This window comes from Nuphar pumila, chromosome 6, assembly GCF_984573655.1.
Source record: "Nuphar pumila chromosome 6, dmNupPumi1.hap1.1, whole genome shotgun sequence".
NCBI lineage: Eukaryota > Viridiplantae > Streptophyta > Magnoliopsida > Nymphaeales > Nymphaeaceae > Nuphar > Nuphar pumila.
Genome location: NC_143254.1, coordinates 31,787,145 through 32,075,502, shown reverse-complemented (window position 1 = coordinate 32,075,502; position 288,358 = coordinate 31,787,145). Strand labels below are relative to the sequence as shown.

Genomic DNA, 288,358 nt, shown 5'->3' with positions numbered 1-288,358 from the left:
CAGATTGTTTCCTCAGACAACGTTTGATTTATGAGATACATAATGAAGGATATTTTGGTCGAGACAAGACAATGCATTTGGTGTCTTCAACATATTTCTGGTCTCACATGCGAAAGGATATGAATAGATTCATGGAAAAATGTCACACGTGTCATATCATGAAAGAAAATATCACAAATGCTGGGTTATATTTGCCTTTGCTTATTCCTGAGAAACCGTGGCAAGATATAACCATGGATTTTTTTTTAGGGTTACCTAAGACCTCTCATGGTCTTGATTCTATCTTTGTGGTCATCGATCGATACACAAAAATGGCCCAATTTATTTCGTGTAGAAAAACCATGGGTGCATCTCATATTGCGGATTTGTTTTTAAAAGAAATTTACAAATTGCATGGCATTCCGAAAACTATCACTTCAGATAGAGATGTTAAATTTATAAGACATTTTTGGCGACAATTATGAAAAAAAGTTAGGAATCAATCTACAATTTAGCATTGTGCATCATCCTCAGACAGACGGTCAAACTGAAGTTGTTAATCGATTTTTAAGAAACTTGTTGTGAGCTTTAATTAATGATAAACCAAAGTCATGGTCTCAAATAATTGCACAAGTTGAATTTGCTTTCAATAAATCTGTGAATCGTTCTACTAGATTTCGCCCTTTTACTGTTTTGTATGGATTTAATCCTTGTTCTCCTATTGACTTAACTCATATTCCTGTTGTTGGTCTTGTTTTAAATTCTGTTCAAGATCGAGTTTCTCTATTGTAAGATATTCATGAACAGGTACATCTGAAGCTTCAAGACAACATAAGTAAGTATAAAACAAGCTATGATAAGAAGCATCGTCAGATATTGTTTGAAATTGGAGATCTGGTATGGGTTACTCTTACTAAAGAACGTTTACCTTCTGAATTACATGGTAAGTTGGCCCCTAGGTGCATTGGTCCTTGTGCAATTATTGACATCATTAATTCTAATGCTTACAGGGTTTAGTTGCTGCCTTAATTCAAAACTTCGAACATGTTCAACATCAAACACTTGAAGAGTACTATGGTGATGCTGAGGGAGAGGAGTCGACTTCGAGGATGGAGCATTTTCAACCTGGGGGGGATGATGCAGAGCATCCTGGAGTTGGATCCCAATCTAACTCTCCAGACCGATCCGGTCATCGCTACCCGAGGTGATCTACATGCATGCAGGACATCCCTTGTCCTAGTGGATCTACAGTTTAGTCGATGCTCGTCATGCTCCTTCGCTAGATGCTTCGATTCCATTGTGTCTTTATGAAATCATATTTTTTGGATGTTTTGCCTATAATCTTTATTTCATGTAATCTTTTATTTTTTATTTTTTTAGGAGCCAGATTCTTCAGATTCGGATAGTTCTGGTGCCCTGTAGGATTCTTTTGTGGCACTAGAGGGTGTATGGGGAACACAAGTAATTTTTTTTTTTGCAATTGCATTATTTCTAATGCGTTTTGCTGCAAGATCCAGTTGGCTGCATGTTTTATTTCTAGATCATGATTCATTTCCAAGGGGAACTAGTTGGCGCCACTTGGTATGGACCAATATAGCCTTCATTCAAATCCAACCTTGACTATTCTAAGTCAATATGGCTGTTGGACCTCTTAATGGTCCTTAGCCAAAATTAGCTTAGTCAAAATCGTGGGCTGTGCTATGCTTGGAAAAACCATTTTCCTCTTTAATGTGGCTCTTCCCCAAGCTCCAATCCCTTTATGAGGTGGAGGTCGACCAAGATAAAAAGGGCTTTTGATCTCTCAAAAAAAATTCGATGGTTGGTCTTAGAAAAACTCCTTTGGGTGAAAGAAAGAAAAAATCTTGTCTTGGTGTGGAAGGTCGAGCTTGATGTTGTTGTGTAAGCACTTGGGTTCGTGATTGCAGGTTGTTCAACCTGCTGTCGAAAATCTCCATTGGTGTCACCTGCTTTCCAGCGACATCCATTGTCATCTTCATTCGGATATCACATTCGTTGGTTCATTTGTGTTTGTCTTTTGCTTTATTGTCATTCTTCTACGTTTTCTTGTTGACTATTGCTTGCAAGTTGCAAGTAAATTATTTTTCGTTATTGGAATGAATGTTTTGAAGTATTTATGTTATTAAGTGATTCTACTATTCCAAAAAAATATCCAGTTCATTGTGATATTGTTTAACTCATTTTCTATTAAGAAATGAGATAGCCTGTTTCGAGTTGTCAGGAATGACCCTGAAGAAATGATTGTATCGGCCTCAATACTGGTTGGTTTCTGGCGTTCTTTAGCTTCTCAAAAATCTAAGATGATCATATACAACTTTGTAGTTGTGACCATTATGTGAATCAGCCTTCTGTACCCTTGAAAAGTGCTGATAAGGTTTCAGATTGACAGGATTCCAGTCACCTGTCTGGTACAAAACACACCTGATGGTGTTCTATATTTTTCAATTATCTTGAGATTCCCTACTTGAAAAATTAATTTGTTTGATTCTATGGAAAGCTAGGACATAGCTCTAAAACTTTTGTGTTTAAAGTTGTGGCTGAATCCTCATTTAAGTATCTCAAAAATATCATTCTTTCTGCTGTTGTCGAATAGTTGGGATTTTAATTCCTTTGTCAATATCCTGAATTTAGAATTTGAGAATTCTAATTTTCTGATATTTTCTGCATGATTTATGAAACTGGAACTTGAATCATTATCCGAATACTTTTGAACTTAATTATTGTTTTGAGCTTCATCTAATTCGTATGTTTACAAGCTTGAAATTCTTGTTGATGTGATTGTGTGTGACAAATCCTCGATTACATTTTACTACAACATCTCCTACCATTTCGAGAATTCAAAAATTCATAGAGACTCGTAGAAAACTCAAAAAAATCCAAATCTTAGCTCCTTGCAATGGTATGAATATGACCTACATTTTCTCAGTTGATGGTTTTTGCAAAAATTCATCATCTGAGGGGTTCAACACCTCTTCGAACAGGTTGTCCACCGAACCCGGAGAACCTGTCATGGACTTGATTATCAGTCTCAGTCCCGAGTCCATGGAACAGACACCTCTGATTTGAATCCAGTGATTTTGGATTCGTTGGAAAGGCGTGCAAGAGTCGCACACAACTTTCCTTTGGACCACCTCTGTCGAAACAGAGTGCACGGGTCCTAAAAATCTTATTTCCCCAAGTCCTATTTGAACTCATCTTCATGAAAAGCTTCCACACATGTTAAGATCCGTTTGGATCTTGGATCGTGGATCAGTGTTCATCGAGTCCACATCACATTATCTCTCAATAGGGCTACCTGCCCTCACGTATATCACATTACCTAACTGGTGGAGAGACAATGTCGAGTCTATTGCAAGCATGTGTGTTGCATGCTCCACACTCTCTACTAAGTGCTTAGGTGATTTTTTCATATTAGCTTCAAAAGACCCTACTGCAGAAAAAGAATAAGATACACTGCATCACCCCAACTCACTCAGGCTTATATGCTTAACTTGATTTGTGAGACATCAAAAGCAGTGTATTCAAAGTTCTTAGGCTAGGATTTTTTTCATGTTCAAATTAACACAACTTATATAAGTTTCTAGATGAGCTCATCTTGCAACTAAAACATCAAAACTAGTAAAACCATGATAAGATCTTGCATAAGTAATAGTTGCATGCAATACCAAACCAACTCATGATCATATTTGTATATACATGGATTTTATCAAAAATTATACAAGACCATATAAAATATCCAACATGAGAAACATTTGAGCTCGCATGGCCTCATGTTCCCCCATGAGCTTTTCATATGAAAACTCTTTTCCAAAGCTTCCCATGAGAAAATATGGGGCCATGTTATCGTCGCAAAAATTTTTCGTCTTCCCTTCCTTGCGGAAGAGAGAGGAAAATGCTTTCGCGAGTCAAACTTGACCGGATTTTTGGAAATTTGTTTTGAAATACTCGCCTCCGTTTTTTAAAATAACGGAAAAATCCATGGGATGGGGCTCGACCTGTCGGTACGAGGTTCGACCATTCCTGTCGCCTTTAACAGGGGTAATCGAACCAAGGACCAAGAATATGCTTGACTTAGCTAAATCCTCGAAATTGTATTCTATCCTAAATGCACAGAGAATTCAGGCATGTGCTATGAAATTTTGTAAAATGCAAGTTGGAAAACATGATGTATGCTTCGACAACATTTTGGAGTTGGAAAATATTTCTCAGAAAAAAGATGGAAATCAGTTTCTCAGAAAACTCTGATAAAAAGGATTTGAAACCTAGAGAAAATTTATGAAGATTTGGGAAAATCGTGAATGGTTGAAAATCCTGGGAAAATAGAAGTGATTCTTGAGAAAAAGGTGAACATTAGAAGAGAAAATGCTGATCAGGAAAATTCTAGCTTTGAAAAGTTTCTCAAAAAAATGAGCAAAATTCATTGAAAAACTCTTTAGAGAAGGAAAGTTGAAACTCGGGAACTTGAAACCCTGAGAATCTTAACCTTGAAACACTTGGAAATCAATTTTGATTTTTTAGAAAGATGAGAAATTCCCTTTGAAAAGAATATTAAGAAAATAACATTTTCCAGGGAAAATCATGAGAAAACTTGACTTGAAAAATCCGACTTTGAAAATTTTAGAAGTTTCTTGAGAAACTGATTTTCATGGAATGAAGTTTTCTCGAGAAAATCATGAGAAAAGCAGATGATGCCATGATGCAGATGATTTGGATGTGTGAATGCACTTTGAGAAGATTTTTCTGAGAAATTTATTGAAAAATGTGTATTAAGCCAAAGTAAGTCCCTCACATATTCTGACTGTGGCCATGAATATGTTCAGAGTTTATTTAAGTTAATTCACAATATTTTGAAAAATTGGAAATATGATGTGCATTTTTAAGATAGCCTAAGAGTGTAGGCTCAATGTGACTGGTAGAAAGATGATGGATCTGGGTCTCATCCATATTCCCACTAGGGCCGTAAATATGGACTCCACCGAGTTCATCAACTCTCTAAGAGTTGGTGCACGTGTCATTCGTGTTCATCCATAGTGATTTTGAAACAAAATGCATGATTCATAAGATCAAGATATTACAAAATCAAACTACATGATATGCATCCTAATCTAAGCAGTAAAAGTAAATATTATTCCAAATTGATTATTACATCTCTGACATGAATCAAAATGAATAATAAAAAAAAATGCGTAGTATAAAAGAATCAGCATCCTCCCGATTTTCCTGCGAATGAGACTTGAGACAAGAAATACAACATACATAAAGAAAATTGAAAGTCCGATGTAAATGACAAGACACAGGTGGTTTGACATACATTAAAGCAGAAAGCTAAAGAAAAGTTTATGATCAGGAATGGAAAGGGAAGTATCTAGAAGTCATGCAAAAACTAAAGAGAGGTTATACATATGTGGACCTAAATAACTAAAATTGCATTGAATGAAGTCTATATATGAAAACATCTTCATTGAAGTAAACATAGGAATTACATCTACATAAAGGCCTAAGATGATATCCACATGAGAAACAGTGCACAAAAAATGTACATATATATCCTTATAATTGAGAACAGGAGACATGATCACACTTGTACATATAACATATAGATGCCTTGCATAATTATACATGTGAATGTAGTAAGGATAAGATTCAATGATTTACTATGTGTGCTACCTAAATGCAATCAATTCAAATGATACTACTGGATCAAAACAACAAACACTTCACTTACAAATAATTATGTCATGATACAACAAATTCCATCTATGTAGTGAATGCGGTAACAAGCAAAAGGCACATTCCATGATATTCAGGATAATAACAGGAAAGATGACAGCCAATAAAACCATCAACACCCCCATTCTGCTAAGTACCACTAACGTTAATGATAGCAGCTCCAATCTTTTCCAATAAAATATAGAGAAGTTCAACGCTACAGCATAGACAACACAAAGAGAAGAAAAAAAGAATTTCTTTAGAAGTTGAGCTGGACTCATACAAATGAGCTATGAAAGCAAAAACAAGTGACCCTGTTTGACGACTTTCATGGGATCCACGGGTGATAGTAATAACACCCTGCAGCTGCCAATATGGTGATTGATATTTTGATGTGTAGAAAGCATTTTAAAACAAAGATAGGGTCATACATGAACATTTATAACACAAATACTGAATAGGAATAACGACCCATCTTAGACTTAAAGCTCAGTTACAAGACATACAAGAACATGAGGGGTCATCCTGCAAAGAGACGGCCTGCTGTAATCATACCTAAATCCTGAGTTCCAGTCCTCCGACAACTGGGACCCGGTTTCAAGAAAAGGGGCGATCAGTTAGGGAAGAAGGAAGAGGGGTTTTAGGAGATGGGAGAAGCCGGAGTCCAGAAAATCGCCGATGCCCCCTTCTCCCAACGGGGTTTGCTTTTAAAGAATTTTTCACCTTTTTTTACAGAAAAATCGGGTGTTTTGAAATCATCCGAACCACATTTCGAAAACATTTAAAAATCTTCAAACAAACTTTTGAAAATTTTTGAAAACTCACCATATTTTTTGGAAGAGGACAAAATTCTTTTCTGAAAGGGATTTTTTGAGTTCAAAACTTAGGTATAATGAGGGTTCTACGGTGGCGCCCTTTGGGGCTGAAAAAGTAAAACAAAAGGAACTGGGTAAAAAATGGTTTTCAAGGTGGCGCTCTTTGGGGCTAAAAAAGTAAAACAAAAGGAAATGGGTAAAATGATTTTTTTTTTAAGGTGGCACCACCTCATTGGATTTGAAACTCTTTGAAGTAAAAAAAAATGTTTTCTTTTCTTGGCAAGGAGTCTTAGTGGGGTGCCACCTACGTGGGCCCACTAACTATTTTATTAAAATTGAGTTAAATAAATAAAAGAAAAATTTTATAAATCGGTGCCACTCCCGAATGGGCACTGTTTTGAAAATAAGAGAAGTTTTTGAGAATTTGAGTGTGACACCACCTCGAGGCAGGTCCCACGTCACTTATTTGAAATAAAAGCCGAATGAGATATTTTGGAATTTTCACAATAATAGGCTAGTTTAGAAAACACGAAGTAAATTTTGGTTTGATTTCAAAACTTGGAAGAAAATGGTTCTTCAGGGCAAAATTTAGAAAGATGCCGGGAAATTCGGAGTCATTTTTGTAAAAGTTTGAAATAAGGTCTTATGAATTTTGAAATTGTGTCCCCCTCTTTTCAACGGACGAAATCTTGAAAATCAATGTCCAAAACTATCCAGATCGTTTTCTTGAGAAAAACTTTTTGTAATTCGAAGCCCTGGGGGTAAAATGGGAAGAATTTGACAATTTTAAAAACCCAGAAGCTTGAAATCAATTTTGAAATATTTAAAACTCGAATCTGGATTGACATTTTTTGAAAATCAGGAGTTCTGGATCTCAAAATGACATGTTGTGCAGTGAAATGATATGAAATGCTCATGCGATGTTATGCAAAGACTTGTCCTACAAAATTGCCACTCTGAATTTGAATTTGAAAATTCTGACTTCTGGTTAAGCATGAGATTTTGAAAATTTGCAGTTTGAAGATGTCTTTGAGTTTAAATAGAGAAGTTTTGAGACTCGAGAATAGAATTTAGGACTTTCTGCAAGGTTCAATCTTGGAAAATGACCATTTTGCCCTTCATTGGTTCTAGAGAACCGAAATGTGATGATTGATGGATATATCAGGAAGGTGAGTGAAAATTTGGGGTGTTTATAGGCCATAGGGGGGCAATGGTTTCTCGAAGAAGGTGATTTTCATATGAAAGGCATTTCTCATTTCCTCTGGTGTAACAGAAATGTTCAAACTTCATTGGAAGATGGGTGGTGAGAATGTGATGATAATAAACAAGTTGTCGAATCGACACAGTTTCCCTCTCACTTTGGTATCCACTATATTCTTAAAGGGCACACTCTTTTTGGTTAACTTCATCCGATCCAAAGCATATAGTTTTTAGTAAAGAGTTAATATTTAGTGTTATTAAGGCACATAACTAAGCTTTATCTACTCAACCTGACTACTTAGGTAAATTCAACATAGTTTGTTTAGTAAGGATCAAATCTTGGAATCATGTTCTTTCGATCTAGAAATATGAGTTTTGGGCATGAAATTTTAGTACATTGTGGGCCGTTGATTTTTGAAGCTTTGAAAAAACCTACTTACATGTTACAATTACATTGTCCCAAACTTATTTTTTATAGAACAAACTTTGTAGAATACACCTGTAAGGTTCAAGGTAAAGAAAATGAAAAAGAAGGTGATTCATACTCAATAGTCAGGGCCGCACCAAATATTAACCCTTTGGTAAATAAGTAATGACAAACACATATACAAGTTCCTTATTAAGCAAAAGACATCTTGATGTCCTTTTTGAAGTACCACACAACAGTTGTCTCAATAGTAAGCCTAATCACCTCAGTAAATGAGTTATAATGCATAATAATAATAATCTAACTTGAGACCCTAAAATCTCAAATTTCTGATCCAACCCCCGACCCTCGCCCATAGGGCCATAATTCCAAGGTTTTCAGTTATTTTTGTGATCTCAGATATGAGGATTTGAAATGCCCCATATCAAATCCGAGTTTAATCTGCATGTCTGCAGACCTTGGGTTGCATCCAAATACACCCTGAGAGATGTCATGGTTGAATTTTCCACATAAGAACTTGCATAGGCCTCCTCTCTAGCAATCAAATTAAACCCTAGGTTGGATGTGGTTAGTTTGAAAAAAAAATCAACTCCTCTTCCTTCGTCTAGGATGAAGCAACATTGGATTCCCAAAAACAAAGCATAAGCTAGCCTTGACTTTTCTAATGATCCACTCTTTTGTGCTACTGTTTTTTTAATTCTTTTTTCACTAAGACGTGGTGTATTTTGGCAGTGATGCTTACTCTGCAGAACATAAAAAAAAAAGTATAGTAAAAAAGATGGGGTTCACCAATAAAGAAAGACAGGCTTTTTTACAGGTCAAAAGAATCAAATGGGTTGGTTTATTTTAATCCCAAGAAAGTTAACCGTGATGAGGCTTGACTTGACTATTATAGTTGCAACAGCTGTCAATAGTCACTCAAACACAAAAGGAATCATATCCTTTATGCCTATGGAAAGTCTTTAAGCTCACTTTATAAATTTGTAGACATCCTTTTTGTACACTTGAATTAAATTTGAGCATTTGCTGGAGGATAAGTTATCCTGTCACTTTCTCTCAAGCACTACCAAGATGGACTCGATAACGGAGGAGGGGAATATTCTAGCGGGAGTGGAGGAGTGGCACCGCCTGACAGAGGTAAGCAGAATGGGCATGAGATCGAAGCAGGTTATATGTTCCCCCCAAAGACGCAGATGCGTGTTTGGGAGTCTGAATGAGCGTCACATATATAAGCACGTGGGCCTCATATCCCCGTGTGTGTCAACATCACTTAGCATCGGAGTTCGGTGCGGTTGCAAAGACTTAAGCACCCTTTCTCGCCATTCCTGTCATGAAACGATGGTTCAAGAAAAAAACAAAAATGTCCTTCATCCAGAAAAGGGAGGATGATCTTAACTCTTCAAAGTCCAAACATTCTGTTTTTGCCCAAAGCAGTAAACTCCTTTGATACCATCGAATCACCTTTTGACGATACACCATCTGCTGTAATACGAGCTCCCTTTGACGACACACCCTTTGTCATTGTCTACTACCGCCAGAGATCCTTTGTCGTCGTCTACTGCCGTCGGAGCACCCTTTGTCATTGTCTACATAGTTGGAGCATTGTTGCCACCATTGGCTGCATCTAACTTCTAGGTGTTTCTCCTCCACTATCGAATTACCAAAACTCCCATCGTTTCCGTGAGTTTCATGTAATGTTTTGTTATGTAAACAAATCGATTTATAAATCTGAATGCTAAATCTTACAATTGGTTGTACTATTCATGCTAAATAACACCTATTTTCATACTGAAACAAATTGATTTGTACCTATCCACCTTTTGGGCATCGAAAAACAGTTAGCACGATTTGTTCTTATGAAGGCCAAACATTACAATGATATATACTTATGAAGGCTAAATTTCTACAATAATTTATACGTTTGAATGCTATAATGATTTATATATTTAATGCAATAGTGATTTATATGTTCAATACATCAATGATTTATACGTTTGAAGCAGTAGCGATGTGTATTTATGATTTATAAAGTTACCACGATTTGTACTTAAGTTTGCTAAATCGTACAACAATGTTTACTTATGAAGCCCAAACATTACAATGATATGTACTTATGAAGGGTGCGATTTCTACAATGATTTATAAGTTTGAAGCATGAACAATTTATATATTTAAATAGTAGCAATTTGTACGTTTGAAGTAACAACGATTTATACATTTGATGCAGTAGCGATGTGTAATTATGAAGTTACCTTGATTTGTACTTAAGTTTGCTAAATCTTATAATGATATTTACTTTTGAAGCCAAATATTGCGACGATTTATAATGTTGGTGATTATGTAACGAATGTGATAATTTGTAATAATATATACTTAGGGAGGCAGTTGTAACATATAATGATGCTGTTAAATTTATGTGTTGTGCAGGTTAGCAATGACTAAAATTCGTAAGACAAGAAAGCCCCCATCGTTCGAGGAGATGACTACTGGAGAAATTATCCGTCAGTCCGATATATATGAGCATTATGAAACATACCAAAATATAATGAAGTTTGAGAATGATAAAGACAAAGTGTTGGAATTTTATAATGCGAAGCCTGATCCATCAGATATTGAAGATGAAGAGCAAAGGAAGAAGAATAAAGAAAAACTAAAGATGAAGAAGAAGAAGAAGCAGGATGACGAAGAGAAGAAAATGCAAAGAAAGGAGGAGGAGAATGAAAAGCAAAGGAAGAAAAGGCAAATGAAGAAGGAGGAGAAGGAGAGGGAAATGCAAAGGAAGAATAAGGAAGAGGAAGAGAAGGAAAGGCAATTAAAGAAGAAGAAGGAGAAGAGGGAGGAGGAGGAGAGGGAAAGACAAAGGAAGAATAAGGAGAATGAGGAAGAGAAGGAAAGGCAATTGAAGAAGAAGAAGGAGGAGGAGGAAGAGAAGGAAAGACAAGTGATGAAGATGGAAGAGGAAAGGAAAATGAAGAAGCATCAAAATGAGGAAGAGAAGGAAAGGCAAAGGAAGAAAAAGGAGAACGAGGAAGAGAAGGAAAGACAAAGGAAGGAGAAGGAGGACAAGAAAGAGAATGAAAGTCAAAGGAAAGAGAAAGAGAATGAGAAAGAGAAGGAAAGACAAAGGAAGGAGAAGGTGGACGAGGAAAATAAGGAAAGGGAAAAGAAGAAGTAGGAGGAGGAAGAGAAGAAAAGGGAAAGGAAAAAGTAGGAAGAGGAAGAGAAGGAAAGAGAAATTAAGGAAGAAGTAGAAAAACAGAGGAGGGAGGCGAAGGAGCGAAGGAAGGAAGAAGTAGAAAAGCAGAGAAGGGAGGTGATAGAACGAAGGAGCAACAAAAAAGGCAGAGGAGGGAGGGAGGGGATGAAGAGGAGAAAAGTGTGACCAAGGTACATAAATTTCTCTTGTCTATCACAATTTAGTATGATAGACATTATTATATATAGTGATTATTGTGATAGCGATTACTATGTATAGCAATTATTGTGATAGCGATTACTATGTATAGTGATTATTGTGATAGTGATTATTATGTGTAGCGATTACTGTGACCTATGTATAACGATTACCGTAATAGCAATTAGTATAAATAGCGATTACGTAATGATTTACTGTGATATGTATTATTATATATAGTGATTACTGTATAGCGATTACTGTGATAGAGATTACTAGGTATAGCGATTACTGTGACCTATGTATCGTGATTACCATAATAGCGAGTAGTACATATAGCGATTACTTTGATATCAATTATTGTGTATACGATTACAATGAATGCGAGTGTACAATGATTATTATATATAGCGATTACTATATACAACGATGTATAGAAGTACAAATGAGACTAATTTTGATTTGATATGAATAATATGTTATTTTGTGTTAGAGGGAGGTCAGAAGAGAAGTAGTGCACCAGGTGAAAAGCTCAAAGGGCGGTGTTAGTGGCCTATAGTTCTATCGTGGTATAGACAACTGAGTGAATATCATAAGGACTGCTTAAGAAATATGCACTTTGGTGGCCTTATGAACTAGCATTATTTTGAAACGTGCTGGAACACCATGACCCACCTGGTCAATAAGTGGAATCATAAGACGAACACATTCCAGTTTGATGGTTTTGATATCACCATGACCCTAGAAAATGTGGTGAAGATTATGGGTCTTAAGTGCCATGGAAGTGCTATCCTAGCACAAGATTCAAACTATAATGCAATTGACAAGTGCATGGCCTTTCTAGGAATGCCGATTGAGGACTGGAGTCAATGTATTTTTATTAAAGCAATTTCATATCGATGAAAGTTTCTTCTTTTCGTAATAAATGGGAAGGTCGGTCTGCTACATGTGCATCTGAAAGAGCTGACCAAGAGTTGTGTGGCTTCCTTCTTTATTTTTTTGAACTTACTTTATTTTCGGATTTGTCTGGTTTAAGGTTAAGTTACATATGGCTGCAGTTCTTGAAAGACTTAGATGAAGTCGACAACTATGCATGGGGTGTTGCTATGCTTGCACACTTATACAATCAACTTTACCGTGTGAGTAAGGGTACAAAAATCGTTCGAGGGTTTTGGTCATTTGTCCAGGTAATTGTTTATTACATATTTACTAGTTATAGAGTAAGATTGTTGAAGGTTAGTCTTACTAATATATTGTTTTTGTAGTCCTGGACGTGGGAGCATATTGTCGCCTTGCGTCCTTAGTGTGGCCTTGTGATTTGTTGTTTTCCCAAGATCGGTCGATGGGCTACAATAAATGTCAAGGAGGATAATGCTAAGTTCATTTTAGATGATCTACAATTAAATAAGGTAAATGGTTTAAAATCATTTACCATCATTTTAACATTTATCATTCATTAGTATAAATCGATAAAATGTTTAGCATTCTTGTTATCATCGCAAAATTTTTACTTTTGCGAGTCAAACTGACCTTTGAAAAAGATTTTGAAAATAACTCGCCTCTATTTTAAAATGCGGGATAATTCCGAAGAATGGGACTCGCCTGTCGGTACGAGGTTCAACCGTTCCTGGCGCCTTTACCAAAGGTAATTGAACCAAGGATCAATTATATGCTTAACATTGCTCAACTTGTCTAAATCATATTCTATTTCCTAAATGAACAAAGAATCAGGCATGTGCTATGAATTTCTGAAAATGTATATTTGAAAACATGATATTTGCTTTGAGATTTGAAAAATATTTGGAAATTCTTGAAAAATATAACACTTGGAAAATCGTGAATCATGGTTGAGATATTGTATCTGAGAAAGTGAAAATCGATTTCTGAAGAATCTAGAGGTTTTGTGAAAGTCGATTTTGAGAAATGTGAAATAACTTTGGAAAACTTGATTTCTTTGAATTCAAACTTTGAAATTGAAAATATAACTTAGAAAATAGAATTTTAAACTTTGAAAAATACTTGAAATATCATTTGAAAACTTAGAGTTTTGAGAAAATCGATTTTAGAATAAGACTTAGAAATTTTGAGAAAATTGATTTCTTTAAATTGAAATTGAAATTTGCAAATGAATGAAATGAATGAATATGGATTTGAAATACTTGATTTTGAGGAATTGAGAAAATCCTTTTTGTATTTTTGAGAAATGCAGTGCATTTTGAAGTTAGCCTAAGAGTGTAGGCTGAATGTGGCTAATACGAAGATTACAAATCTGGGTATCATTCGTATTCTGACTATGGCCATAAATACAAATTCCACCAACTTTGTCAACTCCATAAGAGCTTGTGCACGTGCCATTCGTGTAGACCACAGTGAATTGGAAATATGTGCATGAATGACAAGCATAACAGTTATATATCAAAGTTCAAAACTATATGCAATGCATCCTATTTTATGCAAAAATTGAATTTCTTATTCCAAAATTATATTTCATTTACATCACTAATCAAATTTAAATACAGAAATTTAAAAGAAAGTAAAGTCTTCAATGTTCCTGCAAAACTAGAAAACTTTGTTAGTGAAGATATGTTGGCTTTTCTAGATTTATCTAGCAATATCTGGAAATTGCTAGATTTTGCTAGATATAAGCCTTTTTCCATGATTCCCTTAAATTAAAATGATGAAATATGAAATAAAATTGAATAAATAAGAAAGATAAGATATGAAATTTCGAAATTGGGGCGGCACTCGGTCCTCCGGATTTTCAAGGGTCGCCGGGGGCGCATCGGACACCATGCGACGTGTGGTGCTCTTCCAGCCGCTGGACCCTACCTCCGGCTGAGCCGTTTCCAGGGTGGGTAGGCTGTTAAAGAGAAAAGATAACTCTTCCCGAGGCCCCTGCCAACGTGTTCGGACTACCAAACGTTGTCGTCAACCGCCACGTCCCGGTTCAGGAATTTTAACCCGATTCCCTTTCGAGGTTCGCGTGATCCACGCCATCCAACGAGCTTCCCCTGCCTCTTAGGATCGACTAACCCATGTGCAAGTGCCGTTCACATGGAACCTTTCCCCTCTTCGGCCCTCAAAGTTCTCATTTGAATATTTGCTACTACCACCAAGATCTGCACCGACGGTCGTTCCGCCCAGCCTCGCGGCCAGGGTTTTGCAACGACTGTCGCGCCCTCCTACTCATCGAGGCCTGGCAATCGCCTCGACGGCCGGGTGTGGGTCACACGCTTAAGCGCCATCCATTTTCGGGGCTAGTTGATTCGGCAGGTGAGTTGTTACACACTCCTTAGCGGATTTCGACTTCCATGACCACCGTTTTTTGAAATATGACAATTGATACAAGAGGACTAGGCCAAAATTGGGGTGTTTACATATTGTATCTCTTCGTAATAAACCTAGTGATGATGACGAAATAGTAGACACACCAATCTTGTAGAATGCATAAGATTAACATTGAGACCAAATCCCTTTCTAAAAAGTTGTTTTTGACGATGATGAAGATGAAAGTATGAATAAGCAGCTTAAAGCATGTATGACCCGGATCCAAACCTGATAACCCCCCTCCCCCCCTCGTGCTTATAAATAAGCACGAAGAGGGGAAGTGTTTCTCATTCAACCCCCCCCCCCTCTCTCTCAGCTTCTCTCTCTCTCTGACCTCGACACCCAGCTCCCCGCCTCCTCTCACCCCCCTCTCGTCTCCTCTCTCACCCTCGCTTGATCCTATCTCCCACTCTCACTTTCCTTCTGACCAGCATACCTTCCGCGAGCTCCTGTTTGATGAGCCCCCTCACCCGCATCAACCTTTCTCATCTGCTGACGCCAGTGACCTCGGTCCCTCTCGTCGCCCCCCTTGCAGGTAACCCCCAACTACCCTCTCTTCCCTCTATGTCTTCTTTTTCTTTCTTCTTCTTCTTCTTCTTCTTCCCCCTTTTCTCTTCTTTAGCAAGACGGCAGGGGCCACGCCCCCCTGCCGTTTGTATTAGGTCGGTCGGCAGGGGCTAAAGCCCCTGCCTGGCATCTTTCGGCAGACCGACAGGGGTGACGCCTCCTGCATTTAGTTGGTCAGCAGAGGTTTTAACCCCTGCCTTTAGTTTTTCGACAGGTCGGCAGGGGTGACACCCCCTGCCCCCTCGCTTTTTGGCAAGTCAGCAATGGCCTTGCCCCTGCCGCCTGATTATTCTCGACAGGCCAGGACACACACCCTGCCCCGGTCCTTTCTCCTTTAGCAGTGAAGGGTCCGAGCCCCCTCCCTGCTTCCTTTGTGTGTAGGGGAGGGGTCGAGTCCCCCTCACTGTTCTCTCTGATTTCAGGAGAGGGGCCAAACCCCCCTCCCTGCTTCCATGTTTTTGGCAGGGGAGGGGTCGAGCCCCTCCCTGCTCTCTTGCTCTTAGTTATCGAGGAAGGGGTTGTGCCCCTTCCCTTTTCTTCATTAAAGTCGGGGAAGGGGTTGCATCTCTTCCCTCTGTGTGTTGGTGACAGGGAAGGGGTTGCGCCCTTTGTTGACCATCAGGGTGCGGGAAGGGGCACAACCCCCTTCCCTTCTCTTTCTCTTTTTTGGGCGAGTTGGCAGGTAGGGGTGGTGCCCCTATCATCACCTTCCTTTCGAGTCGACAGGCAGGGGTGACACCTCTGTTGCCCCCTCTTTGCTAACAGACTGGCAAGGGTTGCATCCTTGCCCCTCTCCCTTCTATCTGAGCGACGGGCAGGGGCTGCACCCCCTGCCCCTTTTTCTCTATTGATCAGCAGTCCTCTGCTCTTTTCCTTTTTCAAGTCGGGTTGATAGGGCAGGAGTTGCGCCTTCTGCTTCCCCTTCATTTTATTCTTTGGATTGACCCCTAACGCAGGTCGACATGTCTTTCTGTTTTATAGTAATCACTCTTTGCTCTTTCGCAGTTTGCACGGCGGATCTCGCTTGCACCCTGCAGTCTGAGCCCTTTGTTACATACGCACGAAGGCAAGCGCAACCCCAAAACCCTCAAGGTAGGGGAAAGTCACGCAATGGACTTTGGATGAACTGAACTAAGCTAAAACATTTAAAAATGAAATTAAAGCAATTATATATATATATATATATATATATATATATATATATATATATATATATATATATAAGTATGCTTTTTAACTCAAGGACGCAGTTTTGGGATCCTTGTCCTTTCCATTATATCATTTATTTTGCCATCGCGCTTTAGTGCACAGGCTTTCTTGCTTTATGCATTTATTTAGCTTGATACACAGTTTTGCAGATCAAGCATTGCTTTCTGTCAATTTTCTTTGTCGTCACGCATTACGCCTAGGCTTTGCATACGCATTCCTGCTTTCAGTCTTTTATTTGCCACCACGCATTGCGCCTAGGCTTTGCTTATGCATTCTTGTTTTCAGTCTTTACTTTACCATCGTGCTTTGCGCCCAGGCTCCTGCTTTTGCAAATGTGTCGTTATTGCCTTACCATTGCACATAACGCTCATGATTTCGCTCATCGCATGCACTATTAGATGCATCCTCGTGAAGTACGTACAGGCATTTACCACTCTCCCTCTTACGATAAGAGATGAGTCAGGGGCTTAAATGATACATCCTCGACTAAGGAGAGGGATCCCTAGCAAGGATCCCAACTTTTTGAGTGAGCAGTCCTACAAAGTAGACTTGAGGATTTTTGGGAGTTGCGCTAAAACATCAAAGACTACCCAGATCTATGTATTTGGAAAATGGTGCTTGTCTATTTAAGTTTGTGCATTCGACACATCTTGGGTAACTTGTATCCTGTTCATCAAGGCCAGTAACGAGCCTTGCTTACGTTTTCAATTCCTAATACGTCTATTTGACCAAGGTTACACACTCTTGCGCTCAATGCGCGTCTTCGCACTTTAAGGATTTCTTGCATCCTGCTGTTGCACTGCATTGCGCATGACCTCATTTTTCTTTGTTGACTAGCACTTGTACTTGCTTAAGTATAGTTTGGAGCGTAACCTATTTCGCTTGTTTGTTTAAAAATGACATGAGCACACTTATGTATTTTTGTTTCCAAAAAGGAATTTCTAAAGCGAATCCGTGTTTCCAAATGTGTGGCCTTTTTAAGAAGGTTTTGAAAGTCGTTGTTGCAAGATTGCAACCCAATCTTCTGAATCAAAGTATTTGGGAGATATGCTTTATAACTTCGGTTTCGTGTATCCGATATAACTCGGATGACCCCGATGAGAGGCACGAACTTGTGTTCGGGCATGGTTCTTTGAAAAACCCTTATCTCCATTTATCGAGACCAGTATCGCGAGGTATGTGTAACATACAAATACCGTGACAAACGAATGAGAGATCTGTGGCGATCTCACCTCGTTCGAGTTGCACAGTGTTGTACTCACGATTTGAAAGATAAATCATGTTCAAAACAAGATATGTGGTTCAACACACTCTAATTATGCTCTTCTTCAAAAGACGCGGGTTTGCGCGTGAGTGCTAAAATTCTTAATAAAAGGATCACTATTCATGAGTTCAGCTTTCCAAATATACAATTTTGCAAAGTAAAGTTTGAGAGTGATGTAGAGCATCTTGAAGATCAAAGCTTTGAAGACGAATTGGATCCAAATCCAATTCCCAAAATTCGATTCAGGATGTGAACCATGGTAGATGCAATCGAGCAGGACCATCTGGGTCCAATTGGATCTCCGTGTACCCAGATCCATTTTTAATATCGTGCTGCAATATCTGAGATATTTTGTATCTTTCTTAGAGATTGTAATTTTATGCTTTGATTCTATTTTGTCATGTTACAGAATCGCATTAAATTTATTTTTATTTTTATTTTCATTTTTTAGGTACCAGATTCTACGGATCCGGATAGTTCTAGTTCTCTATAGGATTCTTTTGTGGCACTAGAGGGTGTATGGGGAACGCAGGTAGTTTTTTATTTTTCATAATTGTATTTTTCTAATGCATTTTTGTGCACGATCCAATTTGCTACTCGATCTGGATCTGGATCTTGATCCATTTCAATGGAGCCCTAGTTGGCACCATTGAAAGTGGACCATCTTGGCCTTCATTTAAATTTCAGCCTTGACTAATCCAAGTCAATATGGTTGTTGGTCACTTAATGACCCTTGGCCAAATATAGCCTAGTCAAAATTGTGTGATGTGCTATGCTTGGGAAGGCCATTTTCCTCTTTAATGTGGCTCTTTCCCAAGCTCCAAGCCTATTAATGATGGGAGGTCGACCAAGGGGAAAGGGGCTTTTGTTCTGAAAATTTCAAAATTTTCTTGGTGGAGAAGAAGTGTTTGAAGGGTGAAGATAATCTCAGTATTTTGACTGTATATCCTTAGATACTAGTCTAAATTGCATGATCTTTGGCTTGTTGGAAAGCTAAGATCTTGCCCTACAAGTTTGATGTTTACTATTTTGCATGATTCGGCTCGGTTAAGCCACTAAAATCCCTGGCAAGTTTCCTACTAACAGCATCAAGCTCTTTTGCTGGTGGAAAGCTCGAGTTTATGAGTTTTTTTTAGAATCCCTTTAGTGAAAATTGACCTTGACGTGTTGTTGTGTAAGCACTTGGGTTTGTCATTGCTGGGTGTTCAAGCTGCAGTTCATGTTGTCTAAGTTCGGTGTCGGTTGCTTCCCAACGACATCACATTATCATCTTCATCCAGATAAAAAATTGTTGGTTCATTACTTATATTTCATTGTTATTTTCTATGTTTCTTATTGATTATTGGATGTAAGTTCAAGTAGATCATTGGATGTAGTTGGTATGCAATTTTCTAAGTTATTATGTCATTGAATGGTTCTGCTCACAAGAAATATCCAGCTATATATTTGATATTACATAACTCAGTTTTCTGTCAAAACCTGATTCCCGAATTTCGATTTGTCAAGAATGACTTCAAAGAAAGGATCATATCGGCCTTGATACTGGTTGGTTTCTAGAGTTCTTCATCTTTCCGGAAATCTAAGATGATTATATACAACTTTGTAGTTGAGATCATTTCGTGAATCAGCCGTTTGAGTCCCTGAAAAGTGTTGTCAAAGTCTCAAACTGATAGGAATCCACTGTCACTTGTTTGTTTCAGAACACGCCTAGTGGTGTTTGGTATTTTTTTGTTATCGGGAGATTCCCTGCATGAAAATTCATTTTGTTTGATTATATGAAAATCTAAAACCTAGATCTACAATTTTCATGTTTTGAGTTTTAATTAAATTTTCATTTAAGTGCCTCAAAAATATTAATCTCTTTGTTGTTGTCGAATATTTGAAGTTTTAATTCCTTTGATAATATCTCATATCATTTTTTGAATTTAAAAATTCGTAGAGCCTTGTAGAATGCTCAAAAAGTTCTGATTCTTAGTTCGTTGGAAAGGTCTAGATCTTACCTTTGATTTATTGGTTGGGTGTTTTTGCAAAATCTACTGTTTGTAGGGTCAAAAACCCCATCGAACAGGCTGTCCATAGAATCCAAAAGACTGTCATAACCTTGTTCATCAATTTCAGATTTGAGTCCGTAAAATGGACACCACTAATCCAAATCCAGTGATTTTAGGTTTGTTGAAAAGTTGTGTGAGTCATCCATAACTTTTATTTAGGCTGCATCTGTCAAAATAGTGTGCATAGGTCCCTAAAAACCTATTTTCTAGAGTCTTATTTAGACTCATTATCGAATAAGCTTTCGCGCGTGTCAAGATCTGATTGGATCTTGGATTGGTGCATACCGAGTCCACATCGTGATATTGCATCATTTTGGTATCATGTCAAGTTGTTGGATTTCTTAATCCGACATGATTCCTGATGTAGTAGGAAGGTAAAAAAAATTAAGATCCATCTGCCATGTCTGGGCGAACCGGATATAGGAGTCGAAGCGAGTATATCCCTGAAAAGGATATTCACGACCTTAGAGATGAAACGCGAACCTTGGGACATCAAATCGATGATCTTCATCATAAAATAGAAAATTTTACCAAGGAGCGGGAAAAGCCATTCGAGTGAAGTCAATGTGTTTCTCAAGGAATGCGTAGAATCCTTCCTTATGACTCCGATGATGAATTTGAGTCAGAACAAAATAAGAAAATGAAGTTTTTGCAAAGTCAATTGGCCGTTGAACAAACTCGGATGACAAGGACAAAATCTAGACTTTATGAACTGGAATTAGAGGAAGAGCTTCATCACAGATCAGATCTGCTTAGATCCTTGAGGGCGTATTGGTGGTCTGACTTCGTTCGTGGGTCTGGCCCACATCAGTACTCGTATGCGAGTAGAAAGATGGATCTGCCTAAAAGATTCAGTCGTGAGTCTAGTACTCTAAATCTGAAGGTCCATTATATGATTTTTTCATAGAGAGAATTGAGGCAAAGCCCTCGTACGCCCGTCTCATCCTTTAGTCTCTGACCCAACCCCATCTCATTTAAATTTGATAATTCTAGGGTTAGGTTTGAGGAAATCTCATGTGTGAGTGGCGAGGATGAAGAAAGTTATGTTTCTTATGACTTAGGATCTCAACAATTCGAAGAAGTCATATTGGAAAATGAGGATTGGGATAGCGAAGAAGAGTCCCAGTGTGAAGAAATTAATCACACTCTTGTTATTTTCATAAATGAGCCTCCCGAGGAGCCTTTTCGTGAAATGATTGGTGGACCAATATTCAATGAGGAAATCGAGAAAGAACCCTCACCTAAAATTGAGGATGTTTTTATGTGCAAAATTCTTGATGAACCAATTTTAGAAATGATGTATGAAAAGGTGCCCCACATCTCATCATTTTGGAAAATAGAACCTTTAGAAGACCAATCCTATGCTAGTTTTAATGATCCCGTCTTCGAGAAATTTTATGATCACCTAGAAAAAATGATTTTCCCTCAAGAGGCAATTGACATTAATGCCAGCAGTGACCTTTCAAGTCTCACTAGTGAACCCATTTTCAAGATAAATGTCAAAATTGAAAAGCTCAATCAAAATATTAGAGATTCTGAGGAAATTCATGTCAATGAGCACTTAGATATTGAAAATTCTCTTAGTAAACCATTAGAAAGTTTTGAGCCTCATATAAACCCTAAATGTGATTCGGGTAAAGCTAAAATGACAATCATGCATACCCCAAATTTATTTTGGAAACATCAGGATTTCATAGATAAGGGGAATTCTGCATCTTTAATAAATTCTAATAGTAAGTTTGAATTGTTGCTTCATTGTATTATGTGTGAACTATCTTGCAATTACCAACATCTCAGTATCAAAGTTGGAATATTGAAGAGCATGATTCATAAGCAAATTTTATCTGTGGTTGACCAAAATTTGTTACTATCTGCAAAGCGTTGATGCAAGGTAAGGTTATTAAATATAATGTTGTACAAAGTTTTGAGCTTCAATTTCATTGTTCTGCATCACATTTATCTAAATTTCTTTTTGCTCGACATATTGCATCAAATATTCTTGCCATTCTCATATAGAATTTTCTGCCTTGTTTAGTTCTTTTTTATTTGCCTTAAACAGATTCTATGCTAATTATATTTTGAATATGTGCAGGGATTATGGAGTGACGTTTGAGTAGAAACAGGCTCCGAGGACGAAGCCTTTCGACCCAAGGGGGAATGATGCAGAGCATCCTGAAGATTCGAGCTTTGAAGATGAATTGGATCCAAATCCAATTCCCAATATCTGATCCAAGATGAGAACCATGGCAGATCCAATAGAGCAAGACCATCTGGGTCCAATTGGATCTCTGCGTACCTAGATTCATTTTTAATATCATGCTGCAATATCTGAGATATTTTGTATCTTTCTTTGAGATTGTAATTTTATGCTTCGATTCTATTTTGTCATGTTGCAGAATCACATTAAATTTATTTTTTTATTTTTTTTATTTTTATTTTTTAGGTACCAGATTCTACGGATTCGGATAGTTCTGGTGCTCTGTAGGATTCTTTTGTGGCACTAGAGGGTGTATGGGGAACGTGGGTAGTTTTTTATTTTTCATAATTTTATTTTTCTAATGCATTTTTGTGCACGATCCAATTTGCTGCTCGATCTGGATCTTGATCCATTTCAATGGATCCCTAGTTGGCGCCATTGAGAGTGGACCATATTGGCCTTTATTCAAATTTCAGCCTTGACTAATCCAAGTCAATATGGTTGTTGGTTACTTATTGACCCTTGGCCAAATATAGCCTAGTCAAAATCGTGTGCTGTGCTATGCTTGGGAAGGCCATTTTTCTTTTTAATGTGGCTCTTTCTCAAGCTCTAAGCCTATTAATGAAGGGAGGTCAACCAAGGAGAAAGGAGCTTTTGTTCTGGAAATTTCAAAATTTTCTTGGTGGAGAAGAAGTGTTTGAAGGGTAAAGATAGTCTCAGTATTTTGACCATATATCCTTAGATACTGGTCAAAATTGTATGATCTTTGACTTGTTGGAAAGCTAAGATCTTGCCCTACAAGTTTGATGTTTACTCTTTTGCGTGATTCAGCTCGGTTAAGCTACTAAAATCCCTAGCAAGTTTCCTACTAATAACATCAAGCCCTTTTGCTGGTGGAAAGTTCGAGTTTATGAGTTTTTTTTTTAGAATCTCTTTGGTGAAAATTGATCTTGACGTGTTGTTGTGTAAGCACTTGGGTTCGTCATTGCTGGGTGTTCAAGCTGCAGTTCGTGATGTTTCAGTTTGGTGTCGGTTGCTTCCCAACGACATCCCATTATCATCTTTATCTGGATAAAAAATCGTTGGTTCATTACTTATATTTCATTGTTATTTTCTATGTTTCTTGTTGATTATTGAATGTAAGTTTAAGTAGATCATTGGATGTAGTTGGTATGCAATTTTCTAAGTTATTATGTCACTGAATGGTTCTACTCATAAGAAATATCCAGTTATATCTTTGATATTACATAACTCGGTTTCCTGTCAAAACCTGGATTCCCTAATTCTGATTTGTCAGGAATGACTTCAAATAAATGATTGTATCGGCATCGATACTGGTTGGTTTCTAGAGTTCTTTAGCTTTTCAAAAATCTAACACGATTATATACAACTTTGTAGTTGAAACCATTTCGTGAATCAACCGTTTGAGTCCCTGAAAAGTGTTGTGAAAGTCTCGAACTGATAGGAATCCACTGTCACTTGTTTATTTCAGAACACTCCTAGTGGTGTTCAGTATTTTTTCGTTATCTGGAGATTCCCTACATGAAAATTCATTTTGTTTGATTCTATGAAAATCTAGAACCTAGATCTATAATTTTCATGTTTTGAGTTTTAATTGAATTTTTGTTTAAATGCCTCAAAAGTATTAATCTCTCTACTGGTGTCGAATATTTGAAGTTTTGATTCCTTTGATAATATCTCATATCATTTTCCGAATTCAAAAATTTGTAGAGCCTTGTAAAAACTAAGAAAATCTGAATTTTAGTTTGTTAGAAAGGACTGGATCTGACCTTCGATTTCTTAGTGTTGAGAAACTCTGTTTTGATGTCACATAATATGATACACTGTCTCATTTGATTTTATATGATATGATAATATGTCCTCTTGAAAAATGTTATATTATGACTGAATATGTTTTGCCATAAATCTAACGAGTATTTGATGCAAGGATATCTCACCCAATAAGGATGGAGACTTCCTGTTCAAGTACAAATATGGTGCAATCATACTCCTTGAAGAAAAAGCTTGATGAGCCATGCATTCCTAAAGTTCAAATGAAGAGATCGGCTACCTCAAGATGAAGACTTCTTTCTTCTTTAGAGTCATATGTAACAGAACCTTCAGGAACTTGCATATTGCATATTACATACTCATTCATAAAACTATATCATAAAAGTATACGATAGTTTCAAAAAGCTCCTTTTTGAAAACCAATAATTGTACCTTCTTACAACCTTTTATGAAAAAGATATTTTGTCATGTAATAATTGTACCTTACACTATATACAAGACAATATGAAAAAAGGAATGTAGGAAAAAGACAAAAACATAAAATCGGCTACATGGAGAAAACAAATATAATATGTTTTTGAAAAGACTCTAGTTACCTTCTTTAAAGAAATATTTCTAATATAAGAAGAAGACAAAAACATAAATCGGCTACACAAAAGAAAAACAAATAAAATATGTTTTTGAAAGGACTCTAGTTACCTTTTTGCAAAACCATAAAATGTCGACTTACTTGAAGTCATCATTCTCTTTATAAAGCATTAAATACCTCCTATAACAAATCCTTGTTAATATCCTTCTCAAAGAATGTCGACCTTCTTTTGGTCCTCATTCTCTCTGGAGACTTTGAAAAACACAACATAAAGAAAACACTTGACATGACTATGTACAAATAAATATCTCAAAGCACTCATTGTACTTACACTCATTTAAAGCAAAGAAGTACTAATGTACCTCAAGTCATTAATTAGAATAAAGACAAAACTACAACCCAACGTTCAATGTACTATTGTAAGAAATAGACTTTTTACATAAAATATGTATTACCTAAAATATTACAACGACTAGTGTACCCTCTATTTTACTTTTATGGAAAAAGGCATTCTCGAATTTCTCTAAAAGATATTTTTTGAAATGACATAACATTTCACATTTCCAAAAGTTATAATTCCAAAATGTAACGACTACTTTTTAAAAGCTATATAAACACACTCAAATAAACTATTCAAACAAAGGAATGGAATAGACGTGTGAGCTTACAACTAGAAAAATTCCTATTCGATATTTGAAAAGAGAGCCTTGAAAAAGAAAGAGAAAAAGAAAAGAAAGAAAAGAGAAAAAGTCAAGTCCAGCTCTTTGACAAAGAGTATCCTCTGAGTGACAAACAGAACATTCTGAGAATCCTTCATTCGTGCATTCATATCATTCTAAAGGTTCTATAGGAAGTATTGTAACTCTGTTATTCACTGTATTCCTTCTTTGTTGAAAGAAGTAGACCTCTGTGAAAGAGGGTGGTGCCCTTCTCTGTTGAGAGAAGAAGACCTCTGTGAAAGAGGGTGTTGTCCTTCTCTGTTGAGAGAAGAAGACCTCTGTGGAAGAGGGTGTGCCCCTTCTCTGTTGAGAGAAGAAGACCTCTGAGGAAGAGGGTGTTGTACTATTTATCCGGTGACTCGGATGTTATAGTGGAAAGCTCAAGTGGTTTGCTTGGGGATTGGATGTAGGTCTGGATACTGACCGAACTAGTATAAATTCTGTGTTTTATGTGTTGTGCCTTATTGCCTGATTATTTTATTTTATCGATCTTTTTCGTATTTCACTATTCACCCCCTCTCTAGTGGAATTTCATTTGGTATCAGAGCAGGTTTGCTGGTTTCGACGTAACAAGTCTTCCAGCACAAATGGCATCTACCTCCTATGCTCGTGATATTGAAGGTGAACACGCATCTCGTCCACCTTTCTTCAATGGCTCCAACTATGGATACTGGAAGTGCAGAATGGCTATATTTCTCAAATCCATAGATTTTGTTGTATGAAAAATTGTTGAGCATCCATACACATCTCCATCCGCAGACTATAGCTTATGGTCTGATGAAGAAAAGAAAATGGCAAACCTAAATGCAAAGGCTATGAATGCCTTATATTGTGCCATTGATCAAAATGAATTCAATAGAATATCTATATGTGAATCTGCATATGATATTTGGCACTCTTTGGAAGTTATTCATGAAGGAACCAACAAAGTGAAAGAAGCCAAAATTTCATCTCTTTTTAGAAAATATGAGTTGTTCAAAATGAATAAAGATGAACCCATCACAGAGATGTTTACCAGATTCACCAACATCACCAACGATCTGAAATCTCTGGGTGTAACATATTCCCAGACTGAAAAGGTGAAGAAAATCTTGAGATCTCTCACATTTGATTGGGAGAAAAAGACTACTGCTATTGAAGAAGCTCAAGATTTATCTAAGCTTACTTTGGACGACTTAATAGGCAATCTTATGGCCTATGAAGTCCACATGAAAGAAAGAAGGGAAGAAGAGCAACCAGTAAAGAAAACTCTAGCTTTCCCAGCCCTATCTGAGAATGAAGACTCAGATAAAGAATCAGAAATTGTGCTACTTACCAGAAAATTACAGCGCTTCATGAGATGGAACCGGCTTCCAAACAGGCACAAGGAAAGAAAAGATCCTAAAAAAGATCCCATGTGCTTTCAGTGTAATAAGCCAGGCCACTTAAGACGTGATTGTCCCCTTCTCAAAAGAAAGTCCAAGACTGAGGAACCAAAGAAGAGGTTCTTCAAGAAAAAGGCTCTGCATGCTCAATGGGATGATTCAGAACCATCCACTAGTGAAGAGTCAAGTGATGATGAAGCCGAAACTGCAAATATGTGCTTCATGGCAAATGAAAGTTCGGTAAGTGAAATCTCTTATTTTTCCTTTGAAGAACTTCTAGATGCTTTTCAAGAACTATTTGAAGAATCTAGAAAATTGAGTTTCAAAAATAAAGATTTAAAATCTGAAAATCTAAAGCTTTCTCAAGAGAATGAAAAACTCAGCAGTGAAAATTCTGAGTTGAAAAAGGAAAATTTTATGCTTATGTCTGAAATTTCTTCTACTAGCTCCAAAACTAAAAATCTGCAAGTAGAAATTTTAGAGCTAAAAAGTAAAACTGAGAACCTCATGAAAACGATTTTCAAGTTTACTAAAGGTAAAGAGAACTTGGATAAACTCTTATCCTCTCAGAAAGTCTCTTTTTACAAGAATGGTGTTGGCTACTCTCATTTCAAAAAGCCTTCTTGTATGAATCAAAAGACCACGTTTGTGAAAAGTTCATCTGAACCAAATAAAGAGTATTATAATGATAATCTTTTTAACTCCTCTAAAGATATAGACAAACCCAAATCCAAATGGATATGGGTTCCAAAGTCTAACAAAAAAGGACCCGATTGGGTACCAAAAAAGAGATTTACTTAATGTTTTGCAGGCTCCAAAGAAGAAGAACAGATGGATACTAGATAGTGGATGTTCAAAGCACATGACAGGACATCCAGACCTTTTTGTTGTTCTTCATCATAAAGAAGGAGGAACCGTCACCTTTGGAGATAACAACAAAGGTTTGATAATTGGTATTGGAAATATTGGTAACATAGATAAACCTCTTATCAAAGACGTTCTCCTTGTTAAAGGCTTAAAACATAACCTACTAAGTATCAGTCAAATGTGTGACACAGGTTATAATGTTAGCTTTAATCATGATGCATGCCTCATAGCAGACACCAATGAAAACGTCATCTTAAAAGGTATAAGAAAGAATAATATATATGAACTATACCTAGAAAACATCACAGAACATTGTCTTATAGCTAATAATGACTCTCAACATTTATGGCACTTGAGAATGGGTCATGTAAATTCTAAGTACATGTCTAAATTAGCTAAAAATAAGTTAGTACGTGGGTTACCCAAAATCTCTTTTAAAAAGGATTACTTTTGTGATGCATGTCAATTAGGAAAATTATCAAAATCATCTTTCAAATCAAAAAATATCATTTCAAGTAAAAGACCTTTAGAGCTTCTCCACCTGGATCTTTTTGGTCCTTCTAGAGTAGCTAGTCATAATCACAATAAATACGTTTTTGTTATTGTAGATGACTACTCAAGATTTACTTGGGTAATATTTTTGAAAAACAAAAGTGACACGTTTTGTCAATTTGAAATCTTATGTAAAAAATTACAAAACGAAAAATCTTGTTCTATTGTTAAAATTCGTAGTGACCATGGAGGAGAATTTGAAAATGAACTTTTTGAAAATTTTTGTAACTTGCATGGTATTTCTCATAACTTTGCCTTTCCTAGAGCTGCACCTCAAAATGGTGTAGTAGAAAGAAAGAATAGAACCCTTCAAGAATCTGCTAGGACTATGCTCCAACACAATAATCTTGCTAAATCTTTTTGGGCAGAAGCTGTTAATACTGCATGCTACATAACAAATAGAGTTCTCATTAGACCCTTATTAAATAAAACTCCCTATGAACTATTCTATGACAGAACTCCAAGAATAGACTATTTCAAAGTCTTTGGATGTAAATGCTTTATCCTAAACACAAAAGATAGCCTGGATAATTTTGATGCTAAATCTATTGAAGGCATATTCTTAGGATATTCAAGTCATAGTAAAGCATACAGAGTTTTCAATAAGAGTCATAATACTATTGAAGAATCTATGCATGTTAGTTTTTGTGAATCTATTGATCAATCTGTTCATAAGCAAACTAATGATGATGATGTTGAAAGTACAGATTTATTTTTAGATAACACAGCTAAGTCTAATGAAGATGATCATCAAAGAACATTTGTCGATATCAAAGATCATCCTCAAAAGCAGATTTTGGGAGAACTAACAAAGGGGGTTCAGACTAGAGCTCAGTTAGAACGAATCGCAAATATGGCATTCATTTCTCAACTTGAACCAAAGAAGATTGATGAAGCCATCATTGATGAGTTCTGGATGCTAGCCATGACTGAAGAACTGAATCAATTCCAAAGAAATGAAGTTTGGGATCTTGTACCTAGACCAAAGGATCATCCAATCATTGGGACAAGATGGATCTTCAGAAACAAGCTAGACGAAACAGGTAATGTTATAAGAAACAAGGCCAGACTAGTAGCTCAAGGATACAACCAGGAGAAAGGTATTGATTTTGATGAAACATTTGCTCCTGTTGCTAGACTTGAATCTATTAGAATGTTTCTAGCATATGCAAGCTATATGGATTTCAAATTATATCAAATGGATGTTAAAAGTGCTTTTTTAAATGGTTTTATAAATGAAGAAGTTTATGTAAAACAACCTCCAGGATTTGAAAATGAACAATATCCTGATCATGTTTTCAAACTCAAACGTGCTTTGTATGGTTTAAAGCAAGCACCTCGTGCATGGTATGATAGACTTAAAACCTTTCTATTAAAAACTGGTTTTTCTGTTGGCAAAGCAGACTCTACATTATTTGTTAAAGTAGTGAATAATCATACCCTAATTGTTCAAATATATGTCGACGATATCATCTTTGGATCTTCTAACAGCACTCTTTGTGAAGATTTTTCTAAGTCCATGCAGAAGGAATTCGAAATGAGTATGATGGGAGAACTCACCTACTTTCTTGGACTGCATATTAAGCAAACCAAGGATGGAGTTTTCATCAATCAATCTAAGTATGCTCGTGAACTTCTGAAGAGGTTCAACATGAACTCAACTGCTTCAAAATCTACTCCTATGAGCACTACTACTGTTCTGGACAAAGATGAAGATGGTAAGTCTGTTGATACAAAGGTATACCGAGGTATGATAGGATCACTTCTTTATTTAACTGCTAGCCGTCCAGATATTATGTTCAGTGTTTGCTTGTGTGCTAGATTTCAGTCAAATCCAAAAGAATCACATCTTAAAGCTGTAAAAAGAATAATGAGATATTTAAAAGACACAGTTGATTTTGGATTATTCTATTCAAAATCCTCTACATTTGATCTAATCTCATACAGCGATGCTGACTTTGCTGGAAGTAAATCTGACAGAAAAAGCACAAGTGGAACATGTCATATGCTAGGGCACTCACTAGTATCATGGTTCAGTAAGAAACAAAACTGTGTATCCTTATCAACTACTGAAGCCGAATACATTGCTGCTAGCCTAGCCTGTACACAGGTTATCTGGATGAAACAAACCTTAAAAGATTTTGGTCTAAATTTTGAAAATACAACTATTTTCTGTGATAATACTAGTGCTATAAACTTGTCCAAGAATCCTATTTTACACTCACGAACTAAGCACATTCAAATGAGACACCACTTCTTAAGAGAACAAGTCTTAAACAACATAATTAAACTAGAATTCATACCCACTAATCAACAGTTAGCAGACATATTCACTAAACCATTAAAACATGAAGACTTCACACGAATTAGAAGAGAACTAGGAATATGCAAACTAAGTGACTTATAAATAAATCACACTTATTATAATACCTCTTATAAGTTTTGTTAAAATCTTATTTTAAATAGCTTTTCTTCTTATCGATTTTTGTTAGTCAAACTAAGTTTCCATATTCACGTGCACTTTATATTCTTATAAGACACATTCTTTATGTCTTTCAACTTGTCATCTTTCAAGTACACACCCATTATGACTCCTTGTCATATCTCCTTTCTCTCATATCCATAAAAACTAATTATATTAAAAGCTATCAATGTTCACATCACTCATCTCATAACTCCTTTATTATTTTTGTCCTTTTGTGAAAACTTTTCTTACGATAAATTGTTTCACCTTTCTACTTAGTTTATGAGAACTCATACTTTTCATTAGTTAAAATCGAATGACTATTTTTTTGGTTCTTTTACCTTTTTCTAAAAGATCTAGTTGCTATATTCTCACGTAATTTTTTTTTACTATATCATTTGATATATCATAGATTACGTACACTCTATTATATCTCACGTAAAACTTTACTATATCATCTGTTATATCATAGCCTAACGAACTATCTATTATCATCTCTTCATGCTTTACATCTTTTACAAAAAGTATCATAAAAACATGTGTACTTCATATTTTTTATTCTCATTAGTACCTTTAGTACTTTCTCTCTCTCTCATACGAATTGAGCCTCCATTCTTGTCAATTCTTGTTTGTGACTCCTTCACTAGTTTAAAACTTAACTTTATTCTCTAATAACTATGAACTTCCTCAAATCGAGTTTCTTTAAGAATATGTTTATCAAATAAACAATAATTCATATCAATCATAACTTTATGTCTTTCATCAATCATGTTTTTTTTATTGCTTCTTTATCCTACACAAAAATCCATATATGTCATCTCACTTCTCTCTATGACAACTCACACTCCTTCCACGCATATCCACAAAAATGATTCTTATATAAGCAATTATTACTCTTCACTCATAAATATTTCTTTGTCTCCTCATTTCATCTCTCGAATACATTTTTTATTATTATATATTTTAGATTTTTGAATCCGACTCCTCCATGTCTATTCTTATTTTTTAATCTATCATTTATCAATTCTTATATACTTTTGACTCTATCTCCTTTTTGTCTCATCATCTCTCTTACCACTAGTCAAAGTCAAAGTGTGTCCTTCTCATATCTACGTATACTCATAAAAATTACAAATATGAAAACACATTAATCATGAAACATTTAGGCATTCTTTTCTTTAAAAATGTCATATCTTTCAAAGTACACATCACATGATCACTCTATGACCTATTTCCATAAAAAATATTTCTATATTAAATAAGCAATCATGACATCTCTTTCCATCCGTGACCATGCCTCTCTCTTACATTGTATATCTCTCTAAAATCGAGAATCATTAAAGTCTTGTATCCAAGCAAAACTTTATTTATTCTAATTCTACTCTATGTCATATCTAAATCAAGTAAATGTTGTCCTTTATAACCTTTCTCTCTTCTCTACATATCCGTATCATCTTTTTATACCTTTTACTCTCCTTTCACGCTTATCCATATATATAAATGAAAACTATTATTGCCTCTCACTCATACCCCATGGGTTGTCCTATTCTAAACTCTCCATTCACGAATTTAGAATACCTCCAAATAAAGTAAAAAGTTGCTTGTTTTATTAGGCCATTATTTTCAAAATCATTCACTCCTTTTAGTTCAACATGACACCCCATACTCTATTAATGGTTTTTCTCACTAGTCGATAAACTCACCCATAGTAAAATCTATATATATACTATATATTTCAATACTATGTCCTTCTCAACCTAATATAATACACTACCCTCAAACATTGATTTGATTTGTCATTCACAAGTCTCTTAACTTACTACTCACGAATTTCCTTATTTGACTAAAATCTAAAAATCACTCACTTCCAATGTCATTCAAAACCTATCTAAATTATTTTCATTCCTCTATTTAATAGATTGGTTCATCACACACCAATTCCACTCGTATCTATCTATCATCCTACAAACTATTACCCACTTCAAACTCGCCCTTCTTAGTCCTCTTTTTTCCCTTACAAACTCTTGCAATGGCCTCTTCCTCCTCCAACAATGTGATTACTGCAACAGATCTAAGGTATCCAGACTTGTTTTACAATTACAACTTACTATGCTCTCGCCCCATTCATGAAGGTAAATTGGTTAACTTTGACGACTTCATGCTCTTTGACTTAGACACCTATCTCCCTGAACTCAAACCTCTACTAGGATCTTCATCCCCAGCTGCCTATTATCCCGAACTAGTTCAACTGTTTTATACCAACTTCTCTACTGATCATGAACAAACCTCAATCACCAGCAAAGTCCGAGGAAAGATGATGATTTTCGATGCTTCCGACCTAGGTAGAATTCTAAACCTACCTTCCACCGGTACCGACCTTAACACCATAGTACCAATCGAACGATCGGTACTTCGAAAAATACTTCTCTGCACCAACTGCTACCAACTTCCATGGCACATGAGGAATCTCCAACCTCATGCTCAACTACTTGCCCAGATTCTTCTCCACAACATCTATCCCAAGCTTCCCCGCCAGGGATTAGTTCCTCGAAAAATCTCTCTTCTTATCTACGCAATTTTTTCTTCGCTTCCGATAAATTGGTCATCCATTATTTTCGACCTTTTTATTCGTTATAAAAAATTCAAGCCTCTTCTTTTTGGGTGTTTCATAACCCCCATTCTCAAATACTTCAAAGTACCCCTTCACAACGAAGTCATCCTCCGTCCCTCTCAAGTCCTCGATGGTACCACCTTCAATCTAAGGTCCCTGCACATGCCCGGCTCTGATGAAGCAGATCCAACATCCTCCTTCAATTACTTTTCTGCTATGATGGATATCGAGCACTCTCAGGATCGTATCCTTCGTAATCAAGCCCTGTTGCAGCAGACTCACAAGCGGAATCATGCCGACCGAACACATTCACCTCCTCCACCTTCGAGATAAATTCATTTTTTTTTCTGTAATAACTTTTAATTACTTTTGGACTGTAATATTTGGTCTGTAATAACTCTCTTACTCTGATCCCTTCCTTTTTGTCCATGACAAAGGGGGAGAAAACCTGTCTCCATTATTGGAGAAATACTGTCTTTAAACATTTTTTTCAATTTTTTATCATATTATTATTTCTATGCATAATGTCTTTTTGACAGAGGGAGCATATTTTGTCATCATCAAAAAGGAGGAGAATGTTGAGAAACTCTGTTTTGATGTCACATAATATGATACACTGTCTCATTTGATTTTATATGATATGATAATATGTCCTCTTGAAAAATGTTATATTATGACTGAATATGTTTTACCATAAATCTAACGAGTATTTGATGCAAGGATATCTCACCCAATAAGGATGGAGACTTCCTGTTCAAGTACAAATATGGTGCAATCATACTCCTTGAAGAAAAAGCTTGATGAGCCATGCATTCCTAAAGTTCAAATGAAGAGATCGGCTACCTCAAGATGAAGACTTCTTTCTTCTTTAGAGTCATATGTAACAGAACCTTCAGGAACTTGCATATTGCATATTACATACTCATTCATAAAACTATATCATAAAAGTATACGATAGTTTCAAAAAGCTCCTTTTTGAAAACCAATAATTGTACCTTCTTACAACCTTTTATGAAAAAGATATTTTGTCATGTAATAATTGTACCTTACACTATATACAAGACAACATGAAAAAAGGAATGTAGGAAAAAGACAAAAACATAAAATCGGCTACATGGAGAAAACAAATATAATATGTTTTTGAAAAGACTCTAGTTACCTTCTTTAAAGAAATATTTCTAATATAAGAAGAAGACAAAAACATAAATCGGCTACACAAAAGAAAAACAAATAAAATATGTTTTTGAAAGGACTCTAGTTACCTTTTTGCAAAACCATAAAATGTCGACTTACTTGAAGTCATCATTCTCTTTACAAAGCATTAAATACCTCCTGTAACAAATCCTTGTTAATATCCTTCTCAAAGAATGTCGACCTTCTTTTGGTCCTCATTCTCTCTGGAGACTTTGAAAAACACAACATAAAGAAAACACTTGACATGACTATGTACAAATAAATATCTCAAAGCACTCATTGTACTTACACTCATTTAAAGCAAAGAAGTACTAATGTACCTCAAGTCATTAATTAGAATAAAGACAAAACTACAACCCAACGTTCAATGTACTATTGTAAGAAATAGACTTTTTACATAAAATATGTATTACCTAAAATATTACAACGACTAGTGTACCCTCTATTTTACTTTTATGGAAAAAGGCATTCTCGAATTTCTCTAAAAGATATTTTTTGAAATGACATAACATTTCACATTTCCAAAAGTTATAATTCCAAAATGTAACGACTACTTTTTAAAAGCTATATAAACACACTCAAATAAACTATTCAAACAAAGGAATGGAATAGACGTGTGAGCTTACAACTAGAAAAATTCCTATTCGATATTTGAAAAGAGAGCCTTGAAAAAGAAAGAGAAAAAGAAAAGAAAGAAAAGAGAAAAAGTCAAGTCCAGCTCTTTGACAAAGAGTATCCTCTGAGTGACAAACAGAACATTCTGAGAATCCTTCATTCGTGCATTCATATCATTCTGAAGGTTCTATAGGAAGTATTGTAACTCTGTTATTCACTGTATTCCTTCTTTGTTGAAAGAAGTAGACCTCTGTGAAAGAGGGTGGTGCCCTTCTCTGTTGAGAGAAGAAGACCTCTGTGAAAGAGGGTGTTGTCCTTCTCTGTTGAGAGAAGAAGACCTCTGTGGAAGAGGGTGTGCCCCTTCTCTGTTGAGAGAAGAAGACCTCTGAGGAAGAGGGTGTTGTACTATTTATCCGGTGACTCGGATGTTATAGTGGAAAGCTCAAGTGGTTTGCTTGGGGACTGGATGTAGGTCTGGATACTGACCGAACCAGTATAAATTCTGTGTTTTATGTGTTGTGCCTTATTGCCTGATTATTTTATTTTATCGATCTTTTTCGTATTTCACTATTCACCCTCTAGTGGAATTTCACTTAGTTGGGAGTTTTCACAAACTCTATTGTTTGTAGGGTCAAAAACCCCATCGAACAGACTATTCGCAGAATCTGGAAGTCTGTCATAACCTTGTTCGTCAGTCCCAGATTTGAGTCTGTAGAACGGACACCACTAATTTGAATCTAGTGATTTTGGGTTTGTTGGAAAGTTGTGCGAGTCATGCACAACTTTTATTTGGGCTGCATTTGTTGAAACAGTGTGCATGAGTCCCGAAAAACCTATTTTCCAGAGTCCTATTTAGACTCATTATCGAATAAGCTTCCACGTGTGTCAAGATCTAATTGGATCTTGGATCGTAGATCGGTGCGTACCGAGTCCACATCATGATATTGCATCAGAGAGCCTCTTTGATTGAGAAATAACATCCAAGTCTCCAAAATTGACGCATTTGGGAGTAGTGTTTTGCTAACTCTCTTTACGTTTCTAATACAACTTGGATAACCCCGATTAGGGGCATGGGTATGAGTTTGGGTGTGTTTTCTGTTGAGAAACCTGTATCTTTAAATAATATCGCAAAACATACGCAACATGCCTATATTATGATAAATTGGATAAGAGATCTGTGGCGATCTCGTACCGTGCAAAGTGCATAATGTTGTTCAAGTAGTTTAAAGGACTTGAGCATGTCAAGTCAAACTAAATATTTATTGCATCGAGTTGGGATATCTTCTAAGATACCAATACCCCTTTCATCATAGCCATGCTTTTAGACAAGCACAACATGTTTATACTACGATGATTGGATGAGAGGTTCGTATAACCTCGAAGCATGCAAATGACACTTTGTAGAAATCAGTTATATAGTGATGTTTTGTCATTGCAGGCAAGATGCTCGTATTGGTTTAAAGAACTACAGTATGTTAAATGTAAATTAAAATGATTTCATTGTTTCTTTTACAACACATTAAAGCTGAGGTTTCTTTATGAGAAACTTGTACCCCTCTCATCGTAGTTGTACTTTTTAACATGTACAACATGTTCGAACTGCGATGAGTAGGATGAGAGGTCTATATTTATCTCGAACTTGCAATGGTACATGTTTAAAATCACAATGGTGATGTTTTCACACTCACAATAAGTTGACCCCCCTTATCGTGGGTGTACTTTTAAACAAGTACATTGCGTACTGTGATGAGTAGTATGAGAGGTCTATGTTTACCTCAAGCATGCAATGGCACGTGTTTGAAATCACAAAATGGTGATAGATTGCCTTCACAGCCAAGATGCTCGAATGGTTGAAAGACTAGAGCATGTAGAATGGGTCGTCAGTTAAGCAACGCCTGACACACCCATTCACTTTTTATTTTTGTCAAGAAAGAGGATGGATCGGTACAAAAACTCCAATGGACAGGTTGTTAACAACCACCCCATGAGCAAAGATCCAACTTCCCCAGTCATCGGAGTTAGGAGAAACGGGCTGCAAAAGTTAGCTAAACACTTCTGCAGAAGTTGGATGTATCCTTTGGAACAAGTGGAATAACTGCCTTTGGATAATCCTCTCTCGGCCAAAAGCCATCCCCTTAGGAACGGACTCATCTAGTTATTCGGGGTATTGAAAATACATGGCATAATAGACACCCGAACTAGTCTCAGTTGTTTCTATGATTTATGCCTTGCGTGTACCCGCATGCCAGTTAATATTGAAACAAAAGTTATACGGTTCACATTATTGGTTATGCACTGTATGTTGATTAACTCTTAATGCAAATTATAGCATTTTGCGTGCACTGATTAATTGTTAATGTCAGTTGTAATATTTCTCTGTGGTGATTAAACTGCTAATACTAGTTGCAGCTTTTCTCCTACACTAATTAAGTGTTAAATGTTAGTTTTTAGCATTTCTCTTACGTTGATTAATTGTTGATGCTAGTAGTAGATTTTCACTTGTTTAAACTGCTAAGCATGATAGAATTAAATGTAAGTACTTAATTTTGTTCTATATTGTCTCACTTGTGCACCTACCAGTTTTTTGTTAAACTGACTCATTTTATGAGCACGGGTCATGATTAGGTTTGTACGGACTGCGATGGCACGATGGCGTGATACAATCAAGATGAGACTCTTTTTCCCTGATGTTTCGCACCTGTGGATAGTTTGGTAATTTTACATAAAGGCTTTCTAAAAAACTCCTTATTTGTACAAGTCTTAAATTATTATAGAGTGCATTTCAGAATCTATTTGGTTTATTAAATCTACGGAGTTTCAAATCTGTGGCAAAAAAAAGTTTGCATTGTAATGCGCCCAAGGTCCATTGACTTGTTATTTCAAACACTATTTTTCGCTAAATTACTATTTAAAAACTCTGATAAATAGATGATTATAAAGTTTTCTAACTTTTCATAAAAAGTTACAAGTCCTAGATTTTGGGGCGTTACAGCAATGGTATAACTTGCATGAACCCTGTTATATTTTGTGGGTGAAATATCTCACTGGTCCCTATTCCATGGAATTAAGGGAGCTGAAAGACTTAAACTTGTACTTGTTCTAGGTGGTGTCCATGTTTCTACAAAGTTAGAATTGATCTTGTTTATAGTCATGGGTGGGTTTCGGTGTTGGACCTCTCCTAGTTAGTTTTAGCTCAGTTGGTCACTCGATTTTCATTAAAACACATTGAATAATATAGCTCAAGTGATTGGAATTGAGTTATGTGACGCTTTGGTGTACCCATTGAGTCGTTAAAAGTAAAATAATACATTAGTTGAATATGGACACTTTACAAATACTGCATTAAAAACTTAAACCTAATATGTATGCTTGCACTTTAATGCAAAAAGGAACTATATTCAAAAAAATGAAAATAAAAAATAAAGAGTAGATCGAGAGGCAATGACCAAGGATGTTAAAGCTCTGGTCGACAAAGCTTTAGATGGCAAAACCCTAATAGACGATTGAGCTTGGGATGGCGCAACACCGAACGACATTGCCTGGGGCAACTAAGCTTGTAGTGAGCATAGGGACTGAACGACAGACCCTGTAGATGGTAGGGAACTAGATGTCAGTCCCTGCAGAAGGCATAGAGCTAGACGATAGACCCTGAGATACCCAGATGACAGTCCCTATAGAAGGCAGGGAGTTGGATGGTGGTCCCTACAAAAGGCAGAGAGCTGGATGACAAACCCTGAGGGACCCAGACTCTGATCGGTTATAGGGACTGAACGACAATCCTTGTTGACAAAACTGATCAGATGGCAGAGTTGAAAATGCAGACTTTATAGACGACATTGATTGAATGACAGAGCAATTCTGCAGTCTGAACAAAAAATAGATAAAAAATCAGGTGTTTTTGGGTTCGTTAGGACCTAAAATCACCAAAAACTGTTCATGAAAATTTTGAAGTTGGGGAAGATTGTCTTAGCCGAATTTGCAAAATCCTTTTAGAAATGTGGGGATAGCATATACGAGTCTCAACCATCCTTCTCTTGACGGGAAGGCAAGGTCTAGACAAGTTTTTTGATCTTCATAGCCCAAATTGCACCATCGAGACACTCAAATATAAAATAAAGACCAAACATGTATGAGTATTTGTTCTAAAACAATAAAAGACTGAAATGAAAGAATAGATTTAATTAAGTGATCTGGAAAGTACTTTTTTGGATTCGAGAGTCCATTTTATTCTTTTTTACTCTTTTTAGCATGTATAGTTTTTACATACACCATTTTTTAATAAAATAATAGCTTTTGCATACACCCTTTCCGAATAAAATAACATATGTGTATCATATTTCTAATAAAATAATAGTTTGGTATGCATCATACTCTGAATGAAATATTTTAAAGATGCACACATTATACTTTGAATAAAATAATACTTTCGCATACTCACCTCTTTAAAGATAAAATATTTAAATCATGCATAGAACAACATGCATATTTGCTTAATTCAAGAATAGAGCTCTGGGTTCAAAGAACCCTACTGACAATAAAATAGTCTTCTTCAAATAAAAAGAAAATGGTTGCATCCCACAAGCGGCCAAGGTTCTGAGAGACCTTCTAGGTGTCACAAGTACATAATAGTGTAGGGCATACTTTCATTCTAGGATTGCTTCGTGTATGAGTACAAGCTTGAAATACATTAACTCTCAAAGTGTGAAACAAAGCACTCTTTGATAAATAAAACATGCCTACACACAAAACATAAGATATTGATTTGCCACATTAGCGAAGTGCTCGTATATACAGAGCAAGTACTGATTGAGTTGAATACACATACAAGACTCTGGTTATTACCATAAAAATGGGTACTTGGGTTACTCAACCTCATTCTTGCCTACATAGTCCAAGGCACTTAAAATAATCCCTGTAATAAAGATAACCCTTCCGACCTATTCTATTTTGATCTCTATCTTGGAGAAGGTAGATGGTTTAACCTCAAGTGATTATTTTTTGATTTTTTGGAGTGAGGCATCCCAATGGTCTCCACTCACTCATAGGTCTTCGATAGTCGGGGCTATCCACGTGTCCTAGGTAATAGATCTCCAAGTACTGTTGTAGTCCAGGATGCATCATATTTTGTGTTCTACCTTAGCAGTGATTCTTCCGATCACGAACCACACGCTCTGGGTCTACTACAGTTAGGTACTCAGGTTTAAAACATCTAAGAATAATACACCCTCAAAATGCCTTGGTTGTCAGTGATTGTCTTCTCCTAAGTACTAGGGTGGATGGTTAATTATCGAAATAAAGACCTTTTGAATCACAATTTGAAATGAAAATATGCCTTAATTATACAAACAATTTTGCTCTATATTCTATCTTACTTTTTGGTGAAAATGCTCTATTTGAATTGTTTAAATATGTTTAATATTCTGAATTACTGGAATTTGTATAGACTTATGAGATTGTCAGAAGTCTGACCCTTTAATGAGTTTTGTTCAAGCACAGGTCAATGAATGCAGCAGGGCAGGAGCAACATCAAGGATTAGCACCCTTTGGATGATATAAGGCCCAACTTGGGACTTTTGTTCATAATATTTTATTTTTTTCAAGTTTTGAACTTTCTGTACATTTTGTTAAGAATGATGCAAATAATATTTTGGTTGCATTTTGATAATAGCTTTGTGTTACTTCACCATGTGGCTTGCTCAAAATTATCAAAACCAGACTCAACATTAAATCATTTTCTGATGTCAATAATAAAAAAAATTCAAAATTTTCGGTAAAATTTCAGTTTTTAAATTTTAAGGCGTCACATAAAGGATGTTCTATATAAACTTCTTCATGGAGTTCACCATGTAGAAAGGCATTCTTAACATACATCCGAGTGAGCTTCCAATTATGGAAGGCTGCTAAAGAGAGAACAAGTTGTATAGTGCCCATATGAACCACATGGTTGAATGTCTCATCAAAATCTAGACCATGTTTCTGAGTGTAGTCTTTGGCAACTAATCTCGCCTTATACCATTCAACGGACCCATCTACTTTAAACTTGATTTTATATACCCAGTGAGTTCCAACCACATTTTCGTTGGATGGTCTAGGAACAACGTCCCATGTGTGACACTCATGGAGGGCATCAATCTCTTCAGTCATGACATCGACTCAACGTTGGTTGGAGGCAGCTTCTAAAAAAGATTGAGGTTCTTTTTTGGCTGAGACATTTGTTGCGAAGACTTGAAATTCAGTAGAGAATGATTCATAACTGACCCAACGATCAGGTAGATGGCGAGTCTTGCTGGATATGCGAGTAGCTGAAGAAACTGGAGAAGCAGGCTGTGAGGGGTCAGATGAGGATTGATGGACAGACAGATCGGTAGGTGTAGAATGATCAGATGCATGTCCTCGCTGAGCATAGACATGTGGGAAGAATCTGAAACCCGATTGGCTGGTTGATGTTTGGTGCCCTGGTGGAGAAGATTCTTCTAAAACAATATCTAGTTCCAACAATGTAGAAGGCCTTGTGGATAAAGGAATAGTACCTGGCTAAAAGAAGAAAGTGGGATGCTTCACAACATGGTTATTAGATGAGCTATAATCTCCTTTATGAAAAGTGACATGCCTAGATATCAAGATTTTTTGGGTGGTGGGGTTATAACATCTGTACCCAAGGTATTCATCATCATAATCGATAAATTGACATAGTTGAAACTTTGGGGTGAATTTAGTACGCAGAGATTCATGACTATGAATGAAGCATTTAGAACCAAAAGTCCTCATGAGGCTATAACCAGGATGCCTATTAAAGAGAAGGGAATAAGGGCTATGTCCTAAATTGTTCAATGGCATTCGGTTTATGCAATTTACTGTTGTGTGAAAGGCCTCTAACTATAAATCATGTTGAATGTTGGATTCATGCATCATGGCTAAAGTTGTCTCAATGATATGTATGTGTTTCCTCTCGGACACCCCATTCTACAAAGGTATTCTTAGGTAAGAGATTTCGCATTTTATACCATTATCACACAAAAAGGTTGTAAAATCAAGGGATATATATTCACCACCACTATTGCTATGGAACTGAAGAATCTTATGATCAAACTATCTCAACATAAGATTTAAAGGCTTGAAAGGTATAGAAAACTTGATCTTTTCCTTTCAAGAAGAAGATCCATGCATATTTAGTGAAGTCATCAATGAAAAGAATATTGTAACAAGATTTTGACATCAACATAATGGGGGCAGGTCCCCAAACATCAGAATGTATCAACTCAAAAGGATAAGAAGCTCATTTATTAGATGTATGAAATGAAAGCTCATGACCTTTACATAAACAACAAATGGGGCACAATGATGACACTTTAAAGCTGAACCTCACAATGGGATCAAGCCATTATTATATAAAGTTTGAATAAAACCAAAATTCCAATGACCAAGACAATGATGTCGTAACTCGGCATCTTGATTGACATGATGAATATCAGATATTAATAATGGTGAATTTGCTTGATTACGAGTTTCATTGATCACATAGAGACCTCCACTTCTTTCTCCTTTAGTGAGGGTTGCCTTCATGAGAAGGTCCTTCACAGAAACAGAAAGAGGAGAAAAAACATGAGCGCCTAATTGATCAACAAGTTAAGAAACTAAAATGAGATTTCTACTAATATTTGGAACAAGAAAAGTATTTGGAAGTTTTAGAGAGTGTGAAGAAGTAGAAATAGTGGTGGTTCCTATACATGTGATGGGAAGTGATTATACGTCCTTTTCCATGATATGGTATTAAGCTGGAGAGCTTACCTGAATCACCAATGACATGGTGGGCTGCCCCCATAGTCAACAAGCCAGGCATTTTGAGACAAACTTTGTAGTTGAGAAGAGGACGCCCATGCAGGGGTACTCAAACTAGCAGCTTGTCAGGTATTGCTTTCAAGAGGGGAACTATACATGTTGGATGTCATTGTGTCGGATAGACCAACTTGGCTAAAAGCCATGCTCAGTGCATCCATATCCTAAGAGGAGGCAACAACCAATGCCTCATATGTAGGGCAAAACTGAGAGGCATTTGGAACACTTGGTCTGGTTCCATTGGCAACATTACCAACAGGTGGCATGAAGGGACAAAAGTGAGCATGATAGGGCATGATAGGAGGCTTAAAAGTAGGCACATACCGAAAGAAACAATCTGAGCTTGTGTGCCCCTTTTTACCACACATCTGACATTTGGTTTGATTTTGAAATCGCATTAGAAGAAGTTTGAAGACCCGTTCCTCCATGTCCTTGGTTATATCCGTGACCTCCGCTTCCACGTCCTTGATTGCCTCCTCTATAATTATTGTTGGCAACATACATGGCATCATGTTGAACCTGTTCTTCTTCTCTCTTGGAAGAGATGTTGAAAACATATTGAAACTCAAGAAGCATGGTACACATCTTCTCAAAGTTGGGCCTGGGAGTCTATCCCATGTATATGGCAACAAACATGTACTCAGATCCAAGGCCTTGCAAGGTTTGAGCACATATATCCTCATCAAGAATGGGGCTGCCAATGAATGCTAGCTGGTATATAATGTTTTTTACCTTGTCAAGAAATTTCATAACATGTAAACTACCTCTTTGAAGTGCACCAAATTCTAACTTTAAATGATAGATCTTGAAAGTCGATATTTGTTTTAACCAATGATGTTGTATCCCACAATACTTGTGCGGAGACGCCTGTGGGAATATGAAGCACTTCTTGAGAAAGTGCAGAAATGATGTAGGCGATGATCGCTTGATCATTTTTGCGCCATGGCAAAAAAATTGGATTCTTTTTCTAATGAGGGAGTCCCATCTTTATTTTCTGACTGAGCTTTGGTCACATTTTGAGAGCATAACAGCAAAATTGTCAAGGTGTCCTAGCAACCCATGACAACTGAGAAAAGACATGATTTGCTTCCTCCAAATCACAAAGTTGTTCCCATTCAATTTATCGAGAACAAGTTGACTTAGGAAGGATGAACTGAAAGGATTTGCCATAACAGAAGGGAAGGAAAAAGAAAGAAGTAGAAGGCTACTGCTGCCAGAGAATGACGTCAATAGGTGACATGATAGAGGTATGTTATGGTTGTTAGGACGTGACAAGAAAGAAAAAAAATAATGGGATTTTGGAAGGTGTTTGGGTTTGAATGGAAAAGGAAAAGACACTAAGAAAAAGGATTAGATAAAGAAAAGAAAGAAGGAAAGATTGAGGGTCTAAATTTGACCCAGCAATCAGATTTTAAAAGATACGGGATGAGGAAGAAGGAAATAAAGAAAAGCAGAAAATTAAAAAGGAAGGAGATGCTTAGTGGATCTCTTTCCTAAATGGAAAATAGAAGAGAATATAGAAGGTAGGAGTGTTTGGAATTACTTTCCAAGAGGATGAGAACTCAGATTTGCAGCAACAAAAAAAAATTGGAAATAAAACTGAAATCAATATCTCCATTTTTTGGGGGGCGGGGTGGAAGAAGTTTACAAGTTCGAAGATGTGAACTTCTTAACTTTAAGAAGATGATGCTATAAAATCGAAAACAATCATGTTCAACTCTACCTTTTAGAGTAGACGAAACCAGAAAAATAGGGAGGACAACACTTTTACCCCCTTTTTTTTTGGTGAAAGATATCATCAGATAGATGAACACGTATGAGATATTCAAGAAGGGAGATGGGATGAGCACATTTAAAAGAAAGGCTATTTGAAAGAAAAAAAAATTGAGAATAGTGATTAGAAAAATAATAAGTTTGGGTTTTAAAAACTTGAAGGAAACCACACCTGGGAATAACAATAAGAGTTTTCAGCAGCCGTGGTGGAATTTTTGGCTCAGTCGTTTAATCGTAGGATAAAGTTCTTGAAAAGTGTGTGCCTCTTCATGAAAAATCATATATATTTTATATTTTTATACAAAATAAACGATGCATCAACAAATTTTCATGCTACATATGAAATCATTCAACACATAAAATTGAATCTGAAATAGCCAAGAAACTCAAAATCCCCAAAATCCATTTTTCATATTTAGGGTTTGATTTTTTTAGAATTTTATTTGATTAAACATCATAAATATAAATTTTAATATGATCTCAACATTTTTATCATACAAAACACACGTCCAATATAATTTGGAAATATAAATCATGCTTTTTATGACCTGTGATCAAGAAATATGGTTTTTCAAAAATCATTTATTGGTAAAATCATGTTTTGAAGCCCCATAGACTTTCAAAAATATTGGATATCGATCCGAGCACATAGTTGAGACTGATATCACATTTAATACATATCTAGAACTATATTACAACATATGGATGTACCTTGGTGCTACGTACACATGCACATGTTAAAGTTTCTCTACCTGAAATCAGGTAGACAAAAAAATCATCAAACATTTGATGTAGGTGTGTAGCTTCACTACCAATAGATGTACAACCCCACCTCTAATCTCTAATAGAGGTCTAGACCTAAGGTTTAAGGAAGAAGAGGATAGAGAGAGAAGAAGGGATGAAATTGAGTGAGAGGTCTTCTCCTCTCCTTTTATAGATTTTTCTATAGTATATTTCTCAAAGAAACTCCTACTTCTATAAGAATTCTATCCTTCTAGGAGGCTCACAGACATGAAAACTCAACCAAATTCGATGTTTCAATAGTCTATCAATGAACCTTTTAGTAAGATCACTATTGCTTCTTGTCAAAATCATATAATCGACATATATAAGTAGAATTAAAGTTCTGCAAGCATCGTGTCTAACAAAACATAGAAGGATCCGCTATGCTACAAAAAATCCCAAATGTGTGAGAAAATCACTTAGTCTATGAAACCAAGTTCTTGAAGCTTGCTTGAGGCCATAGAGGGCCTTTTTTAGTTTGCAGACATACTTGGGATGATTGACATCTTGATATCCCGATGGTTGTTTCATGAGAACTTCCTCTTTCAAAATCCCATGGAGAAAAGTGTTCTTAATGTCAAGTTGTTAGATATCCCATCCTTTAACAGTGGCAACAGTGAGAATAGACCTAATGCTGCCTGGTCTTATGACAGGGAAAAAGGTTTCATAGAAATCAATTCCTTTAATTTGAGTAAAACCACGAGCAATGAGACGAGCTTTAAGGAAATCAACATCTCCATCGGGTCTTAACTTGATTTTATAGACCCATTTGGATCCCATAATATTATGGTTGGGTCTCTTAGGGACAAGGTCCCAAGTGTCATTGGAAATAAGAGCTTTCACTTCCTAATCCATGGCTACCTTCCATCCAGGGTGAGAGAGAGAGCAACCTTGATATTATGAGGTTCTTGGGAACAGTTTTCAAAACATCGTGTAAACCAAGACATTTAGGATTTGGTTTATAAATTTCATGCATAGATCGAGTGTGAACCTGACTCTCACTACTGATAGACTGATTAGTACCCAATTCCTCTTGATGAGTTGAGCTTCCATCAACGAGCTTGTTTTCAGGTTGGACGTTAGGGCTGTTATCGTATTCCTCTTGAGAGAACGTGGACTCATTGTTTTCTTGAAGAGGACTTTGCTCCTCATTCTGAACATGAACCTCTGATTTAGGTCATGGTTCATCAGTTTCAACATGTTCCAAATTCTCAGTATGTCTAATCAACATATCATCTTGACTGTGTTGAGCGTTTTGCTGAAAATCAAAGTATTGATTCTCATAACAATTAACTTCAAAATGTAAAGACATGTTAACCTGATCACCACTATTGTTGCTGCTAGAGAGTAGGTCGCTATTATCTATGATTTTAGAATCTTTAATGTCCCAATCTAGGTAGCTACTGAGCTCCCCCTCAACTTTATTATTTTGATATAGAAGTGCTGTTTTTTTTTAAAAGGTAGGCTAGCCTCATGGAAAACAACATGCCGGGAGATATATATCTTCTCGGTTGGAGGATATAAACATTTGCATCCCTTAAAATGAATACTATATCCTAAGAATATGCACGACAAAGTCTTGGGATCAAACTTGTTTTTATGATAATCACGTAGGTAAGGGAAGCATCGACTTCCAAAAAAAGAATAGTCAGGATGAACACCATAAAGTTTGAAATGAGGCAAACTATTTTATAATGATGATGTTGGAAACCGATTTATCAAAAAAACAACAGTAAAAAAAGCCTCAACCCAAAACCTCTTAGGTAATTAGCATGAAAAAGCATAGTAAGACCCAATTCGGTAACAGCTCTATGTTTTTGCTTAGAAACTCCATTTTGTTTCAGGGTTTTGGGACACAAAATGTCTTTTTATACCAAGATCATCTAGATATTTGATGAAAGCTTTGCTAGCATATTCACCTACCCGGTCGACGAACTAAAAAATCTTTAACTTTTTATCAAATTGATGTTCAACAAGTTTGTAAAAATGCTTAAAACAATAAAAAAAATATGATTTCTTTTTCATGGGGTACAACCAAACAAATCATGAGAAATTATCAACAAAGATCATATAATAACGATAATTTTCTCTATATAAAATAGGAGCGGGTCCCCATAAATCATAATGAATTTTGGCAAAGGGTTCAATGCTTCTACTTTCAGATTTTCTAAATGGAAGCTTGGATGATTTTCCTAGTTGACAACTTGAACAAAAAAACTTGTTATTGCTATGCTTGAAAAAATCAATAAGATTATTTTGCTTCAAAAAATGAACAATACCAATATTAGCATGACCCAGACGCTCGTGCAATCTTTCTTTTGTGGTCTTCCTAAAACAATTTGCAAAACATGTTGAATGACATTGCCCCAAGGTATGTAGTCCTCCTTTTCTATTCCTGGTTGCCACTATCCAATTTGTTGTCATGTCCTTTATAACAGAGAGGGTTGTGTATGTTCGCCCCTGATGATTCACTGAATCCCACGTCTGTGTTCGGGGCTTTGAATGAGCACCACGTATACAAGCACATGGGGCTCGTATTCCCGTGTATGTTGACATAACTTTGCATCGGACTCTGGTGTTGTTGCAAAGACTTAAGTACCCTTTCTTGCTATTCTTCTCATAAAGTGATGGTTTGAGAAAATGACAAAAATGCCCTTCATTCAAAAAAGAAAAAACAAACAGTTCAAAAAAAGGACAAACATGTCCCCCATCCAGAAAGTCGAGGATGATGTTGACTCTTCAAAGTCTTCTTCTTTTTCTGTTCAAAAAAAGGACAAACATGTCTTCTTCTTCTTTCTCCGTAAAACACTGTAAAACCCTCTCTCTCTATAGAGAAGAAATCAAGGGAAACAAAGAGTTCTTCCTGGAGAAGGCCATGAACAACAACCCTCTCACTCTCTCTCTATTCTCTCTCTACTTCTGTGCACATCCAACAAACGATCCTACATTGCTCCATCGTCATCTTCTTCTTCTTCCTTCTTCGTAAAACACTGTAAAACCCTCTCTCTCTCTCTAGAGAAGAAATCAAGGGAGGTAAAGGGTTCCTCCTGGAGAAGGCCATGAACACCAACCCTCTCACTCTCTCTCCCTTCTCTCTCTACTTATGTGCCTGATTTAGAGTTTTTGCCCTTACAGGAGGGGGGTCCAGGGGTTCATCCCAGCGTGGGTAGTATCATTCAACTAAATGAGTTGTAGATCCTGATTCAAAGTTTTTACCCTTATAGGAGAGGAGTCTGGGGGCTCCTCCCAACGTGGGTAGCATCATTCAACTTGAAGAGTTGTGGAGTCTGATTCAAAGTTTTTACCCATTCATATTTTAAGGCATTAGATCTCATGTTTGAACATCCACGCATGTGCAGTTTGCTTTCATCATGTTCAGTTGCTTTCTAGATTATACTTTGAATTCTTGTGCATTTTAGATCTATCGATTTGTATGTAACCAGAGCTCATTTTAATTTTAAATTTTTACTGCAACTTCATGCATATGTCTTCATGCTCTCCACCAAAAATCAGATCATTCTGAGTTTGTTTGATCTACTTTAAAAATCGAGATTCAAAACCTGTTATTTTGCACCGTCAGGATTTTAGCAGAATCAGGACCAACTTGCGGAAGTGATTTCTCCCTAACCAGAGATGATCTTTCCGATCCGTAAAAATGGTTGTTTTCTAAATTGAATCTACTTTGCTCATACCAAATATTAGCGATTTCTATGGTGTTTTCGTACCAGTTTCGGGTCAAAAAGCATAACCCTGTCACCCTGTGTCATTTTAACGGCTCAGATTTTGATCCATTTTGTTTGAATTTTATTTTCCTAATGGAAGATCATTTTTCAATTCTGTAAAACGGGTTCTCTTCGTTTATGTGTCTAGTTCATCCTTGTAAATTTTCAGAATTTTTCATGGTAAATTACTATTTTATTTTGATTAAATACCAGAACCTGATTTTATAAATGTTCTGATTTTGGCCCCCATATCATGACTGTTGTAGCACTTCTTCAACAAATCGTTATTTGATTGGCAATATTCTTCAGCAAATTATTGTTATGATTTTTTTGAGTCTCTAATGAGTCTCTACTATGATTTGTACTATTTTTGGGTCTCCAACGAGCCTCACAATGATTTATAGTGTTTTCGATCTTTTAACTATGATTTATAGTGCTTTGGGGTCTTCAACGAGCCCCACAACGATTTGTAGTGTTTTTCGGTCTTTTAACTATGATTTATAGTGTTTTCGGGTCTCTAACGAGACCCACAGCGATTTATAGTGTTGTTGGATCTCGCTATAGCGATTTGTAGTGTTTCTCGCTAAATACTACAGCGATTTGTGATACAAATCGTTATCCGAATCATGACCAACTTGTCAGGGTCATATCTCCCTAACCAGAGATCGGATTTCAAATCCGTAAAAAGTGATGTCTTCGTTATGAAGTCTAGTTTATTCCTGTAAATTTTCAGTGATTTCTATAGTCATTTGATACCCCATTTGGATCTAAAACCCGACCCCTATCAGTCTGCCTTATTTGAGTGACATAGGTTTTTATTTCATTTTTTAAGAGTCATATCTCCCCAACGGAAGATCATTTTTCAAATCCGTAAAAAGGGTTTTCTTCCACTATGTGTCTAGTTTATATCTGAAAAGTTTTATAACTTTTTATGCTCATTTGATATTTCGAACCTGTTAAAAACCGAGACATGTTATAAAATGTTATAAAACTTAAAAAGTTTGAAACTTTCTCTATGTGTCTCAATTTTTAACAGGTTTGAAATATCAAATGAGCATAAAAAGTTATAAAACTTTCTAGATATAAACTAAACACATAGAGAAAGAAAACCCTTTTTACGGATTTGGAAAATGATCTTCCGTTGGGGAGATATGACTCTTACAAAATGAAATAAAAACCTATGTCACTCAAATAAGACAGACTGATAGGGGTCTGGTTTTAGATCCAAATGGTGTATCAAATGACCATAGAAATCGCTGAAAATTTACAGGAATAAACTAGACTTCATAACAAAAATATCACTTTTTACGGATTTGAAATCCAATCTCTGGTTAGGGAGATATGGCCCTGACAAGTTGGTCCTGATTCGGATAGCGATTTGTATCACAAATCGCTGTAGTGTTTAGCGATTTGTAGTGTTTCTCGCTAAACACTACAGTGATTTGTGATACAAATCGCTATCCGAATCAGGACCAACTTGTTAGGGTTATATCTCCCTAACTAGAGATCGGATTTCAAATCCGTAAAAAGTAGTGTCTTCGTTATGAAGTCTAGTTTATTCTTATAAATTTTCAGCGATTTCTATTGTCATTTGATACCCCATTTGAATCTAAAACCAGACCTCTATCAGTCTGCCTTATTTGAGTGACATAGGTTTTTATTTCATTTTGTAAGAGTCATATCTCCTCAACGAAAGATCATTTTTCAAATCCGTAAAAAGGGTTTTCTTCCTCTATGTGTCTAGTTTATATCTGGAAAGTTTTATAACTTTTTATGCTCATTTGATATTTCGAACCTGTTAAAAACCGAGACATGTTATAAAATGTTATAAAACTTAAAAAGTTTGAAACTTCCTCTATGTGTCTCGATTTTTAACAGGTTTAAAATATAAAATGAGCATAAAAAGTTATAAAACTTTCCAGATATAAACTAGACACATAGAGGAAGAAAACCCTTTTTACGGATTTGTAAAATAATCTTCCGTTGGGGAGATATGACTCTTACAAAATGAAATAAAAACCTATGTCACTCAAATAAGACAGACTGATAGGAGTCTGGTTTTAGATCCAAATGCGGTATCAAATGACCATATAAATTGCTAAAAATTTACAGGAATAAACTAGACTTCATAACAAAGATACCACTTTTTACGGATTTGAAATTCAATCTCTGGTTAGGGAGATATGGCCCTGACAATTTGGTCCTGATTCGGATAGCGATTTGTATCACAAATCGCTGTAGTGTTTAGCGATTTGTAGTGTTTCTCGCTAATGCAATCATGACCAATATAACCTGTTTCTCGGGGAACATTTTATCCAGACTTTCATCATTGCCTACCATAATGCAATCATGACCAATATAATATTTAAGATTGAATAACTTACCAATATTACCTATCATATGGTTGTTGGCGCCAGTGTCAGGAAACCACTCTGAGTCCTGGCTATCGGCAATGGTCATGCCAGCAAGAGCTTAAGGATTTTTTTTGGATTGGAAGGCATGATTGAAGCGATTGAAGCGCAGTTTATAGCCGAATGATTCTTTTTATTGTAGATTTGACAAATAACGATTTCATATTTCTTTTCCTTGGTGTCACTAGTGCTTCTTTGGTTTTGATCGTTAGAGCTATGATGATTAGCATCTTGACCTTTTTTGTCATTTTGAACATTATCCTTCTGTTCATTTTCATATCCCTTATTATTATTATATTATTTATTTTTCCTTTTTTTAGGGACAATTTGATGAGCATAGAAGGCAACCTGTTGAGGATTATAAGTGTCTTGAATCTTATTCCTAGCCTCATGGCTTTGGAGAAGAGGTACCACCTTCATATACGAAGGCACGGGGAGGGGGGGGGGGTTAGCATAGACGTGAAAAAGGATTCATACCATTGACCAAGCCCCTGTAGAAGCCAAAAAACCTTTGCCCCATCCTCGACAGCTTCTCGATGGTTGCAAGATCATCACACAACCCTTTGAATTTGCTTATGTAATCACTGAGAGAATCATTACCTTTCCTTAGAGAGGTTATTTTCTGCATCAGATAAAATTCTCTTTCTTGGGAATCTTGAGTGAAGGCATCAACAAGAACAGTCCATATCTCTCTTGATGTTTTCAATCCAACCACTAGATCGAGGACACTCTCAAAGAGTGTCCCAATGATCCATCTTATAAGCCGGCGATCAGATCTGCACCATGCAAGGTATGAAGGGTTTGAAACCTCTAAAACTTCAGCACTTCCTTGCACAGTCTACTTGATGGTGAGTTCAGGTGCGAGTGTGTCTCCATTGAGAAAAACATGCAGATCTTGGCTTTCCACAAGTGCGAGAACCTGCATTATTCATAGCAAGAAGTTGCTATGGTTGAGCTTTAGTGTCATGAAATTGGACACGCTGAGCATGACTGGATAAGAGAAAAGCCAAAGAGCTGGGGTTGCAACGAAAAAAGTCATGAATGCCGAACAGCAAGGCTAAAAAAAAAAAAAGATGAAACTAGTGACTATACCCTACTAAAAAATAAGGCTCTGATACCATGAAGAAAAAGAGGAAGAGGAGAAAGAATAACACAGTTGTTTAACGTGATTAGGTCTATACGATCAGAAAAAACCTCTTCTTCACTATATGATTGTAATCAGCTCATTCATCTTTATATACAATGAGCTGAACAAAACCAAAGGCAAAAGTTTACAAAGAAAATGTGGATCCATAATAGGTAGTTTTTCATCTTTAGTATCTACTTGTTGGACTGCCTTAAACGTTTTCTCTGCTTGCTTAATTTGAAAAGGCTTGTGAGAGGTAACATTGGAACTGAAATCTGTAATGTTGGCACTGAGATTTGTTTCCAGCATATTTTTATCTTTCTCAAAAATAGGCTGGTTGACCATACTTGATTCTTTTTTTTCCTGTTCTTGAATTTCTTTTCTCTTGCTTACCATACTTGATTTTTTCTTTTTCTATTCTTGAATTTCATTTCTCTTGCTTACCATAGTTGTGCCACTACGTTGACTTGTCATAATCGGCTGAGCATGCTTAGTTGCCTCATCTTGTTGGCTTACCATAGTTGTGCCACTACATTGTTGGCTTTTCATAATCGGCTGAGCATGCTTAGTTGCCTCATTTTGTTGGCTTACCATAGTTTTACTATATTGTTGGCTTGTCATAATCGGCTGAGCATGTTTAGTCATCTCATCTTGTTGGCTTACCTTAACAGGCTCATACTGATCTTGAGCATGTTTTTTTTCTTGTTTGGATTCTAACGTAAACTCAATTTGACCAGGGGCTTTCTTCTTTTCTTTAAGAGAAAAATCAAGGTGTCGATCAATAACATTAATCTTATTACTTTATAGTTTTGGGTGGGAACAATGCATTGTTAAAGGGTTGGTACACTAAGGTGGCATCAGACCGAAAGACAGAGCTTCAAGGTCCAGCACATTCCTAAAATCTTGCATGGTTTGGAGTCTCATGGCTTGCCACCTTTTACAGAACAGAGCTGATGATTCTACATCATGCAATCATAATCTTAAGGCATATCCACTCTTGATACAAATGAGATGGAAAGTAACACCAAACATTTTAAGAAAATGTGTTCAATCTACCACCGAGGTGGTATCCCATGTGGTAAGTGGGGTCCTGTGCCAAATTGAAGGCTCAGGTTCGAATCCCTCTGACACATGGGGCTTAAGAGATATATGGTAGGGGTCTGACTAACCCCAGCTTGCCTATCAAAAAAAGAAATGTGTTCAATCTGCATAAAAAAGAGTGCCTTTAAAGAAAAACAATTTGGTGTCGTAGAGTGTGACAGTGTGAGTGAGAGTGAGTGTGAGTGAGAGTGAGTGTGAGTTTCACCAAAGTGTAGGAAATAGTGAGCATATTGCGTTGAGCCAGTGTCTACTTTGGCACATTGGTCACTGATGTAGCTCACATCAGCCAATGTGCAAGCTTTTCTGCCTGAGATCGTGCAATTCACAAATGGTATCTAATGCCTTAGGGGGGTTTCTCATGATTTTTAGCTAGAACAAGGGTAAAGTGGTTATTTAAATCATTTTTTCAAATCAGTCCTTGCCTTTTTTGTTTTTCTCGCAGATTGGTCTTCGGATGGCAGAACAGTCATTTTCTTCTATTTTTTGCAAATTAGTCCCTACCTCATTCATATTTTACAAAATGGTCCTCTGCAAGGGCAGAACCGTCAATTTACTTGTCTCTAATGGTTTCCGTGAAAATATAACAGATAACCTCAGGAACTGATCTGCAAGCGTTAATCAAAAGGCAGGGACTAATTTGCAAAAACGCATAAAGCGGACTAACTTGCAAATCCCTGAAAAGTCAGGAACTAATTTGCAAAAAAACTCACCCACAGGGCTCTGTTGGTAGGAGCTGTCAGTGCACGTGTACTTGTGGTAGGACGTTGCAGGTTCAAAACCCAGTGGTACGTTGAATATAACGGGTGTGGGTCTGCTTAACCCCCTTGCCTTTCAAAAAAAAAAGTTAAAAAAAAAACTCAAAAAATAATAAGAAAGAAAAAAATAAAAGGATAATCTTAGGCCGTAAGAAAGTAAAAAGCTAACATTGCCTAGGTGACCAACTGACCATAGACTTCTTTTTTTTTTGTCTTCTAAATGCTTTATTACTACTTTTAACGAAAAACAAATTTTTTCTCCTGTTTCCATTATTAGGATTTCATTTTCGTGACCCAACAGAACCCGAACCCGATCATTAATTATATGGGCAGGTCCGGAGTAGACCCTGACCCGACCCATTGACATCCTACCGTGAGGCCAAAACTTAATGTAAGTCTGGTGGGCAAGGGGACACGAGGTTTTATGCTAATAGAACCCGGAGGTGAGGCGGAAAAAATAGTTGTTAATGATGATACATAAAATTCCAAAATAAAAAATAAAGAGTAGGTGTGGATTTGATTCTTATGCAAATCAAATTTATAATTTGATTGTACAAACACTATAAGAAATCTGTGCTACCCTGGCGGTAGCGCCATGCGTTTTACTGGCACAAATATTGGGTTACATCAAAGAAAAGGCTTACACGGGCACAGGGAAACCCAGCGTCAGTGAAAACATCTTTTCTGACACAATCCTACACTGCACCAGAAAAAATAGTGTTTATCAAAAGCATCTTCAAGTAAGGCTGGTAAACGAGCTGTGATCGAATGGAATAGAAGCTGTTCAAGCTTGGCTCATTTCGTATGGCAAACCAAGCCCAGCTTGAGATCATGGCAAGCCCAAGTTAAGCGAGTCGATCTGAAGCAGGCTTATTTACAAATGAAATATAATTTTAAAATTAAAATTAATAGAATATAAACTCTAAACTTATTGGTTGAAGCTCAAACTGGATCATTTTGCCAAATAACTGCACTGTTTCAAAGTTGTAAGCGTGCTGGTTTCAAATTCGGGACAACTTGTCCATGGTTACCGCTTTGTTCTCCAGCGGCTTTTCTCCCACGTTTCATCCACTACTACCTATTTGGAAATTATGCAGCCATGTAATAATGAACGGAAGCATTCTCTCACAAGGGCTCTGCACACCTAGCTAAGAGAGTCAGCTTAAAGCGTTTTAAGTTGGACATCATGAGTTCTATACCTAGAGTACCCAAAGGTTTTGCACCCAAGAGAGATCTTTTGCCCCAAGGCTGAAGCGATGGGAAGACTTTCTCAATACGCTGGGCTGGATGAGCCCATCCCCAACTATCCTGCACAGATTGTTTCCTTTATTGGACAAAAAAAAAATGCAATGAATAGCATCCAACTAACTAGTCCAGATCGGGTGCAATCACATGGCACAAAAATTGTGCATTAAGCACCTGACCCTCCATCATGCCTTGGGCCCCATAACTGACAGGCCTGTCCCCAAGATAGAGGGTGATCAGGTGCTTAATGCACAAATATTTGTGCAATCATATTGCCCCAACTAACACTAATTGTTTAGTGTGGGCCACCTAAGGCAGGGTGATCGAAGGGTACCACCCGACTTTTAGTGTTTCCTTTGTCATAAAAAAAAAACTAACATTGATTGTTGATGTTTGTCGTGGAAACCACATTTTTTTTAGAGCTGTTGAGAGTACAAGTGAACCCCCTCTAGAGCACAACGAATGGATGGCTGAAAACAAAGCTATGCATCATCCCTTATCGTTGGATGCCGTTCATCACGCTAATGAATAACACCCCTAAAGGTATTAGGGCCACGAATACCCATTGATTCACTACTAAAAAAAATATCACCTAGTTTTCCTAGATTGATGCCCTAGCTACATTGAAACGGACACATGAAAGACCATTTATGACTCCATAAATAGGGAAGATTTCATGGACTAACCAATGTTGATAACAGTATCATGTATGAACTCCTTCAACCAACTGTCCAAGAGATGGCTCATAAATGCTCCTAAAGTTGGGTAAGGCCAATCCAAGACATGAACATTGTGGCGGGACCGACAACAAGAAAAAGGAAACCATGAATGCCATACTTCTAATCTCTGACTTGATACAAGTACGAGACACAGTCCCCGATTTTTTCTGTAAAACAAAACACAAGCATATTGATTTTTTTAATAATGTAATTAACTTTTTAATATTTATAATAATTTGAAAGGTGTCCCCTCACACATGTGCACTGTCCTGCCCTGCCCACGTGCCCAAATTTTTTTGTTTTTTGTTTGAGTGTCTGTCTGCCACTGTTTGGTAGGGGGCACGGAGCAGTGGTGGATGCCAAATAAGTACCCTCAGAATGGACCAATATTGCGTCTGTGCGTTCTGCGTTTGTGTGTGTGCACAGATGAACATGGGGCTGGTGCTTAGTGCATCCCGCAAACAAGCACGGACGGTGATTGAAACATGCCCTAAAAGAACATAAGATGTGATCAATGTGGCTTGCTTAGTAAAAAATAAGTCTGGAATCATGTGATTAGGGTGGGTAAGAAAACTACTTTCAAGAGATAAAAAAATCAATGGCATGTAATTCACAAAAAATTATTGAAAAATATGGTAAGTTAAGATCTAAAAAATAACTTATAAACTTTACAAAATTCAAATATTATAAGAAATATTATTAATCGAATATGGTATCTCTACATGTGATTGCAATTAAGTATAAAATTTTATTAAATTTATTTTATGAGAAACAATTACATATTTTTTTATTTATTTAAAATATTCATAATAATGAGAGAAGTTGGACACTTTTATACATGATCCAAATAACATGTCAATTTAAATACGCAAATGAAGTCTCCATGATCAAATCAATGTTCTAAATTAGTATATATGATCATAAATAACCAATTAAAATATCTAAGTTTATCTAGATGGATCAAATTTTAAATAACACTATAAAAAAAGAATTAAACTCAAGCTTTTGTGTCTACCCTAGGTTTAGAAGTACATCGAATGGGGTGAATCTAGGCTTACCTCTTGACTCCATAACACAAGACTATTCAGAAAGATTTTTTCATTGCTCCTTCCTAGGGTAAGACCTTTTATTTATAGAATATAGGGACTCCAATCTCTCATTAAGAAAATGAGTCTAAGTTTATGTCAATCTTCAACCACACTTTTTTAATTGACAAAGTCATCTCTCATTAGGTAATGTTTTTATTTAATATATGACTTTAAATTTTGTAGAAATTATAGGGATATTAAAAACAAAATCTAACTAATACAATAATTACAAATGTCTCAAAAATAAGATTTTACAAAATTCTTATTTGGCAAATCATGACTTTGACTCACTACATGCATATTTACTAATACACTAGTTGGGATCACATTGAAAGGCATGTTAAAGGTCTGACCTTAATATAATGCGCTCATTACGAGCATTAGATTGTTGTACTCATCTTGTATATAGATATACAATACCAATATAGGACACATTCATTGTCTAAGACTAAAGTTCATATAGTAAATTCTATCTTGAAGGCTACTAACGAATGTGGTTATTAACTATTGTCTCTCAATAAAGCTAACTGCCCCCGCATATATCAAATTGCATAATTGACAAAGAGACAACGATGGGTCTACTGCAAGCATGTGTATTACAGGTTCTATAGTTTCTGCCAAGTCCTTTGGTGATTTTTTCATAATGGTGTCGTGAGTAGGTCTATCTCTTAAAGGCCTCATCTTCAAGAGACCCTACTACAAAAAAGATTTAAGATACATTACATCACCCTAACTTACTCAAGTTTATACATGATTTGTGAGACCTGAAAATAATGTATCTAAAGTTACGAGGCTATGGTTTTTTCTTGTGTCTAAATTGATACAATTTATATAAGTTTTTTAGATGAACTCATCTTGCAACCAAAACTGGTAAAACCATGATAAAATCTTAAACAAGTCGTAATTTCATGCAATACCATCATGGCCATATTTAAATATCCATGAATTCCATTAAAAAGTTATGCAAAACCATATAAAATAGCCAACAAAACATTTGTGACATGAAATATAGTCTTACTTTCAAAGAAATGTTCTAAAATAAGGTCCTTAGTAAGCAAATCATGCTGAACACATCTGCGACAGCAGATTGACTGAGGTTGTTAAGCCTATTTCACATGACGAATACACTTCATCACACCTAGCAATCACTCTAAAATGTACATATAAGCATATTATGATATTAATAGACTACAAATTCTATAATAACACCTCGTCAGCCATCTCAAACAAAAAGTAAAAACCCTCAAACTTGCCGGTCATGTCACACAGCACATAAGATACTAAGCAACCCATTTGGTGTCCTCTACTGCTCAAGTTTTAACTACCCTTATACTTTTCCTTTTTTGTTCTCAGTTACAAAAAGAGTATGTGATATTGCCCACAAGGACTCCGCACACCTGGCTAGGTCTCTTTCCTTCGCTTTTTTTTTTTTGGCTACCTCTATCACCTACCTCACATTGGCTGGCCTCTGATTGGTAAAACCCTTGAGGTCCCTCATGCCCACAGGAAGTACACCAAGCTTTTTTACCTTGTGGCAAGAGATGCTCTCGATGGGTTTCAAATTTGTGATGTTCCATCAACTTAGTGACATCCAAAAGCAGAGCCCTTGTGGGCAACGGGGAGACCATATTGGTGGACAAAAGCAGGCGACCTGAAGGAGTTCTGTAACATGTACACTGAAATAGGTCTATGATCAACATGGCACCTATCGGTCCATATTTGGGATGTCTGAACCATAATAGTGGTGTGTTTTTTATTCTAAAAATTTAAAAAAATTGCAAGGTTCAACTACTTTAAAGCACATAATACATTAATCTTTGCACAAGGGATCCAGATTGCATCACCGCAGCTTATGCTCATTCCAACAATCCAAGGTAACATGAAACAAGATAGAAAAGGGAGCCTTGATAGGATTCCAATAAAAGGAAAAAAAGTTCCCAATCAAAGCTCGTTGCATATAGCGTTTCCTAGTAAACTTGAAAAATCCTTCATTTGAAATTTATCCATCCAAGCATTTTATTTAAGAATCTATCGTGAACAAGAATATGACTGATTTCTCTTTTTGGTAATATGATGATATGCATGGTGGATTTCTCTAATATGCAAGCAAGCACTATTATCCATTAATGACTGTACGATTAATTTAACATGTTTTCCTACAAACTCTATAATTTTTTATATCCTCTCGATGTCCAAAATTATAAATACTCAACCTTCTTAGGACCTTTTTACCCTTCACAATTGCGAATTAATGAAATATTGTGATAAAGTTCTACCGCTCGTCAGCTAGTGTAAACACTCACTTAAATACAGAATCACACATTTTCTTATGCAAACCTCACGAACTCACATAAATTTATTTGTGAACCTCTACTTAAACTGAAACCACTAAAATCGCAAATATCCTACTTAGTCGCATATATTTCACAAATTTGTATAAATATATTTGTGCACATCTGGTTAGATGAAAACCACTAAAATTGCAAATATTATACTTATTCGCTTATACTTCACGAATTCACGTAAACATATTTGCACACATCTGATTAGACTGAAACCATTAAAATCACAAACATCCTACTTATTAACATATACTTCAATTTAAGTGAAAGTTCACAAATAAATTTATGTGAGTTCGTGAAGTCCGCATAAGAAAATTCTGAATTTAAGTAAAAGTTTTTACTAGCCGACAGAGCAGTAGAACTTTATCACAATATCCCATCAATTCACAATTGCAAAGGGTAAAAAGGTCTTAAAGAGGTTGAGTATTTGTCGGGAGAACAGCAAAATTTGAAAAGTTTTTAAGAAAACATGTCAAATTAATTGTATAGTACAATCATTTTCCATAATCAATCTATTATTGGGCATAGGAGTGTCAACAGAATGGATATGGTTAAGACCCAGGTGAGCCTAAACCATATGACTTTGTGGTATGGGTATCAGGTCCGGACCTGGATCAAATTAAGTCCATCAAAAGAAAAACCATATGCAGATCCCGTAAGGATTACATAAACTAGACCCAGTTCATACCCAGTAAAATAATATTTTTTTCATTTTTAATATTGAAGAATCGCTGGTCTCATCAGACCTAGATCTGGTATGAAATTTCACAAACCATACCCAGCTCCATATTCTAATCGAACCCTTCTGGTCCACCGCGATTTCTAATCAGACCACCTCCTTTATCACAAAGCACTGACACAATAGGGTTTGGGTGGTCCGAATTAAACCCTACCCCATTGACACCCCCTACCTGTGAATGTTGGAGAACAGTGGAATTCGAATGGACAAACAGAACCAGGATATGAGTCAGAAAAGTGAGATCCTGCTACAAAAGGATTGGGTATGGGGGCAAAGTGTGATAGCTAGATTAGTAGAATCAGCGTATCATACCCAAGGTCTCAAGCTCACAATCCTCTAGGATCATTCTGCAAATTCCACACCAAAGGAAAAAAGAAAGAAAAGGACAAAGAAGCAGACTAGATCTGGAGATGACATAAGTTTGATACCAAAGTCTTGCTCCCATGTAATCATTAGCAAAATTTAGATAGAATAATAGTCTTGTACTGTTCCCACAGGAAAGAGGCAATAATGTATTCACTGGGTTAAGATCCGAATATCCAATAAGTAGACAACCCATTACCAACTCAAACTACTTGAGAGAGAGAGAGATGCTTAGCCTTCTTCCTTAGCAGATCATTATCAATAATGATTTTTTTTATCAGAGTAAAGAAACCACTGTACAGTTTGGCCGTCCCATTACAGGCCGAGAGGCGTCACATTGACCGTGGACCAAAGTCGGAATAGTTTCCCATTTAGCATGGGCCTTGCAGCAAAAGATGTGCACCCCGGTCATTGAACACTCGACCTCCTTCAACCTGACAGCCTTATGCCAACCCAGGTGGGTCGGAGCCCTTGTGAGCTATTATGATAATGATTACCCATGGTTAACACAATGGACAAGATGATCATGAATTTGGATAACCCAAGAGAAATTAAGTGTGAATTGGAATTATAGAATTTCTCGAGCATGAATTAAATGATTTAACCGAATAAACAAAAAAGAGCGATGGAGCTACGCATCTATTTGTAAACCACCCAAAAAAACATATTGGAAAATAAAATGCAAAAACTTTAATTGGAATGAGTATTTTCCATCATTCCATACAAATGTTTAAAGTTGAATATTTGTTGACACACTAAACCTTGAATTGTTTTAAACATCTCTGTTGAATTACGTGGAAAACCATCTTGCCAAATCATTTCATATTAAACCAAGAGAAAAGCGATCATGCTGGATAAGAGAAAATTGTCTGGATTCTTCCAAATAACTGTACAAATATGTTAGTAACAGATTAATAGCATAAAATCAGTAGCATTGTGTGCATTGCCATGTGACATACAAGGACTGAATATTGAGGGAGATGACCTGAAGTATAAAAACTGTTCTACCATAAGTGCCACAAATTTGTAGTTACTAAGATACAAGAAAGTACCAGTAATATAACTACAAAAAAATACAAAAAGGACATAAACCGTGTTCTTTTAGTTCCAGGTTGATTCACAGCAGAATCATTAGTAGGAATGGCAGTATTAATAACATCACCAATGGTTGAAAACATCAACAAAAAGGATTGCCTTCAACATGACAATTGCTCTAAACTACGACCACATTGCACACATTTTCACATCTTTTTAATAACTCAGTAATGCAATGCAGCATTAAGCAGCTCGTTTTTTGTTAACTTCTAACAGCTATAACTGGAGGTTACAATGCACTGGATGCTATGGGACCTATCAACAAATTATACAACAGCTTCACTGGCAAATATAACTTGGAATATTGGGGGATAAAAAATTGAACTATTGCCATATAAAGATTCTACAGACTCTAAAAATCTTTGTGAATTACTTTGCATCAATTATCCTTGCAATTTCTTGAATAATTTGATGAAAGTCTGGACGGAGACTGAAAAAATTCAAATGGTGTACTTGATCCAAAAGATCTCCTAGCTGCAGATGGAGAATCATGGAGAAGAGGTTCGTAGATAGGATTTCGATTTTTAGGTTGACTTATAGACAGTGGAGAAACTTCTTTCTCCATGACCCTTAATTGATGCTCAATGTTTACAAGAGAGGCCATATATGATTGTGAGCGCTCTGCCTGTTGAAGCACATTGATGGCGCTTGATCTGTATGTATAACGGAAGTACTTGAGAGCTAGCACTGGGCCCATACCTGAAACAACAATAAGCTGCAACAAAATTTCATGCAAAATTCAGTAACTGGTGAGCAGTGAAATGGCACCCATATTCTCATCAGCAACTGTTTGAGATGGAACCCACCAGCATTGTGAACCAGTAGGATGGCTGCTTGCAGACTCGGAACATTATGGTGTACATGCCAGCCCACGGTAAGGCACTCACAACAAAATTAATGATGTAAAAAGCAGCAAGGTTCAGCCATACAGCAATATGCTGAAATAATGTGAAGGAACTGCATCCAAATACAGAATGAAATCAGAGAACCATACGAGAGAAAGTGTGTGTGTGTGTGTGTGTGTGTGTGTGTGTGTGTGTGTGTGTGTGTGTGTGTGTGTGTGTGTGTGATAGAATGGCTTGCTAAATTCTTTTTCCCTTGACATCTTACATACCACGTGCAGCAATATGGATGGATTGGTACCATGAAGAATATCATTATAGTTAAAACAGCAAGTGATCCTTCCAGAAATCCTTCTTAGATTCTCATCGTGCAAAGGTAAATTTTGCTATACAGTGAATTTGTTTTTTATTCATGATGAAACAAATTTATATAACACTGCAATGATTGTTATTGCCAATGCCAAGAACTTGTTAATGACTAGGGTTGCACACCAGCCAAACTCAAGCTTACTAGGCTCAAGCCAAACCCGGTTCGGGTCAAGCTTGATCTAGGTTGCGCGTGTCTCCACTTGTTTGGCTCAAGCTGAGGGATAAATATAAACAACATAAAACATATTATTGTTTTTAAAAGATGATAAAAAAGCAGAAGGAACATGATCTGAAAACCATCACCTCAAAGGTAAGAATGAAACAACTAAACTACCACACCACTACGAAAATGTCTTCAAAGAGACAATATGCATACAAGCACTAATTCCTCACAAGAGATGTGCACAAAGGCACCCAAAGAACACTTGAATAATTATGCACAAAGGCATAAAAATAGCACACACATTCACAAAGGCATAAAAATATATCTCCTTATTGAAAATGCAAAGGAGCTTGAGCTCCCACACCCAAAAAGAAAAGTAAAATGTACAAGGGGAGAACCCCTATTTATAAGAACCAAAGAGGGAACCTTGGAGGGGCTCCAATCTAGTCGTTGGAGCCCCTCCAACGGTCACTATTGTGATCGTTGGAGGGGCCCAACGACTAGATTGGGCCCCTCCCAATGCAAGTACAAGACAAAAAAAAAGAAAATTAAAAAAAGAAAAAGAAAGAAAAAAGAAAAATAAAAGGTACAAGCATATTCCTATTGGAATATGCATAAAATGTGAAAAGTCTAAATTACCCTTTATCGGGTTTAGAAAATATATATATATATATATAACACCCCCCTCACTTACCGCAAGTTTGCCAAGAAAAAAATTAAATCTAGGAGAGCAGAGCGCCTTAGTGAAGAAGTCAGTCAGTTGATACTCGGATGTCACATATGGGAGATCGATGACCTTCTTCAAGTAATCTTCTCGAACATAGTGGCAGTCCATCTCGATATGCTTCGTGCGCTCATGAAAGGTGTGGTTCTTGGCAATATATATCGCACTCTTGCTATCGCAACATAACTTTGTTGGTTCTTGAATGTGAACTATCATATCCTCTAGTAAGCGGCGAATCCATACTATTTCCATGGTTGTAGATGTCATGGCACGATACTCGGCTTCGGTAGACGATAGAGACACCTTTTGTTGTTTCTTGCATCTCCAAGAGACTAATGATTCTCCTAAAAAAATACATAAACCAATGTTGGAGTGACGATTATTAGGGTCACCTCCCCAATCAGAGTCAGTATATGCAATTAAATTTAACTCAGAAGATAAAGAAAGAAAAACTCCCTTATTTATTGTCTCCTTTATATATCTGATGATGCGAAGGACGACACTCATGTGTACCGATGTAAGGACATGTTGGAATTGACTGGCGATATGAACTACGTGAGATATATCGGACCTGGTGATGCTAAGATACATTAATGCTTCAACCAGTTGTCTGTAAGGAGTGGGATTATCCAGAGGAATCCCATCATCAATTTTCATCTTTAATCCAACTACCTCTGGGTTTCACAAACTTTGTCATCAGCAATACCTGACCTGTCAATAACCTCACAAGCAAGTTTAGTTTGGGATAAAAATATCCTTTATGAGAAAAGGCAACTTCAATGCCTAAAAAATATGTCAGAAACCCTAAGTCTGACATCTCAAATTTTTTTGTCAATGCATGCTTAATTCTTTTTATTCCCTTGACATCATCACCTGTAATTAACATATCATCAATATATAATAGCAAGATTACAATTTTTGCATTAGATTTCTTCATAAACATGACAGTGTCAGTATAGCATGAGATAAATCTATTTTGTCATTAAATTGTTAAAACGGTCATACCATGCCTTGGGAGCTTGTTTTAAACCATAGATCGCTTTTCGTAAGCAAAAAACTTTTTCGTTAGGACAATTCATTCTAAGAGGAGCATCCATGTAAACTTCTTCATTTAAATCCTCATTTAAAAAGGCGTTTTTAACATCCATTTGGTATATGTTTCACATTTTAATTGACGCAATGGTAATAAGACACCTAACTGTAACTATCAGTGCAACATGAGCAAATGTTTCATCGTAGTCCATCCCATATTCTTGACCATAACCCTTAGCAACTAGACGAGCTTTAAATCTCTCAAGAGTCCCATCACTCTTGGTTTTGACCTTAAAAACCCATCTACACTCTATAGTTTTCTTTCCTTTGGGGAGATCTTAAAATTCTCATGTCTTAGCCTTTCTAAAGGCTCTAAGTTCATTTTTCATAGCCTCTATCCATTCATCACTCTTTTTGGCTTCTTCAAAAAAATTTGGTTCTATGTACGAGTGAATGGCACTAAGACAGGCTCTATGTTTGGGAGAGGAGTCATAGGATATGAACCTAGAAGGGGGTTTCCTATTTCTCTTTATTCTTTGCGAACTTTCATTACTTAATGTAGTTGTTTTATTAGGCTCACTATATTTTTCTATAGCACTTCTAAACTATTTTTGTCTCTATGTGTATAGGTGATCGGCTCCTTAGATGTTCTATCATCAATCTCTTGATAGATAGATGGATGAAGAAAGTTGTTATTTTCTTCTATTTCATTATTGTTAAGATTATTTTGTGTGAACTCATCATCATTAATGTCATCATCTCTAGATAATAGATCAAATAGGAAAGAGTAATCTACATTTTCCTCATGAGATTCATTTCTTTCAAACCCACTAACATTTTCTAGAAAACTTACATTCTAGACACATAATTTATCGTTTTCAACATCATAACATCGAAACCCTTTTTGAGTTTCGGAGTATCCAAGAAAAGCACATGGAATGGACTTTGGTAAAAGTTTATCATTCTTATCTGTAAGAACAAAACACTTGCACCCAAAAATTCTTAACCTACTATAATCAGGGTCTCTTTTATACAATTTCAAAGGGTGAAACCTTATTTAAATTTTTGGATGGAAGACGATTGATAAGATAGAAGGACGCAAGAACCGCCTCCGCCCAAAATCTTTTTGGAATGTTTTGAGAAATAAGGTCCTAGATGTCTCAATGATGTGTCTATGTTTTCTTTAGGCCAAACCATTTTGTTGAGGGGTTTGGGGACATGATTTTTGATGGATTATCCCATGTATTCATTTGAGAGATATTCTCCTCCGGAATCGGTTCTAAAATTTTTAAAATTTTCGTCAAATTGATTTTTAATCATCATATAATAGGTTTTAAAAGTTGAGAAAACCTCATGTTTATGTTTGAGAAAGTATATCCAAGAATATCTAGAATAATCATCCACAAATATCACATAATATGCAAACCCTCCTTTTGAGATAACGGGTGCCGGTCCCCAAACATCGAAATGAACGAGTTCAAATGGTTTTGTAGTAAACATACATCTTTGATAAAAAGGCAAACTTCTCATTTTTCCAAGAGTGCAATCATTACAAGTGAAATTACTCTTACATAAATGTTTGGCAAAAGGTAAATAAGAAATTTTGGTGACATTGGGATGCCCAAGTCTTTTGTGTCATACATTAATGTCTTTATATTGCACAACATTACAAAAAGGATTCTTTGGAATACGAAGAAAGTCCACATAGTATAGATATTCCTTCCTAGAGCCTTCCCCAATCAACTTCCCGGACCGGCGATCCTGTATCCAACATTTATTAGATCAAAATTTTATATCACATCTATGGTCCGAGAGTTGAGAGACCGAAAGCAAATTTAAATTCAATTTTAGTATAAATCTAATTTTAAGGATATAAAACCTTGTTCTTCAAACTTTTCGATTCTTTTGATTTCAAGAGAAGTGCCATCCGCGGTTGAAACAAAAGTTGGAGAAGAATTTTTTAAATATTCGGAAAGAGAATAAATATTTGGAGACATGTGAAAAGAGACACCCAAATCCAAAAGCCAATAAGTCTTACCGGGAGGAGAGAAGGTGGACGTAGCCGCTCCGAAAATTGCCCCCTTGAGGAGTGATTGAAGTGCTTCCACAATTTGATGCAAAGAAAGAACTTCATTTGAAGATGATGAACTTTTTCCTTTTGGGGTTGTGATGTAGTAGCCATAGCTAGCAACTTCTTCCATTTTGGGCAAACCAGTTTGATGTGTCCCGATTCGTTACAAAAGTAGCACACAATCTTGCTATAGTCTCTTTTACCTCCTTGACCGCTTAATTCTTGATTTTGATTTTTGAAGTGGGGAGCTTTATAGGTTCTCAAATTGTTCCCCGGTCTTGAAACGACATTTATACCGTCATTTTCTTATTGGTTGGAAGATGTTGTAAGGACACTTGGGTTGTTTTTGCTTATACCCATACAGGTTTCTTCCCCACTTAGTTTGGTAATAACATCCTCAAGAGAAGGGGAAGTGAAGGAGGAAAGAAGGGAGGATCGTATTCGTTCGAATTCGGGTCTAAACCCATTTAGAAAATTGAAAAATCAATCCTCCCCCAACTGCTTATGCCTAAGCTCAATGGCTTCATCACTCCATTTGGGTTCAAGCACAGCAAGTTCATCCCAAATGGATGACAATTCTGCAAAATATTCTCTAATAGTCATTTCATTTTGTTGGAGGGTCAAGGCCCTTTTTTTAATATAATACTTGTGAGATAAATCTCTTGAAGTGTACATTTTTTCAAGATATTGTCATGCTTGAGAAGCTTTTTTGAATTTTATGATGTTGGCATTGATCTTTGCCTCAATGGATGAGAAAATTCATGATAGGATTTAAAAAAATTTCATCTCTCATTCCTCATGCTTCTTGGAAGTCTTCAAGAGCTTTATTTCTTTCTTCACCTTCAAGAATTTTTATTTCTCCTCTTTCTACCAAAGTAATTTTTTGTTCCGGTTCCGGTATCAAGCCTTAGACATATCCCCAAAGCCTTTTACCCTTGATATGGGCTTCCATATTTTCGGCCCAAACATGATAATTTGAGCAATTCAATTTGAACCCAAGAGAGAAGTGTAAATCCTTTTCCCCTATTTGAGAAGAGGAGGAGGAGAGAAGAAATTCTTACCACAAAAAGAGTTCCTTGGAACTTGATGAAGTATGCTTCTTGATGCAAATGGCAAGAGGTCTTCACGCCGAAATCCAAGAGACAATGGAGTGCACGACTTTTGAAGCGCGCGATTAGATAAAGTGGCACACTATTCACTTCTATAATAACCTCGCTATGATACCATGTAAAAATGTCTTCAAAGAGACAATATGCATACAAGCACTAATTCCCCACGAGAGATGTGCACAAAGGCACCCAAAGAACACTTGAATAATTATGCACAAAGGAATAAAAGTAGCACACACATGCACAAAGGCATAAAAATATATCTCCTTATTGAAAATGCAAAGGAGCTTGAGCTCCCACACCCAAAAGGAAAAGTAAAATGTACAAGGGGAGAACCCCTATTTATAAGAACCAAAGAGGAACCCTTGGAGGGGCTCCAATCTAGTCGTTAGAGCCCCTCCAATGGTCACTATTGTGACTGTTGGAGGGGCCCAGCGACTAGATTGGGCCCCTCCCAATGCAAGTACAAGACAAAAAAAAGAAAAGTAAAAAAAGAAAAAGAAAGAAAAAATAAAGAAAAACTAAAAAAAAAAGGTGCAAGCATATTCTTATTGGAATATGCGTAAAATGTGAAGAGTCTAAATTACCCTTTATCGGGTTTAGAAAAAGATCTCTCTCTCTCTCTCTCTCTCTCTCTCTCTCTCTCTCTCTCTCTATATATATATATATATATATATATATATATATATATATATATAGTCTCTCTCACTCTCTCTCTCTCTCTATATATATATAGAGAGAGAGAGATACAATAGGAATACATTTTAACAACCACAACATATTTTGATGTTATAAATTATATAACATAAATCTACAATTTTTATATTTGAAAAATGAGCTTAAATAAGCCTTAACGGAACCCAAACATAGAGATCATGCCCACTTCACTTATGCAAACAAGCAGGCCGAGTTTTTGGTGAAAGTCTCAGTTTGCCATGCAGCCTATCAATGATTATTGATTGGCACGACATTAACCATGCACACGCTGTTTGCATTGTAGGTTATTTACACAAGCAGGCAAAGCCAAAGAAGATGGATGTCTCCCTTCTGGATGTGCATATTGCCTCACCAAGGAGTTGAGTAGGTTTACATAGCACCAGACTATGATGTATTGGATGATGAATGTTTCCATCAATTTAACTGATTAGAAGATGTGGAATGAATGGGTTCCATGACAGCTAACCGCATATAACTAAAATAGTTCTCATGAAATATGTAATGAAAAGAGATCTTTCGATATTTTTTCTTGAACCATAAAAAACCAAATATTTAACAAGATTAAATCTTCAGGGGTATTTTTGTCCCACATTTCTTAAATTTTCATAAAGTAAACTTAACAGAGATCACAATATGACACCATATCATTAAGTAATATTGATGCATTATAATTTCTATCACTAAATAGGCGCTCATCTGAGCACCTAATTTAAAGAGCTATGCCCTTTACCCATGTGATTGGCAACACCAGCAAGCTAGAAAATGAGTGGTCACAGACATTCAGCCCACTGTTGCTAAAAGCCCTGAAAATCGTCCTTCGCACTGGAGTTTCTAAACTGCAACTTTACATCGTGCACAGGTAATTTTCTATAGAGAGTGGAGTTATTTAATTCCAAAGTCGTAGAGAATAAGTAGGTGAAATGTGTCCCCACATTGATGTTGTTTTATTCCTCTAATCTTTGCAGATGGATGTAACCTGAAAGTCCTAGGGCCTACATGCTATACATCTACTGGGCAAGGGAGACCACAAGTCAATTGGAAACAAACCAACTTTAAATTACATCAAATTGATTTAGCATGGGTTTAATAGATTCCATAATTGCCAAGCCCATCAAAGAGGCTTGATGGCAAAATAGAGAAATGAAAGTAGAAGAGGAAAAGAACAGTAAGAAAAGCATACAGCAATAGTATAGTAGCAGCAAGAGTAGTAGTGGTATAGAATTGCCGCCGCTATAGTGCTAAGAATTTATGAGCACAGAAGCTTACTTGGTCTCCAGGGTAACAACAAAAGCCTGCAACCAAATGGATCCAGAAAGTGCGACCATTGATAGCTCTTCCATTTCACTTTTATCATCAGCATATACATGTATGCTAATAATAAATACGACAAGTGCCTATAAAAAAATATAAGCTAATATTAGCCAAATGTATTGAGGAATCTATGTAAGACAAGAAAACCAAAATTTTCTAGCACTACGTGTGCTACTCCAGAAAACAGAGTAACAAATAACAATCTAAACCTGAAACCAAGCATCAACTTCAAAGAACTAGACATGAAAAAAAACACTTGAATATTTAACAGCAAAAAAAAAAAACATTGGAAAGAAGGATAAACATGCTTTGCTGTATTACTACATATAGATAGGGACAGTTTTCCTTTTCCAATTGTTAGGCATTTGCATTATTTACTCGAAGAATAGGATCATGACAGTTTTTTTTCCTTCACCTCGTGAATATAATTAATTTTTAAGCATTCTTACAAGGCTAATGAAATCAAATGCATAATATGTTTAAGTCACATTTCTAACTGTATGATTTAATCTAGGTTAATAAAAAATGGGACATTCATCCCTTGGCAGCACTCTTATCCCTTTTTCTCTTTGAGGTTTCTCCTGCAACCAATGGAGATGAATACAAAATCAACATTTTACATGGTATCAAAGCAGACAAGAGGTAAGAGCCAGATCAAGTCAAAGTTTAAATTTCCTCTTTACCACCTCCTTTCTTATTTCTTTTCCTTGATATTTTCCTCTGATTATTGTTTCCGCTTTTCCTTCTTTTCTTTTATGTATTTATTTTTATCCTTTTGCCTTTCCTTTCTCTCTTTTTATCATTTTGTCCAATACACTTTTATCTATAAAATTCCTCTAACAATTGGCCCTGTCACTCTCAGTAGAAAAAAATAGAAGTTTCAATAGAAGATACAAAAAAGAGTCAATAGAAGATACAATTGGCCCGGTCACTCTCAGTAGAAAAAAGTGATGGGTCCCTAGAAAGGTATAATTCACGATTAGTTGCAAAAGGATACTCCAAGGAATATGGAATAGACTATGATGAAACATTTTCCCTAGTAGCCCGTATGACCACAGTTAGGACTCTAATTGCAATAGCGTCCATTAGAAAATGGCCTATTTATAAATTAGATATTAAAAATGCATTTCTAAATAGAAATTTAGATGAAGAAGTGTACATGGATCCTCCGCTTGGTTTGACTATTGAAAAGGGTATGGTTCTTCGACTTCAAAAGGCTTTGTATGAGCTTAAGCAAGCCCCTAAAGCATGGTATGATCAGTTTAGTAATACTATATTGAACTTTGGTTTTAAATCCTTTTTCTGCCCATTGATGATCCTCGCTAGTAGCTCAGGTTGAGCAACAAGGTGGGATGAACCGATTGAACCTTGAGTGATTGCGAAAGGTTTCCAAGAGGCTAGGTCTTCGACCAACCTCCAACCAGCAAATAAGGCATTAATCGAAACTTCTGGTGCTTTGCGGCTGAGGGCGTCAGCCAACGTGTCCCAAAAACATAACTTCTTCGAGCCAAAATTCACATTTAAAGAACTTGGCATACAAGCGTTCCTTTCGCAGGGTCTCCAACATGATGGTTAGGTGTTCCTGATGTTGCTCTCGACTTTCTGAGTACACCAAGATGTCGTCGATGAACACGATCACGAAGGTGTCTAAAAATGGCTTGAACACCCTATTCATTAAGTCCATGAAAGTTGTTGGGGCATTGGTCAGTCCGAACGGCATGACTGTGAACTCGTAATGTCCGTATCTCGTCCGAAAGGCCGTCTTAGGAATATCATCATTCCTAATTCTAAGTTGATGGTATCCAGACCTAAGGTCGATTTTCGAGAAAACTTTAGCCTTCTGTAACTGATCGAACAAGTCTTCGATATGCAGCAATGGGTACTTGTTTTTATCGTGGCCTGGTTGAGCATTCGATAGTCGATGCACAGACGCAAGGTCCCGTCCTTCTTCACGAAGAGCACAGGAGCTCCCCAAGGAGATACGCTGGGGCGAATGAATCCCTGATCCAACAACTCCTGCAACTGCTTCTTGAGCTCCTCAAGCTTCGCTGGCGCCATCCTATAGGGTGCTTTGAAGATTGGCGTCGTACCTGGTAGCAGTTCAATATTGAATTCTACCTCACGAGACGGTGGAAGTCTCGACAGCTCTTTAGGAAAAACGTCAGGATAATCGCCAACAACATCCAGCTCACAGATAGGAATAGGCATTGGATCTGATTGGATAACACTAACCAAAAAGGCAGTGCATCCCTTCTGCAAGAAGTTTTGCGCCTTAAGCGCCGAGATCATCCGGCTTGCTCGCACAGGTCTGGGAATTCTGAATTCTACTCTCGGAGAGCCTGGAGGTGATAAAACGATCTTGCCATCACGGTGGGCGATGGATGACCCTGCTGTCGTTGGCGCTTTGCCGGAGGGAACTGTTTCTTCCCTCCCTCGGTCTTCACAGGTAGTGGTGGCCGCTACCCTGGGCCGCCGGAATAGGTCGTCTTTTGATCACCACCTGTCACAGGTGGCTTTTTGGCTTGCACACTCTTTGAACGCTCTCAATCTTCGTTCAGTAGGGTGGTTGCTGCTACAGCTGCAGAAAAAGTTGCGGGCATGCTGGTGAGAACCTATGTCTGAGTCCTTCCTTCAATCCACGAATGAACTTCTCAGCCCGCTCATGATCATCCTCGAACAGGTGAGGACAGTAGCACTCCAACCGTTGAAATTTGGTGATATACTCATTCAAACTTAAGCTGTCTTGGCACAGCTCCAGAAATTTCACCTTCTTCTTTTCCCTCGCATGAGGAGGGAAATAGTTTTCGAGAAAAGCCCTCCGAAAGGCCTCCCAAGGAATCACCTCAGCACCTGGGAACTGCACTTCTCGGGTAATGTCCCACCATTCGCGAGCGTCCTTCAATCGAAAGGACCCGAACATCGTCTTCTTATCGTCAGGAACAGATAACACTTGGAACACTCGTTCCACCTCTTTGACCCAACTCTCTGCCAAGTCAGGGTCAACCTTGCCAGAGAAGGTAGGAGGGTCAAGCTTCAGAAATTTTTCATATGTTGCGGTTGGTGTATTCCCAACAAGAGAACCTGGATCCTGTTGGGGGCGACCCTGGTTACGAATTGTCTCTGCTAAGGAGTTGAAGGTATCTATCATGAATCCCCTCTGCTCACGCAACTCATCAGTCATGCTGTTGCTTGAGTTCCCCGTCGTCCTTAAAAAGCAATCAAGGTTAAGAGTCAAAACATACTGAAGAAGCATAAGAAGACATAAGTATAGGAGCAAAGGCAAAAATATAGATTTTTATTACGAAAGTCATTTATTTTGAATCCAGCTGTGCTGGTACACAAACAAAAGTTCTATTCTGGAATGATAAATGAGTTCACAGACTCCAACAAAAACTTGGTAGATGCTACCTCCCTTTAGGAACGGCTAGAGTACTTCCTAAGATATTCCCTTCTATTACCTGTACGTCTGAATCTGCGCTTAGGGGTGAAAGGAGGTGGCTCCCCGTAAGAGGTCTCCTGTCCGTAGAGGGGCGTCGCTGGAATATATTCCGGTGAGCCAAGACTATAACTTGAAGAATCAGTTGCAGGCGTGTATGAGGATGATACACCGCCCACTGGGTCTGCTGGAGGTGATGGTTGCTCGCCTACAATCGAAATTGTGATCTTGCCATCGTGCTCGGCCCTGCAGAGGCAGGCATCCATGGTGTGCCCTGATTCTCAACAGAATACGCACTCCTCTGCTAACTTAGGGGGAACAAAATCTCCCGATGACTCTTGTGGTGTCTGATGGTGCATCCGAACGTGTGAAGGCGTGAATCCACCTTCTCGAGCATACACCTCAGCCCACGTTGTTGCCAAGGGTATTTGGTAGGCGATCGGTAGTGGGAAGCCTTGCTCATCCGTCAAAATGGGTAGAGGAGGGCGGTTAGCCCAGTAACCAGCCCCGAACATCCCATGTCCGCCCCTCTCCCTTACGGAACGGCCACGCACTCTACGCGTGCCCCTACCGTGACTACCACTAGAACCAGCAAACAAATTCATCTATCCGACGGTACTACAAATAAAAACAAGAATATAATTTAGTATGAACATGTTATAAAATATCAAAGACTTACTTACAGCGCGATGGGATGCTCAATAGTCAAGATTCACCTCTTTTTGATCTGGCTCTGATACCAAGTTGTAACGCCCCAAAATTTCAACTTGTGACTTCGAAAACATTACTGAAAAACCTTTCAAAGATTTAAAGTTTTCACTTTTAAAAACGACAGCGGAAGACATTTAGAAAGGAGCACAAGTCAACAATCCTAGGTACGTTAGCTGAAAGACCACCATTCACATGAACAACTACTAAAAAGGAATTGAGGAAATAATGCAATAGATTATTAATAAAATCTGCAGTTTATTACAAAAAAGCAATTTCCCAAAGTTTCATAATCTAAAGAAAAACTCTAAAACTTAGAGCCAAGACGCCAACAGAAAGAAGAGAAATCTTGAGCCATATTGCACCACGCCATCGACCGCCTGTGAAGTCCTACTCCTCACCTGCTCATGAAATGGGTCAGTTTCATAACAAACCAGTAGGTGCACGAATAGATAAGTAGAATAAAATAAAGCAGGACATTCATGAGATAAACAGTTATTATATTTAAACAACCAATACAATTGTACTCTATGCTAACAAGCGTAATATGTGCAAAGAGTTATTGTTTAAAGCATTTCAAGCAGTGTAAGTCTCAATCATCTACAATTATTCAAAAAGATATTCTTTAAGTTCTAATATTAACTGGCCTGTGGGTACGCACAGACGCGAAACGTAGAAACAGCCGAGACCAATCTAGGGGTATATTATGTTAGGTGTTTTCATTAACCCGGAGGCTGACTGAGTCCGCTCCTAAGGGGACGGTCAGTGACCAAGAGAGTAAATCCCCAAAGGCATTCGTGGCCCATGGATGCATCCAACTTCTGCAGAAGTACCTGGGAGTTACCACCTAGGATAATTTATGGTAATCCCAATTCCCCTAACTCCGATGACTGGGGTCTTTTGCCCGTGGGGTGGTTGTTAACAACCTGTCCATCGGAGTTTTTGTACCATCCATCCTCTCCCTTGATGAACCGTGAAGGTCGAATGGGTACGACGGGGGTTTCTTAACCGCCACCCCGTTCTACATGCTCTGGTCTGTTAGACCCACTCGAGCATTTTGCCTGTGAAGGGGAGTTGTCACCATTTATGTGATCTCAGCATTGTGCTAAATGCACGCATCGAGGTTGCTACAACCTCATCCTCCAACCATCGTAACACACATGGGACGTACCTGTCCAAAAGTATGCTTGTACCTACCTAGAGGTACGACTACGATGAGAGGGCAACATATAATGTTTTATGATTCTTTTGGTTCATACATGACATGTATTGCTGTTTAAGCAATTGGCCTGTGGAGGCCGATATTATCTTCATCTATATCAATAAAGTGTTGATTTCCCACTTCAAGGTACTCCATGACCTCTCGTAAAATTTATACCTTACTTGTCTTAAGGTTCGGTTACAATAGCAATTGCAGTGGGTTTCTCTCTAGAAATGAGTTTATTCACAAAGTTTACATTAAGTATGCAATTTCAAAAGAATAAGCATGAGGAAACGCAGAACAGACAATCACAAGTTAAGTAATCCTGCAGGTAAGCATGTATGCCAATTAAACTATTCGATTCTCGCTAGAATGAGTCTACCTATAGAGTTTACATTAAGCATGCAACTTCAAAAGGATAAGAATGAGAAAAACACTTACCAGACAATCATAAGTTAAGTACTTCAGATAAGAAGGTATGTAAAATAACTATTATATCTCAGAAGTCTTATATGTTATTTCATTCATCCAAAATCCTCGCGCGACTTTCCCCTACCTCGGGATGTCGTGCAGCTGCGTGCATCTACGGGTGTAGATGATACGAGGCTCAGGCCGCGGAGCCAGAGCGGGGTTTGATGCGAAGTCTGCAAAAGTGTGAGTATTCAGCGCTACATTATTTATCATGCGTATGAAAAAGAAAGTCAGTCAAGGCATCTCCCTCGGCCCGTCGATCGAAAAAGAGAGAGGCAGCAGGGGTGTGTCTCTGTTTGCCGAAATCAGAAAAGCGACAGGGGGTGAGCCCCTGCCTGCCGATGACAGCGGGGCGACAAGGGATGAACTCCTGTCGAAAACAGCGAGGCGGCAAGGGGCCAGCCCCTGCCGACAGCAACGAGGCGGCAGGGGTCGAGCCCCTGCTGACAGCAACGAGACGGCAGGGGACCAACCCCTGCCGACAGCAGCAAAGCGGCAGGGGTCGAGCCCCTGCCGACAGCAACGAGACGACAGGGGGGCCAGCCCCTGCCGACAGCCACGAGACGGCAGGGGGCCAGCCCCCCTGCCGACAATAACAAGGTGGCAGGGGCCAGCCCCTGCCGACAGCCGCGAGGCGACAGGGGGCCAACCCCTGCCGAAGAGAGAGAGAGAGATCGGGACGGGGGTGACAGGGGGCAACCGACCTCCCATCGGTCGCCCGATCACCCACAGGGGAGATGGGGGGTGTCGCAGGGGCCATTGGTCCCCTGCCGGCACTCCGGCGAACCCCCAGAGAGAAAAGGGGACGACAGGGGCCCCGTAGGCCACCTGTCGGGCCTCTGATGGGCACAGGGGAGGTGGGAGGCGCGGCAGGGGTCGTGCGCCGCCTGTCGGCCTCCCGGTGAACCCTCAAGAAGAGGGTGAAGAGGGAGGGTATGGCAGGGGCCATCGACCCTCTGTCGTGCCTTTCGGCGAGGTGACAGAGAGGGGCAAAGAGGGAGGATGAGAGGGAGGTGAAGAGGGCGTACCTGGGAGGAGTTCGACGGCGGTGGTCGACGTCGGCTGGTGGCGTACGCAGGGAAGGAGGAGGGGGGTCGTCGCGATGGGAGCAAAGGGCGTCGAGAGGGAGGCCTGCCTCCGCTCGCCCTCCTACGTTGCTCTTAAAGGGCACAGGGGGGGCGATGAATGGGGAAACCCCGATGGGTTTCCCTAATCCTCTTGAAAACGAAGGTGGGGGTGGGGGGGGCAGCGCTTGAGAAGAGGATTTAAAATCTTCTTCCTGAGTCGGGTTATTAAAACCCTACCGATGACGGGCCCGGGTCGGGTCCGGACCCGACCCGGCCCGGGTCCGATACAATTAATTTTTTTTTAATTGTGGGTTTTACATATCCGATTTTTAAAACCAATTTTACCAAAATACCAAAATAATTTCTGAAAGGCTCGGACAGTCTATCTGGTACCCGTTTGGATCCATTGCCCTATATTCCCCGATTCGAGATCCAAAACTCGAATACTTTCTCAAAACCTTGGATCCGAATCCATTTTTTTTTTGAAGAATTTTCAGAGAGTAGCCCTGAATTCTCGAAAAAACTTTCTTTTGTAAATATTTTCAAATTTTTACAAAAATATTTCAAAAAGTCCTTTGTTTTCTCATAAGTTTAGGGTTTTTATTTCAAAAATACAAAAAAATACGGAAAACACAAAAAAAAAATCCAAAAAAAATCAAAAAATATGCAAAAAATAACTAGTTTAAAACTCTTTGAAGCTTGCTTTACTAAAAACCCCTTTTTGAAAAACCACTTTTTTAGGAACCCTCTTTTTGAAAAATGGAAAATGCTCTCCCGTTCACGAGCATCGCCCCCTCTCCCGATCCAAAGAGTTCCCTGCATTTTCCTCAAAATCGTCAATCGGCTGCCTCTCGCTGGTTCGTCGATCCCCAACGGCTTCACCCTCTCAAGATCGATCTCCATCGCCAGCCCGACAACCCCTCCACCCTTCATCTCCAACGAACCTGTTCTCGATCCTTCCTCCATCTTCTATATAAGCAACCACAAGGTTCTTTCCTGGGGGAGAAAAAAAGGGGATTACATTGACAAAACGTCCATCTTCATCTATCAAGTTCAGGCATCCATTAATCACCATCCAGCAAGCCTACATTGATCGTCATTCTCTTTCACCTGGTGATTCCCCTCTTTTTGATCGATCAAAGACCCTTCAACCCCAGCAACAGTAATCAGAGGTGAGCATCGTATCCTCTTCCATGTTCTTCTGTATTGCTTCCTTCTCTATTTCCTTACAGCGTTTTCTTCTTTTCTTCATTTTCACTGTTCACTAAAAGCAGACTGGTATCGTTGATCTGCCTATCGCAGTCTCGTTGATACCCACTGCAATAACAACATTGCCTCTGTGTCAATACTCATTGCATTTGGGGCTACATTGTATAATTCATCCCCGGTTTTAACGCATGGATTGTATTTTCTTTTGATATCTTTGTTCAATTTTTCTGCTATGTGGCATAAAAATCTTTTGTTCATCGTATTCCCCCTATTATATTATTGTTTCAACATCGATCGTATCAAGATCAAAGATGACCTCTTCGAGTGATACCCTATCTGATCCAGCATCAGATCGGTTTTACTCTGTTGTAATCCCTCATTTACTTCCATATTTTACTTGTAATTCTATTACTTTCACCGAGATTGCTGTTATATGTTTTTGTCCCTTTTCAATTTCCAGTATCAAGCATCGATGGCACATGTTATATTACTGTTCAGCATCATCACGGCCTTCCCTCTTTATGAATCATTGTAACCTTACTATATACATCTGCATTATCGATCATTTTACTCATTATATATTGTTTATTTTGATTACATTTTATTTTATTTATTTATTGAATTTAAGCCATTTACGATTTCAGTTCTGCACATTCAACACAGAGTTCATCCCTGAATAATAGATTCTCCTCCCCTATATCTGTCTCAATACCACCCCAAGCATCTTTTCCTCCTCCACTAAGTTATCTAGAGCAGTATTTTTTTTCTGTTGAGTTCCATGAAGATGCTTAAGTGAATGTTTCTGTTGAGTTCCATGAAGATGCTTAAGTGAACTTTTCTGTTGAGTTCCATGAAGATGCTTAAGTGAATGTTTCTGTTGAGTTCCATGAAGATGCTTAAGTGAACTTTTCTGTTGAGTTACATGAAGATGCTTAAGTGAATGTTTTTGTTGAGTTCCATGAAGATGCTTAAGTGAAATTTTCCGTTGAGTCCCATGAAGATGCTTAAGTGAATTTTTCTGTTGAGTTCCATGAAAATGTTTAAGTGAACTTTTCTGTTGAGTTCCATGAAGATGCTTAAGTGAATGTTTCTGTGGAGTTCCATGAAGATGCTTAAGTGAATGTTTCTGTTGAGTTCCATGAAGATGCTTAAGTGAATTTTTCTGTTGAGTTCCATGAAGATGCTTAAGTGAATGTTTCTGTTGAGTTCCATGAAGATGAAGATGATGATCCTTTTGCTGGACTGAATTCAACACGTTAAGCAAACCAATTTCTAGGGAAAGTAATCAGTGGACATGTGCTCCTTTGATATGGTTCAACGTTTTTGTTTTATGAATCCCTCTTCTCTGCCCATTTCGTCCTGTAAAACCTGTTCTCTTTTGGGTTTTATCTCGTTTCCTTGTCATGAAAGCTGGAAACCGTAATGATATGGCATTTTCAGTAAAGGATTAGATATCACCAGATGTTGGAAGCATCTCGTCTTCCTTAGAGTGAGGAGTTCCAAAAGGAGCCTCGTTTCTTTTCTTTTCCATCTTCTGTCCAGGCTATGTCATGCCATGTCAGTGTGAAGTAGCAAATGATGATAAAATTGAATGTCTGTGTCCAATGTTTTGGGCATCTCTTAAATATGATTACTGCTGCTTACATATGTTGATTTTCATTTTTCATCACTGCTCCACTATATTTCATTACGCTGTATCTTAGGCACCACTGTGCACACACTTTAACTACTGCAAATAGCACTGTTCATCTGTTAATATCCCTCATATTCTCTTCTTAGTATCACTTCCACATCATTCTCTCTAACACCAGCACATCAGCCCCACAATTCCCTTTGCTGTCAACGTTTTTTTTTAGCCACTTACCCACCTCACAACATCCATCTCACCATGTTCCATCTTGCTGCATTTTACCTGACACCTACCCCCCCCCTTTTTACCACTACCTACTTAAAAAGCTGGAGCAGAAGGAAAATGCTGAAAAGAAAATGGAAGGTTGTCTTTGTGACAGTTGCAAAATCCTTGGTTCAGTATCCAATTTTTTTTTCTTTGACAATCATCTTACCAAAACAGTCTCCAAAACTAGAGGTGATACACAGCAGAGGCTCTAGAGTTACTGACGCAATTCCTTGATAATCTTATGGAGTCTCATGCTGCCTTTGGCCGATCTGAGGGAAATTGGTTTGCTTGCCAATGGGCCAGTGATAAATCAACAGCCTCCGAACAGGTAGGAAATCAGTCCTGCTCAGCAATGGGTGAATAAAACTGTCAAAAGCAGTAATTATTTCCATCAGTCATAGTGATAGCCAAGGTTCAGAGCCTAAAGAGCCAGTTTATTTGGTTCTCAGTCATGATCCTCAGCATAGCCCACATTGAAGACAAAAATCTCAGTATGTTGCAGGGATCAACTAGAACGAAGGGGAACTCATGAAAGAACTTTTTTTTTTTTTACAGTAAAAGGTTTATTTCTGGTGACAAATAGGCAGGTGCTTCTAAATCTCAGGTATGTGAAAACTATACTCGTTTGATTGAAGTCAACAAGATTTCGGTAGAAATATTCTAAGAGTTAATGGGACCAAAACTAGAAAATAGTTTTGCTGGTCAGCCTTCTGGAGTTGTTGCATCTACCCAATCGTCTGTTTAAAAAAAAAAGGGGGTTAATTACCTTCAGAGTGATTCCTTTGGTGTGGAAGACGATACCAAGCCTGGTATTTATGAAGAGTCGGTCTTTCCATTCCTTCACTTGTTGCATGGTGTCGTGTTCACATTCACTCACTGCATTTTTTTTTTACATTCTTATGTCCCATAGCATCCACACTTTAACAACACCCAGTTGGACCATTATGTGTTGTCACAACAGTCCATGCGTGTTACTTGGTACCAGCCCAGTCCTTGGGCAGATCTCATACTACATCTTTTTTTTTTTAACCATAGCCTTGTATGTGTACAAGTGAAATCCATTTCATCATCAAATACAAGTACTGCATTTCCATAGATTCATATGTGCTTTTTTTTTTTAGTATGAGCAGGACATGTGGACTTTTTTTTATCACCCCCCATATCTTGCTATCTTGTCTTGCATTAATTCTGTTTTGCAGGAAAAATTGAAGAAAATTAATTTCCTTCTTAAAATTAGGAATTTTTATTTCAATTTCAAATGTTGTAATAACTTAGATATTAATGAGAATTTTAATTTCCAGTATTAGATTAGAATGTATAAGCATGCATATATCTTAGAAATTGTTTGTTTTCATATCATTTTTCCCTTTATTGCAAAATTTCATAAATGGGAACACGAATGGCCCGTGCACCATTTTATAAGAGGTGATTAAATCCTAAGTTGATGATTTGCATCAATGACCATAGTCAGAATGTGAACAAAACTTAGGATTTTCATCTTTTATGGAATAACACTAGATCCACACTGGATCCCTCTTCAAAAATCATAATATTTTTAAATATTCTCTTATTTTATCAGGGTTTAACTTAAAATTAACTCAGAATATATATCAATGGCCATAGTCAGGATATATTGAGAGTTAATTTCATTTTAAACTCTATAAAAGCACCAAAACATATTTTATTCTTCACCTGAGTTCAAATATGATTATTATATAATAAATTCAATGACCATAGTCAGAGATCTATTATATCTTCAATCCTATTTCAATTCATTTAAGAAATGAAATATGCTTTTCAAATCTAATTTCAAAATTCTTTAAGTCATTTCATCATTTAGGATAGAATTACATTATATTTTTCAAAATGTTTTTCATATTTCAAAAATCCAAGTGAAATAACTCTTCAAATATCCTCTTCATTTCTCAAACCAATCTTTAATTTTTATTTCAATTCATTCTTCTATCTTATTTCAAATATTCAAATTTCAATTTCAAAGTCCAATCTGGCTTTGAGATTTCAAAATTCACTCTTGTATTCTAAATTCAATTTCCAATCCAAATTCAAATTCAAAGTTCAACTCAACTTTGAAATTCCAAATTCAATTCCAAGATTCAAATTCAAATTCAATTCAATTTCAAAGTTCAATTTAAACATTGAAATTTTTAATTCATCTTCTTATTTCAAAACTCAAGTTTTAAATCAAGTTCATCCTTCATTCTTCACTGAGTCTTGATTTTCAATTTAAAATCAAAGTTTTGAGATTGATTATGAATCTCAAAAATTGATTTTTTCTAAGTTTAAAACCTACTTGTAAATTCAATTTGGATTTTCAAAAACCCAGATCCATCTTCAAAAGTCCCATTTGGACTTTCAAAATCCAGTTCTAGATTTAGAACCCCATTTCCATTTAGGATTTCAGATTTCGGATCCAACTCCATCTTGGATCTCAGATTTCGAATCCAATTCCATTTAGGATTTCAGATTTCGGATCCAACTCCATCTTGGATCTCAGACTTCGGATTCAATTCCATTTAGGATTCCAGATTTCGAATCCAGCCCTATCTTGGATCTCAGACTTCAGATCCAGATTCCATTTAGGATTCCAGACTTCGGATCCAGATTCCAGACTTCGGATCCAATTCCATTTAGGATTCCAGATTTCGGATCCAGTTTCACTCTCAATTCCAAACTTCAAAACCAAATCCATTTTCAAATCACATCTAGACTTCTTACATCCAATTCTATTTTCAAATTCCATTTGGATTTCTCAAACCCAAATTCCAAACTGATTTCAAACTTTAAATCTGGAAATCAATTCCATTCTGAATTTCATCATCTACTTCGAAATCCAGATTCAAAAATCAAAATTCAAAGTCTATTTTGACCTTAGAAACTTCAATTTTTTTTCTATCTCAGCTTCAAAATTCCCCTTTTTCTTCATTCTTTTTAAATCAAGATTTATTTTTCCAACTCTGATTATTTCAAGACTTAAAACTTCAAATATCTTTCGAAGATCTATCTAAAAGTTCTAAAGTTAGATTCAACTTTCAAAAAACAATCTTTTTACTCCATTATCAAGTTCATCTCAAAAACACTTGAAAATTTCCAAATCATTTTTTTCAAAAGAGCATACATTCTTGCATTGCACAAGCATGATTCCTTGTGCATTTTAGACTCGGAATAAATTCTTAGATAATATTTAGGCAAAGCAAAAGGCATTTATTCGATCCTTGGTTTGATTACCCCTGGTAAAGGCGCCAGGAATTGTCAGACCTCGTACCGACGAGCGAATCCCGTCTCTCCATTTTTCCCGCAAATTTTTAAAAACGGAGGCGAGTAATTTTCTAAATATTTTCAAAACTTTGGTTAGATGAGACCTTGCAAAGGAGTTCCTCTCTCTTCTTCCTTTTTCTCATCTTCTTTTCTATCTTTTATTCCCCTTTAAAAAGGGAATAGAGGCTAGAAAGGCGAAGAGAAGGAAAAGAGGAACGAGAGGAAAAAATTTGCATGATCACAGGCTCTTCAGGCCTGCGATGATTCATTCGATCATCGATGCACCATATGCAAAAAACCATAACAATACGCCATAATGAAATAAATCACATGCTTTCTAAATGCACATTCATATATGCAAATTTCAACTACGTCAATGAGACAAGAATATTTAGAAGCATGTTTATATTCAATTCATATGATAGTGATAAGTGCATGCTTTTGTTTTATGCACATATTCAAGTCAATTGCATGTTGTTCCAATGCACATTCATATAAGCCACTTTAACAATGAGCATAACTAAACATTCATATGCATATGTCAACGGATTCATGCCATTCACATGTTTCCATTTATCAAGCAAGCATGAGAATGCACCCTCACGTAAGCTCATATTGTCAACACATAATTTCTGTATGCACATGATAACCAAGCTCATTTAGAACAGGAGCATGTTAAGCATATTACAGACTCCACACAAAGAGATAGTTTAAGTTATACTATACTAACAAGAAAAGCAATGCAGATAAGTATATGACATTACATCTTCTAGAGAAAGAAATCATCAATTGAGAACTCCAAAGAACAAATTTTGAGTAAATTACTGCATAAAGGAAATTACACAATGCAGCTACCTCATGATTCCAACAAAAGTTAAGGCATCACCATGTTTTGCTGTCAGAAATATAATTCATACATACAGTAACCCAATCTGGAAGTTAACATGCCTGTTAACTTAAAATTCCATATTTAGGCCAACACAGAGTCTGCAAAAGGATTTTTTTTTTATAAAATGGTCATGCACACCCACCGTGTTCAATTTATAGACATATATATAGGGTTTCTTATTGTATTTTTTTTCTAAAAGGGGGGTCATACCCAGGCTTTAAAACGTATACCCATATATATATATATATATATATATATATATATATATATATATATATATATATTATTTATTTTGAAAGGTTTATACCCAACCGACCTAGTCGGCTGGGGTCTCAAACAGGCCCAGCCGACCAAGATCGGTTGGGTTTGGTCTGAGCATGTAAAACCCACGTTTTTCAAAAAAACTCGGACCCAGGTCGGATCCGGATTCGACCCGGATCCATAATACCCATTAGGGTTATACGAATGTGACGCAGGGGCGAGGGTCTTTTAAACCCTCTGTGTCGCTTTTCCTCTTCCCTCTTGATTGAAAAGGGAAACTCTTTGAGGGCTTCCCGAATCTCTCCCCCCCTCCGTGCCCTTTTCTTCTTCCCCGTAGCGGCTACGCCTTTGTCGTGTTTCCTCTTTAAAACCATCGCAAGGGGAGGGGAGGCCCGCACCTCACAGACTTTTCCTCTTCCCTCGTTCTTGCTCCCTGTGTGTGGCAGCGCCAGCGATGCTGACTGACGACGCTGGACCCCTTCCAGGTATGTCGTCTCTCTCTCTCTCTCTCTCTCTCTCTCTCTCTCTCTCTCTCTCTCTCTCTCTCTGTTTTTCTCTGGGTGTTGTCGGGAGGCCGGTGGCCACCCATAGTGCCTCTCTTTCCTCTCTCCCTCTGTGCTCTCTCTGTATTGCCAGGAGGCCGGTGGCCACTTGCCGTGTCTCCCTTTTTCCCTCTCTCCGTGTTCGTCGGGAGGCCGACAGGAGGCCGGAGGCCCCTGCCGTGCCTTCCCCTTTCCCCTTTTTCCATTTGGAATGCCAAGGGTCGGCAGGTGGTCGGCGGCACACTTGCAGCCCTTGCCACCTTTCCTGTGACCGTCAGGGGGGGGGGGGGCGGCAGGTGGTCGATGGCCCTCCCCTGTCGACCTTTTCCCCTTTGTCCCGACCAACAGGCAGGTGTGATACCCCTGCCTGATTTTCTTTTTTTTCGATGAAGCCAATGGGGGGGGGGGCATAGTTTTTTTATTGATCCTCGTGACACGCGGTGTGCTACAGCTGCAACACCCCGTGCGTCGCTGCGGCACATGGTTCGCGCGGCTGCGGTACTTGTGGTAGCGGTTGCGTGCACTTGATGCGCACAACTGTGGCATAGTGCACAACAGTGGTTGCGGCGACACATGTTGCTCTCTGTGACGGCAAATGGGGGCTCTATTAGTCCGGCAAGAGCAGTAGGTGCCCGTCACCGTGTTCTGAGGTGTTGCAAGTTCAAAATCCAATGGTGGGGTTGGATAGCAGGTCCGGGCTCGCCTGGTGACCGAACCCGCATACGCAGCCTCCCTGTTCTCCTCTCTTCCTTTCTTTTAGTCTTTTCCCTGCTATGATTTTCTCCCTATGTTCGCAGACACCTCCGACGACCCATGATTGAGCCGTTCCTCGCCATCGGCATCCCTGTGCTTTTCCCTCCAAGCATCGAACTCTAAGGTACGGGTTCTTTCTTTTGATTCATGCAAGAAATTGAATATCGATTCGATTTCCTTGCAATATTTAGTGCAAATCCATGGTTAAAGAGTGAATCTATGTGTTTACTCTAGATCACATGGGTGAGGATCCATATATCCTCCTTTATATGGGTGTTTTCGGTCCTTTACATATAAAAATTCTGTGTATGTTTTTTTTTTACAAAAAGAGTTTTTATTTGGTGACAAAAGCATGATTTAGAGTTGCTTTCAATGATAACCGACTTCTATGTATGTCTATTCTCAACACCAGAGACTTGGCTATGCAAACTTAGATGTTAGCTGTTACTCTTTGTCTTGGGACTGGTAGGACCAAACTGTTTTAGGTCTGCATTGTCGGGTACATTTAATTCATGTTGAAATCCTAAGGAGAATTAATAATAATGTGGTTGGTTCTAATCATATATGGATCTGGGAATGGATAACCATTTGTCATCAGATTTGGGCAAGAATCATGAGTAACGTGATCCAATTACTTTTTCTTTTTGGGTGCAAGAAGGAAAAGAAAGTGGAGATTTGCCTGTTTTATACCGTAAAAGTTCTGATCAAATATGAGTTTAGAACTCGATGTAGCTGGATCCAGAATCAGATCCAACTTGATAAAACCAATACAATATTAGGTCACACATGACGATAACCCATATCTAATATGTTTGCAATCCTAGTAGAGACTCGTATGGTAAATGAGTTTAAGTGTTGAGCAAATTATGTATCATGTGATTGTGTAACCACCATTCCTGCTGATATTTTTTCATTATTGCAAAGTTATTCAAGGATTAGGATTTATCATTCTCCAAAGTCTTGATGTAATTATTGCTTCACATATTTGCAACCTTGTAATTAGAGATCATGACAAGCATTTCTTGATTATGCATAGATTTTCTTTGGTGGTTCAAGTACTAAGTTCTAATCTAATATGTTACACTTGTTTGAGGGTTAGTGTTTTGTTTTCTTGGGCTGAACAAAAATCAGTTTTGAGGGTTCAAGTTGGATTGAACCTCAAATAGGTTTTGACGGTTCATGGTTGATTGAACCTAAATTTAGGTTTGGATTGATTAAAATCAAAGGGATCAGTTTGACAGGTTATCGATTGATCTTGACTGAACTAAGGGTTGGTTTGTGAATGGTTCACTTTGGATCTAAGACTATTTAAAAAAAAAAGACTGTTTCAGCCTATGCGATTGGGAGTCCCTTTCATAATAAAAATTTATGAAATCTAGATTTAGATTTAAGGAAATCTAAGTTTTTAAAATCTGGTATTAGATTTGATTAAATCTGAGTTTATCTTGCTTAATTAAATCTGGTCTTAGATTTAATAAAATCAAAGTTTTTTCTTGATTAATTAAATATGGTTTTAGATTAAATAAAAATCTAAGTTTTTATTTAATTGGTTAAATATGAATTTAATTAAGTTCAATATTTATTTAACTCTGAGATTTAAATTGAATGAATCTGGATTTTTGTCAAATGATTTAAAATATGATATTTAAATTATAAATATGTATTTTTGTTAACATGATTTAAATATGGGATCTTGCCAAATGAATCTAAGTTTTTTCTTAAATAGGTAAAATCTAGGACTTTGAATGTAAATATGATAATTTTCTAGTTATGATTATAAAACCTGAATTACAGGTTGTGGATAAACCTCTAATTATTATTTTTAGAATGTGGTTGTGGTTGGCTATGTTATGAACTTGGGTTCAGCCAGGGATGTGAATATTTGAGTTAAAAATGTTAATACCTGGCTGTTTTCTTACGCATAAGTCTACATGGTATTGAAGTATGTCTACATGTAAATGGTTACATGAGTGTTCACATAGTTATTTTCAGGGGGTATTGCAGGAAAGCATGCATACAAATACTAAATGAAATCATGTATTTGACATGAATATGTGAATCAAATCGAAGACATGCTTATGAATATTTCTGTGGCATACACATGATACATGTTTGCATTTTTTAATGTGCATAGAAATTTTCAGAAGGTATGGTGTGCATGTATTTTGATTCTTGAGACATGTCAAGATTTGGAATTATGTATATGCTTTGACTTGATGTGATGTTTTTAAGCCTCCTACGATATGAAGTTTGTTTCAAATGCATGTGCATACATGCATTGATGTGTGTTTCGCATGTACATAAATGCATGAGTTGTTCACTTGTCCCAATTGAGATGATTCATGAGTGAATGCATGTATGTGGAATGATTTCGTAAAGGCACGTACACATGAATGGCGAACACATGCATATGAATATGACATATCATGCACATGGTTAAATTGACATATATAAATATGCATTTGAAAGCATGTTGACATCATTGCATACATTGCAAGTTGTTATGGTTTTTGTGTATGATGCATCGATGGTCTAAATAAATCATCACAGGCATGGAGAGCCTTGAGCTTTGGTTTGCTCTTTCTTTAATTGTTTAAATGCATCGCAAAAATCATATTTATTTTTATTGCACTATATTTTGTTCCAGGTGTTTCCACGGACAGGAGTCCCGTGATGTTTCTCGCAGGGGTAGATGTGAGCTTTTGCCTTGTTTCTGCATGCTAAATTGTAAAACTCAATAATTGGTTTTTAAAAAAAAGATAATGAATAAGAACAATGTAATATACGTTCTGGGATCTCCCATCTGAAGAATGGGGATCCTAGAGATCTGGTCTTGGAGAGACTGTGAGGATACAAAAACTTTGTGTGCTTTACTTTGACCCCTGAACCCGATATTGAGGTTCTTTCTCCTACCCACAGTTTTAGGGAGAGTCTGTTACTTTACCTGGGGGTGGTGTGTTCGACACAGTTGTTGTTTTGGTATACCAAAGAAGTAGCACTTGTGAGCGTAGCATGTCCCTAGTGTCCCCGATATTAGATGTGGAGGTCTAATGTTCCGAAGGTGATTCGATCGAGGGCTAAGTTTGGAACCCAGTCATAAAATACAAATTGTGTGTTAAGCTACCCTGAGAACCTAACTTGACCTCGGAAAATTGTACTCGCTTGGTGTATCCGCGGGCAACAGAAATTAAAAAGAACTTAAATTGTATGTATTTAATACGGCATGCATATGGAAAAGGAAAACCTTAAGGAAATATAATAAAGTGTTCATGCATTGCACATAAATTATGTATATTCCTGTTATGCATTAGAACATGCATATGTTATCTGTTCTCTTAATTATTACATGTTGGTGGATGCGTGATGTTTAATCTCTAATGTCTTGCTTACTTAAATTGTGATCTCTGCTATTGCTTAAATGATTTTTCATGCTTAGAAATTGTTTCATGTTGCATGAATGCTTAAATTGAATTATATAAATGTCATCATTGCATCCCTCTAAATTGTTGCATGAAATCTTATCTGTATTTTTTAGCTCACTTGTTTCATTAGAAGTACATGTTCTCAGGATTTCGGTTCTGACACTCTACTTCTATGTTTTTTCGCAGTCGCAGATGATCAGTGAAGTGACTGGTTTCTGAGAGGGTTACGAGTGTCACATTCTTGCTAGACGGTTCATAGAGGAGAAGCGTGACTCAATTTTTCGTTATTTACTTTTATGTCATTTAAATAACTCTGATATGTCTCTTGCAATTATTGCTTAAACATTCTTTCTTTCAAATAAATGAATAATGGTTTAGATTGGTATGGGTGATTAGTGTAAGCTCTATTGTGGCGTTTGGCTATCCAATTGGAATTGGAATTGGAATTCGAACTGTGAAGACCCCGGGTCTCTGAAAAGTTTTTCGCACTGAATAAAAAAAATCTGCATTTTCAAGGGGTATGAGTTGGGGTTGTTACAATGCAGACCCTGGTCGGGCCTGACAGTGGACTGTCAGGCCTGTCTCAGTACTGCCCAAGGGCGGGACTAGGTCTGGCCAATCCCTGCCAGCCCCGAGTTAGTCGAGCCAGCTCAGCCGAGACCAGTGTTATTAAAAACGCGCCTCAAGGCGCAAAAAGCGCGCCTCGCCTCAAGGCGAGGGCCTTTGTGCCTTGAGGCGCAGGCTTGAGGCGCAAATGCACAGAGGCGTACGCCTCAAAGGCCTTGAGGCGTACGCCTCGAGGTGAGGCGTGCACGCCTTATTATTATGGTCAAATGAGGGTCAAAGCCCTCATTTGACCATAATTAAAATCTTGCCCCCGACCCTAACGAGGGTCGGGGGCCCTAAATAGTCTCTCGCAGCCCCTCTGTCCCTCTCTCTCGCAGCCTCTCTCCCTCTCTCGCAGCCCCTTTCCCATCTCTCTCTCTCTCTCTCTCAGACTTTTTTTTAATGACAAGGAACTCTCGCTGAGAACTGGGTCACTTAATGGGGGGATCCCACTGAAAGGTAAACCCTGGGTGGGGTCACCAACACCCAAGCCATTACAGAGCTACCGGGAATTCTGTGAGGTCAGGGGTACCCTTTACCGACCCCTTAGATGTTGTTCAGCCATGCAAAACCACCGATGGTTCTCTCAGAGGGAACTTGTGCTTACTCCATTGTCCATTTTGTATGCTCTAGATGCTGTTTTTCTAGAAAATGGATGGCTCAAAAAAAACTGTGGGATCCATAACAGTAAGGGAAGAAGCAAAGCAAGGAAGGAGAATATGTAGTCAGTGCACGTCTCCTTGAGTTGGGACGTTGCAAGTTCGAACCCCAAATGGTATGGTTGTATTAACTGGTAGGGGTCTGCCTAACCCCAACTTTCGCTGTCGATAAAGAATAAGTAGTTATAAATTGAGCAAGCAGCTGCTGAATTTGTTCAAGCAACTGAGAGTGAGCAACTGTCATTGGGTCAGAGGAAGTCACTCTCAAAAGCATGACTTAGGACCAGTAGAGCAAATTTTCTCATTCCCAACAGTATTACCTGTGGTGGATGGTGCAGAAATAACAAATTTCTTCTTTTTTCAAATTGAGATGTATACATCATTTGTTTCAATTTCAACTCCTTATGATAGAATTCACCTTATGGTGCTCATCTCATTGTCAGAATGGTATAGAGTAGACCACCTCACTGCAACCAACACTAAATCGTATGCAACTCTACTTTATTTGTCTCTTCAGCCATAATCTCAACTAAGGTCTAAGTCAAAGAAAAAAAAGCCACTATAAACTATAGCAATTCTTACATTATCATGTTGCCTTGATTTCTTCCAGTTGATGTCTTTCTCATTGATGTTTTGCTTCAGTTTTTTCTCTCAACATTGCAAATATTCTGTGAAGTATGATTAGTTATTGTTGATATGAAATTCTGTGCAGAATTCTGTCTCCTAGTTCTGTTTCCCGTGAATTAATGTACCCCAGAAAAGATACTAATATAAGCTAAGGTTTTGTCTAAATTTTTCTTTCTATAAAAAAATATAGACATTATTTTTTTTATACTAATTATCTCATATTTTTTCCCGTATTTATTTGAGATTTTTTATTTCGTGTTGGTTGGTGCTTCATCAATAAAACATTTCTTATTTATTTATAATTTTAGATAATTTTTATAGTTTTTTTAAGATTTAAAAAAAAAAAAATTTTGAGGCTTACGCTTTGCGCTTCAAGGCTTACGCCTCGCCTCAGATTTTGGTGGAGCGCCTCGCTACGCCTTAACGCTTTTCACAACACTGGCCGAGACCATCAGCTGGGCCTGACAGCCCGGGTGTAATGCCCCAAAATCGTGGACTTGAAACATTTTACGAAAAAGGTTGAAAGCTTTGAAATCGATTATTTATCAGAGTTTGAAACAAGAGTTTAGCGGAAATCATGTTTGAAATAGCAAGTCCCTAGACTTTGGGCGCATTACAACGCAAACTTCCTTTTATAAACTGATTTGCAACTCAAGCATATATTTTATTGAAATGAAAAGAAGAACGAAGTTTTGGTAACACAGTTTTAGTAATCCAGAGTTTTAATAAGAGATGTTTTCAAAGAAACTTTATATCACATTTACCAAAAGTGTCCTCAAGAGCGTAACGTCAGGGAAAGGGCCGCGCCTTGAACGCATCACATCATCGTGCCATCGCAAGCTGTCTCAACCTGTTCACCACCTGCCCCATGAAATGGGTCAGTCTCACAACAGACTGGTAGGGGTGCAAAAAACAAGAAGGTACAAATGCTGCAATAAGCAAGATATTCGCTAGATCAAGCAGAAAAAAACAAGTCTAGCAGAACTAACCAAATGTGACGTGGAGTAAGCAGAAATCTAGTAAAGCAAACAACTAAATACAAGAGCAGTAAGGATCATAGTGCTAAACAAGCAACAATCCAACTGAATAAGACATGCATTCATAACAATGCTCGCAATACATACAATTATCATTAGATGGTTCAGTCCATCAGCAAGTAACTACATTAATCGTAAGGCACAAGCTATTGCATCACAAGCAATTCATAAGCTACACAGGATAAGCAATCATACGGTAGCAGTTATATCACAATATATAAGCAGCTTATAAGACAAGCGGCTACATCAGTCCTAGTTGCCACCAGTTCGTAGATTACGAGTTGTATGCAATCACATTAATCATAAGAGACGCACGCCAATGAATAAGCATTTAACTAGTATGAGAAGCTAGCTATTACTAAGCAAGGAACTGCGTAAGCAGTTTAACCAACTTAGAGTAACGCCTCGACAGGCGTGCATAGCTCAACGAGTAGTGTACCAAACTACCGAGCTAACAAGCAATCAATTCACGTTACAGCACGCATATTTCATAATCATGTGCATAGATTATATATTGTTTTCATTATGAGCTGGCCATTGTGGGTACGCACAAGGCAAAACGTAGAAACAGCCGAGATCGATTCGGGGGTCCATTATGCTATATATTTTATTATACCCTGAATGACTGACTGAGTCCGCTCTTAAGGGAACGACCAGTGGTCAAGAGAGTAAGTCCCCAAAGGCAAAACTGGGCCTATGAATGCATCCAACTTCTGCAGAAGTGTCAGGCAACTACCACCTAGGATAATTATGGTAGCCCCATTTTCCTTAACCTCTGATGACTGGGGAAGCCGAACATTTGCCCGTAATAGCCATTAATGGTCTGTCCATCAGAGTTTTGTATCATCCATCATCTCTCTTGATGAACCATCCCGAATGGGCACGACGGGGGGTTTCTTAACTGTCGTCCCATTCTACATGCTCTGGTCTTTCGACCTACTCGAGTATCTTGCCTGTGAAGGCGCATAGTTATCATTATGTGAATTACACGCGTCACTGCGCGTTCGAGGCAACCACACACCTCTCATCCTACTCACTGCAGTACGCAACGTACCTGTTTAAAAGTACAACCACGATGAGAGGGGTAAGGATCTCTCGCAGGAAATCCCCCAACACATCTGCTTTGCAGAAGTCCACAGTGAACTCATTCGAGTTCCAACGTATCACGCTCAGGTTCTTTAGACAGTTGCAAGCATTTTGCCTATTAGGTGAATATCAACATTACTCGATTTACCTTACAGTGTCAATACACATTTTGAGGTTGCTATAGACCTTTCATCCTGCTCTTCGTAGTCCAAACATATTGTACATGATCGAGAGTACGACTACAAGGAGAGGAGCATGGATTTCTTAAAAGAAGTCTATCAGCAATACTTTTGTGAAGAAAGGAAGGCGCTACTATCTTAGTTTGACCAGAAGGCCTAGCAACTAGGTCTCGCATCAGAGGTGATGCGACAAAGATCTAACAGGTTCCTTAGTAGAACCTTGGACTAACTCGTGCGCATGCCCCTAAACAAGGTTATCCGAGTCGTATCGAATACGTGAACTGAAGTTGTAGAACACTTCTCCCAAATGCATCAATTTGGGAGATTCAACCGCTATCTCATAAAAGGCTTTTGAAATTTGCTTTGCAAAACTATACGTTTCGAAAATAGGTTGGTGCTTAAAAAGTCATCCTTTGGAGAACAAGTGCATAAGTATGCATCGTGTCTTTTAAGACAAATGAACAAGTTGAAATACGCTCAAAGCTGCACTCCAGGAGTGCAAGCTGACAAGGGGCAAACCTGTGCACAATATAGTGTCATGGGAAAACGAAGAGCAAGACTCGACGCGCGAAGTTGCACCTCGAGGGTAAAACGTACAAGTCAGGCTACGTAAGCAACTCATGGGGTATGGGATCCTATCCTGACTAAGCAAGTGCAAAAGATGACTCGCGAGGCATGGAGTTGTACCTCGATAAAACGATAAGCGTAAGCAAGTAAAGAAGCATACGACAAAGATAAGAATACATGCATAAGCAAAACATATGCACGAAGTGCGGCAGCAAGGTCAGGACGAACACATACAAAAAGTGCAAAAGAAAGCATGACTACAACAAAAAAAGGTAGTACGTAGTAAGGCCATGGCGCATAAAGCGTAGGGCAACAAAAGTAAATGCAGAAAGTAAAGTGCGAGAACGTAAAGGAGGACCAGGATTGCATCCTGGAGTAAAAAGACATACATATACAAGTAAATGCCATGGTGCAAAGCGCGAGGCAGCAAGAAAGTAAAGTACAAAAAGGTAGAGAGGACAAGGATCGTGAAACTGCGTCCTTGAGTTAAAAAAACATGAAATGTAAAGACGTGAATTAAAAGTCTGGGCACATATAGTGCGGTGGCAACAGAAAAGGAAAGTGCAAGAAAGTAAAGAGGACAAAGATCACGAAACCGCGTCCTTGAATGTAAAGACATACGTATATATTTTATATGTATACATATATCATTATCCTCTTTTAGTTATCTTTCCTTATTTAGCATTTATCCGTTCATTGTCCTTTTACGCAAGAATCCCCTACCTTGAGGGGTTGCGGGTCCTCGTACGCTTGCAGTGTAGTTAAGTGCAAGCTCGAGCCACTAAGGCGAGCTGGATCCACCGTTCAACCTGAAAAGCTTAGAACGTTAGTATATGTTGTAATATAAACGAGAAGTGGGTCTGGTAAGACCTGCAGTGGTACCGGACCCCAAACACGAGAGTAGGCAGAGAGCTCAGTTCCCTGCAGAAGAGCAACAGAGGCAACAAGGCCTCCCGACTGTAGAGGCAGGAACCCTGCACCCTGCCGACAAGGGTGCTAGAGGCAGGGGTGAGACCCCTGCCTGGAAAAAAGCAGCAAAGGCAGGAAGCAGGAGCTCCCTGTCTGCCAAAGCAGAGAAAGGCAGGGGAGGGAGTAGAGGTTCCCTACCACACCTACCACAACAAGACAGGGGGAACACCCCATGTCAGAACATGAATCAAGACAGGGGGCGTAACCCCCTGCGGGACACGAGATAGGCAGGGGCTCTGCCCCTGCTTGCAGCAAGAATAAGGCAGGGGGGCAAAGCCCCTTGCCGGAGAACAAGAAAGGTGCAAGGGGTTTTGCCCCCTGCTCGAAAACATGAAGAGGGCAGGGGGGCTTCACCCCCTACTGGGAAACCAAAGGAGGCAGGGAGAGCTTCGCCCCCTGCCAACAAAACGCAAGAGGCAGGGGGCAGAACCCCCTGCCGAGAAGCAACAGGAGACAAGGGGCTTCGGCCCCGACCGAGGAACAACAGAGGGCACGGGGAGCCTCTCCCCCTGCCAGGAAACAACAAGGGAGTAGGGGGGCCTCGGCCCCAGCCGGGAAACACAAGGCAGGGGGCTCCCGGAAACAGGATGGGGCCAGGGGGTAGAGCCCCCTGCCAAAGGACCACAATAGGCAGGGGGCAAAACCCCCTGCCGAAAAACAACAAAAGCGACAGGGGGGTGGAACTCCCTGCCGACGAGAGGCGACGACAGGGGCTCAACCCCCCTATCAATCGACCCCTCACAGAGAAGAAAAATAAGTAAAGAAGATGGGAGGGTTTACCTCAAAAGACCGTGGCGACAAGGGAGTCCAAGGACGACTCAGGCGAAGGCGATGGCGGTGATGGGACCTCCTTCAATAGGCAAAAAGGGACAAAGGAAGGAGAGGAGAGAGAAGGGGCGCCGGAGACAGGAGAGTCGTCGGCGCTTGGAGGTCGGCGATGCTCGAAGGTCGATGGCGAGGGAGATGGTGGCGAGGTCATCGACGACGACGGTCGCCGACCGTCAGAGATGCAAGGAGGTCGGCGGAACTCGGAGGCCGCTGTCGGCTTCGATCGTCGGCATCCTGCGACACAGGGGATGGAGAGGGGGTGTCAGACTCAAAGAGGAGGAGGCCGAACGGAGTTGGTCGTCGGCATCTCCAATCGTCGGCGGCAGCATGAGAGAGGCGAAGCAGAGGAGAGAGAAGGGGCAAGGGCTTTTGACCCTCGCCCGAGGCGCCTGTGCCTTTTAAAAGACACAGGCTTCTCGATCGTTCGAGAAGCAAGGTCGGGCTTGGGCTTGGGCTCGGGCTCGGGTCTAGGTATGGGTCCGACTCGGATCCGACACGACGGGCAGACCGCGACACATGCCTAGCACGTGTCCAATTTTTTATTTTTTTTTTTTAACGGGCTTTACACCAGGCCTGTGTATGTACTGTCAGGGCCTGGTTGAGAGTCCAGAACCTAGAAAAAAAAATTAACGTGAGTCGGTTGAGCCTGTTAAAATGTACACTCAAAATCAATATTGTAAGTATAAATATATATACTTATATACATAGAGATACGTATACATATTTTATATGTATACGTATCTCTATATATAAGTATATATATTTATACATTTTTATCTTTTTTTACCCGAAAGGGTATTTTTGTCATTTTACATTTTGCGCATATTCCATTTGGAATATGCTGTAATTTTTCCATTATTTTTGTAATTCTTTTAATTTTTATTTTTTCTTTTTTGCACTCTCAAAAAGTGCATTGGGGGTCTCCCCAATAGAGTCGTTGGGGAGCCCCCAACGGTCACAATTGTGACCGTTGGGAGCTCCCCAACGACTCCTTTGGGGAGCCCCCTCTTGCCTCCTTCCTTCTTGTATAAATAGGGGTGTTCCCCCTTTGTATTTGGTTAAGCTTGAGAGTCTCAAGCATTTGCTTTTATATATTGAAATACATGCATTATTGCATGTTTATTATTTATACACTTTTTGTGTATTTTGTTCAAGTGTTGTGAGAGTGCTTTCGTGCACTTCTTTTATAAGGTTTTTATGCTTGTTTATGTATTGTCTCTTCGTAGACAATTTCACATGGTATCAAAGCTCGGTTGTTGATTGGAGATCGTGAGATCCGCCTTTGTTCGAGTGCCTCGAAAACCGTGCCTTCGGATTTTTTTTTGAGATTGAAGTGGTGGATCTTGCTTCTCAAATATTTTAGAAGGATCTTGTGCTAAGAAGAAGTGGAAACATCGTATTGGTACGCCTTTTTTCTTCTTCTCTCTACGTCTTAATGGGTGAGAAAGAGTCTCACTTTGCCCTTGGCTTCAAGTTGAATGGGTCCAACTATCATATTTGGGCCGGGAATATGGAGGCCCACATAAAAGGAAAAGGATTGTGGGGTTATGTGCAAGGAACAATTCCGGAACCGGAACCCAAGATAACCATAATGGACGGAAGTGAAATCAAGATTCTTGAGGGAGAGGAAAGGATCAAAGCTCTTGAAGAATACTCAAAGAAACACGACGAATGGGAAATGAAGAATTTCAAGATTCTTTCTTGGTTCTTCGCATCCGTCGAAACGAAGATTAATGCCAACATTATCAAATTCAAAAAGGCATCGGAAGCTTGGCATTATCTCGAGAAGATGTATACATCAAGAGACCTATCTCATAAGTATTACCTTCAAAAGAAGGCCCTCTCCCTTACTCAAGGTGAAATGTCTATTAGGGAATATTTTGCCGATCTTTCCTCTATTTGGGATGAGCTCTCTATGCTTGAACCAAAATGGAGTGGAGAGGCAATTGAACTCCGCCACAAGCAACTTGAAGAAGATCGTTTCTTCAATTTTTTGAATGGGTTGAGACCGGAATTTGAGCAAATAAGGTCATCACTTCTATCCTCATTTACTCCTCCCTCTCTTGAAGATGTTCTCACCAAATTAAGTGGTGAGGAGACTCGTATGAATTTATGTAAACAAGGACCAAGTGTTCTTATGGTTCCTTGTAATTATGAAGAAAATAATGAGGTTAATGCTGTATCAAGACCCGGAAATAATGTAAAGACCTATCGTCCTCCTCACTTTAAATTCCAAAATCAAGGAGGAGATGGTGGACAAAGAGGGAAGCGGGACTATAGCAAGACTATATGTCACTTTTGTAAAGAACCGGGGCATATCAAGCCGGTATGTCCCAAATGGAAGAAGCTCCTTGCTATGGCCACCACCGGCGCACCACAAAAGGAAGAGGCATCATCAAGTGGGTCACTCTCGTTGAACCAAATAATGGAAGCCCTTCAACCTCTTCTCAAGGGAGCTACATCCGATGCCGCCGTGTCTACTTCTTCCATTCCAGGTAAAGTCCCTTGGCTTTTGGACTCAGGTGCATCCTTTCATATGTCCCCAAACATGTTTTCACTTTCCGATTATTCAAAAAATGTTTCTCCATCCTTTGTTTCCACTGCGGATGGAACTTCTCTTGAAATTAAAGGAATAGGTAATTTTGAAACTCAAGACTTTTTTATTCCAAAAATTAGATTTATACCTAAACTTAATTTAAATCTTCTTTCTGTTTCTCAACTCTCGGATCATGGTTGTGATATTAAATTTTCATGTGATAAATGTTTAATACAGGATCGCCTGTCCGGGAAATTGATTGGGGAAGGCTTTAGAAAAGGCGATTTATACTACATGGAATCTCTTCGAGTTCCAAAATCTTTTTGTAATGTTGCCCGAAACAAAGATATAAACATGTGGCACAAAAGACTTGGTCATCCTAATATCACCAAGTTGTCTTACTTACATTTTGCAAAAGACCTATGTAAAAGTTCATTTTCTTGTAATGACTGTATTCTCGGAAAAATGAAAAGTTTACCTTTTGAGCAAAGAACTATGTTCTCATCAAAACCCTTTGAAATTGTTCATTCCGATGTTTGGGGACCGGCACCTGTTGTCTCAAAAGGAGGTTTTTCTTATTATGTTATTTTTGTGGATGATTTCTCTAGATATTCATGGATCTTTTTTCTTAAATTCAAACATGAAGTCTTTTCATGCTTTAGAACTTTCCATTCGATGATCAAGAATCAATTTAATAGTAACATAAAGATTTTTAGAAGTGATTCTGGAGGAGAATATCTCTCCAACCAATTTAAAATATATCTTGAAGATCAAGGAATCATTCACCAAAGATCTTGTCCTAAAACCCCCCAACAGAATGGGTTGGCCGAAAGAAAACATAGACATATTATTGAGACCACTAGAACCCTTCTTATTTCCCAAAACATACCAAAAATTTTTTGGGCTGAAGCTGCTCTTGCTTCTGTTTATCTGATAAATCGTTTGCCTTCTAGATTATTAGGAAAAATATCCCCTTTTGAGATTTTATATAAACTTGAACCAGATTATAATAGATTACGAGTCTTCGGGTGTAAGTGTTTCATACTTACGGATAAGAATGACAAACTCTCTCCCAAGGCTATCCCCTGCGCTTTTCTTGGCTATTCTGAAACTCAAAAGGGATTTCGGTGTTATGATCTTCGAGAAGATAAGTTATATGTCTCTAGAAATGTAACTTTTTTGGAAAATGAAAGTGGATTTGAAAAAAATGTTTTGCAACAAGAAAATTTTGATTATTCCTTCCTTTTTGACTTATTGTCTAGTAATGATGATGTATCTAGTGATGATGATGTATCATCAAACCATGATGAGGACATTGAGGGTAATGTCGAAGAGCATAACCAACAAGAAGGCAGGACTTCAAGTGATCCAATAACATACTCACGTAGAAACCAAGACACCTTTAGAAGTGCTATTGATCAATATAGTGAACTTGTTCCTGTTCTCGATCACCGTAGATCTGAGAGGAATAGGAGACCTCCAACTCGTTTTGTCTCCTTTGATTCCTTTTCACCCCGATATAGGACTTGTCTTAGTGCCATTCATTCTTATTTTGAACCTAGAAACTTTGAAGAAGCTAAAAAATGTATAGAATGGCAAGAAGCTATGCAAAATGAACTTAATGCTCTTAAAAGGGCTGAAACTTGGGATTTCGAAACTCTACCCATAGGAAAGAAAACTATAGGTTGTCGATGGGTTTTTAAGGTTAAAACTAAGAGTGACGGATCCCTTGAAAGGTATAAAGCTCGCTTAGTTGCAAAAGGGTATGGGCAAGAGTATGGAATTGATTATGAAGAAACTTTTGCTCCTGTAGCCCGAATGGTTACAGTTAGATGTCTCATTACTATTGCATCTATTAAAAATTGGAACATTTTTCAAATGGATGTGAAAAATGCTTTTTTAAATGGTGATCTTAACGAAGAAGTATATATGGATGCCCCACCAGGCATGAAGATTCCTGAAAATAAAGTTCTTCGTCTTCGAAAGGCTCTTTATGGATTGAAACAGGCTCCCAAAGCCTGGTATGATAGATTTACCAGTGTAATGTTGGAAAATGGTTTCTTCTCATGCTATACTGACACTGCTCTATTTACTAAGAAATCTAAAGCAGGGATTGTAATATTATTGCTCTATGTTGATGATATGTTAATTACAGGTGATGATGTTCAAGGAGTCAAGGGTATTAAGTCCGTCTTGACTTCAAAATTTGAGATGTCAGACTTGGGTTTTCTGACATATTTTCTTGGAATTGAGGTTGCTTATTCGCAACGTGGTTATTTTTTATCTCAGACTAAACTTGCTTGTGAGATTATTGACAGATCCGGGATTTCTGATGACAAAGTATGCGAAACTCCTGAAGTTGTGGGAGCAAAAATGAAAATTGACGATGGTGTTCCTTTAACCGATCCTACCCCTTACAGGCAGCTGGTAGGTTCGTTAATGTATCTTAGTATTACTAGACCTGACTTATCACATGCTATACACATCGCCAGTCAGTTTCAGCACGCTCCCACAACCGTTCATATGAGTGTTGTTCTTCGCATCGTCAGATACTTGAAGGGCACAATAAATAAGGGAGTATTTCTATCTTCTTCTTCTGATTTAAAATTACTTGCTTATACTGACTCAGATTGGGGAGGTGACCCTAGTAACCGTCACTCCACCACTGGTTTTTGTGTTTTTCTAGGTGAATCTTTGATTTCATGGCGATGTAAAAAGCAACAGAAAGTCTCTTTGTCATCCACTGAAGCCGAATACAGAGCCATGGCATCCACTACCATGGAAATTGTATGGATTCGACAACTTTTGGAAGATATGGGAGTACCTATCCGAGAACCAACAAAGCTGTGTTGTGACAATAAAAGTGCAATCTATATTGCCAAAAATCACACCTTTCACGAGCGAACAAAGCATATAGAGATGGACTGCCATTATGTCAGAGAAGAATACTTGAAGAAGGTCATTGATCTACCATACGTGACGTCTGAGTATCAACTTGCGGACTTCTTCACAAAAGCTCTTTGTTCGCCTAGATTTCATTTCCTTCTGGACAAACTTGCGGTTATCACACCGTAAGTTTGAGGGGGGGTGTTAAAATGTACACTCAAAATCAATATTGTAAGTATAAATATATATACTTATATACATAGAGATACGTATACATATTTTATATGTATACGTATCTCTATATATAAGTATATATATTTATACATTTTTATCTTTTTTTACCCGAAAGGGTATTTTTGTCATTTTACATTTTGCGCATATTCCATTTGGAATATGCTGTAATTTTTCCATTATTTTTGTAATTCTTTTAATTTTTATTTTTTCTTTTTTGCACTCTCAAAAAGTGCATTGGGGGTCTCCCCAATAGAGTCGTTGGGGAGCCCCCAACGGTCACAATTGTGACCGTTGGGAGCTCCCCAACGACTCCTTTGGGGAGCCCCCTCTTGCCTCCTTCCTTCTTGTATAAATAGGGGTGTTCCCCCTTTGTATTTGGTTAAGCTTGAGAGTCTCAAGCATTTGCTTTTATATATTGAAATACATGCATTATTGCATGTTTATTATTTATACACTTTTTGTGTATTTTGTTCAAGTGTTGTGAGAGTGCTTTCGTGCACTTCTTTTATAAGGTTTTTATGCTTGTTTATGTATTGTCTCTTCGTAGACAATTTCACAGAGCCGAGTCACTCGGCTCAGCCCCTGTGGCTTAGTAGGCCTTGTCAAGCCGGCTGGATTCGGTCCAGCCGAGCCTGGCATACCTGTCAAAACATTGACAGGTCTGGCCAGACCTGGCCAGCCGAGCCATGCCTGGCCGGTCTGGTCGGCCAGGCCTTGAAGTCCAAAACAGAGTGAAAGGGTCCGTTAATGACCCAATTTCCTACTTCTTTAAAACTATGCATGCACTGTGCATGATTTTACAAATGAAAACATGTGTTAAACAGTGTTAGATTTATACCTACATTCTTTTATAGATTCATTACCCAGATATGCATGTTTGAGCATGATTACTTTCATGTATGATCATAAATGAATCCAACCAAAGGCGTGTCCGAAAAAAAACAACATAAATCTTAAATCTATGTGTGAATACTTATTCGACCAAGCATACTTGTTCAAAGATTTCAATGAGCATGCCTTTACTTACACATTTTCCGAACAATACATGCATACACCATGGCTTTCATATGTGATTTCATGCATCAACAATATTAGTATGTATACACATAAATAACTATCGCTTGTCATGAAATAAATTCTGTTTTAACCTAAAAATAACTATGTACAGAATTTTAGTTTTGAAAGGATGAAAAGAATAAAAAATGCATACATGGAAGAGGATCCATGGATTCTCTTCCGTGTATTTTAGAGTGACCCCATAGATCTACTCTTCTACCATGGTTTACACCAAGGTATAGCATGAGAATCGAATCGGTAATCGATTTCTCACTCATTTCAAAAGAGGAGACCCATACCTTTGCAAGAATCGAGAAAAAGAACCAAAACCAATGGTAGAAAATATCGGACGGCTGGAGACTTGAGCTCCTTCTCCTTCATCCTTCTTCCTCTCTTTTTCTCTATTTTCCTCTCTTTTCCTCTCTTCCTTCCTCTCTTTCTCTCTCTCTCTCTCTTCTCTCTCTTTCCTTTCCCCTTTCTTTTTTTTATATAAAGTGAGGGAGAGGGGGTGACGCCCCCCCTTCTCCAGCCCTCTCTAAAAGGGCTGGAGAAGGAGAGTTTCCAATATGTGAAACTCTCTCTCTCAAGTTTTCAAAATTTTAAAAATTTCCAAGACTTTTTTTCAAAACTTTCCAATTCTTTTAAAAGTCTTTCTCAATACTTCTTAAACCTTCTTAGGTAAGTAGGACTCTTTTAAGAAGTCCTACTCAGCCCTAAACCAAATTTTCGAAATTAATAAAATTTAATTTAATAATTGATTATTTATTAATTATTTAATAATTAATTAAATAAATTTAGAATTTCCAAAGTTAGTTTAATTCCTCTAGGAGTCTTTTTAACCCTAACTAACTTTATTTTAAAGCTTTAAACTGAATTTAAAGCTAAAATATTTTTGGACATGGATTTGGATCCAGATCTGGATCCAAAAATCCAAACAAATATCCAAAACGAAATTGGATCCAAATCTGGATCAGACCTAGATTAAAGTGGGTCTTGAATCAAATCCATACCCATATTAATTTGGATTGTATGCATCGGATCCAACCCGATCCAACTCCGGATCTATTTCGACAAATTGCTCAATTTTTGAAAAACTGACTTTCGGGTCATCCGAAACTCGAATTCAGGAAAGTAAAATATCGTTGCGCTCAAAAATCTGAGACACATCCAACGACATATTACATGAATATCAAATTTTGAATTTTTCTCGAAAATAACCTGAATTTCTCTCGAATTTCGCTTAAATTTAAAAGTTAAAAATTAAACTTCTTCTCACGTTTTGATTGGCTCGTCTCGACCTAGCTGATGAGACCTGGGCCAAGCCCATACTCAAAATCATCGGTTAAAAATCGAGGTTCAAACGATTTTTCTCCCAAACTTAGCCAAATTTTCGAAAAACCAAAAAATGACTAAGAAAATACATGATATTACAATGCACCTATCAGATTTTTATCAATATGACCCGTGTCATGGGTAAAGGTGATGATTAGGTGGGAACGACAAGCAATGGCACAATGACGTGATGATATCAAGATGAGACTATTTTCCTGACGTTTTGCTCCTAAGGACATTTTTATAATTTGGTATAAGGGTTCATTTAAAATTCTATTTTACGTATAAACTTCAAAACCTCATTTTGAATCTATTTGGTTTCAATGAATATACGGAGTTACAAATCCATTATGTAAAGGAAGGTTCGCCTGTAATGCGTTCAAGGTTCGTTGACTTGTCATTTCAAACACCGTTTTTCGTTGAACTGCTAATTTAAACTCTGAAAAAGGAATGATTATAAAGCTTTCAAAATTTTCGTAAAAAGTTACAAGTTCGGAATTTTAAGGGCATTACATCATCTCAAGTTTGAGGGAGAGTGTTGAAAAGTGTAATATACATTGTATCATATATATTGTTTTTTTTATGCTTTCCTCTCTTATTATGTACATAGATTATTTTATGAGAGGCATTTTTGTACTTTAGCAAGTAGTTAGTGGTTATGAGTCAACAGTTTTTTGCATGTAGTGTAAGCAAGAGGGGACGTCCCCTTAAAATGTATTATTTCTCTCATTTTGCTCATGAATGAGGTTTTCTTCCTCAAGTCTCTCTCTCTCTCTCTCTCTCTCTCTCTCTCTCTCTCTCTCTCTCTCTCTCTCTCTCTCTCTCTCTCATGTTAATGTGATAGTTTTATACTTAGTAAGACCAAGTTGGAATAACAAGCACACAACTGATGCAAAGAAAGGCAATTCTATCCTTTAAAGGAGCAGTTCAGTGAGCAAACGTTTCTAGGGAAAAATTTTGAAGATTCACTCAATGAGTTTAGAGTTGAAATGGGATAAAAGAGAAAAAAATTACATGATAAAGAGTACAGCTAAATCAAGGGTATAATAGTCATCTGAACAGCCTACAAATAGAGACTAGACAAGGGTACTCGACAATCCAATGAAAACTAAGGTGGGGTTCTGGATTAGACCAACACTTGAAATTAATTGAAACACAAAAGAATGTATTGATATACTCAAAGTACTCAGAATTATATATGGAATTCCCATGGTTAATAGGTGAATAATATTAAAAAATGTACTTACATGGAACAAGGATCTTCCAAACCAACCAGCAAATGTGCTTGGGTTCAAAAGCCTGGTTTTGTAAGAAAAAGGAAATTAAATCCCAACCATATCGGTTATGAAACAAATTTAGTATGAACTATATTTGTAGAATAATGTTAATCACTTGTTTGGAGAAAGTGGCAGGACAAACAAATTAAAAAAGGATTATCCAATTAAAGTTCCTACCTTCCAGCTTGGCAGTAAAACAAAATTTGAGGGTGTTGCATCACAGTTTTTTCACTAAGATCCTTGTCCAAGACATTCACCATTACAGGAACACTAGTGTAGAAGACGTTGTAAGCCATTAGACTGACAGAATTAAACAGACTAGTCCCTGAAACACCTGAAATGAAAGAAAAACTGTACATATTGCCAAGTTAGCACACAGAAAAGTCCAACCCTACATAAAGAAACTAGCTTTTACATCCCCTAGGTGAAATCCAGTGATATAAGTCAATCCACAATGGATCTATTTGTCAGAGGAAATGAACACATAAAGGAAATTAGCTTATGGAAATACATAAACAGAGAAAAGAACAGGTTAAAATTCAATAAAACTTACAAGATCTGGATAAAACAGATCAATAGTGACTTGTAAAATGAATACTGCGATAGAAATGCTGTACGGTTATACGAATATCTTCCATGTACAAGTATCAATCTTTTAAGGAACCTGAATTCTGCAAGTCAACAAACATAGACTGGTCACTACATTATCAAATGACTACAATCATGAAAACAGTATGTCCAAAATATGAGTTAAACACATAGTGAGCTAACAAAACATCAAAAGACACCTGCAAGATAGCTGTAATCCTAATTTCAAATCATATAAGCTAAAGTCAGAGAAAAAAGAATAATGGATGTGCAGTTGAATATCCAACAAAGCTTCCCTAAAATGTCATTTCTCAAATTTTCTCTTCATTGACTAAACTCTATTATTATGAAATCAACGGAAGGGAAAGGTGCAAGCCCTGATGCAAGCATGCACAGCCCATAAATTAAACTATTCATCAGCACCACTGAGCCATCCACCAGTAAGTTAATTGCATGATAAAGCAGAACACATTACCACTGTACATTCAATCAGCAAGTACGTGGGGCTGGCATGCATGCACCATACATCTGAGAGTGATCTGGGAAGAGAGTTTTCTTCCACTTTCTTCCCAACTGGTTGTTGAGAAGGGAGAAGGCATTTTGTTCATAGATCCACATGCATAGGAAGTATGCTAATATAGTGGCATCTTAAGCTAAATCCAGAGGCAAATACCAAGAAAATTTCACAATTCAATTGTTACTAAAGAAAAAAGAGAAAAGCTTACTTCCAATGCTATAATCAGCTGCCCTTGCGGCTTGCAGCCCCTCCCTCCCACTTATACCTACACCTACATCGGCCTGCTGTATCATCCTTACATCATTTCCACCATCACCAATTGCAAGTGTCCTATAGTCACATGACTTCATGATTTCCACAAGCTGCAAACGTTTACAGAATTAAGCATCTATGTATTAACATAAGGAATTAACCATAACTTCTTACACAAAAAAATATCATCAGTTTGTAATGAAACTATACATGTCTGAAAGCATAGACAAAAATTCTTGCAAGATAGTAAAATAGGATTATGTTTTGATATTAATCATGAACACATGAAGAAAACGAGATTCTTAAAGATCAAAAATCAAGGGTGATGAATGTGATGGTTTGATGGTAAAGTCACGCAATCATAGAGTGTGGCTCTTGGGACTAAATCCAATACAGGTATTCCCCAGCTTGCCTATCAAGACAGAAAAAAAAAGCAAAATATGTTCTAATTAATTTAGGAAATCTCTCTATGTACTACTTTTATCCTGACCATGGCTCCAATTCCAGTGTAGCTGCACCTAGTGGCAACACTTGTCCCTGAATTATATGGTTCATGCTAATGAAAATGGTTACAATTCTCAAATTCAACATGGTCGTAGCATAGTTCCTCCAAAAGTACCACTCAGCATCTGCACATTGAGTTGGGCCATTTCATAATAAAAACTGCTATATATAACGCATTTGTTGAAAGCCATATATATCCCAACTGAATGTTGCAAAATTGTATTTAAATTTGCATTCCTTAAGCAGAATAAATAAAATACTTCTTAAGCAGTAAACCAATTCATCTATGCTTAACTGAAAAAGAAGGCATTAATCCTTATGCTCCCCAATGTCATTATTTAAATCACATAAAGAAAGGAGCAAAACACATCATCTTCTGCAAAAGGAGACCCCCTTTGAAACCTTGGATGTTATGGCTTAGAGCCTGAAAATAGAGGTGAGGAAGGTGTTGACCATATGGATGGAGGGATTGTTAAATTATGTAATCAAACTTGTAATTTCGTATATATATTTTATATATATAAGGTAATACATATACATATATATAATATATGTATATGTATTTACCAATTATATATATAAAATATATATAGTCATAGTAAGGGTAGTTTAGGAATTTTACACATTCTTTTTCAAGAATATGTTTTTTTTGTATTTTCTTTTTCTTTTTGTATTTTTGTTTTTTGCATTTAATGCATTGTTCATGCATTGGGAGGGGCCCAACCCACTAGTCATTGGACCCCTCCAACGGTCACATTTGTGACCGTTGGAGGGGCTCCAACGACTATGTGGAGCCCCTCCCAAGGCCTCCTCCAAGCCCTATTTATATGGGCAGCTCCTCTTGTATTTCTCTAAGGGATTTGGGATTATAGCCCAACCTCTTTAGTGTTTATGAAACTTATGGGTGCAAGTGCACATTTGTGATTCGGTGTGTTGTGTTTGTTGTGCACAAGTGTTCTTGGGTGTGTATGTTCACACATTTATTCTTAAGGTTGTTGTGTTATCGACTAAAGTATCTTGTTGAAGATACTTTCACATGGTATCAGAGCCTCGTTGAAGAAGAAGAATTGCGACTCGCCTTCTTTTGCATTCCTCGGGAAGCGTGCCTTCAAGTTTTTTGAAATCAAAGAGGATCATCTTCTTCGAACAATATTTTATGAGCTTCTTTTGTCAAGAAAGACGCAAAAAGTAATTAAGGTACATATTATCTCTTGCATTCTTTCCTCTCTAATGGGCGAAAAAGACTCTCATTTCTCTCTTGGGTTTAAGCTTAATGGCTCAAACTATCATGTTTGGGCCGGTAATATGGAAGCCCATATTAAAGGAAAGGGGCTTTGGGGTTACGTTTATGGATCCATACCGGAACCGGAACCCAAAATTACCATTGTTGAAGGAGGTGATATTAAGATTCTTGAAGGAGATAAAAGACAAAAGGCCCTTGAAGAGTATTCTAAGAAACATGATGATTGGGAAATTAAGAACTTCAAGATATTATCTTGGATTTTCTCATCCGTTGAGACCAAGATAAATGCCAACATCATCAAATTCAAAAGGGCTTCCGAAGCTTGGGTATATCTTGAGAAAATGTACACCTCAAGAGATCTATCTCACAAGTATTTTCTTCAAAAGAGGGCTTTGACTCTCCAACAAAATGACATGACCATTCGGGAGTACTTTGCCGAATTATCCTCTATTTGGGACGAGCTCGCAATCCTTGAACCTAAATGGAGTGGTGAGGCTATCGAATTAAGGCACAAACAACTTGAAGAAGACCGGTTCTTCAATTTTTTAAATGGCCTTAGACCCGAATTTGAACAAGTTCGGTCCTCTCTTCTCTCCGCCTTCACATCCCCCTCACTCGAAGATGTTATCACCAAGCTAAGTGGTGAAGAAACCCGTATGGGGATTGGCAAAAATAACCCTAGCATTCTTGTTACTTCTTCTACTCAAGAAGATGGTGAAATGGCTAATGTCGTGTCAAGACCGGGAAATAACATGAGGACTTATAGACCTCCTCATTTCAAGAATCAAGGTCAAGGAGGAAATGATCGGTATGGCAAAAGAGACTATAGCAAAGTAACTTGCTATCATTGTAAAGAACCCGGACATATCAAACCCTTGTGTCCTAAATGGAAGAAATTGATTGCAACGGCTATGGCATCTCAAGTTGAAGAACGACCCCCTTTATCAAGTGAGTCTCTTTCTCTTCAACAAATCGTGGAAGCCCTACAACCTCTTCTCAAGGGAGGTACTTCCGGAGCCGCTATGTCATCCTCTTCCCCCGGTAAGACATCTTGGCTTTTAGATTCCGGGGCATCCTTTCACATGACCCCTAGTTATTGCACTCTTTCAAATTTTTCTAAAAGTGCTTTTTCATCCTTTGTATCAACTGCGGACGGTACATCTCTTGAGATTAAAGGAATAGGTAATTTTGAAAAACAAGACTTCTTTGTTCCAAAAATTCGTTTTATCCCAAACCTTAACCTAAATCTTCTTTCTGTTTCCCAACTCTCGGACCATGGTTGCGATATAAAATTTTCTTCTAATAAATGTTGGATACAGGATCGCCAGTCCGGGAGATTGATTGGGGAAGGCTCTAGAAGATGAGACCTCTACTACGTAGATTTTCTTCAAGTTCCCAAGAGTCAATTTTGCAACGTCGTCCAAAACAAAGACATTCATGTATGGCATAAGAGATTGGGTCATCCCAATATTGTTAAAATCTCGTACTTGCCTTTTGTTAAACATCTTTATAAAAGTGACTTTTTGTGTAATGAATGCATTCTTGGAAAAATGAAATGTTTGCCCTTTCCTCAAAGATCCATGTTTACGACAAAACCATTTGAAATTGTCCATTCCGATGTATGGGGACCGGCTCCGGTAATGTCTAAAGGAGGTTTTTCATATTATGTAATCTTTGTGGATGACTATACTAGGTTTTGTTGGATCTATTTCCTTAAACATAAACATGAAGTTTTTTCAACCTTTAAAAATTTTCACATGATGATTTCAAATCAATTCAATGGATGTTTAAAAATTTTTAGGTCTGACTCTTGAGAAGAATACCTCTCAAATGAATTTAAGGGTTATCTTGAAAATTTTGGAATTCTTCACCAAAAATCATGTCTAAAAACCCCTCAACAAAATGGGTTAGCCGAAAGAAAACATAGGCACATCATTGAAACAACTAAGACTTTGCTCATTTCTCAAAACATTCCAAAAAATCTTTGGGCTGAGGCAGCCCTTACCTCTGTCTATCTCATAAACCGACTTCCATCGAAAAATTTAAACAAAATTTCTCCCTTTGAAAAACTGTATGATAAGGAACCTGATTATAGCAGGTTAAGGGTCTTTGGGTGTAAGTGTTTTGTTCTTACTGATAAGAATGACAAACTTTCTCCAAAGGCCATTCCTTGTGCCTTTCTTGGCTATTCTGAAACCCAAAAGGGGTTTCGTTGTTATGATATCAAAAGTGATAAGTTGTATGTTTCCAGGAACGTGAGTTTTTTGGAAAATGTTAGTGGATTTGAAAGTTGTGACCCCCATAATGAAAATATGGATTACTCTTTTTTATTTGATTTACTAAATAAGGACGATGATAATAGTGATAATGAGTCAGATCAAGGTAACCCAAATGGACTTGAAACCGAGGAAAACATCTCCTTGTCTCCTTCGTCACATCAACCTATTGAATTACCTAGAGACCCTATCACCTACTCTCATAGAGATCAAAACAACTTTAGGAGTGCTCTTGACAGATATAATGATGCCAGTTCCAGTGCCTCTCAGAATGAAGTGATCCCTCGTAGAACTGAGAGAAGTAGAAGGCCCCCTTCTAGGTTCATTTTCTATGACTCTTTCTCACCAAGATATAGAGCCTGCCTTAGTGCCATCCACTCTTATATAGAACCTAGAAATTTTGAAGAAGCACGTAAATGCCCTGAATGGATTAATGCCATGGACAATGAACTTGAGGCTCTGAGAAGAGCCAAAACCTGAGAATTCCAAAATCTTCCTAAAGGCAAGAAAACAATAGGGTGCAGATGGGTTTTCAAAGTAAAAACTAAAAGTGATGGATCCCTTGAAAGGTATAAAGCTCGCTTGGTTGCAAAAGGATATAGTCAAGAATATGGTATTGACTATGAAGAAACTTTTGCTCCTGTAGCTCGTATGGTCACTGTTCGATGTCTTATAACCGTTGCCTCTATCAACAAATGGAACATCTATCAAATAGATGTGAAAAATGCCTTTTTAAATGGCGATTTAAGCGAAGAAGTCTACATGGATGCTCCTCCTGGAATGGAGACTCCTAAGGGAAAGGTGCTTCGTCTTCAGAAAGCACTCTATGGCCTAAAACAAGCTCCCAAGGCTTGGTATGATAGATTTAACTCTGTTATGATTGAGAATGGTTTTTCCTCTTGTTTTACTGACACTGCTCTATTTGTTAGAAAATCCAATGCAGGGATTGTTATTTTACTTCTGTATGTTGATGACATGCTCATCACTGAGAGTGATTCTAACGGGGTTAAAAGTATAAAATCTATCTTAAAAGATAAATTTGAAATGTCTGACTTGGGTTTTTTAACTTATTTTTTGGGAATTGAAGTGGCATACTCTCTTCGAGGATATTTCTTATCTCAAACTAAGCTTGCTTCTGAGATCATTGACAGGTCAGGTATTACAGATGAGAAGCTGTGTGAAACTCCTGCGGTAGTAGGAGCAAAGATGAAAATTGATGATGGAGTTCCCCTATTGGATCTTACACCTTACAGACAGCTTGTAGGGTCCCTGATGTATCAGAGTATTACCAGACCAGATATATCTCATGCAGTCCATACTGCAAGTCAATTTCAGCATGCGCCTACATCCGTTCACATGAGTGCCATCTTACGGGTCGTAAGATACATAAAGGGTACTCTAAATAAGGGAGTTTTTCTGTCCTCTTCCTCTGATTTAAAATTGATTGCTTATACTGACTCAGATTGGGGAGGTGACCCAAATAACCGTCACTCCACCACTGGTTTTTGTGTGTTCTTAGGAGACTCACTAATTTCGTGGAGATGCAAGAAGCAACAAAAGGTGTCGCTCTCCTCAACTGAAACTGAATATCGTGCCATGGCCACTACTACCATGGAGATTGTTTGGATTCACCAACTGCTAGAAGACATGGGGATCAGAATTGAAGGACCCACCAAGCTATGCTGCGACAACAAAAGTGCAATCTACATTGCAAAGAACCACACCTTTCATGAGCGGACAAAACACATCGAAATGGACTGTCACTATGTTCGTGAAGCATATTTCCGAGGAGTTATCGACCTTCCTTATGTCACGTCCGAATATCAGTTGGCCGATTTCTTTACTAAAGCCCTGTGCGCTCCGCGGTTCAACTTCCTTCTTGGCAAACTATCGGTCATCTTGCCCTAAGTTTGAGGGGGGGTGTTAAATTATGTAATCAAACTTGTAATTTCGTATATATATTTTATATATATAAGGTAATACATATACATATATATATAATATATGTATATGTATTTACCAATTATATATATAAAATATATATAGTCATAGTAAGGGTAGTTTAGGAATTTTACACATATTCTTTTTCAAGAATATGTTTTTTTTGTATTTTCTTTTTTCTTTTTCTTTTTGTATTTTTGTTTTTTGCATTTAATGCATTGTACATGCATTGGGAGGGGCCCAACCCACTAGTCGTTGGACCCCTCCAACGGTCACATTTGTGACCGTTAGAGGGGCTCCAACGACTATGTGGAGCCCCTCCCAAGGCCTCCTCCAAGCCCTATTTATATGGGCAGCTCCTCTTGTATTTCTCTAAGGGATTTGGGATTATAGCCAAACCTCTTTAGTGTTTATGAAACTTATGGGTGCAAGTGCACATTTGTGATTCGGTGTGTTGTGTTTGTTGTGCACAAGTGTTCTTGGGTGTGTATGTTCACACATTTATTCTTAAGGTTGTTGTGTTATCGACTAAAGTATCTTGTTGAAGATACTTTCACAGGGATGACATGAATAAAAATAGGTTAGTGCTCAATGTAAAACCTTGTGCTGAACTTTTTGGTTCACATAATTATTTTCATTCTGAACAAGAATATTCCCACTTCAGAGTTTAAGAAAGTGTCATGATTTTAATCCCGGAAAGGCCACCCTGTGTACCAATAGATACAAAGGCAAGAGGAAGCACTGTGAGAAAATGGGCAGAACTTGGATAAAAGAACGGACCAGTTTACCTGAGCCTTTTGTGATGGTGTAACGCGGCAACAAACAGCAGTTCTTGACAACACAGCCAATTCAGCAAAAGCTACACGTTTATGCTTAAGTGCTATCTCAAGGGCCCAACCATCAATAACAAAAGCAACATCCTGCTAGAAGAAAATACCAAGACTAAATGATAATCATAAGAAACCTGCAAAACCATGAACTGGCACACTTAATTGGCTATAAATTGTATGCAAATTTAATGTGCTTCATGTGCACAAAATCTCAGGGCACAAACAGGATAGTGTTTTATCTTGAACGGCACCAAAAAGGGTTTATTTGCAAAATTATGGGTGTCTTTCTAAAGAGTTGTGATTTTTGAAGACTATCTAATCTACTTAAGTAATTCCAAGGTTACAAGTTTATTGAAACATCATAAGTGGTGCTATCTACAAATAATATACCATTTGATTCTGAAATCTGAACTGTAATGGGTAACAAAAATTGGTGAACTTGTTGACATCTATATGTAATGACTGTCAAAGCATCCCTTATTTTAGCATCATAGAACCAGTTAATTGGTATTGCCCATTCACATCCAATGATTTTGGTAATGCAAGAAAAAAAATGGTTTACAAGCCTATTTGATAGGTAAGGAGTGGCAACTCATGTACCTTAGGTTCTGAGGTCGTTATTCGCATTGTAAGCAACACCCTTTCCAAACTTCTAGAAACTTCATCTTCCGTCCTTCCATTAATCAATAGAAGTTGTCCTTTCGGTTCTGCACAATAAAGTTATAACATAGAATTAAGCAGTGATCAAGTACGGTTTAATAGATTATGTACAACCTAATACTCCTAACAGATTGTATGAGACCTAGGAAGAGTCAGGCACAACAGAAACACAAGTTGCCAAAATAATATACAGGTAATACTACTACCAGACCTGGACACTAGTCAGCAGTTATGGAACTATGTTATATTATACATCTAATCTATAGGTTCAGACTTCAGAGTCCATACTCTACAGTAATATATGTATAATGGATAATATAAAATATAGAGTGTTAGACAATGCAGTTGAAGCAAAAAGGAAGAGTGTTTGCTATGTGTACATCTTGTTAAGATTAATGTAATATATATATATATATATATATTGTTTAATATATATAATGCAAATATTGTAATAATATACATAATATATATAATAATATATTTTATATATATTGTAAATATATATATAATATATATGGGAGTCAAGTCAAAGCTAGTTTGACTTGCTCCCAATGGCTAGAATTCTAGCCATTGGGAGCTCTCTCTCTCTCTTTAATGAGAGAGGACTTCCCCTCTCTATTTTACTTTTTCTCTTCTTCTCTTCGGCGAGCGAGAGGTGAAAGGAGAGGGGGGAAGCGCAGGGGATGTCAACAAGGGGGAAGAAGACGGGGAGAGAGAGAGAGAGAGCACCGCCCCCGGCGATGCTCCTGCGAGAATCGGGAGGGTCGGGGGTTCTGGTTGCCTTACACAGAGAAAGGATCTCATTGGGTCGCAGTGCCTTTTTAAAATGAAAAACCCCTTGCGAGGGGTTTAAATAGATCACGGGGAGGGGGGTTGTGTGGACCCGGTGTAACACCCCGAAATCTTAACCCAAATTTTTGAGAAAAAAAAAATTTCAACACAGCGGAAACCAGTCGTACCATAGGGCCAAGCATTCCAGAACATTACAGGTGAAGCAAGACCAAAACATTCTTTTCATTTCAAGATCAATGAAAATTAAGATCAGAGTCCTCTTACTATTCTTGGAACAATAAATCCAAAATCCCGATCGAAACCTCATCCCGCAGCCGCTCCTAACTCCAATTCTTCACTTAAAATTTATAGGAATTAGACTACAACTGTCTAAGTAGGAAATCTGTAACTTTTAATGTGGTACATCATGAATCCAGTATCTGATATGGGTGTCAAGTATAATGTTCAGTATATACAAAAAATAAACGAAGGTCTATACTATGACAGTCAACAATTTATCAGAAGTTAACTGACAGGTAACATTAATAGTAGCATTTATATATATCCCACCACCACAATATGAATCCACACAATTATTCAGAGAAATGCAATTATGACAATTCATAATTCAGGTACGCATTCACACCACAAGGCACATCCATTATGCATAAAGAAACATTAAATCATACCATAATGCACAATTTTAGTACAACAAGACATTTAACATACATTGAAAGTTAAACATCAGGCATCCACCAGACATATAACAATTAAGAAAACAGATAACATATGCATGTTCTAATGTATAACAGGAAAATGCATGACTTATGTGTAATGCATGGATCATCTTATTATCTTTCCTTAAGTTTCCCTTTCCATATGCATGCCCTATTAAATGCATACAATTTAAGTTCCTCTTTTTAATTATCATTGCTCGCGGATACACCAAACGGGTACAAACCCCGAGGTCAAGTAGGTTCTCAGGGTAGCTTAGCACACAATTTGTATTTTATTACTGGGTTCCAACTTAGCCCTCGACCGAATCACCTTCGGAACATTAGACCTCCACATCTAATGTCGGGGACACAAGGGACACTCCACGCCCACAAGTGTCACTTCCTTGGTACCATAAACAAACTCACAGTTGTGACCAACACACCACTCCCGGGTAAAGTGGCAGACTCACCCTAAAACCGTGGCCAGGAGAAAAAACTTCAATATCGGGTTCAAAGGACAAAATTACAGCACACGGAGTTTTTGTATCCTCACAGTCTCCCCAAGACCGGATCTCTAAGATTCTCATACTCCAGATGAGAACCCCTGCGAGAACCATTATGAGACTCCAGCCCGTGGAAACACATCGAACAGTGTAATATAGAACAATAATATAAAGTATGATTTTTGTGATGCATTTAAACAATTAAAGAAAAAGCAAACCCAAGCTCAAGGCTCTCCAGATTTGTGATGATTTATCTAGACCATCGATGCATCGTATGTAAAAATCATAACAACTTGCAATGTATGCAATAATACCAACATGATTCCAAATGCACATTCATTCATACCATTTTAACAATGTGCATGAGCTTCCACAGTCATATGCATGTGTGACCATCCATGTGTAAGTGCTTTCATGTAATCACTTAACACATGCATTCATACATCATCCATAAGCACATAAGGACATTTATACCTGATTTTACATGCTAAACACACATCGATTTATCCATGTGTAAGTGCTTTCATGTAATCACTTAACACACAAGCATTCATCCATCATCCATAAGCACATAAGGACATTTATACCTGATTTTACATGCTAAACACACATCGATTTCGTGTATGCACATGTACTCAAAACAAATCCATAAATGCACGATAAATAAACATGTCCCATCAATATAGGCACAGGAAACCTTTTCATGTGTTAACATCCACACACATGAACATAACCCAGATTCAACAATTGAAACTTCAGGGTTGCACGCATTCATATCATGTATGCGCCTATATCAAAACAACTTTGCCATGACATATTATTAGACATCAATTACCTCACATGTTACAAACTATAAAGCATGCTAACATGTGCCAAATGCATGTGCACTCATGTAAATACAAACCCAATCATAAGCATGCCATTTCCCAGTCATATGCATCCTTACTATGGGTGTTACCTACATCACATATGTGTATTAACCAATGCATATCTCCTTTAAGTGTATGAGTGTGCACATAAATTACACACGCTCATCAAAAATATCACTAACCGAGCCATGACCTCATTCATAAATGCACAACCAGTACAATGAAATGCTAAGATAACATTTCACTTATTCGCCGGGCAAAAGTGTCAGCTTTAGCACATGCTAGGGACGATGATCAGGCTTACCAATCCCGAACCCGCTATCCTCCTAGCTAAACATCCAACTAAGTCCCAAAATTTTCTTGTCATATGTTATATCCATTGCTCCCCATATACTAAACATGAGTACCCATCATAGTTATCTATCTGATAAATATGACTCAGTTGCTCTTGTTAACAAAAGTATCATATAACTTAAGATTTTGTTCTAATCGATTTATTTTCAGCTAAATAGCAATTAAGCTATCCTGAAATTTGTGGTAAACTATCTTTTTGCTGACAACTGTCCAATATAGAATGCAGTTAAACACAGAATAAGTTCAGAAACACACCTCGGTGGAATTTAAAAGAAATATAACATTTTATGCATAAGAGTACAGTATCTAATCAAACTAATTTTAAAGAAAACAGATAACATGTTACTTCTTCAGCCAGATTCAATAATCAGTCACAACCAAAATAAGATCAGATCTGATACCAGCTCCAAATGTGCCAATATTCAGGTCATTCATGAACTGAAATAATTTCTTACATACAGCTAATGTCCACTATTAGAATTAACTGCTAATAGGGTATATAAGAAAAATAACACTGATCTTAAGTGCATCCACACAACTCATCAATCAAGAAGGTAGGCTTAATAATGTATCTTTTTTATTCTCAAACGAGATTAGATAAGCAATAAAACATATACAGATTTGCTTAAAGATTAAAATCAGATGTGGAATTTTCCCATGCAGTTCATCAAGAAACAGGGTTTGATCAAGAAAAACTAATTTGATCAAGAAACAAATATGATCAACATACAACTAATAGAATTACACCAGATAGAATGGACATCACTTGACATATACAGCTACAATATAGCCCCTTGATTTTTTTTTCATATGTGTATCACAACAACACGGGGTTTACATAGACACCTAACAGAATTTAATCGGATAAACTGAATATCACAGAAATTAAAACAAGAAACCAAATCAAGATTTTAACTCACTTTAACGTGAAGATCTGAAACATAAAGATTTCTATAACAACTAAATTCCCAACCATACCATCTATGAACCAAGATCTCTGAGTAAATCATATCTCCAGAAACCCCCCCTTCCTCATTCAGTTTATCGAATCCAAAAATAGGAAAATCCCCAAATCCGACACCAAGAATCGAAAAATCCCCCCCCCCTTCCTCACGGCTGGCCATCCAATACCTCAGCCAAACCCCCCATCGATTTTGATTTGAGGGTTTTTCAGGTTAGGGTTTAAATAGGAAAACCCCCAAATCGGAAATCACGACTATCGAAAACACCAACTCACGGGCCTGCGTTTTTCCGGTAGCCAAGAACCCTATCAAGAATGACCGAGCACCCAATGTCTTGCTTTCTTGACCGACCCACAACACACACAGGATACAATCAACACTAAACAAGAAAAGTGCAGAAATCCTACATTTTCCGACGACTGGAGTGTTAAAAATAAAATTGTATCCAAATACTCGATAAGGGTATTTTTGTCTTTTATCATATAGTATAGTCCACTAGGGACTGAAATGTAATTTAACATTATAATAAATAAACTACCATACAGCTTAGGCACAACAGTCATATTTATGACTATTGTGCACAACAGTCAAAATATGACTGTTGTGCACAACAGTCAAAATATGACTGTTGGGCAGCAGTCCAACTAGACGTTGGACTGCCACCCAACAGTCATAATATTGACTGTTGGAAGGCAGTTCAAAGAGCTGGACTGCCTCCCATGTGTTGGAGTGAGGATCCCTTGTTATTCCTCAATGCTTTTAGAAGCATTTGAGGGTTTTCTCTAGAGTTTTTCCCATCTTATAGGCTTGTATGCCTCTTGTGCTGTTTGGTATTTTTATCTCTTTTGAGATTGTATTTGGTCCATTAGTGACCAACTTTAAGTGAGTTTATTAAAGCCCTTTGTTGGCATTGTGTTTGTTTCCCTATTGTTCCATTGTACCTTGTCTCATTACATGGTATCAGAGCGAGGTCCTTGAAAGAAGGAGAATCTCGTGAAGGAAGTGTTCTTCGATCATTGATCATTCCCTATCTCCTCTAGTCTAAACTCAAGTATTCATTATGGGAGAAAGAGAGTTCGCCACCGTCATCACCTACAAACTCAATGAAAACAACTACTTGATGTGGGCGACGACTATGGAGAATCATATCAAAGGAAAAAAATTGTGGGGTTTTGTTAGTGGTTCTACTAGTGAACCACAACTCAAATTGACTAGAAGAGAAGGAGATCAAGTCAAAGCCTTGTCCGAAGAAGAAAAAGAAAAATCCTTGGAAGAATTCCAAAATAAATTGGAAGATTGGGAGACAAGCAATGCACAAATACTCTCATGGTTTATGAATACCATGGAGTTCAAGATCGCCACCAATATCATCAAATTCAAGAAGGCATGTGACGCATGGAGCTTTTTAAGAAGTACTTTTATCCAAAAGGATATGGCTAGACTTTATTATCTCCAAGATAAGGTACGTAATTCAAAACAAGGAGATAAAAGTGTAATAGATTTTTACGGTATCTTATCTCCTATGTGGGATGAATTAGTCATGTTGGAACCAAAATGGGAAGGTTCGGCTATTGATATGAGAAGGACCCAAATCGAAAGAGAAAATCTTTTCTCCTTTCTTTATGGCCTTCGACCGGAATTTGAGCAAGTAAGATCTTCCTTACTTCATAGGACCACTTCTCCTTCTATAAGTGAGGCCCTTGCTCAAATTTGTCAAGAAGAGACAAGACTTGGAATGCACAAGTCTAATGATGAGGTCCTTGGTATGGCAAGGCCTGGAAATTTTGTGAAAACATATAAACCACCTCACTTTGAGAAGAAGTTCAATGGAGAAGGACACAATGGAAGAGGATACAAGGGAGGATACAAAGGAAAAATTATTTATCATCATTGTAAGGAACCCAGACATATAAGACCGGAATGTCCCAAATTTAAAAAGGTGGCCGCCTTAAGTGAAGAACCTCAAGAATCAAGAAAAGGGGGCAGTTTCAATGAATTAAATCTTGCTCAAAAAGCAGAAGCCGTCTCACAACTTCTTAAGGCTACACCTTCTACATCCGGAGCTGCCATCTCTTCCTCGTCTCCTCCAGGTAAGACCTCTTGGATTCTAGACTCAGGTGCTTCTTTCCACATGACTCATAATGAGTCTCTATTATCTGATTGCACTAAATCATATTTTTCATGTGTGTCAACTGTCGATGGTACCTCTTTAAAAGTAAAAAGCTTAGGAAACCTTGATGATATTTCAAAAAAATTCTTTGTTCCAAAAGTGAGAGTCATTCCCAAACTGGATTTGAATCTTTTTTCGGTCTCTCAAATTGTTGACTATGGTTGTAAAGTATTTTTCTCATCTAAGGCGTGTTGGGTGCAGGATCACCAGTCAGGGAAGCTGATTGGGCAAGGCCATAGACGAGGAGACCTTTACTACATGGATTTCCTGTGTTTACCAAAATACTCGTTTTGTAATCATGTCAAAGACATTAATATAGATCTTTGGCATAAAAGATTAGGACACCCAAGTATATCCAAATTATCTCTTTTCCATTTTTGGAAAAATTTTATAAAGATAAAATTTTGTATGTGAAGATTGTATACTTGAAAAAATGCAAATGATACATTTTGGGTCTAGAACCTCTGTGACACATAAAATTTTTGAATTAGTGCATTCGGATGTGTGGGGTCCCGCCCCTGTTATGTCAAAAGGTGGTTATTCGTACTATGTTACATTTATAGATGATTTTAGTAGACATACTTGGATTTACTTTCTAAAACTCAAATCCGAAATTTTTCATGTTTTAAAAACTTTCATAATCTTGTTAAAAATCAATTTAAAACAAATATTAAAGTCTTTCGCTCCGACTCTGGGGGAGAGTTTCTTTCAAATGAATTTCAATTATATATAAAAAATCATGGAATTGTGCATCAAAAATCATGCCCTAGGACACCTCAACAAAATGGGATTTCTGAAAGAAAACATCGTCATATCATTGAAACTACTAGAACCCTACTTATTTCAAAAGAAATTCCAAAGCAATTTTGGGCTGAAGCTGCCCTAACCGCAGTCTATCTGATAAATAGAATGCTTCTCAAACTTTGGAAAACAAATCTCCTATTGAAAAACTCTTTAAAATTTCTCCTGATTTAAAAAGGCTAAGGGTATTTGGTTGTAAATGCTTCGTGCTTCTTGAAAAATATAGCAAACTCTCTCCTAAAGCCATAAAATGTGTCTTTCTTGGTTATGCTGATAATAAAAAAGGATATCGATGTTATGATAAAACAAATGATAAACTCTATGTATCTAGAAATGTTACCTTTCTAGAAAATGATAGTGGATTTGATTTTGAAGTTCCTAAGAAAGAATCCGAGTATGCTTTCTTATTTGACTTGTTACCCAATAAAGGTATTAGTAATGATATTGAAACCTTCGAGTCTATTAATGACTCAAGTAGTGAACCATCTCAAGATCTTCTTCAATACTCTAGACGAAATACTGGGGAGCATCCATGTGCCCTTGACAGATATAATCAATTAACAAATACTGAAGAAACTAGTGTTAGAAGGTCAGAACGAACACATAGGCCTCCAAGTAGGTTTGTCTCATATGAATCCTTCTTACCAAACTACAGGGCATGTCTTCTAGCCATTCATTCCTATCATAAACCATCCAACTATAACGAGGCCAAAAATATAAACGAATGGGTTGAAGCCATGAAAATTGAATTAGATGCATTACACAAGGCTCACACTTGGGCAATTCAACCTCTTCCTATCGGAAAGAAGACAATAGGGTGTAGATGGGTGTTTAAAATTAAAACAAAAAGTGACAGGTCTCTTGAGAGATATAAAGCAAGACTTGTTGCAAAAGAATATTCTCAAGAATATGATATAGATTATGAAGAAACCTTTGCCCCAGTAGCTCGTATGACTACAGTTAGAACTCTAGTTGCTATAGCATCCATTCGAAAATGGCCGATATATCAGTTAGATGTTAAAAATGCATTTTTGAACGGAAACTTAAATGAAAAAATATATATGGATCCTCCCCCTGGTCTATCTATTGAAAAAGGCATGGTCCTTCGTCTTCAAAAAGCCCTATACGAGCTTAAACAAGCCCCTAAAGCATGGTATGATCGGTTCAGTGGTACGATATTAAAACTTGGATTTAAATCTTGTTACACTGACACTGCTCTTTTTGTGAGATCTACAGGTACCTCATTGATCATTCTTCTTTTGTATGTTGATGATATGATCATCACAGGGAATGATCAAAAGAAAATTGAAGATATTAAAATTTTGCTTAAAAAATCTTTTGATATGACTGATCTTGGTTTTTTGAGATACTTTTTAGGAATTGAAGTAGCCTACTCACCAAGAGGATATATTTTATCTCAAATCAAGTTTGCAGCTGAAATTGTTGAGCGTTCAGGAATCACGGACACAAAATATGCTGATACTCCTGAAGTAATAAATGCGAAAATGCGAGCTGAAGATGGAGTATTATTAGATGATCCAACCCCTTATCGACAACTTATTTGATCGTTGATGTACCTGTACATTACAAGACCAGATATTGCGCATGTCGTACATTCTGCAAGTCAATTTCAACATGCACCCACAACCGTCCACATGAGTGCAGTATTAAGAATAGTTCGATATATCAAGAAAACTATATCTAAATGACTATTATTATCCTCTTCCTCATCTTTAAGTCTTATTTCTTACACTGATTCTGACTGGGGAGGAGATCCCAATAATCATCACTCAACTACTGGCTTTTGTGTGTTTTTAGGTGATTCTCTCATTAATTGGCGATGCAAAAAACAACAGAAAGTGTCTTTATCCTCTACGGAAGCTCAGTACAGGGCAATGGCTACCACAACCACTGAAGTTGTGTGGATGAGAGCACTACTTTCCGATATGGGTGTTGATGTCTCAGAACCTTCAAAGCTATGCTGTGATAATAAAAGTGTCATCTATATAGCCAGCAATCACACATTTTACGAGCGAACAAAACACATTGAGATGGATTGTCACTATGTTCGCGAAGAATATTTGAAGGGGACCATTACATTGCCATATGTCCAGTCCGAATTTCAGATTGCAGACTTCTTCACCAAAGCTCTTCCACTACCTCAATTTTTGTATCTTCTTAGCAAACTTTCGGTGATTTCCCCGTAAGTTTGAGGAGTGTTAAAAATAAAATTGTATCCAAATACCCGATAAGGGTATTTTTGTCTTTTATCATATAGTACAGTCCACTAGGGACTGAAATGTAATTTAACATTATAATAAATAAACTACCATACAGCTTAGGCACAACAGTCATATTTATGACTGTTGTGCACAACAGTCAAAATATGACTGTTGGGCAGCAGTCCAACTAGACGTTGGACTGCCTCCCATGTGTTGGAGTGAGGCTCTATAAATAGAGCCTCACTCCCTTGTTATTCCTCAATGCTTTTAGAAGCATTTGAGGGTTTTCTCTAGAGTTTTTCCCATTTTATAGGCTTGTATGCCTCTTGTGTTGTTTGGTATTTTTATCTCTTTTGAGATTGTATTTGGTCCATTAGTGACCAACTTTAAGTGAGTTTATTAAAGCCCTTTGTTGGGGCTGTGTTTGTTTCCCTATTGTTCCATTGTACCTTGTCTCATTACATGGAGGAGGTGGTTGCCGCGGTTGGGAGGTCGTCGGCATCGATTGCTCCACTGTGAGGGAACCGGTGTCGATGGACGTCCGGCGTTGTCAGCACCATCGCATGCCGAGGAGGAGAGGTCGAAGAGTGTACCAGAGAGAACAGGCATGGAGGCTCTGTCGCACGCAGGGAGGCTTCCTTGTTGGGGTGTTCTGAGCATCGCACGCCATTTACAGGCGACGATGAGAGAGAGAGAGAGATGAGAAGTGAGAGGGCGAGACCTTACCCTCCTTCTCCCTTTGTCGAACCGAACCCCACCTTTTCTCTCCTCTGTAACCCCCTCCCCTTACCTTCTTAACGCTCTGCAAGAATCGTGCCCTAGGCACGATTCTTGTAATCGAGCCCTATTTAAAAATATTGGGTCCGGGTCCAGGTCCCGCGACCTGCGACGCTGTATCCGAGCGATCTGGATCCGTATGGATCCGGGTCAACCTATATTAAGGGATCCAAGTGGATCCGGGTCGGCATTGAAATGTCGGATCCACTGGCTGGGTCCATTTGGCTCCAACGTGGGTCCAAACCCAACTCACCCACAATTATTATATGGATCATATGCCCATAATGCATAAAACTACCCTTTTTTCTACGGGTATTACACCCGAATCCATTCGGATCCAACCTGGATCCAAAACTTTTTTTTTTAAAATGCGAGTGTTACAAGGCCTCTGGCGAGGTGCAGGGATGGGCGTCGGGTTCGTGGGCTGGCGTGAAGCAGGCGAGGGAGTCAGGAGGGGTGAGTTGGGGGTTCGGGTGTTTTAAAAAAAGAAAACCCCCCTTGAGGGGGTTTAAATATAACACGGGAGGGGGTGTCGACCTAGATCTGGGTTGGATCCGCTTAGATCAAACCTGGATCCAAAACATTTTTTTTTAAAGCACAAGTATTACAAAGCTGATCATATATAGTTTGCAGACAATTGATCATGTACATGAATCTAATCAGAATATAAGTGCATATTCTGTCAGCCGATCATGTACATGATACTGATTATATGCAGTTTGCAGTCAACTGATCATGTACAGAATCTTATCATAATATAAGTACATATTTTATCAGCCGATCATGTACATAAAGTTGATCATATGCAGTTTGTAGTCAGCTGATCATGTACATGAATCTAACCAAAATATATATATATTTCAGTCGGTTGATCAGATCTAATCATAAATCGACAAACACCATGTTTGATATGATCATAAGTAGATAGTTGCAGTCTACTGATCATATGCATAAAACTGACCATGAATAGAAGTTTGCATGATCGTTGATCATATGCATAAACCCGATATGCATAAATGAGATCATGAGTAGATTGTTTGCATGTTTATTGATTATATGCATAAATGTGAGCATGAATAGATAGATCTGCAAGCTTTCTATATATATGTATTGTTATGAAAAGAGACGGAAGCACCAATAGAGCAAAAAGCAATCTTTAAGAGTGACCACAAGAGCCAAGAACACAAACACTAAAAGTGCTCACACAAAACTCTCAAAAGTAGAAAATGACTTAAAGTCATAAGTTGGATATTATTGAAGAAAGGAAGAGAAGGGTGAAAACCCAAATACATTTACAAGGGGGAACCTCTTCTATATATAGAGGAGGAGAGCTAAAGGAGGACCATAAAGGGGGGCTCCCTTCTAGTCGTTGGGAGCCCCAACAGTCATAAATATGACTGTTGGGGCCCCAACGACTAGATAGGTGGGGCCCCTTATGGTCCTTCAAAAGTAAAACTAAAAATAAAAAGAAAAAAGAAAAAGGAGAAAAAGAAAGAAAAAAGAAAAAAAGGAAAAAGGAAAAAATACATGTGGATTTACCAAAACACCCTTATCGGGTTTTTGGTTTGTACAGAAAAAGAAAAAGAAATATATTATGTATATATACATATATACATATATATAATTATATATATATATACGAATGTATATATATAAGTATATCTATATATATATTTATATATACATAATTTAACATGCCCCCTCAAACTTTACAGGGAGAAGACCGAAAGTTTGCTAAGAAGAAACATGAATCGTGGAGTTGGGAGCGCCTTGGTGAAGAAGTCAACCAGTTGATATTCTGAAGTGACATATGGTAATGTGATGGTCCCTCTGAGATATTCGTTTCGAACATAATGGCAATCCATTTCGATATGCTTGGTCCGCTCATGAAAGGTGTGATTGTTGGCAATGTATATCGCACTTTTGTTATCACAACAGAGCTTGGTGGGAGTGGAAATGGGAACGCTCATGTCACCAAGGAGACTTCTGAGCCATACGATTTTCATAGTTGTCATTGTCATAGCCCGATATTTAGCTTCAGTAGATGATAGTGAAACCTTCTGTTGCTTCTTGCATCTCCACGAAATGAGAGATTCACCTAAAAAAATGCAAAGACCCGTAATTGAGATACGATCATTGGGATTTCCTCCCCAGTCAGCATCAGTAAAAGCAGTTAATTCAAGAGATGATGAATAGGATAAGAAGAGTCCCTTGGAGATGGTATTTTTTATGTATCGCACAGTTCTCATTACGGCCGCCATATGAACCGAAGTTAGTGCATGCTGAAACTGGCTTGCTGCATGAACCGCATGAGCTATATCTGGACGTGTGATGGATAGATAGGTGAGGGATCCGATTAATTGACGGTAGGGGGTTGGATCCTCAAGAAGAACACCATCTTCAAGTCTCAGTTTTGCATTGATAACTTCGGGAGTCTCAACTTTCTTTTCATCAGATATTCCTGATTTGGTACAAATTTCTGCAGCTAATTTCATTTGAGATAGGATGTATCCTCACACGGAATAAGCCACTTCAATTCCTAAAAAATATCTCAAATATCCAAGATCAGACATATCAAAAGTTTCTTTTAACATAGACTTTACATCATTTACGCCCTTTTTGTCATTCTCAGTGATGATCATATCATCAACATACAGCAGAAGCATAATAATGGAGTCACCTGTCCTTTTAACAAAAAGAGCAATGTCAGTATAGCAAGAAGAAAAACCTAAATTGATTAATACATTACTAAATCTGTCATACCAAGCTTTAGGAGCTTGCTTAAGTCCATATAAGGCCTTTTTTAATTTCAAAATCTTTCCATTTAAATTCAAACCTAGAGGCGGTTCCATATAAACTTCTTCATTTAAATTACCATTCAAAAAGGCATTTTTGACATCAAGTTGAAAGATTGGCCATTTTTTAACAGAGGCTATAGCAATAAGAGCTCGAACACTAGTCATTCGAGCAACTGGGGCAAAAGTTTCATCATAATCTACCCCATACTCTTGGGCAGATCCTTTGGCTACCAACCTAGCCATATATCTTTCTAATGAACCATCACTCTTAGCTTTTACTTTAAAAACCCATCTACATCCAATGGGTTTCTTGCCATTGGGAGGATCAATGATTTCTCAAGTTTGCACCCTTTTAAGAGGGTTAAGTTCTAATTCCATAGCTTCATTCCAATGAGCATATTGTTTAGCATCATTGTAATGAGATGGTTCATGAAAGGAGTGAAGAGCAAGTAGGCATGCTCGAAAGTTAGGAGAAAAAGAATCATAAGAAACAAATCTATTTGGTATTTTGGAAATACGATTTGATTTTCTTTGAGAGGTCTCTTCGATCGACTCACTTTGAGAGAATTTTTCAAGGGCACAAGGAGGATTTCTTTCATTCCTTCTAGAGTAGACTTGTATTTGTCTTGAAACATTTTCTTCTAAGTTTTGATCATCATTTGGATGTTCAAAATGATCTTCACTAAGAGGTTCACTAGAATCAATATGATCATCTATGATGTTTTCTTGAGGGAACAAGTCAAATAAAAAGGAATAATCAATATTTTCATTTGGTTGGTGCGAAAAACCATTTTCTTCTTCTAGGAATGTGACATCTTTTGAGATATAAAGTTTGTTCTTAAGTATGTCAAAACATCGATAACCTTTTTGTTTTTCGCCATATCCCAAGAAAATACATTCAATAGCTCTAGGAGAAAGTTTATCATTTTTGTGAGTTAGAACAAAGCATTTACATCCAAAAATTCTTAGTTTTTTATAATCAGGAGACATATTGTAAAGTTTTTCAAATGGAGAAAGATTTTTCAAAGAGGATGAAGGGGTTCAATTGATAAGATATGTTGAGGTTAGAACCGCTTCGGCCTAAAATGATTTTGGGATATTTTTTGAAATTAATAACGTTCTTGTAGTTTCTATTATGTGTCTATGTTTTCTTTCCGCAAGACCATTTTGTTGCGGAGTGTTGGGACAAGAACGTTGATGACAAATTCCATTTTCTTTTAAATAGCTTTGAAAATCATTGGACATATATTCGCCTCCCGAATCGGACCTAAGAATAGATAGATTTCCCAAAAATTGATTTTTAACCATTGCATGAAATTCTTTAAAGAAGGAGAAAACTTCGGATTTGCGACTTAGGAAGTAAATTCACGTAAATCGAGTGAAGTCATCAATAAAGACCACATAATACGAAAATCCTCCTTTAGACAAAATAGGGGAAGGTCCCCCACATCGGAATGAACAAGTTCAAATGGCCGAGTGGTAAAGTAACTTCTTTGAGGAAATGGAGTAGCTTTAGATTTCCCAAAAATGCAATCTTTACAAGTCATGTGATTGTCTTTACAAGTATTGTTCAAAAACGGAAAAAGAGACATTTTTATAAAATTTGGATGACCAAGTCTCTCATGCCAAATTTCAATACTTTTGTCTTTTACAAGATTGCAAGATGACTTAGATGGAAGAGTCAAAAAGTCCATAAAATAGAGATCACCCCTTCTATGGCCTTGCTCAATCAGCTTCCCTGACTGGAGATCCTGCACGGTGCAATCTTTAGGTGAGAAAAAGACTTGGCATCCATGATCGGTGATTTGAGAAACGGAAAAAAGATTTAAATTAATTTTTTGAACGATTCTTACTTTAGGAACGAAAAAGTTTTAAGAATTTTTGAAGTCAAGTGTTCCAATACTTTCAATTTTCAATGATGTTCCATCGGCCGTTGAAACATAGGAGGACATGGGTTCGGAAAAAACATTTGAAAGAGAGTTTTTATGAGATGTCATATGAAAAGAAGCACCAGAGTCTAGTATCCACATACCTTGAGGTGATGAAGAGTAGGCGATGGAGGCTCCAGATGTTGAAGGAGAAGTCTTGAGAAGGTGTTGGAGAACTTCGGAGATATGATTAAGAGTTTCTTTGATATCTCCTTCTTTGGTACTTTCTTCTTCCTTCTTTGGAGAATTTTCTCCAACCGCGGCTACTTTTCCCTTAAGTTTGGGACAAACCGGTCTAATGTGTCCCGGTTCATTACAATAATGGCATATTATTCTCTTTCTAGGCCCATTACTATTTTTGTTAAAGCGATGAGGTCTATATGCTTTAACATTTGATCCGGGCCTAGTAACGGCCAAAACTTCATCACTCTTAACGCTTAAGCCAAGTCGAGTTTCCTCTTGACATATTTCGGCAAGGGCGTCTTCAATAGGTAGGGCTTTGCTTTTATGGAGAAGAGATGCCCTAACTTGTTCAAATTCCGGGCGAAGACAATGAAGAAATTGAAAAAAGTGCTCTTTTCAATTTGTTCCCTTCTTAACTCAATATCTTCCGGAGCCACCCATTTAGGCTCAAGAAGAGCAAGTTCATCCCAAAGAGGGGTTAGAGAGCTAAAATAGTCCCGAACACTCATATCCATTTGTTTGGTGAAACGGATTTTTTCTTGACAAAAAAATTGTCGAGCAAGATCCTTTTGGGTATACATACCCTTAAGGAAAAACCATGCCGCATTGGCCCTTCTAAATTCGGCAATATTAGCACAATTTTTAAGGTCTACATTGTTCATAAACCATGCCAAAATTTTGGCATGGTTACTTTCCCAATCCTCAACTTTGGATTGATGGTCATTGATAGCTTTGATGCGCTCATCGTCATCTAAAGCTTTTTCAACCTCATTTTCGATTTTAGTGAGAACAAGAGAGGGTTCGGGAGTAGTTCCCATAACAAAACCCCAAAGTTTCTTACCTCTTAGATGATTTTCCATAACGGAGGCCCACATGAGACAGTTGGACCCATTTAGCTTAAAAGAAAGCTCCACTTTAGAATCACGTTCCATCGGCACCAAACATCCTTCCTTTCTTCAAAAATTTGAGAGGCACACATTCCAAGATAATAAAGAGAAGCCCAATCACCAACCGAGCTCTGATACCATGTTATGAAAAGAGACGGAAGCACCAATAGAGCAAAAAGCACTCTTTAAGAGTGACCACAAGAGCCAAGAACACAAACACTAAAAGTGCTCACACAAAACTCTCAAAAGTAGAAAATGACTTAAAGTCATAAGTTGGATATTATTGAAAAGAGGAAGAGAAGGGTGAAAACCCAAATACATTTACAAGGGGGAGCCTCCTCTATATATAGAGGAGGAGAGCTAAAGGAAGACCATAAAGGGGGGCTCCCTTCTAGTCGTTGGGAGCCCCAACGGTCATAAATATGACTGTTAGGGCCCCAACGACTAGATAGGTGGGGCCCCTTATGGTCCTTCAAAAGTAAAACTAAAAAATAAAAAGAAAAAGGAAAAAGGGGAAAAAGAAAGAAAAAAGAAAAAAAGGAAAAAATACATGTGGATTTACCAAAACACCCTTATCGGGTTTTTGGTTTGTACAGAAAAAGAAAAAGAAATATATTATGTATATATACATATATACATATATATACTTATATATATATATATACGAATGTATATATATAAGTATATGTATATATATATATATATATTTATATATACATAATTTAACATGTACTTGGTCAAATGTGCATTTTTTTTGTGTTGTGAATATGCATTGTGAACATAAATTGTGAAACTGTATTTTATGTTCACTGAAATTTTGCAATGGCATGAATCACTTTTTGAGACTATGTTAGTGGTTATGAGTGAACCAATGTGGGCCTATTTAGGCCAGGAGTATCTATTGCTCTAGTGGTATTGAACATTGTTTATTGCATTGCATAATGATTTCTGAAAATTATTAGTTTTCCAAAATTAATTACTCTGATGAATTTTAGAGCAAGGGCCCGAAATTGTTATTGCAAGTGGATTTGCATAATTGTTCTTGTACAAAGAACTTGAAATTGATTTAAATGGTAAAAAAGACCGAAACAATATAATTATGCTCTTCCTTGAAGTACCTTTTATAGTGTAGGAATCTTGTATAATGGTCTTAGGGGACCACGACAATACTAAAACTAAAATTAATTACTCTGTTGAATTTTAGAGCAAGGGCCTAAAATTGTTATTGCATGTGGATTTGCATAATTGTTCTTGTATAAAGAACTTGAAATTGATTAAATGGTAAAAAAGACCAAAACAATATAATTATACTCTTCCTTGAAGTACCTTTTAGTGTAGGAATCTTGTATAAAGGTCTTAGGGGACCATGACAATACTAAAACTCTGTATGCAATTGTGTCCTTAAGAACCCGATGTGAGGTTCATGTTCCTAGCCATGATTTTAGGGAGCTTTCAGCCACTTTGTCTGGTGGTGGTGGTGTTGACTCAGTTGTAGTTATTGGTATACCAAGAAAGTGGCGTCAATAGTTGAGGATTTTCATTGATGTCCCAGCATTAGATGAAGATTCTTAATGTTCTGATAGAAGGTGAGGATTCCTGATATCGGTCGAAGAACAAATGTGGAACCTAGTAATTAAAATACAAATTGTGTGTTAAGCTATAATTGAAAACTACCTTGAACCTCGAGAATTGTCCTCATTTTGAGTATCTGCAAGTTTTAAGAAAAAATGAAAATTAAATTTATGTGCATTTAATAGTGACATGCATGCAAAAGCAACTCTAATAAATAACTTAATAAGTTATTCATGCATGTGCATTTCATCATGCATCTTTTACTATTCAACACTAGTTTCATGCATTTCTGAATATTTGATTTAGCATGATATTATTGAATTCTTGAATGGTAAGTTATTTTTGGTAAATTATTGCTTGTGATTTCCTCTTGAATTTGTAAATGAGTTAATTTATGTTATTTTCTTTAGTGTTTGATTTTTAGAGGAATTCGTACTAGGACTTTGGTTCATACCTATGTCACACGGACTCGGCTAGGGAGGTGTCGCACCCGAGTCGACACGCCCTGACATGGGTGCGGACATGGGTGCGGCCTCGGACACGGCCCGGACTTGGTCAACGCCGAGTCAGACTCGGTCAACGAGTCGAGGCCGAGTCCGTCTTTTTTTTAGACTCGATCAATGTTGACTGAGTCCAAAATTGTCCATTTTTATGGCAAAAAACAAAAAAAAATTATCTTTTTATATATTTTTTTAAAATATATATATAGCATGAAAAAAGCTAATTATCATTTAATTCTCTCTCTCATAAGCCCCAAAAAAATTTATCTTAAATATTATCATTTAATTCTCTCTCTCAATCTTAAAAGCTAATAAATTCTCATCCACTAGTACCAACACTTTTCATCCACCGAGTTCTCTCTCTTATAAAAGCTAATAAATTCTCATCCACGAGTAGCAACTCTTTCTCATCCACCGAGATCTCTCTCTCTCTCTTTTTCAAATCTAGCTTTGAAAAATTAAAAGCTTTTAATGCTTTTAATTAATATTATGAATTTTAGCAAAAGATGTTTAATGCATTTACAAGAACATGCTTTTAGTTAATGCTTTTAGTTAATACCTTGATGATGTTTTATTCCCATGGTAGCTAAGACTCGGCAATTAAGACTAAATACTTGCTGGATCTGAGACAAGATTCAGTCAATGATAAACTCAGCCGAGTTTGGTTCTAACCCAGTTATACTACTATTTTAACTCAGTTAGTTTAGGATCTGAGACAACTCGGAAGAGTCACGAGCCGAGTGTCCAAAATTTATATAGATATATGCACACCGGATATATTATTATATATATATATATATATTTTAAAAATATTTATATATATAGTTGAGTCCCCGTGTCCAAAATTTTTAAAATTGTGCCGCACCCGCACCTGCACCCGCACCCATGTGACATAGGTTCTTACCCATTTTCTAAAACTACTTTTCAGGCACAGATGCTCAGTGATACGTAGTACTGGCTGGCTGGAGAACTCGAGGCTTGTGACTTGGTGGCTTGGGTTCTGACTTGTGTGCAAGATTAGATCGAGTCAACTTTTTTATTTTGAAAATTCGACTTATTGATTTAATTAATGAAGTTTGATTTATTATTGACTCTATGCATGGAATGGTTTGTGGAATGGTTATATTAAATTTGTGATGTAACCCGGGTCCTGGAGAGATTTTCTGCAATTGTTTAAAAAAATCACTATTTTCGAGGGTCAGTTGGGGTCGTTACACAAGGGTCTCAATAGACACACAACACCAAGAATCACATAAAACTTCTTAATAACCTTTTAGTACTTGAAACTACAATCAGAATAGGTCCATTACTGTAGATGCATTCACAAAACACAATCAGCCCTATTTCAGTACCCACAATAGATGCTGATACCCAACCTTAAGTTACTACCTTTAATGAAAACTCAGTCAAATCATCAGATCTCACTGCAAAAAAGATGTTAACAGATTTTACACTCAAAAACAACCCAAACAGCAATTTCTGGACCATCAAAAAACCACTGATGAGGTTAAAATGAGCAGATTTCAGGAATAGGGTCACCGTTAGGTCAAAGATCCACTAAAAATCCAAAACAGCTTTGGTTATGATAATTTTTTATTCAGAGAACTTCTAAAATCAATATCTGATAAATCCCTAACTCAAACGACCAAATTCTGACAAGCCTTATGCTCCTGCTAACATCAGCACCTCTGTGTGCAAATCCCAATGCAGAGTGTGAATGGAGCCTCCTCACCCTCCAAAATGCAGCCTCAATCTCCTCCTTTAATCTGATATGGCTCTGATACCATATCAAATCAAATGGTGAGCAATATAAAGAAGAGCAATGGAGAAGAAAAACTAAGGAAACTTCATTAAGGAAACATACAGGGGCTGACCCTCAGTCTCCAACCAACTAATACAACTTGGACTGATTTGGACCTCTTACTTTGACTGCTACACACTTTCTAAGCTAAAGTAAAAAAATGCCCTTATAAATACAAGAAAGTACATACATGAGTATTACCCAACAATCATAATACACTACATTACATTTCTCAAAAACATCCACTATTATTAAGTCTGAATTAAATTCAGTTTTTTTATTGGGAAGCATAAGAACGATCCAATTTTCTCATTGGATCCATGTGGAGACCAAAGATCCTGAGCGATTCTTTGAGCAATTTTTCCATGAGAAGCCTTTTTACAGAAGATGTTAACATACTAACGACAATTAATAGTCATTGCTAAATGTCAAGTAATAAAGTTTAGCAGGTAGTTCAATTCTGAATGTGACAATGCCCACTGAGACAAGTGGAAAGAACAGAAAAGAAAGACCTGATGCCCATCATTTTATTGCAACCAACACTCAAAAAGCATATGTTAAGCCAATACATTTAGGTTACTCTCATGGCCATTCAAAACATTACCAAATGCAGAAAAGGTAAACAAATGGTACTCCGAATGGTTCATTGGGACACAAAATACTAAAATTATTGCCAGGTCGTAGTTAAGAAAAAAAATGTATACATGCATGCACATATATGCATTTACATACACACGACATCCATACATGTATGGAGCTACTGTTATCTGCAACATTGACCACATGATAAGGTACAAAATTCCATTTTTAGCATGATTTGAAAAATAACAACAGATAACAGAATCATCCACATGCGGGCACGCTGCTTTCAGATAAAGGTTCTAATTTACTAATTATACATCAATATATAATTCTTCTTTAGGTAAGTCATCTAATGCCAAGAAGAGGAAAATACTTCAGCACTTTGCCACCAACTGACCCTCTTTCTTTTTTGTTTTTCTTTTTTTTTTTTTTACTACGAGAGGAAACCAACATTATGAATCAGACATCCCATTATGGGCCGAGATGTGCTACATTGACCATGGTGCTGTTTCAGCGTTTGGTGTAAAACTCCATGAGTACTCCCCCCAGCCCCACCGGGTATAGTTTCCCGTTAACTTTGTGCTTGTGCTAAGGGATGCGCACCCTGGGTATCAAACTCGCAATGTCCTTCAATTTGAATGCCTTAAGCCAATCAACCTAGCCAGATGTTTAGGCCCTTGTGGGCACCATCTGCTCCTCTTTAGGTCCAAAATTATTTAACAGAGTTCATGAAAAAAATCAAAGAAAGAATTAAAGAAGAAATATGCCTAACCAGGAGAAATTAAGTTACACGAGAGTGCAATCTGAATGGCGGTATTTTGTTTATCACCAGTCAGCATCCAAAAGTTGATTCCAGCCTTCCGAAGTAAATTGATTGTTTCCGGAACCCCCTCCTGAGATGGTACCCAAAAGAAAAGAAAGGCAAGCTACTTAAATGGAGCCGCAAACCAAGCTCTTGCATGAACATATCCAAAGGACCAAAGCCTAGTGCCTGGGACTATAAAAAGAATGCAAGACAAAAGTGATTTTTAGTAGTAATGAAGCAGTGAAGGAAAATGAAATCACCTGTAAACGATCTTCTATTGCAGCAACCCCAAGAACCTCCAGACTGTGCTCCAATCGTTGGCAAACTTCAGCAAGTCGCCACTGAAAGCAAATATTTTATATTCATTGACAAACTATATGATAACATCATACAGCTCAAAACATCACAGAAGCCAAAATTTGATGAAAAATAAGTCACTTGCCCCAAAACCAAAAGGTAAAGAAGAAAAAAAGGAAAAAAGGAAAGCTGAGCATCTTACCTCCCTATCAACTAGGGCAGTATTAGCCTCTTTAAACATCAAGGACCATTCTCTATATTCATCTTCTGACAATTCTCGCATTGCCAAGCAGAGTGTCCGCAACCCTAATTGTGCATAACACTCCACTGCTTCAACAAAAGCCCTTACCTGTTGCCCTGAAAGAATGTTTTCAGTCGGTATTAAGTTAAGCATTTGATAGTCTAAAATATCATGCTACCATCCTAATGTACTACAGAGCATGGAAAATACATCCTTGGTACCACGCACAACAATATGCATGCAGTAAGCTAGAAATGAAGATACAATAACAGGCACTTCCAAGTTCTTTTACATTATATATGCTTAACCCTTTTCTTTTCTTTTTAATGGAGGAAACCATGGAATACAATGAACGGCAGGAATATTGAAGGAGAGTCTGAACAAGCCATCTATACGATCTTATGACTTTGATAGACAAGCAGAGGGGAACTAAAACTTATAGAATTTCACACAAATTTGAGAGCTTTTGGCATTCGCATTATTAGTCAAACGTGTAGTACAAGTGGATACAAGACAAACTGGAGTGTCTTTGAGCAAATACATACAAATTAATAGATTAGAGCACAAAAGGCTCAATGACCTCGTCTACGTTTGCTACAACTTACGCCTGAGGCAAAGGTACATAAATTTATAAAGTGTATTTATCATTTTCATGTATTTATTTAAAGTTTTTTATATAATACAAAATACAACTAATTTTAATTTGTTCATGTCATCTTTTTAGTAGAAAAGTTATCATCAAGGATGCAAAAAGAGCAATTTGATCCCATTAATTTGAATTTTTTTTATGTATTGGATACATGGGTTCAAGAAGAAGCAAACATTATAAATGAAGAGGACATTCAATGGATCAACATGGAATGAGCACAGAAGGTAGATAATGAAGAAACCCACGTACATTGGAGACGATGTGAATGTCGAAGGAGGAGGAGAAGAAGATGATGATGATGATGATAATTGAGGGTATATTTTTTAAAAACTTTTTTATTTAACTGTTAAGTATTCATAAACTTGGTTATTTTGTTTTTGTTTATGTAATATGAAAGTATGAGTCATGTGGCATGTTCTTAATTGAAAGATATTTAATATTTTGCATTGTTCTTGTGAGATAGTTGATGTTTGATGATGTCTTATGCAGCTCATAGAGACATAAATGCTTCATATGTGGTTTTATGGTTGTATTTTGTGCAATTCATCGTTGTTTCATGTGTTAAATTTTTTTTTAGAATTTTTTAAAAATTTTCTATTTCTTCATGTTTTTTTTAGAATTTTTAGAATTTTTTTATTAAAAATTTATGATTTTTTACGATACAATATGATATGATATGCATCTTAATTTGGGCCCAACCGATATTGGTAACGATAAGATACTTACAACCTTGGTTAAAAGTTAAAACTATCACCTGTCAAATACATATCACAGAAATATTAATAAAAGATTCCATATGCCCATATGACTACATTTATACATATAGCATGACCAAGAGTCTCAAGGACAAAAGATGGCTTGAGCTTCAATATGGCATGAATGGGACACAAAGAGTAGTGTCTTTGTCTATTCACAAAACGGATACTTATGTGCATTCACTAAATAGAACATAGAATGCCAATACGGCAGACGCAGCATACCAAGAAAGTCAAATTACAGAAGCTATTCACATATATAAAAGTGAAGTAAATATGCAACACCGCAATGTCCAGAAACAAATAAGAGATTCTGCTAGTGCTAGCTATCTGGTAAGCCTAACTTAAGACTAGAACCATTCAACCTGGTTCGATACAAGTCAGACAAAACAACAAAGTTCTGAACTTGCATAATATATCCAAATCAATGGTAGGACTGACTTAAGTAGTTAAATACAGGAAATAAGCATAATTTCATTTCTTAGCAATTGCAATTTAAAGATTACTTATACCAATGGGGTATACCAGAATGTGCATATGGAAGAATTGCTTCATCTGCCCCTTTTGACAAAAGCACTATCTTCCCACTCTGACAATCCTTGGCCACTACTGACATTCTCTTCCTATCGGAAGTAAACTCAAGAGTGTCCAATATCTCATATTGAATAACTGAAGCATTGAAGTTGATCTCTGCAGGCAAGGCACCCAGCAGCAACAAGTAGTTATCAGCCAAATCCTCAGAAACAAGAAAAATAATGCAATCAATGTCACCCAGGTGTTAATTCATACGGAGCATATTTCCAGTTCTACTGAAGAGAACCATTTGCAACTGAGCAGCAGCATGAACAAGAGCCTCCTCATCCTGTGATTGGGCCTTGTAAGACACAGATCCATCGTTGCTGAAATCATTCAAATGAGTTCAATGAGAACAAAAAGCCATTTGGATAATTAATAGCCCAACCACAGAACCATGACTAAGCCAAGAAAATTATGCAAGCACCTTTTGAGAGGTATAACAGTATTACATGTGGTCATAACCAGAAGGAATCTGATAACATCAGGATTATTGCTACCAATGGCATGCAACAGCTCAACATCTGACAAAAAGAAACAATTCTTTTAACAGTAATAATAGCAATAAAATAGAATACAAAGATAGTCAGCAATTTATAATGTGAAAACAAAAAGGAAATAGGAGGTAAAACTGAACACAAAGTTTCAAGCACAAAAGCAAAACTAGCTTTTGTACATCATTTTAAGATGGAAAATGAAAGAAATACAACAAAAGATGAACAGTACTACTAAAACCAAGGTATCTGATTAGTAATTGATATTTTGATATTGTGAAATTGGAAAATAAAATTGTTTACCATGAGCAAGAATGTTGTAATGCCATTTCATGGCTTTCCCGGATGCCACTTCAATGTATGTTCAAATACATGTTGATCAACGCAGGTAAGAATCCTTGTTTTGTATTATAAAAATGAAGAACCCTGATTAATATTCACTAGATAAACCAGTCCCATGGACTGGATGAACTAATATCTGCAGTTCTTTGTTCTACAAATATAGAAAAAAATCCCATTACCATCATCAGGAAGGCTCCTCCCAACATCCTATGATGAAACAATTATGGAGACATAGCTGGATTAGTGGCTAATTAACAGCTTGAAGTCGAGGACAACGCTATAAAATATAAATTGTTTATACTGTTTTGAGAAAGTATAACATACGATGGTAATTACAAACTTAGGATCCTAAAGTCCCGGATGGAGACAAGAACATAGAACACATCTATTTCTTGCGTAACAAAATGATTAGTTGTATAATTGATGGTCGAAAATATTCTTTGCATGACCAGATACCCTACAAAACAAGCAGCTCCATTTTTCTCCTAAAGCTGAAAAGGCATAATCAGGAATAACTCAGTTATTGCACCATTCAAGTGCAGGTTCTTGTTGAATACTGGCATTGTTGCTAACTGCAAGACTGCACCCCACCTGCTTGTTAGAAACCTTTGGTCTATCAGTCTACCAATTGGGTTGACCAATCCCCCCTGACCCCTGGTACATCCCACAAAGCATGATTATAGTGATTTTTTGCCTTCTCAACCATTTGTTGGTAATAAACACAATGGTTTATCATTCTAAGCCCTCAGATTACACCTATCTTGAAGAAGATTTTGTTGCTGAAACCAAGGATTCAGAAACTGGACCATTTAAATTCCACGCTCATTGTTACAAGTTAATTTGCATTAGACTTCATATTTTGACACAAAGTATGACTTTATGGTTTGTGAAAACTTGACAGTTTCATTTGTTGGATTGAATTTTTTTCTTTTAGCACTCCAAGTTGGATACTATGGTGTTGTTAATATATATATAATAGCCGATAGGGGTATTTTGGTCATTTCACATAGTTGTTTCTAGAAATAAATATTGTAATAAATAATTTAGAATTTAGTCTTTTTTATTTTTTTCCTTTTCTTTTTAATTCTTATTTGTAATGCATTGGGGTCCCACACCATAGTCGTTAGGACCCCCCAACGGTAATAAATATGACCATTGGGGGCTCCCACCGCCTACATGTGGGAGCCCCCAATCGCTCCCTTTTTCTCCACTTTTTTGTGTATAAATAAGGGTGTTTCCCCGTTGTATTCTTTAAGTTTTTTAGCTCTCATTCAATAAAGATCTTATACTTTTTTATGTGTAGCCTTTTAAAGGCCTCTTGTATTTTCCCTTAATGGACTTCTTCTCTATTTCTCTCTTATGATTTTGTGCATCAATCATTCTTGTACTACATTTCCGCATACTTCATTACATGGTATCAGAGCCATACGGTTCTTGGAGTTAAGGTTGTGACAACGCACTCCCTCTTTCCTCTCATATCCTATCTGTGCAATGGAATCCAAGATTGATCGCTCATTCAAACTCAATGGCAAGAATTACATGTGGAATCCGCAATAGAGAATAATCTCAAAGGAAAAAAACTTTGGGGTTATGTAATGGGTTTTATTCTGAAACCTCAACTAAAGCTCACCAAGATAGAAGTAGGACAAGAAAAATCTCTTGAGGGAGATGTTCGCCTCAAGGCCATTGAAAAACATCAAAGAAAGGTGGAAGATTAGGAGAGCAATCGTGCAAAAATTCTTGCATGGTTCATGAATAACGTTGAACTCAAAGTATATGCTAATATAGCTAAATTTCATAAAGCCAATGAGGCTTGGTTCTTTATAAAGGGTATGTATACCCAAAAAAAGATCTTACAAGAGCTTATTTTATGCAAGAAAAAGTAAGAACCACAAAACAAGGTGATTTGAGCATTCAAGATTATTATAGTGCTTTAAATTCTCTATAGGATGAATTAGCATTTTTAGAGCTTAAGTGGGTGGCCATTGAGGATGTGGAACTTAGGCAAAAATAAATGGAACAAGAAAAATTGTTTCAATTTCTATTTGAGCTTCATCTCGAATTTGAGCAAATAAGATCCTCTCTTCTTCATAGATCCACTTTTCCTCCATTGGAAGATGCTATTGTCGAAATTACTCAAAAAGAAACTCGGTTTGGCATGAGTAAGAGTTTTAATGAGGTCTTAGCTATGTCTAAACCCGGCAACAATGTTAAAACATATAAACCCTCACACTTTGGGAGGCAAGGTAACTACACCAACAATAATAACTATGGTGGAGGTAAAAAGATGATTGTTTGCCATTTATGAGCCAGGTCAAATTAAACCCGCTTGCCCCAAATTAAATGGAACTTTCAAGCCAAAGGTTGCTTTCGTTGAAGAATCAACCATCAAGAAGGAAGATGAAGGCAAGAATAAATATCTTAAAGAAATACTTGGACAAATTTCCATGGCTCTTCAACGAATTCTCAAAGCTACCTCCTCTACATCGGGTGCCGACATTGCCTCCACATCACCACTCGGTACGTATTCTTGGATTTGAGATTCTGGAGCATCTTTTCATATGACTCCTCGCGAAAATGTTTTACCAATGTATGCACCAATTCAAAAACATCTCGTGTCTCTACGATCGATGAAACTTTTACAAATAAAGAGCATAGGAACACTAGATCCCAAAAATTCTCAAAAATAAATTGTTCCAAAAGTTAGAGTTGTTCCAAAATTGAACCTAAACCTTTTTTCGGTCTCCCAAATTGCCAACCATACATGTGAAATATATTTATCATCTAATGGTTGCTTTGTGCAGGATCTTCAGTCCAGGAAGCAGATTGGGCAAGGCCATGGGAAGGGAAACCTATACTTCATGGATCATTTGATTCTTTCTTCAAACTCTTTTTGTACTTATGTCTAAGACAAAAGCATTGAAACTTGGCATAGAAGACTTGGACATCCAAGCTACTCAAAAGTGTATCTTTTTCCTTTTGGGAATAAATTTTGTAAAGAAAATGATATGAATTATAAAGATTGTATTTTTGAAAAAATAAAATTTATTCCATTTCTAACTAAAACATTTATTTCAACAAGACCTTTTGAATTTGTGCACTCGGATGTGTGGGGTTTATCTCTGGTTATGTCTAAGGGTGGTTATTCATATTATGTAACATTCATCGATGATTTTACTAAATATGTGTTGATTTATTTTCTTAATCTTAAATCGAAAGTTTTCTCTTTTTTAAAGAATTTTGCATAAAAATTAAAAATCAATTTCAAAGTAATATACATATTCTTAGATCTGATTCGGGTGGTGAATATCTATCCAATGATTTATAAAACTATCTAAAACAAAATGAAATTTGGCATCAAAGATTGTATCCTAGAACATTTCAACAAAACGGGCTAGCAGAAAGAAAACATAGGCATATTATAGAGACCGCTAGAACACTACTTATTTTTAAAAATATCCCTAAAAAATTTTGAGACGAAGTCGTTTTAACTTCCACTTATTTAATAAATCGTATGCCATCATCCAATTTGAAAAATGTCTCTCCTTATGAAAAACTCCTCAACATGGCACCAGACTTCAATCACCTGCATATTTTTTGTTGTAAATGCTTTGTTCTTTTATATAAAAGAGATAAGTTGTCTCCAAAAGCTTGAATGTGTTTTTCTTGGATACTGTGAAAATCAAAAAAGATATAGATGCTTTGATTTCAAAAATAACAAACTTTATGTTTTCAAAGATGTGACCTTCTTAGAAGATGAAAATGGTTTTGAAAATCTTGATAAGAAAGATGAAATTGACTATATGTTTTTGTATGATCTTTCTCCTACGGAGGATATACCAGAGTTACCAGTCGAGGAAGCGAGAGCGGGAAGCAATACGGGAAGCGAGAGCGAGAATCGAGGCACTTTGAAAAATTTAAGAAGCGGGGAAGCGTGGGTCCACTTAGAAGAAAATTATGAACCGTCTCAGAAGCAACCTAGGAAGCGAACCGGAAGCGAGGGGAAAGCGAAAAAAATGAAAAAAATGGGGAAGCGTGGGGGAAGCGCGCTTCCCATAAATGGGAAGTGCGCTTTCCAAAAAAGGGGGATGCTTCCCCACGCATTTCGAAAGTGCGACGTTTCGCGCTTCTGAAGCACGTATTGGGGAAGCGCGCTTCCCCTTACTCCTAGGCGCTTCCGGTAACTCTGGAATATACATACTAATGATGATTCATTGAATCATTTTGAACTAATAGATGATCCATATCATGAAAATTCTAATAATAAAGCATCATCAAGTACTGATGACATCATTGACAAAAACCTTCAAGTTTATACCAAGCGGGAGCACAATAAACTCATTAGTGCCTTAGAAAAATTCTCTCAAAATAATGAATCTCTAGAAGAATCCTCTCTTAGACGATCTACTAGAGAATCTATTATACCAAATAGGTTTGTGTCATACGAAACCCTAACACCTAATTATAGGGCTTGCTTAATAGCTTTACACTCCCATCATGAGCCCGTACATTATAATCAAGCCAAAAATATACCAAATTAGATTGAAGTAATGAACATAGAATTAAATGCTCTCAAGAAAGCCAACACTTGGAAATAGTTAAACTTCCTCTTAAAAAGAAACCTATTGGATGCCGGTGGGTTTTTAAAGTTAAAACTAAAAGTAATGAAACTTTAGAACGTTATAAAACAATAATAGTAGCTAAAGGCTATTCACAAAAATATGGTATTGACTATGAGGAAACCTTTGCACCCGTGGCTAGAATGACTAGTATTAGGACCTAATAGCAGTAGCATCAACTAAAAAATGGCATATATATCAATTGGATGTTAAAAATGCCTTCTTTAATGAAAACCTAAATGAAGAAGTCTATATGGATCCTCCGCCGGGATTTAATATTGAACAGGAAAAAACTCTTAAACTTTTAAAAGCACTATATAGTCTTAAGCAAGCTCCCAAGGCTTGGTATGATAGATTTAGTAATGTCATGACTAGTCTGGGTTTTCGTTCATGTTATAATGACACTGCTCTTGTTTTGAAAAATACAGGAACTAGTATTGTTATTCTTCTACTCTATGTAGATTATATGATTATAATAGGGAATGATCAAATTGGCGTTCGTAATGTTAAAAATAAATTTTGATATGTCTGACTTAGGATTTATTCTTCTACTCTATGTAGATTATATGATTATAATAGGGAATGATCAAATTGGTGTTCGTAATGTTAAAAATATATTTAAAAATAATTTTGATATGTCTGACTATGGATTCTTGAGATACTTTTTAGGAATTCAAGTTGCATATTCTTTTCGTGGATATATTCTCTCTCAAATGAAACTTGTTGCAGATATATGTACTAAGTCTGGAATTTCAATTGATAAAAAGGTGAAAACTCCTGAAGTGGTCAATGCTAAACTAAGACTGGAGGATGGAACTCTTCTAGAAAATCCCGCACCCTACAAACAACTCATTGGGTCTCTCACCTATCTGACCATTATCAGACCAAACATTGCTCATGTTGTTCACTCTGCTAGCCAATTTCAGCATGCTCCTATATCTGTCCACATGAGTGTTGTCCTAAGAATCGTAAGATACCGCAAGAATACCATCACTAAAGGGCTATTTTTATCTCAATCCTCTTCATTAAATTTACTTGCTTATACTGAAGATGATTGGGGAGGAAACCCTAATAATAGAATCTCAACTATTGTTTTTTGTGTCTTTTTAGGAGATTCTCTGATTGCCTAGAGATGCAAGAAGCAACAGAAAATCTCGCTATCCTCTATAGAAGTCGAATATCGGGCTATGGCAACTACCACTATAGAACTTGTTTGGTTACGAAGTCTTCTCAAAGATATGGGTGCCGACATCTTCGGTCCTTCAAAGCTATGCTGCGATAACAAAAGTGTCATTTACATTGTCAGTAATCACACCTTACATGAGCGCACCAAACATATAGAGATGGACTGTCATTACGTACGCGACAAATATCTGAGAGGTACGGTTACTTGCCATATGTCACATCAGAATATCAGTTGACGGATTTCTTCACTAAAGCTCTTCCTGCTCTCCGTTTTATTTTTCTTTTTGGAAAACTTTCGGTCATCTCCCCATAAAGTTTGAGGGAGGTGTTAAAATATATGTATAAATATATATAATACCCGATAGGGGTATTTTGGTCATTTCACATAGTTATTTCTAGAAACAACTATTGTAATAAATCATTTAGATTTTAGTCTTTTTTATTTTTTTCCTTTTCTTTTTAATTCTTATTTGTAATACATTGGGGTCCCACACCATAGTCGTTAAGGGCTCCCAACGACTACATGTGGGAGCCCCCAATGGCTCCCTTTTTCTCTACTTTTTTGTGTATAAATAGGGGTGCTTTTGTTAAATATATATATGTATATATGTATCTATTTTTCTGTTTTATCCAAAATACCCGATAGGGGTATTTTGGCCTTTTCACATGTAATAGAAGTTGTTTACAACTTTAGGTTTTTCCTTTTTTCTTATTTTATTTTTCCTTTTTCTTTTTTTATCCATTTTATTGGATAATTGGGGACCCCGCAAACGGAGTCGTTGGGGTCCCCAACGATCATAAATATGACCGTTGGGGCTCCCTTACGACTCTATTGCGGAGAGCCCCAATGCTCCCTCAATCTCTCCTTTGCCTTGTATATAAAGAGGTGTTACCCCTCATTCTTGTATAGAGTTCTCACACTCTCTTAATAAAATTATTTCTTTTTAGCATTTTGGCATTACCCCTTTGTGGGTTTATATATTTGCACTTTATGTGCATGTAATTTTCCCTTTGTGGGTTTGTTTATTTGCACTTTAAGTGCTTGTGTTTTCTTGTCCATTATTGGACCTTCAAGTGTTATCATTTGTTATTTGTACTTTCACCTATTTCCTAACAGAGCCCGGTTGTGATCAAGCTTTTCTTTTGGTGTATCGAGATGTGTCATTCAAAATTTGAGAAGGCGGTGAAATATTTATTACCTCTCCTTTCTTCTCTTCTCCTTGGATTTACTCGGTATGAATTTTACATTTCTTAAGTATCCTTTGTGTTATTTAGCTCATGCATTATGCATGAGAAAAACATCTATTTTTTTTATCGTTATACATATAGTTATCTATAACTTATTTTCTTTATCGTTATATATATATATATATATATATATATATATATATATATATATATATATATATATATATATATATATATACAACAACAACACCAACAACAACTACACCTTCATCCCAAAACAATTGGGGTCGGCGATATGAACCAACAAAGAAAATCATTCTGGGTCTTCCACATGAATCCTTCTCCTCCAATCATTTCTATCCAATGCCATGTCCTCAGTGAGGTTCAAAGCATTCATATCCTCTCCTATCATCTCCATCCAAGTCTTCCTAGGCCTACCCCGACCTCTTTTAACTAATATATTTTCCCATTTCTCCATCCTTCTCACTGGAGCATCATTAGGCCTTCGCCGAATATGTCCAAACCACCGTAAACGATTCTCTCTCATCTTATTTTCAATGGGTGCAACGCCTACCTTCTTACGTATCTCCTCGTTCCGAATCTTATCTTTTATTGTATTTCCACACATCCATCTAAGCATACGCATCTCAGCTACACTCATTTTTTGAATATGATGTCTCTTGGCAGTCCAACATTCCGTACCATATAGTAAAACGGGCCTAATAGTCGTCCTATAAAACTTTCCCTTCAACCGCAAGGCATTCTACGATCGCACAACACTCCAGTTGCACTATTCCATTTCATCCACCCAACCTTTATCCTATGATTTACATCTCCATCAATTTCTCCATACTTTTGAATGATAGATCCCAAATATTTGAAACAATCATCCACCGGTATTTCTTGCTCACCAAGCTTCATTACACTCTCATCACTACTTCGTTGCTGACTAAACCGACATTCCATGTATTTTGTCTTACTCTTACTCAACTTAAAACCTCTTGCTTCCAATGTTTGTCTTCATAATTCTAACTTAGCATTAACCCCAACTCTAGACTCATCAATCAAAACAATATCATCAGCAAACAACATACACCACGGCTCATGTGTATGAATAAAATATTAATTATTTTTTAAGTGTTCTTCTATTTATACCCTTTCAAGGATCATGCTTATAGTGTCTCCAATAGACACCTTTTTGTGAGTTCTTCATGCATTCATGGAAGACCACCATTTCATGGCATGCGTATATAATCACATGAGCATATGAGTCCAAGTTTATCATTATTGAAGTTGAGTTGAAGCTTTGTTTTTCAAATCGGTATTTTGTTTGAAAAATGTTTTCCGTGAGTATTTATTGCCTTATTATGGCATTTGTGTTGTCCATCAGAGACTTTTTATATGATACATCAATCTTCTTGGCCTTGTTATTATTGAATCAGAGATGTCCATTGGGGTGAGTTATATGCACTTCGTGTTATGTCATTTTAGATTGTCAACTTGTAGTTTGACTCTAACTGACAATTATGTGATCTCTGAGTGGGTTGTATCACTCATTTGTTCTTTGGCCATTGATTTTATTATGGATGCTTTTAATTAGGTGTATCTGTGATGGCTATCTATTTTTTTAAAACCATGGTGTTTCGAAATTTGATTAAAATTGATAATGATTGCATTAATGTGTTTCTATTACAAGCTTTTTTACCTCGGTTGTCTTTTTCTTTTTATGCCTCTTATCTAAGTGTCATTATATGTAGACAAGAGATGTTTATTCACACCTTCGTGTGTGATTTTTAGCCCATTGTTGGCTTTGTATTTTTACTCTAGTAGCTGATACACTTGTTTTAAGTGTCATTATATGTAGACAAGAGATGTTGATTCACACTTTCGTGTGTAATTTTTAGCTGATTGTCAGCTTTGTACTCTTGTTCTAGTCGTTGGTACACTTGATTTTGAGTGTCACTATATGTAGACAAGAGATATTCACACTTTCGTGTGTAATTTTTAGCCTATTGTTGGCTTGGTGTTCTTGTTTTGGTCGCTGATACACTTGTTTCAAGTGTCATTATAGATAGACAAGAAGTGTTTTTACACACCTATGTGTGTGTGTCTTTAGCCCTTTAATGGCATGTTGTTTATGCTCTTGGTCTAGTCGCTGATACACTTGATATTTGAGGTTTGGAGAACTATGAGGTGATTCCTTGTAATGATTAAACTGATGCTCTAATTTACTCGTTCAAATGTTTGAAATTTTTTAATCTATTCAAAATTGTGTAACTGATCTTCTCTTCTATGAGAAATGATTGAATGAAATAATTTCATACATCTTGCATTGCATTATTAAAGTTTGTAAAATATCACTTCTTGATATTTGTGAGAATATAATTTTTCATAAATTGGTATTGATTTGTAAATTTTATTTTTCCTTATATAAGTTTTTTTAAAATCTCTCTTTGAAATTTCTAAACTTTTTGTGAAAAATGTATATAGATAAAAACTCCAAGCATTTTCGCGTAATCTTTATATTATGAGTCTTTTTGTGAATCATCTTAAGGGTTTTGTGTGTCCCTTACATAAACACTTATGTATTGTTATGATAGGGATGATTGGTTCATAACTAAAGGGCTTGGATTAGTTATATTAAATTCATGTTTTTTTATTGATACAAATAGTTAAACTTTTATTGTTGTTTCATGTGCAATAAAAATGCTTTATTTGCATGATGCATATATAATTTCACATAATTGTATGCATGAAGTTAATTAGCTCTTTCTAAATCTTTCGTGATGATTACTCTCTTTCAATGAAGAACTTTTTTTTATATCTTTGTGCATGTTCGCTCCTTTCTGAGCAATCTCTTGTGCCCTTGTGCACATAGCTTTCTCTAAAGAATATAGTAGGTTTATCAAGTTGTCTTTGAACTTGATCTTCTTGACGACATTTTCATATGATGCATGATTGAAATGCGTACAATATTTTTTATAACATTGCTTTATCTCTTTTTAATGAATCATATGCTCTTTAAATAATCAAATTTTCTCATGATCAATGTTATGATTTCTTGAAAAATCGGTTGATTCAATATATCTTGTTTGAAAAATTATATTCTTATTTTTAAATTATATTCGACAAAGATATTTTCCTTGTATACTCGGAGCTCTCTGGTTTGTTCCACAGGTTCTTAAAGATGAGATGGAAGAGTATCGTTGATACATCATGGAGATAGTCAATGAAGGTGCTTGAGAATGATCACCATTAAAGACAACTGAAGGCTGATAGTTGCAAAAATTCTTTGATATGCTATAAAAATAATGATTCCTAATGAAGACTTGGAAACCTTACTTTTGTATTTCCAAACTTCTGTCCTCCCCACGTAAAGTTTGAGGGTCGACCACGAGGTGGTGGTTGTTGTTTTGAGAAAAGAAAAAAAATCCGAAAATGGAGTGGAGAAGAAAGGTTTGAAGGTTGAAGTCAGTCCCAGTATTTTGGCCGTATCTCCCTAGATACTGGTCCAAATTGCATGATCTTTAGCTAGTTGGAAAGCTAAGATCATGTTTTACAAGTTTGCTTTTTACCATGTGACCTGATTCGGTTCGGTGAAGTCGACAAAGTCCATGACAAGTTGCCTGTTGACAACATCAAGGATTTTTGTGAAGGATTTTGGCGAAGGAAGAGTGAAACTCGATTCGGGGTTGAATCCCTTGTTGGTGAGAATTCGTCCAGTCGCTGGATGAGAGCTGCGGGAGTCACATCCATGGTGGAGAACTCTGCAACCTCAAAACCTCGACGAGCTTATGTGGATGTTGGTTGCTACCTATGTCACACGGACTCGGCTAAGGAGGCGCCGCACCCGAGTCGACACGCCCCGACACGGGTGCGGCTGCGGACTCTGCTCGGACTTGGTCAATGCCGAGTCGGACTCGGTCAACGAGTCGAGGCTGAGTCCGTCCACTTTTTGGACTCGGTCAACTTTGACTGAGTCTATTTTTGTCTATTTTTTAGGACAAAAAATGTATAAAAACTAAAAAAATTATCTTTTATATATTTTTTTAAAAATATATATACTTTTAGAACCCAGACTGTGCTGAGCACAGTCTTGACCAGACTGTGCTCTCCACAGTCTTTACCAAGACTGTCTTTACCAGACTGTGCTGAGCACAGTCTTTACCAAAGACTGTGCTCTGCACAGTCCTAAAAACTGTGTCTTTACCAGACTGTGTTGAGCACAGTCTTTACCAAGACTGTGCTCTGCACACTTGCACAGTCTTTACCAAGACTGTGCTGCTTAGTACAGTCTTTAGATATATTTTTTTTAAATATATATATAGATATATTTTTTAAAATATATATATATACATATACCCGTGTCCCCCTGTCCAAATTTTTTGAAATTGAGCCGCACCCGCACCCATGTGACATAGGTTGCTACCTAGCTGCCTCATCCATCTTGCCGACGAAGTTTGCATTCGTTGAACTCTCTCATTTTGTAGTTCCAACTTGATGATTGTTTCTGATTTCTGGCATCTAGCTAGTACTTGTTCATGATATGGAATGAAAGCCTGATGTTTTTATGTTCATATGGATTCTTGAAAGTTGATTAACATCTTGTAGTTTGTGATTGAACGAATTCGGTTTCTGTCAAAAAAAAAAATTGAATTCCCGATTCTGGAGTTGTCAGAGACAATTCCAAAGAATCAATTGTATCTGCTAAGATATGTGAAAACTGCCCTTGATTGGCAGACTTTATCGAGAAAACTGAAAAGGAATGGAGGCGAAGAGGAGAGAGAGAAGAACTCGGCTATGCTGGAATCGGCAGCCAGAAGTTTTTTTTTATTTTTGCTCTGCTGCACTAATCCTTCATTAACATTAATAGGGTTTACAATTCTTTTTACATGGACAAAATTGTCCTATATAAGTAATATATATTACATCCATATACAAACTCGTGTCGGATATGGATCCTCTACTGGATCCATATTCTAATACCCTCCCTCAAGTTGTGCATGGGAGTGAACCATGTGCAACTTGTTCTTCAAATACCAAAAACGGTTCCTGGTGAGAACTTTTGTGAACATATCAGCGACTTGGTCTTCTGAAGATACATAAACCGATTCAATCTCTTTGTCCGCTATCTTTTGTCTAATGAAATGTTGGTCAATTTCAATATGCTAATTCTGACTGTGATGAACATGATTGAATGCAATTTGTCTAACACTTCTATTATCACACATGAGAGTCAAACTTGAGATATTCTCTCTCATCTCAGTAAGTAAATGCCTAATCCAGGTCACTTCTGCTGTGGTATCTGCCATAGATCTATACTCTGCCTCTGTGCTAGATCTCACCACGGCCTTTTGTTTTCTCCTACTTCATGAGACAAGGTTTCTAACAATAAAAACACAGTATCCTGAAACATACCTTCTCTCATCTGGGTCCCCTGCCCAGTCTGCATCTGTATAGGCCAATATGTCAGGTTTTGGTGTTTCCCATAAAGATTGTGCATATGTGAGTCCATCACCCACCGTGCCTTTTAAGTAACGAATAATGTGTTTGACGGCATCCATATGATCAGTTTTACGTTCATGCATAAACTGAGATACTTGATTTACGGAATATACAATGTCGGGTCTAGTAAAAGTGAGGTACTGTAACATGCCCACTAAACTGCGATATTTGCCTGCGTCAGGATATAGTTCACCATCACAAAGACTGAGTTTTTGATTGACAACGTTGGGTATTGGCAGTGGTTTGCACTCTGTCATTCCTACTTTGGCTAGAAGATCAAGAGTGTATTTGTGTTGAGTTAATAACATTTTTATCTGGGGGGCGACCAACTATCTCTCATGTTTGACACTCATGAAGTGCCTCGATCTCCTCATTCATCGCTTCAATCCATTTGTTGGATTGAATGGCTTGACAAAACCCAAGTGGTTCCTCGTGTTTTTCAATCTTTGATAGAAAGATTTGAAAATCCACAGAAAAGTTATCATAACTCACCCATTTTTCAATAGGATGCCTTATCCTGCCTGATCTTCTTGGTGCTTCTCTGTCGTTGGGAAATGCCACGTGTTCTCCAACAGGTACATTTGCTTGCTATCTGGGTCGCATAGTATAGACATTTCCTTTGTATCTCAGACATTCTGTTTCCAATACCTTATCTGATGTCGTCTCATCATGTATGCTTTCAGGATCCAAGGAAGTATGTTCTGCAGTGTGTGAAATAAGTTCAGCACTGAGCCATGGATCATACCAATTAGCAGTTGTGCCAATATGTTCACGATTGTTTGCTTTATTCCCCAGAAAACTATTTTCATCAAAAACAACATTTATGGAGATTTTGATCTTTTTACCGGCAAGACCATAGCACCAGTAACCCTTGTGTTCATCTGCATAACCTACAAATTGGCATATAGAGGCTTTGACCTGAAATTTAGTTCTCATGGATTTATCGATATGTACATAACATGTGAATCTAAAAACTCGTAACTCATCATAATCGGGATGTACACCAAAGAGAACATAATAGGGACACCGATTTTCAAGGATATGCATAGGGAGACGATTTATCACATGAGTGGCAGTATGAAAAGCTTCTGTCCAAAGACTAATAGACAAGTTGGAACCATGCATTATACTCATTGCACTTTCCACAATATGTCTGTGTTTGCGTTCAACAATTCCATTTTGTTGTGGAGTGTGCGGGAAAAAAACTGATAGTGGAATTTGGTGTAGGTAGTAACTCACGTCCACCCTGGACTGGAGCTCCCCTGCCTCTGCCATGCCCTCCTCGTGTACGATCAACGATCATCCATGTGGCAAGAACCTCATGCGTAGACGATTGCTGAAGTGACCTGGATTAGGCATTTACTTACTGAGATGAGAGAAAATATCTCAAGTTTGACTCTCATGTGTGATAATAGAAGTGTTAGACAAATTGCATTCAATCATGTTCATCACAGTCAGAATTAGCATATTGAAATTGACCAACATTTCATTAGACAAAAGATAGCGGACAAAGAGATTGAATCGGTTTATGTATCTTCAGAAGACCAAGTCGCTGATATGTTCACAAAAGGTCTCATCAGGAACCATTTTTGGTATTTGAAGAACAAGTTGCACATGGGTCACTCCCATGCACAACTTGAGGGAAGGTATTAGAATATGGATCCAGTAGAGGATCCATATCCGACACGAGTTTGTATATAGATGTAATATATATTACTTATACAGGACAGTTTTGTCCATGTAAAAAGAATTGTAAACCCTATTATTGTTAATGAAGGATTAGTGCAGCAGAGCAAAAAAAAAACTTCTGGCTGTCGATTCCAGCATAGCCAAGTTCATCTCTCTCTCCTCTTCGCCTCCATTCCTTCTCGGTTTTCTCGACAAAGTATGTCAATCAAGGGCAGTTTTCACATATCTTAGCAGATACAGTTGATTCTTTGAAGTTGTCTCTGACAACTCCAGAACCGGGAATCCAATTTTTTGTTTTGACAGAAACCGAATTCGTCCAACTACAAACTACAAGATGTAAATCAACTTTCAAGAATCCATATGAACATAAAAAAATCTGGCATTCATTCCATATCATGAACAAGTACTAGCTAGATGCCAGAAATAAGAAACAATCATCAAGTTGGAACTACAAAATGAGAGAGTTCAACGAATGCAAACTTCGTCGGTAAGATGGACGAGGCAGCTAGGTAGCAACCAGCACCCACATCAGCTCGTCGAGGTTTTGAGGTAGCAGAGTGTTAAATTGTAATTTATAAGACAATGTATTTTCTATATATATTTTATATATATAAAAGAAGATACATATACATATATATATTTCATAGATGTATATGTATTCATCTACTTGTATATATAAAATATATATTTCTTTATTGTATTGGTTGTAGGGGTATTTTAGTCATTTCTACATTTTACGCATATTCATGTTTTTTAATATAATTGTAATTCCTCCTTTTTATTTTTTTATTTTTTTATTTTTATAATTTTTTTCATTTCTTATTTTTGTTTTTTTATATAACGTTTTTGTACACAGTCAGTGGCTCATTGTGTACAGTGTACAACAGTCAGCCATTGACTATGTACACAGTTTTAAAAATATAGACGTTGGGCTGATTCCCAACGTCTCTAATAAGAGTTGTTGGGAATAGCCGAACGTCTCTTAAGTTTGCTTATAAATAAGGGCTATGTGAGCCCATTGTATGCATGTATTAGAGTAAGGAGTTGTTTCCTTAAGCTTATAAACACTGTGCATTTATTGCACTTTCTTTGGTGTAAAGCTTATAAACACTGTGCATTTATTGCACTTCTTTTGTGGTGTAAAGCTTATAAACATTGTGCATTTATTTTGTGTATTGAGTATTTGAAGTATCAAGTTATTTGAAAACTTGATTGTTTGCAAGGATTCTTCACACAGAGTTCTCCACCATGGATGTGACTCCTGCAGCTCTCATGTAACACCCCAAAATTTCAAGCTTGCAAACCTTTCGAAAAAAACAGACAAGAGACTAAAAAGGAATCTCTTCATCTCAGAGATGGTTTACGAAATCAGCGGAAAACTATACTTTTATTAATTTCAAAAAGGCAAGCTGACAACTTTGAGCGCGTTATCTAAAAGAACCAAAACGCACAACACATGCTACTTGCAAACACTTGGAAAAGCCACTTTCATTTAAGAAGTTCTCCAAATAGTACAAAATTCGGATATCCCAATAATGACTCAAGTCAAGAAAGAGAATCATCTTATAAACTCCTACAATACTCTTGACGAGATAATTGGGAGCATTCATGTGTACTTGAAAGATATAATCAATCAATAAATGTTGAAGAAACTAGTGTTAGAAGATCTGAAGGAATGCATAGGCCTCCAAATACAAAACCCCAAACAACAGGACGCGAGCTAAGAGCAGGAAGAAGAACGTCTTGGAGCCATCTTGCCATCGCGCCATCGCCTGTGGTGTACCTAATCATCACCTGTACCCATCGAATGGGTTAGTTTCGCGAAAAACTAGTAGGTGCACAAGAGAGACTACAAGGAACTGAATTATGTAATTTAATTCAGTAGGTTACGCAGTTTAAAGCAAATATGCAGTTAAACAGGTAAGCAATGCATGCAGATAACTAGTGCAAACGCGTAAGTAGTGCAAGCGAATAAGTAGTGCAAGTGAATAAGTAGTGCAAATGAATCAGTAGTGCAAGCGAATCAGTAGTGCAAGCAAGTCAGTAGTGCAGCGAATCAGTAGTGCAACGAATCAGTAGTGCAGCGAATCAGTAGTGCAACGAATCAGTAGTACAGCGAATCAGTAGTGCAAGCGAATCAGTAGTACAGCGAATCAGTAGTGCAAGCGAATCAGTAGTGCAAGCGAGTCGGTGGTGCAAGCGAGTCTCACGGCCCAGCAACCAATGTGAACAGACTTTATGTTCCGATATTACTGGCCTGCGGGTACGCGCAGGCAAAACATAGAAACAACTGAGACTAGTTCGGGCGTCTATTATTCTATGTATTTTCAATAACCCGAATAGCCAGTTGAGTCCGCTCCAAAGGGGACGGCTTTAGCCGAGAGAGGATTCCCCAGAGGCTGAAAAGCAGTGCCACGGATGCATCCAACTTCTGCAGAAGTGTTGAGCTAACTATTGTAGCCCATTTCCCCTAACTCCAATGACTGGGGAGGCCGGATCTTTGCCCGTGGGGTGGTTGTTAACAACCTGTCCATTGGAGTTTTGTACCGATCTGTCCTCTCCCTTGACAGACAACCAGAAGCGAACGGGTGCGTTAGGGGTTGCTTAACTAACGACCTATTCTATGCTGTGGTCTTTAAACCACTCGAGCATCTTGCCTGTGAAGGCGAATGTGAGGCCATTTATGTGATTACAACAGTTTGCATTTAGCGTTGTTCGAGGTCGCACGACCGTCTCATCCGATCATCGCAGTACTAGACGTGTTGTGCACGACTACAAGTACTCTAGGATAAAGGGGGTATAGCTCCTCAATAGAAGCCTCAACAGGAGTGTTTCACAAAGATGTAAAGTTTATCAACTTTACTCTATCTTTTGAAACAGCAGTACCTTGTGTCAACATGATGCATGTGATTATCTCGAATCACATCCGCTATCGGGGTATCTACATGTCTCGCATGACTCGATACCAGCCTCGATAGACGGGATACGGGTTTCTCAACAGAACACCCGCTAAGAAGTTCGCTCGCTCCCGACTAAACTCTTGTCGCAAGAGGGAGAGTGGTAAATGCTCCTTGCATCCTCCACGAGGATGCCCTTAAGGCATCCGCAAAGAGCAAGAACTTGCACGTCATCTGCACTAGCAAGGCAATACCAACACATATGCAAAAGCAAGAGCCTAAGCGCAGAGCGCGACGGCAAGGTAAAGGGCAAGGATTGCGAAACCGCATCCTTGAGTGAAGTGGATACTCATATAAATATATATATATATATATATATATATATATATATATATATATTTGTATATGTATATATATTCATTCAATGGTCGCTTTTAGTTCAATTGAACTTAATTCAATTATCTAAGTCTTCCGTGCAATTTTCCCCTACCTTGGAGGGTTACGAGCTTGCTGACGTCTGCGGACGTACACGATTGACGGCTCGGGTCGCGGAGCGCGAGTGGGATCCGTCGTAGCTGCAAATATGCGATATTAACAAGCAAACTCTGACAAAAGCAAAAGCAAGGCAAAGACTCGACTTTTTCGATACATAGGGTTGGGGCCAACCGTCCCAATTGACTCGAAAAGAAGATGGGGCAGGATCAAATGACTCTAGCTGCAAAAAGAGGGATGTAGCCCATGCGAGCAGATGACTCACGTTACTAGGAATTCCTCGTTGGAGACCAACAATTGTAATGATTTGTCCCCATCACAATGTAGCTTCCAAAGATTTCCCAGGCCTGTCGGCCAAGGGTATAGGCTCGCGCACAAAGGGCAGGGGGCCATCGGCCCCTGCTGGCAAAAAGAAAGACAGGGGCCCATCGACCCCAGCTGGCAACAAAAGAAAGGCAGGGGCCGATGGCCCCTGCTGGCAAAAGAAAGACAGGGGCCCATCGGCCCCTGCTGGCAACAAGGCAGGGGCTGATGGCCCCTGCTGGCAAACAGAAAAGCAGGGGCCATAAGCCCCTGCTGGCTGGCAAAAAGAGAGGCAGGGGCCCATCGGCCCCAGCTGGCAACAAGAAAGGCAGGGGCCATAAGCCCCTGCTGGCTCGCAAAAAGGAAGGCAGGGGCCCATCGGCCCCTGCTGGCACACGGAAAGGCAGGGGCCAATGGCCCCTGCTGGCGCAACTAAAAGGGGCAGGGAGGAGGGGCTCGGCCCCTCCCCTACCGTAACGGAAGCAAGGAGGGGGCTCAGCCCCTCCCCTGCCGTAACGGAAGAAGGGAGGAGGCTCAGCCCTCTCCCCTACCATAACGGAGAGCAGGGAGGGGTGTCGGGCCCCTCCCCTGCAAAAAGGGGGCACAGGGAGGGGGTTTGACCCCTCCCGTGGCCACACAGAGAAGTGAGGGAGAGAGAGAGAAGAGACGGAGAGGGAAAAGAGGGAGAAAGAGGAAGCGATGGAGTACCAGGGGGTTTTCGGAGGAAGCTCGCCGAAGAGGAGCTCGCCGGAAGGAAAGGGGGGGTCGCCGATGTCGGTGGCGGCGGCTGTCGGGGGTCGCCGGCGTCGATGACCGTGGACGAGCGAGAGAGAGAAACGGAGAGACAGAGAGCGAGTGGCGGTGAGGGGGGTTTCGTAACCCTCCTCCCGCCTGCCTCGCTGTCTTTTAATGACAGCGAGGGGCGGTGGCCCGGGTCGGGTCCAGGTCGGATCCGGATCCGGCCCAAACCAAAATTTTTTTTTTTTATATTACATCTCATCCAGCCACTGGACGAATTCACACCAACAAGGGATTCAACCCCGAATCGAGTTTCACTCTTCCTTCGCCAAAATCCTTAACAAAAATCCTTGATGTTGTCAACAGGCAACTTGTCATGGACTTTGTCGACTTAACCGAACCGAATCAGGTCACGTGGTAAAAAGCAAACTTGTAAAACAGGATCTTAGCTTTCCAACGAGCTAAAGATCATGCAATTTGGATCAGTATCTAGGGAGATACGGCCAAAATACTGGGACTGACTTCAACCTTCAATCCTTTCTTCTCCACTCCATTTTCGAATTTTTTTTCTTTTCTCAAAACAACAACCACCACCTCATGGTCGACCCCCACGAGGGTCTTAAACTCTCAAGAAGGTGCAATGATGATGTCGCCCACTTTCTCCAATCACACACAATGGAGGTTTTCTTCCAAGGTTGCCACCCACTTGCCCAATGCATGTGTGAGGTTTGAAAAAGAGTAATCATTATGTCTTCCAACAGCCCTTTTGACTTACTACGGTCAAACCACATTCACATGAAGGTTATTAATGCCCAACCAAGGTGACTCAATCTATGGCTTTGGTTGAAGTGGATCTTGGATAAGATCCAAGATCCAAATGATGCTTTTGATCTAAAAACCCTTCACGACATTGGGTTTCTAAATTGAGAAAAAAAAACTACCCTGAGTACTCCATATACCCTCTAGTGCCGCAAAACAATCATACAGGGCACTAGCAAGAACTATCTGGATCCATAGAATCTGGCATCTAAAAAAAATAAAAACATATTTAATATGATTTCTTAATATGACAAAATGGAATCGAAAAACAAAATTACAATCTCTAAGAAAATAAACTCAACATAAATCAGAATTTGAAATGTGATATTTAATATGGATTTGGGTTGGCAGAGATCCAATTGGACCGAGATAGTCCTGCACGATTGGATCTGCCATGGATGACATCCTAGATCGGGTCTTGGAAATTGGATTTGGATCAAATTCATCTTCAAAGCTTGAATCTTCAGGATGCTCTGCATCATTTATTTTGGGGTTTGTTTAGGACTCTTAAAAGAGCCTTTAAACACCTATGGAAGAGTTCAAGAGGATTTGAGAGACTAAAAGTTTTTTTTAACAAAATTTTGAAAAGTCAAACTTGAAGAGTTTTAAAATTTTCGAAAAACTCATATAAAAGAGTTTTATTTTCACGAGAGTTCTCTCCCTGCAGCCCTTTTAGATGGGTTGGAGAAGGGGGGTGTCCTCCCCTATAGGGCCTATAAAAAGACCACAAAAAAGAGAGAGAAAAGGGAAAGAGAAGGAAGAAAAGGAGGAGAGATAAAGTGAGGAAAAGAGAAGAAAAAGGAGGAAGAAGAGGAGTTTGGGCCATCTCCAACCATTTACCCACGTTTTAACTTCCACCATCGTTTTTCTTCAAGTTTTTATTCATAGTATGGATTTTCGCTCTTGAATCAAGTGAGAAATTGATATAGATTAGATTTTTATGCAATAATTTGATGAAAATCCATGGAAAAAGCATTTATATGGATGTATTTTTTATTCTTTTCATTATTTCAAAAATAAAATTTATGTACATATTTGTTCTATGTTAAAACAGAATTTTTATTATTGTATAAGCGGTCTTTTAAAGCTTATTGTTGATGAACAACGATTTTCATGGATGTGTTTTGGTTTTATGCATCTTTTCACAAGCAAGATTTTGTATATGTTTAATTACACGATAAAACAGAAATTTTAATGATGTTAAAAGTTGTTCAATATGTGTTTGTTCCATGCTAAATTGATTCTCATGATTAACCCCATGTAAAAGTAAGTGATGTGTGTTATTTTATGAGAGAAAATAATTCTGTCTATGCATGCATATCATATTGGGAAATTTTGATTTTGATTTCTGTTACATGTGTTCTTGAGCTAAGTATAAGAGAGTACATAAGTGCAAAACCAAGTGAAACCGTAGATGCATGCAAGCTGAGTTGCATGCGAATATGCATGCAGCACTTTTATATGCATATGAAAAATATATACATATGTATATGTATTTATAGTCAGGCTGGTCTGGTTTTGCCAGGCTTGGTTTGCGCCGCAGATCCAGCCGAGTGCACCAGGCTGATAATGAAAATGGGCACTGATTTTTGGGATAGTGTTGTCCGGTCCCAGCTGACGCAGTTGGCTGGGATAGAACAGCATGTTATCCAGTCCCAACTGACCGGTTCGGCTGGGGCTGGGTCCATGTCAAAACAGAAAAAAAAAAGTTAATTCAGGTAGATTCAAAACAAAAAGAAAAGTGTGTATAGTAGATAGAAAAATTCTGATTTAATCTCAGCTGACTGCAGGTCAGCTCGGCATTGTTGCAAGCTGTTAATGCCCTGCCGATTGTCGGCTGGGCAGATTCAAAATATCTGGGCACTGTCATGATACACCCCCAGCCGAACTTTCGGCTGGGTAATAATTTTATAGGCAGCTGACAATCGGCTGGGCAGCCCACTGTCGGCTGGGCAGCCCACTGTCGGCTGGGCAGAATCATCGAATATATATATATATATATATATATATATATATATATATATATATATATAAGAAACAGTTTGAAATGAAAACGAATCTGGGCATATTCAAAAATAAATCCGGACCGAGTTTAAACGGAAAAGAAAAGAAGAAAAAAAAAGAGTATTGGTGAAAGAAAATTTGCTGGACTGGTAGGAGGGCCTGTCCAGGTCACCCAGCCGACTCAACTTGGCTGGGCTGAAGCCGAGCCCAATGCTGGTCTGATTTTATAATATATATATATATATATATATATATATATATATGCATTGAAATACATTATTTGAGACAAGTTTCTAAAATAAAAACTTGGTTTTGGGAAAGGCGGGTGGCCTGTTCGGGTTCAGTTGGGCCGGGCTGAACCCCAGTCGACAGTGTTGGCTAGGCTTGACAAGCCAACTTCAAAAATTAAATGTAAATCTGGAATTTGATATTTAGTATGCATGTTAAATTTCCAGATCTTGGTTATGTACGTGTATGTTGATTTTAATACATGTTATGAATAAAAAGTTTCAAATGCATAAATTGATGTGACATGATTAATCACTATGCTTTATGAAGTTTATTTTGAGCGCATGTGCATACATGAATTAATGTGTATTTCGCATATACATGAATGCATGGATTGTTCACATGTTTAATTGAAAAGATTCAAGAATAAAAGCAAGCATTTAGCATGAATAAGTGTATTAAATTAAAGCATGCATTTGATATGAACATGTGCATTAGATGAAGGCATGCATTTAACATGATTATATGAATTCATGAGCATGCTTATGAATATTATTGTTTCATGCACATAGTTAAACTTGCATGCAAATGAATGGGATTTTTTACATGCTTGATATATCATGCTTGCTTTTGTTTTTAATGAGATTGACTATCATATGCATATATAAACGGGTAGTGTTGTGTGTTTACAATATGTGCTTATATGAGAGTATTCTCATGTTTATTTGGTTAATGAAAAAATGTATGTGGCATAATGGGGTGAACACATGTAACGCCTCAAAATTTCAAACTTGCAAACCTTTCAGAAAAAAACAGACAAGAGACTAAAAAGAAATCTCTTTATTTCAGAGATGGTTTATGAAATCAGCGGAAGGCTATTCTTTTGTTAATTTCAGAAAAGCAAGCTGACAACTTTGGGCGTGTTAGCTAAAAGAACCAAAGCGCACAACCCATGCTACTTGCAAACACTTGGAAAAGCCACTTTCATTTAAGTTCTCCAAATAGTACAAAATTTGGATATCTCAAGGAAAATCCGTTACAAAACCCCAAACGTCCAGGACGCGAGCTAAGAGCAGAAAGAATAAAGTCTTGAAGCCATCGCGCCATCGTTCGTGGTGTACCTAATCATCACCTGTACCCATAGAATGGGTTAGTTTCGCGAAAAACTAGTAGGTGGACAAGAGAGACTACAGGAAACTGAATTATGTACATTTAATTCAGCAGGTTACGCAGTTTAAAGCAGATATGCAGTTAAACAGGTAAGCAGCGCAAGAAGGTAAATAGTGCAAACGCGTAAGTAATGCAAGCGAATAAGTAGTGCAAGCGAATAAGTAGTGCAAGTGCGTAGTGCAACCGAATAAGTAGTGCAAGTCAGGTAGTGCAAGCGAATAAGTAGTGCAAGCGAGTCTCACGACCCAACAACCAGTGTGAACAGACTTTATTTTTCGATATTACTGGCCTGCGGGTACGCGCAGGCAAAACATAGAAACAACTGAGACTAGTTCGGGCGTTTGTTATTCTATGCATTTTCAATAACCCGAATAGCTAGTTGAGTCCACATCTAAAAGGATGGCTTTAGCCGAAAGATGATTCCCCAAAGGTTGATAAGTAGTGCGACGAATGCATCCAACTTCTGCAGAAGTGTTGAGCTAACTATTGTAGCCCCTTTCCCCTAACTCCAATCACTGGGGAGGCCGGATCATTGCCCGTGGGGTTGTTGTTAACAACCTGTCCATTGGAATTTTGTATTGCTCTGTCCTCTCCCTTGACAGACAACAATAAGTGAATGGGTGCGTCAGGGGTTACTTAACTAACGACCCATTCTATGTTGTGGTCTTTAAACCACTAGAGCATCTTGCCTATGAAGGCGAATCAGTCATCATTTAAGTGATTACAGCATTGTGCATTCAGCACTATTCGAGGTCGCACGACCGTCTCATCCGATCATCACATTACTAGCGTGTAGTGCACGACTACAAGTACTCTAGGATGAAGGGGGTATAGCTCCTTAATAGAAGCCTCAACAGGAGTCTTTCACAAAGATCTAATGTTTATCAATTTTACTTTTGACATTCTTTATCTTATAAACCAGTTAGTAGCTTGTACCAACATTATGCATGCGATTTTCTAGAATCTCATCCGCTATCGGGGTATCTACATGCCTCGCATGACTTGATATCGGCCTCGATAGACGGGATACACGTTTCTCAACAGAACCCCTGCTAAGAAGTTTGCTCGAACCCCAACTCGTCTGCAGGACTGTGTACTCGAATAGTCAGGATCCTTGCGAGGTATCCCTCTCCTTAGACGAGGACGTAACGCTAGCTCCCAACTCAACTCGCGTCGCAAGAGAGAGAGAGTGGTGAATGCCCCTTACATCCTCCACGAGGATGCCTTTAAGGCATACGCAAAGAGCGAAAACCTGCACGTCATCTGCAATAGCAAGGCAATAACAACACATATGCAAAAGCAAGAACCTAGGCGGAAAGCGCGATGGCAAAGTAACGACGGTAAGCAGAAGTGCAACGCAAAACCTCAGCACGATGCGCATCGACAAGTAAAAACTGACAGAAGGTAAAGGGCAAGGATCGTGAAACCGCGTCCTTGAGTTAAGTGCATACTCATATAAATATATATATTTGAATATATATATTTATTTAATGGTCGTTTTTAGTTAGTTGAACTTAATTCAATTGTCCAAGTCTTTCGTGCAATCTTTCCCTACCTCGGAGAGTTACAAGCTTGCTGGCGTCTACGGGTGTAAACGATTGACGGCTCGGGTCGCGAAGCGCGAGCGGAATCTGTCGTGACTGTAAATATACAATATTAACATACAATAAAGACAAAAGTAAAAACAAGGATAAGACTCGACTTATCCAATACATAACGTTGGGGCAGGGCCGAACGACTCTTGCCGCCAAAAGAACAGGTGCAGGGGGCATCGGCCCCCGTTGGTTATTTAAAAAGGCAGGGGCCTTCAGCCCCTGCTGGACAGGTACAAAGGGCTGGGGGCCATCCGCCCCTGTTGGCAAGCAAAAAGGGCAGCGGCCTTCGGCCCCTGCTGGAACAGAAAAAGGGGCAGGGCCTTCGGCCCCTGCTGGAACAATAAAAAGGGCAGGGGTCGATGGCCTCTGCAAGAACAGTAAAAGGGGCAGGGGTTGTTGGCCCCTGCCAAGAAAATGAACAGAGATAGAGAGGCGCAGGGGCCAATAGCCCCCCTGCGGCTTTTGGGAGTGCTGCCCCCGGCTGGCTGCTAACAGGGAAACGAGACAGGGACCAAAGGCCCCTGTCAGTTTCTTAGAGGAACAGGGAGCAGGGAGGAGGCTCAGCCCCTCCCTTACCGTACGAAGATGCAGGGAGGGGGGCTCAACCCCTCCCCTGCCGTACGGAGATGCAGGGAGGGGGGCTCGGCCCCAGCCCTGCAACCAAAGGGCACCGGAAGGGAAATCGGCCCCTCCCTTGCCATGCACGACACAGGGAGGGGCTCCGCCCCTCCCTTGCGATCTAGGGCAGCAGGGAGGTGGCTCGCCCCCCTCCCTGCGTAACGGAGAAACGAGGGGGAAAGAGAGAGAGACAGACGAAGGAGGAGAAGAAGAGGAAGAGAGGTGTGATGGTGCGTACCAGGGGAGGCTGCCGAAGAGGCGCTCACCGGAGACGGGAGGTCGCCAACGTCGGTGGCGGTGCTCGGTAACGCAGAGGAGAGAGATGGGAGTCGGGAGAGACGAGGGGGCGAGAGAGACAAGAGAATCGGGGTGGAAGGGGGTTTCAAGAACCTCCCCCCCTTCGGCCTCGTTGTCCTTTAAAAGGTAACAGAGGTGGTGCCTCAGTTGGGTCCAGGTCGGGTATGGGTCCGGATCTGACCCAAATCCAAGGTTAAATTTTTTTTCTCGTTTATTACATCCTACCCTCCTTAAAAATAATTTCGTCCGCGAAATTTTTATTGCATATATTGGTCAAAATACAAGTCAGGGTATTTTTCTTTGATATCACACTGAGGCTCTCATGTACATTCATTTATTTCATGGTGTTGTCAACGTACCTTTACAAGAGAAATCGTCTTCGATATGAGCACTTGTTCTCGACGATCAATGATTGCCACTGGCCTTTCCTCGAACGTCAAATCTTTTCGGATATCCACATCATCGTAATGAATGATGTATGATGGGTCGTGAATGTACCTTCTCAACATAGATACGTGAAAGACGTGGATTTGAGCGTACTGAGGAGGCAGCGCAACACGGTAAGCCGTGTCACCAATCTGATTCAGGATCTCAAAAGATCCGACGAACCGGAGACTCAGCTTTCCCTTCTTCCCGAACCAAAAAACGCTCTTGGTAGGAGATACCTTAACAAAAACCATATCTCTCATTGAGAACACGAGCTCTCTACATCGACGATCGGCGTAACACTTCTGCCGACTTTGCGCGGTACGCAGATGTTCCCTGATCATCTGCACTTGCTGAGTATAGTGTTGTAGCCCTATAGGTGAATCTAGCATCCGTTCACCAACCTTGTCCCAGTAAACAGGTGATCGATAAGGCTTCCCGTACAAGGCTTCGTACGGGGCCATACCGATACTCGCATGATAACTATTATTGTACGCGAATTCTGCCAACCCGATATGAGAGTCTCATTCTCCTTTCCAGTCCATCATGCAAGCTCGATGCATGTCCTCCAAAGTCTGAATCGTGCGTTCAGATTGTCCGTCGGTCTACGGGTGGAAGGCGGTGCTGAATTTCAGTTTTGTGCACAGGGCGAGCTGCAGCTGCCCCCAAAACCCGATGGTGAACCTCGGGTCCCGATCGAAGATGATTGACACAGGAACACCGTGCAATCTCACAATCTCCTTGACATAGAGGTCTGCCAAGCTATCCAGTGACTGACTGAGCCGTATAGGGAGGAAATGCACCGATTTAGTGAGTCAATCCACGATCACCCAAATTGCATCGTGTTTTCGCCGCGTTCTCGGCAAATCGACGATGAAGTCCATCGTGATATCTTCCCACTTCCATTGTGGAATCTCCATCTACTGCATCACTCCGCGTGGTCGCTGGTGCTCGATCTTAACCCGTTGGCAAGTCAAGCACTTTGAAACGTACTCGGCTACGTCCCGCTTCATTCTACTCCACCAATATCTGTGTTGCAAGTCTTTGAACATCTTCGTGCCGCCCGGGTGAATCGTGTACTTGGACTTGTGGGCTTCTGCGAGAATCTCATCTCTCAAAATAGGATCTTCTGGCACCCAGAGATGATCCTTATGCCATACACCTCCTTCTCACTCAGACGGAAGGGGGTATCGGCCCACTGTGCTAGAGCCTTCAGCTTTTCGTATTGCGCATCGATCTTCTGACTGACAAAGATCTTCGACAATAGCTGAGGTTGAGCTACCATACTGGATAGATTGATCGAATCTTGAGTGACCGCAAACAGTTCCCACAATATCAGATCCTCGATCAGCTTCCACCCCGCGAATAACAAGTTAACGGAAACGCTGGGAGACTTACGACTCAGAGCATCGGCCACGACGTTCGCCTTTCTTAGGTGGTAGGACAAGGTAAAGTTGTAATCCTTGAGGAATTTCAGTCATCGCTGCTGCCTCATATTCAACTCCTTCTGCGAGAACAAATATTTTAGGCTTTTGTGATCTGTAAAAGCCTCGAACCACTCCCCGTAGAAATAGTGTTGTCATATCTTCAATAAGAAGACTACTGCTGCTAACTCCAAATCATGGGTCGGATAATTCTTCTCATGTATTTTAAGTTGGTGTGATGCATAGGCGATCACTCTATCGTTCTGCATTAAGACGCAACCCAAGCATGTCCCGGAAGCGTCGGTGTAAATCATGAAGCCGCCTTGACCCGAAGGTAAGGCCAAAATAAGAGCAGTCGTAAGACGTTCCTTCAACATCAGAAAACTGCTCTCGCACATGTCGTCCCGCACAAACTTAGGTTCTTTCTTAAAGAGTTTCGTCAAGGGTAGAGAGATCTTAGAAAAGTCCTGGATAAATCTTCGGTAATACCCAGCTAATCCAAGAAAACTCCGGATGTCACGAACATTCCTCGGCTGCTGCCAACTGAGTACGGCCTCTACTTTCGCTGGATCCACGAACACACCTTCCTTGGAGATGACATGTCCCAAAAACATGATCCCCTCGAGTCAAAACTCGCACTTAGAGTACTTAGCGAACAAACACTCATTTCGCAAGGTTTCGAGAATAACTCTCAAGTGCTCACGATGTTGCTCCCAACTATCAGAATACACTAGAATATCGTCGATTAACACAATCACGAAGGTGTCCAAGAATGGTTTGAACACCCTATTCATGAGATCCATAAACACTGCAGGAGCGTTAGTGAGTCTGAAGGGCATGACCGTCAATTCATAATGCTCGTACCTGGTCTGAAAAGTCATCTTAGAGATATCATCTCCCTTAATTCTGAGTTGATGGTACCCAGATCTAAGGTCAATCTTTGAGAAGATCTTGGCCCTCTGCAACTGGTCGAACAGATCCTGGATGCGTGGCAACGGGTACTTATTCTTTATTGTCGCATGGTTAAGCATCTGATAATCGATGCACAATCGCAATGATTCGTCCTTCTTTTTCACGAACAAGACAGGAGCTCCCCAGAGCGAGACACTAGGGCAGATAAATTCCTGATCCATCAACTCCTGCAACTGCTTCTTGAGCTCTTCGAGCTCGGCTGGCATCATCTGGTATGGAGCCTTAGAAATTGGCGCAGTACCCGACAGCAACTCGATGCTGAACTGCACCTCACGAGGTGGAGGAAGGCCTGGCAGTTCCTCCGGAAAGACGTCTGGAAAATTTCGAACAACCTCCAAGTCCCCCTCGGGAGTCGCATCGGCTCGGACTGGATGACACTGACCAAAAAGGTAGTACATCCCTTCCTCAAGTAGCACTGCGCCTTTAGCGACGAAATCAACTTGCTCGCCCGAACGGGTTTCACGATCTTGAATTTCACCTTGGGCATGAGATAAGACAATCTTACTATCTTGGCAGAAAATCTTGGCATGATACTTGTGCAACCAATCCATGCTTAGGATGACGTCAAATTTTGTCATCACTAGCAGGATAGCACAAGCCGGTAAATGTCGATCTGCCAAGACTACGTCCAACTCTAGTACGTAGGCCGCACAAATAGTGTTTTCCCCAATCGGGTTATACACTTCAAGGGTATTCTGCAAGGGTTTTACAGGTATGTGCAAAAACTCCACAAAATTTACCAAAATAAAAGAGTGTGTGGCATCAGAATCAAAAAGCATAAAAGTCGCTTGGTTAGCAACAAAAAGGGTATCTTGCACTAGGTCATCCTTGGTCAATTGCATGACCTTGGCGGTGTAGACGTGTCCCAGCGCCCTCCTCTGACCGCTCGCCTGCGGTTGTGGCGTCTGATACTGTTGTTGTGGCTGTGGTGGCCGAGGGAGCAGAGGTGCTCCGCTGTTATGCTTGGAGTCGTCAGCTGCCTTTTTGCGGCAATCACGGGCGTAGTGGCCCATCTTGCCACAATACAGGCATCCGCCTGTGTCGAGCGGGCACGCCTGCCCATAGTGAGATCGTTGGCATCTGGGACATACATTGCCAACCTGCTGCCTGACTGGAGGGTTGCCCTGAGGTCGCTGACGCTTCGAAGGAGGATGTTGTCTCCTTCCTCCTTCGCTCTTTATAGGTAAGAACGGTCGTTTGCCTAGGCCGCCAGAAGGTGTCTTTGGCTAAGCACCCGTAGCGGGTGGCCTCCTGCCCTGAGTACTCCTAGTGCACTCTGAGGCTTCACTCAGGAGGGTGGCAGCAGTAACTGCCGCAGAGAAGGTCGAGGGTGTGCTAGTTAAGACCCGATACATGAGCCCCTCCTTCAGCCCCCGAATAAACTTTCCTGCTCGCTCGCGATCATCCGCGAACAGATTGGGGCAGTAGGTTCCAAACTCTAGAATTTGGCGATGTAATCCGTCAAACTCGAATTGCCCTGACTGAGCTCCAAGAACTACACCTTCTTCCTCTCCCTCGCATGAGGAGGGAAGTAGTTCTCTAAGATAGTCGTTCTGAAAGCTTCCCAAGGGATGGGTGAAATTCTCGGAAACTACACAGCCCGGGCCATGTCCTACCAACTGCGGACATTCTCCTTCAACCTGAAGTTCCCGAATAATGTCTTCTTGTTATCGGGTACTGACAAGACCTCGAACACTCGTTCCACCTCCTTCACCCAGTTATCGGTCATGTCTGGGTTGAGCTTGCCGTCGAAGGTCGGGGGGTCAAGCTTCAAAAATTTCTCATACGTCACTGCAGTATGCGGGTACGGCTCAGGAACGAGCATTGGTTCCCTTTGAAAATTAATCAGGTCTCGCATAGCCGCTGCTAAGGAACTTAGGGAATCCATCACGAATCCCCACTGATCTGACCATTCGTCAGCAGACTCTTCGTTCGAGTTGCTTACCATCCTTGAAGTAAACAAGGAATACCAATAATTAAAAATTTCAGAGAGTTCAAGATAGAAGCCAAAACATAAGTACTATTCATGCTTAACATGATTAGTTTATAAAAATCGAGCAATGTTGGTACATAAGCAGAACATGTCAAGCCACTTAGCTTAACAAAGCAAAAATACACCTACAAAGCAAAATGAAAAGTATACTCACAGCGCGATGCGAATGCTCAATGGTCAAGAATTCTTGCTTCTCTTAGCTCTGATACCAAGTTGTAACGCCCCAAAATTTCAAACTTGCAAATCTTTCAGGAAAAAAATAAACAACAGACTAAAAAGAAATCTCTTTATTTCAAAGATGGTTTATGAAATCAGTGGAAGACTATTCTTTTGTTAATTTCAGAAAGGCAAGCGGACAACTTTGGGTTTGTTAGCTAAAAGAACCAAAGCGCACAACCCATGCTACTTGCAAACACTTAGAAAAGCCACTTTCATTTAAGAAGTTCTTCAAAGAGTACAAAATTCGGATATCCCAAGGAAAATCCGTTACAAAACCCCAAACGTCCAGGACGCAAGCTAAGAGCATGAAGAAGAAAGCCTTGGAGTCATCTTGTCATCGCGCTATCGCCCGTGGTGTACCTAATCATCACCTGTACCCATAGAATGGGTTAATTTCGCGAAAAACTAGTAGGTGCACAAGAGAAACTACAGAAAACTTAATTATGCACAATTAATATAGCAGGTTACGCAGTTTAAAGAAGATATGCAGTTAAACAGGTAAGCAGTCCAAGCAGGTAAATAGTGCAAACACATAAATAGTGCAAGTGAATAAGTAGTGCAAGTGAATAAGTAGTGCAAGCGAGTCTCACGACCCAACAACCAGTGTGAACAGACTTTATTTTTCGATATTACTGGCCTGCGGGTACGCGCAGGCAAAACGTAGAAACAACTGAGACTAGTTCGGGCATCTATTATTCTATGTATTTTCAATAACCCAAATAGCTAGTTGAGTCCGCTACTAAAGGGACGACTTTAACTGAGAGGATTTACCAAAAGTTGATAAGCAGTGCCACGGATGCATCCAACTTCTGCAGAAGTGTTTAGCTAACTATTGTAGCCCCTTTCCCCTAACTCCAATGACTTGGGAGGTCGGATCATTGCCCGTGAGGTGGTTGTTAACAACCTGTCCATTGGAATTTTGTATTGCTTTGTCCTCTCCCTTGACAGACAACAAGAAGCGAACGGGTGCGTTAGGGGTTGCTTAACTAACGACACATTCTATGTTGTGGTCTTTAAACCACAAAAGCATCTTGCCTGTGAAGGCGAATCAGTCATCATTTAAGAGATTACAGCATTGTGCATTCAGCACTATTCGAGGTCGCACGAGCGTCTCATCCGATCATCGCAGTACTAGCGTGCAGTGCACGACCCTCAGTAGAAGCCTCAACAGGAGTCTTTCACAAAGATCTAATGTTAATCAATTTTACTTTTGACATTCTTTATCTTATAAACCAGCCAGTAGCTTGTACCAACATTATGCATGCGATTTTCTAGAATCTCATCCGCTATCGGGGTATCCACATGCCTCGCAAGACTCGATACCGGCCTCGATAGACGAGATACACGTTTCTCAACAGAACCCCTGCTAAGAAGTTCGCTCGAACCCCAACTCGTCTGCAGGACTGCATACTCGAAGAGTCAGGATCCTTGTGAGGTATCCCTCTCCTTAGACGAGGACGTAACGCTAGCTCCCAACTCAACTCTCGTCGCAAGAGAGAGAGAGTGGTGAATTCCCTTTGCATCCTCCTCCACGAGGATGCATTTAAGGCATACACAAAGAGTGAAAACTTAAACGTCATCTGCAAGAGCAAGGCAATAACAACACATGCAAAAGCAAGAACCTAGGCGCAAAGCGCGACGGCAAAGTAACGACAGTAAGCAGAAGTGCAACGCAAAACCTCGGCACGATGCGCATTGGCAAGTAAAAACTGACAAAAGGTAAAGAGCAAGGATCGCGAAACCGCGTCCTTAATATATATATATATATAATGGTCGTTTTTAGTTAGTTGAACTTAATTCAATTGTCCAAGTCTTTCGTGCAATCTTCCCCTACCTCGGAGAGTTGCAAGTTTGCTGGCGTCTGCGGGTGTAAACGATAGACGTCTTGAGTCGCGGAGCGCGAGCAGAATCCGTTGTAAGTGCAAATATGCAATATTAACATGCAATGAAGACAAAAGTAAAAACAAGGATAAGACTTGACTTCTCCAATACATAAGCCCCGGGCAGGGTCGAACAACTCTTGCCGCCAAAAGAACAGGTATAGGGGGCATCGGCCCCCGCTGGTTATTTAAAAAGGCAAGGGCCTTCGGCCCCTGCTAGAAAGGTACAAAGGGCAGGGGGCCATCGGCCCCTGCTGGAAAAGATAAAAGGGCAGGGACGTAGTCAACGCGAGCTGAAGACTAACGCTTACTAGAAATCCCTCGTTGAAGACCAACCATTGCAATGATCTATCTCCATCTCGATGTAGTTTCTGAAATTTACCTGTGCCTGCCGGCCAAGGGTATAGACTCGTACACAAAGGGAAGGGGGCCATCGACCGCTGCTGGCAAGCAAAAAGGCCAGGGGCCTTTGGCCCCTGCTGGAACAGAAAAAGGGGCAAGGGCCTTCGGCCCCTGCTGGAACAATAAAAAGGGCAGGGGTCGATGGCCCCTACTAGAACAGTAAAAGGGGCAGGGGTTGTTGGCCCCTGCCAAGAAAATGAACAGAGATAGAGAGGCGCAGGGGCCAACAGCCCCCCTGCGGGTTTTGGGAGTGTCGCCCCCAACCGGTTGCTAACAGGGAAACGAGACAAGGACCAAAGGCCCCTGTCGGTTTCTTAGAGTAATAGGGAGCATGGAGGAGGCTCAGCCCCTCCCCTGTCGTACGGAGATGCAGGCAGGGGGGGCTCGACCCCACCCCTGCAACCAAAGGGCACCGGGAGGGGAATCGGCCCCTCCCTTACCCTGCACGACACAGGGAGGGGCGCCGCCCCTTCCTCGCTAAAAGGGTGTCACAAGGAGGGGCTCCGCCCCTCCCTCGCTAAAAGGGGTCGTAGGGAGGGAGCTTTGCCCCTCCCCTGCGATCTAGGGCAGCAGGGAGGTGGCTCGCCCCCCCTCCCTGCATAACCGAGAAACGAGGGGGAAAGAGAGAGACAGACGAAAGAGGAGAAGAAGAGGAGGAGAGGGGCAATGGTGCGTACCTGGGGAGGCTGCCGGACAGGAGCTCACCGGAGACGAGAGGTCGCCGACGTCGATGGGGGTGCTCGGCAACGCAGAGGAGAGAGACGGGAGTCGGGAGAGACGAGGGGCGAGAGAGACAAGAGAGTCGGGGTGGAAGGGGGTTTCGAGAACCTCCCCCCCTTCGGCCTTGTTGTCCTTTAACAGGTAACAAAGGCGGTGCCTCAGTTGGGTCTGGGTCGGGTCCGAATCCGACCCGAATCCAAGGTTAAATTTTTTTTTTCAGGTTATTACAACACATGCATAGGAATGTCTTGATTCATGCACTTCTCTAAGATTGCTTATGTGAATGTGCATTTGAAATCATTGCATAAATGGCATGTTATGATTTTTGCACATGATGCATCAATGATCGAAAAATGGATTATTGTGGGTTGTGTGTGTTAGAATACAGTTTGCATATGCGTATGGATCTGGATCCAGATCCATACGCATATTATAAGAAACACATGTTAAATAGGATCTCATTAATGGCATTCTTGTAAAATGTATATATTTTTACTTTATAATGTTTAGGGTTCAGGAGGTCGTGTATTGCAGTGCCGCCCCAAGCCATTTGTGAATCTCTCTCTCTCTCTCTCTCTCTCTCTCTCTCTCTCTCTCTCTCTCTCTCTCTCTCTCTCTCTCTCTCTCTCTCTCTCTCTCTCTCTCTCTCTCTCTCTCTCTCCAGAAAATAAATCTGATATGGTATCAGAGCTCAGGTTAATCCTGTGCGTGAAGAAGTTTTGACAGATCGTGGTTCTTCATCGTGGTTCTATCGTGAACAGCAACCCCAGCGTGATCATCTTCAGATCGTGGTTCTATCGTGAACAGCAAACCCAGCGTGATCATCTTCAGATCGTGGTTCTTCTTCGTGAACAGCAAGCCCAGCGTGATCATCTTCAGATCGTGGTTCTATCGTGAACAGTAAACCCAGCGTGATCATCTTCAGATCGTGGTTCTTCTTCGTGAACAGCAAGGCCAGCGTGAACAGTCCCAGCGTGAGAAGCGTGAACAGCAACCCAGCGTGAGATCGTGGTTCTTCAACTTTCAACTTCTTCAGCAAGCTCAGCGTAAACAGCAACCCCAGCGTGACATCTTCTCTTAATTTGAAAAACCCAGCGTGACATCTTCTCTTAATCTGAAATTTCATCTTCCAAGCTCAGCGTAAACAGCAACCACAGCGTGACATCTTCTCTTAATCTGAAAAACCCAGCGTGACATCTTCTCTTAATCTGAAATTTCATCTTTTCCTCAATCTCAATGATTGTTTTATTGTTGTTTTAGTGTTCATCTTTCCCTCAACCTCAACGATTGTTTTATTGTTGTTTTAGTGTTCATTCATCTTGTTTGCTTATTCATCGTTTCACTGCTATGGACTTCTCTTCGTCATCTGGTCCCTCTGCCAATTTCTTGAGTCAGCTCGTTACTGAAAAACTTACTCATTCTAATTTTTTGACCTGGAAGAGGCAAATCCATCCTTTTATACGGAGTGAGGATCTCGATGAACATTTATGCGGTTTAGTTCCTATACCACCACGGCTTATTTTGCAGGAAACCAAAGATGAGAAAGGTGACACAATTACCATTTCTATTAAGAATCCAGAGTATACAGCTTGGAGGAAGCGGGATCAGTCTTTGGTTGCTTATATTACGTCAACACTCTCTCAAGAAGTGTTGGTTACTCTTTTAGATGATTGCACTGTGGCAGATCTGTGGAGTAAGTTGTCTCAGACATACTCTCAGATATCAGAAGCTCGAGTTATGTACTTAAAAAATGAGTTTCAAAGTTTGAAGAAAGGCTCCATGCCAGTCATGGAATACATAGGCCGCTTGAAGAGTATTACTAACCAATTGGCGGTTATTGGAAGTCGATTTCAGATAAAGATAAAGTTCAACAACTCCTCAATGGATTGGGCCCTAATTTTGACATGTTTACCACAGCTTTGTCATGCCTTCCTCACTTGCCTACTTTTGACGATCTTCAAGCGAAACTTCTCCAGCATGAGATGATTATGAAACAAAGAGCAGAAGGAAATGAATGAGTTCGTTCTCATTCAGTTTTGGTCATGGACACTTCTGTTGGTTTTGGACGAGGAAATGGAGGGCATCAAGGAGGCAGAGGCCGCGGACGTTTTGGGCAGGGAGGTCGTGGTATCTTGCCTACACCTAATATTTCTGGTGTTTTTAATACAGGGAATCAGAGGAGAGTGCCCACTTGTTTCTTATGTAACAAAAGAGGACATGTGAAAGCTGATTGTTGGTTTAATCTACAAAATAGAGGAAAGGTAAACAAAATTGAAAATAAGTCTTCTACTATTGTGGACACGAAAGTGCCATCTACAGATATGCAACAACTTTTGTTATCAGCACTGTCACAGATGACGATCAAGCAAAATGAACAAGGTGAGTGGTATGTTGATTCTGGCGTTGCCACTCATGTTACGGGTAATGCCGGTAAGTTATCTCACTTATTGCCTTATTCTGAAAAAGGTAGTACAGTTACGGGAGATGGAACTTGTCACTCCATTAGTCATACTGGTAGTGCACATATCGCTATGTCAAAGTCCTCACTTCACTTGTCTAATGTTCTCCTTGCTCCTAATATTAAAAAGAACATTGTTTCTGTACCTAAACTTGTTGACGATATGAATTCTTCCGTCGAATTTACTCCCTCTTCTGTTTATGTTAAGGATCTACGAACGACGGAGACGTTCGCTAAGGGGGAGCGACAAGAAAACATGTACGTCTTCAAGGAGATTCCTTCAGTGTCTTCACCCTCAGTCCCAGTCCTCCAGTTGAAGTCGTCCAAGCATTCTTGAGTGTCTTCACCTTCAGAGTCTTTGTTTTTTCCTTCATTGGAAGTTTTTAATTCATCTCATTGTAATAAGCCAGATATTTGGCATAGTCGTTTGGGACATTGTAGTCGAGGTTTCGTTGAAAATCTTGTATCAGATGGTCTCCTTCCAGAGTCTAGTTTAAGTTCATTTTTTGATAATAATAATAAATGTTCTTCATGCGAACTCTGCAAAAGCCATGTTCTTCCTTTTCATAATATAAATAAAAGAGCTTCAAAGCCATTTGAGATTATTTGTTTCGATGTTTGGGGACCCGCACCTATTCCTTCTCTTTCTGGCAGTCGTTACTGTGAAAATGTCTATGATAAGACAATACGCATACGAGCACAAATAATATAGAAAAGATGTGCACGAAGGCACTCTCACAACACTTGAACAAAGTACGCAAAAGCGTAAAAATAATAAACATGCACTATGGCATGTATTTCATAGAAAGAACCGAATGCTTGAGACTCTCAAGCTTAGGGAAAACAAGAGGGGAACACCCCTATTTATACAAGAAGGAAGTGCAAGGGGGCTCCCAAAGGAGTCGTTGGGGAGCCCCCAACGGTCACATTTGTGATCGTTGGGGGGGGGGCCAACGACTCTATTGGGGGACCCCCAATGCACCTTTTTGAAAAAGGTGAAAAGAATAAAAAATAAAAATAAAAAGGTACAAAAAAGAAAAAGATACAACATATTCCAAATAGAATATGCGCAAGAGGTGAAATTACAGTTATACCCTTATCGGGTAATCAAAAAGAAAAATATATAAATATACATATTTATATAAATAGAGATACATGTACATATAAATATTATATGTATCTCTATGTATATAAGTATATATATTTATATTTACATCAACGAATTTAGGAGATACATTTTAACACCCCCCCTCAAACTTACGGTGTGATAACCGCAAGTTTGCCAAGGAGGAAATGAAATTTGGGCGAACATAGAGCTTTGGTGAAGAAGTCGGCAAGCTGATACTCAGACATTACGTATGGTAGATCAATGACCTTCTTCAAGTATTCTTCTCTGACATAATGGCAATCCATCTCTATATGCTTTGTTCGCTCGTGAAAGGTGTGATTCTTGGCAATATAAATTGCACTTTTGTTGTCACAGCACAGCTTTGTTGGTTCTTTGATAAATACTCCCATATCTTCCAGAAGGCGTCGAATTCATACAATTTCCATGGTGGTAGATGTCATGGCTCTATATTCGGCTTCAGTGGATGACAGGGAGACCTGACAGGGAGACCTTCTGTTGCTTTTTACATCGCCATGAGATCAAAGACTCACCTAAGAAAACACAGAAACCAGTGGTGGAGTGACGGTTACTAGGGTCACCTCCCCAATCTGAGTCAGTATAAGCAAGCAATTTCAATTCAGAAGACGAAGATAGGAATACTCCCTTATTCACAAAACAACAAACAACAACAACAACTACGCCTTCATCTCAAAACAATTGGGGGTCAGCGATATGAACCAAAAAAGAAATTCATTTTGGGTCTTCCACATGAATCCTTTTCCTCCAATCATTTCTATCCAACGCCATGTCCTCGGTGAGGTTCAAAGCATTCATATCATTTCCTATCATCTCCATCCAAGTCTTCCTAGGCCTACCCCGACCTCTTTTAACTAATATATTTTCCCTTATTCACAGATCCCTTTAAATATCTGATTATGCGAAGCACAACACTCATATGAACGGTTGTAGGAGCGTGTTGAAACTGACTGGCGATGTGTATAGCATGTGACAAATCAGGTCGAGTAATGCTAAGATACATTAAAGAACCTACCAACTGCCTGTAAGGAGTAGGATCGGTTAGAGGAACACCGTCGTCAATCTTCATTTTTGCTCCCACAACTTCAGGAGTTTTGCATACCTTGTCATCAGAAATACCTGACTCGTCAATAATCTCGCAGGCAAGTTTAGACTGAGATAGAAAATACCCACGTTGCGAATAGGCAACCTCAATTCCAAGAAAATATGTCAGAAAACCTAAGTCTGACATCTCAAATTTTGAAGTCAAGACGGACTTAATACCCTTGACTCCTTGAATATCATCACATGTGATTAACATATCATCAACATAGAGCAACAAAATTACAATCATTGCATTAGATTTTCTAGTAAACAAAGCAGTGTCAGTATAGCATGAGGAAAATTCATTTTCCAGCATTACACTGGTAAACCTATCATATCAGGCTTCGGGTGTCTGCTTTAAACCATAGAGAGTCTTTCGAAGACGAAGAACTTTATCTTTAGGAATTATCATGCCTGGTGGGCATCCATATATACTTCTTCGTTGAGATCACCATTTAAGAAGGCATTTTTAACATCCATTTGAAAAATGTTACAATTTTTAATAGATGCAATAGTAATAAGACACCTAACCGTAACCATCCGAGCTACAGGGGCAAAGGTTTCTTCGTAATCAATTCCATACTCTTGCCCATACCCTTTAGCAACTAAGCGAGCTTTATACCTTTCTAGAGAACCATCGCTCTTAGTTTTAACTTTAAAGACCCATCGACAACCTATAGTTTTCTTTCCTATAGGTAGAGTTTGGAAATCCCAAGTTTTTGCCTTTTTAAGAGCATCAAGTTCACTTTGCATGGCCTCTTGCCATTCTATACATTTTTTAGCTTCTTCAAAATTTCTTGGCTCAAAATAAGAGTGAATGGCACTTAGACAAGCCCTATATCGGGGTGAAAAAGAATCGAAAGAGACAAAACGAGTTGGAGGTCTTCTATTCCTTTCAGATCTTCTATGGTCAAGAGGGGTGGAAAGCTCATTATATTGATCAATAGCACTTCTAAAGGTGTCTTGGTTTCTACGAGAGTAGGTTATAGGATCACTTGGAACTCTACTTTCTGGTTCATTGGGTGAATTATGTTCACCAATATCTCCATCATTTTCCTCATCATGGTTTAATGATACATCATCAATACTAGATATGTCATCATTACTAGACAATAAGTCGAATAAGAAGGAGTAATCAAAATTTTTCTAGTTGAGAAACATTTTTTTCAAAACAACTTTCATTTTCTAAAAAAGTTACATTTCTAGAAACATATAGCTTATCATCTCGAAGGTCATAACAACGAAAACATTTTTGAGTTTCGGAATAACCAAGAAAGGCACAAGGAATAGCCTTGGGAGAGAGTTTGTCATTCTTATCCGTAATTATAAAACACTTACATCCAAAGACTCTTAACCTATTATAATCAGGTTCGAGCTTATGCAATACCTCAAAGGGAGATATTTTACCTAATAACCTAGATGGTAAGCAATTTATCAAATAAACAGAAGCAAGAGCTGCTTCAGCCCAAAAATTTTTAGGAATATTTTGAGATATAAGGAGAGTCCTAGTGGTCTCGATAATGTGCCTATATTTTCTTTCAGCCAACCCATTCTGTTGAGGTGTTTTAGGACAGGACCTTTGGTGAACAATACCGTGATCATCAAGATATACCTTAAATTGATTGGAGAGATATTCTCCTCCAGAGTCACTTCTAAAAATCTGTATGTTACTGTTGAATTGGTTCTTAATTATTGAATGAAAATTTTTAAAACATGAAAACACTTCATGTTTAAACTTAAGAAAATATATCCACGAATGTCTGGAAAAATCATCCACAAATATTACGTAATAAGAAAAACCTCCTTTTGAAACAACAGGTGCAGGTCCCCAAACATCCGAATGAAAAATTTCGAAAGTTTTCGAAGAGAACATAGTTCTTTGCTCAAAAGGTAAACTTCGCATTTTTCCAAGAATACAGTCATTACAAGAAAAAGAGCTTTAAATAGGTCTTTTGCAAAATGTAAGTATGATAACTTAGTGATATTAGGATGACCAAGTCTTTTGTGCCACACATTTATATCTTTATGTCGGGCAACATTACACAAAACTTTTGGAACTTGAAGAGATTCCATATAATATAAATCTCCTCTTCTAAAGCCTTCCCCAATCAATTTCCCGGACTGGCGATCCTGTATTAAACATTTATCACAAGAGAATTTAATATCGCAATCATGGTCCGTGAGTTGAGAAACAGAGAGGAGATTTAAGTTTAGTTTAGGTATAAATCTGATTTTTGGAATAAAGAACTCGAGTTTCAAAATTACCTATTCCTTTAATTTCAAGAGAGGTTCCATCCGCAGTGGAGACATAAGATGGGGAACCATTTTTTGAGTAATCGGAGAGTGAAAAAATGTTTGGGGACATATGAAAGGATGCACCAAAGTCCAAAAGCCAAGAGATTTTACCTGGAGAAGAAGAAGTGGATACGGCCGCACCAGAGGTAGATCCCTTGAGGAGAGGTTGAAGAGCTTCCACTATTTGATTTATAGAGAGGGTCCCACTTGAAGATGCCTCCTCTTTATGTGGTACACCAGTGGTAGCCATGGCTAGGAGCTTCTTCCATTTGGGACAAACGGGTTTGATATTGTTAAATTATGTATATATAAATATATATACATATACTTATATATATATATATACATTCGTATATATATAAGTATAAATACGTATATATGTATATATACATAATAATATAGCTTTTTCCTGTTTTGTATAAACCAAAAACCCGATAGGGGTGTTTTGGTAATTCCACATGTACTTTTTTCTTTTTTACCTTTTTTCTTTTTTCCCCTTTTTCTTTTTTCTTTTTAATTTTTCTATTTTTACTTTTTGGAACCATAAAGGGGCCCCACCTAGTCGGTGGGGCCCCAACAGTCATATTTATGATCGTTGGGGCTCCCAACGACTAGAAGGGAGCCCCCTTTACAGTCCTCCTTTAATGTTTTCCTCCTCTATATAAAGAGGAGGTTCCCCCTTGTAAAGGTATGGGTTTTTCACCCTTCTCTTCTTTTCTTCAATAATATCCAACTTATGAGTTTAAGTCATTTTCTATTTTCGAGAGTTTTGTGTGTGCACATTTGGTGTTTGTGTGCTTGGCTCTAGTGGTCACTCTTAAAGAGTGCCTTTTGCTCTATTGGTGCTTCCGCCTCTTTTCATTACATGGTATCAGAGCTCGGTTGGTGATTGGGCTTCTCTTTTGTCACCTTGGAACGCGTGCCTCTCAAAGTTTTTGAAGAAAGGAAGTATATTTGGTGCCGATGGAACGTGACTATAAAGTGGAGCTTTCTTTTAAGCTAAATGGGTCCAACTATCTCATGTGGGCCTCCGCTATGGAAAATCATCTAAGAGGTAAGAAACTTTGGGGTTTTGTTATGGGAACTACTCCCGAACCCTCTCTTGTTCTCACCAAAATCGAAAATGAGGTTGAAAAAGCTTTAGATGGCGATGAGCGCATCAAAGCCATTAATGACCATCAATCCAAAATTGAGGATTGGGAAAGTAACCATGCCAAAATTTTGGCATGGTTTATGAACAATGTTGATCTTAAAAATTGTGCGAATATTGCCAAATTTAGAAGGGCCAATGAGGCTTGGTTTTTCCTTAAGGGTATGTATACCCAAAAGGATCTTGCTCGACAATTTTTTTGTCAAGAAAAAATCCGTTCCACCAAACAAATGAATATGAGTGTCCGGGACTATTTTAGCTCTCTAACCCCTCTTTGGGAAGAGCTTGCCCTTCTTGAGCCTAAATGGGTGGCTCCGGAAGATATTGAGTTAAGAAGGGAACAAATTGAAAAGAGCACTTTTTTCAATTTCTTCATGGTCTTCGCCCGGAATTTGAACAAGTTAGGGCATCTCTTCTCCATAAAAGCAAAGCCCTACCTATTGAAGACGCCCTTGCCGAAATATGTCAAGAGGAAACTCGACTTGGCTTAAGCGTTAAGAGTGATGAAGTTTTGGCCGTTACTAGGCCCGGATCAAATGTTAAAGCATATAGACCTCCTCACTTTAACAAAAATAGTAATGGGCCTAGAAAGGGAATAATATGCCATTATTGTAATGAACCGGGACACATTAGACCGGTTTGTCCCAAACTTAAGGAAAAAGTAGCCGTGGTTGGAGAAAATTCTCCAAAGAAGGAAGAAAGTACAAAAGAAGGAGATATCAAAGAAACTCTTAATCATATCTCCGAAGTTCTCCAACACCTTCTCAAGACTTCTCCTTCAACATCCAGAGCCGCCATCGCCTACTCTTCATCACCTCCAGGTATGTGGATACTAGACTCTGGTGCTTCTTTTCATATGACATCTCATAAAAACTCTCTTTCAAATGTTTTTTCCGAACCCATGTCCTCCTATGTTTCAACAGCCGATGGAACATCATTGAAAATTGAAAGTATTGGAACACTTGACTTCAAAAATTCTCAAAACTTTTTCGTTCCTAAAGTAAGAATCGTTCCAAAAATTAATTTAAATCTTTTTTCCGTTTCCCAAATCACCGATCATGGATGCCAAGTCTCTTTCTCACCTAAAGATTACACCGTGCAGGATCTCCAGTCAGGGAAGCTGATTGGGCAAGGCCATAGAAGGGGTGATCTCTATTTTATGGATTTTTTGACGCTTCCATCTAAGTCATCTTGCAATTTTGTAAAAGACAAAAGTATTGGAATTTGGCATAAGAGACTTGGTCATCCAAATTTTGTAAAAATGTCTCTTTTTCCGTTTTTGAACAATACTTGTAAAGACAATCACATGACTTGTAAAGATTGCATTTTTGGGAAATCTAAAGCTACTCCATTTCCTCAAAGAAGTTACTTTACCACTCGGCCATTTGAACTTGTTCATTCCGATGTGTGGGGACCTTCCCCTATTTTATCTAAAGGAGGTTTTTCGTATTATGTGGTCTTTATTGATGACTTCACTCGATTTACGTGGATATATTTCCTAAGTCGCAAATCCGAAGTCTTCTCTTTCTTTAAAGAATTTCATGCAATGGTTAAAAATCAATTTTTGGGAAATCTGTCTATTCTTAGGTTCGATTCGGGAGGTGAATATATGTCTAATGATTTTCAAAGCTACTTAAAAGAAAATGGTATTTGTCATCAACGTTCTTGTCCCAACACTCCGCAACAAAATGGTCTTGCGGAAAGAAAGCATAGGCACATAATAGAAACTACAAGAACGTTATTGATTTCAAAAAATATCCCAAAATCCTTTTGGGCCGAAGCGGTTCTAACCTCAACATATCTCATTAATAGAATCCCTTCATCCTCTTTGAAAAATCTTTCTCCATTTGAAAAACTTTACAATATGTCTCCCGATTATAAAAGATTAACAATTTTTGGATGTAAATGCTTTGTTTTAACTCGCAAAAATGACAAACTTTCTCCTAGGGCTATTGAATGTATTTTTTTGGGATATGGCGAAAAACAAAAAGGATATCGATGTTTTGACATGCTTAAGAATAAACTTTATATCTCAAAAGATGTCACATTCCTCGAAGAAGAAAATGGTTTTTCGCACCAACCAAATGAAAATATTGACTATTCCTTTTTATTTGACTTGTTACCTCAAGAAAATATCATAGATGATCATGTTGATCCTAGTGAATCTCTTAATGAAGATTTTTTTGAACATCAAAATAATGATCAAAACTTAGTTGAAAATGCTTCGAGACAAATACAAGTCTACTCTAGAAGGAATGAAATAAATCCTCCTTGTGCCCTTGAAAAATTCTCTCAAAGTGAGTCCATAGAAGAGACCTCTCAAAGAAGATCAAATCGTATTCCCAAGATACCAAATAGATTTGTTTCTTATGACTCTTTTTCTCCTAACTTTCGAGCATGCCTACTTGCTCTTCACTCCTTTCATGAACCATCTCATTACAATGATGCTAAACAATATGCTCATTGGAATGAAACTATGGAACTTGAACTTAATGCCCTTAAAAAGGCGCAAACTTGGGAAATCATTGATCCTCCCAATGGCAAGAAACCCATTGGATGTAGATGGGTGTTTAAGGTAAAGACTAAGAGTGATGGTTCATTAAAAAGACATAAGGCTAGGTTGGTAGCCAAAGGATCTACCCAAGAGTATGGGGTAGATTATGATGAAACTTTTGCCCCAGTTGCTCGAATGACTAGTGTTCGAGCCCTTATTGCTATTGCCTCTGTTAAAAAATGGCCAATCTTTCAACTTGATGTTAAAAATGTCTTTTTGAATGGTAATTTAAATGAAGAAGTTTATATGGAACCGCCTCTAGGTATGAATTTGGATGAAAAAGTTTTAAAATTAAAAAACAATTTATATGGACTTAAGCAAGCTCTTAAAGCTTGGTATGACAAGTTTAGTAATGTATTAATCAAATTAGGTTTTTCTTCTTGCTATACTGACACTGCTCTTTTTGTTAAAAGGACAGGTGACTCCATTATTATCTTCTTTTGATATGTCTGATCTTGGTTATTTGAGATATTTTTTAGGAATTGAAGTGGCTTATTCCGCGCGAGGATACATCTTATCTCAAATGAAGTTAGCTCCAGAAATTTGTACCAAATCAGAAATATCTGATGAAAAGAAACTTGAGACTCCCGAAGTTATCAATTCGAAACTAAGACTTGAAGATGGTGTTCTTCTTGAAGATCCAACCCCCTACCGTCAATTAATTGGATCCCACACCTATCTATCCATCACACGTGCAGACATAGCTCATGTAGTTCATGCAGCGAGCCAGTTTCAGTACGCACCTACTACGGTTCATATGGCGGCCGTAATGAGAATTGTGCGATATATCAAAAATACCATCTCTAAGGGACTCTTCTTATCCTCTTCCTCATCTCTTGAATTAACGGCTTTTACTGATGTTGACTGGGGAGGAAATCCCAATGATCGTATCTCAATTACGGGTCTTTGCATTTTTTTAGGTGAATCTCTCATTTCGTGGAGATGCAAGAAGCAACAGAAGGTTTCACTATCATCTACTGAAGCTGAATATCGGGCTATGGCAATGACAACTATGAAAATCGTATGGCTCAGAAGTCACCTTGGTGACATGGGCGTTCCCATTTCCACTCCCACCAAGCTCTGTTGTGATAACAAAAGTGCGATATACATTGCCAACAATCACACCTTTCATGAGCGGACCAAGCATATCGAAATGGATTGCCATTATGTTCGAGATGAATATCTCAGAGGGACCATCACATTACCATATGTCACTTCAGAATATCAACTGGCTGACTTCTTCACCAAGGCGCTCCCAACTCCACGATTCATGTTTCTTCTTAGAAAACTTTCGGTCTTCTCCCCGTAAAGTTTGAGGGGGCATGTTAAATTATGTATATATAAATATATATATAGATATACTTATATATATACATTTGTATATATATAGATAAGTATATATACGTATATATGTATATATACATAATAATATAGCTATTTCCTGTTTTGTATAAACCAAAAACCCGATAGGGGTGTTTTGGTAATTCCACATGTACTTTTTTCTTTTTTACCTTTTTTCTTTTTTCCCCTTTTTCTTTTTCCTTTTTAATTTTTCTATTTTTACTTTTTGTAACCATAAAGGGGCCCCATCTATCTAGTCGTTGGGGCCCCAACAGTCATATTTATGAGCGTTGGGGCTCCCAACGACTAGAAGGGAGCCCCCTTTATGGTCCTCCTTTAATGCTTTCCTCCTCTATATAAAGAGGAGGTTCCCCCTTGTAAAGGTATGGGTTTTTCACCCTTCTCTTCTTTTCTTCAATAATATCCAACTTATGACTTTAAGTCATTTTCTATTTTTGAGAGTTTTGTGTGTGCACATTTGGTATTTGTGTGCTTGGCTCTAGTGGTCACTCTTAAAGAGTGCCTTTTGCTCTATTGGTGCTTCCGCCTCTTTTCATTACAGATATGCCCCGATTCTTTACAAAAATGACAAATAGTTTTGCTATAGTCCATTTTTCCTCTTTGTTCACCATTTTCTCCTTGCTTTTGAAATTTAAAGTGAGGGGGACGATAGGTTCTTACATTGTTTCCGGGTCTCGATACGGCATTAACCTCACTGTTTTCTTCAATACTACAAGGAACCGCAAGAACATTTGGTCCTTGTTTACATAAATTCATACGAGTCTGTTCACCACTTAATTTGGTGAGAACATCTTCAAGAGAAAGGGGAGAAAAGGAGGAAAGAAGAGATGACCTTATTTGCCCAAATTCGGGCCTTAGCCCATTCAAAAAGTTGAAGAACAGATCTTCAAGTTGCTTGTGACGGAGCTCAATTGCTTCTCCACTCCATTTTGGTTCAAGCATTGCAAGCTCATCCCAAATAGAAGAAAGATCGGCAAAATATTCCATAATCGTCATTTCACCTTGAGTAAGGGAAATAGCCTTCTTTTGAAGGTAGTACTTATGAGAGAGATCCCTTGATGTGTACATTTTTTCAAGATAATGCCAAGCTTCCGATGCCTTTTTGAATTTAATAATGTTGGCATTAATCTTGGTTTCCACGGATGAGAAAAACCATGAAAGAATCTTGAAATTCTTCATTTCTCATTCATCGTGCTTCTTGAAGTATTCTTCAAGGGCTTTGGTTCTTTCTTCTCCCTCAAGAATCTTGATTTCGCTTCCATTTACCACGGTAATCTTGGGTTCCAGTTCCGGAATTGTACCAAGTACATATCCCCATAGGCCCTTCCCTTTTATATGAGCCTCTATATTTCCGGCCCAAACATGATAGTTCGACCCATTTAATTTGAAACCAAGAGCAAAATGGGACGCTTTTTCGCCCATTAGAGAGTAAAGAGGTAGAGGAAAAAGGTATACCAACACAATATTTCCAACACCAACTTTGCACAAGATTCTTCTAAAATATTTGAGAAGAAAGATCCACCACTTCAAACTTCAAAGATCGGAAGGCACGTTTTTCGAGGCACTCGAAAATGGAGAATCCCACGATCTTCAATAATCAACCTTGCTCTGATACCATGTGAAAATGTCTATGATAAGACAATACGCATACGAGCACAAATAATATAGAAAAGATGTGCACGAAGGCACTCTCACAACACTTGAACAAAGTACGCAAAAGCGTAAAAATAATAAACATGCACTATGGCATGTATTTCATAGAAAGAACCGAATGCTTGAGACTCTCAAGCTTAGGGAAAACAAGAGGGGAACACCCCTATTTATACAAGAAGAAGGAAGTGCAAGGGGGCTCCCAAAGGAGTCGTTGGGGAGCCCCCAACGGTCACATTTGTGACCGTTGGGGGCCCCCCAACGACTCTATTGGGGGACCCCCAATGCACCTTTTTGAAAAAGGTGAAAAGAATAAAAAATAAAAATAAAAAGGTACAAAAAATAAAAAAGAAAAAGATACAACATATTCCAAATGGAATATGCGCAAGAGGTGAAATTACAATTATACCCTTATCGGGTAATAAAAAGAAAAATATATAAATATACATATTTATATAAATAGAGATACATATACATATAAATATTATATGTATATGTATCTCTATGTATATAAGTATATATATTTATATTTACATCAACGAATTTAGGAGATACATTTTAACAGTTACTATGTTGTCTTTATTGATTCTATTCTCGTTATACTTGGATATATTTCTTAAAACACAAGCATGAAGTTTTTCAAATATTTCGGGAATTCCATTCGATGGTCAAAACAAAGTTTGCTTGTGATATTATGCATTTACAATGTGATGGTGGAGGAGAGTATTCGTCGAACGAGTTTATTGCCTTTCTTCGGGATAAAGGAATAAGCTGACAGGTTTCTTGCCCTCATACTCCTCAACAAAATGGGGTTGCGGAGAGAAAACACAGGCATATTGTCGAGAGCGTGATGAGCATGTTACATGATAGCAATGTGCCCGTTAGTCTCTAGACAGAAGTTTTTCACACATATGTTCATATCATAAATCGTCTTCCTATGGCACTTTTGGGTCGGAAATCTCCCTATTATACTTTATTTGGGCAACATCCCTCTTACGATGAGCTGCGTGTTTTTGGTTGTGTCTGTTATGTACATATTGATTCATCTCTGCGAAATAAGTTTCAGGACAAGGTTGTCAAGTGCAGATTTGTTGGGTATGCAGATGAATACAAAGGTTATCGATGCTATGATCCTACTACAAAACGTATTAGGACCTCCAGAAATGTTATTTTTGACGAACAAAATTTTCAGGTCAATGACTCTGCAGTGTTGTCATCTCGAGAATTAGAAGTATATGATCCATGGATGAGCGCAGATCTTTTTGCTAATACAGGAGAAACATGTCAAACAAATTGTTCTTCCTTCGGCTTGAGTAGGGAGTTGAATGACTCACAAATGCATGTTGAATTATCTCCAGTTGAGTCACCCCCAGTAGAACGTTTCTCTAGACAGATATACACTAGACGGAGCAAAAATACAGAGCCGAGGAATGTGGAGGAAAGCATCGCCAATGATTCGACTCAAAGGCTGTCACGCATTAAGCATCCTATTCAACGATGGGTGAGTTATGAGACCTTCTCCCTTGATTTCCAGTTGTTTATGTCTCAGCTCACAAAACAGGATAAACCCACCTGTTTTAATCAAGCTCTTCAATCCCGTCATTGGACCGAAGCTATGAATGAAGAAATGGAAGCTCTTCATGAATGCCAGACTTGGGAAATAGTCCCTCGGCCAGAAGGAAAGAATGTAGTTGGCTCAAAATGGGTTTATAAAATAAAATATAAGCCTGAAGAAAGCATTGACAGATATAAGGCGCGCCTTGTTGCTCGAGGATTCACACAACAATATGGTGAAGACTATGACGAAACCTTTAGTTCCGTAGTCAAAATGGGTACTATTCGTATTATCATATCCCTAGCAGTCGATCAAGGTTGGAGCCTTAGCCAGATGGATGTTAAAAATGCATTTTTGCATGGAACTTTAAAGGAAGAAGTGTATATGGAGCAACCACCTGGTTATGCCGAGAAGGATCCTATTGCCTGGGTGTGCAGACTAAGGAAATCTCTGTATGGGTTGAAACAGGCGTCCCGTTCCTGGTTTGAAAGTTTCTCTATGCAGATTCAGAGTTATGGTTTTAGAAGATGCTCTCTGGATCACTCACTCTTTATTTACCAAAAGGCGGACATTGTTATACTTCTTCTTATATATGTTGATGACATTGTGATTACTGGGAGCTCATATAGTCATGTGCAAGATGTGAAACAGTTTTTAATGAAAACTTTCAAGATGAAAGATTTAGGGGAGTTGCGGTACTTTCTTGGTGTGGAAGTTGACAGACAACAAGACACATTGACACTCATGCAACAAAAATACACTCTTGACCTTCTGGAAAGAGCCGGGATGACGAATTGCAAACCAGTCCGCACTCCTAGTGTATTACATCAAAGGCTAAGCTCTGAAGATGGTCATCTTTGTGTCAACCCTACAACGTATAGAAGTCTCGTGGGGATGTTACAATACTTGACCTTTACCAGACCTGATATAGTTTATGTTGTCAATCAGGTATCCCAGTTTATGCATGCTCCAACGGAGGGTCATATGGAAGCTGTGAAGCGCATTCTACGCTATTTAAAAGGAACTATAGGAGACGGACTTGTTTATCGCAAGAACGATAATCTGCATAGAGGACATGCACTCATCACTTATACAGACGCAGATTGGGCAGGGGATCCAGATGAGAGACGATCTGTTTCTAGATATTGTGTTTATATTGGGCACAATTTAGTGTCTTGGAGCAGCAGAAAACAAAAGGCAGTGGCACGATCGAGTACAGAGGCTGAATACAGATCGATGGCTGCAGGCACGGCAGAAGCCACATGGATTAGACACTTATTGAGTGATCTTGGGGAGACAATTATTCGATCATTTCTTTTATGTGACACTAAAAGCGCAATAAACATTGCATGTAATCCTGTCCAGCATAGCAGAACGAAGCACATTGAGATTGATCAACATTTCATACGGCAGAAAGTCGAGATGAAAGAGATAGAACTACGTCATGTTCGAACAGAAGATCAAGTGGCAGACCTGTTTACCAAGGGATTAACAGGACGTCAATTTTGGCTATTGAAGAGCAAGTTGTACATGCTCCAAAATCACGTACAACTTGAGGGAGGGTGTTAGAATACAGTTTGCATATGTGTATGGATCTGGATCCATATCCATACGCATATTATAAGAAACACATGTTAAATAGGATCTCATTAATGGCATTCTTGTAAAATGTATATATTTTTACTTTATAATGTTTAGGGTTCAGGAGGTCGTGTATTGCAGTGCCACCCCAAGCCATTTGTGAATCTCTCTCTCTCTCTCTCTCTCTCTCTCTCTCTCTCTCTCTCTCTCTCTCTCTCTCTCTCTCTCTCTCTCTAGAAAATAAATTTGATAGTGTGAGCCTTGAGTTGTGGGTTGCTCCTTTATTTATTTTAAATGCATCGCAAAAATCACATTAATATTTTGTACTGCATTGCATTGTTCTATGTGTTTCCACAAGCCGGAGTCCCGTGATGGCTCTCGCAGGGGTAGATGTGAGTTGTTGCCTTTGTTTGCATGCTGAATTGCAAATTGAAAAAATGGGATAACAATAATCTAATAAAAACAAAAGAACAGTATAATGTACTTTCTAAGATGTCTCGATAGGAGTACGAGACTCTTGGAGTTGCGGTTTTGAGAAAACCACGAAAATACAAAAACTCAGTGTGCATTGTTGTTACCCTTGAACCCGATGTTGAGGTTCTTTCTCCTGACCACGGTTTTAGGGAGAGTACGTCACTTTGCATGGGGTGGTGTGTAGATACAGCTGTTGTTTTGGTATAACAAGAAAAGTGATACTTGTAGATGGGTGATCTCTGGTGTCCCCGACATTAGATAGGTGGTCTAATGTTCTGAAAGTTATTTCGATCAAGGGCTAAGTTTGGAACTCATCAATAAAATATAAATTGTGTGTTAAGCTACCTTGAAAACCTAACTTGACCTCCGGGATTTTACTTATTTTGTCTATCCGCGGGCAACGGTAATTAAAAAGAGAAACTTAAATTATGTGCATTTAATAGAGATATGCATATGAAAAGAAATTTCGAATTAGAAGTAATAATTTACTCATACTTTGCACTGAAGTCATGCATATTCCTGTTATGCATTAGATCATGCATATTTACTTATTCCATTAATTGTGATATATTGATGAATGCATGATGCTTCTTTCTTACTGCATGCTAAATGTTTATATTGCTTAACTTGTGGTCTCTATTGATTATTAAATTGTCCCTCATGCTTAACAATTGTTCTCTATTGCATAAATGATTAATTGAATTATGAATTTGTCATAAATGAATCCCTTTAAATTATTGCATGAATCTTATCTGTATTATTTATGCTTATTTGTTTCATCAGAGAGATTCATACGCAGAATTTTTTGGATTTTGACACCCTACTTTTTGTGTTTTTCGCAGACTCAGATGCCTAGTAGGGAGGACTTGCTTTTGAAAAAAGTCACGATGAGACTACACGACTGCAAGGCAGATTCTTGGGATGTCGTGGCTCTTTCTTTTTGCTTTCTTTACTTTCATTTACTTATGTCTCAGACTCTTTACATTTGAATAAATAAAGTTTGGTTTTATTTTGGTTTGGTATGAAAGATGGGTATGAGATCCCTTGTGGTGGTGGTTGTGTTTAACTGTAAAGGCCCCGGGTCTCTAGGATTGTTTCCGCTTTTGTAAAAAAAAAAACGCACTTTTTAAGGTTTATGAGTTGGGGTCGTTACAGTTGGGGCTCCCAAATGACTATTGTGGGAAGCCCCAATGCTCCCTCAATCTCTTTTTTGCCTTGTATATAAAGGGGTGTTGCCCTGATTCTTGTATAGAGTTCTCACACTCTCTTAATAAAATTATTTATTTTTAGCCTTTTGGCATTATCTCTTTATGGGTTTATATATTTACACTTTATGTGCACGTAATTTCTCCTTTGTGGGTTTGTGTATTTGCACTTTATGTGCTTGTGTTTTCTTGTTCATTATTGGTCCTTCAAGTGTTATAACTTGTTACTTGTATTTTCGCCTATTTCCTAACAGTTCCCCACTGTATTCTTTTAAGTTTTTTAGCTCTCATTCAATAAAGATCTTATACTTTTTTAAGTGTAGCCTTTTAAAGGCCTCTTGTATCGTCCCTTAGTAGACTTCTTCTCTATTTCTCTCTTGTGATTTTGTGCTTGTCCATTATTGGACCTTGTGAATGCATCAAGCATTATTGTATTACATTTCCGTATACTTCATTGCAGTTGTATGAATTTGATCATATGTAATGGATCTTGTTTCTCATCTTCAGTTCTTGGAAATTGATTTTTTACTCAGACAGAAAAAGAAAAATGTGATTAGTGAGGAAGTGCAGGGAAAGCATTTGTTGCATGCGCCTACTAAGAACCTTTTGGACATGTCCTGATAAATCACCTTACAGAACTATGAAAATAGGAATGCTTGCTAATGGAGGAAAGCAAGTGATATCATCATGAACAATTACAAACTTAGACCAAAGTATTTCTTGTGAGACCAAACAAACAATGTTATCATTTTCAAGTACCAACACCAGAAAAAGGCAGAAACAGTATTCTCTTCTTTCTTTCCCTTGCTGAAGTGTGAGAATCTAGCTGGAATTTATGCTGAATTACTATATATATGTTAGGTGACCCATGAAGTAACCTCTTCCATTGTTCAGAATTCATAAATTGTTAAATCTTAATCAGGCATGCACCAAACACCCATAACAGACTGATGCAAATCTGCATGTACAAATTAATATTCTCAATCATGCATATGCTTAGAAAAACAAGAGTGGAAACAAGAGGATTCTACCTTTCAAGGCATCTCCATTTCCATTTCCATAAAAGACACCATTTATGCAACATCTTCTAAACATCATTTTATTTTCTGTTAGAGTACCAGTTTTGTCCGTCAAAATGTATTCAACTTGTCCCAAATCCTCACTTATCCCTGTACTACACATAGCAATCAGAATCAATATCAAGAACTTATCTTCACAGGGACAGGAAAAAAAACACTTACCTGAACATGTAAAAATACAAGTGCAAAAAATCATAAACTCATAGCATTTGATTAACTTAACTGAAGTTGATAACATTTGATGAACTTACTTTGTTGCATGAGCAGGAGTATCGGTTTCATTATCATACATCTCCTCATCCCAGTCAATGAACTTGGCATATAAACTCTTTACAAGATCTAGTGAAACCTTCAGGACAGCAAAATGTGAGACTTGAGTAAGGTACAAATGTACAATCTGATTGAATTTGACATGAAAGAAGCATGAAAGATGTCTGATGAAAAGATCATGTGCATCATAGGAAACATAATATGAACTAGAAATATGGCAGTAAAGATTAAGATGCAAACAATAGTTAATAGGGAAGCAACACATCAAAGAAAGTAAGAATCCCTATTGGCCCATATGATTGCCGTACACATCATGCTTAAAATCACATACCAAAACATACAAACAATTGTCTTCCATCATGATGCTTACTAGGATAAGTTTCAACCTTGTAAATATATAGACTACAACTTTATAATCAACGTCACATCGACATCGACAGACATAAGATATGACAAGAAACATGAACGGGAGAGTTTTGTGAAAAGTAGGACACAGGAACTTGTTTGTGTAGTTAATTATTTAATTATGATTGCATGTCAACTCTACATAAGGTTTGACATGATCTGGGTGCATTGCAGTACTTGAAAAACACTGTTCTGATTAGGGGTGTAACCGGGTCAGGTCTTATCAGACCGATTCTGAATCGGGTCTAAAAGTGAGACCCAAACCCAACTCAATCTCATTCGGGTTCGGGTACAGCTAAAAACTGTGGACCCATATGGGTTAAAGGGTTGGGTGCACATCAGGTCGGATCTTCAGTAGACCCGTTTTGATTTGGGTAAGGTTTGGATCTGGGTATGGCTGAAAATGTAGACCCATATAGGTTAGTGGTTTCGGGTATTAACGGTTTGGGTCTTAATGGGTTCGGGTTTCAGTTCGGGTCTCGATATGATCGGTGTTCTAGACCTAATTACCCGCCAATAAAAAATATGTAAATTAATGGAATCAACTGTTTATTAAAAAAAATATATGCTAACAAAATAGAAGCTTAATAACCTTTCTAAATAATGTCAAAATCTGAATATAAAAAGAATATATCCAAGCCAACCAAACATTTTAAGTTGAAATAAAAAAACCAATGATATATCATATTCAAAATGTATGAAATTCAATGAGTTCTCTGAGTATTATTCTAGGATTCATTTCAATCTGACAATTTCCGTGACAAAAGGGCAATAGGAAGTATATGTAAAAATGAATTAAAGTTTAGATTACTAAAATGCAATGCATATTAATTCTAAGTTTGTCTACATCTTTTAATGCTTAATTGAATATATAATATTTACCAATTAGAAACTTTCAGATGGATCAGGTTGTGAAAGTATCTTCAGCAAGATACTTTAGTCGATAACGCAATAACCTTGAGAATAAATGTGTGAACATACACACACCAAGAACACTTGTGCACAACAAGCACAACACACGGAATCACAAATGTGCAAATGCACTCATAAGATTCATAAACAACTAAAGAGGTTGGGCTATAATCCCAAAACCCTTGAAGAAATACAAGAGGAGCTGCCCCATATTTATAGGGCTTTTAGAAGGCCTTGGGAGGGGCTCCACATAGTCGTTGGAGCCCCTCCAACGGTCACAAATGTGACCGTTGGAGGGCCCAACGACTAGTGGGTTGGGCCCCTCCCAATGCAAGTACAATGCATTAAATAAAAAAAAAGGAAAAAGAAAAAAGGAAAAAATACAAACCATATTCACGAAAGTGAATATGTGTAAAATACCTAAACTACTCTTACCTAAGCTACCCTTAGCAATATATATATTTTATATATATATAATAGGTAGATACATATACATATGTAATATATGTATATGTATCACCTTATATATATATATATATATATATATATATATATATATATATATACATATATATATACGAAATTACAACATATTTTAACACCCTCCCTCAAACTTAGGGCAAGATGACCGATAGTTTGCCAAGAAGTTGAACCGCGAAGCGCACAAGGCTTTAGTAAAGAAGTCTGCCAACTGATATTCGGACATGACATAAGGAAGATCAATGACTCCTTTGAGATATGCTTCACGAACATAGTGACAGTCCATTTCGATGTGTTTAGTCCGCTCATGAAAGGTGTGCTTTTTCGCAATGTAGATTGCACTCTTGTTGTCACAACAAAGCTTAGTGGGCCCTTCTATTGTAATCCTCATGTCTTCTAGCAATTGATGAATCCAAACAATCTCCATGCTAGTAGTTGTCATGGCACGATATTCAGCTTCTGTGGAAGAGAGTGACACCTTTTGTTGCTTCTTGCATCTCCACGAAATTAGTGAGTCTCCTGAGAATACACAAAAACCAGTGGTGGAGTGACGGTTATTTGGGTCACCTCCCCAATCAGAGTCAGTATAAGCAATCAATTTTAAGTCAGAAGAAGAGGACAGAAAACTCCCTTATTTAGAGTACCCTTTATGTATCTTACGACCCGTAAGATGGCACTCATGTGAACGGATGTAGGCGCATGCTGGAACTGACTTGCAGTATGGACTGCATGAGATATATCTGGTCTGGTAATACTCAGATACATCAATGATCCTACAAGCTGTCTGTAGGGTGTAGGATCCAAAAGGGGAACCCCATCATCAATTTTCATCTTTGCTCCTACTACCGCGGGAGTTTCACAAAGCTTCTCATCTGTAATACCTGATCTGTCAATGATCTCAGAAGCAAGCTTAGTTTGAGATAAGAAATATCCTCTAAGAGAGTATGCTACTTCAATTCCCAAAAAATACGTTAGAAAACCCAAGTCAGACATTTCAAATTTATCTTTTAATATAGATTTTATACTCTTAACCCCGTTAGAGTCACTCCCAGTAATGAGCATGTCATCAACATACAAAAGTAAAATTACAATCCCTGCATTGGATTTTCTAACAAATAAAGCAGTGTCAGTAAAACAAGAGGAAAAACCATTCTCAATCATAACAGAGTTAAATCTATCATACCAAGCCTTGGGGGCTTGTTTTAGGCCATAGAGTGTTTTTTGAAGACGAAGCACCTTCCCCTTAGGAGTCTCCATTCCAGGAGGAGCATCCATATAAACTTCTTCGCTTAAATCGCCATTTAAAAAGGCATTTTTAACATCCATTTGATAGATGTTCCATTTGTTGATAGAGGCAACGGTTATAAGGCATCGGATAGTGACCATACGAGCTACAGGAGCAAAAGTTTCTTCATAGTCAATACCATATTCTTGACTATATCTTTTTGCAACCAAGCGAGTTTTATGCCTTTCAAGGGATCCATCACTTTTAGTTTTTACTTTAAAAACCCATCTGCACCCTATTGTTTTCTTGCCTTTAGGAAGATTTTGAAACTCCCAAGTTTTGGCTCTTCTCAGAGCCTCAAGTTCATTGTTCATTGCATTAATCCATTCAGGGCACTTTCGTGCTTCTTCAAAATTTCTAGGTTCTATATAAGAGTGGATGGCACTAAGGCAAGCTCTATATCTTGGTGAAAAGGAGTCATAGGAAATGAACCTAGAAGGAGGCTTTCTACTTCTTTCGGTTCTACGAGGGATTACTTCATTCTGAGAGACACTGAGAATGACATCATTATATCTGTCAAGAGCACTCCTAAAGTTGTTTTGATCTCTATGAGTATAGGTGATAGGGTCTCTCGGTATTTCATCAATATGTTGATGTGACGAAGGAGGCAAGGAGATGTTTTCCTCGGTTTCAAATTCATTTGGGTTACTTTGATCTGACTCATTATCACTAGTATCATCGTCTTTATTAAGTAAATCAAATAAAAAGGAATAATCCACATTTTCATTATGAGGGTCACAACGTTCGAATCCACTAAGATTTTCCAAAAAACTCACATTTCTGGAAACATACAATTTATCACTTTTGGTATCATAACAAGGAAACCCCTTTTAGGTTTCAGAATAGCCAAGAAAGGCACAAGGAATGGCTTTAGGAGAAAGTTTGTCATTCTTATCAGTAAGAACAAAACATTTACACCCAAAGACCCTTAACCTGCTATAATCAGGTTCCTTATCGTACAGTTTTTCAAAGGGAGAAATTTTGTTTAAATTTTTCGATGGGAGTCTGTTTATGAGATAGACAGAAGTAAGAGTTGCCTCAGCCCAGAGATTTTTTGGAATGTTTCGAGAAATGAGTAAAGTCCTAGTTGTTTCAATGATGTGCCTGTGCTTTCGTTCGGCTAACCCATTTTGTTGAGGGGTTTTCGGACAAGATTTTTTGTAAAGAATACCAAAATTTTCAAGATAACTTTTAAATTCATTTGAGAGGTATTCTCCTCCAGAGTCGGACCTAAAGATTTTTAAACATCCATTGAATTGATTTAAAATCATCATGTGAAAACTTTTAAAAGTTGAGAAAACTTCATGTTTATGTTTAAGAAAATAAATCCAACAAAACCTAGTGTAGTCATCCACAAAGATCACATAATATGAAAATCCTCCTTTTGACATTACCGGAGCCGGTCCCCGTACATCGAAATGGACAATTTCAAATGGTTTTGTCGTAAACATGGATCTTTGAGGAAAAGGCAAACATTTCATTTTCCCAAGAATACATCCATTACACAAAAGTCACTTTTACAAAGATGTTTAACAAAAGGCAAATAGGAGATTTTAACAATATTGGGATGACCCAATCTCTTATGCCATACATGAATATCTTTGTTTTGGACGACGTTGCAAAATTGACTCTTGGGAACTTGAAGAAAATCTACGTAGTAGAGGTCTCCTCTTCTAGAGCCTTCCCCAATCAATCTCTCGGACTGGCGATCCTGTATCCAACATTTATTAGAAGAGAATTTTATATCGCAACCATGGTCCGAGAGTTGGGAGACGGAAAGAAGATTTTATGTTAAGGTTTGGAATAAAACGAATTTTTGGAACAAAGAAGTCTTGTTTTTCAAAATTACCTATTCCTTTAATCTCAAGAGATGTTCCGTCCGCGGTTGAGACAAAGGATGGAAAAGAATTTTTAGAAAAATTTGAAAGAGAGCAAGAGCTAGGGGTCATGTGAAAGGATGCCCCGGAATCTAAAAGCCAAGATGTCTTACCGGGGAAAGAAGATGATATAGCGGCTCCGGAAGTACCTCCCTTGAGAAGAGGTTGTAGTGCTTCTACGATTTGTTGAAGAGAAAGAGACTCACTTGATGAAGAAGGTCGTTCTTCTACTTGGGATGCCATAGCCGTTGCAATCAATTTCTTCCATTTAGGACACATAGGTTTGATATGTCCGGGTTCTTTACAATATTAGCAATTCAATTTGCTATAGTCTCTTTTGCCATACCGATCATTTCCTCCTTGACCTTGATTCTTGAAATGAGGAGGCTATAGGTCTTCATGTTATTTCCCGGTCTTGACACGGCATTAGCCATTTCACCATCTTCTTGAGTAGAGGAAGTAACAAGAATGCTAGGATTATTTTTACCAATCCCCATACGGGTTTCTTCACCACTAAGCTTGGTGATAACATCTTCAAGTGAGGGGGATGTGAAAGCAGAGAAAAGAGAGGACCGAACTTGTTCAAATTCGGGTCTAAGGCCATTTAGAAAATTGAAGAACCGGTCTTCTTCAAGTTGTTTGTGCCTTAATTCGATTGCCTCTCCACTCCATTTAGGTTCAAGAATTGCGAGCTCGTCCCAAATAGAGGATAATTCGGCAAAGTACTCCTGAATGGTCATGTCATTTTGTTGGAGGGTCAGCCCTTTTTTGGAGAAAGTACTTGTGGGATAGATCTCTTGAGGTGTACATTTTCTCAAGATATACCCAAGCTTCGGAAGCCTTTTTAAATTTGATGATATTGGCGTTTATCTTGGTCTCAATGGATGAGAAAATCCAAGATAAGATCTTGAAGTTCTTCATTTCCCAATCATCATGTTTTTTAGAATACTCTTCAAGGGCCTTTTGTCTTTCATCCCCTTCAAGGATCTTAATATCCCCTCCTTCAATAACGGTAATTTTGGGTTCCGGTTCCGATATGGATCCATGAATGTAACCCCAAAAACCCTTTCCTTTAATATGGGCTTCCATATTACCGGCCCAAACATGATAGTTTGAGCCATTAAGCTTAAACCCAAGAGAGAAATGGGAGTCTTTTTCGCCCATTAGAGAGGAAAGAAGACAAAGAATAATATGTACCTCAATTACTTTTCGCGTCTTTCTTGACAAGAGAGGCTCCTAAAATATTGCTCGAAGAAGGTGATCCTCTTTGATTTTAAAAAACTTGAAGGCACGCTTTTCGAGGAATGCAAGAGAGGGCGAATCGCAATTCTTCTTTTTCAACGAGGCTCTGATACCATGTGAAAGTATCTTCAACAAGATACTTTAGTCGATAACGCAATAACCTTGAGAATAAATGTGTGAACATACACACACCAAGAACACTTGTGCACAACAAGCACAACACACGGAATCACAAATGTGCAAATGCACTCATAAGATTCATAAACAACTAAAGAGGTTGGGCTATAATCCCAAAACCCTTGAAGAAATACAAGAGGAGCTGCCCCATATTTATAGGGCTTTTAGAAGGCCTTGGGAGGGGCTCCACATAGTCGTTGGAGCCCCTCCAACGGTCACAAATGTGACCGTTGGAGGGCCCAACGACTAGTGGGTTGGGCCCCTCCCAATGCAAGTACAATGCATTAAATGAAAAAAAAGAAAAAAGAAAAAAGGGAAAAATACAAACCATATTCACGAAAGTGAATATGTGTAAAATACCTAAACTACCCTTACCTAAGCTACCCTTAGCAATATATATATTTTATATATATAATAGGTAGATACATATACATATGTAATATATGTATATGTATCACCTTATATATATAAAATATATATACGAAATTACAACATATTTTAACACAGGTATGTAGTCAGGTCGGGTATGGGTCGATTCAGGATCGGGTGTATAATCGGTTTGGGTACAAAGAGGGTTCAGTTACATAATCAAGTCAGTTCGGTTATAAGAAATGGAGAACCATTTGGGTCTGGGTACATAATCGGGTCAGGTCCAGTCAGGTTCGGGTCTTCATTTACAATACCCAAGACCCGACCCGTTTTCACAAGGGGTCTATATTTTGGATCCGACCCAAATCCATGGGTCCACCAATATCGGTTCGGTTCGGCTATAATTGGTTCGTGACATCAGGTCGGGTATACCCGAGCCAGTTACACCCTTAGTTCTGATAAAAGGGCTCTGATAACGGATGTATTGCACAACAATTATACTACAATGGGATGTATCATACTGCTACATTCCCCAAATTGTTTGCTTACATAAACATGTATTAACATCCCAGCTTTCGTCGTTATATTTGAAATAGACAAACACTTGCCAATATCCTCAGGCATTTAATGCTGCGAGGAACACATGACACCAAAAAGATATTCACTTTCCTACTCTCAACAACTCCCTTAGCTGTCACATAACCGATCCCATTGTCCCTGACAATCTCAACAACATTTCACACTCCAAATTCCTCTATCAAAAGACATGAACTAGACTAAATTGCAATTACTTTAGGTTTGCAAACACAGCACCCTTCGGTGAGCTCCCTAATAGGGTGTTATTGACCTAACTTTTGGTGGTGTCCTTCCAAATGTTAGACATAACGGCATGGTGTAAAAGGCCACATTGGTTTCATTTCTTCTCCCACATTTCTTCATGATATTTGACCATGTGATGCAATCATGTGACACACCAACAGCTACAATTTGAAAAGAGGAAATTTTGAAACACCAAAGATTTAATCAAGTCAAATAGAAATTTATTTAATAGCATCGAAGAGGAGAAAATTAAGATATTCCTTCCCTGCTTCCTAAATATTTCAAGAACCCGTTAGTTATCTTGTTGCCTGACATATTACATGAAGTTGATGAAGAATATCTACTCCCATGCCCACTTGCTTTGCTAGAAAGGTATGCTTTTTGTTTCACTTTTGAGGGAACTTATCTAGCTCATAGCTTACTGATTCGAATGATGTAGATTACAACTACATGTCTTGACGTCTTTCCAGAATACCATGTTTGAGAAGATAAAGAAACTGGCTTCCCTTCACCATCTAAACTGGAATATTTCCTAAGCAGCCATTCCCATCTTCTGATCTAGGCATTTTTACAACTCCTTTCTCTTCCTGTTTTGCCTCCCTTGTTTCTTCCTCTTCTTGATCTTCTTCCTCTGTTTTCCCACCTTGCTCTTCTTCACTTCCTTACTCATTTTAATACATGCTCCCCCTTCTCTATTTCATCTTGTTCCCAACTTCTCCCTCTGTTCCTTTTTTTTCTCTTCATTCTTCCCCCAGTACTTTCTTCTTCCATCCTTTCCCTTTGTCTTTCATTCTTCTCTCTTCTCTCTTACCTTCTTCCCTTTCCCTTCTTTCTTTCCTTGCTACCTCCTTTTGTTTTTCTTCTCTCGTCTGACAAGGATCTTTCAGTGTCATGAAATACCAATAGTATGAATTCATTCAATTTTTTTTCCATTAGACCCTCAAATAAAAGCATAAGACATATAATAATCATAAAATTTTATAAAGGATACAATATCATAATTGAAGAAGAAAATAACAAACACAACTGTTATGGTAACCTAATTTAGTGCATGAAAAATCTTCCACGATCATTTATTTAAAAAAAAAATTGCAGTTGGATTAATAAAAAAGTGATTATGCATTTTTTGAAATCTATACATTCTATTATTTAAACTATTGAAAGACTCACAAAAGCATTATGATCCTTTCTAAAATTTTGAATTCTATTTGGTTTGAGACAAATCAAATGAGCCTTCATTTCAAGTACCTATTTTTTCATTATGGTCACTTTGTATCACCAAATGGAAAAAGGGTTTTCTTTTTCAACACAAGAATGTATGCTCTTCAAATACCTTTATCGCCTTTTCTCATAATATCTTTGCAACAAATGGAGAAACGATTTCTTGCTAGGAATCAGATTTTCTTGTTAAATAATAATAAAAGCTCATGAAATTAAAAAAACAGGATGATATTAGTGTTATCTATATAAAATGACAATATATACTTATGTATTTGTGTGCTTATATATATGCATGTACAAAAGTATGTACATGTGTATGTGTATGTATGTATGTCTGTGCCTATGTAATCAACTCTATGACAATCTTCAACGCAAGTCACAACCAGCCCTCCAATGCATGAGCTGACTAACTTGGTAAAGTCCCATATTTGCAATTATGGCATGGCTAACAAGATAATACAGTGTACTGTTCACTAGGGTTGCTTTGGAGTGAGGAAGGAAGAAGGTGAGAATGTCATATACCATTCAAGTATAGACTAGGGGTGCATACACAGAAGGCACACTCTTCAGGCCCATTTCATTCTTTTCTTCCAGCCTCTTATCATTTCAATATTTCTTTCATTAGTTTACACAACAGGAGTATAACTCAAGTTTCAATTAATGAGATCAGGTTCATTATTTTGTTTCTGTTCATCAAGAGTATGAATAAAAAATTCTTAAGGTTTCATTTGCTACTGATTAAGTCAACACAGGAGTTTCCAGCAATCCCAACGAATTGGAAATTTCTACATTATATGACATGCAAAATTGAGAATAGACAAATCCTTTATAGTTGTGGCTAACAAATATATTATGCATGTTACGAACAATCTTTTTTAATGTTTTCTCTCCAACTCAATGTTGTCAAAAAAATGGAGGCGTAGTGAAGTGCTCCACCAAAAATGAAGTGAGGCATAAGCCTCGAGGCGTAAAGTGTAAACCTCAAAAATATATATTTAAAAACTTTAAAAACAATTTTAAAAAAACTAAAAATAAAAATAAATAAAAAATGCTTTATTCGTGAAGCAATGACCAATATAAAATAGGAAATATCAAATAAAGACCGAAAATATGAGAATAACATAAAACAGTAAAAGTAACATTAACGCAATGACTTGATCTAAGTATCTAACAAATAAAATAAGAGTATTCAATGAAAATTTAAGTAACGAAATCACTAACAATCGAATTCCTCAACATCACCATATAATGCACACAAATTCATCCAAGTTCTAAACAAACATTAAGCTAATTTTTTATGCATGCTTGTTTGAAAAAATAGCTCTATCAAGCTACTAAAATCACACATAACAATCCATATCTACACTTAATCTCGCAAACAAAAAAACAAACATTTTCAGTTAACAAAAAATTCTTTTTAATTTCCATGATCTAACAGTCAATTACATGTACATACACAGTCACATGCATATTTGCAAATAATTACACAAATTGAAAGTAACAATTTCTCATATACGATTTTTATATAAACAAACTAACAAAATTGACATATACAATTTTTATATAGTCAATTAATTGCAAAAACAAATATCAGCCATTAAGAAGAAGAAGAAGAAGGGAAGAAAAAAAAGAGGGAAGAAAAAGGATGGAAGAAGGACGGAAAAACAGGAGAAGAAGGAGGAGGGGGAGAAGGAGAAAGGAAGAAGAAGAACTGAAGAAGAAAAGGAAGGAGGGAAGAAGAAGAAAGAAGAGAGGAAGAAGAATAAGAAGGGAAGGAGAAATAAGAAAAGGAGAAAACGGGAGAGAGAGAGGAGGGGGTACATACCTGGTGGCACTCTTCTTCGTCTTATTCTTTCGGCAGGAGAGAGAGAGAGAGAGAGCCCTAACCCATAGGGCCTCTCCCCCCCCCCCCCACCCACCCACCCACCCCTTTTTCTTTTTCTTTTTCTTTTTTTTACGTAGCCCCCATTTGACCCAATCAATTTGAGGTGTGCGACTCAGCCTGAGGTGTGTCTTGCCTTGAGGCGTACGCCTCAAGGCCTATGAGGTTAACGCCTTGGGCCTTTGGAGCTACACATGTGTGCCTCAAGGCCTTGAGGCGAGGTGTGCTTTTTGTGCCTTGAAGCGCGTTTTTAGCAAAACTGCTCCAACTTCTATCTCTGAAATCCTAAGATTTGCTCAAAAAAGATATGCTTGCCGCAGCATCCATCTTGTAACAGCTAACATTGTTGTATAATCAAAGCATTTCAGCACCAAATAATAATGATAATAATAATCATAATTTTATGTGTCCAGTCATTCTCTCATTTGTTCCCAATAAAAATGCCTACAAATTTCACAGAATGTCATCTTCTAAAACAGTCGTTGCATGCATCAGAGTAACTGCTGACTGCTGGTGGCATTTCAGGGAAAGTACAGCAAGTATACAATGCATAGCTTCAGAAAACGACAAAGCTGATTTGCAGAATATCTTTTAGACAGCACATGAATCCATATAAAAACATGAAAGCATCAGCACCAATTTTACAAACACTAATGCATATTTTGAAATATTAAATTTGTTGCTGTAGTGGTACATGTTGATAGTTACAGCAACTTCTTAAATGGAAAATGATGATCAGTGCCATGCAGAAAAATTGCACCAATAACCACAGCACATCCAATCCTCATGACAAGCAATCTTGCCGCAATGGTGCAAGCTTTGGCTATAAACAGAAAGCCACATTCTTTGCACACTCAGATCAGGCCTATGTTTGAAACTTTGAAAGAATGTCAGCAAAGAAACATGCAGAAAGAATGTTAAAACATATTATAAGTATATAATAAGAATTGATGGCATGAAAGGGAAGAGATACCTTTATAGATATTGGAATCATAATTGAACACAAGAGCTCAAAGCGCAATGGTATGACAACAAATTCATACCAGGGTGCATCCCTTGGATACCGAACGTACCATTTCTACATCAAAGAAACAAAGGCTTCACCATTTGTAAATGCTGATACTACTATCAATTTATTTCCAACAAAATTAAAGAGAAGGAAAAAAGCATAGTGTAGTCTTTGGAGGCAAAGAAACAGTTACCACATGAAATGGCCACAAATGAATCAACCCAGTAGTAATAATAAATCCCACATGCACAACAGGAACCACATATTCACATTAATGAGTCAAAACTTTTGCCAATCAAGCCTGACCTGGAAGTAGTTGCAAGAAAATATTGATGTTGGATAAAAAAGGAATCATAAGAAACAACTGGCTAGATGGAGGTACAGATGGTCGAGTACTACGATTTCCTCCAATGAATATGAAATCAAAAAAGGAGTCTGATTCACTTGCTTTTTCTTAGAATTTTAAACAGAATAAGAAATGATCCATAAACACTACATGTCTAGAAAGCCACAATGTTTAGAGGATGGACGAAAACAGTTGTACCCTTTCTAGCCCTCAAGATATTCAACAATGCAACGTTTTACAAATCTAGGGGACCGGCTCTCCTTTCATGTTTATGTATAAGAATAAAACAGGTACAAAAAAATACTCTGAAAAATGAATTGTAAAGTCCACAAATTTTCTGGGTTTATCAAAATTAATACGGGATTATCCCCGGGATTTTGAGAAATTCATCAACCACGAATAAATCGATGAACTTTTGGATGTTAAGAAAGTTTGGAGCTTCAACAAACTCATTCTTGGAACTGGATCTCAATAGGGGATCCACCAGATCGACATCCGAAAAACCCACTTCCAACGGTACATTGACACCAAAGGGATTCGATGAATCTCTTGAGTTAATGTGTTCGAATCCAGTATGGATCCGAACTTGTAAAACTGAATAACAAGAACTCGAATCCATTTAGTGGATCCGGTCCGGGTTCAGAATAATTCAGAGCCGGAACTCTCAATAAAATCTGAAACGCTCAAAACCTGTTAAACATAACTGGATCCATTATATGGATCCAACCTTGAATCAGAATTGGATCCCAATGTGATCCAAGTAGATAGACTTTTCAAAGTCCTGAGATGGATCCAGAAGGTTAGACCTTTTCTCAAACGTGAGAAAAGATAGTAAAAATATATATATATATGCAAATTATACATGTATATATTCAAAATATGTGGATACTTGTGTTTAGATTCAGGATCCAAACAAGACCCAGAATAGAGCTTAGTTGAGAGGATTTGGGATTTGGGTCCGTTCGGATCCAGAAGGTTGAACCAGTTCACGTATGATCGATTGAACTACCTTCTGAACTTTACTAAAGTAATATCCTGGATTCCAGTTGATTAAAAATTTGCTGTTCACTCCTGCCTGTAAGGATTGGTATTGTGCATCTGTCTGGGATCGTCCAGTGGAGATCTCTGCTCGTGGACCTGCTGTTCATCTCCACCTCTTTGTACATTGTCAATCCGGTCATTGTTAGTTGGGAATGTATCCTTCATTGCATTCTTGTTTGATACAAATTTACGTTTACAATATGATGCAGCAGCCATAAGAGTGTGTCTCATATCGTTAGGGTATACTTGGATAACAAGCTTGTATACATTTAAGAAAATGGATATAGTGGTTCTTGTTATTATTTTCACTTGATTTGCACATGGACATAGATGCTTATTTCAACCAAACACCATACTCTCAGGCGCTGCCACTGCTGGAAAGGGTAACAGATGTGGCAGTTCCTTCTACTTAAGCAGTAAACTGTTTTTATTCACATGTCTATGCAGATTTGGTATTCTTGTTGTTATCAAATCAATCGAAATATTATCTACTACCAAAGGCAAACTTATTAAACCGGAAGGAAACCAAGACTTCAATGGTTTCCCCGTTATCTACCTATCAGAGATTAGTTTATGGTTGTAATTTGAAGTTTACACCATAATATTGCTGTAAACATAACAGGGTTGCAGCTGCTCCTACTCAAGCATTAAATGGTCTTTTATTCATACGACTATGAAAGTTTTGTTCCTTTTACTGATTCAATTGGCGTGTCTGCTGTTGCCAATGGTAATCTTATTAAAACAAGGATGAAACAAATAACCCAATGGATTGCCTGTTAGGTACATAGCATAGGTTAACCGGTGTTTATATTGTAAGGACAATGAAAACGTTAGAAATTTTGTTTTAAATGTATTGCAAATGTATCCTATAGTTGTTGACTGCTATATAATGAAAGTCTAGATCTTATTTGAACAGCCATAACAGTGATTGATATAGGTATTTATTCGGTGGAATGGACCTTTGTTTTACCATGTGGTAATTTGTGATTTCCAGTTCAGGATATTTAGTTGCATAATTTCTGATGTTCAAATATATACTTTCTGAAATGTTCAAAATGTCCATTAAGTTGTATATCATTTGGAATGTTCAAATGCGAAAGTGATTGAAGATAGGTGTATATAAATGCACTAAAAAATCTCCGAGATTACACAGCATGATCTCTGAATAAAACAAACAGGTCTCTGCTTGTTTGGCAAGAACTGTCAGCGCACGTCACCATGTGTTGGGACGTTGCACGTATAAAACCTAATGGTATGTTGTAGCAATTTGCTATTAAGAAGAAAAAAATGAATGATGATCTCGTAACTGAGTCTGCGGGTCGGTGTACTGTGGCGCATAAGTGTCAAGTCAGGGTGTTGAGGGTCACACACTAGCCCTCGAAATTATAAAAAGAATACACATGTAAATTTAAACATATATGAATACTTTTGCTTGACTGGTTTAAAGGTATCGGGGCATTTGTGCTTGACGGTTTAAAGGTACCAGAGCACTCTGGGTGAGTCTGCACAATTAAATGGATAAAGATTTGACATTGATACCTATTTAAGATATGAATGGTTGAGGATCTACTACTCCGATGGTATGATTAAAAATTTTTGGGAACTCCAATGTCTTTGAGCTACTGGGTTCAGATCAGGGAAAACCCTGATAAATCAAAAAATACAAATTAATAAGATAGCAACCCACTCATATTCGAGCTTACCTTGGAGAGGATAGGTAGTACACAACTCCGGGGACATGTGCTTTTTGCTTAGAGCGTCAACGGCTAGTTGATCCCCAGTTCTCGGAGTTAGGGGACCCGAATTACCAATTTTGTCTTAGGCGGTAGCTTCAAGTTCTTCAGCAAAAGTTAGGGATGCATCCTATTATTTTGGGCCTTTGGGAGGTTCTCTCGGTTATTCAATCGCTCCCTTAGGATTTCAGTTTGAATTAAACATTCGAGTTAATAAAACATCAATGCATAATAAACCCCCTGAATGTTTTCTTCTGTTACAGTTGTCTTGGCGTGCGAGTGCCAGGGGGATAATTCTAGAGAAACATTAAATTTAACTTCTTATCAATAAGACAAAATATTGTGAGCTTTGTACTTGAACATTTTAACTTGTAAAGTTAATTGAGCATGTAATTAATTATTTAAACATGTGATTATTTATTTGATTAGGTGATGATTCATGATATGCTTTTTCGTGAGTTAGAATTGTGATATGCAATAAGATAGTTTCATGTTACTTATCTCCCCATGCCATGCTTAGTATCATGCTTTATTGCCCATAGTTAATCAAACGCATTACATACTTGTTACATAATACATCTGCAAAACCATAGTATTCTCCTACGCATACTGGTTGTAGTCTGACACAAATTATTTTACTATTTTTCAGGAGAAGAGTAAAAGGTAAATAGCGGTTGCGGGATGGTGTGCGGACCAAGATATATGATCTATTGTGTTTTCGGGATATTGAATTTTAATTTGGTTATTGTTAAATATGTCATTCAGTTACCCCGAACTCAGATCTTATGTTTTAAACTTTTATTAGAAATGAAACGAATGTTAATTGTTTTGATGATTCCTGTAATGTGCCTGAAATGTTTACAACAACAACAACAACTACGCCTTAATCCCAAAACAATTGGGGTCGGCGATATGAACAAAAAAAGAAAATCATTCTGGGTCTCCCACATGAATCCTTCTCCTCCAATCATTTCTATCCAATGCCATATCATCGGTGAGGTTCAAAGCATTTATATCATTTCCTATCATCTCCATCCAAGTCTTCCTAGGCCTACCCCGACCTCTTTTAACTAATATATTTTCCCATTTCTCCATCCTTCTAACTGGAGCATCATTAGGCCTTCGCCGAATATGTCCAAACCATCGTAAACGATTCTCTCTCATCTTATTTTCAATGGGTGCAACACCTACCTTCTTACGTATCTCCTCGTTTCGAATCTTATCTTTTATTGTATTTTCACACATCCATCTAAGCATACGCATCTCAGCTACACTCATTTTTTGAATATGATGTCTCTTGGCAGCCCAACATTCTGTACCATATAGCAAAGCGAGCCTAATAGTCGTCCTATAAAACTTTCCCTTCAACCGCAATGGCATTCTACGATCGCACAACACTCCAGTTGCACTTTTCAATTTCATTCACCCAACCTTTATCCTATGATTTACATCTCCATCAATTTCTCCATACTTTTGAATGATAGATCCCAAATATTTGAAGCAGTCATCCACCGGTATTTCTTGCTCACCAAGCTTCACTACACTCCCATCACTACTTCGTTGCTTACTAAACCGACATTCCATATATTTTGTCTTACTCTTACTCAACTTAAAACCTCTTGCTTCCAATGTCTGTCTCCATAATTCTAACTTAGCATTAACCCCAGCTCTAGACTCATCAATCAAAACAATATCATCAGCAAACAACATACACCACGGCACATTTTCTTGAATTGATCTCGTAAGCTCATCCATCACTATAGCAAATAGGAAAGGGCTTAAAGCAGATCCTTGATGTAACCCAACCGTTATAGGAAAATTGGTTGTCACCCCTCCACAAGTGCGGACATTGGTTACTACTCCTTCATACATATCCTTAATTATACTAATGTACTTGAGAGAAACACATTTCTTCATCATTGTCCACCAGAGAACGTCCCTAGGTACTCTATCGTATGCCTTCTCCAAATCAATATAAACCATATGCAAATCTTTGTTCCTCTCTCTATTTCTCTCAATAAGTTGTCTAAGAAGATGTATAGCTTCCATAGTTAATCTTCCAGGCATAAAACCAAATTGATTCTCCGATATCATGACAACCTTCCTCAACCTAGACTCAATCACCCTCTCCCAAAGTTTCATAGTATGACTCATGAGTTTTATACCACGATAGTTTGTGCAATCTTGTATATCACCCTTATTCTTATATAGAGGCACCAAAGTACTCTTCTTCCACTCATTAGGCATCTTATTTGTCCGCCAAATCTTGTTAAAAAGATTTGTCAACCATTCTAAACCTTTCTCTCCCAAGCATTTCCAAGCCTCAATAGGTATACCATCTGGGCCAACTGCCCTTCTTGATTTCATTTTCTTCAAAGCCTCTGCAATTTCTTTCTTTTGAATCTTTCGCATGAAGTCACGATTCATCTCATGAAAAGGAATGGAGAAGTCTCCAAGATCCTGAGCATGACTTTCATTAAATAGCTTATCAAAATAATCTTTCCATCTCTCCTTAATCTCCTCATCTTTGACTAAAACCCTTTGCATTTCATCTTTGATACATCTAACCATACCCAGATCTCTCGATTTCCTATCTCTCATCTTTGCAAGCCTATAAATATCTTTCTCGACCTCTTTGGTATCCAACTTGTCATAAACCTCCTTATATACCTTATCCCTCGCGTTTCGAACTACTTTTTTAGCTTCTTTCTTTGCTATCATATATTTCTCCAAATTCTCATTATCACGAGTCTTACTTAGATTTCTATAACACTCTCTTTTAACCTTAATAGCTAATTTGACATCCTCGTTCTACCATGATGTATCCTTACCTAGCGATGCACCGCCTTTAGACTCACCCAATACCTCCTTAACCACCTTTCTCATGTCGCCCGCTATCTTATTCCACATTGATTCTGAATCATCCTCGAGACACCAATCAGCTTTCTTAACTACCTGAATCATCCTCGAGACACCAATGTGCCTGAAATGTTTAACCGGGTTAATTTGAATATTTCTGTTATTAAAAAAAATCCTTAAATTTTGGGTTAAATTTCGGGGCGTTACATTCCGCCAGATTTAAATGTAGCACATGGAGAAATCCTTTAGTTACGAAAAACCTTGTATGGCTTAAAACAAGCTCCCAAAGCTTGGTATGATAGGTTCAGTAATGTGATGACACTTCATTTTAAATCTTGTTTACTGATATTGCGTTATTTGTTAAGTCTTTCAATGCATGGATGATGATCTTACTGCTTTACGTAGATGATATGATAATCACAAGAGGTGATATGCAGAAGAGTTAATCATATCAAAGATGTGCTTAAAGACAACTTTGATATGACAGATCTTGGGTTTCTACGATATTTTCTTGGAATAGAAGTAGTTTAATCACCTCGTGGTTATTTTTTGTCACATACTAAGTATGCAGCAGAAATCATTGAACAATCAGGACTCACGGATGAAAAACGGGCTGATACTCCGGAGGTCATAAATGCCAAAATAAAGAAAGATGATGGAGAGACTCTGTAAGATCCAATTCCATACAGACAAATGATTGGGACTTTGTCTTATCTCTCTATTACTCACCTTGATATATCCTATGTTATTCATTCTGTTAATCAATTTCAGCATGCTCCCACTATAGTGCATATGAGTGTTGTAATGAAAATTGTTAGATATATTAAGAAATCCATTAATCATGAATTGTTTTTATCATCTTCTACCTCATTAGAAGTCATTGCATATTCTGATTCTGACTAGAGAAGGAATCTAAATGATAGACGCTCAACCAGTGGTTTATGTGTGTTTGTAGGTGATTCCTTAATTTCATGGCGATGCAAAAAGCAGCAGAAGGTGTCGCTTTTCGCCACTGAAGCTGAGTATCGTGTCATGGCAACAACCACATCGGAGTTAGTATGGTTGCGGCAACTACTAGAGGACCTAGGAATTCACATTGTAGAACCCTCCAGACTATGTTGTGACAACAAGAGTGTGATCTACATGCATTTAATGAGAGGACAAAGCATATTGAAATGGATTGCCACTATATTGGTGAAGAATTTCTGAAAAAGACCATCATATTACCTTACGTTCTCTCGAAATACCAACTAGCGGACTTCTTCACTAAAGCGCTTCCGTCACCTCGATTTCATTTTCTACTTAGCAAACTTGTGATTGTCCCACCATGAGTTTGAGGGGGGTGTTAAGATATATATATTCATATACATATATATCTTAGTAAACCGAAATACCCATCAAGGGTAATTTAGTTTTTGCAATGTAATAGGCGTTAGCCCATTAGGGGCTGATATTTTTGTTTTTCTTTTTGTATTTTATTTTTTGTCTTTTTACTTTTTGTTTTTTTCAAGACTGATGGGACAGCTCAATATAGCTGTTAGAGCTGCCCCAACGGTCACAAATGTGACCGTTGGGTGCAGCCCCAACAGCCATACGGAGTTGCACACTTGTGTCTCCATATGTATTATAAGTAGGCCTATTGAGGCCTTCTATTCCTAACTCATTTTTTATGAGGATCTCTATGCAATAACAAAGTTATTTGACCCTTGTGTGGGTGGTTTTATTATTCAATCAAGTATTCTACTTGATTGAAGTGTTTTCTTGCATGTTTATTGGGTTAAATTCATTTCATTACACCAACAACCCCAAAATTGCCTCAGAATCTCAAAAAACCAAATCAGGTTCTATTTTACTCAAAAGTAAGCAGAAAATCCTTGAACACTTCAAAACTTTCTCAATACAAGTCCAAGTATACAACAACTACGCCTTCATCCCAAAACAATTGGGGTCAGCGATATGAACCAAAAAAGAAATTCATTTTGGGTCTTCCACATGAATCCTTTTCCTCCAATCATTTTTATCCAACGCCATGTCCTCGGTGAGGTTCAAAGCATTCATATCCTTTCCTATCATCTCCATCCAAGTCTTCCTAGGCCTACCCCTACCTCTTTTAACTAATATATTTTCCAAGTATAACGTCCCAAAATTTCAAACTTGCGAACCTTTCAGAAAACAGGCAAGAGACTAGAACTCTTTCCTTCAGAGTTTATTTATAAAATCAACGGAAGACTATTCTTCCGTTAATTCAGAAGGCAAGCTGACAACTTTGGGCACATTAGCTAAAAGAACCAAAACTCACAAAATTCGGATATCCCAAAGAAAATCCGTTACAAACCCAAAGCATCCAGGACGCGAGCTAAGAGCAGAAGAAGAAGTCTTGAAGTCATCTTGCAATCGCGTCATCGCCCGTAGTGTACCTAATCATCACCTGTACCCATAGAATGGGTTAGTTTTGCGAAAAACTAGTAGGTGCACAAGAGAGACTAAAGGAAACTGAATTAAGTACATTTGATTCAGTATGTTGAGCAGTATAAAGCAGATATGTAGTTAAACAGGTAAGCAGTACAACAAGGCAAGCAGTGCAAGCGAGTAAGCAGTGCAAACGCGTAAGCAGTGCAAGCGAGTAAACAGTGCAAACGGGTAAGTAGTGCAACTGTCAAAATGCAGCATACGATTCAATTGACCGTAGGCTATGAACCACAACGTAACTAGCTTGTTCTCGTTTCTAGAACGGGGTTTCCGCATCTAATCATCATCAAGTCATTGTTTGTCGCTCTTACTACTTCTAACAAACGCTTTCTCCTGAACAACCCTTATCTATTCCCATCTCTCAAGGCCTTACGCGACAAACTGTCACTTGTTATGACTCACCTAAGGCGTCATACTTCTCAGAAAAACCCACCCTTCCATAGAAGGTCCAAGACACGATCACTATCTAAAATCGCTAACGATCTGATTCTCACATCTGAGTCTTGCATGTAATCATGCTAAAATAGAAAGACAAACTATAGATTTATAACTGGCTATCTCAAACAATCTCAGAAGATCATCACAGCTCACCATAACTTTTTATGATAAGCAAAAACACAAGATCCACGTCGGATCGCTCGGTCTGGGAGATATACGACCTGACAGGGAATTACCGCCCTAGAGGGTATACCTGGTCTTGGACCATACACTTCTTCACAGGAGTTCAGCGTCTTTGCGAACACCCGTTCGTGGACAGTGTATATCCTCACCGAGATTCTACCGCTCTAGCCGGATTACCCGATCTGGGAAATGTACAACCTCACAAGGAATTACCACCCTAGATGGTATACCTGATCTTGAACCATACACTTCCTCACAGGAGTTCACCGACTTTGCGGCTACCCATTCGTGGACAGTGTACATCCTCACAGAGAATCTACCACTCTAGCGGGGTCACCTGGTCTTGATCATACATACCCTCACAGCGAAACCTTTGGGAAGTCGGTCCCCAACAAATGCCATATCCAATGAAAATCATTGCGATAGATGCATCAACACAAACGACCGCTCTCAAGGTCGATAGCCACTATTATAATCAACAAGATCAACGCCGGATCACCTGGTCAAAGAAATGTATAACCTCACAAGGAATTCCGCCCTAGATGGTATATCTGGTCTTGGACCATACACTTCCTCACAGGAGTTCACCGTCTTTGCAGCTACCCGTTCGTGTACAGACTTTATGTTTCGATATTACTAGCCTGCGGGTACGCGCAGGCAAAACGTAGAAACAACTGAGACTAGTTCGGGCGTCTGTTATTCTATGTATTTTCAATAACCCGAATAGCTAGTTGGGACCGCTTCAAAGGGGACGACTTTAGCCGAGAGAGGATTCCCCAGAGGCTGAAAAGCAGTGCCACGGATGCATCCAACTTCTGCAGAAGTGTTGAGCTAACTATTGTAGCCCCTTTCCCCTAACTCCAATGACTGGGGAGGCCGGATCTTTGCCCGTGGGGTGGTTGTTAACAACCTGTCCATTGGAGTTTTTGTACTGATCTGTCCTCTCCCTTGACAGACAACCAGAAGCGAACGGGTGCGTTAGGGGTTGCTTAACTAACGACCCATTCTATGTTGTGGTCTTTAAACCACTCGAGCATCTTGCCTGTGAAGGCGAATGTGAGGCCATTTATGTGATTACAACAGTTTGCATTTAGCGTTGTTCGAGGTCGCACGACCGTCTCATCCGATCATCGCAGTACTAGACGTGTCGTGCACGACTACAAGTACTCTAGGATAAAGGGGGTATAACTCCTCAATAGAAGCCTCAACAGGAGTGTTTCACAAAGATGTAAAGTTTATCAACTTTACTCTATCTTTTGAAACAGCAGTACCTTGTGTCAACATGATGCATGTGATTATCTCGAATCACATCCGCTATCGGGGTATCTACATGTCTCGCATGACTCGATACCAGCCTCGATAGACGGGATACGGGTTTCTCAACAGAACACCCGCTAAGAAGTTCGCTCGCTCCCGACTAAAGTCTTGTCGCAAGAGGGAGAGTGGTAAATGCTCCTTGCATCCTCCACGAGGATGCCTCAAACGTGTATGCAATGAGCAAAAACCTGAGCGTCATCTGCAATAGCAAAGCAGTAACAACACATATGCAAAAGCAAGAGCCTGGGCGCAAAGCGCGACGACAAAGTAAAAACTGTAGGCAGGAGTGCAACGCAGAACCTTTGCGCGATGCGCAACGGCAAAGTAAAGGTTTGTAAGCAGGAGTGGAACGCAAAACCTTTGCGTGATGCGCGACGGCAAAGTAAAGGTTGTAAGCAGGAGTGCAATGCAAAACCTTTGCACGATACGCGATGGCAAGGTAAAGGACAAGGATCGCGAAACCGCATCCTTGAGTTAAATGCGTACTCATAAATATATATATATATATATATATTTATTTATTTATATTTATTTATTTATTTATTTATTTGTCCTTTTTAGTTAATTGAATTCAATTCAATTGTCCAAGTCTTCTGTGCAATCTTCCCCTACCTTGAGGGGTGACGGTCCTCGTATGCCAGCGGCGTAGGTAAGCACGAGCTCAAGCCATGAAGGGCAAGCAGGATCCACCGTTCAACCTGTGATGCTAAAAAGGTTAGCATGTCAAAATACAAATGAGAAGTGGGTCCGGTAAGACCTGCAGCATTACCGGACCCCGATACAAGGGTAGGCTGGGAGCTCAACTCTCTGCAGGAAGCAGAAGAGCAAGAAAAGCCGCAAGGCTTCCCGCAGGTTGCAGTGCCAGAGGCAGGGGCCTCAGTCCTGCTCAGCAAAAAGCAACAGAGGCCGCAAGGCTTCCTGCAGGTTGCAGTGCCAGAGGCAGGGGCCTCAGCCCTGCTCGGCAAAAAGCAACAGAGGCAGGAAGCAGGGGCTCCCTGTCTGCCAGGACAGAGAAAGGCATGGGAGGGAGCAGAGGCTTACTGCCACAACAAGACAAGGGGAAACCTGTCGGAACACGAATCAAGACAGGGGGTGCAACCCCCTGCAGGAAACGAGACAGACAGGGGCTCTGCCCCTGCCCACAGCATGAACAAGGCAGGGGGCAAAGCCCCTTGCCAAAGAACAAACGAGGTGCAGGGAGCCTTGCCCCCTGCTCGTAAACAGGAAAGCAGGGGGGGCTTTGCCCCCTGCTGGGAAACCAAAGGAGACAGGGGGGGGGGGGGGGGGGGGGGGGGTTCGCCCCCTGCCGGCAAAGCGCAGGATAGCAGGGGGAGCTTCGCCCCCTGCCAGAAAACACAAAAGGGACACGGGGAGAGGAACCCCCTGTCGACAAGACAAATGGCAGGGGGACGGAGCCCCCTACCTACAAAGCGAATGGCAAGGGGACGGAGCCCCCTGCCGGCACAACAAGAAGGGCAGGGGGAAGCGAAGCCCTCCCCTGCCGACCAAGCAAGAACAGGGGGAACGGAACCCCCTGCCGACAAGAGGCGACGACAGGGGGCTCAGCCTCCCTGTCGATCAACCCCTCGCAAAGGAGAAAAAGAAGGGAGAAGGGGTTTACCTCAAAAGACGGCAGCAAAGCGAGAGGGTGACGGGGTCGCACACCGACAGAGGGTGCCGAGGCAGGGAGGAGAACAACAGTGATGCTATCGTCGGCGGCTGCCGTCGTCAAGCGGTCGTAGGAGGTCACCGCTCACAGCAAAAAGAGGGGGAAGAAGGTGGCCGATGGCGGGTCGCCGAAGCCAACTGGGAGGGCGAGATGGCCGACGACGGGAGGCAGAGCAGAGGTCGCACAGAGGATGTCACCGACGATCGATGGTCGCTGGTGTCAGGCGATCGTTGGCACAATCGTCGGTGGTTGGAGAGAAAGGGGAGGAAGTAGTGGGGGTGGCCGAAGCTCGAAGGTCACCAACGGCCCCGATCGTCGATGGCGGCACGGGAGAGACGAAAGGGCGAAAGAGAAACGATGAGATCGAGAACTCTGGCGTCGAGAACAGGAGTTGCCGAGGTTGTCGAAACTCTGAGGCCGTCGGCGACGGCAAGAGAAGGGGGAGAAGGTGGTGGCAACGGTCGCCGGCAGTCGAAGGTCGTTGACGGCTACGATCGTCGACGTCTGCAGCACCCAAGGCAAAGGCGGTGGTCGGCGGCTGCGATTGTTGGCGACTGGAAGGTCGTCGAGGGGTATGTCTGACTCAGAGAGGAGGTGGCCGGACGAAGTTGGTCGTCGGCGTCTCCAATTGCGGACGGCAGCGCGAGAGAGAGACAGAGTAGAGGAGAGAGAAGGGGCGAGGGCTTTTACCCCTCGCCCGAGGCGCCTGCGTCTTTTAAAAGACGCAGGTTCTCAAGGCTTCGAGAACCCGGGTCTGGGTCAGGCTCGGGTCCGGTTCGGGCCCGACATAGTGGACCAAACCCCGACACGTGCAGGGCACGTGTAAGACACACAAAAAAAATTCGGGTTATTACACCAAGTCACCTGAGATTTGATCATACAATCCTAGTTTCTAGTGTTCTAGCTAATGGAAATCACCCAAGGCTAAACAAGTTCAGAATACCTCAGGTCGTCCAAGTAGGAGGTGACATCAGCCTCACTTTTGGCCAAAATGCTTCTTCTCCAATCAATTCTTAGCCCCTTCAATCAGTTGTTTAACCTTCTTTGGCAAAAATTCAAGCTTTTCTATCCCCTGCCTAGCTCTGATACCATCTCAAAAATGATTAGGTGAGAGAGAAAGGAAGGGAGGAACAAAGTCCATTCAGGGGTAACTGTGCTAATCTCATGCAGTAATGCAATGAAATACATAAGTAGGGTTACAATGAGAAGAATAAGAAGAAAAGGACAAAAATGCCCACATAACAAAATTACAATCAAATCAAGCAAATAACAACCAAAAAATTATGTCTATGCCCGTATAAATTTTAACCGCAGCTAGCCAACAACTTTTTTCCTGATTGTCATGCAAGCAACCTACTACGAATTAGAAATTTAGAAGCTATTCCCTAATATTATCTGACAGAAATTAGCCACAGATGTTTTACTCTCATTATTTAACCACAAAATTTGTTTTTCTGTACAAAATCTAAGGTTTGTTTACAAAAAAGTTGTCATCAGCAGAAATGAGCCTAAGGTAACCACAAAATTTATTATATAGTTCATTCTCACATATTGTGCTTTCTGGTTTCTATAATGCTCAACACAATTTAAACACCTAAAATTTCAAGAAACAGAACTAAAATCTTACATGAACTGTTAAAATATATGTAATCATATATACATATATATGTAATCATATATACATATATATGTATTTATCTCATCATACCCGATAAAGGGTATTTTTTGTAATTCTGCCCATTAGGGGCATTTTAGTCTTTTTACATCTTTTTGCATGTATTTTATTTTACATTTTCTTTTTCCTTTTTTTTTTTCATTTATTGTAAAATGCATTTAATGCATTGCATTGGGGGTCCCAACCAAAGGAGTCGTTGGACCCCCAAGGGTCACAAATGTGACCGTTGGGGGCCCAACGAGTCCCCTTTTGGGCCTCCCAATGTTCTCTCTCTCTCTCACTCTTTCTCTCACCCCTTTGTGTATAAATAGAGGGGTATTCCCCCATGTAAGGTATGGCCTTTTAGGCCCTCATTCAATAAAGTTTATGTAACTTATGCGTCTTCGTAGGCTTCTTGTGGTGTCCCTTAGTGGACCATTGTGTTATTCCCCATTATGGAGTTGTGTTTGTCCAATGTTGGACCTTAAGAATGCATTATGCATTCTTGTAATTCATTTTCGCATACTTTCTAACATGAACACCATCGCAACCCTTATTCCCTCAACTAGATGGTAGAATTATTCACTACCATAGTTGTAAGCAGAGTACCATAATCAATTCAGAAAAACAATGCACAAATAGTCATATAGCTTAAGTTGTTAAAAGGAATCCTGTGGATCATCTTAACAACACTGAGCTATTAACCTAGGTATATTAACGTTTAAAATTGGTAACAGGGAACCAAGTATGCATTTACATGTTGATGTATGGATAACTGATCCTTCCATAGGAATATGGATGATGAGTCTAACCTTACGAGCTTCAGTATCCTTCCAAACATTACCAGCTGTTCCAAGAACAAGAACCACCACCAACTGAAACAGAAATATTGCACCCGTCAACTTGTCAATCATTGCATCAACAGCTGTCAATTTTGGTTCGGGGACACCTCTGCTCATTCCCAACTTGGTTTCATTGCCTTCAAAAAGCATCAGAAAATAGTCAATTAGGAAACCGATTAAGATGGAATCCAACACAACTTTTCATATTACACTATTGAGGCACTTGTCCAGCACAGCCCTATGCAATGAATGATAAAAAGGTGTTCGCAAGTTAAATGTAGTTGACACCATCTTATAGAACAAATTGAATTGATGGAAACACAAGGAAAACAAATATTATGGCAAAGGGAGAATCACTGAAACTAATTGAAGCAAATGGGGCTACCCCAAGCACTTGAAAAGCAAAACAAACCACAGGAATGTTCTACCTGCCTAAAGGCATTGCTTCATATTGCAATATATAAATTGTAAAGAATTTAAAAACTGTTAAATAAAAATTGCATTTTACTTGTTCGACATCACTAGTTCCTTATATTTATTGCCTGTTATTTTTTCTTATTAAATTTTCAGCTTGTTTCTTATTTGTTATATCAGAGTTAAAAAAGATATAAACTTTAGTTTGTCCTCAATCTTTGAATGTCAACTACTTTCATTATAGTTTAGTTTTGCAAATCTTTGCTCCATTCAATGTTTTTCCCATTTTCATTTTTTTTAATCTTTTGATATTAGAAAAGGATTTCCCAGAGAAATATTTTTGGGGAACCACCAAAAGAGAAACTTGCTAAACAAGAACACTCCAAGATCAATTCCATAGTGGAAGAAGCAACATCTATAAGGAAATGATGAGATAATTCCTTGATGATGTCTCCTTTTATGTGTTGCAAAAGAAAATTAGGCTAGCTGGTGACAAATTGGCACTTAAATCAAGAAGAAATGGACCCAAGACTTTTATTATTTCCCTTGAAAAGTGCCAGAGTTCACTCGGTTAATAAAATATTGAACAAGGGTCAAACACAAAGCCACATGGTAAATAAGAACAAATTTCGAAAATAGGGAAACAGGATCATAAAGTCATTGTTTATCAAGAACAACACTGCCATGTTTAGCAATTTGAGCAGTGTAGATGACAGATCAACATGCCAAACTGAAGCAGAAATCAGCAAAAGTAACTCGAAAAAAGATAGGTCGTAAAATCTGGCATTCCTAGAAAGCTGATTATGCTAGCAATATACTTGAAATAACATTAGAGGGTATGAAGTTAAAAGAAATGCCGTGTCATAAAACTTGCCTGTGTATACAGCGACTCCACAGGCCCATTCTGTATTTCTCAAATAACATGACTGCAGCAGAGTATTGTTGATTGTTAAGGAGCACAAGTCATTATCAATAAATGGAGGAAACAACCTCAAATTCGCATCAAATCTTCTGATATCCCTGTCAGGAGAAGGACACTCAATGACACCCTAAAAGGAAAGGGAAAAAAATAGTCATCAACAAAAATACATAAGTTACAAGATATTTAATAAGCAAATAAATAAGATGCATTGGCAACTTGCCTTGATTTTGTGCAAAAGGTCAGAAGCAATCCCAGAACATGCAGAAGGTATGACCCTTGTCTTTAGATCCGTTTCACCATCAAGTGCTGCAGTCTGTAAAAGATACACCTATTACTTAATTGTAGCAGGGCCAAGTGCCCAGAGATAAAGTGAAAAACAGAAAAGCACATTAGCCAACACATCCCAAAGCACAGAACATGAACTACGTCCAGTTCCCATATGCTATATGAAAATCTTCAGTCTAGAGTGAACTTTTAATGTCATATCATGATAGGCTTTCAAGAACTTAATAAAGCATCAAACAGTTGTGGTCTGAGAAACCCGTCTTCGAACTAAATTTGACGTATAAAAAGGGGAGTTGACCTTTATATTGTTTTAACTTTTATTCCTATGAAGATTTCTTTTAGAGTGCTTCTCTCATACTCTCTATTGATCATCTTCCTCTCTTGCTTTCATATGGTATCAGAGCCATATGTGAGCCAAAAGAGGACTGAAGGGAAGTAATTTAAAAAGATAAAGACTTCATTCTTGGCCTGCCGGAAGACTGCCTTTTGAAGTTCATGCCTAGTTTTTCTGACATCGGCATTGGCAGTATGACCGGTGGAGTTGTTGTCAATTGAGGTAGGATTGTCACTTTTTTTTATTCTTCGCTTCCCGTTTTGAGAGCCAATCTTTGTGCCGGGGAGAGGGCTTTTGTGACTTCGTCAAGAGTGCATTTCCACTATGTCACATGGGTGCGGGTGTGGGTGCAGGTGCAGGTGCGGCACTCCCAAAAAACCCGGGTGTGGGGGTGCGGCAAATATATATATAAAGTCCAAAAGTTGGACATAAATGACCCTGGGTGCGTTGACTGCACCCAGGGTCAGGTTGACCACATCGAGTGCAGGTGCGGGTGCGGCACCTAGTTGGAGAATCCCTGTGACATATAGGGCCAAAAAAAATTTCTTGGCAAAAAAAAAATTTAAGTCTGAAAAATTGGACCAAAATGACCTTGGGTGCGTTGACTGCACCTAGGGTCGGGTTGACCGCACCCGGTGCCGCACCCGAATCTGTGTCGCGTCGCATCGACATGGGTGCGGCACCCTGCTAGCCGAATCCCTGTGACAGCATTTCCACCATTTTTTTTACCCAAAGAAATGGGTTAAAATCAAAAAAAACATTCAATGGATAAACGTGGAGGGAGCTCAGGACATAGATGAAGAAGACGCCATGTATATTGGAGATAATTTGAATGTCGAAGATGGAAGAAGATAATGATGATGATGATGATTGATGGTATACTTCTCAAAAACTTGGTTATGTATTGTAATTTGTAACTGTAAGTATTCATAAACTCAGTCTTTTTGCTTTTTGATTAATCGTGTGGCATGTTCTTAATTGAAGATATTATTATTTTGCATTGTTCTTGTGAGATTTGATGATTGATGATGTGTTATGCAGCTCATAGAGACATAAATGCTTCACGTGTGATTTTATGGTTGCATTTTGTGCAAATCATTTTTTTGTGTGTTGTGATTTTTTTTAGATTTTTTTCTGATTTTTTGTTTTTTTTTTAGAATTTTTAATTTTTTTTTCAAAATTTACATTTTTTTACGATACGATACTATCTTATTTTGGGCCCGAACAATATGGATTACGATATGATACATACAACCTTGGTTTTGGGTCCGGAGGCTACTTAGATGGTACCAAAAGGCAGCCAAAGAAAGGTAATGCAAGATATGAGAAGAATATTGATGATTGAGAGAAAGAGAGCACAAAAGTTAAAGTTATGGGCTATGGCTTTTAGGTTCTGTGGAGAAAAACATTGCAGTCAATATTCTGAAGTTCTAAAAAACAAAAGATGCTTGGAACTATTTTGAAGAAAATTTATGAAAAAATAAACTGGACTCGTAGATATCAGTTGGGGCAGGATCTCAAGACTCTAAAGCAAGAAAATGAGTCATTGTAGGTGTTCTTGGCTAGATTTCAGCAGTTGTGGGATGCTTAGCCCTGATGTTGCAAAACGCCAAGTGTGCAAAGTGCAAAGAGTGTATAGAATGTAAGAAACTTGAGTATGAGGCAAGAGAACAACAGCAAGTTATTAATCTTCTAATGGTCTTATGTTCTGAGTATGACAGTGTGTATGGTAACGTTCTCCATTGCCATGAACTACCTATTCTGCTTTAGACCCTAACTGAGTTGTTAGTTGAAGAGACCAATAAGTATCTTATTACTCATTCAACATAGGAGACAGTTCTTCTACCAAAATTAGAGTAGTACCAAAATTAAATTTAAATCTTTTAACGGTTTCTCAAATTACGGACTATGGTTGCAAAGTATTATTTTCATCTAATGATTGTCTAATACAGGATCTACAGTCCGAAAAGCTGATTGGGCGAGGCCATAGAAGAGGAAATCTCTATGTCATGGGCAATCTTGAGTTATCAAAACAAACTTTTTGTAATTTTGTGAAAAAGAAAGATATAGAAATTTGGCACAAAAGACTAGGACATCCTAGCATGACCAAATTACACTTATTTTCATTTCTTTCAAATTATAAAGAAAGAGATTTTGTGTGTGAAGATTACATTTTTGGCAAAATGAAGTCTTTGCCCTTTAGACCAAGAGATTTTATAACTAAAAACTCATTTAAATTAGTACATTCGGATGTATGCGGACCGGCTCCAATTGTATCCAAATGAGGTGTATTCTATTATGTTGTGTTTGTAGATGACTATAGTAGACATTCTTGGATATTTTTTCTAAAATAAAAATCGAAAGTAATTGATTGTTTAAAAATTTTCATTGTTATATAAAGAATCAATTTAAAACTAATATTCAAATCTTTAGAACCGATTCTGGAGGAGAATTTGTGTCAAAAGAATTCAAAAATTATCTTGGCCGAAATGGGATTGTTCAGCAAAAATCTTGTCCATACACTCAACAAAATGGACTAGCCGAGAGGAAACATAGACACATTATTGAGACCACTAAAACACTTTTTGTGTCTAAAATTGTTGCAAAAGTTTTTTGGGCCGAAGCCGCCCTTACGGCAGTCTATTTGATAAATAGAATGCCTTCAAAAAATATTGAAAATATCTCTCCTGTTGAAAAAGCTTTTTAAAACGTCTTCCGATTATATAAGGTTAAGGATCTTTGGATGTAAATGCTTTGTCCTTACCTATGTCACACGGACTCGGCTAAGGAGGCACCGCACCCGAGTCGACACGGGTGCGGCTTAGGACACGGCCCGGACTCGGTCAACGAATCGAGGCTGAGTCCGTCCTCGTTTTGGACTCGGTCAATGTTGACCGAGTCTATATTCGTCTATTTTAGGGTGAAAAAACTTTTAAAAAATGAATTTTTGTAAATATATATATATATAAAGAGGCTGCATAATCACAGTGACTATTTACAGTCAGTGACGGTGCACATTCAAAATGACTGTGTTGTGCACAGTCACACACTATTGTGCAATGTGCATAGTCACAATGACTGTGTTGCGCCTGTGCACAGACTGTGTTGTATGCACAGTCACGCACTTTTTTTTAAATAAATAAATAATATATATATATAGTCGAGTCCCCGTGTCCAAAATTTTTAAAATTGCGCTGCACGTGTGTCGCACCCGCACCCATGTGACATAGGTCCTTACTAATAATAATGACAAACTTTCTCCAAAAGCAATCCTTTGTATTTTTTTAGGCTATACGGAAAACCAAAAGGGATATAGATGTTATAATATTGAAAGAAACAGATTGTATGTTTCTCGAAATATCACTTTTCATGAACATAAAATTGGTTTTAGCAAGGAAAAAATCTAAGAAAGTTGTGATTATTCGTTCTTTTTTACCTTGTCAATGAACATAAAAGGTGTGAAAATATTCATGACATGCATGAGAGTGAAAATGAAGATACATAATTCAAATGAGAATGTGAATGGGGGTCTTAATAATATAGACATATCTCACAATAACATACAAACCTATGTTCGACGTACTGAAAATCATCCACCATATGCTTTAGAAAGATATTCTCAAAATCAAGAAGTAGATTTTTCTAGTCATAGAAAATCCATAACAATTTCAAAAGCTCCTAGTAGATTTATATCCTATGATTCCTTTGAACCAAGGTATAGATCTTGCCTAATGGTCATACGTTCATATTCCGAACCAACATCTTATCATAAGGCTAAACATCATCAAGAATGGATTAAGGTCATGAATGATGAATTAGAAGCTTTGAAAAAAGCAAAAACTTAAGAAATCTAAACATTACCTAAAGAAAGAAAAATCATAGGATGTAAATGGGTCTACAAGATAAAAACCAAATGTGATGGAACATTACAACGATACAAAGTCAGGTTAGTAGCCAAGGGATGCAATCAAGAATATGAAATAGGCTACGATGAGACGTTTGCCCCAGTTGCTCGAATGACAACTGTTAGAACTCTCATTACTATAGCATCGATTAAAAAATGGCCTAGATTTCAAATCGATGTAAAGAATGCGTTTTTAAATGGTAATCTGGACGAGAAGGTTTATATAGATCCTCTACCAGGCTTGATTTTAGTACATAGGAAAACTTTGCGGTTGCGCAAAGCCTTGTATAGCTTAAAACAAGCTCCCAAAGCTTGGTATGATAGGTTTAGTAATGTGATGACACAACTTCATTTTAAATCTTGTTTTACTGATAATGCATTATTTGTTAAGTCTTCAAATGCAGGGATGGTAATCTTACTGCTTTACGTAGATGATATGATAATCACAAGAGGTGATAAACAGGGAAGTTAATCATATCAAAGATGTGCTTAAAGATAACTTTGATATGACAGATCTTAGCTTTTTACGATATTTTCTTGGAATAGTAGTCTACTCACCTCGTGGTTATTTTTTGTCACAAACTAAGTACGCAGCAAAGATCATTGAACAATCAGGACTCTCGAATGAAAAATGGGTTGATAGTCCGGAGGTCATAAATGCCAAAATGAATAAAGATGATGGAGAGCCTCTGCAAGATCCAACTCTATACAGACAAATGATTGGAGCTTTGTCTTATCTTTCTATTACTCGCCCTGATGTATCTCATGTTATTCATTCTGTTAGTCAATTTCAGCATGCTCCCACTACAGTACATATGAGTGTTGTAATGAAAATTGTTAGATATATTAAGAAATCCATTAATCATGAATTGTTTTTATCATCCTCTACTTCATTAGATCATTGCATATTCTGATTCTGACTAGAGAAGGGATGTAAATGATAGATGCTCAACCACTGGTTTATGTGTGTTTGTAGGTGATTCCTTAATTTCATGGTGATGCAAGAAGCAGCAGAAGGTGTCGCTTTTCTCCACTGAAGCTGAGTATCGTGTCATGGCAACAACCACATCGAAGTTAGTATGGTTGTGGCAACTACTAGAAGACATGGGAATTCACATTGCAGAACCCTCCAGACTATGTTGTGACAACAAGAGCGCAGTCTACATTGCAAGCAATCATACATTTCATGAGGACAAAACATATTGAAATGGATTGCCACTATGTTCGTGAAGAATTTCTGAAGAAGATCATTACATTCCCTTAAAGTACCAACTAGCGGACTTCTTCACTAAAGCGCTTTAGTCACCTCGATTTCATTTCCTACTTGGCAAACTCTCGGTTATTCCACCATGAGTTTGAGGGGGGGTGTATATATATATATATATATATATATATATATATACAAACACACACGTATGTAAACCAAAATACCCATTAGGGGTATTTCGATCTTTTCACTAAATAGGCGTCGGCCCATTAGGGGCTGATATTTTTATTTTTCTTAGTATTTTATTTTTTTTGTTTTTTTCATGATGGGATAGCTCTATATGGCTGTTGGAGCTGCCCCAACAGCCACATGGGGTTGCCCCCTTTTACCTTCATATGTATTATAAATAGGCCTCTTGTGGCCTTGTATTCTTATCTCTTTTAAGAGTCTTTATGCAATAACAAAGTTATTTGACCCTTGTGTGGGTGGTGTGATTATTCAATCAAGTATTCTACTTAATTGAAGTGTGTTCTTGAATGTTTATTGGATTGAATCCATTTCATTACAACTATATTTGCATGCTCATACTTTGCAAGAATGGAGCATTTTTTTTATATCAATGCTACTAATGAACCAAGACATGATCTTGGCATGACCCACCCTCTATTCTTTATTTTTTCTCATAGGTAGCAAGGGCTATGGATTTTTCATCCTCCGTAGGAGAAACTTCCTTCTCTTTTTTTACCTTAGTGACAACTAATTTAGGCTCCGGATCAGATCAATCTACTAGTCCCCACAGCCCTTTTTCGGTTTTTCCAAAATATGGTGTTTCATGATTGAAGACCATGTTACATAGTTAAAATCACTAAGTTTTACGGGCATAATGGTAACACTTTCTTTGTCATCCATTTTACAACGGTACAAGGGTGAGAGAGAGAAAAGGAGAGAGACAGATAAAAAAAATATAGAGAGGGACAAAGAAGCAAGCACAATCACTCCACAAAAAAAAATATAGAGGCAACACCGATGTAGCACCAGCAAAGGATCACATGAACACTTTTGAATCTTCAAGTGTGGAACCACGATTCCATGAACATAAACATGAAGGCTTGGAACCACCTCGCTTTGATACTATGTAAGGAAATGAGTGCCTCGAACAAAGTCCACCAAATCACCAAAGTGGACACACAAAAGAGCCACAACAAGGTTCACCAAATCATCAAAGTGAATAGACCGAGAGCCACAAATAGGCTCACTCATAAACCCACAAAGGGGCACCAGAAGAGGCTCACATAATATATAAAAATAATATATAATACATATGTATGTACACATACGTGTGTATATATATATTATATATGTATATAATACATATACATATGTATCTACATATATATGCATATATACAATTTAACAATGGACCTCTTACTTTAGATTGGACACGATCAAAAGCATGATCTGACTCTACTATTCTAGACCCAAAAGGTAGAGCATGACTCTTAGCCAACTTACAACTTTCACAATTTTAGACATGCTCAGAAACACACTCTGGACCCTTTCAAACTATTTGAAAACACAAGATATTGAACTATAGAACTAGATATATGACCCAGCCATAGATGCCAAAGCATAGAATCATCCGAAACTGTAGCTCCCAGATTGACTTTTTATCTTCTCTACAACCTATGTCCAGCCAATCCAGGTAGTAGAGGTCTCATCTTCTATGGGCAATCCCAATATTTCTCCTTGATAGTTGATCATGTATGACACAACCAAGAGGAGAAAAAGTGACATTACAATTTAGTTTAGTCAATTGGCCGACTGAAATGAGATTCATAGCAAGGGAGGGTTATTAACAAACTTAAGAAATGTTTAACCTATTCCCAGGAATGGACCCAATTTTTGAAATTGGTCTAAAAGAACCATCCGCGCTGAGAATGGAACCACTGCAAGAAACACAGTTGACTAAAATAGATTCATGGGATGTCATATGACATGATGCCCCTGAATCTATTAGCCAATTAGAGAAACCATCAAGGATACCTGCCAGGGTTGTACCAGAGGAGGAAGAAGAGGCAGAGGAGTGAGAAATAATGGTTGACTGAGCCAAATTTGTTGAATCTCTTTCTGAATGTGCTCAAGAGCATGTGTCTGACCACCAGATAGGACTTAGGAAGCATTGCTGAAGCTAGATGAAGAGGACTGAGAATCACTAGCTATCTTCACTTTGGGTTTCACATCATCTTCTTCATAGGAAGCAACAAAGGCACCTGCCTTCTTAAGAGTTGGACATGTGTGCTTCGTATGTCCAAGGTCCTTGCAATAGTGGCATCTAATCGAACTCATGTCTCCTCTCGAACCTCCAGATCTACCACCACTTTTGCCTCCTCCTCTACCACTCAGTTGCATGGCCATCACAAGTCCCTTCGAATGTGATCCAAGGGACTTATTCTTTGTCTCTTATGCCATCAACTCCCCTATGGTCTAAATCAGAGTAGGAAGAGAAGCGCTATGAATTTTCTCACACTATCAAATTCAAAGCGAAGAGCCATCAGTAAATCTATGACTTGTTGATCCTTGGCCTCTTCTTCAAGCTTCTTACACTCACGACACTTCTTGCACCTTTCGCACTTCACATTTAGAAGCATACGAGTAAGAGCATCCCAGAGTTGTTGAAAATTGGCACAAAAAATCTGAATTGATTCACCTTCTTGCCTCAAGGTTTTAAGATTTTAAGACAATTGGTATCCGTGAGCCCAAATCGACTGCTCATACACTTGTTTTCAAATACACCCAACATTCCTTTGCTTCTTCAAACTTCCCAATATTCAGAGCAATGTTTTGGCCAACTAAGCTTAGAAGCCATGATTTAACCTTGGAATTGTCCCTATCCCACTCATCAAAGACCTTATCATAGTCATCATCATCAACTTCAGGTTTTCTTTTTGCACCATCTAGGTATCCGCCATACCCGAGCCCCATAACAACAGTTCTTACATACTTTGCCCAATATGCATAGTTGGATCCATCCAATTTGATAGGAATAATATGCATTAAATATTTCTTCTCCATTCCATCTCAACCCCCAAAACCTATGTCACATGGGTGCGGGTGCAGCACTTTCAAAAAACTTGGGTGCGGGGGTGCAGAAAAAATATAAAAAATTATATATATATATATATATATATATATAAAGTCCAAAAGTTGGACATAAATGATCCTGGGTGCTTTGACTGCACCCATGGTCAGGTTGAGCACACCCATGGTCAGGTTGACCGCATCGGGTGCGGGTGGAGGTGCGATGCGGGTGCGGCACCTAGTTGAAGAGTCCTTGTGACATAGCCCAAAACTATAATTCAGCCTGCACATAAAACAAGTCCACAAAAAAAAAAAAAACAGAACCCAATAGGTTCTACAGCAAGATATATGCTCAAGAAGCAAGCTGCACACACGAAGACTGCTATTGTAGCACACAATCAGCAAACCGATATGAACAAGAATCCCAAAACAATGCGTCACATGCACAAGAAACCACAATAGCACTAATATTATGTTGCAATACAAATGCAGCCACCAATAATTTCCAGAATATGCAGGTCGACACAAGGAAACTCAACAAACTAAGTTACTGCAACTTAGTCTCTAGTACAAAACTCGATAGAACTCTACCAAAAACAAAAATATCTCCAAGAAATTATACCAGCATAATCCTCAGGTAAAAACGGCACCTAAGTTACCAAACCCAAACATTAAAGCAGGACAATATGCTTCAGAAGATAATCTCAATACTGGTTCTCTGAAGTAGTGATATCGAGATAATCTTCAAAAAAACATATAAAATTGGATATACCTCTGATTGTGCCAATTCTTGATTCTAAAATCTCTTAAATTCAAGCTTTAGTGAACCCCCCAACTCAAATCCTCAAAACATGAACTTCGATGCACAACCCTGCTGATGTCAGCACCTCTGTGCACTGTTATGATAAATGTAGCTTTGTGTTGTATTTACCGAGGTATACTTGGGTATATTTATCGGTGTTTTCTTCGTATCCTTTTTTATTTCTAGGTATACCTACTTGTAGGGTTAGAATAAGTATTTTTAATCTGTATTTTTGTGTTTATTTTTTAGCCATTATTTAATGGCTAATATTTATATTTTTATATTTTTATATTTTTTTCCCCTTTTTTTGGTCAAACTCATTTGACAAAGCTTGTAACGACCCCAACTAATCCTCATAAAAATAGTGGAAAAAATATTTAAACAATTGCAGAAACAAACCCAAGGATCCGGGTTCTCACAAATTTAATATATATCAAACCACAACATATAGTGCATTGAATCAACGAAGAATAATCACTTTATTAATCAATTAAATAAATGTCATATAAGCTGAAATAATAAAATCATCTAAGACAAGGAGGCACTATGTCAAGAACCCAAAACAGATCACGCAAGGCTCGCAGTCTCCAGCTAGCAGGTCAAACAATCACTGAGCACACGGTCCTAAAAAAACAATTTTCAAAACGGGTAAGAACCAAAGTCCTTTGTACGAATTCCTCTAAAAATTCAAACAGTAAGGAAATAGCATAAATCAAATTCATGCATAATTTCAAAGGAATATCACAACACTTTCCATGATCAACTTATCATTCAAGCATTTAAACAAGTATCATGCAACAACAAATATCATGAGAAACAGAATAAGCATGAATGCATAAGTTAATGCAGAACAGTAAAGATGCATGATTCAATGCGCATGCATGAATAACTAATTAAGTTATTAATCAGAGTTTTTTTTCTATACATGTCCCACTTAAATACAACAATTTTTGTTTTTATTTTTTTCTTAAACCCGCGAATACTCAAAACGGGCACAACATTCTCGAAGTCCAAGTTAGGTTTTCAGTTGTAGCTTAACACACAATTTGTATTTTATTACTAGGTTTCACACTTGTTTCTCGACCGATATCAGGAATCAGCATCATCCATCGGAACATTAGAAATGAACATCTAATATCGGAATATCAGGGAAATCAGCATCCACTGACGCCACTTTCTTGGTATACCAATAACTACCGCTGAATCAGCAACAACACCCCCAGACAATACGGTTGAATCTTCATAAAATCGTGGTCGGGAGGTGAACCACTATATCGGGTTCAGAGGCACAATCGCACACAGAGTTTTGGTATCCTCACGGTTTCTCCAAAACTATCATCCAAGATTACCACACTATGAAAGGGACATCAAGGAAGAAATTAATTACATTGTTTGGTCTCTTTTATCCAGTGTTGTGAAAAGCGTTGAGGCGTAGCGAGCCGCTCCACCAAAATCTGAGGTGAGGCGTAAGGCTCGAGGCGCAAAGCGTAAGCCTCAAAAAAAAATTTAACTTAAAAAAACTATAAAAATTATCAAAGTTTTGGTGGGGAATATAAAAACTTGTCAACATAATACCATATACAATTGTTTTTTGATATTTATGATTTTTTTAATAACTGGGAAAAACCGCCTTATTAACTGTTCTTTCAACGTTAGCATAAAACCCTGGGTCCCCCTTGCCCACCAGGGTGTGCACCCAGCTTCAGCTTTGCAGGGGGCATCCTTTGCCTCAAGGTCGAAATTGGGTGTACTGCTCGGTGGGCAAGGGGGACCTCAAGGGTTTTACCAAGTGGAGAGCTGCAAATGTGCAGTCGGTGATTTGGAAAGGGAGGAGGGGGTGTGGTTTCCTGTGGCCTAGCCAAAAAGAAAAATGCCTTTGGTGTATATTAACAAGGAGAATGCTAGCAGACATCTCGGATCTTGTTGGTTGTTGATTTAAAATGAATGTTGGCTCTGAAAACCAGCCATCTTCTTTTGGCAATTTGGTCACGATATTGAAGCCTTCAAGCCTCTTTATGTGGTTTCTGCTTACCGTTGTATATGTTTTCTCCGCAGGCTAGATTTTAGGCCAAGAAACACCAATGGGGACAAAGTCTGCTTACCACTGTATATGCCTGAGACAAAGTCTGCTTTACTGTATAGAAGCATCCATTTAAACCCAGGTTTTCCTCGGGTGTGAAGCAGCAGTTCCACAGGCCTTTTAGTAAGTTTTAAATTCTGCCTACTGTTGTAGGCTGAGTATTGTCACATGAGTCGCGTGTGCTATCATTGTTAACAAAAAAAAAAGCGAAAAGAAGAACATCTCTAAGATGATTGAGGACATGTGTTGCATTAAAACTTATTCGTGTCTGCTGGAGAGATTGAAGAGAGGGGTCGGGGTTACCTGGTATCTGGCAAGGGTTGCCGGCGTCGCGGCTACTTTCGGCGAGAAGGAGGAGGCCGAGAAGGGAGAGTGCGAGAGACGAGAGAGAGAGGGGCTGCGAGAGACCAGAGAGAGGGAGAGACTGACAGAGAAAGTGAGAGACTGATAGAGAGAGAAATTAGGGAAATTAGGGCTCTCGACCCTTATTAGGGTCGGGGGTGACATGTTAATGTTGGTCAAATGAGGGCTTTAACCCTCATTTGACCAACAAAATAAGGCGTGCGCGCCTCACGGTGAGGTGCGCCACACCTCAAGGCGCATGAGGCGTACGCCTCCATGCGTTTACGTTTTATAACTGCGCCTCAAGGCACAAAGGCCCTCGCCTTGAGGCGAGGCACGCTTTTTGTGCCTTAAGGCGTGTTTTTAACAACACTACTTTTATCTTTTTAAACAAATTCAGGTTCTTCACACAAGAACCGTTTTGCAAATCAACATGCAAAACCTATCTCGGGCACTGGCCCGCACAATATACCAGTGCAATTAATTTTGGAAAACCAATAATTTTCAGAAATAAATTTTGCAATACATAAATTAAAATCAACATTGGAGCAACACTTGCTCCTGGCCTACACAGCCGCAGTGGTTCACATCTGACCACAAAATAATTTCAAAGTGATTTATTCATCTTTTTACAAAATTTCAGTTAACAATGCAACACACTTGTTTCACATGTCCACAATGCGCATTCAATCACACAACATGAATGCACAAAAAGTCAATTGCATACGCATGCAAACATATTCTTGCAACATACATTATCATGATCCATTTCATACATAACATCCAAATATGCACATGATCATATTTATGTAAACATCAAAATAACTTCAGAATTTTCATGCGTATGATATGCCCATTTGCAACATTAACTTGAATGTGTAAACATGCACAATCAATCTGAAACATATATAGCACAGGTCTGAACATAACATCGCTGTTCAGAAATAAGATATTGCCAATCTGATCGGGATGCACAAACACACCCTCTAATAAATCTGATTAGATTGCACATAACTCACCATTTGACAATCGGATTGAATTACACATGTGCAATCAGTGTCAAATTTGATCAGATTACAAGTGCACAAATAGTGCACAAATCTGGTCAGATTATACACCCGCAAAGAGTGGCAAATCTGATTTTTATTCTACTGCAAAATTGTGTTCAACGATATATTGTCAATAGTGTGTCGTGGCTGCACTAATGTGAGCAACAACATGCTGTCAGCAGTATGTTGCTGCTCCAAAATTCTCAACAGCAGCATGCTGTTGAGACTATGGGAATGTTGCACCCGTGCGCTGCAAAATGTTGTCCTAAACAACACAAGAAAACCTTTCTTTATAAAGCCGATAACAATCCACACATACAACAAAAATAATCAGATCCGTTGATAGGCAATTAAACAGGTATATACACAAGTCCAATGACAGTTAACATAACTGCATAAGTTCTGGCCTGAAAACAGTTACCAAGATCACATGAATTCAGATCTTAATATAGCAACAAAACACATCATAAAATTTTGTTTTGATCACGATTAATATAACAGCTCAAAATCATAAATAATAACAGTCCATGAAGTGACATTAAATCAAAACTGATCACAATCCCTACAATGACTTGAAATTGAGTCCAATCAAGTTAGCAAAATAACCGGAACTCGGCTATGATAACAGTTTCCAAAACAAAGTATAGTCAGGTCTGATGAGTACCTAGAAATTGTGTAAAATCGGGTCTGATCAGCACCTAGAAACTAGGTGAAATCGGGTATGATCAGCACCTAGAAACCAGGTGAAATTAGGTATCATCAGTGTTAAAATATATGTACTCATGTATATATATAAATATATATACTAAATCCCCATCATACCCGATAAAGGGTATTTTTGTAATTCTGCCCAATAGGGGCATTTTAGTCCTTTTCTTTTTTGTTTTCTCTTTTTTTCTTTTTCCTCTTCTTATTTTTTATTTTCCTTTTTTTATTATTGAATATGCATTAAATGCATATTGCATTGGGGTCCCAACTAAGAGTCGTTGGACCCCCAACGACTCCTTGTTGGGCCTCCCAATGCCCACTCTCTCTCTCTCTCTCTCTCTCTCTCTCTCTCTCTCTCTCTCTCTCTCTCTCTCTTGCCTATAAATAAAGGGGTAGACCCCCTTGTAATGTATGGCTTTTTCAAGCCCTTTTGCTTTATAAGATTCCTCTTTCTAGCAAGCCCTTGTTGGCTTTTGTATTTGTCCATTGTGGACTTGTTCTTTGCATCTTGTTTGTGAATGTCCATTATAGAACATTGTCTTTATTTCTGCATATTTCATTACATGATATCAGAACAAGGTTGTGCTCGTCTTCTTTTAGTTTGGTTCATACTTGGGTTCCCTTGTAAGTTGGCATCTCTCTTCTAGCTTCTCCTGTTTCTATTTCACCATGGAAGGTGAACATATTACTTGGTATGGGCATCCGTTGTGGAGAACAACCTCAAAGGCAAAAAGCTTTGGGGCTATGTGATGGGCACCATTCCGGAACCTCAACTCACCAAAATGGAGGGAGGCCAAGAAAAAGCATTAGAAGGAGGAGCACGAATTAAAGTCATTGAAGATCACCAATTGTTGATTGAAGATTGGGAGAGCAAGCATGCAAAAATTCTTGCATGGTTTATAAACGTGGAGTTAAAAAATTGTGCAAACATTGCCAAATTTCGCAAAGCTAACGAGGCATGGTTCTTCATGAAAAGTATGTACACTCAAAAAGACCTCGCTAGGCAATTTTTTCTCCAAGAAAATATTCACACCATTAAACAAGGTGACATAAGTGTCTATGATTACTTTAGCTCTCTTAATCCCTTATGGGATGAGCTATCCCTCCTAGAACCCAAATGGATAAATAGTGAGGATGTTGAACTTAGAAGGCAACAAATGGAAAAAGAACACTTTTTTTAATTTTTGCATAGGCTTAGACCGAAGTATGAGCAAGTTAGATCTTCTCTCCTCCATAGATCTAAGCCTCTTCCCTTTGAAGATGTTGTTGCTGAAATATACCAAGAAGAAACCCGTTGTGGCATGGTTAAAGGGGGAGATAAAGTCTTAGCCATTTCCAAACCCGAAAATCATGTTAGGACTTATAAGCCTCACCATTTTGGAAGACAAAATAACTATAATGGCAATTATAAGAAAGTTATATGTCATCACTGTCAAGAACCCGGGCACATAAGGCCAAATTGTCCAAGAATAAATGAAGCTCCAAAACCAAGAGTTGCTTCCGTTGAAAAAAACACACCAAGGAAGGAAGACTTAACAAAAGAAAGGGATTCATTTTCTCTTGCTCAACTATCCGAGGCACTTCAATTGCTACGCAAATCTTCATCTACACCATCTACATCGGGTGCCGCCATTGCCTCCTCATTTCTTCCAGGTATGTCCTCTTGGATCCTTGACTCTGGAGCATCCTTTCATATGACACCTCATGAGAATGGGTTATCTGACTTATGTCCTAATTCAAAAACTTATTATGTTTCAACTGTCGATGGCACGCCTTTACAAATCAAAAGTTTTGGAACCTTAAGCTTTTCCAGAAAATTCTTTGTACCAAATATGAGGGTGGTACCTCAACTAAATTTAAATTTTCTTTCCATTTCTCAAATATGTGATCATGAATGTGAAATTTCCTTCTCAACTAAGGGTTGCTCTATACAGGATCTCTAGTTCGGGAAGCAGATTGGGCAAGGCCATAAGAGGGGAGATCTCTATTACATGAGCAATTTGAAACTTCCTACCAACTCTTTTTTAACTATATCCAAGATAAAAATATTGAAACTTGGCATCAAAGACTTGGACATCAAAGCTTCTCAAAAATGTATTATTTTCCTTTTGGAAAGAAATTTTGTAATGAGAAAGATTTTGTTTGCAAGAATTGTATTTTTGGAAAGATGAAATATATTCCTTTTTCAAATAGAACATTTGTTACTAAAAGACCATTTGAATTAGTTCATTCGGATGTTTGGGGCCCTTCTCCGGTCATATCGAAAGGTGGATACTCTTATTATGTTACTTTCATTGATGACTTCACTAGATATGTATGGATTTATTTTCTTAATCTAAAATCCGATGTCTTCGCCTTTTTTAAGAAATTCCATATGATCATTAAAAATCAATTTTTAAGTAATATATATATTCTTAGAACCGATTCGGGTAGAGAATACTTATCAAATGAATTTCAAAAATACTTAGAAACCAATGGAATTTGTCATCAAAAATCTTGTCGTAGAACTCAACAAAATGGTTTAGCCGAAAGAAAACATAAAACATTGTGGAAACCACTAAGACACTTCTTATTTCTAAAGAAATTCCTAAAAGCTATTGGGTCGAAGTCGCCTTAACATCAACCTACTTGATAAATAGAATGATATCTTCGTCCTTAGAAAATGCATCTCCATATGAAAAACTATTTAAAAGAACTCCCGATTTTAATAGACTAAGAATTTTTGGGTGTAAATGTTTTGTTCTTTCACATAAAAGAAATAAATTGTCTCCAAAAGCTATTGAATGCGTTTTCTTAGGATATGTAGAAAATCAAAAAAGATTTAGATGTTTTGACCCCAAAAGCAACAAATTGCATGTTTCTAAAGATGTAACTTTTTTAAAAAATGAAAATGGGTTTGAGAAAACTAAAGATATTGATGAAAGCGAATATGCTTTCTTGTTTGATCTTCTTTCTTAAGAGGAAGTGACTCTTCAAGAAGAGGTAATTTCTAATGACAATTTGTTAAATGACCAAGAGGATATTCCACTCAACAATGTTGATAACGAAAACGAAAATGATGTCATTGATAGTAGACCAATTCAAACCTATGCTCTGTGTGGTCAACAAGTTCCAATAAACGCTTTAGAAAAATACTTCCAAGGGTCCAACATAGAAAAAACCTCTTTGAGAAGATCCGGTCGAGTCTCCAATCCTCCTAACAGGTTTGTCTCCTATGAGTCTCTAACACCAAAATATAGGACATGTCTAATTGCGCTACACTCATTCCATGAACCTGTTAAATTATGTAATCAAATCTTGTAATCCAATATATATTTTATATATATAAGGTAATACATATACATATATATAATATATGTATATGTATCTACCTATTATATATATAAAATATATATTTATTTCTCTTTAGCCATAAGGGTATATTCATCATTTTACATATATTCTTTTTTTGAGAATATGTATGTAATTTTTCTTTTTTGTTTTCTTTTTCTTTTCTTTTATTATTTCATCTTTTAGCTTTTAGCACATGGAGGGGCCCACCCAACATGATCGTTGGGCCCTCCAACGGTTATAATTATAACCGTTGGAGGGGTCCCAACGATCATGTTGGGAACCCCTCCATGGCCTCTCATTGTGTATAAATAGGGGTGCTCCCCTTTGTGTTTAGATATGGCTTTGGGTCAAAGCCCAAGTGTTCAATAAAGGTTATTTTCATTTTTTAGTGCTTTTGTGAGATTGATTGATTTGTGCTTTTGTGCACAAGTGTTCTTAGTGTTCTTATTGTGCATGTGTGCAGTTATCTTTCATCAAGAATATTGGGTTTTGATTATAGTATCTTGTTGAAGATACTTTTACAAAACCATCTCACTATAATAAAGCCAAAAATATTCCTCAGTGGGTGGAAGCCATGAACGTGGAACTTAGTGCTCTTGAAAAAGCAAAAACTTGGGAAATAACCTCATTGCCCACTGGAAAGAAATCGATTGGATGTAGATGGTGTTAAATATGTATATGTAAATGAATATATTTCTGTACTGTATTGTACCACTTGTACAGCATACTGTATTGTATTGTACTGTATTGTACAGCATACTGTACTGTATTGTACTATTGTACTGTATTGTACAGCATACTGTACTGTATTGTACTATTGTACTGTATTGTACTGTATTGTACAGCATACTGTACTGTATTGTACCACTCGTACAACATATAAATATCAATGGAAAGGGGAGAAGACATCACGCCCAACATTTTTTTCTCTCTTCCCTCTTACCTCTCTCTCTATCTCTTGCTACGATAGTAAGGTGACTCCCACATCTGATTTCTCACATGGTATCAGAGCCAAGGGCGTGGTAATCACGATCATCTGGAAGGCCCCTAAGGACCTTAACGTGCGTTTTTGGGCGTTCTCAAGGAAAGTGTTTTTTTTTTCTTTCATCTTTTCTCTGTTGTTTCTCCGTTGAATCACTATATTTCGACGTCGTTTCTTCATTTCCTCATATCGTGCATCTTTTCCTTCTTACATATTCTGTTATCCCCAATTTTATCAACCCTAATTTCTGTTTTCCCCAAATTTGGGAACCCTCATTTCTCAAAAGTGCCTCTTTTCTCAAACTTCTTGTGATTTCTTATCTATTTCTTGCAATATAGTTGATAAATCGTACATTCTGCACGATTAACTAAAAAAAAAAAAATCGTGATTTCCAAAACTCAAAAATTTCTGTCCGTACGGTTCTGTCCGTACAACCTACGAATTTCTGTCGTGCTGTTTGATTCATCTTTGATCTTCTTCCTTATGGATTCTAAAATCAGCCCCGGATTTCTTTCTCAACTTGTTTCTCAGAAATTAACTCATGATAACTACTTACTTTGGAAACGCCAAATTCTGCCGTTTATCCGAAGTCATGGTCTTTCCGGGCATCTGGATGGGGGATCACCCGCCCCACCTATGACTATTACGCAAGAGGTAACTGGTAATGATGGGAAGGTGAGTTGCATTGCTATTCCAAATCCTGCGTATGATGTTTGGTTTCAGAAGGACCAATCTGTGGTTGCCTATTTGACTGCCACGTTATCTGATCGTATATTACAAACTATCTCTGACCATTTTACTGCTGCAGAACTATGGAGACATCTTGCTCACTCTTATTCACAGGTTTCTGAATCACGTGCACTTCAACTGAAATGGCAGTTCCAATCTATGCGAAAGGGAACTAAGACCATTACTGAATTTCTAGGGGATATCAAAATTATCATTGATCAGTTGGCCGCTATTGGATATCCTGTTTCTGACAGAGATGTTGTTCAGCAGGTATTGGGAAGCCTTGGGCCCCAATATCGTATGTTTTGCACTGCATTACAGGTTGCCTCTACACTTCCATGCTTTGAGGATTTACAGGCCAAACTCCTACAGTATGAAGTTAGTTTGACTCAAGATCATCTTATTGATGATCCTCATCCTGTCATGTTTACATCTGGGTCTACCTCATTTCGTCCACCTGCTGCTCATATGGGCCGTGGAGGACTCCTTCCTACTCCTACTGCTCCACCTGCCACTAGAGGTACCCGTGTCCCTACTTGCTTCCATTGCAACAAGCGTGGCCATGTGAAAGCAGATTGTTGGCACAACCCACAGAATCGCAACAAGGCAGGGAGGCCAGGACCAAGAGCTGGACAGATGAATGTTAGACAGTTTCAGGGGCAGCCGCAGGGAAATTTTCGAGCACATCAGGGTACTGATCAGGGACAGAGTGCAGGGTTGCCACATGATGTGCAACAAATTCTGATGACTGCATTTAACAACATGAATTTGCGTCAGAATGATGATGGAGTTTGGTATATTGATTCTGGAGCAGCCGCACATGTTACTTCTGATGCAGGTAAACTTTCCAACATGGTTCCTTATATTGGCACTGGCACTATTGTCACGGGAGATGGTTCCCACCACCCTATTTCTCATACTGGAAATGCATCTCTCTCTTTGTCACAATCTACACTACCATTGAAAAATGTCTTACTCACTCCTGCCATTGAGAAAAACATTTTATCTGTTTCTAAATTGGTTGATGAAACAAATTCATCCATGGAATTTACTCCGTCTTCTGTTTGTCTTAAGGACCTTCGAACCAAGAAGATGCTCGCTAAGGGTGAACGACGCGGAAACATGTACGTCTTCGAAGCAGCCCCCGGGACTTTGAAGACGTCATCTACCGTGTCTCCATCTTTTCCTGCTTATTTGAGTCAGTCTTCTTCTGTTATGCAATGTAATAAGCCAGTTTCTTGGCATCGTCGGTTAGGTCATTGTAGTCAAGGGTTCATTGACAAATTGTCTTCTCAGGGTTTTATTCCCAAAGTCAAATTAGATCATAAGTGTCCTAGTTGTAATGTCTGCAAGAGTCATGTACTTCCCTTTCAAAGTATCAATAAAAGAGCTTCCAAGCCATTTGAAATTATTCACTCTGATGTTTGGGGCCCAGCTCCTGTTTCATCTCTATCTGGCTCTCGTTATTATGTGTTATTTCTTGACTCTTTCACTCGTTACACTTGGATTTACTTTATGAAATCTAAATCTGAAGTATTCAAACTTTTCAAACAATTCCATGCTCTTGTTCAGAACCTTTTCAATTCAAATATCACTTATTTCCAGTGTGATGGTGGTGGAGAATACATATCTCATGATTTTAGTGAATATTTAAAGGACCATGGCATCACACGTAACTCCTCTTGTCCTTACACTCCACAACAGAATGGAGTAGCAGAACGTAAGCATCGGCATATTGTTGAAACCGCGTTAAGTATGATGCACAATATTGATATTTCTTTCTCTCTTTGGACTGAGGCCTTTCACACTGCAGTGCATATCATTAACAGGTTGCCTATGGAATTATTAGGAGATCAGTCTCCTTATTATTTGCTTCACGGTTCTCACCCTTCTTATGATGATTTGCATGCTTTCGGATGCATTTGTTATGTCCATGTGGATCATTCTTTACGTAACAAGTTTCAGGACAGAGCAGTTCAGTGCAGATTTCTGGGATATGCCGATGGGTATAAAGGATATAGATGTTATGATCCTATTTTGGGTAAGATTAAGGTGTCTAGAAATGTTGTTTTTGATGATGACCATTTCAGCACTTGTGATACTTCTCAGGTATATGAGCAAACTACTTATGATCCATGGCTTTGTGATACTTTGCTATATGACTCTATCAGAGATCTTGTTGTTGATGAACCAATTCAGTTTGAAGCAGACAACTCCATCATCCAGGATGCACCTTCACGGTTTTCAGGTTTGGTTTATGCCCGTCGAGGAGCCCCTTCAACTCCATCTCACGAGGCTCCCCCTCTTCGACGATCCACACGTGAAAGGCATCCTATCCATCGTTGGGTTAGTTACAACAATTTTTCTCTTGACTTTCAGTTGTTTCTAACCAATGTGGCCAAAGAGAAAGAGCCGTCTACTTTCCATCAGGCAGCCCATTCTCGAGCTTGGGTTGAAGCTATGAACGAAGAAATGGCAGCACTTCATGAATGTCATACATGGGATATTGTTCCTCGACCTGTTGATAGAAATGTTGTTGGTTCCAAATGGGTTTACAAGATCAAGCGTAAACCAGATGGTAGCATTGAAAGATATAAAGCTCGCCTTGTTGCACGAGGATTCACACAACAATATGGGCAAGATTATGAGGAAACTTTTAGCCCTGTTGTCAAAATTGGCACCATTCGTGTGATCCTCACTTTGGCACTTCAGCATGGTTGGTCTCTTAGCCAGTTGGATGTCAAGAATGCGTTCCTACATGGGGACTTGAAGGAAGAGGTGTATATGGAGCAACCTCCTGGATATAGTGAACATGATGCGGCTACATGGGTTTGTAAATTGAGAAGGTCTCTTTATGGTTTAAAACAGGCATCTCGGTCTTGGTTTGAGAGTTTCTCCATGGAAATTCAGCAGCATGGATTTTCTAAGAGTATACTTGATCATTCTTTATTTATGTATAAGAATAATCATGTTACTACTTGGGTTCTTATATATGTTGATGACATCATTATCACTGGGAGTGATGATGCACATATTGCCTTGGTCAAGTCTTTACTCATGACCAAATTCAAGATGAAGGACTTAGGCCCATTGCGATACTTCTTGGGAGTTGAAGTCGATAGACAAGATGATCGACTCACTCTAAGTCAACACAAGTATACTCTTGACATTCTTCACACCACTGGTATGATTAATTGTAAACCTCTCAGCACCCCATCTGTCTTAAATCATAAGTTTAGTGCAAAAGAAAGCCAATTATATCATGATTCCACTTTATATCGCCGCATTGTTGGTATGTTGCAATATCTTACATTTACAAGACCTGACATTGCTTATGCTGTAAATCAAGCATCTCAGTTTATGCATGCTCCCACTGATTGTCATATGGAATGTATTAAGCGTATTCTCAGATATCTGAAAGGGACTATTGGAGATGGATTGCTCTATCACAAAGATGAAAGCTTCACTACAGGACACCGTTTACTTACATATTGTGATGCAGATTGGGGTGGGGACCCTGATGAGCGTAGGTCGGTTTCAGGATATTGTGTTTTTATTGGCCCAAATATTGTCACTTGGAGTAGTAAGAAACAAAAGGCCATTGCTAAATCCAGCATTGAGGCAGAGTACAGGGCAATGGCAGCAGGGACAGCTGATGTCACTTGGGTACGGCATCTTCTTCAAGAGTTGAATGAACCTATCTCTTCCTCTCTGCTTTTATGTGATAATCAAAGTGCCATTAATATTTCTTTTAACCCTATTCATCATTGTCGCACGAAGCACATTGAGATTGATCAGCATTTTGTTAGACAAAAGATTGAAACAGAAGAAATTGAGGCTTCGTATGTCAGATCAGAAGACCAAGTAGCAGACATCTTCACCAAAGGATTGGTTAGTCATCAATTTTGGTTACTTAAGGGCAAGTTGAGCATGATTGAAGATCATCCTCAACTTGAGGGAGGCTGTTAAATATGTATATGTAAATGAATATATTTCTGTACTGTATTGTACCGCTTGTACAGCATACTGTACTGTATTGTACTACTGTACTGTATTGTACAGCATACTGTACTGTATTGTACTATTGTACTGTATTGTACAGCATAGTGTACTGTATTGTACTGTTGTACTGTATTGTACTGTATTGTACAGCATACTGTACTGTATTGTACTATTGTACTGTATTGTACCACTCGTACAACATATAAATATCAATGGAAAGGGGAGAAGACATCACGCCCAACATTTTTTTCTCTCTTCCCTCTTACCTCTCTCTCTATCTCTTGCTACGATAGTAAGGTGACTCCCACATCTGATTTCTCACAGATGGGTCTATAAAGTCAAAACTAAGAGCGATGGGTCATTAAAACGCTACAAAGCTCGACTAGTAGCAAAAGGATACGCTCAAGAATATGGTATTGACTATGAAAAAACGTTCGCTCCCTTAGTTAGGATGACCAGTGTTAGGACTCTTATTGTTGTTGCTTCTGTTAAAAAATAGCTTATCTATCAATTAAATGTTAAGAATGCATTTTTAAATGAAGATGTTTACATGGACCCTCCACCAGGAGTGTGTATTGGTAATAATAAAATTCTTAAACTTAACAAAGCCTTATATGGATTAAAGCAAGCTCCAAAGGCTTGGCATGATAAATTTAGTAATGTAATGTCAAGTTTAAATTTTCGCTCTTGTTACACTGACACTGCTTTGTTTGTGAAAAGTGCAGGGTCTTCTGTAGTTATTCTCTTGCTTTATGTTGATGATTGTTAAAACATATGTAATAATATGTAATAATACATCTATATATATATAAATATAGATGTATATTCACCATAATACCCGATAGGGGTATTATGGTCTTTTCACAAGTACCCAATAGGGGTACTTGTTTTATTTCTTTTATTTCACTGTTTTTTATTTTTTGTTTTTTATTTTTTAAATGTCTTTTTGGATACCGAAAAGGGGCCCCACAATGGAGTCGTTGGCGCCCCCAACGGTCACAATTGTGACAGTTGGGGGCTCCCAACGACTCTATTGGGAGCCCCTTTGGTCTCCTTTTCTTATAAATAGGGGGAACCCCCCTTGTATGTTGTATTGCTCTTGAGAGCTCCTCTTCAATAATAGTGATATTATTTTTCATGTGTGTAGCCTTTTTATAAGGCCCTTCGTATATCCCTTAGTGGATTTCCTCTCTTATGCTTGTCGCATTTGTCCGTGTGGGACATAGTGAATGCTTTAGCATTCTTGGATTCTTCCGCATATTTCATTACATGGTATCAGAGCCATACGATCTTCTAAGGTAAAATCGTGTATCTCTCTACTTCCTTTTTTTTCTCACACCTCCATTTTGTAGCAATGGAAGTCAAGATCGATCTATCATTCAAGCTCAATGGGAAAAATTACATGATGTGGGCATCCGCAATGGAGAATAATCTCAAAGGCAAGAAGCTTTGGGGTTATGTAATGGGAACCGTTCCGAAACCCCAACTTAAGCTCACAAAGATGGAAGAAGATCAAGAGAAAGCACTTAAAGGCGATGCTCGTCTCAAGGCTATTGAAGATTATCATCACCAAATGGAAGATTGGGAGAGCAACCATGCAAAAATCCTAGCATGGTTTATGAATAATGTTGAACTTAAGGTATGTGCAAATATTGCAAAATTCCGCCGGGCAAATGAAGCTTGGTTTTTTATGAAGGGTATGTTTACCCAAAAGGATCTTGCAAGAGCTTATTTTTTGCAAGAAAAAGTGAGAACCACAAAACAAGGTGACATGAGCATACAAGACTATTATAGTGCTCTAAATCCTTTGTGGGATGAATTGACTCTTTTAGAGCCTAAATGGGTGTCTATGGAGGATGTGGTACTAAGACAAAAACAAATGGAACAAGATAGATTGTTTCAATTTTTATTTGGGCTTCGTCCCGAATTTGAACAAGTTAGATCCTTACTTCTCCATAGATCTACGCTTCCTCCCTTAGAAGAGGCTATTGCCGAGATTACTCAAGAAGAGACTAGGCATAATATGGGTAAAAGCATTGATGAAGTTCTTGCCGTATCTAAACCCGGCAATCATGTCAAAACATACAAACCACCTCATTTTGGTAAGCAAGGGAGTGGTGGAAGAAAAATGATTATATGTCATCATTGTTATGAGCCGGGGCATATTAAACCCGTTTGCCCAAAGCTAAATGGAGCATTCAAGCCAAAGGTGGCTTCCGTTGAAAAATCATCCACCAAAGAAGATGACGGCAAGAACGGGGATCTCAAAGATACTCTTGGACAAATTTCCTTGGCTCTCCAACAAATTTTAAAGGCTACTTCTTCCACCTCTGGTGCCGTCATTGCCTCATCATCACCTCCCGGTACGTACTCTTGGATTTTAGATTCCGGAGCTTCTTTTCACATGACTCCTCATGAAAATGCATTAACCAATGTGCACACCAATTCAAAAATATCTTGTGTCTCTACGGCCGATGGAACTTTTCTCAAAATAAATGGTGTTGGAACTCTTGATTCTAAAAATGTTCAAAGTTTCCTTGTTCCAAAAGTTAGAATAGTTCCAAAATTAAATCTTAACCTCTTTTCTATTTCTCAAATAGCCGACCATGGATGTGAAATATCTTTCTCATCCCAACGGTGCTTTGTGCAGGATCTCCGGTCCGGGAAGCGGATTGGGCAAGGCCATAGGAAGGGAGACCTTTATTTTATGGATAACTTAATGCTTCCAAATACCTCATTTTGTACTTATGTCCAAGACAAAAATATTGAAACTTGGCATAAAAGGCTTGGACATCCAAGTTACTCTAAAATGTATCTTTTTCCTTTTGGACACAAGTTTTGTAAAGAAAAAGATATCAATTGCAAAGATTGCATTTTTGGAAAAATGAAGTCTACTCCTTTTCCTATTAGATCCTTTGTGACAACAAGACCTTTTGAATTGGTGCATTCCGATGTTTGGGGACCATCTTCGGTTCTATCCAAAGGTGGTTATTCGTATTATGTTACTTTTATTGATGATTATACTAGATATGTATGGATTTATTTTCTTAACTTTAAATCGGAAGTTTTTAACTTCTTTAAAGAATTTCATGCAAAAGTTCAAAATCAATTTCAAAGTCAAATATCCATTCTTAGATCCGATTCGGGTGGAGAGTACTTATCAAATGATTTTCAATCATATCTAAAACAACATGGCATTTGTCATCAAAAATCTTGTCCAAGAACTCCTCAACAAAACGGTCTAGCGGAAAGAAAACATAGACATATTTTGGAAACCACTAGATCCTTACTCATTTCTAAAAATATTCCTAAAAGTTTTTGGTCCGAAGCCATGTTAACCTCCACCTATTTAATTAATAGGATGCCATCTTCAAAATTGAACAATATCTCTCCTTATGAAAAACTTTTCAATATGACACCCGACTACAATCGTCTTCGTATTTTTGGGTGTAAATGCTTTGTTCTTTTACATAAAAGAGATAAATTGTCACCTAAAGCAATAGAATGCGTATTTTTAGGATATGGTAAAAATCAAAAGGGCTATAGATGCTTTGACCATAAAAACAATAAATTATTTGTCTACAAAGATGTGACCTTTTTAGAAGATGAAAATGGATTTGAAATATTGGAAAAACCAAATGAAATTGATTATATGTTTATCAATGATCTTTTAGAAGATTCAAATGATGACTCTTTGAGTCATCCGGAAGTTTTAGAAAATATTCATGATTCTCATGATAGTGATGTATCACCAACTAATGGTGACAATCTCCAAGTTTACACTCGGCGTGAGGAAGCCCAACCTATTAGTGCTTTAGAAAAAATCTTGCGGCTTAATGAACCCCTAGAAGAAACCTCTCTTAGGCGTTCTTCTAGAACATCAATTCCACCTAATAGGTTTGTCTCATATGAAACTCTCTCACCTAACTTTAGAGCTTGTCTAATAGCCTTGCATTCTTACTATGAACCTTCCCATTATAATCAAGCAAAAAATATACCTCATTGGGTTGAAGCAATGAAAGTTGAACTAGATGCTTTAAATAAGGCTAAACTTGGGAAATAGTTCTCCTTCCTCCAAATAAGAAAGCTATAGGATGTTGATGGGTCTACAAAGTCAAAACAAAAAGTGATGGTTCCCTAGAACGTTATAAAGCTAGATTAGTTGCTAAGGGATACTCACAAGGGTATGGAATCGATTATGAGGAGACTTTTGCTCCCGTGGCTCGCATGACAAGAGTTAGAACTTTAATAGCGGTAGCATCATCTAAGAAATGGCCTATATTCTAATTAGATGTTAAAAATGTCTTTCTTAATGGTCAGTTGAATGAAGAAGTATATATGGACCCTCCGCCGGGAATTAGCGTTAACCAAGGTCAAACTCTTCGGTTATTAAAAGCTTTATATGGTCTTAAACAAGCCCCTAAGGTTTGGTATGATAGATTTAGTGCTATCATGTTACAATTGGGATTTCGCTCATGTTATACTAACACTGCTCTGTTTGTTAAACGTGCAGGTAATAGTATCATCATCCTTCTGCTTTATGTTGATGATATGATCATCACTGGCAATGATGAAAGTGGTATTCTTAATGTTAAAAATATGTTAAAACATAATTTTGATATGTCTGATCTGGGTTTTCTCAGGTACTTTCTTGGTATAGAAGTAGCACTCTCCTCGAGGGTATATATTGTCACAGATGAAGCTTGTTGCAGACATATGTTCCAAATCTGGGATTTCAGATGACAAAAAGGTGGAGACTCCCGAGGTTATCAATGCTAAACTACGACTGGAGGATGGAGTTCTGCTGGATGATCCTACGCCCTACAGGCAACTCATAGGCTCCCTCACCTATCTGACTATCACCAGGCCGGATATTGCTCATGTTGTGCACTCTGCAAGCCAATTTCAGCATGCTCCTACATCTGTGCATATGAGTGTTGTGCTCCGGATCATTCGATACATCAAAAATACTTTGACTAAAGGGCTATTCCTATCCTCACTCTCTTCCTTAGACTTACTGGCTTATACTGATGCTGACTGGGGAGGAAACCCAAATGATCGAATCTCAACTACTGGCTTTTGTGTTTTTCTAGGAGATTCGCTAATTGCTTGGAGGTGCAAGAAACAGCAGAAAGTCTCATTGTCTTCTACTGAAGCAGAATACAGGGCTATGGCAACTACTACAATGGAGCTTGTGTGGCTTCGAAGTCTTCTTCAAGATATGAGAGTCGAAATTACTGGTGCTTCGAAGCTTTGTTGCTACAACAAAAGTGCCATCTACATTGCCAGCAACCACACCTTTCATGAGAGGACTAAACATATTGAAATGGACTGTCATTATGTACGTGATGAATATCTTTGTGGGACAGTTACACTGCCATATGTCACTTCAGAATATCAACTTGCAGATTTCTTTACCAAAGCCCTGCCTGCTCCTCGCTTCTTGTTCCTTCTTGGCAAACTTTCGGTCATTCCCCCGTAAAGTTTGAGGGGGGGTGTTAAAACATATGTAATAATATGTAATAATACATCTATATATATAAATATAGATGTATATTCACCATAATACCTGATAGGGGTATTATGGTCTTTTCACAAGTACCCAATAGGGGTACTTGTTTTATTTCTTTTATTTCACTGTTTTTTATTTTTTGTTTTTTTATTTTTTAAATGTCTTTTTGGATACCGAAAAGGGGCCCCACAATGGAGTCGTTGGGGCCCCCAACAGTAACAATTGTGACAGTTGGCGGCTCCCAACGACTCTATTGGGAGCCCCTTTGGTCTCCTTTTCTTATAAATAGGGGGAACCCCCCTTGTATGTTGTATTGCTCTTGAGAGCTCCTCTTCAATAATAGTGATATTATTTTTCATGTGTGCAGCCTTTTTATAAGGCCCTTCGTATATCCCTTAGTGGATTTCCTCTCTTATACTTGTTGCATTTGTCCGTGTGGGACATAGTGAATGCTTTAGCATTCTTGGATTCTTCCGCATATTTCATTACAGATGATATGATCATTACTGGAAGTGATGAGCAAGGAATTAATGATATTAAAAAAGTTCTGAAAGAAAACTTTGACATGTTTGATCTTGATTTCTTAAGATATTTTTTAGGTATTGAAGTAGCGTACTCTCCTGGGGGGTACATTCTCTCGCAGATGAAACTTGCAGCTGACATTTGTCTAAAGTTTGGCATCACAGATGACAAGAAAACCGAAACTCCTGAAGTTATCAATGCCAAGCAGAGGTTGGAAGATGGAACTCTTCTTGAAGATCTCACTCCCTACCGCCAACTTGTTGGGTATCTAACATACTTATCCATCACGCGGCCAAACATAGCCCATGTAGTTCACTCTGTCAGTCAGTTTCAACATGCACCTACAACCGTGCACATGAGTGCAGTCTTAAGAAGCGTCAGATATATTGTAAATACTATAACTAAGGGAGTTTTTTCTTTTCTTTTCTTCATCACTTGATTTAATTGCTTATACTGATGTTGATTGGAGAGAAAATCTCAATGATAGAGTCTCAACTACTGGTTTCTGTGTATTCTTAGGTGGCTCTATGATTTCCTGGAGATGCAAGAAGCAACACAAAGTATCATTGTCCTGAACGGAAGCGGAATATCGTGCAATGGCTACCACAACCATAGAACTTGTGTGGCTTAGAAGTCTTCTCAGTGATATGGGTATAATCATTTCTACACCTTCGAAGATGTGTTGTGACATTAAAAGTGCAATTTATATCGCAAGCAATCACACCTTCCATGAGCGTACTAAGCATATTGAGATGGACTGCCACTATGTTCGTGATGAATATCTAAGAGAGACCATAGTCTTGTCGTACGTCATATCTGAGTACCAGTTGGCGGACTTCTTCACCAAAGCTCTTGCTACCCCTCGTTTTATGTTTCTTCTCAACAAGCTTTCGATCATGTCCCCGTAAAGCTTGAGGGAGGGTGTTAAAATATATGTACTCATGTATATATATACTAAATCCCCATCATACCCGATAAAGGGTATTTCTATAATTCTACCCAATAGGGGCATTTTAGTCCTTTTCTTTTTTGTTTTCTCTTTTCTTCTTTTTCCTTTTCTTATTTTTTATTTTTCTTTTTTTATTATTGAATATGCATTAAATACATATTGCATTGGGGGTCCCAACTAAGAGTCGTTGGACCCCCAACGACTCCTTGTTGGGCCTCCCAATGCCCACTCTCTCTCCTTTTTCTCCCACTCTCACTCTCTTGTCTATAAATAAAGGGGTAGACCCCCTTGTAATGTATGGCTTTTTCAAGCCCTTTTTCTTTATAAGATTTCTCTTTCTAGCAAGCCCTTGTTGGCTTTTGTATTTGTCCATTGTGGACTTGTTCTTTGCATCTTGTTTCTGAATGTCTATTATAGGATATTGTATTTATTTCTGCATATTTCATTACAATCAGCACCCAGAAACCATGTGAAATTGGGTTTGACCAGCACTCAGAAACCATGTGAAATCATGGTTTGATCAGTGATCATGCATAATTTCTGTATTTTATTCATAACATTCTATGCATGATCCATCGAAAATTTGCATTAAAAACTCATTCTTATCAATGTTTTTGAGAAACTGCTTTAAATTCAAAAATAAAGGTAAAATCCCGTATTTCAAGCTCTTCCCTGTGTTTTTTAGTGTTTTGTTTAGTTTAGAACTCTTTTAATTATTAGTCTTATTAGTTTAGAAGTGTTTAACTAGTATTTTTCTTTGTTTAGGAGTGTATTTTTGAGAAACACATTTTTCCAGAGGAACTTATTTGGAATACTTGAAAATTTAATGGAGTTTTTTAGAAAATCGTGTTTTGACCTAACTAACTAGTATAAAAACTTTATTTTCAGCAGAGAGGGACGTCTTTCCTCTTGAGAAAACGCAGGTTTCTTCTCCATCTTCTCTTCTCCCTCCTTCTCGTTCCCAATCGGTTCTCCCTCGTTCTCTTCCTTTCTCCCTCATTTTCTTCTTTCTTCTAACATTTTTCTGGTGATGGTTCTTCTTACCCCCCTCTCGACGGAGGCACGTGCAGGTCAGAGGTAAGATCACTTTCTTCTTCTTAACCCTGCCGGAGACGAATCGTGAGGTTTGCTTCTTCTCCCTCGTTTTTCCATAGTTTAGGTAGATCAATATGTCATTGCATAAAGCATGGCATATTCATTGCATATTATTTGCATTTAGATAGTTGTAGAGTAGTTTCTTTTCATGAGATTTGTGATTTTTGACTAATTTAGGATCAGATTTAATTTACATTAGGTTTTTAGATATTCGGTATTTGCTTATAGTTAATTAATTAGGAAATCTAAAGTAGTCAATTAGGGTTTTATAATTTTTTTTAGTCAGTTTTTAATTTTCGATACTTAGATCTATTTTTTCATGTTTATTTCCATTTAGCTTATTTATTAAATCATGTCTTTTACTATTTTTAGCATGTTAGATTATGTTTTGTTTAGTTTTAATTAATGTTAAATAGTTATTTCCTTACATTAGAAATTGGTAGATAGAATAGATCGTTATTTGGTTTTGTTTTATTATTCAGCCAAATAGATTAAATTTATTTATTGTTTCCATCAGTTAGTTAGGTTTATTTCCAATCTCAGGAGTTTTACTTCCCATATTTAGATTACGATTTAATAAATAATTATCATTTTTTTAGAATAGATTTAATTTTTAGCCGATTTAGATAATGATGATTTTTCTTTTAATTAGTTAATTTTAATATCATGTTAAAGCTTGCTTTTCAGAAATTAAACTGATACACATTTAGTTTTATGTCATTAGAGTAATTAGAAATTAATTAGATGAATTAGAATTAGTTAAATTGATTTACCCGATTTTTATTATTAAATCGCAATTCTGGATTTTTTAGATAGTATTAGTTTAATTTAAGTTCAGTTAGTTAATCGTTTAGTGATATCTTGATTTTATATTGCATAGGATAAATTAGTTAGCAAAAATTAACGTTAGTTGATGCGTGGTACGTGTTTTAATTCATTGAATATTTTAGTTAGTTCATAGAATTTTGTTAGTCTTCTTTAGTTGTTAAATCGTTAAATATCGTACAACAAGTAGTGTAACACCCCAAAATTTCAAGCTTGCAAACCTTTCGAAAAAAAAAGACAAGAGACTAAAAAGGAATCTCTTCATCTCAGAGATGATTTACGAAATCAGCGGAAGACTATACTTTTATTAATTTCAGAAAGGCAAGCTGACAACTTTGAGCGCGTTAGCTAAAAGAACCAAAACGCACAACACATGCTACTTGCGGACACTTGGAAAAGCCACTTTCATTTAAGAAGTTCTCCAAATAGTACAAAATTAGGATCTCCCAAGGAAAATCCGTTACAAAACCCCAAACAACAGGACGCGAGCTAAGAGCAGGAAGAAGAACGTCTTGGAGCCATCGCGCCATCGCCTGTGGTGTACCTAATCATCACCTGTACCCATAGAATGGGTTAGTTTCACGAAAAACTAGTAGGCGCACAAGAGAGACTACAAGGATCTGAATTATGTAATTTAATTCAGTAAGTTACACAGTTTAAAGCAAATATGCAGTTAAACATGTAAGCAATGCATGCAGATAACCAGTGCAAACGCGTAAGTAGTGCAAGCGAATACGTAGTGCAAGTGAATAAGTAGTGCAACGAATCAGTAGTGCAAGCAAGTCGGTGGTGCAAGCGAGTCAGTAGTGCAACGAATCAGTAGTGCAGCGAATCAGTAGTGCAGCGAATCAGTAGTGCAACGAATCTCACGGCCCAGCAACCAAAGTGAACAGACTTTATGTTCCGATATTACTGGCCTGCGGGTACGCGCAGGCAAAACATAGAAACAACTGAGACTAGTTCGGGCGTCTATTATTCTATGTATTTTCAATAACCCGAATAGCTAGTTGAGTCCGCTCCAAAGGGGACGGCTTTAGCCGAGAGAGGATTCCCCAGAGGCTGAAAAGCAGTGCCACGGATGCATCCAACTTCTGCAGAAGTGTTAAGCTAACTATTGTAGCCCCTTTCCCCTAACTCCAATGACTGGGGAGGCCGGATCTTTGCCCGTGGGGTGGTTGTTAACAACCTGTCCATTGGAGTTTTTGTACCGATCTGTCCTCTCCCTTGACAGACAACCAGAAGCGAACGGGTGCGTTAGGGGTTGCTTAACTAACGACCCATTCTATGCTGTGGTCTTTAAACCACTCGAGCATCTTGCCTGTGAAGGCGAATGTGAGGCCATTTATGTGATTACAACAGTTTGCATTTAGCGTTGTTCGAGGTCGCACGACCGTCTCATCCGATCATCGCAGTACTAGACGTGTCGTGCACGACTATAAGTACTCTACGATAAAGGGGGTATAGCTCCTCAATAGAAGCCTCAACAGGAGTGTTTCACAAAGATGTAAAGTTTATCAACTTTACTCTATCTTTTGAAACAGCAGTACCTTGTGCCAACATGATGCATGTGATTATCTCGAATCACATCCGCTATCGGGGTATCTACATGTCTCGCATGACTCGATACCGGCCTCGATAGACGAGATACGGGTTTCTCAACAGAACACCCGCTAAGAAGTTCGCTCGCTCCCGACTAAACTCTTGTCGCAAGAGGGAGAGTGGTAAATGCTCCTTGCATCCTCCACGAGGATGCCCTTAAGGCATCCGCAAAGAGCAAGAACCTGCACGTCATCTGCAACAGCCAGGCAATACCAACACGTATGCAAAAGCAAGAGGATAGGCGCAGAGCGCGACGGCAAGGTAAAGGGCAAGGATTTGCGAAACCGCATCCTTGAGTGAAGTGGATACTCGTATAAATATATACATATATATATATATATATATATATATATATATATATATATATATATTCAATGGTCGCTTTTAGTTCAATTGAACTTAATTCAAATATCCAAGTCTTTCGTGCAATTTTCCCCTACCTTGGAGGGTTACGAGCTTGCTGACGTCTGCGGACGTACACGATTGACGGCTCGGGTCGCGGAGCGCGAGTGGGATCCGTCGTAGCTGCAAATATGCGATATTAACAAGCAAACTCTGACAAAAGCAAAAGCAAGGCAAAGACTCGACTTTTCCGATACATAGGGTTGGGGCCAACCGTCCCAATTGACTCGAAAAGAAGATGGGGCAGGATCAAAAGACTCTAGCTGCCAAAAGAGGGGTGTAGTCAAATGTGAACAGATGACTCACGCTACTAGGAATTCCTCGTTGGAGACCAACAATTGTAATGATCTATCCCCATCACGATATAGCTTCCAAAGATTCCCCGGGCTTGTCGGCCAAGGGTATCGGCTTGCGCACAAAGGGCAGGGGGCCATCGGCCCCTGCTGGCAACAAAAAGGCAGGGGCCATCGGCCCCTGCTGGCATAACAAAAGGCAAGGGCCATCGGCCCCTGCTGGCATAATAAAAAGGCAGGGGCCGATGGCCCCTGCTGACAAACTAAAAAGGCAGGGGCCATGGGCCCCTGCTGGCACAAACAAAAGGCAGGGGCCGATGGCCCCTGCTGGCATAACAAAAGGCAAGGGCCATCGGCCCCTGCTGGCATAATAAAAAGGCAGGGGCCGATGGCCCCTGCTGGTACAATAAAAAGGGGCAAGGAGGAGGGGCTCGGCCCCTCCCCTGCCGTAACAAAAAAAACAGGGAGGAGGGGCTCGGCCCCTCCCCTACCGAAACGGAGAGCAGGGAGGGGTGTCGTGCCCCTCCCCTGCTAAAAGGGGGCAAAGGGAGGGGGTTTGACCCCTCCCGTGGCCACACAGAGAAATGAGGGAGAGAGAGAGAAGAGACGGAGAGGGAAAAAAAAAGGGAGAAAGAAGAAGCGATGGCGTACCAGGGGGTTTTCGGAGGAACTCGCCGAAGAGGAGCTCGCCGGAAGGAAAAGGGGGGGGGTCGCCGATGTCGGTGGCGGCGGCTGTCGGGGGTCGCCGGCGTCGGTGACCGTGGACGAGCGAGAGAGGGAAACGGAGAGACAGAGAGCGAGTGGCGGTGAGGGGGGTTTCATAACCCTCCTCCCGCCTGCCTCGCTGTCTTTTAATGACAGCGAGGGGCGGTGGCCCGGGTCGGATCCGGCCCAAACCAAATTTTTTTTTTTTTTTTTTTTTTGATATTACATCCTACCCTCCTTAAAATAATTTCGTCCGCGAAATTTCTATAGCATAAATTGGTCAAAATACAAGTCGGGGTATTTATCCCTGATATCCGACTCAAGCTCCCATGTACATTCACTAATTCCATGGTGTTGCCAACGTACTTTTACAAGAGAAATCGTCTTCGATCTGAGCACTTGGTCTCGACGATCAACGATTGCTACTGGTCTTTCCTCGAACGTCAAGTCCTTATGGATATCCACATCATCATAATGAATGATGTGCGATGGGTCGTGAACATATCTTCTCAGCATGGATACGTGAAAGACGTTGTGAATCTGAGCGTACTGAGGAGGCAGCGCAACGCGGTAAGCCGCCTCGCCGATCCGATCCAGGATCTCAAAAGGTCCGACGAATCGCGGACTCAGCTTTCCCTTTTTCCCGAACCGGAAGACGCTCTTGGTAGGAGATACCTTAACAAAAACCATATCTCCTGTTGAGAACACGAGCTCTCTACGTCGACGATCGGCGTAACACTTCTGCCGACTTTGCGCGGTACGCAGACGTTCCCTGATCATCTGCACTTGCTGAGTATAGTGCTGTAGCACTATAGGTGAATCTAGCATCCGTTCACCAACCTCATCCCAGTAAACGGGTGATCGACAAGGCTTCCCGTACAAGGCTTCGTAAGGGGCCATACCGATACTGGCATGGTAACTATTATTGTACGCGAATTCTGCCAACCCAGTATGAGAGTCCCATTCTCCCCTCCAGTCCAACATGCACGCTCGCAGCATGTCTTCCAAAGTCTGAATCGTGCGTTCAGATTGTCCATCAGTCTGAGGGTGGAAGGCAGTGCTGAATTTTAGCTTTGTGCCCAAGGCCAACTGCAGCTGCCCCCAAAACCTGGAGGTGAACCTCGGGTCACGATCGGAGATGATTGACACAGGAACACCGTGCAATCTCACAATCTCCCTAACATAGAGGTCTGCCAAGCTATCCAGTGACTGACTGAGCCGTATAGGGAGGAAATGCGCCGATTTAGTGAGTCGATCCACGATCACCCAAATCGCATCGTGTTTCCTCCGCGTCCTCGGCAAACCGACGATGAAGTCCATCGTGATGTCCTCCCACTTCCATTGTGGAATCTCCATTTGCTGCACCACTCCGCCTGGTCGTTGGTGCTCGATCTTAACCTGTTGGCAAGTCAAGCACTTCGAAACGTACTCGGCTACGTCCCGCTTCATTCCGTTCCACCAATATCTGCGCTGCAAATCTTTGAACATCTTTGTGTCGCCCGGGTGGATCGTGTACTTGGACTTGTGGGCCTCAGTGAGAATCTCATCTCTCAAAAAAGGATCTTCTGGCACCCAGAGACGATCCTTACGCCATACACCTCCTTCCTCACTCAGTCGGAAGGGGGTATCGGCCCGCTGCGCTAGAGCCTTCAGCTTATCATACTGCGCATCGATCTTCTGACTGACAAAGATCTTTGACAATAGCTCAGGCTGAGCTACCATGCTGGAAAGACTGATCGAAACTGGAGTGACCACAAACGGTTCCCACGATATCAGATCCTCGACCAGCTTCCACCCCGCAAACAACAAATTTACGGAAACGCTGGGAGACTTGCGGCTCAGAGCGTCGGCCACAACGTTCGCTTTTCCTGGGTGGTAGGACAAGGTAAAGTCGTAATCCTTGAGGAATTCCAGCCAACGTCGCTGCCTCATATTTAGCTCCTTCTGCGAGAACAAAAATTTTAGGCTCTTATGATCTGTAAAAGCCTCGAACCGCTCCCCATACAAATAGTGCCGCCATATCTTCAATGCGAAGACTACCGCTGCTAACTCCAAATCATGAGTCGGGTAATTCTTCTCATGTATTTTAAGTTGGCGCGATGCATAGGCGATCACTCTATCGTTCTGCATTAAGACGCAACCCAAACCTGTCCCGGAAGCGTCTGTGTAAATCACGAAGCCGCCTTGACCCGAAGGTAAGGCCAAAATGGGAGCAGTCGTAAGACGTTCCTTTAACCTCTGAAAACTGCTCTCACACATGTCGTCCCACACGAACCTAGCTTCTTTCTTCAGGAGCTGCGTCAAGGGTAGAGAGATCTTAGAAAAGTCCTGGATAAATCTTCGGTAATACCCAGCTAATCCAAGAAAACTCCGAATGTCACGAACATTCCTCGGTTGCTGCCAACTGAGTACAGCCTCAACTTTCGCTGGATCCACAGACACACCTTCCTTGGAGATGACATGTCCCAAAAACATGATCTCCTCGAGCCAAAACTCGCACTTAGAGTACTTAGCGAACAACCGCTCCTTTCGCAAGGTTTCGAGAATAACTCTCAAGTGCTCACGATGTTGCTCCCAGCTATCTGAATACACCAAGATGTCGTCGATGAACACGATCACGAAGGTGTCCAAAAAGGGTTTGAACACCCTATTCATGAGATCCATGAACGCTGCAGGAGCGTTAGTGAGTCCAAAGGGCATAACCGTAAATTCGTAATGCCCATACCTGGTCCGGAAGGCCGTCTTGGAGATATCATCTCCCTTAATTCTGAGTTGATGGTACCCAGATCTAAGGTCGATCTTTGAGAAGATCCTGGCCCTCTGCAACTGATCGAACAGATCCTCGATGCGCGGCAACGGGTACTTATTCTTTATTGTCGCCTGGTTAAGCATCCGATAATCGATGCACAACCGCAATGATCCGTCCTTCTTTTTCACGAACAAGACGGGAGCTCCCCAGGGCGAGACACTGGGGCGAAAGAATCTCTGATCCATCAACTCCTGCAACTGCTTCTTGAGCTCTGCGAGCTCGGCTGGCGCCATCCGATATGGAGCCTTAGAAATTGGCGCAGTACCCGGCAGCAACTCGATGCTGAACTGCACCTCGCGAGGTGGAGGAAGGCCTGGCAGTTCCTCCGGGAAGACGTCTGGGAAATCTCGAACAATCTCCAAGTCTCCCATCGGGACTTGCGTCGGCCCGGACTGGATGACACTGACCAAAAAGGCAGTGCATCCCTTCCTCAGGTAGCTCTGCGCCTTCAACGACGAAATCAACTTGCTCGCCCGAACGGGTTTCAGGATCTTGAATTCCATCTTGGGCATTCCTGGTGGAGATAAAACAATCCTACTATCTCGGCAGAAAATCTTGGCATGATACTTGTGCAGCCAATCCATGCCTAGGATGACGTCAAATTCTGTCATCACTAGCAGGATAGCACAAGCCGGTAAATGCCGATCTGCTAAGACTACGTCCAACTCTGGTACGTAGGCCGCACAAATGGTATTTTTCCCAATCGGGTTATACACTTCAAGAGTATTATGCAAGGCTTTTACAGATATGTGCAAACACTCGGCAAAATTTACCGAAATAAAAGAGTGTGTAGCACCACAATCAAAAAGCACAAAGGCCGCTTGGTTAGCGACAAAAAGGGTACCTTGCACTAGGTCGCCCTTGGTCAACTGCTCAGCCTTGGCTGAGTAGACACGTCCCGGCGCCCTCTTTTGACCGCTCGTCTGTGGTGGTGGCGACTGATACTGCTGTTGCGGCAGTGGCGGCCGAGGGAGCAAAGGTGCTCCGCTGGTCTGCCTGGAATCATCAGCCGCCTTTTTGCGGCAATCACGGACGTAGTGGCCCATCTTGCCACAATACAGGCATCCGCCTGTGTCGAGCGGCACGCCTGCCCAAAGTGAGATCGCTGGCATCTGGGGCATACGCTGCCAGCCTGCTGCCTGGCTGGAGGATTGCCCTGTGGCCGTTGACGCTTCGAAGGAGGATATCGTTTCCTTCCTCCTTCGCTCTTTACAGGAAGGAACGGTCGTTTGCCTGAGTCGCCGGAAGGTGTCTTCGGCTCACCACCCGTAGCGGGTGGCCTCCTGCCCTGAGCACTCTTAGTGCGCTCCCATGCTTCACTCAGAACGGTAGCGGCAGCAACTGTCGCAGAGAAGGTCGAGGGCATGCTCGTTAGGACCCGATGCATGAGTCCCTCCTTCAGCCCCCGAACAAACTTTCCTGCTCGCTCGCGATCATCCACGAACAGGTTAGGGCAGTAGGGTTCCAAACTCTGGAATTTGGCGATGTAATCCGTCAAACTCGAATTGCCCTGGCAGAGCTCCAAGAACTCCACCTTCTTCTTCTCCCTTGCGTGAGGTGGGAAGTAGTTCTCCAAGAAAGCCTTCCTGAAAGCTTCCCAAGGAATGGGCGAAATTCCCGAAAACTGCACACCCCGCGCCATGTCCCACCAACTGCGGGCATTCCCCTTCAGCCTGAAGGTCCCGAAAAGCGTCTTCTTGTCATCGGGTACTGACAAGACCTCGTACACTCGTTCTACCTCCTTCACCCAGTTATCAGCCATATCTGGGTCGGGCTTGCCGTCGAAGGTCGGGGGGTCAAGCTTCAGAAATTTCTCATACGTCACTGCGGTATGCGGGATCGGCTCAGGAACGGGCGCTGGTTCCCTTTGGGAACGAATTTGGTCTCGCATAGCCGCTGCCAGGGAACCCAGGGAATCCATCACGAATCCCCGCTGATCTGACCATTCGTCAGCAGACCCTTCGTTCGAGTTCCTTGCCATCCTTGGAGTAAACAAGGAATACCCATAATTAGAAATTTTAGGAAACTCAAAACAAGCAAAAACATAAGTACTATTCATGTTTAACATGAGTAGTTTATGAAACCCCAACAATGCTGGTATACACACAAAACACGTCAAGCCACTTAACTTAACAATGCCTTGAGCACCTACTAAGCAAGAGGAAAAGTATACTCACAGTGCGATGCGGATGCCCAATGGTCAAGAATCCTTGCTTCCCTTAGCTCTGATACCAAGTTGTAACACCCCAAAATTTCAAGCTTGCAAACCTTTCGAAAAAAAAAGACAAGAGACTAAAAAGGAATCTCTTCATCTCAGAGATGATTTACGAAATCAGCGGAAGACTATACTTTTATTAATTTCAGAAAGGCAAGCTGACAACTTTGAGCGCGTTAGCTAAAAGAACCAAAACGCACAACACATGCTACTTGCGGACACTTGGAAAAGCCACTTTCATTTAAGAAGTTCTCCAAATAGTACAAAATTAGGATCTCCCAAGGAAAATCCGTTACAAAACCCCAAACAACAGGACGCGAGCTAAGAGCAGGAAGAAGAACGTCTTGGAGCCATCTAGCCATCGCGCCATCGCCTGTGGTGTACCTAATCATCACCTGTACCCATAGAATGGGTTAGTTTCACGAAAAACTAGTAGGCGCACAAGAGAGACTACAAGGATCTGAATTATGTAATTTAATTCAGTAAGTTACACAGTTTAAAGCAAATATGCAGTTAAACATGTAAGCAATGCATGCAGATAACCAGTGCAAACGCGTAAGTAGTGCAAGCGAATACGTAGTGCAAGTGAATAAGTAGTGCAACGAATCAGTAGTGCAAGCAAGTCGGTGGTGCAAGCGAGTCAGTAGTGCAACGAATCAGTAGTGCAGCGAATCAGTAGTGCAGCGAATCAGTAGTGCAACGAATCTCACGGCCCAGCAACCAAAGTGAACAGACTTTATGTTCCGATATTACTGGCCTGCGGGTACGCGCAGGCAAAACATAGAAACAACTGAGACTAGTTCGGGCGTCTATTATTCTATGTATTTTCAATAACCCGAATAGCTAGTTGAGTCCGCTCCAAAGGGGACGGCTTTAGCCGAGAGAGGATTCCCCAGAGGCTGAAAAGCAGTGCCACGGATGCATCCAACTTCTGCAGAAGTGTTAAGCTAACTATTGTAGCCCCTTTCCCCTAACTCCAATGACTGGGGAGGCCGGATCTTTGCCCGTGGGGTGGTTGTTAACAACCTGTCCATTGGAGTTTTTGTACCGATCTGTCCTCTCCCTTGACAGACAACCAGAAGCGAACGGGTGCGTTAGGGGTTGCTTAACTAACGACCCATTCTATGCTGTGGTCTTTAAACCACTCGAGCATCTTGCCTGTGAAGGCGAATGTGAGGCCATTTATGTGATTACAACAGTTTGCATTTAGCGTTGTTCGAGGTCGCACGACCGTCTCATCCGATCATCGCAGTACTAGACGTGTCGTGCACGACTATAAGTACTCTACGATAAAGGGGGTATAGCTCCTCAATAGAAGCCTCAACAGGAGTGTTTCACAAAGATGTAAAGTTTATCAACTTTACTCTATCTTTTGAAACAGCAGTACCTTGTGCCAACATGATGCATGTGATTATCTCGAATCACATCCGCTATCGGGGTATCTACATGTCTCGCATGACTCGATACCGGCCTCGATAGACGAGATACGGGTTTCTCAACAGAACACCCGCTAAGAAGTTCGCTCGCTCCCGACTAAACTCTTGTCGCAAGAGGGAGAGTGGTAAATGCTCCTTGCATCCTCCACGAGGATGCCCTTAAGGCATCCGCAAAGAGCAAGAACCTGCACGTCATCTGCAACAGCCAGGCAATACCAACACGTATGCAAAAGCAAGAGGATAGGCGCAGAGCGCGACGGCAAGGTAAAGGGCAAGGATTTGCGAAACCGCATCCTTGAGTGAAGTGGATACTCGTATAAATATATACATATATATATATATATATATATATATTCAATGGTCGCTTTTAGTTCAATTGAACTTAATTCAAATATCCAAGTCTTCCGTGCAATTTTCCCCTACCTTGGAGGGTTACGAGCTTGCTGACGTCTGCGGACGTACACGATTGACGGCTCGGGTCGCGGAGCGCGAGTGGGATCCGTCGTAGCTGCAAATATGCGATATTAACAAGCAAACTCTGACAAAAGCAAAAGCAAGGCAAAGACTCGACTTTTCCGATACATAGGGTTGGGGCCAACCGTCCCAATTGACTCGAAAAGAAGATGGGGCAGGATCAAAAGACTCTAGCTGCCAAAAGAGGGGTGTAGTCAAATGTGAACAGATGACTCACGCTACTAGGAATTCCTCGTTGGAGACCAACAATTGTAATGATCTATCCCCATCACGATATAGCTTCCAAAGATTCCCCGGGCTTGTCGGCCAAGGGTATCGGCTTGCGCACAAAGGGCAGGGGGCCATCGGCCCCTGCTGGCAACAAAAAGGCAGGGGCCATCGGCCCCTGCTGGCATAACAAAAGGCAAGGGCCATCGGCCCCTGCTGGCATAATAAAAAGGCAGGGGCCGATGGCCCCTGCTGACAAACTAAAAAGGCAGGGGCCATGGGCCCCTGCTGGCACAAACAAAAGGCAGGGGCCGATGGCCCCTGCTGGCATAACAAAAGGCAAGGGCCATCGGCCCCTGCTGGCATAATAAAAAGGCAGGGGCCGATGGCCCCTGCTGGCATAATAAAAAGGCAGGGGCCGATGGCCCCTGCTGGTACAATAAAAAGGGGCAAGGAGGAGGGGCTCGGCCCCTCCCCTGCCGTAACAAAAAAAACAGGGAGGAGGGGCTCGGCCCCTCCCCTACCGAAACGGAGAGCAGGGAGGGGTGTCGTGCCCCTCCCCTGCTAAAAGGGGGCAAAGGGAGGGGGTTTGACCCCTCCCGTGGCCACACAGAGAAATGAGGGAGAGAGAGAGAAGAGACGGAGAGGGAAAAAAAAGGGAGAAAGAAGAAGCGATGGCGTACCAGGGGGTTTTCGGAGGAACTCGCCGAAGAGGAGCTCGCCGGAAGGAAAAGGGGGGGGGTCGCCGATGTCGGTGGCGGCGGCTGTCGGGGGTCGCCGGCGTCGGTGACCGTGGACGAGCGAGAGAGGGAAACGGAGAGACAGAGAGCGAGTGGCGGTGAGGGGGGTTTCGTAACCCTCCTCCCGCCTGCCTCGCTGTCTTTTAATGACAGCGAGGGGCGGTGGCCCGGGTCGGGTCCGGGTCGGATCCAGCCCAAACCAAATTTTTTTTTTTTTTTTTTTTGATATTACAAGTAGTTAGTCTTGATTTCTTTTAGTCAATTAGCATACTTTATCTTTTTGTGGTTAGTTGATTGTTGCATGGTATTTTCTTTATTGTTAGTTAGTTAGCTTATGTTGTCATTTAATGCTACATGCTAGTTATTAGTTTATTATAAATTAGTTTCTTTATTGGTTATTTAGTTAGTTAGTTTTGTTATTTTGTCTAAGTAGTTTGTTACCTATAGTTAATTTGTTTTATGTTAGTTAGATTCTTGTTTTTTTTTGTGATTTTTGATAAAACTAACATTGAATTTGTGTCTAGTTTTACTTTGTTTTATTTTTGTTTTGTGTTTGTGTTTTGCAGGAAGGTGATTGATTGTGCGATAAGCCCTCAAACGAGCCCCCAAAAAGCCCTCTGAAGACCCCAAAAAGGTCCCTTTGAGCCCCTCAGAAAGCCCTCAGAAGAAAGGAAAGCAGCTAAAGCATAAAAGGGACTAAAGCTTAAGTAACTAAAGCGTAAAAGGGACTAAAGCTCAAGCACCTTTTTTTCTTTTTCTTTTTCTTTTTCTTTTTTTTTTTCTTTTTCTTTTTCTTTTTCTTTTTCTTTTAGATTAGGTTTATTTAATTTATTAATTTGAATTCGTAAAAGGCCTATAACTAATTATTATTTGTTTAAGCCCTCCGCTTAGTCAATTAGTTAATTAATTATTTTTATTTTTAAGGCAATAAAGAGTAGATTTATGTGGAATACAAAGTTTTCTCTCGTTCCCTGAGTTCGACCCGGACTCCACCCTAGTGTGAGCCAGTTTTTATTATTTGGTGTCTGGCTTGCATAAACCGTTTTTATATCAAAAATATCTTTTAAAAATCTATTTGATAAAACTTACACCAATCAGCACCCATAAATCATGTAAAATCAGGTCTGTTCAACACCCAGAAACCATGTGAAATCGGGTCTGATCAGCACTTAGAAATCATGTGAAATCAGGTCTGATCAGCACCCAGAAATCGCATATATTCTAATCTCACCAACACCTAAAACAATGCATTTTCAGGTCTGATCAGACTCCAGGACAGCATGTATTCGGGTCTGACCAGCACCCCAAAAACAAAGTATTTTCGAGTCTAATCAGCACCCAAAACAGCATGTATTCGGGTCTGACCAACACCCAAAACAATGTATTTTCAGGCCTTATCAGCACCCAAAAACAATGTGTTTTGTAACAGGAAAATAGACTTTACTTATAACAGCTGACAGGATCTCATAAAAAAATCAAATTTAAATACATCAAATAAAAATTTTCTACAGTAGGTCATCAAAACATTGTAGAATTAACAAAAACGCATGTTGATCACAGCCAATCAAAGCCAGTCTACAAACATGTGTGATATCATCATAAAAAAAGATTTACAACAGATCCGATCAGGCTATGCACACACGACAACAGTGTTGACCTGATCAGCCCTAATAAGAAATCACTTATGGGCAGATCGGCAGGCCTGATCAGTCTGTCCATAAAGCATACAGGGCAGACCTGGTCAGACTGTCATAATGATGGAATCGGCAAGTCCTGAGCAGGACTAAAATTGATTCCTAAAGAAAAATGTTGATATTCTTTTGAATAAGAATCCTAAAACAAAAAGAATCAGCATATGCCCAAAATCGATAGGGCCAAAATCTCTCTCTCTCTCTCTCTCTCTCTCTCTCTCTCTCTCTCTCTCTCTCTCTTTCTCTCTCTCTCTCTCTCTCTCTCTCTCTCTCTCTCTATATATATATATATATATATATATATATATTCAGCACAAATAGACTAGATGCAAAAAATCAACTGCATGTATTTCTATAATATGTGAATCTATGGATGTTGAACAAATGCTTTAAATATGAAAAATCATTGGCATGGTTACATCAAAGCAAGAATACACGAAATCGTGAATCATGACAGGTTTAAAAATGTTTTTGGAATCAAATTTTATTTTCTCATCTAAAATTTTACACGAATCTGATTTTAAACTCTTTCTTCCCGTACGAAACTAGAGAGAAACCCGTACCTCAGTTTGGATGTGTAGAAAGATCGAAAAAAACAAGCGAATGATCGGTGAGAAGGATCGCTTCCTCCTCTCCTTCCTCTTCTTCTTCGTCTTCTTCTTCTTCTCTTTTTTTCTTTCTCTCTTTTTTCTCTCTCTCTATATATAGAGAGAGAAAATAAGATTTAGAGAGTGAGACGAGTTAGACCCCTTTCAATTTTTTTTTTTAGGTCTTCTAAAGAGGGGGTGACATCCCCTCTAAGGGCCTCTCATGTAGGTAGAGTTCTACCTTCTACCTTCCTTATCCATCTATCCTTATCCATCTAGATCTTATCTCTTTTATTTTATTTAAACTAATATTCTCAAGGAATATTCCAAGGGGGTTCTAGAAGCCCATATGGGGTAGAGTTCTACCTCAGGTGGAACTCTGCCTCGTCCTTATTCTATTTTAAAGTTGTTTTTAAACTTTAAATTTAAAATAGTTTTAAATTTGTCATGGATGAATTTTGGATCGAAGATCCAAATCCATATGGATCCAACCTGAACCAGATCCTAGTCAATATGGATCCTGGACTGGGTCTGGATTCATATCAACTTGGATCAAATGGAGTGGATCCAATCTGATCCAATCCAGAAAAAGGTAAAACTAGAGACGGGTAATTTTTGAAAAACGCAATTTTCGGGCCAACCGTAACCCGATTTCATAAAAACAAAGCACCAACGTTCTCTGAATTACGAGATGCATCTAACGGTATACTTACCTGATTTTCACCTTTGAATTTTGCCTGAATTTCACTCAATTTTCACTCAAATTTAAAGGTTAAAAACAAAAAAATTCTCAAATAGTAATTGTCTCGACTAGGTCTTGTCAGTGGGCTAGGCCACGCCCAGACCCAACTGACGTCACGTATTTTTAAGGATATTTTTCATGATTTTTATCATATTCATTGAATACTTAGACAAAATTTCATAATTTTTGAAGTTATAAATCATGGAAAAACACACCATATTATAAAGCTAGTCGTTAGGACTATGCCTAACAGCTAGTTGGAGGGAGGTCCAACTAGTCGTTAGTCTAGTCCTCTCCTCTCTCTCTCTCTCTCTCTCTCTCTTATATAAAGGGTGTGTATGTGTGTGTCTTAGTGAGAGGATGGATCATGGATGTAAATATGGTGTTGTTTGAGTGGTTTGTAGTGAGGTTCATTTTGGTGTTCTTGTTCATGTATAAATATGTTATTTTCTTTTTTGGTTAAATAAATTATGTTTGTGCTTTAGTTTCTTTTTTGTTTGTCTTTCAGTTGTGTCTCGGGTTTTGTGTCACTCTGATGCAAAGAGGATTTTGCCGCAATGGAACCTCCTTCAAACTTCTTTCACTCAGCAACAATGTCCCCTCTTGAGCTATGGATCTGATACCATATCAAGAACCATGAAAGAAAACTCAACAAGAGGATGTCAAAAGAGAGGAAGAGGATGAATATAGTATTTCATTCAAGAATGAGATAATACAGCCCTATAAAGGGAACGACTACTTTGTTACACTACATGACAATTTTTGTTGATCTCACAACTACAACGTGAAAACTATATTATATTCTAACAAAAACATCATCACCAATAAGAACGATAATTTTATTTCAACAATAAAAGCTCAGCAAGAATTCCATGGATCAACAGATTAAAAAAGGGGAAGTGTTAAGAATAGACTATACTAATATATATTGGATAATCAGTAATGTCAAAGACAAATGATAGGCATTAAAGTCAGACATCTTATGTTTACCTCAACATAGCATACCCCCTGTGGGTCAGAGCTTCCAATTAAAACCAGATCACATGGCACTTCATCATTCTCACGCAACCAAACAATGTTGCCAACATGAACATCTTGAGCTTGAATCTGAAAAATCAAGAATTAATAGGTTATGCAACATCAACTAAAGATACAGTTTGAAAAATATGGCTGCAAACATTATAAAACAGGGCACACATCTTGAGCTTGAATCTTACAAAGCTGATAACTATTAGGGATTCTAGATTATGTAACACCAACAAAAAATACATTTTTAAAAATATGGCTGCAAACAACACAAAATAGGATAATAGACTTCTCATAAAAAAAAGGACAATACATTACACCTATTAGATGGTTCATCACCAATGTGAAGTGGCATAATAGGGGTATAGTGGTCATTTTGCATTCATGTGTAACATTTGTTATGTTGTAAAACTGAGTTGTAAGAGTATATTACTAATCCTGTACCATACTACGCAATCCCATCTGATCATTCTCACTCTCTAAAATTCAATTTGGTTCTTTCTTGATTTTATATTTGTCTTCTCCGTTCTCTTGTTTGTCATCTTGACTTTTCTTGTCTTCTTAACCTATCACTCCGTTGCATTCTTTACACTTTATCCAGTCATCTTGTTTTCATGGGATTTGAAAATCAGATGTAACAAATATCAGACCTGCTTAAATCTAACCTGTCTTTACTCTTAGAAGAAAGAAACTATGCTTTAAACAGTTGCATAGTAGTGATATATTGGGATTCAATTTATAATCATTAATTGTAAAACCCGCTAAAAAAATGGACCCGGGCCGGGTCGGGTCCGGACCCGACCCAGGCCCCTCTTCATTAGGGTTTCATAACCCGACAAAGAGGGAGGATTTGTTAAAACAAATCCTCTCCCCTGTGCGCCGCGCCCTGCCCACGCCGCTCCACCCTCCTCGACAATTAAGGAAACCCCTTGAGGGTTTCCCCGATTGTCGCCTTCCCCGAGTCTTTAAGAGAAGGGCATGAGGGGAGGGGAGGCACACCTCCCTTCTCTCCTCCTCCTCCTCTCCTCCCGACGCCGCTGCCCTCGATCTCCTCTGCGCTCGCCACCGCCGCCGTTGCTGCGCCCCACGCCGACGCCGGCCACCACTCCTAGGTACGTCGTCTCCTCCCTCTTTACCTTCCTCCTTGCCCATTGGAAACCCGACAGGGGGCCTACAAGGCCCCTGTCGTCCCCTTCTCTCATGTGGGGGTTCGTCGGCGTGCCGGCAGGGGACCAATGGCCCCTGGAACACCTCCTCACCCCTGTGGGTGATAGGGAAACCGACGGGAGGTCGGTTGCCCCCTGTCACCCTCGTCCCGAGCTCTCTCTCTGGCAGGGGTTAGCCCCCCTGCCGCCTCTCAATCTCCGGTGGGCAGGGGCAATGCCCCTGCCATTTCCTGTTTTTCCGGCTGGCAGGGGCGATGCCCCTGTCGCCCTTTTGTTTTGCTGGGCTGGCAGGGGCTCACCCCCTGCCGCCTCTTGGCTTCTGAGAGGGCAGGGGATATCCCCCCTGCTGCCTCTTGTTTCTCGGCACGCAGGGGGCTTGTCACCCCCTGCGGCTCCGTGGATTTGTCAGGCAGGGGTCGAGGCCCCTGCCATTTGTTGGTTCTGCAGGCAGGGACCGAGGCCCTTGCTGTCCCTTGATTCGTCAGGCAGGGACTGGGGCCCCTGCCATTCCCTATTTTTGTCAGGCAGGGGCCAAGGCCCCTGCCATATCCTGTTCTTCAGGCAAGGGGGCCAAGGCCCCTGCCGTTCTCTGTTCTGCGGGGTAGGGGCCGATACCCCTGCCCTTCATTATTCTGTCTGGCAGGGGCCGAAACCCCTGCCATTCTGAGCTGGCACGCAGGGACCAGTGTCCCTGCCACTTGTTACCTTCGTGAGGCAGGGGCCGATGCCCCTGTCAGCTGTTTTGTCAGGTAGGGGCCGATGCCCCTGCCATGCGTGACCTTGTTTGGCAGGGGTAGAGGTCCCTGCCCTTCGCTTCCTCGTCAGGCAAGGGCCGAAGCCCCTGCTATTTTATTGTTCTGTCGGAAGGAGCCGAGGGCCCCTGCCGCCTTGCTGTTTTCGGCAGTGGCTCGTCCCTGTCGCCTAAACCTACCCATGTCCTCGTCGCACCATTAATTAGATTAGCTTAATTAAATGTTTTGCACTCTTGCAGATTTACGCAACAGGTCTCGATCGTACTCCGCGGCTCAACCCTCATATTATCCTCACGCGTAGGCGTACACAGCTGCACGACATCCCAAGGTAGGGTAAAGTCGCACAAAGGGCAATTGATGAACGTATTTAAGTTGAAATAATTAAGATTCTCATGCTAGATATGCTTAGATTTATATTGCTTCTGCATTGCATATTTTCTTGTCTGCATATTTATGAGTCGATGTATGATTTTACTCTTTGAGTATTAATTTGCGTATTTGCTTATGTGGTTGAAGGTGGTTTCGTACTTTTTGCAATACTTATGCCCTTAATTGCTTGCATATATGCTTGCATGTTCGTTCCTATGGGTCGATGTACAATTTCATTCTTTGATCATTATTTTGCATAAGTTGATTATGAGTTGAGGTGTGGTTTCGTATTTCTTGAAATACATATGCCCTTGTTTGCTTGCATCCATTTTTGCCTGCACGGTTCCTTTGAGTAAGGTACGACTTTGTGTCTCGTGTATTACTCATGACCTTATGTGTTTGCCTATCTAAGTGGTCAAGGTATGGTTTTGGTACCTCGTGTGTTACTTATGTATTTTCGCTCGGTGTGTGGCATTGCAAGTCGAGAGTCGCTTGTTGTCATGTTATAATCTGCATATGCTCACACCTATGGTAAATATGTACTTACATAAATGTAGTCTTGCGTCTATCCTGATTTCACTTGTTTTCAAAACACTAGAAGTTGTGCTTGTGCATTTCAGTTCTCTAAAAACGAGTTTCCTTCTGCGAACTTGGTACTCTTCAAAATGCACAACTTTTGCAAAGTATGATTAAGTCTTGCAGGATTGCGAAGTCACATTTGGCCCCTCCCAAGTCCACACACTTGGGAGAAATGTTTTATAACCTTGATTCAAGTTGCGGCTCAATTCGAATAACCCTGATCAGGGGCATGAGCATATGAATGAGTGGGGTTCTGTTGAAGGACCCATTCTTTATTTATCAATCTAGTGTCACATGCCGATACTAAGATAAATTTTGGATATAAGATCGATAGTGTTGTGTCTTGTGTGAATGACTTATTGTGGCATTATGGCTTTTAAGGATGAATCGTGCCAAATGAGCACTCCTATATCCTTTGAATTGTTATGAAGTTGTGTGTTGGGTATTCTTTTTGAGAAGCCCACAGACCTCCCTTGTTCGATATAGCGTGCTTTTAAGACATGCACAATATGTTAAGTACTTTGTTGATCGGACGAGAGATCCGAGATGACCTTGCATCATGAAATATGAAAAATGTTGTTGAAGTGAATTCAAGACTTATCTTGCCAGGCTGTGTTGTATTAATTCTTTTGCAGATAATATCTATTGGGGTTTCTTTTGTGAAACCATTTCCCTTTCATCGTAGTCGTACTTTTGACAAGTACGATCGTACTTTTTGACAAGTACGTCTTCTTACGTTGCGATGATTGGATGAGTAGGTTGTGGCAATCTCGATGGGTGCAAATAACAAAATGTTGTGATCACCTAATAAGTGATGTTTTCGCCTTCACCGGCAAGATACTCGAGTTGGTCGAAAGACTAGAGTATGTAGAATGAGTCTTCAGTTAACTACCCCTGATGTACTCATTCGAATCGCTGACTCCTGTCAGGAGAGAGGACAAGAAGGTACAAAACTTCGATGGACATAATAAACCCCTGGATCAGTCTAGGTTGTTTCTAGAGTCGTGCCTTGTGCGTACCCGCTTGGCCAGTTAATATCGAAACATAATTTAAATCCGATCACACAATGTGTTCAGTTATGCACGTATGAAAGTTATATGGTACAACAGGTTCAATACTTATGGAATTGTGTGTGTGGTTGATGAAGCATTGTATTTTGCTAGTTAACTTTCTTGTGCAGTGCTTTGCTTGTAATAGTTAGCCTACTTGCGCCAGTAAAATGCTTGTAATAATTTTAACATTGTGTTCATGATAGTTGCTCTGTGAATCTGTTGAAATTAAATTGCTATATAATTGTCTGTCTACTTGACATATTAAATTATTCTGCTTAATTATGTTCAATATTGTCATGTCTGTGCACCTACCAGTTTTTAGTGAAATTGACCCATTTTATGGGCAGGTAATGGATAGGTAATGCAGTCGCGATGGCATGATGGCGTGATGAGATCAAGATAGAGCTATTTCCCTGACGTTTCGCTCCTGAGGACATGTTGGTAAATTTGGTATAAAGTGTGTTTCAAAATTTCTCTTTTATTAAACCGTGAGTTAATAAAACTGTTTTAGTAAGCTTCTTCTTGGTTTCAACAAACGAATTCTCAATTATTGAAACTCTGTTTCTAAACCATTTGATTTCAATGGTTGTGCGGGATTTGACAAAAGGAAAGTTTACGCTGTAATGTGCTCAAGATCCATTGACTTGTGGTTTTAAAAATATCATTTTCCGCTGAAGTATTATTTAAACTCTGATTATTGTATGATTTCAAAGCTTTCTAAACTTTTCTAAAAAGTTACAAGTCTGGATTTTTGGGGCGTTACATTAATTAACACAAATTATCTGAAATATTGAATTCTTAGAAGAAAGGAAGCTATGCTTTCAACATTTAAAAATCTCGAACTTGTAGCTTTTTAGAAAAAAATTGAAAGCTTTGTAATCATTCCTTTTTTATAGTTTAAAATAGCAGTTCAGCGAAAAATGGTGTTTGAAATAACAAGTCAACAGACCTTGGGCACATTATAGGCGAACTTTCTTTTACACAACGGATTTGTATCTCCGTACAATCATTGAAACCATATAGATTCAAAACGAGGTTTTTAATAATTTAGGGTTTATACAAAAGAGGAATTTTCAAAGGAAACCCTAATGCAAAATTATAAAAAAAGTACTCAGGAATGAAACGTCAGAGAAAAAGTGAGATCTTGATATCATCACGTTATCACGCCATCGCCTGTTGTACAGACCTAATCATCACTTGTACCCCATAAAACGAATCAGACTTATAAAAATATGATAGGTGCATAGATATCAAAATTCAGAACAAGAGTAACATATGTGTTGTTTCTTTCGTGATGTGCAATTCAGAATAAGTAAAATGAGCATGATAATTTTATTTCGATATTAATTGTCCTGAGGGTACGCACAAGAGAAACGTAGAAACAACTGAGACTACCCGAGGGTTTGTTATTCTATGTATTTTGATACCTCGAACAACTAGCTGAGTTTGTTCCTATGAGGACGGCCAGTGACCGAGAGAGAATTCCTCAGAGGCATTCGTGGCAAAAGATGTATCCAACTTCTACAGAAATCCATTAGATCTACGACCTAGGATAATTTTTGGTAGCCCCGTCCCGTGACTCCGATAACCGGAGTCACCGAGTCAATTGCTACTCGAGGAGCGTAGTCGTTAACAACCTATCCATCAGAGTTTTAGTATCATTTCATCATCTTCTTTAATGGAACCAAAGAGATGAATGGGTATGTCAAGTTCTATTTTAACTGATGACTCATTCTACATGATCTAGTCTTTCAAACCAAATCGAGCATCTTGCATGTGAAAGCGATCGTCACCATTTATGTGATTTTTTTTAATCATCATATATTTTTACGCTACGAGGTTACCATAAACCTCTCATCCAATCATAGTAGTACTAACATGTTGTGCATGTCTAATAGTACCACTACAATGAGGGATCTCAGTTTCTTCGAAAGAAACCCCAACATTTATTTAAAAATTTCCAAAGTCTCATACTTTAGAGCGAAGAATATCTGAGTTATTTCGGATACCAAAAAAAGATGGACCAGACGTACATACCACTTAGGGCTACGTAGTCGACGTCTTTCCTTTACGCAGTTTTGAGGGAAAGACTCGGTTGCGAATATGCAAACGTCAAATACTTGTTTCTTTGCCTTTCCAGACCGTAACTAAAACGAGTTTGAAAACTTGCATATGAAACCCCTTTTTTTTAAAATAAAGACTTGGACAGATTGCGCAAATTCGAGTCTTTGGAAGCAAGCATAACGTAAATTAGGCAAGAGTACGCAAAACTGCATACGTTATAAAGTTATATATGTATACGTATATAGAATACATATATATATCAAAGCATAAGCTTGTGCACATTACAGCACAACGGCAAAGTAAATAACATAAATCAACATTCGATGTGTGAAACCACACATCAAGCTAAATAAATTGCGTAAGCGATACACGATATACGAAACCGTACATCGGCTAAATAAATTGCGTAAGCAATGCACGAAACTGTACATCGACCAAATAAATTGCATACGCAATGCACGATGCACGAAACCATACATCGACCAAACAAATTGCGTAAGCAATGCACGATGTACGAAATCGTACATCGGCTAAATAAACTACGTAAGCGATGCACGATATACGAAATTGTACATCGAGTAAATAAATTGCAAAAGCAGTAGCATATGCACGTAACAGCACGGCGGCAAAGTAAATGACATAATTTTAAATGGATAAAAATACGCAAAATTGTGTCCTTGAGTTAAAAACATATAAATAAATAAATATATATATATATATATATATAATGTATAGTTAGAAGTATTCTCTCATTTGTTTTCTTATGCAACTTTTCCCTACCTTAGAGATGGTCGAACTCGCCGATGATTCCGAGCGTAGGTTTTTAAAGGCTTGTGCCTTGGTAAGCGTGGCTCGTCTGTTGCACCGATGTGGTGCGCTAAAAGATATGCAAAAGAACGATGCTAATAAACTTAATTTAATAACAGTAAGCAATGTTTGTGTCGTAAGGGTTGAACCCAAACCTAGTTCGAGCCAATTGAACCGAACCGGGTTCATTTGGAATAATGACCCGAGCTTGGCTTGGCTCGGTTTGGGGGAAAATCGAGATGAACTTAATAAAGATGAGCCAAGTCAAGCTCGATTTCGAGAAAATCGGGCTTTGACTCGGTTTATGTGGAACGTAAATCACGACTAAATGGGCTTAGTCAAACCGAGTCAGAATCAGAACCAAAAGGGAGGGGGACAGATGAAAGAGCCAGGTTGGTCTCTGCAAACACAAGGGCCGAACCCGGGGCCTCCGATCAAGCTGAGCTCGACGTAATCGAGTCGGACTCGGTAATATCTAAGGGTCTAACCAAAGTTACCAATCGGGGAAGCGGGAAGCGATACGAGAAGCGGGAGCGGGAAGCGAGGCACTTTCAAAAATTTAGGAAGCGGGAAGCGTGGGATGACTTAGAAGAAAATTACGAACCGTCTCGGTAGCGACCTAAGAAGCGAACCGGAAGCAGGGGGGAAGCGTGGGGAAAGCGCGCTTCCAAAAAAAAATGTGCTTCCCTGCATGTTTCGAAAGCGCAACGTTTCGTGCTTCTGAAACACGCTTCGGGGAAGCGTGCTTCCCCATGCGCCTAGGCGCTTCCGATAACTCTGGGTCTAACTGAGCTAGAGGGTCGAGCTAGATCGGATATCAAACTGACCTGGGCTCAATCTCTCCAAAAATAGGCCAAGCTCGGGGCCAACTTAAGTGTTAAATTATGTATATATAAATATATATATATATACATATACTTATATATATACATTCGTATATATATAAGTATATATACGTATATATGTATATATACATAATATATTTTCTGTTTTGTATAAACCAAAAACCCGATAGGGGTGTTTTGGTAATTCCACTTGTACCTTTTCTTTTTTTACTTTTTCTTTCTTTCTTTTTCCCCTTTTTCTTTTTCCTTTTTACTTTTTCAGTTTCTACATTTTAGGACCATAAGGGGCCCCACCTATCTAGTCGTTGGGGCCCCAACAGTCATATTTATGACCGTTGGGGCTCCCAACGACTAGAAGGGAGCCCCCTTTATGGTCCCCCTTTATGCTCTCCTCCTCTATATATAGAGGAGGCTCCCCCTTGTAAATGTATTGGGTTTTCACCCTTCTTTTCCTTTCTTCAATAATATCCAACTTATGACTTTAAGTCATTTTCTACTTTTGAGAGTTTTGTGTGTGCACTTTTAGTGCTTGTGTTCTTGGCTCTTGTGGTCACTCTTAAAGAGTGTCTTTCGCTCTATTGGTGCTTCCGCCTCTTTTCATTACACTTAAGACCCTGGGTGTGCCCTGGCTCTAGCAGGCTCGACTGAGTCGAGCCTGACCGCCTGACCCAGCCCACTCGAGCTGGCGGCCAAAAAGGGTAGGTGGGCTTGACACAGTCGAGCCCCACCCGGCCAACTAGAAACCCAACAGGGCTCGACCGTATCGAGCCCGAACAAGCCCACAAAGGGACCAAGTTGAAGGCGAGGACCGAGCTGGGCTCAATATTGACCGAGCTCAACTCGGTCAGGCTTACCCAGCGTGGCTAGGTCACTGTCGTAGGCACTGGCCAACCCACAGCCGAGCCAAGCCAGGCTCGGTTCTGCTGCCCAAGATGGAAAGAAACCAAGCCATGCTCAGTTCCTGGGCAAGAGGGGAACCGAGTGCCGCCCACGCCCGGTCGTACTCATAACCACATTAGGTCTCAAAGGTGAACAGCCTCTGATGGCGTGAGAGAGAGGACAAAACCCAAGCCTGGCTCGGGTTCAAGACAACCGGCCACCACCATTGATGTAGCCAATAAAAAAATCCTAAAATCAAAAAGGAGGGAAGGGCTCTGCCCTTCCCCACCCCCAGCTACGCCAGTGTCGACGGCAGTGGACAACAATGGCAACTCCCTGTTGTCGTTGCAGTGGCTGCCATTGGCAGCCACCGAAAAATAGAAAGGGGGAGATTCGTAGAGGGAGAAGCTGAGGGACGAGAGAGGGCAGGAGGGAGAGGGAGATTCGTAGAGGGAGAAGACGAGGGACGAGAGAGGGCAGGAGGGGCAGCGCCCTCCTGCCGAGTGTTAACAGAGAGAGGGGGCAGGAGGGCGAGAGAGAGAGGGGGATACTTACAGAGAAGGAGACGAGAGGGTGTTGGGCTGCACCGGCAAGGCGGTCCCGGCGAGGTGTGTCGAGACCTAGTGCGCCGACGAGAGAAAAAGGGAGAAAGAAGAACGCCGGGAGGGGGTTCCGGTGTAGAGCAGGGCCTCCGGCAAAGGGGGATCCGGCGAAGGTCTGGCGAGCAAGAGGGGAGAGACAGGAAGAGCAGAGGAAGGCAGGAGGAAGGGGGGTTTCGGCGGTGATGTCATGTTTATTTTCATGATAAGTTTGAATTTTGGTATATTTTGAGAAACAAACAGTATCTAATGGTCTACGAAGCAAAAGTAAGAAGAAAATGTCTGATAAGTTTGAATTTTGGTATATTTTGAGAAACAAACGGTATCTAATGGTCTATGAAGCAAAAGCAGAAAATGTTTGATTTAAGCCCCTTGTAGAATTCATTTGAGAAAAATGGCGTAAAAAGAAAATCCATAAAAGAAGAAATAATCATCAGTTGACAAATGGTATTAAAAAGCAACAATAAGGTTAAAGAGCAGGAAACACAAAATTATGTAAATTTTTCTTGAAGGTGCTTTCGTCTTTTTACAAACATGACAGCTAAGGAGTTGTCTGATATGGTAAGCAGTTGCAAAAGAAGACCTTAAACATGAAACTAAGAGAAGAATAAGAGAAAATTGAACACCTGTCAAATTACATTACTTGCATGAAAATAAATTGCACAATCTACAAAGCCAAACTGGTATAGGAAAAACCAAGCGTGGTTGCCTTAGAAAATAAGCTTGTAGATTACTTTTACCAAGAAACATAAACTCGGAAAGAAATTGCAGATCAGATGCCAACAAATCAAAACAAATAGAAAAACCATGCATTTTCAGCCTGTGAACGCTAGGGCTTCTCTTGTTACAAATCATGTATCAGCAAGTTACTGAAGGATTTCCATACATGCTTCTTGATCCCCTGGCGCACAACCCATACTTCTTTCTCATTTGCCTTCTTGTCAGAGAGATATCTATTGTAATCATCCCAGGCCTCTTTTGTAGCAGACACTGCAAATATGAAGATAAGTGGTCCCCATGTACTTGCAGGATTAACAGGGGTAATAAGTGGCCAGAGTTGGAGGCATGCAATCAGTAAGAAGTACTTGTTCATGAACCGACTGCAAAAGCAGACAAAAGGATAATTAGCCAAAAACTAATATTACATTAAATCGTTAAGAGAGCTATTCTGGCATTCTATTACACCAAAAAGGTTAAAAATTTGATAAAACATCAAAGCCAACCACATGAATGTTTAGAAATAAATCAACTGAAAATTAGCAAAATGATGTATCTTCTGAGTTCTGACCATATTTATTATCTAGCAAGACATGAAATGAACAATTTCAGAGATAACTGCACTATACTAAAAGATCTAAAGGCAACCCCCTCCTATACATCTAACCATAATGTTTCATTATCCGGCACAATAAGCATTCTGGAAATATAAGAACGTTAAAAGGCAACACAGAGTGGTATGACATTATCATGCAGTGATCAGGTTCAACTGTTCAAATTGTTCAAAATCTTATACTAAATGAATTGGTCTACTTGGCGCACATAAGTATTTCTGGCATCTAACTGAAGATGTCAAAGTAGCAAAAGATAAACAGAGGTACCAAATCAAATTGATGTAGTTCAAAATTCTATACTAAATTGAATAGGTCAATTTGGTAATATATGTATACGTGTGTCGTGTATATACATATATGTATATGTATGTATGGCAGAAACACACAAATTTGAAATTCCTTTACAAGATGAGCATAGAAAATTAGAAATAGATCATCAAGGAGATCTTCATAAATGTGAGGAACATGAACTGCAAAAGCAATGATCTTCAAAGTACCTGAATTGCTCCCACAGATTCTTTGGAAGAAAATTAAATACAGTATACTTGCGGTTTGAGACACAGTTGTCACAAAAAGTGTCAGGAGAAAGTTCATTATCATTGATGTAAACATAACGCTTCATCCTTGGTCAGCAACCCACAAGATTATGGAAACATGCTAAAAATTACTTTTGTGAATGTCCCCAGTACTTGTTAAAGATCATGCCTGATTACAAGGCTTGTATTGCAAAGAGATATCCAAACGAAAAAAGAAAGTCCTGCAAGAATAGTTACATCAAGAAAACAAGATAAGTGTTCATTCTTTATATACAAATGCAATAAAAAGAACTGCTATTGGCAATGTAATGCTATAAACTCAAAAAGACATCAGACTATCACCAAGCAAGATGCAAGGGACCACCGCTAACAGAATTTGAAGAATAGCAGGAAGATTCTTTATCATATACAAGGGTTAGATAACTCTGTCTTCCATGAAATGGTAACAACATACTGTTTTCAGCAACAGCAGAATTGTCACTCATCTTTTCAAAATTTAGTTCAAATGTTTTTACAGGGATTTGCTTGAAGCTATGTCAGTTCAAACACCTTCCAGTAGAAGACAATGAAACACATTTATTCCTTTTTGTAGAACAGGGAGAATCTATCATTGGATATGATAACAGGGCACTAATATCCAAAATAGTGTTCGCTGATTTTTCAGGTCAAATGCTGGTGGTCAAAACTTGTTTAAAGAAAAATATATATGGAGAAATGGCAGATATTTGCAAGCATTGGATAAGGTGGTCAAGAACCTCAAACAAAGTTTTCGATCAAACATGGTAAGCATCATTTCTCTTCCCCTTTGGAGGGATAGATCGTGTACTTTTCATTCACTGTGTCATAAGTTTTCCACTCTTTTCTGCTGACAAAGAACAAATCATGTTCAGTTAAGGATTTGGTGGATGGATATCAGTAGTTGACACATCTCTCTTTCCAAGGAGATCAGACAGCCCTTGAAATCATACAACGGATAGCCTGAACATTTTGGTTAGCTGGATGGTGAACTGGCAAGAAGATAAACATACATGGAGAAGTACTAACCATAGTCACAAATATCATTCTTAGGAATTTCTCGGCAAGGGAAAGTCTCGGGAGATTTTGAAAAAAAAATCTTGGATAAATCTCGGGAAATTTTCAGTAAAATTAAAAAAGAAAATAGAAAAAAGAAAAAATAACAAAAATGTAATCACATTATTTTAGACTTCCAAAAGACAAATTTAATGAACATCATTTATAAGTAAAAATTAACAACTTATTAATATTTGTTTCCGATAGAACCGGGAGGTCAGTGAACCCATTCCCTTTTTTCCAAGGTTTTAAAACTCACCAAGTCAACTCGTTGACTCGGCTCGGCTCGGCCCTCCAGCGAGTCAACCCGGCAAGGCAAACTCGGTTTGCCAAGACTCTGGCTTGGCTCGGCCTGACTCGGGCGAGTTCTGGGATGTTTGAAATTTGAAATTTGATTTTTGAGTTTCAAATTACAGTTTCAAAATATATAAGTACATATATTTTAACAAGGGTTACCCCCAGATTTTGTATAAAAAAGAAAATAAAAATCATTTAAATCCATAGAATAAAATCGCCATGTTGTTGGAACTACTGTTCACCCGGTGCTATCAACTTATTCTAGCAAAATATTTTAAAGAAATGATTCTCACTATATATGGAGGGTCAAATGTGCCTATAGGAAGTCACATTTAGGTTTCATCATCCATTTGTTATGTGAACAAGCATTGTACAGATTCAAATATTAGTAGTCTTTTTATAGTTGTGCTATTAATATATTTCCTGCATAGTTTTCATACATGAGAAAATTGCTTATTTATGTTGTTATTGGGCATACTGTAAACTTTCAATATGCACATATATCCCTATTTTACATTGATGGATTTGTTAGAGAGAGAATTGAAACTTTTAAAACAAGCAGCATATATGATTGGCCATTTTAGGAACCGTAGGTAGTAGCAGACTGAACTCATGGTGACCACATCCTCTAATTCAAGTCATGAATTAGTCAAAGTGCTTGTATAGATATCAAATTCAAGCAAACCTCTATAGCTCTTTGCAATTGTTTTTATATTCTTACAGACATTTGGACAGTAGTGATACTGTCTCTTGGAACGTTAGCAAGTGGGAAAAATGGAGTGCCATGTTGATTACAGTTATGGCAAAGAAATAGAAAACTAGAATTGCCTCCTTACCTATTCCTTTGCTATTCAAAGTACATTTCCAGAATGTGGCTAAGAAATGGACTTAATGATTATCTATTCCATGATGTGCCTTATGTAGAGGTTATAAAATGAATATCATTGTATCAGGGCACATATTTGTCCATATGTCCTTTCTGCATGCCATATTAAGTCATTCTACAAACCTTTATATGTTTAAATGACAATTTATATATTGTTTTTCTTTTAAAATCAAAAGTTAACAAAACCCGGTCTGAGTCACCAAGTTGACCCACCGAGTCACGAGTCGAGTCCCGAGTCACTGGGTTTTAAAACCTTGCTTTTTTCTGTCATGTTGTTTGAGGATTGAGTGCAGCCTTATATGAAAATCCATGAGTTTCATAAAAACCTTTTGTGGCTGCGAAAGTAAAGGAGAATGGCTAACACTTGATTTGTGCTTGCACAAGAAAAATGACGGCGCTGCAGGTTGTGCAAAAGAAAAACTTGGGTTTTAGCATTAGTCCTAGCTTGTGTGCATGAACATGGATGGCTTTGTGTTGGCAATTTTAGTGCATGAAGAAGGATGAAGGTGGTTGTGCATAATGGTGCTGCAAGGTGGGTATAAGATGCTATGCATGTGAAACACCAAGACGCATTGGACAAGCCTTCTATTGTACTGAATCACATCCAGCTGGTGGCTCCGGCCGACACCATCACGTCCTCCGGCTGGTACCCCTCTGGCTAAGGTGGGTTTCCTACCCTGTTCTATAGAGACCTAGAGAGAGGAGGAAGAACCCTCCTGATACCAGAGAGAGAGAGACCACAAGTTGGAGGTTGGTTGCAATGGGTGCGAAGGCTCATTTTCTGTTGGGAAGGAGGGATGATACATTTTGTGCATATTTTTGTGACTTGCCTTAAGTTGTTAGTTGTTACTGACATGCTTATCTTTTGCAGGTTTTGGGAATAGACCCATATTGATAGTACAGGGAGGAGAATCCTCCCTACACGTCTATAAAAATGCCTCAAAAGTTTTAAACTTCACATACTAAAAGAACCAATCAGGCTGGGTTGTGAGCCCATTGGTGTCAAAATTAAAGTGTGATTATATCACAACTTATTGAAAAATGTGTGATATAATCGCGAGATATTAAATAATACTGATATTTTCAATATATCACGTATAAAATGGGAAAAGGTCGAGAAGTATATTTTTCATGTTTTTTTGAGAGAAATTCAATTTCTCACCACTATTTGTGACTATGGTACTAACAACTCAGTATTCACTATGAAACCTTGTCACAGGTCCTTTTTGGAGTGTGTGTTATGCCATTTCCAATGAAAGCTATTTGGAGTTGGGACCTATTAGAACCGAGGTGTTCACTTGACCGACTTCGTTAGATCAGGCACCAATGAGGGAATATACAAAAGAGAGGTTGTCATCCTGCTAGTACACACATCATGTGTTCATGTGAGTTGAGTCATCACATCATATTTTCTGGTGATAACTGTATTTTGATATTTATTCAAATCAGCCAAGCTAGAGCTGATGGACAGGTTTCAACGTCATGCAATTCAACAGGTCTCACTTTAGCATCATGGTTTAGCACTTTGGGAGAAAGGTGAAGTTTGTCTGAAAATGATGGGGATTTTTGTTTTCTTGGTTTGGATGGCTCAGAAATATTTTGAGGATAAGAAATCTAATATCAAGAGTTCAATGCTAGAGACTGATCTGCCTTGGATAGGATGGTGTAACAGTTTCTCCAAGGTTGCCAAAGTAGGAAGCAAAAAATGATAACTGATATGAGAAGCGAAACCAAAAAACTAGGGACTTTAGGCCTATGTGAATTAGGAAGCAAGAAGTACCTAGGAAATATTTGACGTAAATTTAGGAAGATTTTCAGGATTCAGATGTACAAGTAGTTAGTTGTCATACCACATCTAGTCCTATTGCATCGTAAGCTTTATTCTTTAGAAAAGTGTATAATCCAAAAAAATAATCACGATATAGCTATATAGGAGTTTATCATGTGTACTAGATATAAAGATGATAATTAGCATAAACATATTAAATTCAAACAAAAATCATTAACGAAAATGGATAGTGAATAATGGATAACATTTTGTATAACAAATATTCAAGTTATATGAAAAAAGGGTAGCAAATCTTCAGAATGTTTACCTTGATGTAATGTTTTAAATGGATTACCTAAAATGACTTAAAAAAAACATTCGTTATATAAAAAATGATGTATCATTTATAGGCTATAGCTTACGCCTGGATTCCACTAAAATAAATCAACCCCAGTTCCCTTCTAATAGGAACCATAGAACACGGTAATGCTTTATGTGTGGTCTGAGATTTGCTCAGATCAAGGACTTGATATCATACTCAAGCATGATAATGACTCCCATGTTTTGCCAAGACATCAACTATAATTTTCTTAATTGAAAACTAAAACAGCAAACTGGAAAACCTGATACGCGACACGTTATTATATATGGTGATCTAGAAACCAGAAATTCAGATAGCGCTCTCAGATACGATGTTCATAAAAAAAAATATCCTAATCTGAATTTTCTGCGGATTTTTTCAATTATATTTATTGTCATTGTCACAATCTAAATATTCCACAGGTTCATAAAAAATCGAACTATTCAAACGATGATCATAGGCAAGAGCATAAATATACTCCAAAAATAAATAAATAAAAATGGGTACACGAGGCGCTATTTCCAGTATCTATTTCTAAATACCCTTGAAACTGGTATTGCAAGTTCTTGAATTGACAACCTCATTTTTTGCAAAGAAAAACACATTGGAAATCTTCCGCCTTCAAATTCCCACCATATAATCCACAGAGAGAGAGAGAGAGGGATTCAGGCTTAGAAAGAAGAAAAATGCCAAAGAAAGATGAATTTGCCGTTTGATACCTTGCGATTTGGATGGGAGAGATGGGTCGACGGCATGGAGATGATGGCGCGCCCCTTCCACACACAAAGAGAGAGGGCGGCGTGAAACCGATGAGGAGGAAGGGGTGGCGGTGCGCGACGTCAACGACAGGAAAACGCGTTGGAGTCGGGGATGATTAAACAACAGCTTGGGTGATTCCAACTCTTGATTGTCTCAGAATTTGGGGTGGTTCCCATATCAGTGAACAGAAGTTTAAAGTGGGGGGAAATTGAGATTTACGCAATATCACAAAGACACGAGAACGCGCTATGCGGGGTTCGACTCGAAAGTTCGAAAATTTTTGAAAAGTGTTCTCGAGGACACGGAAATTTTTATTTTTTATCAACAGAAAAAGTAATTTTTTTAATTGTAATATTATAAAATACATTTTTATTGAAATTATAATGCTTAAAAACTTTTAAAATTTTAAAATATTGCCCCATACATGTCATTATCCATATCCACGTGTCTGCTGGTGACACAAGAGACACGTCACCAAAATAACGTGTTCCTGTGATATAGTTTATGCCTGTTAAAACAGGGTTCGGATTCGAGTCAGATGTGGCTAATGCTGGATCCAACCAATCTGATGTTGGCTAAACGGTTTTGGTTTAGAATATGATCAAATTTGGATATCCATTGGATTTACTAGCAAAAAATCAAAACCACATCTGCGTTCAGTTACAATCGGATGCGATTTTGGCTTACCAAATCTTACTAAATGGAGTTATATGCAGTAGGATACCCAATCAAATCCGATCGGTTGACATTCTTAGACGACGATCATTTTTCTTGTTGAATTTTGACTTCGTTTTGTGTTTTGTCAGCAAGATATTGGCAATAATTTTATTAAAACTTAAATAAAACGTTTGTAAATAAATAACATAAATAATTTTGTACGTACGATATGAGAATTTACGTCTATGGATATTTGTAGTTTTAAACACCTAACAAAATATCACTTTATTAAAAAAAATCGTGGATATTTGGCACTATGTTGACTGGTGTCAATGGGTCGGGTTTGACCCAGACCCGAACTGTACCAAACCCTATAGGGTAAGGGTTGGGTGATAAATAATAAGGCCCAAGTACAATCTGGGTTTATCCTGAAGCCTCCATTAATATATAGAGTCGGGTATGGTTTGTGAAATTGCATACCAGACACAGGCCTGACCCGAGTTCAAATTAAGATCTGCAATTTTTTAATGTAAAAATAATAAAAAATAATATTTTACCAGGTTTGGTTCATATAATCCTTATAGGATCCGGATATGGTTTCTCTTACGATGGGTTCGATAAGACTCGAAGCCGAACTAAGTATCATCATCTCAAATCAAGTTTGGATCTGGTTTCACCTGAGTCCAAACCAAACCAAACCCATTGACACAATAAACTATGATAGCCTCATCTTCATCCCAAAATTGGCAGGGTAATAGGAATAAGTTGTGTACAAACGGATTACATGATGTCCCACTCATACCAAATTTGAATCCAATTCTTAAAAGCAATCAATATATTAATTCAAATCAAAGTCCAAATCAAAATAATATCCAATGATGTAGGGTTGGCCACATATGCAAATAATATCCAAAAATTATGGTTGAATCAGTGCCTAAAATATGTGGTAATGCTGAATCATCAAAGCATGTTATATGTTCCCCCCGGAACACGTAGGTGTGTGTTCTCGGGTCTGAATGAGCACCATGTATGTAAGCACATGGGGCTCATTTCTCCGTGTGTGTTAGCATCACTTAGCATCGAAATCTGGTGTGTTTGCAAAGGCTTAAGTACCCTTTATCACCATTAGCGTCATAAAACGTTGTTTTGAGTAAAGGACAAAAATGTCCTCCCGCCGGAAAAGGTTAAAATCATCATCGTTTTTGCCCTAAAGAGTAAACTCATATGCTTTAACATGAGCTCCTCGCAATATGTCGCCCTAAACGTTACGGATCACCCTTTGACGACACACCATATGTTGTAAGAGGAGCTCCCTTTGACGATGCATGATGTCGTCCGGTATATATGAGGGTTATATAAAGTACCAAAATATAATGAACATTGAGAATGAAAAAGACTAGAACAAATTGTTGGATATTTATTATGTAGAGCTTGATCCATCTGATATTGAAGATGAAAAGCAAACAAAGAAAGATGAGGAAGAACTAAAGATGAAGAAGAATAAGAAGAAGAAGGATGACGAAGAGAAGGAAAAGCAAAGGAAGAAGGAGGAGGAGAATATAAACTACGCGCACTTATGTGGCAAAAGGATTTCTTTCTGCCGACTATGCAAAATTAAATCTACATGCACATCATTCTTCATGTTATCTGTCATGATTGTCAGTTGCATCATACTATACTATACATTGAGTTGTTATTTACCTTGCCAATTAAAGAAACGACTTATCGTATATGTGTGTTGAGGATAGCAATTCATGTGACAATGATTTAATGACAGCTACGACACTGTAAAATTATTTCAATTTTAATCACTAAATGAACAATTATTTGAATATGCAAATTGTCACCGCAATCACGCAATAATATAAATGTCGCACGTACACGTTTCAACATCATAATATAAATATCTTATAAATCGACACTAGCAAATACATAATATGTTACAAATCGATATACATATCGCATAATATATTACAAATCGATACAAAAATTCATCATAATAGCTTACAAATCGATATTAACAAACAAAAAATATCTCGCAAATCGATTGTATGTTACTATAACCGTGATTTGTGTTATACTATTCCAATATTTTTTATACAAAGGCAAATCGTTGTGGCCGACATAGACATCATTGCGTAAATCACATAAATCCTCAACCGAAATTCAGGTCTCACAAGGCATATCGATTTTTGACAACGAGTGGGATGTGAAATGATGTTTCATTTATAAATGAATGACACATATTTTCGTAACAAAGGCAAATTGTTGAGGCGATTTATGATTTATACATTTAAAGCAGCAACGATTTATACATTTAATGCATTAGCGATTTATGATTTATAAAGTTACCAAGATTTGTACTCAAGTTTGCTAAATCGTACAATGATGTTTACTGTTGAAGCCCAAACGTTACAACAATATATACTTATGAAGGGTGTGATTTCTTCATCGATTTGTACATTTAAAGCATCAATTTGTATGTTTAAAACAAGAATGATTTATACGTTTCATTCAATAGCGATTTATAGTTGTTGACGATAGCGATTCATGTGACAACTATTTAATTACAGGTGCGACGCTTTGAAGTGATTTCCATAGAAATCGCTAAATGAGCAACAATTTGAACACACAAATGGCAACCTCATGCCGCTATAATGTAAATTTTCTCACGCATAGGTTTCAATTACATATTATAAATATCTAACAAATCGACACTAGAAAGCACTTAATATTTTACAAATCGGTACAAATATCGCATAATATATTACTATACCTAACCCTATACCCTAAACCCTGAACCTTTAATATCTTACTAAACTCTAACCTTAAACCCTAAACCCTAAACCCTAAATCCTTAATATCTTATTAAACCCTAATGCTAAACCCTTAATATATTACTAAACCCTAACCTTAAACCCTAACCCTAAAACCTAAACCCTAAACCCTAACCCTGACCCTAAAACCTAAACCCTAAACCCTAACCATAAACCCCAAACCCTAACCTTAAACCCTAAACCCTAAACCCTTGATTTGTATGCTAATTGTATATCAAATTTCACATCAATTTGTATGATATTTGATCATCGATTTGCGTTATACTATGACAATATTTTTGTAACAAAGGCAAATCGTTGTGGCCAATAAAGACGTCATTGCGTAAACCACCTAAAATGTAAACCGCTTAAAGGTATATGTTATTTTATTATAAAATCTTTGGAGGGTCCCATAAGCAGTAAACTCCTCTGCTATAAAAGGATCTCCTCGCAATATTTCCCCCTAAATGTTCCACAAAAAACTTTGTCGTCATCTGCTTTCGCCGGAGCACCCTTTGTCATCTCGTTGAGTTTCATGTAACCATATGTTTTTATGATTTATGAAGTACCATGATTTGTACTTAGGTTTGCTAAATCTTACAACGATGTTTTTGTATTGTGCAGGTTACCAATGGCTTACATTTGTAAGAGAAGAAACACTTTGGTGTTAGAGGGAATGACTCTTGACGAAATCGTCGAACAATATGCTTTGTATGAGCAATTAGAAGCGTACTACAGAATAATGGCACTTGAGAATGATAAAGAAAGGGAGCAATTGCTGGTAAAGTATAGAGCAGAGCCTAATCCGTCAGATATTGAAGATGATAATCCAACAAAGAATGACGAGGAAGAAGTAAATATGAAAAAGAAGAAGAAGGATGACGAAGAAAAGCAAAAGCAAATGAAGGAAGAGGATAATAGAAAAAAGCAAAGGAAATCAATGTTGGAGAAGGAGGAGGAGGATAGGGAAAAACAAAGAAAGAATAAGGAGAAGGAGGAAGAAAAGCAAAGTCAAAAGGAGGAGGAGGAGAAGAGGGAAAAGCAAAGGAACAATAAGGAGAAGGAAGAAGAGAAGCGTAGGCAAACGAAGGAGGAGGAGAGAGAAAAACAAAGAAAGAATAAAGAGATGGAGAAAGAGAAGCGAAGGCCATTGAAGAAGAAGGAAGAGGAAAGGCAAATGAAGCAGATTCAGGATGAGAAAGAGAAGGAAAGACAAAGGAAGGAGAAGAGGATGAGGAAGAGAAGGAAAGTCAAAGGAAGGAGAAGGAGGACGAGGAAGAGAAAGAAAGATATAAGAAGGAAAAGGAGGATGAGGAAGAGAAGGAAAGACAAAGGAAGGAGAAGGAGGACGAGGAAGAGAAGGAAAAAGAAAGGAAGAAGCAGGATACGTAACGATGATACGAGCAAATGAAATGACGGTTGTTAAAAGTGATTTGATACGTAAATCGCTCCAGTCGACCATGATTTACTGTGATAGGTATTATTATGTATAGTGATTACTATTTATAGCGATGACTATGTATAATGGGACTAATTATGATTTGATATTTTATATTACATGCAGGTCAGAAGAGAAGCAGAGCAACATATGAAAAGCTGAAAGGCCGGTGTCAGTGGCCTGTAGTTCTGTCGTGGTATAGAAAGTTGAGTGAATATCAGAAGGACCGATTACGAAAGATCTATTTCGGCGGCCTTCTGGACAAATATTATTTTGAAAATTGCTGGAACACCATGACCCACCTGGTCAATAAGTGAAACCATAAGACAAACATGTTCCAGTTTGGGAGTTTTGAGATCACCATGACCCTAGAAGATGTGGCATAGATTATGAGTCTTAAGTGCCATGAAAGTGTTGTCCTAATACGAGATTCAAACTATAACCCAAGAGACAAGTGCACAACCCTTCTAGGAATGTTGATGGAGGAATGGCGTGAGTGTATTTTTGGTGGAAGCAATTCCTCATCGATGAAAGTTTATTTTTTCTGTAATAAATGGGAAGGCCGGTCCACTGCATGTGCATCTAAAAAGGCTGACCAAGAGTTGAGCGACTTCTTTCTTTATTTTTTTTGGACTTACTTTATTTTTTGATTGTTCTGGTTCGAGAATAAGTTACTTGTGAATGCAGTTCTTGGAAGACTTAGATGAAGTCACCAACTGGGCATGGGGTGCTGCTATGCTCGCACACTTCTACAGTCATCTTTACTGTGCAAGTAAGGGTACGAAAACCGTTAGAGGGTTTCGGTCATTTATTCAAGTATTTGTTTATTACATATTTAGTACTTGTAGACCAATGTTATTATTGCAAAATTTTACTTTTGCAAGTCAAAGTGACATTTTGAAAAAGATTTTAAAAACAACTCACCTCTGTTTAAAAATGCAAAAAAAATTTGTAGAATGAGACTCGTTTGTCGGTACGAGGTTCAACCATTCCTGGCACCGTAACCAGGGGTAATTGAACCAATGATCAATCATGTGCTTTGCGTTACTCAACTGTCTAAATCGATGTTTTATTTCTTAAATGCACAAAGAATTAGACATGTGCTATGAATTTTTGAAAAT

At 38.7% G+C, this 288,358-nt stretch overlaps 1 protein-coding gene across 2 annotated transcripts; it reads right to left on the bottom strand.

Annotated features, from left to right (window-relative positions):
• Nucleotides 1-62,174: 62,174 nt before the first annotated feature.
• Nucleotides 62,175-282,447, bottom strand: LOC149834557 (phospholipid-transporting ATPase 2-like). 2 transcript variants are annotated; one of them, XM_090011481.1, is made up of 25 exons: nt 282,287-282,447; nt 277,146-277,405; nt 276,204-276,417; nt 266,170-266,286; nt 219,762-219,854; nt 219,494-219,668; nt 218,176-218,342; nt 203,619-203,723; nt 191,958-192,055; nt 191,659-191,801; nt 138,325-138,421; nt 138,114-138,223; nt 137,850-138,014; nt 135,882-136,036; nt 135,643-135,723; nt 135,350-135,470; nt 114,122-114,228; nt 113,480-113,614; nt 106,684-106,837; nt 105,924-106,041; nt 105,548-105,721; nt 105,341-105,392; nt 70,315-70,442; nt 62,828-62,978; nt 62,175-62,736 (listed from the first exon to the last, which is right to left on the bottom strand). In XM_090011481.1, the coding sequence occupies exons 2-25, from the start codon at nt 277,268-277,270 to the stop codon at nt 62,401-62,403; spliced, it is 3,321 nt and encodes a 1,106-aa protein (XP_089867607.1). In that variant the 5' UTR covers nt 277,271-277,405; nt 282,287-282,447; the 3' UTR covers nt 62,175-62,400. The 2 variants fall into 2 exon arrangements, with proteins under 2 accessions (XP_089867607.1, XP_089867608.1); XM_090011482.1 differs by having other exon boundaries at nt 113,480-113,611.
• Nucleotides 282,448-288,358: the final 5,911 nt, after the last annotated feature.

What these genes read in the sequence shown, in the direction of transcription:
- LOC149834557 (XM_090011481.1), bottom strand. Translation starts at nt 277,270, where the DNA reads ATGAAGCGTTATGTTTACATCAATGATAATGAACTTTCTCCTGACACT. An exon ending in TAACGACCTCAGAACCTAAG is followed by an intron (nt 113,615 to 114,121) that starts GTACATGAGTTG and finishes ATTTTCTTCTAG; the next exon opens with CAGGATGTTGCTTTTGTTAT. An exon ending in TTTTACTGCCAAGCTGGAAG is followed by an intron (nt 105,393 to 105,547) that starts GTAGGAACTTTA and finishes TTACAAAACCAG; the next exon opens with GCTTTTGAACCCAAGCACAT.